The sequence below is a fragment of the Helicoverpa armigera genome, chromosome 17 (assembly GCF_030705265.1).
Source record: "Helicoverpa armigera isolate CAAS_96S chromosome 17, ASM3070526v1, whole genome shotgun sequence".
Classification (NCBI taxonomy): Eukaryota; Metazoa; Arthropoda; class Insecta; order Lepidoptera; family Noctuidae; genus Helicoverpa; species Helicoverpa armigera.
The window spans coordinates 167,782-456,139 of record NC_087136.1 but is presented as its reverse complement, the minus strand read 5'-3'; the positions used below and the strand labels follow the sequence as shown (position 1 = coordinate 456,139).

Sequence of the window (288,358 nt, the reverse complement as noted above, 5' to 3'; positions counted from 1 at the left end):
GGAACTATAAGACAATTTAGTGTCCTTAATAATGAATTAACTTCAAGTTTGTTAACCAATTACTCGGAGTTGGGTGGACCGATTTTGATGTTTTTTATTTTTATTTTAAAAAATCTATCTCAAAGTTAGTCTAATTTAATTTTCATCAAGATCTTTTGAGAAGTTTTTGAGTTATCATCGGTTAAAATAATCGGTTTGAAGAGACAGTGTAGTTCTTCGTAAGGACACCTTAACCACCTCCAACTGAGTTAAACTAAGTGTCATTGGATGCGCCTCATCCGCCAAAAAGATCCCGATGAAAGTGAAAATTATATCGGACTAACGTTGAGACACGTTCTTTGCATTAAAACTAATCAAAATCGGTCGACGCAACTCCGAGTAATTGGTTAACAAACTTGAAGTTAATTGATTATTAAGGATACTAAAATGTCGTGTATTTCCAAAACCCCATACATTTGCAGTAAATCGTTTTGATAATCATGATCTATCGAAGGATGCGCTTCCGATGACACTAGTTTCAAGTCTGTTGGTGGGTGGGGACAGGGTCCATACAAAATCCGGCATTGTCCTTTATACGTCCCGTGCAACATTTTCCGTGAATAATGTTGAAAATTCGGTTCGTTTAAATCAATTTTCATGGAAATATGCTGCAAACATACATATTATTCAATGTCAGGTCCTCTTTTAGATTCCATCTTGAAGATACTTGTTATAACTGTTTACTGTAGATATTTAATCGTTTATTTTGATCGATAGACGCTACTTTACCCTAAATTGGAATGTTATGAACTTAGAAAAGTAACTTATGGTACAAATTCAAAGGTCAAGGTAGCTTTAATAATAAATTGTCTCAAAATGAAGAGTACCGACTTGAGTACTTTTCAATCGGTAATATTGTTTCATTTATGAAATGTCAAAAAGAAAAAAAATATTCAATCGTCATAAGGTCAACCCAGAGACTGCTTTAAAAATATAATTTTGTTTTTAACGGTAAATTAAACATTAAGGGCCTTACTACAAAAACTTTAACCCCTGTTTTATACTTGTCTAATAAAATTTTGGCTGCAAAATGAACCATATGTCAACGTCATAATTTGACATTTTTTTAGACAAGGCATAAACTGACGTTTAAAAGTTTTTGTGGTAAGACGGTAATAATTTTGTTCCTCATAGAATGTGATCTAAATATACGAATGTTTCAAATCTCATTACGTCTATAATCACATCTTCGAAGTCAGCCTTCGAATAATCAAATTCCAATAATTTTGTGGGCGCAAGTCGTGGCCCGCCCAGCTCACACATCCGTACAATTGGTTATAAAACACGAACCATCGAGCACTATCTCCTACACGTTATTTTGGATGACTGCTCGCTTATTTGGAAAATTATAATACATAGTTATATTTTTCCGAATATTTGCTTAATACTTATGAATGCTGGAGGCAAGAAAATTGTATTGTCTCGTTGCGTGGGTCGATTCATAGATAAAGTAAACACTATAGAAAATAATACATAAGTTGTTAAGACATACAAAGTAGGGGTTTTATAGTTACGAAGATAATACATACATCTGTGAAACATGATAACCGCCCACTTAATATGCAAATGATATCTAAATAAATTATTAAAACGAATTACTATGTTGTTCTCTGAATTTGGATGCATAAATCTCATAAAATCTCATAGGAGCAGCGATGTTAATTGGATTTCATACATTTATTAACATAATTATGATATAATGTGTATATTTTGTTGTAGAGACCTCAGGAGAGAGCTCCGAGGTAATTAAGAGAAGTCACACAATGTGATGTAGGAATCATTTCGTAAATGCACACATTAGTCAGCCTTTGGTAGCCACGAGTAGGTATATTATCGGCATAGTTAAGCTATGTTATGTCGGTTAATTCTTTCAAATAATACAGAAAATACTTGCAACCATAGACAGATTAAAACATCTGTGATTGCAATTGTAGTAATTAATTAAAAGTATACAAATATTCGTAAGTTGGCGAAACTAATTACGTCACATTCAGGCTGTAGCTATGAGCGGGGGTTTTGTGTAGGATTTGATAAATGCAGCTGTCATACGGGGAAGTTTCGCATAGCTCCCGGGCTTAAACAGGACTACCTGCTATCTACTCGTGCATGCCTTTATTGCGGAACCCTGGCTCGAGTCAGTTTGCTTCAAAGGGTTGCCAGGTGCAGTTGGTGTTTTGTTAAAAAACATAGCAAAAGTATTTTATTTGCCAAACTCAGTCTCAATTCAAGTCTTTAATAGATTATTTCTAATTTTAGATATGATAAGCTATTTTTATTACGTATCCAGATTTATTGCTATAGGATATTATATTTTTCATAACAGGCCTTCTTTTTAATAGACGATATATTTTTTGTGATTCTACCATTGCTAATGCTCTTAAAAGGTTCTAAAGTAATTGTAAGTCAAGTTTATCTACGAAATATTTCTTTTCATATCAAGCTATTCCAAACGGGCTTCAAAATAAACGTATCCGTATTAGTAAAAGCCAAGTTACCTGCAGTTCTGTGCGAAGATAGTAGTGAATTTATTGGTGTCAGTGGAGGCAGTGCCTCTGCAGCTCCGTATCATTTGTGGTTTTCTGGCGAAGCCGCGCAAGCCGGAGATAGCTGGAACACTCCGCCATGTTGCCTTAGTATGTACTAGTGTTTTACTTTTGGAATATCTTTCAATGGTAGTATGTACATGAAGTATTTTCTGTTTGAGTGTTGTCTTGAGGCGAGGGTACAGCTTGATACTATATCGCTTTGCTAGAATAAATAAAAAACACTTCCTAAGACACATAAAAGCGACAATTAATGTTTGATCGCTTACCGTTGTTTGAAGTTTTTTGTACTTATTGCAATAGTAGGAGTGGAATGTACAGTGCTCCCTCCTTTTCGAAGTTGAAGGGAATAAATATGTTTTCAATGGGTTATTGAGTGTCAAAGACCTTCATGTTTCCTATAAACTAAAGGGACATACACATTTATGACTACACAAACAAACAAAACTCCACAACCCGAGTAAACACAACACATAGTACCTACCTACCAGGATAGCATTCCCAGGCGACAAGTTTATTACTGAAATTATTAGCATCGTGTCATAGTGCAAATGTTACAGTAGAATTATCCAGCGGTCCCAGATATGTTGTAAAATTGTACAAGATTGCTTTACTGGTGAATGCAATTATTGCACTGTGGTCGCCTCGCGGGAGCAATGCTTTAAGAATAATTAACTGATGTTGGGATGGGAATTGGAAAAATGAGTGCATTATTGAATAGTTTTTAACACGTTTGTAAGTCGATTTGAAAAATATTGCAATTAGCATATGTACTTATTTAAAAATTGTTAATATAAGAACCATAGTTTTAAATAAATACTTGTACATTTCCTCAATGATAGTCCAGTTATCCACAAAAAAACAAATATATAAGAATTATGTCTTAGCGTTCTTTTGTCCCTAGATTTGATTTTCGATTTAGTTAATGTTTGCTTGATAACTTCAAAACTATTTAACAGCTTATTTTCCGACTGCAGATTATAGTCTCCCTTACACTACAAGCTATAACCCTGACCTTCAATTAGAACATCAACATCCTTCACATATCCACAGCACATTGGCAACACAGTCGCGTGTCGGCCGACAAACGTCACGTCGTCGTCACGTCGTCACGTCAGTGTTGTCACGCTTGTTTGAGGAGTACACGCTGCAACACCTCATCGGCTTTAAGCTGCAGCTTAGATACTTGTCAGTGTAAGGTTGTTGATTGGTCTGTCAGGTATCTTAATGGAGTAGCCATCGGTTTGAAGGATTGTGAAGCATACAAGTATTTCTTCTAATTTACTTGTTTTAGTAAACGGTAAATATTGCATGCGAAATTTACAATTTTTTCCATGAAACTGAAGGCTTTGCGTGAACACAACGAGTAATTTTCAGCCTTATAATGGCAACTTTTCTCCGTCGTCCACTTAGGTCAAATGAAGTCACCAAAGCTCACCTTGATCATTATTTTTCTGAAGTCAATTAAAGCCATTATTAAACACAGGAGCCTCAATTTTTTAAATGTATGTATATTATGTTAAATAGTAGATAATATGTACCTACCTATGTTTAAACTATTTCGATTCTCATTCGCAAAATCTTCTATTTAACTTTAGATGTCTGTACGTGTTTCAAATCTTAGTTGAGATCTCAATACTGTTTAAAACTTATCAAATCAGTTGAGTTGGCTGCTGCCGCGTGTCTAGACATGGGTAGTTCGCGAACGATTGAAGGAAATGGACTACTTCACTTCCGAAAATAAACGTATCATTCCTTCACTACTCCTTCGAATGTGTCTCTACTTCATTTAGTTCACTAGTTCAGGATCCTTCCATAGATCGGATCGGCTACATATTTCGATTTTTAAATACGCCAACCTAAACCAAAATATATCTAAATTACTTTAAAGCTACATAATTTTGTGTTTATTAATATTTTCACGGTTGATAGTCCTAAGCCTGCATAAAGTATGAAGGAAAATCAAGATATCGAGATAAAAAATCAAGTGATTCATTCGTCGTTACTTATCCCTCACACTACAGATTGACTCGTTTTGATTTACTGAACTAAATGAGTAGACTACGATTATGTTTCCTAAGAGCTAGGTGACTCATTGACTCGTTCAGATTTGGTGAACTAAATGAAGTACTGAAGTAAAAGAGTGGACTACTTCGTTGAGCGAAAAGAACTACTTCATTCATTTCTTTTCAATGACACATTTTGCGCATGTCTACGCGTGTCACGTAGTCGTCGTGTGCACCTCGCTGCGGATTCCGCTTGACACGTGTTAGCATGGCGGCTCTATGACTTCTGACGTACCGGGTCTGACGATATTGACGTGTCTGTTTGAAGGTTAACAGGATTCTGATGCGAACAATGTGATATTCTAGTTAGAATAGCCACACTATGTATGTTTTATATTAACTAAAATATGTTATAATACTTCAAAGTTGATGGAATTTTTATATTTCTATTGAAAAGTCTTCATATTAGCGTTTTAGAATCTATAAACTTTTACTCTACGAAAAATAATTTCAAAATGAAGCTGCCACACGCGAGTTACTGCATTTCGCATCCGTCGAACTTTCAAACACAAATAGAAACTAAATCAGGACTTTTTAAAAAGTCAAACTCTCGTGCTAAGCACACTGCAATATCCCTTGAGGGGTGACGAAGCAAATGTTGCATGCTAGACAAAATTTATTAGATTCTCCTTTGAACACGATGAAAAATGAACCTTAAAGTTGGGTGTGTTGAGTCTAGATTGCTTTATCGCGAAACTGGAGTGACTAGGACTCGATGTTGGGGATTATTGCAAAAACTTTTGCATAGTGAGATTTTGACTCCAAATGGGCGATTTGGAGTCTCGCTCGGCTACTTGGAATATTCCAGTGAGCTGCACATCAGTGGCTGGGCATTACATTAGTTATGTGATGTTGTGACCCTTGGCTCCCTTGTATCGACCCTTATCTCCTAGTGGTTGACCGTCGTCCGATGATTCTGTCTGCCGTAACTATAATCCTGATTGCAGTCATTTGCAGCTACGGTATCCGGTCTAGACTCACTAACAACTACTAAATGTATCGGGCTATTTTCTACAATAATAATAAAGCGACTGTTTGAAAATTCATATATTTATTTCATAAACAGAGGTTTCACAAACAAACTAATAGCTGGTATGAAATAAATATTATTGGTAAATTGATATTATTGGGTTAGTAGAAACATAAGCGTGTTTTGGCCACAAAAAAGTACAACAGCAAAAAATTCGAGGATTTTTGTGTAGATAATATTGGAGCTACGAATAGTCAGGATTCCTGGTATCAGGTCACATGCATATCGCATCGCAGGACTGAGGAGCGTGTCCGACGTGCATTCCCTTCATTTGATTCGCATACCTCGGGAAAGCTTTCAATGTATTTTAGCATGTAAGCGGTTGAAATACAGAATATTTTTAACCGACTTCCCAAAAAGAAAAAGGTTTCCATTTCGACCGCGTATGTATTTTTTAAAATACCATCGGACTTTAATATGACCGATGAATGGTTTTAATACTTTGTGTAAAACGAGTAAATAACCAAGATAATACCTAAGTGAAAATTATACAAAAGAAGACTGTTGAGGATATCCTCAACAGTCTTCTTTTTTTCCCCAAACGATTCAAATTGGTTTTAGCATTAAACTAGAGATATAATCGCTAAACACAGAGGAATATACGATAGGATAATCATGAGGGAGAAAAAGTGAATTAACTCTATCCGTGTGTGGAAAAAATTGGCAGGCATGTTTTTTTGCGTGACCACGACAAGGGGTACCGTGGGATCGCACGCAAACGATAGCGGTAGAGTTACCAAGTTATTTACAGCCCACGTGCAAATATCAACTTCTACACCTTTTCGAAAGGTCAAAAAGTTGTTTTTATTTATGTTGAGAAATACATAAAGTTAAAAAAAGTTAGTCCATTAGTGATGAATGGTTTTCAAGATAAAAACAACATGCCTGGTAAATTTATAAAATGTAATAAAGACCTACCAGATTTTATATAAAAAAATATCTTCTTAATGAAAACTGGCGTGGACATGCCATAAATAACTGTATCTGTGTTTTTCAATTCGATAAGCAATTCTCACATGAATTTATATTAAACTAGGTACATTTTAAAGCTGCAAGGAATTTTTCGAGTACGTATTTTCCAACCGCAGCATCCAATAAAATGTTCATGTTTCGCTCCCAAGCGCCTTGTTTATCCTCGAAGCACCCAAACAAATTTGCATGAACCAAACATCCGAACTAAACTGTTAGTACAATTGTACATACAAAAATCAGCGGTTTTCTGGCAAATAGTGGGTATAGTAACACTCCTCAATATTGGTATGAGTACGAAACATCTGAGCATCGCTACATCTCTGCAAACACATGGCCAGCCCCGCTATTTGCATTTGGCCAACGTTCCGCTGACTGGGCGCCTCAACAAATATGATTTTTATGCGGAACCCACAGGGATGGACTACGGTTTTACAATTGCGGAAATGTTATCCATGTACAAAGTATTCAATAAATACCCTTTGGGTGCGTGGACAAACAGTTTTTTTGACGTTTCATATTTATGTTTGATTTGGCCGCTTGTATTTGACATTTCAATTTGAGTAAATAGCTATTAGGAGAGGTGATTTTTTCAAATATTTTTACTAGTTACACTCAGGCTAGTAGATTTTAAAATACGGTCACTATAAAATGATCTTGTTATACGTAATGAAATAATTTTCTTAACTTGGTATATTCCAATTTGAGAGAAGATAAAATTGAAATGTTGACGTCAGAAAAATATTCCCGATCAATAATATTTAATTTCCCACCTGTTGCTTTGCTGAGAATTCTTCGAAACGTTAACAAAGAAGATAATCTGGCGCTCTGAGATGTCAAGTGCGTGACATTTTCTTTTATCTTTAAATTAGTGTTCAATTATGAAGGCAATTTGAGCTGTCAAACTAATAAGCCTCTCTCGAGTGACTACTTAATTTAAATTTGAAATCATGTAGTCTATCGATAGTACTTAATATACCTACTAAAGTAAAATTAACTATGTCTGTTTGTACGACCAACTAAGATATCGATATTGGTGAACTTAGACAAAGAGATTTAGATTATTCTAACTTCATAACGAATGACGTCAGGTAAAGTACAAGGAAAAACATCTACCAAAAAGTTACAAACATAAACAATCTTGCTTTTTTACTCATACCATCCCTACTAACAGAAATACAGAGTTAAGAAGTGCATAATATTTTCTATTTTTCTGACATTATCGCCACAGAAACTAGTCGCATAGCAAATTAGATCTTACGATAGACGTAGCCTGGAGTTCATGATAAGCAAGATGAATGCTAATGTAGGAATGTCAAGTGCACTAACTCAAGACTGTTTTACTTTATTTAATATCAATTAGCAAGATATTTAGTCTTTATTTGTGACAGGCGTAATTTAATTATACAATGATGCTTTTAATGGAGTGCTCTTGTTATTGTAATGCACATTAAACACGGTCATTTGCCTTCTGTTATCAATCAGTTATTAATTTATTCTAACTACTTAGAAGTTATAAGGCATTTTGAATCATTAAAATAGTAAAAGTATTCTAGAACTCATGTTACTGGCATTTTATGAGCAAGTAAATCCTGAAAGAATTTTTGATATTCGTTTGTCTCCTACTAGTGCAACGTGCAAGAATTTTATCTTACTACCTCTAGTCGTAAGTACCTAATTTATAATAATAGTTAATTTATTTAACTCATAAAGAATGTATATGTAGACTGTATAAAATTCATAAAAAAAAAATCATATATTCCAGTTTTGCAACCGCAAGGAAACCCTCAAACAATAAATAATAGAACATTAGCCGTTACATATTTTCAAAAAACTTCTTTAAAAGCATTGGCTTTTAAGTGCATAAGTGTGTGAAAGACGCAGTATTGCAAGATATATGATGGCCACAAGAAATCTAATTTCAATCTTCGTTATGAAGATTAAAGGTTCATTTTCGCTTGGCAAGACTTAGGAGGCGAGGTTCTTTACAATTCTTTTAAACAAATTGCATTGCGAAGATGTTGTTTGGTAGTTTCCAAAAGGGGTTTGTGCTTCCTGTATTACTTAGTTTCAGAGGAGTTTTGAAAGACATTGGACCGTTTAAGTTTTGATATATGGACAAGAACATGACTTCAAGTGAGTTTGTTTCTGCTTATTTGTATGCTGACGCTACGTGCAAATGTATGACACGTGTGTTGTGTTTGACTTTTAAGTCAATTTTCCTTACTTATTTGTATTAAATGTAGATCTTACTGTATATTTAGTATTCTTCAGGCTTTCCATACATGTTAAGGTATATTAATTTCTCAGAAAGTTTTAAGAATAAAATATATTTTTGTGACAATTATAAAAGTTAATTAATCTGTCACAAATAATGTATTACTTATTGAAATGTGCAGAACAAGTAGCGTGAATAGAAATTACCTACATACATAATAGTAAATCCACGCCTCTTTTTCTTGAAAATACACCCTGAATGGAAGCCCGATTAAAGTTCTACCGAATTCAGAAACAAAAGTTGTTCCAGAGATTGTGTTATAAAGTCTTGAAGCAGTACTTAAACCCAATCGGCTTCTAACGTATGGATCGACAAAGCGATCGAAACGAAGGCAAAGTCATTAATTCTACCTAGAAGAAATTAAAATCCGATACGACACAAAATTTCCTCTTTTTATTCCAATTTAAAACTATCCTTATGTTTTTAAAACTACAAGCGATCCTCAACTCTATCTTCAACAAGTTACGGTTGTTTTTCAATTGCATTTTCATGGTTGTTGTGTTGGATTCAGTCCAAAACAAAGGAAAGTTTCCAATTTAATTTGCCGAACACTTCTTATCGTTTTTTTTAGTATTTATCTCCGTTTGATTACATTAAAGTGAAATGTTTTCCCTCGTTTACTTTGCGGACGTGCTAATTCCGAACTAATATTGCTCATTTGTGATTTTTGTTAACATTTGTTGCTAAAAGATAGCATAGCTTTGATCTCTTAATGGAATTCTTGAATCGAGATTTTCGGATTGCCTGATACAGTTTTAAGGCAAATCTAAATGAAAGCGATCTGGTGATTTTAAATCTACGTAATTGGAGATATGGAATATAAACGGCTAACTATAAAAAAAATGATTATTTACATTAATTAAGTTATAATTCATTAATTAATTTTGCAAAAGATTCAATACACTATTACCATACTACCAACCCTTTTTTTTCTAATTATAATTGTATCCCCAGTAATGACTTCTAAAATTATAAAAAGAACGCATAAAATTAGAACAATAGCTGGAAGTGTTGGGTCGTCTTAACAAAAGCATGAAATTAATGTGATTTTCGTGTAATTTTAACTGTTTTGTTTATTCTTGGTAATGTTTTACTACTCCTTTGTCTAAAGCGTTAGTCAGAAATCTTCTATATAAACGCAAACATATTTCGTGATTTAACGTAATGTTCAATGTATCAGAGGAAAATCCTTACCTGTTAGGAATGTCGGATAGAGAAGGTCAACGGTTAACCAATACCTCATTTTCAAGGGTATCTTTTGCCACCACTAAACTAAAGCGGTTACGTATAATATGTTATTTATTGAAAACTGTTCATGAGTGAGAAATGTACCTATATTCCATCATTTGCTTAGCCATTTCCCTATTATTCAGACTTTTCAGACTATCTGGCTTCTGACTAAGATGTTGAAATGACAGTGGCCCACTAATTTATCGCCCGAAATTCGCTAGAACTCGTTATGACAAGATGTTCACCCATTGACGGACCGACCGTGCCAAGTGTAGCTTAACCTTATCGATCGATCAATCTATATGTTATGGACCATGTGATTAATTCGGGCATTATTTATAATGCCCGAGCATTATGAATAATGTCTAGCTTTATCGGGCCAAGTGATTAATAAGTATCTTAACTTCATTATTTATCACATTGCACGGGCATTATTATATTGCTACATGATGGTTGGGCAATTTAATAATAAAGCTATATTTTATTCTAATAAATAAATCCTGTTACTTGCTACATATTTTATGATTATTGTTTTAAATTATATGTTCTATTTTAATGGGAAATTATAAGTCTAGCCACAAAATTATTAATTGGACAATTGTCATCTAATTTACTAACTCGGCCTAATTTTTCTTGGCTCGTTTTTTTTTTTATGGTAGAATTTAATTTGGATTCAAAACATTGTATTAAAAACTGAACTTAGTGACGAAAACGAATCGCTGCAAAACCGACTCCACGTAGTCTTGTCTGCCCTACCCCTAGAGTGCAATTCAAAACCGCGTAGGCACGGAGGGGCGAGGCGGCCTGCAAGCTGAGGCGCAGGTAGTTTCAGCGCTCGCCGCCGCAGCAAGCCGAAGCTGCAGTGGTGAGCGTGAAAACTATCTGCGACGATAAGCTCGCATGGGACCGCCGGAGCCCCGCAGCGCCGGAGCCGTGACAGAAGCCATGCTTGCTGCATGTTGCATGCTTACTTCTATGCTCTGTCAATTGATATGGGATGTGTTATATTTAGTTTATTTTAAGTTAAATGTCAATAACAATAAAAAAATGAAATTAAATATGTTTGTATTACTTTGCCCAAAAGGTCACGGGCAATATGTATAGTGCCCGGTCAATTTGATTGTTTGAATAATTATTATCAAACTGCACTCTCATATTGGGCATTATTCATAATGACCGGGCATTATGTATACTGCCCAATTTATCACTTGGTCCATAACATATATACCATAAAAGACCAAAACAAATATGTCAGCCTCCCTTGTCCCTTGCATGCCGCACGACGTGACCTTGTAACGTCGTCCAGAGCTATTCTGGTAATGTTATTAGAACGACTCGCGCTTGACCGGCTTCATTTCCCCCCGTCAAATATTCAGGAAGCGGGCACGCCAGTGGACGGCGGCTGATTTCTCAGAGGTACGCGATTTGGTTAGTACTGATCTAAGTTGTTTATTGTTCAGAGATCGGGATTTGTGTTAGGTTTGAGATGATTTTTGATAACTCCAGTAATGAAGCTGTGTAGTGGTCGTTCGTATCGGTTCAATGTCATGGCAAAGTGTTTAACTCATACAGCATTTATATTTATGTAGCCAAAAAATAATGAAAAAGAGGTCAAAATAAAATACAACAGTAGGTATTTTATTTTATGTTTCTATTTTAAGTAAAAAAAAAAGTCTAAAAGTCGTGGTGGCCTAGTGGGCAAAGAACCAGCCTCTCGAGTATGAGGGCGCGGGTTCGATTCCAGGTCAGGCAAGTACCAATGCAACTTTTCTAAGTTTGTATGTACTTTCTAGGTATTTAAATAAAACTACTTTTACGGATTTTATCGCGGTTATATTATATTATTTAATCCCGACGTTTCGGATCCTTTACAGCATCCATGGTCACGGGCAGACTAAGGGCCTACGCAGACCGGGACGTCATGGCAAGGGATTCAGCGCACACCGGCTGCTTAGATACCGCGGCATACCAGCATTTTACCACGGCATGCCACGGCGTGCCGCGGCATTCCAGCACTTTGCCACGGCATGCCCCGGCATGCCCCGGGGTGCCGCGGCATGACAAAGTATATTACTACGAGCAGTATATTACTACGAGCGCTGGAGTCCGTGTCATGCCGTTGCCTACCGCAGTATGCCGCGGCATCCCGCCACGGGAGCCTGTGACGAGCGCCGGAGTCCGTGTCATGCCGTTGCCTACCGCAGTATGCCGCGGCATCCCGCCACGGGAGCCTGTGACGAGCGCCGGAGTCCGTGTCATGCCGTTGCCTACCGCAGTATGCCGCGGCATCCCGCCACGGGAGCCTGTGACGAGCGCCGGAGTCCGTGTCATGCCGTTGCCTACCGCAGTATGCCGCGGCATCCCGCCACGGGAGCCTGTGGCGTGTCTTTTCGATTAAATCCCTTTCAATGCCACGGCATCATTTTAAAGCATAGCAATTTATGTCGTATTTCTGTAACAGTACGGTTGAATGTCCATTAGTAAAAATTAAAATCCCTTGCCATTCCGTCCCGGTCTGCGTAGGCCTTAAGGTGTTGGTCGTCTTGATATATTAGTTACAAACAGCTACCCTACATTTTGTTAATTATTATTGACAATCCGATTCACGCAAAACGAGCTCACTGTATCCTTAGGTCGAGCAGTTGTAGGCTTGGATTTTGATTTAATAGTTTCTATGATGGGATTCCAAGCAGGTGGTATGACCCAGCCATCTTCTCTATTGAAATTTGGATGTTTTTTAATTTCAATAGCTTCGCGAATTTCTTTTTGTTTGTGTTATTTCTTTATAGAAGTACCTACCTTTGTGCGCTCGAATCATTTATGTTAGTTTAAAATATTGTTTCTCAGTAAGTGAATTATGTAATTCTTTATGAGAAATAAAGTTGTTCTTAAACCTAGTCTGCCCGTGACCATGGATGCTGTAAAGGATCCGAAACGTCGGGATTAAATAATATAATATAACCGCGATAAAATCCGTAAAAGTAGTTTTATTTAAATGTCTAATATTCGCGTAAGTGTCAGAAATCAATACTTTCTAGGTATATCTTAGACACCAAATGACTGTGTTTCGGATGGCACGTTAAAATGTAGGTCTCGGCTGTCATTGAACATCCTTGGCAGTCGTTACGGGTAGTCAGAAGCCAGTAAGTCTGACACCAGTCTAATCAAGGGGTATCGGGTTGCCCGGGTAACTGGGTTGAGGAGGTCAGATAGGCAGTCGCTTCTTGTAAAAGCACTGGTACTCAGCTGAATCCGGTTAGACTGGAAGCCGACCCCAACATAGTTTGGGAAAAGGCTCGGAGGATGATGATGATGATGTTTCTATTTTAAGTAATTATAATAGAACATGCTTATTTGATTACTTTTGGAACGATAGTTGAAAACATACACGACAAATCAATATATGAAGATAATAGGCACTTAAACTAAGTTACTAAATATAAACCAAATAGATAATATAGATAATATAATACAAAAAAACAGTTATTTGATTACAAGTTTGTTACGAACTAGCCGCTATGTAAACTAAGCTCTCTCAAATAATACATTATTCTTGGAAACCGAACTATTTGACTCTGAGTAGCAATTTGGAGAACTATTGGAAAAAAAAATACTAAATAATAAGATGAACAAAGATATGAAAATATTTAATAAGTATTCGATTTATATTTTTAAATTAAATGAACAGATTTTTAGATTCAATGATAACGAAAATCTTCACTTTTGTTATTAAAATGAATACAACAATAACATAAGTTAAATATATTTTAAATATTTGGCTTTTCAGAAAACACTAAAATAACATTACCAGCTAACCATGTCAAGGGGATAGATTGACCTTTCCTCAAAACTTCATAGGAAAACTTCAGCGATTTGTTCCGTATAAGTTTTCTCTCTGCATTAATATGAGTCCCATGTCCGTGCAATTTGGAACTAAAGCTAACCTATCAAATAAGGAGTCATCGCATCAGGGCGCGTCAAATTGACGCCGTCACGTAAACTGGTTTGCGCTAATCTGACGCAGGACGCGACGGGACTTACGACCATCATACAGGAGTGTGGAGAAGCTTTATTCTGGGGGACCGTGAGTTCCTAGAAAATTGTAATATAGTTGGGTACATTTGTACCTATACCAGTAGGTATAGTTTAATATGTCTAATTCAATATGTAAGAGAAACTGCTTGAATCTTTCAAAAACCGTTCTAAAAAGACGATCTCAATTGGCTATCAGTACCTACCTGACTTTCATTGCTCACAAAATTTTGAAGATAATATACATGTCACAACGAATTGTCATGGACACAAATACAAGTCACAGAAAGGTCATGTATACAGGTCGTTGTATATTGTTATTTTTTTCTTGAAATATACCTGCTTAAGCAGACATTTTGACAGAGTAACCGTTGTACCCAGAACACAGAGATTATTGGAGTGTCCCTTCTAAACAAACCTGCGCAGTGTCGGAGAGGACCATTTCCTGTCAGTAATCGAGTGCCGGTCGGACTGATCGCGATGTAATCAAATATTAATGACCGTGTCCGCTCTGCATACAGGCCTTCAAGAATCACGACAGGTTTACTCTTTACTAATTATACTGTAGGTCTGATAATATGCCATTAATTTGATAAGAAATATTTTTCACTCATTAGCAGGAGTTGAGCGATGGCTTTATTATGATTTTCATGCTTTAAAATACCTACCTGTGATTCACTGACAAATGAGAGGTTATGTTCACTTATATTTGTCATCATTAACTATACCTAATATTTTTTATTTTTCTTCTTTTAATATATCATCTTCATAAAATAGTTATTTTTTTTTGAAAAATCTCGGTAAAGTCATAAAACGCGTACATTATTTGTTTTTCTACATAGCAACTGTTTTAGTAGATAATATTAATAACGCTAAGATAATAGTAAAACTGAACTAGAATGTATAAAGGCGTAATATCTTAGCTCGCAATAAGAGTTTGGTTCGTTTCCAAATGCCCTAAACTGAATTGGGCAGCCATTGTTACTTTCCGAATTAGTGTGCCATAACATTATATATTATGGAAAATGCTTGAACATTATTTGAATTTAATTCAGTTAGTAGTATTATATTAAATCTAAAAGTATCTACTTCTTGCAAATAGGCACAATTGTAGGTACATGCGAACAAAAATTACACTGTGTTTATTTTTGTGTTATATATTATAATTCAGCAATAATTTATCGTAATATAGTATATAGATGCTGAAGCTTTTTAATATGAATAAATCAGATTACATTTGTGCTCAAAATGAGAATAGAACCTGCCCTCATCACCGGCACTCACGAGCAAAAGATGATCATAACATACTCCTAAAGTCAGAAACTTGAAAATAGCGAAATGGTCGTTTTTAATTATAAATTATTAGCCATTAAAATGAGTTGTTGTCGGCTATTTGAAAATTCATATTTAATGAATACCCTTTGAAACAACAAGTGAAATTATCAAGCAGTTTTCCGTTAGGGTTCCGCACAAACTTTGGGTTGCACAACTATAAAACCGCGCGTTGTCTGCGCTTCAACATTTAAATTCAATAACGTTTTATTTCCCCATAGTATTTTGTACGGTAGAAATATAAAAGTTTTTACTGTCGACGCTGAAAATATATATATAAAAATAGGTAGTTCTTATCTACAGTATCCCCTATGTATAGATATAATTTAATATCTCTAAAAACGCTGGAATAAAATTGCAATCTCTCTCAAAACATATTTTTGAGATCCATTAGATACTATTTGCGTATACCATTACCACCACATAAAGCCATTTAAACCACCATTGTAAAGGCTTTTAAAAAATATACAACGAGTAAATACGAGTCACACTTATAAACCACCTAAAAAAGTAACATAATAAACAAAATTACTAAACAAAATGCTTTTTCATATAAATGTAGTGGGTCCAATAAACCTGCTCGCTACATACGTAAATTCAAATAAATGAGAAAGACGTGGAGGCTTGTCGGGCTCGTTACTTTCCATGTATTTATTCTTATAAATCGGACTTAATGCAAGCGCCCTCGTAAAATAGACTTTTTGGTCGCTCTTAAGGTATTGTAGCAGATATATGGGAAATAGGGTACCGCTGTAAACGGCCGAACGATGTCGTGTTTGAATAAACTCTTTTATGAAATCTTATAAAAGTATTTCTTTATGGCTGTGATAGATTCACGATTGAATAGCTCGGTGTATGCGGTTTTAGTATCTGTTTTTGTAGTAAAAGTGGTTATCTACCTACGTACCTTGTTACGGATACATTTTTATGTGTCAAGTTGGTCATTATTTTAATTTTGCACGTAACGTAATTATGTACTTTATTCATTGCAAAAATTATTAGTATAACGCGTAATATTTTTGATTTATGGAAAAGCAATCATCATAGCACGGACAAAAAATCGCTGAATTCGCGCGACTATATCAAAAAGAAACAAAACACAAACAATATCCGCGAATAGAAATTTAGAACATTTTACAACGTCCGAGTTTCGCACCATACCGCGACGCTCGGCTGAACATTGGCGAATTTTTACGATCGCTGTACAGCAGTAAAATTTAATATCCTGCGTGTTGAGAGGATTCACCAATTTATTGATGCTCATCCAGTTTATTGTCGCGATACAATGTCTATTAGTATTTAGTCCTGCTTGTAGCTGTGTATTTGGGAATACTGGGGCTCGTAATGGATTTTTTCGAAAACAACACAACACGCTTACTAAGATATTAAATAAAGAGATATGACGACTGCGATCTTCGAAAATAGTAACATGGATAAACCATGATGTGTGGAACCACAGGCAATATCTTGGCTAATCCTATCAGTAACTAAGTAAAGTACGAAAAAGCGTAGGTGGTAATAAATACACATGCCATCGCTTATTTCGAGATCTCGTTAGGTCTAGACTATCGTGGGCGGGCCTTCAATATCCTATGATACTCGAAACTACCGTTAATCTTCGGTAAAGGCCAAACACAACTTCGATTAGTGTCGCAAAATGTCGGCGCGGCTATTAGCATAATAATAAATGTAGTGATTCGATTAACGATCGTCTCTTTGTTCTAAATAATCGCTTTTTACGATCAATCGATTTTATGTCTTCATATAGTTGTGTAGATTTTTGAATTTAATGCTCCATGTTAAGGAATATACAATGGAGCGCTCTGGGAGCAAGATGTCAGATTATTAAGGATTTAGTGGATTTTCATATGATTGAAAATAAATAATACGATGCTACCCCAAGGTACCTAAGGCCCAGAGGTACCTCCTAGACGGTTCAAAAAACATCTGGAATTCTAAACATCACAAATATTTTTCTTATTAAACTCAATAGCATTATTAATATTGTAGAGTAGTCCTGAGAATCAGATTTTAAATCTGGCTGGTACAAATCTTGGTTCAGCGTCCCTTGGAAGGTGGCCAGACGAAATGAAATGTTTCACCCCTACCCCCCTCCCCGAACACTTCGTCTTTGGTAAAAGTATTTATAGGAGTTCGATTATGGCTGCACAACGCCATTTTATTGTCAGTCCCGACTATTATATGATTTTTATTATAGAAGTATTTTAACACCATCGTTTTATTGCAGTCTGCTGTGAATTAGGTGGAATAGCTTCCAGAATGTTCACATTGCTGTCTCTGTAATCGTATGTTAGAAAGATTATGTTTATGTGATCACTCTTGCCTTTATTTGAATGAATAAAAGAATGGTCTTTGAGTATAAATAACATACATAGGTTTTTATTATGTAGGTACTATGTAGGTACTTAATAAATTATATATTGTACGATTTCAAATTTATATTGAACTAGCTTTCCGCCCGCGGCTTCGCCCGCGTGGAATTCGGTTTTATTGCGGTATAAATCACAACTATAAGAAAATCATCAAAAGACCCCTCCCGCTGTGGGTTAGCAGCTGTGAGGGAGTGTCAGACTCTTACTGACTAAAACTGTCGTGTTCCGTCCTAGGCCTTTTATATACCAGGGCCGCGGTAACTCTTTCGAACAACCCGCAGCCCCGGCTGGCCCTGGCCCTACTGGGCCCCACTGATTTCAAAACACCTTAAGAAGACTAATTCGCGGCGAACCTTAACACCGCGATACAGAAAAGCACAACGCAATCTATCGAGCTATCGGGAAGCTCGCGATTGAACAATGAGCCACAGGTTAAAGCGCGAGATATCATTGCACTTCTTACGTATCTTAAAAAAAACAACGTCACCACGTTTTAAAAAGCTATCATTCCACTTCTTACGTTTTTTAAAAACACATCGTTACCACGTTTTAAAAAGACCCAGCGCCATCTATCGCATACCTCAAGAACTAAATAACTTAACTAATACATATACCAATTAGTAATTCGTTGAATTATAGTTATTTCAGGATAAGTAGATGTAAAAAAAACAGTTAAGATGATAAAACAAATTGTACGTCATCCCTCGGGAATTCCTCATTTTCGAGGATTCATTATCGTATCATTTTTTAAACGACACACAGCGCCATCTACAATCCATCCATCAAGCAAACAATATTTTTGTTTTCCCTCGGGAATATCTATTTTTTTCGGGATAAAAAGTACCCTATTATTTAATCCGGACTTCTAACTTTACGTCTGCAAAATTTCAAAGCAATCGGTTCAGTAGTTACGGTGTGAAAGCGGAACAAACAAACAAACAAACAAACTCACTTTCCGATTTATAATATTAGTAAGGATACTCGTTCACAACATGATTTTTAAAGGAAGTTAAATTAAGAAGTTGATTAAGATTCGATTCGCAACAGTTTGCAGCGTTAAGCAGCAGAAGTCACTGATAACTAATTAAATGCCACACAGCAGTGCAGCGTCTGACACGAAATAAAATAACTCGGTGCTTGTGGGAATTGCTCTCATTTTGTACTCAGACTACAAAACAAGTGTATATCTCACTACGCATAGCTAATATTCCCTAATCATAAAATACAAATTCAATTTGGCGAAGCTTCCAAAACTTGTTCTTCACCTTTTAATCACACGTCTTTTGAGAACGCATAAAAAATAAAATTGTTCCGAAAAGCGAGGTGCGCCGTCAAAGTCGGTAGCTACCTACATTTTTCTTTACTCTGTAATTATATACCGTTGGGAACGGCGCGTTGTGTTATCTACTTTATAGGGACCCGTAATGAAATGAAAAAATCCTGCCTCTTACGGGTTTAGGATGTTTACGCGCCGTAAATTACTGTTATCTGCTTAAGAAATATGCATCTAATATGGAGTTATTTTAATAACGCTGTGTTTTTTCTTCAAGGCGAAATTTAATAAATCCTGATTCCAGAGCACATCCTTGAGTTAAGGATTTGTTTTGAAAGTTTTAATAAATAATGGAGGAAGTTGTTGACCCAATAAACTATCGGTGCTTATCTTGAAGAAGTATCGATTGACTTTATGTTAGTAGATAGTTGGCGTTCAGCTCGCCGCAAGCGAACACGACTCACCTTGATCTCGGTTTAGGAATACCGACAATACATTCCATGTTCAAGAATTCCCGCAGAGCTGCGCGCACTCGCGCGTATTAGCCGCCATCTTTATTTTGGAAATTCAATAAAAAACATCGTTGTGCACATTTTAAGCTTGGAAACATTTTCACTCACCAGCTCGTCTGCGCTAATGGGATGATATTAAAGAGAGCTTCTTCAAAGGAAAGCAAGTCTTAGACAATATTCTAATAGTGGTTGGTATCACCGCATCGCCGACAACAATGCACCTAAGTTAGTTTGGAAACAAAAACACCGGGTGTCTGCTAGGAAGTCGGAAAGTGGCAGGTCTCCTCACCTCGTTAAACCGAAGTTAAACGAAACTTTCTTACGGAGTTAAACTGAGGTTATCTTGCTTTCACGAACAATTTAATAATGGAATAAACTCCGTGAATTATATTTGAGTTTTCATTTCGTTACTCTCGTTATATCTTCTTTCTCTTTGTGTTTGATGTTGGTCCATTTCACTGGTAACATTAATTAGGGAGACTTCATTAAACCTCGCTATTTCTTGCTGGTCACATTTCTGTTTTGTCCTACTATTGGTGCAAATAAAAGATTTTCGCGACAGAAGAATCTTGATTTGTTTTTAGAGCTTTTGTAATGGATTTTGTTGTAAAGCTGTGTCACGTCGCGGTGGTCACGATTCCTTTGTCAATAACCTTCGGAGACGAGTTTTATTCTGACCTATAAATTGGAAAGTGAACCTTTAATTTTTTTGTTATGTAGTCTCGGATTACTGAATGGATAATTGAAAAAAAAAAGGAATATTGGTATCTTCTTATTTACTTAAAAAATGGAATCAATGTTATTGTTTATTTAGGTATTTATACAACAAAATTATATACAGACTTAAATTCTCAAAATCTCTATAAACAGTTTATCGTGCCCGTCTCACTTATCAAAATCCAAGTCGTGTGACAGTTCTCAGGCGGAGACAAAAACAGAGCCATTTAGAAACGTGAAGGGGAGGGGGGGAGAGAAAAACCGAGCCAGTTCGTGATAAGCATCCATTTTTGTGAGGTCCTTTCTGCGAATTTATTACGCAGTTTGCCGTATTGGTCGCAGAGGGCCGAGGTACGTGGGTCGACGAGCGATGCGACTTCTTGTCGCACCAAATACGCCTTCAAGGATGTTTTAATATGGAGAAAGGAGGAAATGGAGCGTTATTATATTGTTAGCGGCACGTTTTGTATTGTAGTAATATCGTGATAGTGGGCTGCGAATTGGTCGTAATAAGTAGGCGTAAAACAGATTTCTGAATATTGCTTTCAACATGCAGTATTTCCAATAATCATTTTCTTCGTCACTTTCAGAAAAAAGTAAACAACACTTGCATTTTTTTCTTGTTAGTAGTTACGTAGTTTTTTTGGGAACCTATTTTACAGTCGCATCCAATTTTTTTCGATCATAGAAACACGTCCTAACATTGGGATCGAAGGCCCCACGGGAGCGGCTGTCCTTTTTATGGCGTTCCCTTTAAAACAAGCCGATGATACCTACCGGCTTCGATAGCTTTCACGCGACACATATATTTTGTGACCCTGACTATCACCCACCACCATGAATCTTGGACCTATTCCCTTTAATGTCTCTTCATCAGAGTTCACGCCATTTCGGGGTGAAGAGTTTTTAGCCAATTTGAATATGTCACTAAAAAGATTGGTGTGGGAGAAAGCTGTAAGTTTAAAACTGTAGTTTCGAAGTAATGTAGTGTTCTGCTAAATTGAGATACTCATCCCGAAATAAACTTAAATTAAGATACCTTACAAATTATAAACCTATTTACCTTAAGGAAACTTGACTGAAATCCTTTCAGAAACAATATGGTTTCTGGTTTCTAATAATTTCTCCATTTGTGGTCTCGCTTCGGTATTCTTGTTGAGAACATTATTTGGTTTTTGAACTCAATTTGCAAATAATTTACGTAACGTTGTTCTGGGAACTTTATGCAAAGGTCTATTGAGTTAATTTAATTATAACAATAATTTATTCGCAGTAGTGGAACTGTTTTTGAAGTTTGATACGGAATTATTTATCTTCGGAGCTTTTCTCAGAATTTTCCATATAATTGATGCCTTTGGCTTCCGAAAAATTCAACAAGGATCTTTAAAATGTCTTGGCTAAAATAAAAAAAAAAGAGTTTTAATATAAAATAAACAATTATTTTTAAGTGTTTTAAATTGTTAATTAGAAATATTTATTTAAGAAAATTGTTTCATAATATCATCATCATCATCATCATCATCCGAGCCTTTTCCCAATCATGTTGGGGTCGGCTTCCAGTCTAACCGGATTCAGCTGAGTACCAGTGCTTTACAAGAAGCGACTGCCTATCTGACCTCCTCAACCCAGTTACCCGGGCAACCCGATACCCCTTGGTTAGACTGGTGTCAGACTTACTGGCTTCTGACTACCCGTTACGACTGCCAAGGATGTTCAATGACAGCCGGGACCTACAGTTTAACGTGCCATCCGAAACACAGCCAATGGTGTCTAAGATATACTTAGAAAGTACATACAAACTTAGAAAAGTTGCATTGGTACTTGCCTGACCTGGGATCGAACCCGCGCCCTCATACTTGAGGTTGGTCCTTTACCCACTAGGCCACCACGACTTTTGTTTCATAATATCATAAAATCTCGAAAAGTGACGGTAAGGTTATTAACGTAAATTGACGGTAATAGACTTGAAACATTGGGAAAGTATTAGAAATAGCTCACCGAATGATTGGCTGTAAAGCTGGTGATTTTTGCAATGACACGGTTGCAGCCGACTCGCAATCACAATCGATTGTGATGCAAATCTCTTTAAATTGCGATCGCCACCGGCTGTTTCAGTGCAAAACAATGAACCTTCGCACATTTTTCAATCAGGAACATGATTTAGGCTGTATTTTGGTTTATTTGAATTGAAAATATATTTCATGTGTTGCAGGTTCAAAGGTTTTTTTTAAACTAAAAGTGCCGTGAGAATTTTACTAGTGAGTTTTTTTTTATATGAACGTTTACTAGTCATTGGATACATGAAGTGGGCTGCCGTTGTAAGACGAGTAAAAAGTCACGGTGTATTCAGATTTTTAGTGATCAGTTCCAATTTTGTAGATTCAAATGGAACTTCTAACGTGTAAAAAATCCTGGAAAGTTAAAGATTAGGTACATTGGCAAAGTTAAGCGTAGTACCGTTAAAAAAAGTTTGAATGTTGAAAGTCTAGGTCAAAAGTTTCACCTGTATCACATGTCACTTAACACATGTTTAAGCTACATATATTTCTATTTAATCCCTCAAGTGACACAGGGTTAATATGTAGTTTCCAACGTTTATACCTACATAACTAAAGTGTTATTGATGAATCCTTCTCTTGAAGTAACCTTACAAGCTCAGACGTCTGTGGGCGTATAATATCTAGGCAGCTGCGAGATTCCTAGACATTTCTACAATATACCTCTTTACTTCAGTCGACGTGTAGGTTTCCTTCATTATTTCGACCTTCAAACACTTCTCAGAATATAATCAGCCTACACACGAAAGAAAATGGAGTCAAGATCTCAGTGGAAAAATCAACAGATCGGAGAAAATGGATTTTTAGCAAATAACTCTTTTATGTTTTTATTCTAATCTAATAATAAATACTTTTCTGAGTAAATTAGTTGTTCAAAAGGCTCATTTTCGTGTTGTTAGTGTTTGGGTAAAAACTTTACATTATTGCGAAATTCTTAGAAGGATCGTGGAGAATAGGTTACGAAGAAGGGACTCTTTATTTATTGACAAAGTAACAGGCAAATAAGTGTTTCAGTTTCAGGAAAAAACATTACCTACCTCGAACGTATTAGAAGAGGCACTCTTCAAAATTATCCTAGACTAAGTTACAGATACATTAGCACAGTGCTAAAAGAAATTACATATGCTTTTATTGACATGGAATTCAGCACAGAATCTTATAGCCTACTATTGAACATAAGCCTCTCATTTCAATGCTCAACATTTTAGACTACAACAATCAGTTCACGAATACCTACTGCACTCACCTACTCTGTGGTCTCTCAAGCACCTAGGAGTGTGTTGGACAAATTCAAGTGATACGGGCTAGGAAAGAATCAGTTTTGTTCGGGCGCCTCGCCAAAACATGATTATGTTGGCAGCCCGCTGGGCACCGCTATCTATGTGGGTGATATTTATGTGTAGCTGTAATGTGGACGAGTAAATAACTTCGCGATAAGTAATGACACGCGTTACGTGTGTGCTGCGTGCATACCTGAGTTGATGGCTCTTTTATTCTATGGGGTATGAGAAATGTGGTTGCTTGAATGGTTTGGTACTCTTCCAAATAAAAAAAAAAATCAATAGGATAATTGAAAAAAAATTTTTTTTTTCTTTGAACTGATTCTTGTCTTACTGTATTTACCTATATTTGATTTCAATGGACATGGTGGCAATCATACATAAATCAGGCATCTACTTTATCGAACTGACTCTTCTAGTCATAGCCCAATTTTACATCAACATCCAAAATCAATTTCCATAATAATTGAGACCGCATTCATCTCGCAATACTACACACATTAATCTGTGTAGTTGTTTGTAAAAACCCAGTTGTATTGTATATCAGCGCGGGTGCCAATGCAATCACGGCCTGGCTTGGTTCCCGCTCTAAAAGGATTGTGTTTGACGCCCTGGGTCCGTGTATCATGCGGCTGCCTTGTTCAGGGAGTGAGGTTTATATTTGCAAAAGTAATATTAGAATATTGAAGTCTGTGGCACTGGGCATAATAGAAATATGAAGATTCTTATTCCTATACCTATGTTTTGTTTATCAATGAGTTAAAACTTGAAAATTTTGGGAATCAGCCTGTGGCAAAAAAAAATAGAATTTATCAAAACGACTCAATATCTGAAAAGAAACTAAAACTTTACATCGTATTCACCGCCACCACGTTCGTGTATAACGACTTACTTGCATTAAAGACCCTCCTTTAACACTCAACCGATAAAAAGGCAGCTTCCATTATCTTCCACTGAAAATATCCAGCGAAAAAATGGTGCATTTTGCACTCTTTAAAGTCTCCCGGGCTTAATATTACACGGGCATACATAGTTACACAGAAAAATGCCCCTAACGGTTGTCACCTTGGGAAATTTTACACTCTACAGCATATTCTCACCTAGGAAGGAGCAATGGTATTTCATAGAGGGATGCCTAGCGTGGGTAGGTCTGAGCTACAGGCGGCAGCGGGGGCGAGGACTGCGCACTGCATTTTTTTAAAGCGTTTAATTTATTCAAAGGTTTCATAGCTGTGGATTTATACGGCCTATTATGGCTGAACCGATTAAGATATAAGGTATGATAATGATAGTGGTACGATACGCTTATTTTTCCCTTAGGACACGGACGAAATTGCGGTCGAAATCTAGTCTATAACGAAATGATATTACCAAACTTCACAGTTGCAAGGTTCGTAATACTCTTATTACAGTAGTGATAGTAATATCATGTAGACAATATGAAAACAGGGACTTAAAACAATGATGTTACATAGTACGAAGCCGTATTTGCATGTTAAGTACAAACTCGAACATTCTGAGAAGCTGTTGCGTCACTACATAGTTAATTGTGGGAATCGTTACATAATTACGTGAATATGCCAACGGTCAGGAAACTACTAATTAGCACACCACATGCTTATGTATTATGTATTACATAAGGACACATTATTACCTTACAAATGATTCAGTAAGTTAGTATCAGTCGATGTACAGGGATTTCATAACAACAACTAGGAAAAATAAACTGCTTTTTTATTGATTCCTAAACTGTGCTTAATAATAATAAATACAGTAGATATATTAATTGCAAAGAATAAATGTTTCAAATAACAAAAACAGACAAAATAAATATAGGTATGCAACAAAAGACTAAAAATTTAAAACATTTAATATAATCATCTTAGTCATCTCTTTTAAATGACACTGATATCTTTGTAATTAAACTAATAACAGTAGCCATTGAACCTTGAGCACGAGCATACCTCTAGCACATATAACACAATCGCAAACATTAAGTGTGTGTAAGCACTCCTCTAAATAATGGAAGAGCATTAATTACCGCGATAGTTAGGCGTGCCCCAGGGAGCCATTCTGTGCCCTACTAACGCAACATTAGCATTTTAACAACTGTGATATGATGGTAATGTGCGAGCTTTGATTTGTTTGTCTTGTTTTAGTTCGCTGGCTTTCCTTCCTTTAAATTTTGGTATCTTGTATGCCGTTTGCAGGGTTGAACGTGCGGAAAATTTTATGCATCAATAAATTTTGTGTTTGGTGTTTGTTGAGCGATTTCTGGGAATTGTTTTAGGAGTTTGCTGACGTGCCTTCATTCTAAGTCATACGTGGTGAATGTTTTTTGTAACAAAATATATGGAACGAAACGTTAATAAACTACACAATCCCGTATCTCATACACTATAAAATCGATTCTGACCAAACATTTGGCAATAAAGAAAATTATTGTAGGTAAAATTATCTATTATATAAAGTAGATCATTACTGAGAACATCATTAAAGCTCAGCATTCTATGACCTCTAACCCTCGCTCCTCTCATGCCGTGTACCGTAGACCGACATGTTCGCGCCACCGGCGAGCGTTTTACGCTAGATTCTGATACGAGTCTCCCCCGAGGCCTCCTGCAAAATAACTTCTAGTGTGGAATTTTTATTAACCACCCGCTTTGAGTGGTGCGCCGGTGATAAATCGCGGCGTATTTTATTTTGGACGTCTATCTGGGTCTAGCTCTAGCTGGGTTAAGGATGTTTTGCTATCGTGTTCACGTCCGACGCGTGTGGATGCGCCTCCACAAGGTTTTACTCGTTTATTTTCTGCTGAGGTTGAAATATGAAATGTTTTCGTCAAATCATTTTTCAATGCTTGTAATACCTTGTGACTTTGTCTAGGTCATATAAATGAGAAAACAGAAAAATATATTGTGAATCTTTGATGTCGCTGACGCTATTTTATGACAGACTGTAAGATGTAGATAATATTTGAAAGCCCATATAATTAAAATATATAGTGACAGGTTGTACTTTGGCCTACATCCCTGTAAATAAAGAGTAACCCTTCACCCCAATAGACTTTTACGATAGAGTTTTACGACCGACGCAGAATGATAATTCTGTTTCCCTTCAGTTTTAGATTAGTTTCAAGGAAATGTACATGAATTTGTAACTTTGTGATGAGTTGAATGAAAGCCATGATAGCTGTTTTAATTACTTGTCAGCTCGTACGTGGCTAAAACTGGTTACATTTTCAGTAGTTTTACTAGGTGAGTATATCATGTCTAAATTCAAAATTATTTCCTGCTACGGGGACATAATATTTACTCCAAAATTTAGTTCAGCGTAAGGACGAAAATACGTCAGCAAGAAATAAAACGAAATAAATGTTGAACATCGTAATCTCCTTTCAGCATCCAGCAATAACATTTGAAATCTCGTGCTCCGCCCGTGGTACATACGTAATATACGGAATAAGGTGACCGTTATAAATCACTTTGCAAATTCACTCAACGAAATGTCGCCAGGAAATGTAGAAAACGTAGCTTCGCGACCGCATCCAGCGAGATAGCTGGAGTAAAAGCCAACTCCACATGCCTTTCCTGAGGCTAAACTATTCCTTCAGAAGATAGCCGCAAAGGAAAGGATAATGAACTCTGTGGAGTGTTTCAAAAGACGACTTTAAACAACTCAATGTTCTTAACTGTTGGCCAAGTTTGTTGGACTTGGCTACCTGTTGTCAGCACCACGTTTGGGAATGTTCGTTATCGAATTGATTTTGGGATTCTTCGTTTGTTTTCAGAACAAATTACAATTTATTTCATTACAGCACTGCTGGCTGGAATTCAACCAATTGTTCATCAAATAGATTGCGTTTTAGAGAGTAGTATTTTTTTTGTTAAAGTTTGGACGATAGTTATTTGTTTTTGGATAATAGTAAACATTAAACTACATTTACAATAGAGTAAAGTATAGAAACTTGGAGCAGAATCTAAAGAAATTCCGCTTGATGAAAATATTTTAGTGAGCGGGCAGCTGATGTATCATACTAAAACAATGTAAACGCTTACAAACCACTTTAAGTAAGTGTTCAACTTAATCAAACCAGGCATCAATCGTTGAACTCAAACCCTAACTAAGCACATATAGAGCTATACAAACACAGTCACGCAATACCTAACATAATTCACAAAGGCAATCAAAAGCCGAAACTGTCAGTCGATGTAACGGCGACACTTAGCGAACTCTGCCCGCCCGGGACGGCATACGGCAGCCATTTGCATTGCTAATCAGACACCCTATTCATATTCGTACCATCGACTCTACAAACTGTATGTTTGTTGCTTTTTATGGCAGATCATGGGATAGTGTGGTGACTATTTGGTGGTTCCGAAAGTTTGGTCGTTAATATAGATGGTTGTTGTTTTATAATTTTAACTATAACATGTTTAGTGCCCACAGAGTTGTGTATGTTATGTGATAATAAAACGTATCGTAAAACAGTAGCGTTAGATTCACATTTCATACAAATTAATACGTGTGGCCCTATGACTGCTTTCAATCAGATTAAGTTCACAATTTAATACGTCATTCTGTTTTGTTGAAATACTTCATACATAGCAATTTCATAACTGGGCAAAAGTCTGGAGGTTCGATAAATTGATCTAATCTACAGCTTTGTTTATAAACTAACGCTATCATATATAAACTGTAGTATTTATGTCTTAAATCAAGTGTCTCAAAATATTGATTTTAGTCCTAAGTAGTAAAACTGGAAGCCAGCCTGTATAATAAGATTAGTCCCAGCTTTACTAATTCAAAGATCAAACTTAAACCGAACTCTTCTCAAGTCTCGGCTAATCTTAAATTACTTCATAGTTTTTACAACCAAGAGCAGTAATGTTCGCAAAACTGATTAATGTCAATTTACACCCGGATCGGAACTTGCACCGAATTTTAAGCAGTAAGGAAAGTTTACAAACACTGACGACAGTTATACAAGCATGTCTAATTGCTTGGCAATTCTCCTAAGTTTCAGACGAGACGGTGTTGGTAAGTTTTCCTACTAATAAATTTTAAGCTCTGTTCTACTAAGTTGGTCATAAAAACTCAGCAGAAAAAGGATTTCGGATGAAGTGCAGTGTGTGCATGAGTGGCTATATGTTTGAGGTATCTTGACACTATTTTAAACACACTTTAAATACTGACTAAGACAGTTTGCTCTTTGTAAGCCGACGGATAAAGTTACAGACACCAAAACACCTGCTCAATACCTTAATGACTCCTTACACCCACAGGGTATAAACCGATCTATTTCAACCCAAACTGGGGAAAAATGCAAAATATAAAAGGTATTTTCTTTGAAATTCAACAAGGAAACGAACACATATCCCGAGAGACAGATAAAACATTTTACCTGCGTGAGTGTGATCCCGTCAAGAACTACCAACAAACATTTAAACTACGTATCGCTTTGATAGCAGAATCAATAAAACTCATCCGACAAATAAAGATTTTTAGGGATCATATCTGAAGGAATTCAGAAAATATATTCGTGACCTCGTTTTGAAAGCATTAAGCGTTGTAGACACACACTAACGCATTAATAGGCAGCTATTCAAACACTGCGAGGAGATGCGATGCGAAATATTTAATATCGCCACATGGATTTGAGCGGGAGATAAATGTCCTAGGCTGCCATGTCCTGGAGAATGGAGGGGGCAGGGAGGGGGGCACAGAGGGAGGGGTGAGAAATACACGTGTACGACGAGAATTCTTATACTGAGGTGTTGCTGGAAACAGGTGCAATAATGTTCTGGGTTTATGTGCGCGTTCAAGTGATTTTGTATCAAGGCAGCTGTTCTATAAAGCAGGATTTATTCTTGTTCCTCTGATACAAAAATAGAAATACATTCATTAACATAACGTATTGGAATAGTGCACAGAAGTGGCATGCAATTTTCTGCATTTTTACTCTGTAAATTGTATGTAATTCATAAAAATCTAAAAACAATTTTCCTCCAACCGGAACCAATCTACTCAAGATTAGCATTCACCACCACGCGATCAGATCAACACATTTAAATACGCACTTTACGCAACCAAGCAAATGATTCCTTTAACCTAACACTGCAGAGGGCAGATCAGTACATGAATCAGGAGATAACCCTATAAAATATAACCCTAACAATACTTACAAGGAAGATTATCATCTAATGACGAGATTTGAATCTTAACTCGTCCGCCGCGGCGTTTCGCACTGGGAACGCATTTAAACTGTTAAGCTTTGTGAATGAAGTGCACTCGTGCTTCCCACGGGGTTGCTTCCAATTACTGCTATTTGTTTAAGGAAATTACTTGTGTTATATAAGTTAGGTTGTGTGACACAATACTACTTAAAAATAATGAGATTAGTGACAAAGAGTCGAAAGTAGAATTGTTATAAAGGTAATGCCATATACCTATATCACGTTATATTTTTTAAAGTCTCTTATGTATCCAGTAAATGACTAACTCCACGTTACTTTAATTGATAACTTTAAATTGTGAACTTAGGAATCTATCAGCTCTAAAAATTAACGGACCTTTCATCACTTTACTAGGCCAATTCTTGATACTTAACTATTTAACCTTAATACCAGGTGTAAGTGTATATTTGTAAGGCTGTATACTTGACTGTGGTAACCACATACAGTCATGGACACATAATTAAAGACACTGTTGGAATCTTAAATTGCTGCTGCATTTCATCTGTATTTCTTTTTTCTGATTGCTACTGGAACTTTATTTTCTATTTTAAAATATTTAAGATGGCTTTGTGAAATATTAAAACTAAAGACTATCTTCAGTGATCCTTCGCGACAAGTTTTTTTTCGCTTTATCCGAATCTCGAAGCGGTATGAACCATAACGTGGCCTGGCCATATAATTAAAGACACCCCATTTGCTCAGAGGCAGAAATGCAAATTATTAATATTATTGATGGTACTTTTCTATAACAACATTCCCTACACTGTAACTAAGCATACTAATGAGTAATAATATTTGGTTTATTTCCTTTTACCTCAATGACAGCACGACATCCCTAAGCGTGCAAGCGGTCAGTTTTGTTTTAAGTCGCTACGGGGATTTTCTTCCATGCTTCATAAAAATCTGTGTAAAATTGATCAATGTTTCATGTATGACTTATCGCCATTGTGTTTTCTGGCCGATCACCAGTTTTTTTTCTATTAAATTTGCGATGGGACAAACCAAAACCGTCATAAGTTGCTCGATCAAAGAGTCCTTTTTAGTACTCTTACAGTGTTTTTCAGAACTTTTCTAATTTGGAAAGCGCTAAGGACCGGTAAATTATGCTTAGCATATAATAAAATGCTATTTCTAAAATATTATAGTACTTGAATTCGCCTATTTTTAATAATATCTTTCTAAAAGATCACCACACCAAGTAGTGGAGAGAAGCCCCACACTATTACTTTTTCGCCTCCTATGTTTGAGAACTTTCTTAGTGTATTTTGGTTCCATCTCATGTTTTGGAGGCGACTAATTTCGATACATTATTTTAGAATTATTAGTATCCCTTTGTTTAATGAGAAAAAAAATACATTTTTGAACACTTGTTAACTGCACCTTTCACATTTGATAGAAATAGCCAACTACAGTATGGACACGCGGTGCTTTTCCAAAAGTAACATCTTCCGATATCCATGCCTTACAACTTTTCCCGACCCGTTTGTAGTCTAAAAGTTCTGCAGACACAATTGTCGTCCTTTTAGCATCAGATGACTCCCAAAAAAACCAGTACCGAATCATGTAAATGGTTCACTATTTGCCTATAGCCTTAAAGTCTGTTTGCGGACAAGTTTTCCTTGGGGTCGGTTTTGAGTTGTTCTCAAACCATGCCTTTTTAGTGCCATTGACAAGAAATCTTTAATAATAAATTTATTACCATGTCCTTACTATAGATCAAGTGGTATGAATAAATCCGTACTTATGTCAAAATATAATATTAAAAAGCCTAAAACATTTTACTTACCAGAATTTTTGTTCTAGTCTTATTGATAGGACTAAAATGAAAATTTTTAATGAAATAAACCTAAATTATTACCTAATTCGAGTTTTCATAAGTATTTTACTCACTTCTAAAAAAAAGTATGGCAACTATTTGTATCTTTCGTTTTTTTTTCTTAACTGGGCTTTAACTGTCTTTAATTAGCTGACCAGCCAAGTATCAGCTACAAAAGTTAGTGTTCATTTCCCATAGAGCTTTATATCTAAAGTATTAAAGAAAGTAAATATTTTTTGTCCTTAATTTAAAGAACACAATGTAATGTTTTTTTTAATAATTATTACACTACAGTTTATACCGTGCTTAAGCTCATGTCAGTACCATAACTATTTATTTCACTTCGAGTCGGGGGGTGTCTTTAATTATGTGTCCATGACTGTACTTGGCAAGCCGAACCAGCGTGTACACTAAGTAGTGATCAGCAATTAACGGAATGCTGCCGGCCATTCTTTTGATTTATCTCCCACGTGGCACTAGTCATTAAGTCACTGGAATATGTCGCCATATGGTTGTAGTTTCTTGATAATATTTTGGCTAACTGGTATTCTAGTCGTATTGCGACTAACTACTAGTATATCTGCTCATAAGGATAGTCATCTATTTCTATTTACTCTAAATATTGATCTAACATGTAAGATGTGCCGTCGATTTTTTAATGAATACCTGTGACTATGTAAGGGGCATTCAAAAATATATATGTGTTATTCGGATTTCATTATTATCTTGCTAGTAATCAGTCTAGTCACTTGACAAAGCTAATCTACCCATTACAAAATAATCAAAATCAATAACTTCTGAGTATGGGAAAAATGAAGTCGGCTATTAAGTGCTCCACTTCTGCCGTGAGGTAATATCAGATCTACTTGACGTCACATCGACGTCAACCAGTCTTGATGTCACTGCCGTCGATGGAGCGACGTCAATCGTGCGATTTGTGCACTCTCATATAAATATGTCACAATCATACCTGGGATACACAGTGACATGAAATATTGTAAATTAGGCCAAAGCTATGAAGCCCAGGGCACAGTTAACGTCAGGTATTTGAGAAAAAGTACCTTCTATACAACTGAAAATAATCTTTATGATTAGGAACATCTTCTAATAAGTAAGACTCACGGGATGACATAAAGCAGTCAGCTTCTGACTTCAAACGAAGTCCGCCCACTTCAAGAATAACAGCAATAAAATGTAGAAAGAGCAAAGTCGCAAGCTGCCACTAGTCCAATAAAATGCATCGCGGCCATCCATCAGGCGAACAACTTCAGAAATTATCATTACATTAATGTTATTACACGGAGCGGAAAAAAGTAAAACTTCAACGCAGCCTTTAGGTGAATTTTTCATTAAAAACAATTTCTCTGGCGAACGCCATTTCTGAGATGGTTGGCAATTAGTGGGCCCCCGTAATTGCCCAAATGAAATCCTCTCGGGTATTGTAAAGGCGAGGCCGCACTGTTACACAACCAAAACTTAAATAAATGACCCCCGAATGTCTTGTCTTTTGAATTTCAGCGATTATCGTGAATTATTTCCAAGTCCAAGTTTGATATTTTACTTTTTGATTAATCAAAAGTATTTAGGAATGATCATGGCAAATTGTAAAAATTACAATTAGTTAAATTAGTTGCAGTTAAAAGTAATTTCTCCTTTAAAAAATAATATTGTAATAAACCAAAAGCTTATTAAAATTGGAAAAAGGCTTCAAGAATGTCGTTGTAAAACTCGACTGACCTGGTTTAAGAAAGTTATAATTTTATGTGCAAGTGACGTGTTTAATTAATTAAAACGAATATTGGAGACATTGCCCACAGTTTCCTGGAATATTTTTTGTGATTTAAAGATTATATTTTTATATCAATTTTGTATTGCCTGTATTTATAAATGAATTTTTGGGGTTTTCTTAATTTGTAAAGTTGTAGATTCTCCATTCTCATTTTATAATTCTAGTAAATGCATTGATTCAGCGCTCGTTATAACTTTGAAACTAGATAAAACCGATTAAACTTGAATTAGGTCTTCGCAATGAATGGTACCATTTACATACAAATTTTCTACAGATAAGATTTGTTTGTAAATCTTTTAAATAAATTCGTGTCTACACATTTTAATTTAGTTTAATCATTGCAAATAATGCCATTTCACACTTGACTGGAATCTGGATATAAGGAAAATTACTTATAAACTAACTAAGCAAAAAAATGCGCATACAAGTGGTTTTTGACAAACTTGTCATATTATTATGTAACAAGAAGTGGCTTATTTATTCATTTATGAACTTGTCTGTTTACAAATTGCGCCGACAGGTCTCATAGAAGGTAGTATACCCTGCGCCTTACTCACTCGTTGTTCGTAGGTCCCTCAGTTAACCTATTTACGTCGGTATCCGAATAATAACGCAAAAGCCTTTATTTTTAGACGGCACCGTTTAAAACAACGGAACAACACAGTTACCGTACGGTGTTCGTTCATTTGGGTGATGCATTCTAAAGTTAGAAATAACTGGACAGTTAGCTCTTTTGGATCCATCAGGAACTTTATGAACAACATTTTTATCATGATGACCCAAATTATTGATGTTAGTTTAGGACACTGTTTTATAAGCTTAAATCAAGCGTTTTTTTATTATAAAACCAGTTTTAAGCTATTTTATCATTAAGAAAAGTAATAGTAACCAAAATCTAGTCTTTAACTCATGGATTTTGGAAATAGCCTTTTAACGCAAATGAAATACAAAATATCCCCTTTGAACAAAACTACAACAGCTTAAACTACCATCATATCTCGTCAGGATATACAAGAGTCAGTCCGTTTGGCATCTTGACTGACATTATAATTCAATTTCAGTTAGTTTCAGCAACATCTTGTAATCGCTGGATTTAGTATTATAATTACGGATTATAGTCTAAATAGACGAACGAACCAACAAATGGATAAAGCGGTGAGCGAGACTAATTGTGTGACAAGGATTTTCTCGGCTCTATCAAACATTCAAAAATTTAGTGTGAAAAATCTTTAATCTAATTTATAATTCAATCACAACTGTTTTATTAAAACCTTAGATTTCTAATTGATAATAAGATTAAATGATATCAATCTCGTATCAATCTGATTGATTACACTTTAAAACTTACACAGATTTTTTTTCAAAGTTAAAAACTAATTATGTTGACAGGTTGGCTTTAATTAAACTTTTAAAAAGTATTTTAAAGAAGAAGTTCAAAATTTTTCATTCAAATTTTCCCCATCTACATTATGTTGAAATTACAATATTTTATATAATTTTGTAGTAGGTACTAATAAAAATCAGCTTTGTCTTTCGGTCTGAAATTCCATATGGTTATACAAAACTGGGTTATCCGAGTGAATCCACAGTGTTATTGTTTTTGGCAGGCCTGCTGTCACACTAGCACGCTATGTGCAGAATAGTTTATCCTTAATGATCATTACCGTTCTGCCGCACTTGGCTCCGAGACAACAAATTACGTCTCTTCTTCTAAGATAATTCTCAAGAAGAGACAATACAGATTTTTTAATAGCGTCCAGAACATTTAGGTAAGTCCCCAACGACAAGTGTTCTCGAAGGAGATCAGTCAGTTGGGTAGGATCATAATTATTATGATGCATAGTCCACGACACCAATTGTGTAATCTGAATTTTTCAATTGTAATATTTTATTATGACGAGAGGTTCTATGTGCCTTGTCTAAGACTTTATAGAAGCCTAATAAGCAGTATAATTGTTATTACTACATTATAACACTAATGGAAAATAAATATTTAATACGCCTTTAATTAATGAAACAGCGACTACCAGAACCTATTTATATTTTAGGCTGCCTAAGTAAAATATCTGTCATAATGATGTAGGTATGACTTAATGCTAACAAATATGTCCTTGTTCTGGTAACAGAGTACCCTATAAAATACACAGTAAAACATTGTTGTTTTAGAACGTAATTAGCTCGTACATTATATCTTTGTAATCCATCACGTAGCTTTCTCTGTAAATTATAATTTCTAGATTAAACCTTCCTAATACAACAACAAAAGAGAATTATTATTATTTAACGATGATAAGCCTAAGAAATTGAACAAACAGATATAATAAGGTCAAAATCTAACGCCCTTTTATTGACTCACCTAAATCATTCCAATAACAGCTTAGAAGTCATAAGTCAACCGTTACCTAGAGCAAACATGAGCCAACCCTTAAATCACAGTTACAATTTCATTAAGTAATCGTGGCAATATAACAAGTACCCGAACGTCCACCGCCGTGCCCTAGTGTGCCCTAGTGGCCCGGAGTGTGCCCTACTGGGCCGCAGTGTCCCCGTGATGCCCGGGCACAATCAACTCGGACGGGATCAACTTGATTAAAGACCCTTTGTGCCTCGCAGATAGTTGTACCTACAAACATTGAAGCATCGAACCGAGATGCTGAGATCTTAGACGTTCAGGTGCATGGGAAATCATGGGAAGTTAGGTTAAGGTAATGCGTACCTACCTGGCGATATTATAAACTGGGAAATGTGTTCCGCTTTCACGGTATAATTGAACCGATAGAGGTTAAATTTTGGATTAATGCTTGATGGTAAAGATTAAGAAATTAATTAGTTATTAGGTACTTTTTTTGTCTTTTCCTATTCTTTCCCAAATATGAATGAAAATAAACTAGAATAACAAACTAAAGAAAGCGTAAGCGTGTTCTTTAAAACAGATCAAGAGCGGTTTTTTTCCCTATTAAACAACCCTCATTAATTAGTAATAGTTCAATAATGATGTAAGTTAGTCTGTAACAGAGGCGTTCAGTAACATAATTAATACATAGCTGTATTACTGTTCACATAATATAACTAAATTGTCTACAATAATTACATCGAGGTTTATTGATTACGTTTCCAATTCAATTCAATTCCTATCATGATTGTATTAATTACAAATTAATTATTCGAAGTATATTAATCCAGTACAGTAATGAAGTAATTTAGGACCTAAAGGTTTTCATCTTTTATACAGATCCATGTGTAAAAGGTTGTGTCTTAGGCTTGAATTCTCAAAGGATTCCGAAATTTGATGATACACGTAATTTTAGCGACGGAAAGATTTCATATTTTATAACGAAATCTGTTTATAACAAACTCATCTGAAGAAATTTCAGAAAGTGTATACGTAATAGAAATTTGGGCTCGGCTCTCACCTCATACAGAAATTCTAATTTATTTTTCTTACTTCCAACAACACAATCAAATTCATAAAGCGATCAGCCGTCGTACAATAATTCGGAAAATACGCAGCATTTGCGAAACGGAACGCGTCCCATATTCCGGCCTCATAAAAATATACATATATAATACATAACACTGAAGGTTTCAGATATCTGATTATAGTATTGGGTCCCCATCACATTATGATAATGGATACTTCGGAGACGCCTGGTTATAGAAATAGATTGATTTCCAATTTTTTCCCGTAGCCCGTGGCTCCGGGGAGGCGGGTCTGATTGATTTTTAGGTTATTGCTTCGGATATTACTATAGGTTTTCGATAATTATACGATAATGTCTCGGCCCCTCTGTTTCGCGCCATTATTGGGAGCCCGATATTATCCGTACGCGTCGCTAGTTATAATTGTGTTTTACTGGCGGATTTTATTCCACTTCACGAATGGAATTAAAATTGCTGGATTTCGGGGAATAAGCTGATTTGGATCGTCTTAAGGGATAACGTTTTCTTGTTTTCTTCATTTTCTTCAACATCAATTTCACATTTGTATACCGGCGTGGTTTGGAAGATAATCGTTTTGTATGTGTACTACCTACTTGTACTCTGGCATCACGTCTTTGTAATAACGAAAAAGAACACATAGTATAGAATAGATATGTGTTTGAAAGACTCACTCAACAGCATAAATTGTACCACGCAGTTAACGCAGTCTCTTTATTACCTATAGACCAGCATTTATAGAACGCATTTGAATTCTCCATACATTTAATTCTATCAAAATTTTAATCTACTTCGTCAGCAAGCAGATTTATAGACGTCATTAATTTTGATCGAGAGCATATCCTTGTAGAACCATTGTATACTACATATATTTTATAGTGCACATAATATAACTTCATCAGCTGGTAGGGGAGGGACGAGCGATAATTTGACACACGAGACGAGTGTCCATACGTCAGTAATAATTTGTCTCGCAGAGCTCCTCGACTACAAGCATATAGTGCAGGAGCTGGTATTACAAGTAATTACTCGCTTTTAATTAAACGAGTGAATCAGGCTGTCTCTTGCACTACACTACTGACGTGGCTAATGAACTAAATAAAGATATGTTGCTTTTTATTCTTGTTACTCTCAGTTTTGCTTTTTCAAGTTTTATTTTAGTGTTCGCTTGATTTTTCCTGAAATTAATTAGTTTTTTTTGTTTTGTAATAGAAATCACGATTTGATGGTAAAGTGGCTGTAACTGTTACTGTAGGTAGGTCATGAGGTTCCGAGTTCAGTTGTTTAGACCTATACTGGACATGCCGCCAGCGTCGAGGAGCAACTACTGCTCCATCCGGTCTTATCAGTACAACGTAAAAGTACAACTAAAAAACATAAACACGAAACCACAACACTATCAAACTAAATAACTTGTAACCCTAAAAAGATTACCTTCAAAGATTTTGCAAGATAGCCCAACACCTTTAACCCTCCGCGGCGACCGTCAATCGGCAACCCTTCAGCAATTACGGTCGAACAGGCCCCATCAGAGTGTAATTTTCCACGCCACTTGCTTTAATTAGGTCAAGCGAGCGTCCCTTGGGGTACTCTTGGACACAGTGTTTAAGACGCTCGCCCAGGGTTTAAACTGGGCCTTAAATCGTCTTACATCAACAAATACCTTGTTTTGAAACAAGCTTCGAAATTAATTAAGTCGTTATTTGAAATGAGATAAATAAAGTAGGAAATTCCAGTATTTTTTGTAAAACGTTAGTTGTATTTTTTTCCTCCTGGCTCCTAATGAAAAACAAAAAAAAATATTTGTATAAAATTCGAAATAATTTATTCCGTTTCTCAGAATTATAAAATTAACCATACTAAGAAAAAAAAACAAAAACGAATAGCAAAATAAAGTAACTAATTCCAACTCTAATGTGTACTTATTTAATCAAATACAATGGTACAATGTACCCCAAAAGCTGAGCCCAATTCAATGAAATCCCGAACATAATATCTAGGACATCGTTGGAGCACATAACTGTATCATAATGGAGCAGAGCTGGAACTATCACACTATGCAAATGTCTTCCAAAGGCCTAGCTATTAGAAGCTCCACACTGCTACGCTAAATAATCTAATTCTAGGAGCAATTGTTTTTAGTTTTTATTTAATTATAGTTGAGAAACTTTTTTTCGACTACGGGTCGCTTATGAGGTTTTTCTAATGCTTCTTATGATTGCTTTAACACCAGGAAAGCACTGACTGTTTGGGCTATCTAGGATCAGTCTGTGATTGTTTTAAGATTGCTGGATGGAGTAAACCTAACTTTGGAAAACAAAAGGCCTGAGTACTTTAGGACATTATTATCTATTTGGTATCCTTACAAAATCATTAGGGATATTTATTTTTTTAGAGCAATCTCATATGTCCAATTGCAGTTCAAAGATTTAAATTTTCTATATTCCATATTTACAAGGAATACAAGGAATTATACTAAACGAGGTGTTTATAATAAACATTTGTTGCTGTCTAATTCAATAGAGCCGCCCGACAATATTTCGACTGGTGCCAAAAGCAGAGCCATTATCGTAACATTAGGGAGCAATGTCGAATCCATAATTCTGGCTATGCAAATGTTCTGAGTATCCAACAGTAGCGCCGGTACCAGTAGTTAACACCAAGAGTTGTAACTCACGCGATAAATAACACATTTCATTCGTATTTGCATTCGTCGCTAAGGCGGAAATTGCTTGCAAAATCTCGACCCCGACGTATAATAGCATTAACGAGCTTCCGTTTCGGTGGATGCGGTACTTAGTTTACAATTGTGAATCCGTTTTGTGTGCTCCAATTTGCGCATGCTCCGAATCAACTCAAATGAATTGCAAAAGTTACGTATGTGTATTGTAACAAAAAGGCCGTTTAAATTAGATTTAGGGAACGTCTTAAAGGTTTGTTGAGGGTTATTTATTTTGTGATTTAATTCTGTCTGAGAAATAAACCTTTCTTTAACATTAACGTGATTAAGCACATGCAATTACATACTGGCTCCATAGTTCAAACACTAAGACTGGCAATTGGAATTCAACAAAAAGCATGCAGCGTGTAACAGTATTACCGCATCCGCGGTGCATCGCGTTGCACCGGCACATGCAGCGGTTGCATTCCAATGAGATGCAAATGCTAGAAGCGGCTGCGGCGGGAGGCGCTCCGGAGAAATTTGCGGAACACTGTTTGTCGAAATTTCACTGTGCAGGTAGCTGTGACGGTGTAACGATCGATATAATGCCTAATGTTGTGTCTGATGCACCACAGAAAACACTTCAAAGCAACACAAAACTGAAAATCTCAACAAGTCAAAAAAATTAAAAAATACAGTTTCATATAAAAAAACACATTTCCATCTTTTTGTTCCTTCGTCTTTTACATTTTATTTTTGATGGAAATTATTTCCATTTACACAATATTTGGTAACTAAAACTTTCATCTTTTAACAATGTGTTCCTAGAATTATATTTAGTGAGAATGTACTAGCATGTTATATTTTATAATGTCGGTACATTTTGAACAGCAGTGCTGGTTTTCAGTGTTCAGGTAGGTGTGACGCTGTAACGACTAGATCGATACACGGGAAGCTAATGTTGTGAGGTAGGATCTAGACACACGGCAGTGTGTCCGCCAAGTTCGAGCAAAAAAGGCGACACACCGGCCGTGGGTTATATTACACGAACCATTTCGGGCCAAATTCGACCCCCCTGTAACTCAAAATCTATTTTATTTACGCATATCAAATTTCTAGTATCTGTTGAGACCCCCTCACTTATCTAAAATACAAAATTTCATTAATATACCTATTGTAGGTCTTGAGATATTGACGTCAGCAAATCGCAATTTTTACTATACACTCACTGACTTATTCACTGATTCACTGATTCACTGACTCACTCATCAAAAACCTAGACCACTTCCAATGGTCGTATTGACTTGAAATTTGGCATGGAGGTAGGTCTTTATGTCAAGGTAAAGGGAAAAATCTGAAAATGGCCAAGTGTGAGTCGGTTTCAAAATAATGAAGGTGTTTTATACCCGGTGTAAATTTAAACCCCTAAGGAACTAAAACGAACTAAATTTATCTATATTTATATAATATATCTTCGAATGGTACAAAGGTTTGTATTTAGTCAAAGTAAAGTAAAAATCTGAAAACGGCCAAGTGTGAATCACTTTCGAAAATAACGAATGTGTAACTTTGATCCACGAACATAATATATGATAACATGTCATGTCAGTCAGTTGGTAAATCTAGTCATAGTTAATCTAGTTCATTTCTTTGTAAGAATCATAGTGCATATTAAAAAATCTAAAAGATAGTATAAATGAGACATTTCTTTAACTAACTTCATCATAAGAAAAAAATAAAATAAACAACCTTACAAAATAAATGAAATCCCACCCAAAACAAAATGTGAAAGACTGCCAAGTTCGATAATATGGGAATGCTTCGCCTATAAAGAAGTGAGATCTGAATAAGTACCAAGTTCCATACACATACCTCAGTTAAAAATAGTTACTTTTTAATGATGATTACTTGGCAAGTTTTAATAGAAAATTAAATACTTGATTCATTGCGTTTAGTAGGTTTATAACAAGGTGTATGAAAACTTGCCAAGTAACATCATTAAAAAGTAACTATTTTTAACTGAGGTATGTGTATGGAACTTGGTACTTATTCAGATCTCACTTCTTTTATAGGCGAAGCATTCCCATATTATCGAACTTGGCAGTCTTTCACATTTTTGTTTTGGGTGGGATACTATTAACTACGTACTACACGATATATTTACATGAATAGACTGAGTAAAAAAATATATGGTAAGAGAGAAAAAAAATAGACAGGTGACCTAGCTTAGACGCTGTACGTATTCTTTTAAAAATATGTACTAACCTTAACCAAAAAAGCAGTTTCTAATTAACCTTCTAAGTAATAAAATAACCAATCACCATTACCTGCTAACCTGTTACATAAAAAATCTCAATAGTTTAACAAGAAAAAATTTCTTTTCAATATTTTCCTAGAAGCTGTCCATTACGCAAGGGATCTTAGTAATTTGCAATGTTCTGCGAACAAAATGCAAATTAATTAAAATGTAATTCGACACGTGTTTCGCGTTTAAACGAGATTCCCAGGGCGATAGTCGGGCGATGGTATGCGTACTAAACTTCAGTATATTCTGAGGAACTTCCGACACCACTATATTATATTGTAGGATTATTTTAACAGTTCTTTAATGCTAAATCCTGCTGGATTTTGTAATTTTATTTCATTTAATTTCTAATTTACATTTTGACATAATTATAACACGTAATAATGTACCTCTACAAGGGGTTCACAGCCTTAAAATAGACTCGTTTGATTAATTTAATTGTTGATCAAAAGTATGTTCCACATTCACATTCTAATATCTTCCACGTTGTTAATAAACTCACAGTCACATTACGACCAACCAAAATATTATGAATATGATGAATAAAAATGTTTCAACAAAATCATCAACATCATAAAACTGTTAATTTAATCTCGAATCCTATTGAGTCTTTAAAATCTGTGGTGCACAATATTAAACTTCCAATCAAAACAGAATACACAAACCAAGTCCAAACCAAAAGGCTTTACCATTTCTTCAATACCTATAAAAAACACATACAACAAGTTTCACGATTGGTTTACCCAACTATCGTAAGTATATTTTAATGGCGTATTCTCTTACAATATTATAGCGCAGCTGCAGATTGCGAGATTACTCCGCGATTGGAAATAAATAAAAACGAGGGACGCGACGTTCGCCCGGCGCTGGGTTCCGCTGTGTTCCGCGCCATTGTCGAATATAACTTTTGTTTTTCATTTTCAAATTGCGCTTTTTGTGAAGTAGTCAATTTCTTTTTTTGGGTTTAAGTACTAAAGTAAAGATTGTTCTGATATTTGGTGAACGCACATGACTCGAACATTTCCATCGATTTGTATGCTGTATAAAAGTTGACGTACGATTTGATAGGCAGTATAGGTATACAAAGAATTCTAAAAGTTTCATTCGGCACGTTTAATTCTGATAGGATGATTGATTGATTGGATGATGATGATGATTCAGCATTATAATTTCAAACATTATAATTATAATTCGCATGTTTTTTGTGCATAACAATGAAACATTATTTCGTATAATGGAATTTGAACAAAAATCAAATTAGGTAATTAAATGTCCTGCGTTTTATTATAAATGCATTGTGTAATGTTTTTTTCCAATTAAATGTACAATACACAGAACCTAGTTTTATGTAGTTTGATACATGGCAGGTAATTAAAATAAACTAACAATGCAATTATTAACATACTCATATTTGTTTCATATTTGTTACCTGAAAACCAAATTACTAAAGTTTTAGTTTCATAAGTTGTTTACTCGTAATGGAATCAGAGATACATAGTCTGTAAATAGTCTATAAACATAATGAAGAAAGTTCTAGAAACTGAACAATAGATACTATGAAACTTGTACATAGCACAGCATTTATTAATTCCCTCTTTCTGCACCGATTTTGAAACAAAAATCTTTTGTAACAAAGAAACAGGATGAACTCCCGAAGACGTATTGTAGTCGGATGAATATTGGAACTGAAGGAATTCACAATATCTAAGTGAAACCTTCTCTTCGTTTGATGAATACTGTTCCGACGCTAATGCCTCAAACTGACTTTACTTACTTATTGTCTAGAGTATTGCAATACCTGCATTTGGATACGTTTGTTATCTACACTAATATTATAAAGGGAAAAAAATGTTTTTTTGTAGGTTTAAATATGTACTACTAAATCTAAACTATACCCGGGTGACACAGACGATACTTGACGCGGGTAAAACTGTAATAAACAGTTACTTGTTTAAATAAAGTTATAGGAGTCGCTATTAAATAACATATTTCACTCAAACAATACACGTCATGTCTTTTAAATGCAGACCAAAAGACCTAATTGCTCTCTTAAAATTTTCACTCTAAACTAATGCAGTTGAAACATAAATCTATTTTCGACTATTCATAGAAGTTGTGAGAGTATTAACCGATAAAAATAAGAGTGATTTATGTAGTTGGGCATGTTGTGTAGTGGTGTGCTCTGTAAATCGTGCGGGTATGTGCCTGGCTTGCAAACGCCGGTGAAATGGCTTGTGTTGATCAATGGCCCTCCAGTGTACTGGAGTTCAGATTCTTACGATTTACTGCTTAAGATGAATACATTTTATTTTTTACTGGTGTGTTAATAAAAGGTCTTATTCAATATTTGAAATAGTACCCGGGTTAGGAATGTGCAAGGATATGAATCTAGCACATTTCCTTAAGTTTGTATTTGTCACCATGATTAATTTTTTCTCCTGTACATCATGTAATATATTGAAGAATATATGATTATGTAAGAAACAAGATACGCAGATCAAATCAGAATCTGTTTATTCAAGCTTCTATCCGTCTGATCTAATTGAATACCGTACAGGAACAAAACGTGCGCTCAAAGTTTTGACGTGGTAGAAACTCTTGTACAATAATATTAATATAAACAATACGTAACAAAAGGCTTCACAACTATTACTTATACTATTATTATAGTTGAATCTACCGCTACTAGGAAGTAATAAGTGGCAATTAGCGCTCACTGTACTTCTAGAGCTTCTAAGTTAATTATTAACGTAATAGTTATAGCTGGAGGAGTATAAATATTATTGCGGTTGAGAGGATGCGGTATTGTTTTAGTTCTTGGTGATAAAAACAAAAGGTTTGAATTTTGTACAAGAAATTGTGTCAATAATTATAAGTAAAAGGTTCGCTTTATTAAATGTTATCTATATTGTGTGTTCTGCAAGTGACATAAAATCAGAATAAAGCTGATTTGAAACTAATGACACAACCCAAGTATTCATATTCAATGATTCTGTAATTTTTCAACACACCTTTCTTATTTCACAATCTTCACTCAATCACAATCTTCTGGTTTCGATCCTTGTGACAGCTTACACCAGACAACAAAAGTAAGACAGAGTTAAGTATCTTTAGTTAGTTATAATTTAATACCATATCCATATTAACCACAGTCATTCACCATTAGTTTCCTTACAAGCGTTTATTACGCTGTACCTACTTAATGCAGCAGTCTTGCGGAAATTATTCCGTTTTGTATTAATTAATTACTGACTTGACCCGGGACAGGCATTGTCAACCATTCCTTAAGAACTAGCCTTTGTCTCACTTCCGAGGCTTTAAATAGACTAGCTGCACACTACAGACCAAATAGTCGGTCGATAGTCGACCAGGAAAAGGAAAAATAAAATATTTACCTTGAATTCTTGTTTACCAAGTTTTCAGTTGGTCTGATACCGGTTAAATACCCAGATCTTTATAATGTTCGTACTTCCATTCGTCTTCCCACTGATTTATGAGCCTAAACAAAGTATCGGCCGACTAAAAGTTTGTAGTGTGCGGATACTCTTAGACGTCTGGCTTGGAAAAGATTTTCTTCTTTATGCGGATGAAAAGACAAGGACGTGGTTTTTGTACGTTTGTTATGCTGATTGTTTTTGTTGGAAAACTATTGCGTAATGTTATGTTAAACTCCTCTTGACTTTACGCGTTGTTATCCAGAGGATTTGGCTGAGGTGTTAATGATACAACAAACAGTCATTTTCTTCGTTATTTTTTTACATTTCAATGCAGTTGTTATTATTTAGCCATATAACAAAGAAACACACCTTTTTTGTTAATTATCTCAAGACCTGAATTGGTAAGGAGTGTAACTATTATGATTAAGAGACCTATGTCCTATAATAATAGCTTCACTAGTAATTAATTACTATAAATATCAGGAGCAGGTAATAGAGCAGTCTAATATGGCGCTGTTTAATTCGGCACCATTACCATTGGCCACTGCTCGGGCCGCGGGAAATTCCTCACTTCCGGAACCGCTCCGGGCTTTTCATGAGAAAGCCTTAAGATACTAATTTCCGGTTCGTGAAAAGCCTACGGGAGCTTTTTGTTACTTTGTTAAATATACATTTTTCTATATCTCCTTTGTTGATAAGACACTGGAGAGATTTTGTATGTAAATTAGTTAGGGAGTGTCTCATGGCTCTATCGGCTTAAAGATTATATGGGACAGAGCTATATTATTATTTGCATTTTATAAAATTTCAATTATACTTTTCCACAGTGAATTTTGATGTTTGATCTGGCTACGCCGTAGCAGTTGGTAAGGCTACGGCGTAGCACTTCGTAGTCCTTTTAAACCCTCTTATCACGATGACTTGAACATTTTTCTTTGCGCAGTCATTATTATTTTGCAGCTGATCAAAGTCAACAGAGTCAAGATCCATTGAGATAATGAATGTTATTTTAGAATTTTAAAGAGACATGTCATTATCACTTTGATTTATTAATCCAGGCAAGATAACTTTGTAACTAGACGTGAAAATCAAAACGAAAAACACCTTCAACCTCAAACCAAGTGAATTTCCTTCACAAACGTTTGGTGAGTTCATAAAAGTGCATATTCCCAACACCATTAACTCGTACGTCTGTAGTGTAGCTCGCAAAGAATCACGTTTTCTATGCGGCCCAGGCGTGAACAGGAAATTAGAGCCTGCGGGCCCAACGAATGGATTTCCGGGCGCAAGTGGCCCGGCCAGGCCTTTATTTAACTTTTATTGTAGTAGTGTGAACAATTGTTGTTCCAGCTTGATTTTAACGGACAATTTAAGTGAAGTAGTTGGGATTTATATCGCTGTTATTGGACAGATAGCTGCTAGTCGGTACTTTGTAGTAGAACACAATTAAAGCCTCTACAAATTACAGTTTTCTAAAGCTGTTCAGGTTAATCAATTTGAGGTACTTTAATAATACAATAACCTGAACAAATTACAATCACTTTACGAAAACAAGGTTTTCAACACAACTTTTAATCTACAAAATGGAAGAGTGAATATTTTACACAGGTACATACATATAAAATTGACAATATTTTTAGTAGGTAGTGACCGTTAATGCTACTTATAAAAGCAGAGTAACATGAGTGCAGCGCAATAAATGAGCTCGCTGTATATTTATAGCAGGATTTGACGTCCAAGCCGCCAGTGACGGACGCTCTGTAGTTATGGTAGCATTGAAACGGGTTGTAGTGATGTGGTTCCGTATTTTATTTATTTATTATTAAAACACACACTATCATTACAGTATTAACCAATACAATAGTGGTATCCACAGCTATCACAGCTATAACTAGGTATTATAACTTAAACTTACATTTTATTAAAGAAGTTATGATAAGTCATCCTCCGAGCCTTTTTCCCAACTATGTTGGGGTCGGCTTCCAGTCTAACCGGATGTAGCTGAGTACCTATGCTTTACAAGAAGCGACTGCCCTGCCTGACCTCCTCAACCCAGTTACCCAGGCAATCCAAAGTAAGTTATGATAAGTATAGGTTGTGAATAGACACAGTAATCATTATTGTAGAAATTGTGATGATGCTATAAAATAATGTAATTGGAACCAGTGGCCTATTATTAAACCAGTTTAGCCTTCAATCGTGGTTGGCAACATGAGATTGCGATTGATCACAATAAAATTATAATTAATTTCATATTGTATAATTGTCCTCAAAATGGTTTTGACCATGGTTTTGCCTGTTATGTAAAACGTGTAAAAATCAACCAAACATTTGCAATATTCTCAAACACATTTCATTCACATTGAACTCCAATTCGAGCACAAAAAATTGCCAACCTCCAAGGTCACCATAATACTCCCCCGAAAATTGCGAACAAAGCATACGGAACCCCAATGTTACGCAGCATACAAATTACGCAGTCCCGTCGCGTCCACTGAAAAATCTTCGTGAATTTATTTCTGCACATCCCTTGCATTAAAATCCAGGCCAAGCCTTTTTGTTATTATTTGCCCCAGAGAATGTTTCTAGCATCGAACCTGGCTGATGAATTTTAAGTGGGCAATCACTGTTTTTCATCGCACACTATTTGTTCTTGTGAAAGCTTTTGAAGGGTATTGATTGTTTCGACTTCCATCTGTCGTCGACGTCCAGATTCTATTGCCATTTATCTTTTTTTATCGAACACAAATGTTATATTATACCTACATTATTTTTCAAACAAGATTTACGTAACCTGTTTTCGTTTGTATCAAAGGCGATGTAAAAATTATTTTCTTTTCTTAGGCGTAGATGTTGAAATTATGTTTTAGAGTAGTTGTATTTTTGGTTATAGAAATTCTGACCTTTAGAGTCAATTTAAGTAGTAGGTAAGTTATGTATTATTAACTATACCTGGAATCCTTGAAAGTCTGCTATTTGTTGTAGGGAGTTCATGAAATATGATTTAAGCTTAATTCTGGTACATAACTTCACTGTATAAATAGGGAACTAAATAATTATTAAAGTTATACTTGAACGACTAAAACGAGTGGGTGAGGCATTCAGAAATAGTTACTTTTCGGGCGCAGAAACTCTGTACTACTTTATACTAAATTTCTGCCTAGTTTATCCATACTTTTAGTATTTAATATTGCCACCGCCTATGTTGACCAATCACAAATACGTTGTCATGAATCGTTAATCAAACATAATTTGTTTAGCGCCACAAATTCAATCGCTAAACCGATCACATCATAATGTATTGACAAGTCCTTATTCAACGTCCCGTCGGCATACCCATCAATTTTAACAAGTATTTATCACTAGTTCTTTTAGTACCTATCTAGTTTCTACACGAATATTATAAAGCTAAAAAGTCTATTTGCTTATTTAAACGCACGAAAATCTCAGGAACCACTTGTCCGATATGAAAAGTTCTTCCAGTGTTAGATATCCTATTCATAAAAATGGTAATAAGTTTTTTTTTAACCGGGTACACGAAGTAGTTTTCACGGGACGCGGCTAAAACTTCTGGCGGAAGCTAGTCAGTTCACAAAAATCAAAGGAAGCAAGAGCACACACAAAATACATGCGACTAACACTATACCAATGAGGACTAGATTTAAAAATATCCAGATTCAAATCCAGAATCCCATAAACAGACTATAAAAGAGTTTGGTAGACACGGCGTATAAACACATTTGGGCAATAAAGTCGAATCGCCTGTAGTCGCGAGCGTGCGTCGCTATGAATAATATATAGACAGTCTCACTCGGCATATATTAGCCTACCTACGCAGATTATACAGAAATACACGCTTTTTCTGGATGCTTTCACATCAAATTGTGCTGATTTCTGCTTGAAGTTTCTGGGAATCATGTTTTGGAATATTTTTGGTTCTAGTCATGTACTGAATTTGAAAAATGTTTAATGGAAAGATGATAAGATGTCTAATTGCTTATTTTATACCGAAATTCTTTATTCTGATTGTGATTTTTTAAGAAGGCACATTATAATACTGAGAAAAACTAGGTCAGCTAGAATCTAAACTAGGTGATGTAAATTAAATGGAAAATACCTGACTAGATGTTTAAGTTAATTTTTTAACTTCTTAATCCGATAATCCTTTCAGCAAAAAAACATTAACTATAATCTGCTTAGGTACAAAGAACAATTTCTGCGCAATCTGCCTAAAACCAAAAGGCACATTTTTCTCAGAAATTCGTTCGACAAGGCTTATAATATCGCAGTATAACATAGGAGAAAAGATAAATATACCAATATGGGCCACATTCAAGCCATATGCTATGTAATAAAAGTACTATGACATATGTTCGCCGCGCGGGTCCCTTTGTTTCTCTAACGCGATTTAAAATACAGTTCAACACACATACGTACACATTCTTTTTGTTCAAAGGTATTGTGTACTGGCGTTGTTTATTTTGTTCTAGCAGTGTATAATTAAGTACGTTACATTTTTCAACATTTAATGGTGGATGAAAAACAATTACTTACTTTTCATTTTCACTTTTCATCATAACCATCTGCGTAGCTTTTTCCCAACTATAGAAGTCGTCTTCCAGTGTTGAAACTGAACTGCTAACCAGTTCAATTTTTACATTTAATGTCATTATATTTTAAAGATTTTAAATGATATTAAGAAGAAGGCTAGGCAGGTTGGCTAGGGAAAATCAAAAAGTATCATATTTTTAGAGGCTGCTAAATCACGTAGAAACACGACACACATTTCTATTCAGTGTCTGTTGCTTATCATATTTATGTGTGTGATATATTCAGAAATATGGAAGACTAGGAATCTTAATGTCGAGCACTATCTTGAACGTATGACCTACATATAGCTCTTTACTTCAAACCATTTCCTTGACCTTCTTATACAATACGCTACACATCCACTCCTTTGTCTGTATGAAATATAACTCAACTTTTGTATAAAATAATAAATACACATTTTGAAAGTGTTTCACTAGTCTTCTATTCATCATGAAGACTTCAACGTAAGTCATCATTACTGTTTTCATATGATTTTCTTATTGCCATCCACTGACTGGAATTTTACTCTGCTAACGCCATCAGTATCAGTTATAAAGACATAGAAAGAAACACGATGAAAAACGATGCGTCATCTAAATCAATTTCGACTGCCTATAGTAAAACTTCTAACCTACTTTACAACACGCTGTACAAAACCTCCCACAGAAAATCACTTATTAAAACAGAACTAACTAAAAATCCTTTCACATTCCTATTAAGCGAACAAATGAAACAAAACCCATTACAGTCACCTTCATTCCTCAAGCATTCTATTCAGGCTTGTTCTAAAAAACGTCGGTAAGTCTTGAGTTCTTCCCCAGCTTAAACCCCGCGAACTTGGTGTCCGTGAACCTGGCAGATCATTGTCTAGCAGATCAACTTTTTTTTTGAGTTCTTATCGCATGCAGATGAGTTCTATAGTTCCTGATAGTTTTCAGGAATAGTTCTGCCATTTTCAGCTGAAAAACGATAGTTCACAAAATGATCTGCTAACTTCCGGTAGCAGAGCATTTTTCAGAAAATCAAAAAAAAACTGAGATATTGTCACATAAAGATGAGTTCCATAGTTCCTCATACTTTTCAGGAATAGTTCTGGCGTATTTCGGCTGAAAAATATTTTTTTTCCCAATTCACGTTTGAGTGTTAACCTAGAGCATGAATAAAGATTAAAGTGTTAATTTCAAAGTTCAATCCAAATAAAAGGGCGAAAACTCATTTGTTTTCGATAGATGCTTCATGAAACTGTAATCTAGACTTCAATTCAAATCTAGAACTATCATTAAACTATCAGCAGAGCATGGCTAAAGTAAGAAACTGTGAAATTTCACATTTTAATATGAAAAAATATTCAAAAAAATATTTTCGCGGTTCCAATTACTCTAGGAGGCGGGAACTATCGCGTTTCTGACAGAAGAATACCAGCACCACAATATAACAGCAGATTCAAACCCAGAACTCTCACTAAAGTATCAGCAGAGCATGGTTGAAAGTAAGAAACTGTGAAAATTCACGTCTTAATATGAAAAAATATTCAAAAAAATATTTTCGCGGTTCCAATTACCATAGGAGGCGGGAACTATCGCGTTTCTGATAGAAGAATACTACCACCATAATATAACAGCAGATTCAAACCCAGAACTCTCACTAAAGTATCAGCAGAGCATGGTTGAAGGTAAGAAACTGTGAAAATTCACGTCTTAATATGAAAAAATATTCAAAAAAATTTTTCGCGGTTCCAATTACTCTAGGAGGCGGGAACTATCGCGTTTCTGATAGAAGAATACCAGCACCATAATATAACAGCAGATTCAAACCCAGAACTCTCACTAAAGTATCAGCAGAGCATGGTTGAAAGAAAGAAACTGTGAAATTTCACGTTTTAATATGAAAAAATATTCAAAAAAATATTTTCGCGGTTCCAATTACTCTAGGAGGCGGGAACTATCGCGTTTCTGATAGAAGAATACCAGCACCATAATATAACAGCAGATTCAAACCCAGAACTCTCACTAAAGTATCAGCAGAGCATGGTTGAAAGTAAGAAACTGTGAAATTTCACGTCTTAATATGAAAAACTATTCAAAAAAATATTTTCGCGGTTCCAATTACCATAGGAGGCGGGAACTATCGCGTTTCTGATAGAAGAATACTACCACCATAATATAACAGCAGACTCAAACCCAGAACTCTCACTAAAGTATCAGCAGAGCATGGTTGAAAGTAAGAAACTGTGAAATTTCACGTTTTAATATGAAAAAATATTCAAAAAAATATTTTCGCAGTTCCAATTACGCCAGGAGGCGGGAACTATCGCGTTTCTGATAGAAGAATACTAGCACCATTATATAGAAGCAGATTCAAACCCAGAACTCTCACTAAAGTATCAGCAGAGCATGGTTGAAAGTAAGAAACTGTGAAATAACACATTTTAATATGAAAAAATATTCAAAAAAATATTTTCGCGGTTCCTGTTACTCTGGGTGGCGGGAACTATCGCGTTTCTGATAGAAGAATACCTGCACCATAATATAACAGCAGATTCAAACCCAGAACTCTCACTAAAGTATCAGCAGAGCATGGTTGAAAGTAAGAAACTGTGAAATTTCACGTCTTAATATGAAAAAATATTCAAAAAAATATTTTCGCAATTACGCCAGGAGGCGGGAACTATCGCGTTTCTGATAGAAGAATACTAGCACCATTATATAGAAGCAGATTGAAACCCAGAATTCTCACTAAAGTATCAGCAGAGCATGGTTGAAAGAAAAAAACTGTGAAATTTCACATTTTAATACACAAAAATATTAAAAAAAATATTTTCGCGGTTCCTGTTACCCTGGGAGGCGGGAACTATCGCGTTTCTGATAGAAGAATACTAGCACCATAATATAGAAGCAGATTCAAACCCAGAACTCTCACTAAAGTATCAGCAGAGCATGGTTGAAAGAAAGAAACTGTGAAATTTCACATTTTAATACACAAAAATATTCAAAAAAATATTTTCGCGGTTCCTGTTAATCTGGGAGGCGGGAACTATCGCGTTTCTGATAGAAGAATACCAGCACCATAATATAACAGCAGATTCAAACCCAGAACTCTCACTAAAGTATCAGCAGAGTATGGTTGAAAGTAAGAAACTGTGAAATTTCACGTTTTAATATGAAAAAATATTCAAAAAAATATTTTCGCAGTTCCAATTACGCCAGGAGGCGGGAACTATCGCGTTTCTGATAGAAGAATACTAGCACCATTATATAGAAGCAGATTGAAACCCAGAACTCTCACTAAAGTATCAGCAGAGCATGGTTGAAAGAAAGAAACTGTGAAATTTCACATTTTAATACACAAAAATATTCAAAAAAATATTTTCGCGGTTCCTGTTACTCTGGGAGGCGGGAACTATCGCGTTTCTGATAGAAGAATACCAGCACCATAATATAACAGCACATTCAAACCCAGAACTCTCACTAAAGTATCAGCAGAGCATGGTTGAAAGTAAGAAACTGTGAAATTTCACGTCTTAATATGAAAAAATATTCAAAAAAATATTTTCGCGGTTCCAATTACTCTAGGAGGCGGGAACTATCGCGTTTCTGATAGAAGAATACTAGCACCATTATATAGAAGCAGATTGAAACCCAGAACTCTCACTAAAGTATCAGCAGAGCATGGTTGAAAGTAAGAAACTGTGAAATTTCACGTTTTAATATGAAAAAATATTCAAAAAAATATTTTCGCAGTTCCAATTACGCCAGGAGGCGGGAACTATCGCGTTTCTGATAGAAGAATACTAGCACCATTATATAGAAGCAGATTGAAACCCAGAACTCTCACTAAAGTATCAGCAGAGCATGGTTGAAAGTAAGAAACTGTGAAATTTCACGTTTTAATATGAAAAAATATTCAAAAAAATATTTTCGCGGTTCCAATTACTCTAGGAGGCGGGAACTATCGCGTTTCTGATAGAAGAATACCAACACCATAATATAACAGCAGATTCAAACCCAGAACTCTCACTAAAGTATCAGCAGAGCATGGTTGAAAGTAAGAAACTTTGAAATTTCACATTTTAATATGAAAAAATATTCATAAAATATTTTCGCGGTTCCAATTACCCTAGGAGGTGGAAATTATCACGTTTCTGATAGAAGAATACTAGCACCATAATATACCAGCAGATTCAAACCCAGAACTCTCACTAAAGTATAAGCAGAGCATGGTTGAAAGTATGAAACTGTGAAATTTCACGTCTTAATACAAAAAAATATTCATAAAATATTTTCGCGGTTCCAATTACCCTAGGAGGCGGAAATTATCACGTTTCTGATAGAAGAATACTAGCACCATAATATACCAGCAGATTCAAACCCAGAACTCTCACTAAAGTATCAGCAGAGCATGGTTGAAAGTATGAAACTGTGAAATTTCACGTCTTAATACAAAAAAATATTCATAAAATATTTTCGCGGTTCCAATTACCATAGGAGGCGGGAACTATCGCGTTTCTGATAGAAGAATACCAGCACCATAATATAACAGCAGATTCAAACCCAGAACTCTCATTCAAGTATCAGCAGAGCATGGTTGAAAGTAAAAAACTGTGAAATAACACATTTTAATATGAAAAAATATTCAAAAAAATATTTTCGCGGTTCCAATTACTCTAGGAGGCGGGAACTATCGCGTTTCTGATAGAAGAATACCAGCACCATAATATAAAAGCAGATTCAAACCCAGAACTCTCACTAAAGTATCAGCAGAGCATGGTTGAAAGTAAGAAACTGTGAAATTTTACGTTTTAATATGAAAAAATATTCAAAAAAATATTTTCGCGGTTCCAATTACCATAGGAGGCGGGAACTATCGCGTTTCTGATAGAAGAATACTAGCACCATTATATAGAAGCAGATTCAAACCCAGAACTCTCACTAAAGTATCAGCAGAGCATGGTTGAAAGTAAAAAACTGTGAAATTTCACGTTTTAATATGAAAAAATATTCAAAAAAATATTTTCGCAGTTCCAATTACGCCAGGAGGCGGGAACTATCGCGTTTCTGATAGAAGAATACTAGCACCATTATATAGAAGCAGATTCAAACCCAGAACTCTCACTAAAGTATCAGCAGAGCATGGTTGAAAGTAGGAAACTGTGAAATAACACATTTTTATTCTTACATTCAACCATGCTCTGCTGATACTTTAGTGAGAGTTCTGGGTTTGAATCTGCTGTTATATTATGGTGCTAGTATTCTTCTATCAGAAACGCGATAGTTCCCGCCTCCCAGAGTAACAGGAACCGCGAAAATATTTTTTTGAATATTTTTGTGTATTAAAATGTGAAATTTCACAGTTTCTTTCTTTCAACCATGCTCTGCTGATACTTTAGTGAGAGTTCTGGGTTTCAATCTGCTTCTATATAATGGTGCTAGTATTCTTCTATCAGAAACGCGATAGTTCCCGCCTCCTGGCGTAATTGGAACTGCGAAAATATTTTTTTGAATATTTTTTCATATTAAGACGTGAAATTTCACAGTTTCTTACTTTCAACCATGCTCTGCTGATACTTTAGTGAGAGTTCTGGGTTTCAATCTGCTTCTATATAATGGTGCTAGTATTCTTCTATCAGAAACGCGATAGTTCCCGCCTCCCAGAGTAACAGGAACCGCGAAAATATTTTTTTGAATATTTTTGTGTATTAAAATGTGAAATTTCACAGTTTCTTTCTTTCAACCATGCTCTGCTGATACTTTAGTGAGAGTTCTGGGTTTCAATCTGCTTCTATATAATGGTGCTAGTATTCTTCTATCAGAAACGCGATAGTTCCCGCCTCCTGGCGTAATTGAACTGCGAAAATATTTTTGAATATTTTTCATATTAAGACGTGAAATTTCACAGTTTCTTACTTTCAACCATGCTCTGCTGATACTTTAGTGAGAGTTCTGGGTTTGAATCTGCTTCTATATAATGGTGCTAGTATTCTTCTATCAGAAACGCGATAGTTCCCGCCTCCTGGCGTAATTGGAACTGCGAAAATATTTTTTTGAATATTTTTTATTAAGACGTGAAATTTCACAGTTTCTACTTTCAACCATGCTCTGCTGATACTTTAGTGAGAGTTCTGGTTTCAATCTGCTTCTATATAATGGTGCTAGTATTCTTCTATCAGAAACGCGATAGTTCCCGCCTCCCAGAGTAACAGGAACCGCGAAAATATTTTTTTGAATATTTTTGTGTATTAAAATGTGAAATTTCACAGTTTCTTTCTTTCAACCATGCTCTGCTGATACTTTAGTGAGAGTTCTGGGTTTCAATCTGCTTCTATATAATGGTGCTAGTATTCTTCTATCAGAAACGCGATAGTTCCCGCCTCCTGGCGTAATTGGAACTGCGAAAATATTTTTTTGAATATTTTTTCATATTAAGACGTGAAATTTCACAGTTTCTTACTTTCAACCATGCTCTGCTGATACTTTAGTGAGAGTTCTGGGTTTCAATCTGCTTCTATATAATGGTGCTAGTATTCTTCTATCAGAAACGCGATAGTTCCCGCCTCCTGGCGTAATTGGAACTGCGAAAATATTTTTTTGAATATTTTTGTGTATTAAAATGTGAAATTTCACAGTTTCTTTCTTTCAACCATGCTCTGCTGATACTTTAGTGAGAGTTCTGGGTTTGAGTCTGCTGTTATATTATGGTGGTAGTATTCTTCTATCAGAAACGCGATAGTTCCCGCCTCCTATGGTAATTGGAACCGTGAAAATATTTTTTTGAATATTTTTTCATATTAAGACGTGAAATTTCACAGTTTCTTACTTTCAACCATGCTCTGCTGATACTTTAGTGAGAGTTCTGGGTTTGAATCTGCTGTTATATTATGGTGCTGGTATTCTTCTATCAGAAACGCGATAGTTCCCGCCTCCTAGAGTAATTGGAACCGCGAAAATATTCTTTTGAATATTTTTTCATATTAAAACGTGAAATTTCACAGTTTCTTACTTTCAACCATGCTCTGCTGATACTTTAGTGAGAGTTCTGGGTTTGAATCTGCTGTTATATTATGGTGCTGGTATTCTTCTATCAGAAACGCGATAGTTCCCGCCTCCTAGAGTAATTGGAACCGCGAAAATATTTTTTTGAATATTTTTGTGTATTAAAATGTGAAATTTCACAGTTTTTTTCTTTCAACCATGCTCTGCTGATACTTTAGTGAGAGTTCTGGGTTTCAATCTGCTTCTATATAATGGTGCTAGTATTCTTCTATCAGAAACGCGATAGTTCCCGCCTCCTGGCGTAATTGGAACTGCGAAAATATTTTTTTGAATATTTTTTCATATTAAGACGTGAAATTTCACAGTTTCTTACTTTCAACCATGCTCTGCTGATACTTTAGTGAGAGTTCTGGGTTTGAATCTGCTGTTATATTATGGTGGTAGTATTTTTCTATCAGAAACGCGATAGTTCCCGCCTCCCAGAGTAACAGGAACCGCGAAAATATTTTTTTGAATATTTTTGTGTATTAAAATGTGAAATTTCACAGTTTCTTTCTTTCAACCATGCTCTGCTGATACTTTAGTGAGAGTTCTGGGTTTCAATCTGCTTCTATATAATGGTGCTAGTATTCTTCTATCAGAAACGCGATAGTTCCCGCCTCCTGGCGTAATTGGAACTGCGAAAATATTTTTTTGAATATTTTTTCATATTAAGACGTGAAATTTCACAGTTTCTTACTTTCAACCATGCTCTGCTGATACTTTAGTGAGAGTTCTGGGTTTGAATCTGCTTCTATATAATGGTGCTAGTATTCTTCTATCAGAAACGCGATAGTTCCCGCCTCCTGGCGTAATTGGAACTGCGAAAATATTTTTTTGAATATTTTTTCATATTAAAACGTGAAATTTCACAGTTTCTTACTTTCAACCATGCTCTGCTGATACTTTAGTGAGAGTTCTGGGTTTGAGTCTGCTGTTATATTATGGTGGTAGTATTCTTCTATCAGAAACGCGATAGTTCCCGCCTCCTATGGTAATTGGAACCGTGAAAATATTTTTTTGAATATTTTTTCATATTAAGACGTGAAATTTCACAGTTTCTTACTTTCAACCATGCTCTGCTGATACTTTAGTGAGAGTTCTGGGTTTGAATCTGCTGTTATATTATGGTGCTGGTATTCTTCTATCAGAAACGTGATAGTTCCCGCCTCCTAGAGTAATTGGAACCGCGAAAATATTCTTTTGAATATTTTTTCATATTAAAACGTGAAATTTCACAGTTTCTTACTTTCAACCATGCTCTGCTGATACTTTAGTGAGAGTTCTGGGTTTGAATCTGCTGTTATATTATGGTGCTGGTATTCTTCTATCAGAAACGCGATAGTTCCCGCCTCCTGGCGTAATTGGAACTGCGAAAATATTTTTTTGAATATTTTTTCATATTAAGACGTGAAATTTCACAGTTTCTTACTTTCAACCATGCTCTGCTGATACTTTAGTGAGAGTTCTGGGTTTGAATCTGCTGTTATATTATGGTGCTGGTATTCTTCTATCAGAAACGTGATAGTTCCCGCCTCCTAGAGTAATTGGAACCGCGAAAATATTCTTTTGAATATTTTTTCATATTAAAACGTGAAATTTCACAGTTTCTTACTTTCAACCATGCTCTGCTGATACTTTAGTGAGAGTTCTGGGTTTGAATCTGCTGTTATATTATGGTGCTGGTATTCTTCTATCAGAAACGCGATAGTTCCCGCCTCCTGGCGTAATTGGAACTGCGAAAATATTTTTTTGAATATTTTTTCATATTAAGACGTGAAATTTCACAGTTTCTTACTTTCAACCATGCTCTGCTGATACTTTAGTGAGAGTTCTGGGTTTGAATCTGCTGTTATATTATGGTGCTGGTATTCTTCTATCAGAAACGCGATAGTTCCCGCCTTATAGAGTAATTGGAACCGCGAAAATATTTTTTTGAATATTTTTTCATATTAAAATGTGTTATTTCACAGTTTCTTACTTTCAACCATGCTCTGCTGATACTTTAGTGAGAGTTCTGGGTTTGAATCTGCTGTTATATTATGGTGGTAGTATTCTTCTATCAGAAACGCGATAGTTCCCGCCTCCTATGGTAATTGGAACCGCGAAAATATTTTTTTGAATATTTTTTCATATTAAGACGTGAATTTTCACAGTTTCTTACTTTCAACCATGCTCTGCTGATACTTTAGTGAGAGTTCTGGGTTTGAATCTGCTGTTATATTGTGGTGCTGGTATTCTTCTGTCAGAAACGCGATAGTTCCCGCCTCCTAGAGTAATTGGAACCGCGAAAAAATCTTTTTTTATATTAAAGTGTAAAATTTCATAGATTCTTACATTCAAGCATGCTCTGCTGATACTTTAGTGAGAGTTCTGGGTTTGAATCTGCTTCTATTTTATGGTGCTAGTATTCTTCTATCAGAAACGCGATAGTTCCCGCCTCCCAGAGTAACAGGAAACGCGAAAATATTTTTTTGAATATTTTTGTGTATTAAAATGTGAAATTTCACAGTTTCTTTCTTTCAACCATGCTCTGCTGATACTTTAGTGAGAGTTCTGGGTTTGAATCTGCTTCTATATAATGGTGCTAGTATTCTTCTATCAGAAACGCGATAGTTCCCGCCTCCTGGCGTAATTGGAACTGCGAAAATATTTTTTTGAATATTTTTTCATATTAAAACGTGAAATTTCACAGTTTCTTACTTTCAACCATGCTCTGCTGATACTTTAGTGAGAGTTCTGGGTTTGAATCTGCTGTTATATTATGGTGCTGGTATTCTTCTATCAGAAACGCGATAGTTCCCGCCTCCTAGAGTAATTGGAACCGCGAAAATATTTTTTTGAATATTTTTTCATATTAAAACGTGAAATTTCACAGTTTCTTTCTTTCAACCATGCTCTGCTGATACTTTAGTGAGAGTTCTGGGTTTGAATCTGCTGTTATATTATGGTGCTGGTATTCTTCTATCAGAAACGCGATAGTTCCCGCCTCCTAGAGTAATTGGAACCGCGAAAATATTTTTTTGAATATTTTTTCATATTAAAATGTGAAATTTCACAGTTTCTTACTTTCAGCTATGCTCTGCTGATAGTTTAATGATAGTTCTAGATTTGAATTGAAGTCTAGATTACAGTTTCATGAAGCATCTATCGAAAACAAATGAGTTTTCGCCCTTTTATTTGGATTGAACTTTGAAATTAACACTTTAATCTTTATTCATGCTCTAGGTTAACACTCAAACGTGAATTGGGAAAAAAAATATTTTTCAGCCGAAATACGCCAGAACTATTCCTGAAAAGTATGAGGAACTATGGAACTCATCTTTATGTGACAATATCTCAGTTTTTTTTTGATTTTCTGAAAAATGCTCTGCTACCGGAAGTTAGCAGATCATTTTGTGAACTATCGTTTTTCAGCTGAAAATGGCAGAACTATTCCTGAAAACTATCAGGAACTATAGAACTCATCTGCATGCGATAAGAACTCAAAAAAAAAGTTGATCTGCTAGACAATGATCTGCCAGGTTCACTGACATGAACTTGGGCGCGGTGCACTGTAAAAACTAGGAGCCAACTTCGGCACAATCCATGCCTAACGAGCTCTCTAGGTAATTAACTATTTGTTTCCAAGTCAAAGAGTAGAGTTTTGCTTCGTTGTGTTTTGGTCCAAGTTGTGAGCTGAGGCTGTTGGTTTTTTTTAGTGAGTGCTAATTTTTTGAGAAATTAATTTAATGTCGAAGTATGTCGTAATTGGGATTATTGCCTAAATTAAAGCATAATTGTCTAGTAGGTGTTATTGGTATAGCCAGTAGTTATGGATGAAAATATAATTTGTGGAACTATTTAGCTTTGCTTCTTGACGATTAGGTACCTAGATATAGCAAACTAATATTGTTAATAAGAAATTAATATTGATTGAAAAAGGTATTTTTTGTCTGAGTTACGAATGATATGGTATAATTGAATTAATAATGATTAAATCGCGTTTGTCGGGTATCTCGGCCCATACGTTAATATTTCGGCCTCGAACAGACACGACTAGAGTTTTTAACTTGATGAAAAATACAAATGAGGTTTTTAATTGAATTTTTTAACATGGCCGCGGCGGGAAAGCTTTTTGTTGACGCGTTAAATACATAGGTGATAATTTTATGAAACATTTTTTTTAACTTTTCACGGACCGTATGGAATATTAATTTTTAATTTGTTGAGAGGGATTAGCTTTATTTTTGGGTCGCTTATGGAAATGATATTCGTTAACATGGAATATTTATAACTTTTTGTGAACTTTTCCTTCATGAAACGATTGTGGTCCTCTTGTTTTGAATAAATAACAGCTGTATTTAAAAAAATCAGTTAGTTCTCTACGTACCTCGCCAGAATAGATACGCAGCGGTAGAATATCTTGCATAATTCCTATATAAGCGGAGAAACATGAAACATTGTTTGTGTTGAAGAACAACTAAAATATGCATTTCTTGAAGGCAACTATTTTTCTGACGGAACTTATTCAGAAATTCCGAAATGACATTCACTTTATTTATGTCTGCATTAACATTGAGTAGGAAGTATTTGCGAAGCTCATACATTTTACTGTAACACTATTTTAATGTTATGGAGAAAGTTTCAGAATTTCAATTTTTAAAGTAACTGCGGTTACTTAGGTATGAGTAACTTTGTTGGATGGCCCGTGCTTGCACCCGACTGTAGCTGATAATTAAGTTCAAAGGCTCTAGCTAGATATTACTTAAAAATGCAAAAAACACGAATCTGTCAGAAATTTTACGCCTTCAAAAAATGAATTCTCCAGCTTCATATGTTAGGATTTAAATGAGAGTAACACAACATAATTACTTGTATTACAATACACATAGGTTCATAGTTCCAGTAACCCTTGACGCGGCTCGGTGGTACTTTCCCACTTCGCATTTGTTTAGTCCGCGAATAAAAATAAAAAGTAAAAAAAATGACGCCAACATTTCACAGAGGACTTTTTCGAGTGCAGAGAAGTTACAACTAACTAAACTGTAAATTCAATCATGTCTTTTTTAACGTTCAAATATTTAGGCCGTGTTTTTACCCCTTTTTTAGAACGGAAACCGTTGCATTTTATTATCATTTGTTTGCTTTTAAAACTAAAGCAAATACTTTATTTCTCTACCATTTGTAACCAAACAGTAATAAATTAAAATATGTAAAAGAATTTAAATTGAAGCGTCTATTCGCGAGAAGCACATAACATCCTCGGCGCATATGAAAAATAATGTCATTTTAAATTTCATCATTGAAAAATGAAATCCATCGCAAACGGATCGGCGGAGGAGCGTATTTACATTGGGGCTATAAAAGGCGAACGTCGCGCCGAGCTCGTTTCAATTCATACGCGGGCGTGCGTGTCGATGTCATGAATAATGCACGCCCCGCCCGGGACCAACCCGAGGCCCTTTTAATTTTGTTTTTAGATATCCGCGGCAGGTGCCAACCCTGATTTCGTACGGGACTTCACTCTAATTGCAAGGCCTGATGAAATTGTACAGCTGCGCGCAAACTTCTGTCGAGAACGGATCATAATTATCCCAGGTGCTGCTTGATGTAGGGACGGATAAAAATACCCTCCGAGATGAATCCTTTTTGAATCGCGTGGAAATGTAAACACGGACGGGTTGTTTGTTGTTCTATGGAAAGTGATGGAGAGCTCTTACCTATGATAAGCTAAAAATAATGCTCGTCTGAATATAATGTCATTGCCCGTTCGGACCGGTGTTAACATATACAATGCCTAATTGTTTTAGGAGAACAATTCGAGCTTCCTTATAAATAAATTGTGAGAATCCTGAAATAGGTAGCTAAGGTATAATGGTAGTTAAACTCCCACTAGTACACAGTAAATAGAAGATAATCTCACAGCCAGCTTTATTAGGGTAGCTAATGAAATGGTTCCTCCAGCGCTTAAACTCATTAGTTATGTATTAGTATTGGCATTGAACAAGATGTTTCTCGGTAGTTCCTTAAGGTTTCATGTACCTGCTCCAATATGTACGCCTGAACAACCCTAATAATGCTCCTTAGATTTAGCTACTGTTCTAGCGACGTGTTAATAAAGTTTTGTAGAATTGTATGGCTCAATTTCACACAGCCATTTACGTAATCGGTCTGTTAAACAGCGATTGTGTTTTTTGTATGAAGCGGGAATTTCGTCAGACGTACTTGTTGTCTACCTTGCTTTGGAAATAAATCGTTCGAAGACGTTAAATGAAATGATTGTTGAAATCGGGCCCTAGATGTTATTCGATCAGGAACCAAAAGAGTAAAAAGACCGAAAATATGTGTCCGGTTGCGATTAAGAGCCGGTGAAGGGAATTAGCCAAAATTGTTATGCATAAGGCGAAAGAAGTCGCCCCTTTGTGTCGCGTGCACATTTGCATAGTCCGTGTGACCGGCGAGAGCTCTGACCGCATTTTTGATGCAACCCCACTAAGGAAGGTTTTTTGTGAAATTGTGCAGTTTTTTGGCTTGCACTTTTAACTTTTTAGTAATTTTGCTCGCTATGTTCAAGTTGTTCTTGTGAGGTGTCCGCTGTTTTATGATATGAGGGAAGTTTCAAGTGTGAACACGTTTTCAGTAGCAATTTAAATGTTTTTACCTTGGACACACGTGTTCCGTTTATCAAAAGATTTCTTTCGTTCTAACATATTTTTTGAGGAAAATACTTTAGTAAGATCCACGACATAGATACAGATTTGTCTGAACATTAACACTTAATGAACCTTCCCCAATAAAAATGTTTAAATATTATATCAATCAAAAATATTAAGCCCCATCAATTTTTCCTCCCTACGTAAACGAGATACAAAAATGTTGATCTATCGTAAAGTTAATAAAAAATTCGATATAAGTGATATGTCTATTTGCAATAGACGTGGAAAAAGGTACGCAAACGGTCAATATGATCGAACGTCAAAAGGTAAGCCAAAGGGCAGCGGCTGATGCTAATCAGAAAACTGGTTCGTGGCCCAAGTAACAAACGCTGATATCTTGAACTGGGCCAAAATATAGGCTTACGTGGAAGAACTTCTTATTCGAGATTTTGCACTAAAGTGCTAAAATAATTGCGAAATAATAACTATTCCGAAAATGTTACTCTAGTAATCTTTTGATCCAACTAAAGCACGAACTCATTTTCTTGTTGGCGAATCAAAATTTTAATCAGAACTCTAAATTAAAGATATCTCATATAATGACTTTCTGACTGTAGGTACTTTTCACAACTAATGACCCAATATTCACCACCTCCTACGACAGTCTATTCGCCACAAAATCAACTGAAATTTCGAATTCCCGCCATGAATTTGTTGAACAATCCAAAAACATCCTCCTTTCGGCGCGGCAGCAAAACGAAAACAATTCGTTTGTCCGGACCGCGCACCGTCCGGACCGCGTACTGTCCGGAATTTACTTTTTGCGCACGACACCTGCAATACGGGTTATTTGACGACTCAATTCAAAAAGTTTTCATTCGCCACTCCGAATATTTTCATTCATTTGCTAAATGCTTCAAAAGTATGTGGCATTCGAGTATCTTGTTTAACTGATTTAAAAGATAGTCGTAATGAAATCCAAATTACTGTTATAATTATTTTGTCTTATTTTTTTAACTAAGTAGCAATTTGTTGTATTATTTTATAATGTTCTGGCAATAACGAGGACTTAACGATATAATTATAATCTTAATCTAATTTTAATGTACCTATATTTTGAATTATTTATCTCTGAACCTAAAATTTATTTTGCAGGTACGGTCCTGTAGAAGCCGGACACACATCTGGCAGTATGTATGTATATCAATATATCTCTCTATATTCTAATTGGTGTCTCCATACATTTCGACTCGGAAGACATAGATCGCGGAATAAAGCGCATCACTATAAACACGACAATTTGGCTTGTCGATACTATAAATTAGTGCTGTGACTAGTAGCTGTGTCCGGCCGTGATATCTACATAATCACTGCGTTAGTAATAGCTATTACGTTATTGTTACACAAATTAATACTGACGCCGGTTCTGTTTCATTGTTGCGGTCACTTTCAGCATTCATGTGGAATTCTATTATCACTAGTTTTTCCTATCTTCATCATAGACATTTTCGCTTTTGTGTATAGTTTTACTGTTTCACTACATTATGCTGTATGAGTGAAAATACCTTTTATATTTTTTTTTGTGTTTGGTTTCTATTCTTTACATTGATAATATACCAATATGCAACAGCTGAGGTACCACAAATCGCTCTTAAAATCTCCGTCCTCTCAAATCTTACACCAATGTTTTGTTAGATTGAGGGTCCCGTGGTCACTCCGGGATAATATCATAGGGAGTTCGCAGGGCCATTCCCGGGGGCCTTATTGTCGGAGCAAATTTAACGGAAGGTGCGCCCAATCCCGTGACGTCACGCACCGCCGCGATTTACAACGACTTGCCTGTATTAGGTTACATACAATTTTGTTTAGGTTGCCTTTACTTTTTTTGGGGTACTTTTAAGGTCATTGTATATATAAAAAAATATATGTTTAGATGGTTTGTTTCTGATAAAATAGGGGTCTGGTGTGGATTGCTATGTTTCATTCATTTTCTTCCTTCATATATGCAGTATGTGTACAATTTATTGTAACGAACGCATCCAAAGAAAATGTTCACAATTTCAGCTAGAAAAACCAGATTTTCTGTATTTCTGTTCTGACCTGAATTTCATACAAAACAGTCATTTGCACCTCACACGGATTGAATTCACAAAACCAAAATACGTCGTGCACAGAATACAAACACTGTCATACATACAAATATGTCGCAAATTCGGAAATTAAGTCCGTTCTGTGAGGCTTTGTTGGGCAAAAACTCCAGAATGTTGCTGTGCAGTTTGTTCTACCTTCAGCAGCCTTTGTGTGCGTCAGAGTCGCTGCATCACCGCTAATGATGTCGCTTTAATTGACTTGTTTATTGTGATAGTCATAACTTGTATAACGTTTTCTGTTGATTTTGCAATGATAAATGTAGTGAAGTAAATGTGTCACGTAAATACACCAAACTTAGAACAGTTACGAAACATATCATGGAGCTTGCTCTAATAATCCATCAGAATTTTCTTCCAAAAAGTAAGTACCTAACAAAAATTAGAGCAATAAAATGCCAAAATAGTGTGACAAAAAGTACTTATGTGCAAGCATCCCCGCCGTGCTAACGCACACCGGGCGGCGCAGTCGCCTGTTGAGTTAGCAGTTCTGCAATTTGAATCAACTCACTTATTAAGTCTGCGTCATGAATACAGGATTAAACTCGCTACGAGCCACGCTAATTAATTGAGATATAAAATAAACATCCCATCGCCCTCTCCTCTGACTTTTTGACTTTACGTATAAAAGAGTTCCAACTAAATGTGCTAGCTGTGAAATGCTGCCTTGAAGCCGTTTTGTTGTCCCAAGACGTAATGAATAAGGAATGTTTGGAACTTTGTGACAGACGTTTTTTAATAAGTTTCCATTAAAGTTAGTGTTTTAGTTCATTGCGAAATAGCTCGTGTTTCTCTTCACTTCATAATTTGGATTTTATTATTCATATTTGGAGACAAACTTTTTGAATTTACTGACGAAATTAAACTAGTTCAGAGTTATAGATCCCTGGCTTGTCTCTTAGGAATTAAGTTGAAGATAAACAGCGACGAATATAATTATGCAAATAAGAAATTAAAACTTGAAACTAGCCAAAATGTCAGGACTTTTAATTGTATCTATTTATAACTTTACTTTGGAGTAAATCGAGAGATCTTATGTATGCGGAAGCTGTTTACTTTATTTAATGATTGAGAAAGCGTACGTTCTAAACACATATAGCCCGAAGCCGAAAAGGGTATAAATCAGTAACGTATGGAATTTAAACACGGTTCAAATTAATCGCCTGGAGGCACGTACTCAGCACTTTATAATTAAGTAGCCTCTTAACTAAAGGAGATCCATTGGAATGGCACTCTCTCTCTCTCTCTCTCTTTCTAACTCCTTTGAAGGCAAACTCATCATTAAGTTCTAAATACAGAACATTACATTAACTCCCAAATAAATGCTTTAACTGATAAGTATCAGATAGAACCTTCTTTATGAAAAACCAATAATGCCTAAATATCGAATCGGATTCGAAGCCAATTATATTGGAACCGTGTCTCATGAAAAATGTTAACAAAATTATTCGAATTTTATTAAAATTTTCATCAATCGTATATTTTTAATTCGAGTCTATTTGTAATTTAGTTTTATTAAATCGATTTGCTTTAATTTTGTCTGAGCTGTAAAATAAAAAATCTTTTTAGCTTGATTAAAATCTGGATAAATTACTGTCTATAGAAAATTTAGACATTATGTTTCATTTAGTCAAAGGTTCAAACATGAAACGATATATTTTGGCAGATGTTAATTGCAAAACGATCATAACTCGCATACTCATTATTTCCCGTCGGTTAACAAACATTCGCGGAACTATGATAAATTGAACACATCATTATTTAATGGTGTTTCAATCAGCTAAAAATGATGTGGAATATATCGAGCGATGAGTTAACATGACAATGTGTCGACGTTTCACTCAACAGTTTGGAACAAAACATTCGCTAATGATGCAACGAGCTTCATTTGAAAATTAATTGCATTTTCGCAATATTATATTAAAGCAATCATCATCATTGGATGATTTACTCTCCTATTCATCAATAATCATCTGACAAATTGCTGATAAGGAATAAGCATTGATCAATATCCTAGCTCAAGGCAGATGAGATGAGTGGTCCGTTTTACTCTTATAGCTTCTTTCCATCCATCCATATCCAGGTTTTTGGCTTAATAAATTAATTTAATTTGATATATAAATTAATTTAACATTAAAATTGGCATAGTGTTGAATAGTCTGAGGCCTTAGGTAAAATGCTCAAATACTTATCGCCATATTTTCAGTATGACTCAGTAGTTGGTGGTTAACTAGAAAACTGTTGTAATGCAGTGGCACACCTGCGTTTAATGCCATTACTCTGTGCTTCTAAGAAGTGGCGTGCTTTAGTTGCCTTTTAGTGCTAACTTATCGCTCCTGTGTATTAATTAATTACCTACATTGTTGCCTAGTTTTGTGCTATTTTTTGTGGGGCACCATAGAATTGGTAGAGTGTCGACCGCGACCCGCAAGACGTAGCGTGGGTAGGGACACTAGATGGACGGCTGAAATGACGACTAGTTTTGTTAAATATTAAATCATTGATTATATTATTTTTTGTAATAAACTTGTAAATATTTGAGTACGTACATAGGTTTTATAGTAAAAATATTATGTTTCGTGATAATTAACTTAAAAAGGTTTGTATTTAATCCTCCATGGAATATTTTTACACGCCCACGGTGACGATATAAAGTGATTATTTCGAAATGTTTTAGGAAAGCCGTTAAAAAGTTCTTAGAAATGGTACTTTAATGTAAATTATGATATTAGGCTAGTTGATCTACTTTGATGATAAGTAAATATTCTATTACGCGTTCTCAGAAAAAAATCTTCACAAACATAAACTGCTAAATTCGAGCAAACAAAAAAATATGTCAACAAACTCTAAGGCAAAGTTCAACGAAAATTCTAGAAAAAATAACGCCGTTCCAAAGGAATATCAGTCCCTATTAAACCGAAATTTATGGAACAGACTTATTTCACGAATTTAGAGCTGCTCCCGTACTAAAAGCTATTTATATTCATAGGTGCTCTCGCTCCCTAAAGTATTATTTAATCTTTCTTTACCTGGAGAAAATGTTATATTTTTAGTTCGATGTTATGTCGAGGTATATACTTGTTCCTATAAAATAAGTACTTAGGCTCGAAGTTACTTCGTGTGTAGTTACTGCGAGTTTTATTAACTGAGTTTGTTCAGTTGCTGAGATTTTATCTGATCTGTATTACTGAAGTGGTTCGCAATGCTGGTTGGTTAATAAGGGAAAGTTATCGTTTAACAACATAATCGTGTATGCTTTTAGTCGTATAATAGTGGTACCAATTGCTATGCACTTTCACTATAATCTTTCAACTAAAAAAAATAACATTTGAAGATGAAGTAATAGAGACATTTCTAAAAACATTTTTTGTACGTTTTTTTTTTATCTATGTTAGTTTTAGGAGTTATTTGAAATCCTGGTTAGATAGTATTGAGTAAATATCCTTATGCTGAATTTTGATTAAATAAATATGCAGTAAATCTTAGCTGCTGAGATATTTGCCACACATTCACTTTACTTACTTAAGCCCTAGTTTTCTGCTTCCCGTGTATTAATTACCAGGGCAGCATAACAAGTTTGCGGTGTACCGATAAGGCGCGGCGCACATTACTCATCGCGCGCACTTTGTACACAGCTTCAGATTGTAGCGATTTATGAACGCAATCAATGTGTATATGGCTTAATATTAAAGTAAAAATTGAGCTGTAGGTATTAGTCACGCTTGTTATACAGATACAATACCTATTGTTTATAGCTGTGAAGCTCAAAGGTCAATCTAATTAGATAAATGTGAATCCAATTTCCTCTAGGCTTTTTGATACGCTATATAGTTTTAGAAGAGCTTGAGCTCGACATTAGAATACATATATTAGAAATCTACGCTACGGATTATAAACGATACGCTTGTAAACTCTACAACACAATTTACAACACCAACTACAGAAAACTACGCCAATTTTCGTTTTCCATCCACAAAATTCGGACGCAACTCGATAGGCACCGGTATGGCCACAAAAATCGCGTTACGTCCATAGCGCACTGATTTGCGGTGACAGTTGCCGTTAGGATCGGTGCACACGTATAAACGTATGTAATGGCGCTGCGGTGGCGCGGTGTTTGTTCGCGACTCCTGACGTCAGCGCGTGTGCACATAGCTTAAGTGGCCACAGATTATGTGGGTGGTAGATGGGTCAGTTTGGGTATTGTGTAAGTTTATGTGGTTTTAACGGAATGGGAGGATGTTTTATAACGATTTTAAAAACGATTACCGACTTTCTTTATTCTAATATTACTTCTAAGTCACATTAAATTAATGGATAGACTAACCAATTGTCTCTAAGTACAGATGTAAGCACTAGAGTTCTAAGACCAAAGTTAACATTTGTTCTAAAGCCAATTCGATTAGATTTCTCTGAACTTCTGACCATCATAGTCGAGTCACTGTCTTAATTAAAATGAAATCGATAGAGCATTTCACTAGCAATATTTGTAACTTACTGACTCCATTACCTGAAAAAAAAACGAAACTCTCAAGCTTACTAAACTCAAAATACCTAATCAGCTATGCATCTGAGAGGCTTCACCAAGCTATCCACATATCAGTCACAGCTACCACAGATTAGTCACACGGTATTTTGTAGTCATTAAACAAACAATCATGGACTGTAACGGTTTATAGTTCGCACAAACAACACACTGTTATTAACTTTCGGTTCTACCGCTCTGCCCTATACGAGATGCAGTTAAGTTGCCAGATTTAGCTAGTTCATATAAACTACGTTGAAAATTTTTTATTTTGTGCTTGTGTTGCTATATTAAAACTTATTATAACACATTGAAAACCACTAAATAATCTATCGTTTTGAAATATCGTTCCAACGTACATTTTCTCATATCTCCCCTATACCATAACTTCATAGCTTACTTTAAACTGTACTGAAAACATTTCACGTATACATCGCATAAGTTCTGCCAACAACGGCGGCCATACTAACAAGCCGACAACCGCAGAAAAATATTAAAACGCCGTAATGTTGGCAGCACTTCATGGGAAATATTCAATGGTATTCAGAAGTTAGGGATTCAATATACGGGAGGTTGTTAGCGAACTATGTTCGGATTTTTTGTACCTGTAAGTTTGATGTCTGACTTGCTATATTCCTCTTATAATATGCAGAAATTTTATATTAATGAGAACTATTCGAAAATATGTTTTTTTTAGCTCAAAATGTGTGTGTAGGTATTATTTTGCTCCTGAAGTGTGTGACATAATTTTATCATCCTCATTTCAAATTAAGAAGCAAAGATAAGTAACGCTTGTCGCAACAAAAAAGGCACGTAAAAATTACTGTACAGATTAAACGTATTTATACTTGCGTCAGCTCATTGCCCTCCCAGTTCACAAGGAAGCGTGGGAGTACACTTGTGGAGACTACCCACAAGTTAGCCGGATGATTGTACCGAGCATTCATACGGAGAGCTCCTATTAAATTATTTACCTTCTAAACGTCACTGCTTGAAGGATTTCCGGATGTGGTACTAAATACTGAGGGGTTGTAGTCATTTGTTTCATGCGTTGGAGTTATTAAAATTTTCTGTAAAACTCTCGCATACTTCCCTCCTGGAAATTATGTCAAATATATAAGTAATAAAATAGATAGGTGCATGTACTCGATACAGTTTATATGTAATCGAGAAATCCTGGTCTGATGAAAAGAAGTCACTTGAATGGTGAAGATCATTGGATCATTGATTGATTTTTATCTTTTCTAAAAGAATAAAAACCTTATATAATATCCTTAGCTCAGTTTTCTTTTCTGGCCTACATTATTTCACACGCTTAACAGAACTACAAAATGAATCCTACCATGATCACGTGACTCCACTGTTTAGTCAGTCTACCAGTGTTGCACTCAGTCGCTGTCAGCGCTCAGTGGTGCTGTGGTGATGGTATCACCACTATCTCAACTCATTACTGTTACGTGCTCCAGGGTGGTGAGCGGTGGAAGTCAGCTCATTCTTTGTAGGTTTTATCTGAGATGTTGTGGTGTACTTAGGTAAACTTAAGTTTTATCGGTAGTGGATTTTTTTTGAGGAGATTGTGAGCATGCTATCACCTCTTTAAATATACTGGTATCTGAAGGGTAAAAAATCAGAAAATATGCAGATCTTACGACAGTGTTACGATCTACTGAGCTGTCAAATTAGTGGGTGTATGCAAAGTCGAGAAATATAGAACTAAAGGGGGCTGTTCAATTTTAATTGCGTATAAAAATGTTTATATATTTCTTGTTTTATACAACGATTCAATACAACTTTATTCGAACGATCTTATCAAACGTTACAGCGAAGTAAACATACCGAAAATGCACCTAAATATTTCCTGACCTATTTAAACATGAAAGGGACTTATAGCCGAGCCAACACGAACAAGAAATTACGGGCTTCAGCAATATTTCTCAAACGTTAAAAGACAGAACTAGTTGTAGTTAGACTGGCAACTGTAATACTTAGCGTAGATAGTTATCGGTTAAACAATAGCCACTGAGCACGCTAACCCGACCGACTGCTATCTAAGTAAATCTCATCTTTGGAACTACTAAACACGTTTCCCCTTTATTGCTGGGATTGTGGTTTGTTTTGCAATTGCTACAAACTTTTATAGACTAGGTTTTGGCTTGCTGACGGTTTTTTCACTGGAATGTTTTTCGATGCTTTCGTTTTCAACAGAGAATTCTTTTTTAGGGAGAACATAGTTTTTTATTAGTTTTTGTCTGGAGCCGTTTGAAAGGTATTTCAACTATTTCAAAACAGAGACATGGAATTTCAACAGAGTTTAGCTACCAATAATTCTTTTTATCCATTTAAAAAAGTATTTTCGATTGAGTCGCTTCCAGCAATTTAAACACTTTAGTTGTGAACATGCAATGTTGCGGGAAATACATCCGCGCCATAACTCTCCTTGTACAATAAATACGACACGTAGCTGGCATCAGGTCAAATCACAGTAATTTAGCTAGTAAAGACAATCAAACACGAAGCAATAAAATTGCCTGACGGCAGGACGCTTTAGTGTTGTCTGTGAGGCAATTACTTGAAGCGGTCACGCGATGACCGCACCAAGCACTGCCATATTGCTCAGGTGGCACTACACAACCGACACAAACTACACTACTACTCACTGCTCCGAAACTCACGTTTGACACAACATCAATTAAAAACAGAAAAACAAAATACATTCTCTTTATCATTTTCTAAGTAAAGAAATCTCAACAGAAAATAATCCATATTCAATTTGATTGAATCAAACTCAAAGTGAAAGCAAAAAATTCTTTGTAGAAACATCTCAGTCGGGAATTTAATAGCCAGCAATAATAACCGGATGAGGTCTAAAAATTATCATAAACCTAACACTGAAGTCGTCCTTAGAGAAAATATGAACCATGACAGTTGTGCACTTTAGAAGCACATATTTGGACCTTATTGCTTTGACATAAAATCTATACTGAATACATCGAGATATTTGCAGCTGAAAATGTGAACACGAGTGTGTGCATATGGGATTTAGAAATGTCAACTCTATGGTGATAGTAATAAGGTTCAGTGATACGCAGTCAGCAATTTGGTGGTCCCCAGCCTGCGTATATCGATAGGCAGTGAAAGGATCGACGGACCTCCTTTATGTATTATTCATGGGCCGAATTGGTGTTTGTTTAAATTTGATGTACAATATCTTACACGGATTGAAATTTTGTTCAAACTTTTGATATTTGACATGTACATATTGAAGTCTATTAAAAGTTTGTCGATTTATCTTTTGCTCTCAATAGAAGTTAGGCTTTATCAACATAAAGTTTGTGGCAATCAAAATTTCTATACTAGCTGTTCGTTAAACGTATTCCAACTTAATAACTCTGAATCTGCGTTATGGAAATTTACGAATTACTTAACCAGTATTTAAATAAATACGTTTCTTTAAAGAAATCATGATTTCTACTCGTATGATAGTCTTAGATAATGGAAAGTACGCCAGTTTTTGGTAAAGGTATATCAATGGTTTCAGATCCTTGTAGGTTTTACTTGCTTGAACATTTTTAGGTCGATACTTAACTATCATGATAAAAAACATTTTTCAAAATAACATTTTGAAAAATGTTTAAATGCATAAAAATGTTGTTACATGTGGAGCATGTATGAAATTAAATACATTCGATTTTACGAATTCATTTTATTATACCGTTGTATCAGTATGAAAGTCAAACAGAAAATAATAAAGTAAGAATAAATAAACATAATAAATGTTGCTATCATAACTCCTATTTCATTACTCTGATGAATTATTTAAAAAGTTTCCTCAACTTTCGTTGTTGAGAATAAATTTTAAATCTTTTGATCTCTCAAACAACTCCAAGTTTATCACATTGTTTGCATTAGTCTGAGAACAAATATCGTTTACAAACTCTAGTACAACAATAGCTTACTCAGGATCCCCGAGATACTGCTTCAAAACCCTCCGAGCCGTCCCATCTGAAAAAATCCTCTACACGCCTGACAACAGGCAGGCGAAAACATTGCCGGCGTTCCATTGCTCATCGCGGTGAAGGATATTCGTTTGTAATTGAGTATGAGGCAGCGATGGTTCGGGAGCTACGTAGAGTATCGATCGCGGGGTCTTGGCAGAGATCGGCCTGATCAGATTGACGGGCATTTATTTTATTTATCAGTAGCTGAGCGCGTCAGTTGCCGCTCCACGACTTTTATTGCGCTCCCCGCGAGCAAAGTGAATTTTGATGTGGGCTTTTATGTATTTCAATGAAACGTTTACAGTTTTTTCTTGTTTTTCTTTTTCTTCCCTTGTTCCTTTGCTTCTTAAGCCTGTTAATTTGGAGATCTATTTACTGGTGGCAACGCTCTGGGGATTTTGAGTTACGGGATTGACTTTGTCATAAAGGCATTTTGTGAAGCGAATTTAGAAATGTGATTTTTTAGGTTTCATTTGACAGTTTAGACATTTTTTGTCGTTACGACCATGGATTATTAGTTTTATTAAAACGAGTATATTCCCTTTGTGATAGCCGAAGTCGTGGTGGCCTAGTGGGTAAAGGACCAACCTCTCGAGTATGAGGGCGCGGGGTCGATCCCAGGTCAGGCAAGTACCAATGCAACTTTTCTAAGTTTGTATGTACTTTCTAAGTATATCTTAGACACCATTGACTGTGTTTCAGATGGCACGTTAAACTGTAGGTCCCGGCTGTCATTGAACATCCTTGGCAGTCGTTACGGGTAGTCAGAAGCCAGTAAGTCTGACACCAGTCTAACCAAGGGGTATCGGGTTGCCCGGGTAACTGGGTTGAGGAGGTCAGATAGGCAGTCGCTTCTTGTAAAGCACTGGTACTCAGCTGAATCCGGTTAGACTGGAAGCCGACCCCAACATGATTGGGAAAAGGCTCGGAGGATGATATTCCCTTTGTGATATGAACATCACATGCGAGTACTTTAGTGCAAAAATAAACCAAACACAAATCTCTCTAGCGGCCTAAATCCAAAATGACAAAACAATTACTATGACGACTTATCATAAACCATATGGTACGATCCCAATAGAATTTTACAGTACTAATATTTTTTCATTGAAATATCAGAACAGTTGAATAGTAAAAAACGAACGAAATAGACCACAGCACAAAAAGTTCAATTCGTATGTGCTACCAATATATTTGCGGATTTCGATTTAGAATTTAAATTGGAACCAAAACAGTAGGTACGTTTAAAATAACAAGGGTTGAAATAATAACACTTGTAAACCGTGGAGTTGTTAAGCAATTTCCTGGCCACACGAGCAGAAACCCCTTCGTCAAATGTTACGACTTTTCAGGATAAAACCTCAAAATAATATATTCGGTTTTTCTTTTATTTCCCAATGTGCTTGGAATGTAATCTCTGTGCCGCTTAGCTGGCAACCCCGGGGCCTTCAAATGTAACATGTTCAGATTAATTTCTTGTTTTATTTTCTTTGATTATACACGATTATTCTGATACGTTTTTGTATGTTTTATAGAATAAGCATGGCATTATATGTGTGTTCTTTTATAAATTCTTGCACAAATACCCAACGCAAATGGGTTTCATTTTCAATGGCAATCATCTTTTCCATAGACATAAAGTGTTATTATAAAAATCTCTGACGCATACTCGTATTATCCAATCATCACCATAAGTGCTTCTGCCAACTCGTCATTTCAGAACTTCAGAGGCATAGGATAGTATTTACAAGTTTGGACTTCTACGACTTACTTAGCATCACTCACCTTAAAATGATCTACTATATGAATGGTTATTATACAAAAGAGCAGTCACAAATGCTCAACGTCCTCGCATCTACACATAATGTAGGTCAGGCCGCTCGTCCGAGTGCAGCGCTCACTGCCCAAGGTCCTCTACAGGGACATTTGTCTTCATTGTACGGGACCCACGTTATTGAGGTTTACTTACCAAATAAAATACGTGTACGTTGTCGTTTTATTCCTATGGTGCTGTATTTTGAAGTTATCGAGCTAAATATTTATTTTATTGTGCAGCCTTTATTGATTCGGTAATAAATAAATAAAGGTTATAGTAATTATAAATTCCCAACATAAGAAATTATGTAGAGTTGCTCCTATATCCAAGTTAGTGTGATCATACAATCTATACCTGGGTATTAACATTGTAAAGCTGTAGATTTTTTTTGTTTGCATGAAAGTCCTAGTCATAAGAACTTTCTACTGGTCCAATTTAAGATCTCATTACTACAGTGTTATATAAACCATGTATTCTGAAAGGCTTAAGGCTTTTTTCTATATGTGTGCTCGGAGAAGTTCCGAATGGATGAAACCGCTGAAAACTAGTTTATACTAATAGATCAACCAAAACCTACATCATTATTTGAGTTATCATAGCATAATAGTAAACAATAGAGCCTAGATAACAATCAACATTGACACAACATTAAGTCGAATCCTTCATATAATTTGGTGAACATTTCGCAAATCATTCGTTCAGCAAACACCTCGGGACTGGTGAACCTATTACTGAGTGAATGAAAACTATCGGATTGATGCGATCGGATCGGCTTTTCATTACACTTTATTTACTAACTGTACTTTGTAGTGTATGTTTGTTCGTTTGTATTAGTAGTTCCTAGTTTGTTTTATGTAATTCGTTCTAGGTGGTGGGATTTGTGTAAAGTAGAACGCTTTTTGCTTTGAACATTTGACGATAGATAGTCTCTAGATAAAAATGTATGTACATATAATAACAATTGTAGCCTCCATGTTTCACGGGTAAAGCTTAATTAGATTTAAGTTACTCGTACTTATATTAAAATCGCAATGCTCTTTATCAAAATCAGTTCCCCTGTCTTATAGTGAAAATATTATCAGATTTCACTGTACCTACCTAAGGATGGAAAACTTATAAGCATTAACAGTAGGCAGATGTTTTTTCTTTGCGCACAATTTGGTTAATATCAAAACCTTCTACAAACAAATGAATACATTTTCAGCTCGCCACCACAGTCCATGTGTTTGATATAAAACAACAGTTACAGTAGATAGAAAATTCTCAGTATTTTGCATACAAGTAACGAGTGACGGAGGAGTGGTCCGTAACGAACGGCCCGGAACCGGCGCTGTTTGTGCGACCGGTCCGGCGGCAGTCCGGGAGCTAGACACTACTACGAAATAACTTGTTTTTGTTGTTATTTTAACTAAACTTTTGTTATGGCAAAAGCTGGATTATAATGGCAAAAAATGTTGATAAGTAAAAGAACCTTTGTTAATGAATAACACATTTTTTTCAGTTTGATACATGTTATAATATAATTTTAAAAGAGTGTTTAAAATCAAGCATGTGTTTGCTGCTTCGATGATCATCTACTTTAATTTGATATTAAAGTTGCGCAGTTGTCTAATTTGATTAAGGTCTGCTAATTCATCATTAATTATAATTTTATAATAATTGAAGTCAACTTTTTTCTTTGAACTGTTTCAAAATGACGATGTCTATGTGATCCATTCATGGTCCTAATAAAATACCAACACGTAGGCACTTAATTCATACTGATTTAGGGGGCTAATTGAAATGGGGTTATAGGGTAGGTAATCATGTCATGTAAGCTGTAAAAGTTAATTGACGGAACCCGGTTTTATGGCGTGCGTGGAGATGACCCTTTATATGTATCGCCAGAGTCGTTAAAAGCAAACCATTAAGACTTTAAGTGGCTTTAAATGACGTCGGCTACCTTTGAAGTTTTAATCAAATTCAAGTAGGTAGTACCTAACTAAATGACGTAAGTGTATTAATCAAGTTGAATAATACTTGAAAGGCGATTTCTTCCATATTAAGTTGAGCAGTAATCCTTTATACCTTTAAAATCTAGATCACACAACAAACAAGGTATGCTAAAATTTAAAATGAAATGGTTTCCCGCCCCGGCTCCCGGTCTATCTAAGACAAGATATACACGACGAGGGCACAAAGAATCAATCGGACAGCGGCGAAGCTGTTTTCTTTTTCAATCAGTGGACGTCCTTTGAGAATTCGTGCGTACATTTGTAATGCAAGTCGCAACACCGACCACAGTCTAAAAACAACATCCCACAGATTCTTTACCCACTGACATTTCTGGTTAGAAGTCGCAAGGACTTTTCTACTCTGTGACTTTAGGTGCTCGTACACTGGACATGTACCGAGTGTAGTTGTTAGAAAATAAATTGAATATTGGAGAGTGCCTGAGATCCCTTCGTATTTCGCTCCCAGATTGAGTGTGGCTTTATTTTAACTCGGCACATCGTAAATGTTAAAGTAAGGTGAAATTATGGGCAGCGAGCAATAAATACGTACGGGATAATGGAAGGCTGGCAACATTGATGTGGTTTACGACTGGCCCTGAGTATATTGTGCAAACGGCCTATTAATGTCCTATTATTTTGGTATTTTGAGGCGAAATTGAGAGTTAATAATTCATGTGCTAAATTATTCGCATAAATTATGAGTAGGTATTTCAAATTACATATGGCATACCTATATTTTAATTTGATCCAAATATTTAAATTTCATATTTGATCCAAAATGAAAAATACCTTAAAACAAATACTATGGAAACTCCACAAACAAACACACTCCTCATATATAACTAGCAAAAAGAACATAATAATGTCTATATACCTTGCCATAGACACACGAATATCTAGACAGCGCCGTCATCAATAACCTATCGAACTGAAGAGCCGGACATATTTTATTCATGTCTATCCGTTCCGTAGCCGATACAGATTTTGTTTACCAAGTACTAGTGTTTGTCCAAGATTTGCTCGCGTTTTCCACTGTTTATTTAAAGAACAAGCTTTGCATAAGAAATGGAGTCTGAAATATATAGCATTGGAGAAGGTATGGTGCTTAGCTTAGGCGAATACGGGGTATTTTTACTAGTTCTATAATATTATTTGTTTAAGAGTTAAGGCAAATAATTTGGATGGAACAATTTTAGTTTGTGATGACACTCAAGTGGGTATGTTTTTGAGTCTTGTGCGTTGAATGCACATTTTATTTTGTTAGTAGATAAATAGCTTTGTTACGGTACTATTTCTGTCCGGTATCAAAACCAAATTTTTAACCCATGAATATAAACAGTTGATACTGATTGAACGGTTTTTGTGTTCACAAAATATTATTATAATTTATAGTTTCTGTATCCAGTTACAATAACAGTTATGGTTTCTGCGGTTAATCCTTTCACTTTTGATTTAATTAACAATGAAGTGCATTGTTTTATTGATAACTTTTGCCTGTCAATCACAATCATGTTTTAACCTTGTTCAGATTTAATTTTATCTCATTGGGTAAAAAGTGCAATTGTTTTTTTTTCCGATCGGAAAACCATACTTAGTAGAAAAAACATACATAAGTTTTAGTTAACTTATAATATTAGACTAATAAGTAATATACATGAGTATATATTGAGGTTATGACTATATACTATCGATATTATTTTCGTTAGTGCTCTGATTTTATTTTTCGTACATTCGTCACATAACATGGCCACTGGGCAACAAGGCTCAGTTGAAAATAATCTCCTGTTCACTTACATTAGCCGGCGGCTATTATATCTATTACCTACAATGTTTGTATGTCCGTGTTTCTGTACATTTTCTTCACTGACGTATATAATTATTAAGGCAGTTTTATTATAGTCCTCGGAAACAAGTTCATAAACCTAGACTTTTTATTCTATTGCCTAATCTGATTTGCCCACTCCAAATTTCATCAAAATCCGTGAAAGGTCGCATACAACTATTGCAACCGCTCCTACAAACCTAGACAAACATACATTCGCATTTCCACTGTTCGAAGTATATTTTTTCTTTGCCTTTTGAGCTAAATATTCTTCTATCGGAACAAAGTGTAGGTGAAGTGAACAAAGAGTGCGTTTATTAATATTAGACGGTGATAACAATTCCTGTGGGATATATTATTCCTTTTCCCCGCACGTGATCAGAATGGGGCGCGCCGCTTCTTTGTAACAAATAGTTGGCTCAGCGGCTGGATACACTGTATTATTTGCTGCTTTGAATTTTATTTGAATATTACTCTGCATACAATGTTCTAAAATACCCATTCACGTTTATTCTTGGTACTTTACTACACACACTCGACGTGTATAGTTAGGTATCGTCATTTACGTAAGTGTTTAGTAGCATCAAGTCTCAGAGCAATAGCAAAGAATAAGTGCTGTTTACTGCATTAAATGAATGCGAAAATAAACAACATTTAAAGCGCACAGCCAAGCGAGAATGTTGGTAACATAGTAATCGGGCAATATATCCCGCAAACTTGCACAAACATTATCAAACGAAACTGTTCACAGCGGCGCGCTTCCGCAACAATTAAAAATGTAATAAATCTTTCAAAGTGTAACAGAGACGAGCGGAGCCGAAAGTCGAAATAAAGCGCGCCATACACGAGACATAATAAACACGGCTATAAAACCGCGACCGTGGCCCCGACAAAAGTAAACAGGACATCCGTTTAAAAAACAATGCGAAGTGCTGTACACAGAGCACGCCGAAAAAAATGAATATTTGTTCAGCAAACGAATTTCGCACAGTCCAAACAAAGTTTGTGAACAGAAACCGCGCGGAAACGCGGCCGGACGAGCGAAACGCGAACGGATGGCTTTTCGAACGGAATTTTTTACAAAACGGTTTAGACGAACTTTTTTTAGAGATAATTCGGTTAAAAAATTGGATGCGGACGCGTTGACTGGTTCCACCGATACCAGTACAAGTGCTATGAAAAATAGTTGTACTTTTATATAAAAATGTGCGTCGCCGAGCGCCATTGGCTATCGCTGACGGTTCGCGCGTGCACTAAAATAATTTTATAGTTTTTATCTGGTTACACAAAAAATATTTTTATGACTGAAAAACTATGTTTTGTTTGGGCATTGAGAGCGGAGCTTAGCGTAAAATAACCATAAGCGGATTATGAATAGAAACTATGGAAATGAAAAACGTTTAAGCGGACAGGATGAAACGTAAATCCACAAAATGGGGACAAAAAAATCCAATTTTTGGCTATTGAAATTCCAGGAAAAGTAGGTATGTTTGTATTTGGAGCCGAGTTAGAGAAAAACGTGTTTATATTAAAGGCGAGTTCAGACGTAGCGAGTTGGCGTGACGGCACCTAATGCAACTCAACATCGCTCCTTCACTGGATGCTCGCCAGCCGACATGATTTGTAGCTCAGGAGATGGGATGCCGAACTAGATACCTAGCTTGTTTAAACATAGTGTTCCCTAAAACAAATCTCGTGAAAAGGTTAAAAACTAACCTTTTAAACCAATTAAAATATATTTAAACTAACTTATGCCTTACAAATATTTAATCTGTTCTTTTGTAATGTTTTCAACAACTAAGTGTTCCTTGGAGTATCATCGAAACTATCACCTTGCGACACACTATACGCAATAGAAAAGGCACATTCAATACTTCCTTCTATAGCATTTTATGTAAGAAATGGGTACTTTCAAGACCCACGCTCCCAGTCTAACTTCTTCCGTAGAGACAGGAGCGTTCCGTCAACGTCGCGGCGTCTCGAATTTAATAACATTTCCCGTGGAGGAGAACTTTATTAGCCGCCCGTAAAACGGAACGCAGACCGCTAGCCGTCACCGGGGAACCTTCGACAAACTATCGCGAACCTCCATCATGTTTTATAACTCTTTGCCTAAGTTTATTAAGATTCGAGTTTGTCTATAAATTTGTGAGTCTATGTACCTAACTGTTATGTAGGAATTGGCTACGAACTTTTAAAGATATTTTTTTAATCTTTACTTAAGGTACGATTTATTCTTATATGATTTATGTGTTATGTTTCCTGTTTTTATTGCACTCATAATGGAAGAGCTTTAAATGTTAGGTAGGTACATGACATTCAATGTATTGTAAGATGACACAGTAGATTCTATTTTATTTACATTTCATAGATAACTTTGACTCGACCATGATCTCTGAAGTTACTTGATTAATTCAATTAAATCCTTACATTGTATCTTATCCGGACAATTCAGCAACGAATAACCAGTACAGCACCAAACTTTTGTAGTATAATCTTAAAACGTACTCAAAAGTATGGTGTATACACTTTCAGCATACTTTGTTGCACCATAGAGTATAGAAAAATACCAATAACGAGTTTACAGCAGCTCGTTCATGAATGCTAAGAACGCTGTGAAGTGGGAGACTGGGAGGGGGGGGGGTGTACAGGCGCACCCGCGGGCTACGCTAGTAATAAAATAACTGTATAAGTAATCTTTTTACCCTTTGTTCTAGGATGTGAGATAGTTCTATGGCGTGGTGAGATGAATGCACGTTATATTTATTTTTTCCACTCGTTAGGTCGTACTCAGAATTAAAGACATGAAAGTAGGGAAGTCAATTATCGTTCTATAGGTCATTTACACTAATAATATAAAGTACTTGGGTTCACATGCGAGCTATGTCGCGCACCTTATAAAAAATCTAAAAATAATCCCATAGCCTTCTTAGAAAAATAGGCTATCTAATAATTTCTAAATTTCGATAAGATCATGCAAAATACATTAGTTACTTTTGGTGCTAGGTACTGACATTTTTAAAAGAGATAAAAAGTCCAGGCAGCCGTCTTCAGTAAGTTTTGCCCGAAATAGCATGTAATTTGAGTATTTCAGGCGCGTCTTACTCGCTACCGACAAACATACATGACCATTTATGAATGTAAACGAAGAGCAAGTTTTCCTTACATAAGCGTTGACTTTATGTATGTGTATTTAAAATTCATTAGATGCTATGAAATCTATCCGCTATCAGTCTAACCATGGGGCAATGGATTATTCGGATTACTGGGTTTGTTGAGGTCAGATAGGCAGTCGCTACATGTAAAAAATTTTACTCAACTGCATTTGGTTATAGTGGAAATTAATCCCAACATGTTTGAGAAGTGGGCAGATGATGGTGATGATTTTAAAATTACAAACTGTTAAGCAATTAGCAACACAAAATGGTGATTCTCCATCACAAATGAAACTAAATTAACATTCTTTCACTGTTTTACATAAATATCGCTGGTTACCGAGAAGAAATTAAAAACTAATCAACACTCCTCCATTTTCAGTAGTCCAGCCTTCAGAAACAAGTATAATGAATGTATAGTCAAGTTAAACTTTTCTTACTTAAGTTCAAAACAAAATAAACATTTAACAGTTTTTTGCTCTGACTCAACAGTTTACTTGATGGCAAGTTAAACTTGAAACACTAGTGCTGAAACAGTTAAGAAATAAACTTTTCAGTTAAAAAGTCGTGCTGAATAAAAAGTAGAAGTCATACAGTGCTGTGTACGTAAAAGATTTATTTTCGTATTCTAGACATTTTGTCTCTAAATGTTTTATGTTATGAAGACTTTGGTGCCAATTTATATTCTTTCAGCGTATCAACCAATGTGTAATGAAATAAAATTGAATAGACTGAAGTTTTTATTAATTTAGCAACTTTTTATTATAAAGTAATAATAAACATGGTTAGAAAATCTGAGCTTTTCTTTTCGTCTTTGAGGCAATGGGTACAGTTCAATATACAGTTTTGACCAATTCCTTAAAATAAAGTTTTAATCCATATGTTTGTGTGCTTTTTTTTAATTCAATGGATCTTATTATTTATAAAGAACCTAAAGCGAACAGATTGTTTGCCTAAAGAGGTTATCAAGGGAGGAGGAAGTACAACTATATTGATAGTAGGTATGTCTTACATCACGGAAACATATTTCTTCTCAGCATCAATAAACAGTATATCCAGGATGCAAGTAAATAATATTAGCATAAAATTTACGACCAATCATTCCGTTGTCAAAGTTTTACTGGCATTCAAGTATATTTACTGGCAACAGCCAAGATATTTGAATAACAACATGTCGTAAAAACAAGTAAATACGAACTGTTGCAAACGAGGAAAAAGTTCAAAACTCATTTCTCAATGTTTACCTAATAATAACTAGTTTAGCTGTCGTAATAATACAATTTGTTGTAGCGGAACGAAAAACTGTGTTAGCTGTTGTTTTTGAAATTATAAGAGTTGCCTTGAAAGTTCCTTTATTTTGGCTGCAGAGTAATGCAGGGAAACCATTATTCAAATGCAACACGGCAGCTATGCTTATGTACCTGATAATGCATAGTGATACATGACTTAATGCTGCTACGAACTTACTACGGCGTAGCATATTTCACGCCTACGCGCTACGTGCCTACACAGTCGTGCCAAATCAACCCACATATTTACTGCCGGATGCTCAAAATAACACTATAACAAAACTTATTAAACAGTATTAGATATTTACTAGAAAACCTTTTAGTACCTTTAACATTTACCCTCATCAATAAATAAAGCGTAGCAGACGAAGTTGTTGATTCGCCTAGGTTCCTAAATTAGTTAGGTAATGGGCCTCAGCAGGTACCGGACTTAGGCCTTATTAAGTGCCGTCTGAACATACGTAGGGACATGAAATACTGCGGCACTCGTACCTCATTAGTTTCGAAGTTCACTCTGTTTATTGGAGATTTTCTGTGGAGTATCGAATAACAATGGAAAATAATATTGTTTTGGTGCTAACTGGTTAAAGCAATTATACGTGCATCATGTTGTACATCATATTGCACCGTGATCGAAGAATAGGAATATGATATCTGATGTATCAATTCCAAAAATATTTTTTTCCCAGAAATCATATCTGATTTACATGTAAATGTAATCTAAAAGAGCTTATTTACTTTAAAGTAAGTAGTCCAGTCCTCCTGGATCTTCGAGGAAATACTCAGAAACACCATGAATAAAATGTTGTGAGTTAATTATTATAATTGGTTTTACAAGTCAAAGTATCCATTGAGATTTCCTAGAATACTAGCCGTTTTCTTTGTGGGGCTTTATGTGCCCGTCATTAAGGTATACATACATATATAATAATAATTAAGTTATAGGTACTTACGTATAAAATAATTATGGTTATATGTCTGCAGATATGTATAAATTTCCTGTCCTCGTGCACAGACAGTTAGAGGTTCTTTTATTTTTAGAATGATCGTTGAGAAAGTTAACCCAGTTTTGTTTTATTGTTTGTTTTCCAGTAAACACGTGTATATTAAGTCCTTGAGTTCTGTGAAAACAATCGTCTTCATGTCTTACTTCAAGTGATTGCGCGAACAAAGTTCACTCTAATTTCGTTGAGATTAATACATTATTAGGGTTTGATATTACTCCAAACTTCTATATTACTGTGTTGTAGTAAAGGAAAAACAGTAAAACAGGTCTTTTAGAACTCAATATCCGCGATCACTTCTTAATAGGCGAAATAAGCTTATTTTACTCCACACGCCACATGCGTAATTATGTTCTGTAAAACCAATCAATTTTTCAGTCATAATTTATTGCCTACAAAACAATTAATCATTACACTTTTTCTCAAGGTCTTCAAAGTACGTCCAGTATTGACATAGCCGCTAAGACGTGGAGCCACATAAAGTGATTCGAAGGCATCTCCTCCAGAGGCTCATAACACCTCCTTAAGCCCACCTCTCCTCATTTTTACGAGCGAAGACGGACAGTTTTATTCCTCCTTACCCCAATTATGAGCCACTGGCTTACAGAAGCTTTACTACAATGATTTTCATTTGATTGAAATGCTCACATTGCGAAAAGATTACTGAAACTCGGCAGTAAACGATTTTATGGACGACAGATTTGTTCGCTCAGTACAGACGAGCTCCGGAACTTTCTAAGGTTTAGGACTCAAATTGAAATACGTATAAATTCGTTTTGTAGGATCCGTTTATGTGAGTTGTGGTAGTAACTGCTGTTGGATTTGTGGACGCGTTTACATAATTTTGGGATTTCGTTTCGTCAGTAGGTTTTTGAACGACGTTTAGTGGATTACGTTTTGCATTTTCTGACAGACTTACTCGTAGAAACCAGATCAGAAAGAAAGAAATAAAAGTGAGTGAAATAATAATCGTAAAATTATAATTACGTTGGCAAGAGCAAAGGAAGTTAAATATAAAAGGAACTGACACTATCTGGTTAATCTCATTGATACAGAAATGCCACTTGAAGCCAAGGCTATTTATTCCCGTCTCTCATAAACTTATTTCATTTCTCAACGTCTCGTAACGCATAATTTCATAGAAGGAAGAAAACCGAGACCCTTTAGAATACCTTAACATCTCCACGAACATAAATCGCGATTTAAAAAAATAAAACAGCAAGCAGAACTCTGCCAAGAAAGCTTTCACCGCAAGCATTTCTGAACATGGTTTAAATCGCTCCTTTGAGATATGCAACACTGCATTATCTAAATTAAACTCTATTGCCTCACAATAGAGTCTTATTTCCTCTGATGAGTGGTTCACTTCTTCATATATGATATACGCAAAGAAATCCCAACTTTATACAAAACGCAGAATGTGTATTTTCGCGAGCCTGGCGCTCCCCCCCGGCCCCGCCTGTCACGCTCCCAGCAGTGGGATTCGGCTGGCAGAACATGTCTTATAGTCAACTTGTTTATTGTCAAGAATTGGTTAAAGTAGTGACGTTTCCCGCATTCCTTTGATTTCCTTATATTTTGTATGGGAAGTTTGTAAATTGAGTTTTTGAAGCGGACTGGTGAAGGAAAATGTTCGTATTAGAGAGCGGCTTGGCTCGCCGCCGTCTGTTTGTTCCACTTACGTGTGTGCATTAAATTTAATAAAACTGGAGCTTCCACGTACCGGCTTTACTATTGTTTTTACTCAAAATGTGACCGTGTTTGTGATTATTTTCAACGCGCATTATTTAATATATTATTTTTTATTTTCGTGATTGGTTCACACGTACAAACGGACAGGATTGAAATACGTCATGTTTTCATTCTTTTTAGATAAAGGCAATACTATTCTTTGTAACCCTGTTCAAGCTTGGTTTAGCATGCATACCTGTAACGCGATCAACACAAATGTATGTATTATTATTGAGCCAAGTTCCCGGGTGCTTACGTTTTATGCTCGGTATCAACGTCTCCTGGGCGATATGAAAGGTGTGCAGCTTTTAATAGGCCATTCCCCACTTTGAACGGCCACCGCCGGTGGGTGTGCGCTTCACCCGGGTAATGCGCGCATTCGCTACAAATTGTTGTAAGTCTTGATAATTTTGCTTTGTTTGCTGCAGATGGGAAAAGAATTGTTGAAGAGAGGAATCTTAAGTTTTTTCTTGTTCGCCGCTTTATACTTATTTGCGGTTTAAAGAAGCTTTTATGAAATCTTTTTTATAATATTTGTAACATTTTACATACAGCTGTGTTGGTTTGTTTACCTACGTTGCAAGATTTTCAAAAGCACAAAGTCTAGAGTATCTTACTTGATCGTGGCCTAAGTCAATCCTGGCACATCTTTTTTTTAACCTTTCTTCTAAATCACGCCTAATTACTCAATCAAAAAACACATAAAAATAAGAGTTTTGTGTCCACTGCTCCGTATCACCGGACCATTAGCGCGGCGCTCCTTTTGAGCGCCTGATGTATGGCGCGCCTGATTTATGTACCTCTGGACATGAGCGCTCTTGTGTAGCTCCTAAAGATTTCTGCTGTCCTGGTAAGTGTAGCGACCGTGTCTTTTGTGCTGTCTTTATACAAAGAAAACGTATATTTTTAAGCTTGGTTGTTACGTGTTATTTTATTGGCAATATTTTACCTACTATGTGTTTTATACTTTATTAAGTTTTTTAAGGTATAAGATATGTACAGCGGTATAGACGACGCCATAATCTGCTGTTGTTATAATCGCCACTATACTGTGCGTAATGACTAATGAGCGATTACAACGAAAGCTAGTATTTTTTTTTATTTTTGGGAGATGCTCTGTGTTACTAGAATAATACCTACCTCTAGAATACTAGTTTGTTAGGCTTTTTTTAAAATATCGACATGAAGCCCTTTACAATTGATTCAACCTTAAAATAAAGGTATTTTATATTTTCCCAGTATTAGGTTAAAAATATCAGATAGCAGAGCCGCCCACTCACCGCTTCTAGTTATAGTGGAACCTAATCCGCCGTAGTTAACCAAAGGTTAGGGGGTGATCGATGGTAACGTGTCAGGTTATCAAAATACTATTCATTAGTGATATCCGATCAGTTAGGTGAGACGGATTGATGGAAAAACCACCGGTGTGTTACACTGTTGAAATAACGATACTTTGACTTTTTTTGTGTATCTAGTTCAATAGATCTCTATGTAAAAGGCAAAATTCCAACGGTGTGCGGCACTGTGACGTTTCAACACACAAACACGCAAATATTTCTTCTGGTATACCCGCTTCAGTAAACAGTAACAAATTGCGTGCGAACATTTTCTAAAATGTCCGCAAAATTGCAAGCCTTGTGCGAGAACTCTTGCTAGTTGTGGACTAGCACCAACACGCATATATTTTTGGTACGATTTCGCCATAAGATTGACATGAACTATGTACCTACTCTAGACACCATGTAGACAAGAACCTGAAATTCGTATCAACTTTATATTTTAAGAAAAATAGAACTTCACTCAAGCAATAGATACCAATTGTCATTGGTCATTGCAGGCGTCGCTGTTTAAACGAATTTAAACTGCTCATTTACCCTTGTAACGGCCAGCCTGACTACCAGGTACCAACGGCCGCACCCTGTAAACTGTATTTCACCTGAACGATACTATAATATATGTAACCCATGGATTATTGCATTATATACATTTGACAATATGTATGATATATAATCTAATGAAGCGTGTAATGATGTCCAACTGAAACCCCAAACTCTAAATCCCTAATTAGCGCTACACTATCAATATCAGCGTCATACACTGGTTGTCAATGTATTACCCAGAAGGACCACAAACCGACGCACATCGCAGGTGCCACTCGATATAATGTGAGGATTGAACATGGAGCATAAAATAACTAGCGGAGATGTCATAGTACAAAATCTATTAATAAAATAGGACGCCAAAACGCGGATGTTCGGGGAACGTTGCTAGGTCCCCCTTATACGCCTTCTATGGAACTCAACCCATTATTTTCAAAATAAAATCTCCTATCAATTAAGACTGATCTTTAATTAAAGCAGATTGGTTTTGATTTAACAAGGAATACTAACGCCTTGTTAGTTCTAGTATCGGTTCTCTTATTGTACGTTACTTTGACCTACAAGAAGGCGCCTGACCTACCTTTCCTATGGCATCTCCGTTATATTTCCTTCTTCCATGGAACCGAAGGTTAATAAATAATTAGCGCGTTAATCTGCACGCGAGTGTACGCCGCTCGATAATAGGCTTATGTGAGCTGTTCCCTTCATTACATCTTTGTTTCGGTATATCAATAAAGTTTATTGTTGATTATTTGGTCAACATTGGCAATCTCAATTTGTAATTGCATTTCCCAATAAACACGAGATAGGTAAAGAGTCGTATATGATTCAACCGGCGATATTGTTACTTAATATCAGTTGCGGATCAAGCCGTTGAAAAGGGTTGTGGCCACATCCATCTCACATGTCTAAATTACACACTCTATTCATAATTTTCATCAAAAACGTCATGTTCATAAGTCAGGATTTTTTGAATAAAAAATAAACAGTGTTTATCCCAATGCAACCCAGTGTACGAATGTTCGCTATTAAGCTGCAACTGGATAAAGGAGGTTCGCTCGTTAATCAGCGCCTCTCTAATCTGAGACCACGGCTATGTATCGGCTTGCACCAATCATGTACTGTTCGGTTTCCATGCCCAATGACTAATATTGTGAGCTTCTCGAACGTTCGGTACGAATAATTGTCCGTAACTTTATCTGAGGGCACGGCAGTGCCCCAGCCAAGACTCGAGCAAAGCGGGCACGGCCGTACTATCTTTTCTCGAAGCGTTTCGCGGCTATTTCAGCCCCCTGTATCTTCCATGTGAACAAAGCTAGGAGTTTAGGTTTTCGATGACCAAGAGTAAGTATTAGAACAAGCTCAGTCCCAAAATTACAAGAAATTTGAATAAATAGTTTACGAGTTATGAGCGATCAAAGTTACACTATTTTGTCACTGACTCACTCACTGACCGATCATCAAAAGTCTAAGGTACTTCTAGCAAACTTAAAACCTTCAAATTTGGCACCAAGATAGGTTATTAGCTACATATAAAGGGAAAATTATAAAAACCTTAAAACTTAATAAAAAAATTGGAAACAAATTTATATTTGCGGTTTTTCAAGAACATTGTGTATGAATTTTGACTGCATTGATAACTTTGTTATTTATTTATGTACAAAATGTTACTATGTATTTGTTTTATTGTTACGTAGTGTGGTATATTGTTATTATGTATTAAATATACATACATATGAATAAAAAAGCTAGGTTAAAATAAAATGAATAATGATAAAATCTTTCATATTAATGCAGTGCGATAAATACTGCATGCTCGCTCGATAGATGGCGTTGTCCTGGTCTAAATCGCGCTACGGTTTTTAGTTAAAAAAAAAACAATTTCATGTGATAGCGCCATCTACCTCTGAAATAAATCTCTTTTATTCTAAAAGATATTCGATTAAAAAATTCGACAATTTCGAAATTGTTTAATTTATTTAAAAAAAATGTTGTGCTAGTTTAGGTCTACATATTTAGTTTATTATATATATAGTTAGTTGCATGTAAGTTAATTTAATTTGTTATATACTTAGAGAAGAAAGAGACCTACAAAAAATAAATTAGATCCCACCAAAAACATTAAATGTAAAAAAAGCCAATCCTCTACGCAATTCCTCCACCGTAAAAAGTTTTGAGATCGCATAGAAGCCAAGTCCTGTTCAACTTTATTTGTAATAATAAATCAATATTTTGTGACTATATCAATAGTTTTGTTCACATTACAATAATATTGTCTTGGCCATGAGCACAAGTTAATAGTCGCTCCCTGAAATAATGTGTAAATACCATTGAATTGATACATTCTATATGGACATGATTTTACGGTTGGACTGATTGGAATTTGAGATCACCATGGACCAAACATGCGCCATAGTAAATGTGCAGTTCATGATTTTGGATGATACTGACTGTCAGTCATTTAGTAACAATTGAAAAAACTAAAAGTATTTAATTCTGTGATATTAAACTTCATGATTGACTTTCACCTCTCCAAGATATGCTGTATTATATTTGTAGTTTATTGTGCTCATGGCCAAGTCAATATTATTGTAAAGTGAACGAAACTATTGATATAGTCACAAAATATTGATTTATTATTACAAATAAAGTTGAACAGGACTTGGCTTCTATGCGATCTCAAAACTTTTTACGGTGGAGGAATTGCGTAGAGGATTGGCTTTTTTTACATTTAATGTTTTTGGTGGGATACCTATTGTCCATGAAGCGTTTGACGTTACAGGGATTAACAGAGAATTTACAGACAATGGGGAGATAGGAATGTTAGTCTGAAAAATCTAGAGTGTAAAATAATGTACGGTAGTTTTTTACAAAGTTTTACGTACGTTTAGCTTACGTAAATAAAACACTTCTTAAAGAAATAGTGTACGTTCTAAGCGGACAGGCCTCGCGCCAACATTTCCGCAAGAATATTTAAAAGTAGTGTCGATAAAATTCACGGAAACGTTCTCTCATACAAAGCGACGGTGCCAGAGACTGGAAGCGATCTGGCATGCCAGAACACTAGCGACATCTAGTGCCAATAAAACCCCATCTTTTTTACGACAACCGTTCGTTACGTCATCAAAACTCCGTTGATGTTCTGTAATTTCATATACGCAACTTAGAGTATCGTCGATCGTAAAATATTTACGAGTTAAGCACAATTTGCTTTCATTGTCGACACGCTTAACTTGCCTCCATATGGGGCTATTCAATTATGGTCGCTATTAGCATCAAGTAAGGACGTTAATGGCTTGTCAAACAGTGGTATTGATCACGCATGTAGGTCGACAGTGTCTACCTGTCCGTCAGTATGTGAATGTATTGATGAACTGCATATGGCGTGTGAACTACACTACAGATTTGTTGAGGATTAGGGACGTCTATTGTTATTTTCAGCTAATGAGCTTAGCCAGAAGCTAACTGTTATAATCTGCTTACTGGTCATACGTGGGTATTATTGTGTGGCATTACGTCGGCCAGGTGGCTCGCAATTGGTTTATTAGTTTATGTACAATGCAATATCACTTTTATTTATTCACGTTTAAATAATAATGTCGTGTTGTTTCTATACTTTCATGCGTTCCAATTTTGTAAATAAGGTTAGTAGATCATGCATCTGCCATCAAAATACCCATGGTATCATAAATAACAGCGTATGGGGCCTCAAGTTTAATATAACCCGTCGCTCGTCAGATTGTATCGTCCCAAAGATTGCCAAAAATCCCCAGAATATTATGAATTGTTTCATAAAAGATTAATCATTGAACTTTTCGATATGAAATTAGAAGGCCGGTCTGTCAAAGGGCGTACGCAAACTCTCCGATGTTATCTTGGAAAAGTTAAATTGATACATTTTTAACAAGTTTGGTTGGCATGTCCCGAGCGCGGCTTAAGTCACAGATTTGTATTCCGCAACTTTCAACTTATTGTTGACTCGCTTCCTTATTGTCGGACTTTGGTTTTACGAAATAAGAAAAGTCTAGTGTTTAGTGCAATCGCGGTTTTGTTATCAAAAGCTGTTTAAATAACTTATGTATATATGGTAAAGCTGAATGATGTACTTACTAAAATAATTAAAACTGAGATTCATGTTTATTTAAATTTATTTATTCGCAAACATTATTGTAACATAATATTTTCTAACGAGTATTTAACTTATTCAGAGAACAAAACAACTTTCAACTCATAACGTAGAAATAAATGTCCCCTCACACTCATAATTTATCCCAAAATTGTGTGCGAGAAATTGACCTATATCCACACACTTGTAACCCCTATAGTCCATAAACAGCTCCATCCAATTACAATAATCGCACGTCCAGCTAACCCTGCGAGTGTAACCCTTCAATAACTTTGATCATATTTTCATATCTGCGGGCCGCCCGGCGCGAGCTCGCTGACTCTCCTCTCTTAGGCCGGGAGCCCAAAGAGTTTTTTCATAAGTTTTAATCAAAATATTCGTCCCGTCACTCACCCTGTGACGAGGTGCCTGTTTATATTAACATAATACTGCCTTATTTCCCGTCTTTCTATTGTTTATACATTATTCGTGTTACTGCGGACTTTTTCATTTATTAGAAATGGAAAGTTGTGCTCGTGCTTATTAATTTTTTATTTGATGTTTCATAACATTTTTCAGAGTTTCATAAAAAAATGTAGACTTCATAAAAGATATTCCCAGTTCTCTAGAATTCAGCACTAACACAATTTCTTTTCCAATCATAACTTAGGTAGTTTGATATTGGTAATTTGCGTGGAGCCGATCAAAACAGAAGATTGGATAGAAGATACTGATGACGTAATTATCCAGCCGGAGGTGTTTGTTCACACTGCATATTATCGTGGCTTCGACAAAGACTTTATTGGCGCCAGAAAAATGACTTAATACTCCTCTCGGCTAAAAAAGCATTTTAAAATGCGCGTCCATTAGATAGCAGGCAAAAAGTGAGGCGATGGCACAAAGCAGTCCGGATCAAAGGATAGCGGGACGCTTTCAGTCTCTGATTGCTATTTGATGTGAGATAAAACCTGTTATCATTCGATGGCTCTATTGTTGATCTTTACATTTCGGTAATGAGGTTCTACGTTTTTGTATTGTGCTCGGAGGAGCGTTGAATTGCGTGACTATTATAAGGTGGCATTTGGAGCTACTTGTCATTTAATGCTGTTTAAATATAATTAAGGGGACAACAATAAAATAGGAGGGTGCTGAAGACGCAACAAAAAATATTATTTTATTCCTTGTAAAGTTAAATCAATAATTACCAACACATTGTAACAACTACCATTTTGCCATGAAAACCATCTATTTTACAAACCTAAAACAAACAAAACACCTAAAACCCAAATTGTCAGTCAAGTTGAAGTCAGGTAATTACCAGCAGCAGTTCGGAATAACATCGTATTCGCGAAGTGGCAGCAATTCAGTGTTTATAACAAGCACAAAGTTATCGATACAAGTCGCGTTTATCGAGACAAACAGAGCTGACTGAGTGAAATCGAAAGATAACTTCGTATTGTCGGCTCGAGACAAAAATTGGTTCGCACCACTGAAGCTGTGAACTTGGGAGAAGTTCGGAATGGATGGAGAAATGCAATGTTGTTGTGTTGTATTCAATTTGTACATGTGGTTTGAAAATGTGACGATGATTTTATTTGACTAATAGCCTAGTTTGAGGGTCATTGCCAAACAATTATTGTAACTTTTGATGAATAAATAATTTTGAATTTGAATTTGACTGCGATTATATATTCTGCAGCTTGTGACCAAGGGTGGGTTATTTGTGTATGGCCAAACTTATAGTACGTTCTTGTATTCATTATTCATTTAGACTATAAAATTAACACAATGTAACACACTGGTATTCAGCTGCATCCGGTTACACTGGAAGCTATGCCCGAGATGGTTGGGAAAAACTAAAATAAGTATAAATCAAATCTTGCATAAAAGAAAATTGAAAATCTTAGCTGAAAATTATTAAATCGAGTGTATTTTTTGAACCTCTAAATTCTTTATACCTTTATCATAATTTAATCTTTCTAGAATTTTATTTTCTCTTGTGTAATAAAATAAAGCCCTTTAGTACCCTCATATTTACATTGCCATGTCAGCATTGAAAGATAACTGAAGCATAAAGTAGATAACTCAAGTAACCGAAGAAATCTTATAAATTATTCTGTAAGCTGTAAATGCGTGAAGAATTATATTCTGATCGAAAGATAAACGCTTGTCGCTCAAATAGGTATTCTTGATACCCACTCACGCGCGCCTAATGCTATACAAGCGAATTATATTTTACTACATAATAAATGACATGCATACACAATTTTTCGACGATTTACGCAAAAAAAAAAACATTATTTTCATGTTATTGAAACTGTAAAAAAATACCAGTGTTTAACACTGTTTTAGATGTTAAAATATAACCAAGCACTAAAGTATAAACATATTTAGTGCCCACTAAATTCACATTTTAAAATGCATAAATGAATGATTGCACCGTAAGTGCATTTGGCACTTATTCATAATGGATGCTACATTAATGCACCGTGTTCAACTGAAATACAACCCGACTGTGTCTTCTTATACTGCTAAGAGAGAAATAAATTGTAATATGTTGGGTACATTATGATTCTTACTTTATTTTCATCAACGTCTTGTGTAAAAATATTTTTTCATTCCTGAGTCTCCGCCTGACATATAGCCGAGTTTTTTTTTTAATTGACCCATCCAATCTCACTTTGCCGTTTCTTTTTTACTATAAAAGGAAAAACCCAAATCAAAAATCTTTCCTAACTCTGTAGTTGTTCAAGTCAACTGTTAGATAGCCATAAACCCACCGGCTGCCAATAAAAACTTAGTCGATGACGTCACAGCTCCATCACACTAGTGATACGTCATACGTCACTCGGGTTAGCTAAGCGCTTTTGTTTATCTGCTAGCCGCTGCCTGTTTATTTGACTACCCAACTTAGGACTATCAAAAAAGCGCTGAAGAGCACTTTCAGCTTTATGGACACAAACATAAGACGAAAATAATTTACTACTTACAATGAAGGCGTTTTATTTTCTGGATTCTCTGTCATAAGCATAGCTAAAGTATGCACATATTTGGTGCTATGCTTAGTATAAATGGAGTCACAAAAATGATAATTCGTAATGTAGTAAACGAACGCAGAATAGCACACCCAGCTGACATTTTCTACACAACAAAATAATACTGCGTAACTTTAAATAAATTTAGAAATAACTGTTCTGTAATACTGAAGACTTGGTTTGCCTAAACGCTCTAATCTAAAGAAATACTGGATCCAATAATTTTTTTTGGACATACTACTTACCGATGTATGGCTATGGACTATACTTTGTTATCCAGGTACACTTAAATAAGTAAGACAGACAAACATTAGTATCGGTCCCACACGACCGCGGGCGCACCTTGCACCTGCCGACACCCAACACCGCGGTGAGTGCAGCTAACGTGTTTACTTTTACATTAGGGAGAAACGTCATGTATGTACTTTCCTGTCAGTTTTATAGGGTTTAGATTTCATTATTTTATTTTGAAAGTATCAGTTTGTCCAGAGTCAAAGAGTCGCAGAGTCAGTGAAGGGAAGATAATATGGATGTATATTCTTCCCATTCATACCATCATTATTGCTGAAGGATTTTGTATTTGAAGATAAATCTTCAACTGAAAATCATGGTTGAACTTACTGGTATACCTTTTGTATACCAAATTTTCTAAAAGTGAGTCACTTTATTAGCAATGGCCAGAACACAAAAACATAACAAATGCTTACAAACAATTCAATTCCATTCCCTGCAGTGCAAGGGTCAACTAAGGAAGTTTTCACATCAAAAATCCCGAGCAACAACTTCAAGCAAGTGGCAACACTATAATAAACACCATACAAGTACAAACTCCATGGTGTTCACAAGTGAGGACATGCTACAGACACCATAAGGGACACTTTTATGAGACTCGCGGTCACTGTTATTGGTACGAGAGAAAGGATGTAAGTTGCTCACGAAAGGGGGATAAAATAAATACAGTGGTTCGAGGATTATGTGCTAGAGGGAGGCTTTTGTTCAGCAGTGGACGTCCTGTGGCTGAGATGATGATGATGATGAAATAGTTCGTTACTGAGCTCAACAAGAGGTTCTGGGTGCAATTACCAGCTTGTAAAAACGTGGGTTCAAATAATAACTGTAAAAGTCCCTGAAAAACGTTTATTTGAGGAAGAAACGCTTATGTCAATAGTTATTTACAAACATGTCTACTTAAAATAAGCAATATCATGTGGTTTCCAAAAAAATCACTAGTCAGCACCCCTATCTGTTATAAATCACGTTTAGCATCACCCTGTAAACGTACACTACCTACATAAATACATAAATATTGAACACCATTCACTTGTTATTCAGATCGCCCGATAAAGAAATTATGATTGGTGCATTACATTTGATACGCCATAATAACCTATATGATACATACCTTTAAGGGTGATAATGTGATTTAGTGTTATTGCCCTTGTTGTGATTATACGTGCCGGGTGTAGGCGATGCTTTTTATTGGTTTTTAAAGGCATCGTGGTGTTTATGACGAATCAATTTTTGTTTACAAAAGGTTTTATGTTCGTAATGGTATGAGGTGTTAAATTGAGCTGTCAAAACATTCTGATTTGCTTTTTATGGGTCGTTTTACGACAACAAAAACATTAATTTCTTGTGATAAGGACAATTAAAACTTATGAAGCGGAAATGTGACAGGTACTTCAGGTGATGGCGGCGGCGTTAGTGAGCTATGTTCTTACGATAATTAATCAAGCTAACATTTATATTTTTTTAATCTATCAGTGAAAATTGATGTGATGCAATGATCTGGATAATAAAATAAAGCTTCATTGAAATGGCTTCCAAGTAAAATACTAACCCGACCTTTTGAATTCAGTAATCGCCAATTACAAAAAGAAATTCAACCTCAAAAACACAATACAGAATCAACGAAAATAATTGAAATAACGGCGACCTCGCTTAATTATCACCTTTCATGTCAACACTAGCGGAATTTTGTTGAATCAGAAATAGGGGGCTCTTGAGGGTTCAGACCCCGGATTCCTGTACCCCCCAGTTTCCAAGTAATTGTAAGTGGTGGTGTCAGAAGCGATAGCCGTCAGTTGTCGGTTATAATTAGGCAGGGTGCAGAACAATGGATGGACGAGATGGCTGGATCGCGTGACTGAGGCCCGATCAAATGCGAACTCGCCCTAAGGCGTTTCAGACGAGGTTTGACGCGCGTTTTGTAGTTTGGAGTAACATGTTTTTGGTTTGTGGTAGGCGTTTTAGGTGTGGTTATGCTAAATGATATTGTGCGCATGTTTTCGTCTATTGAGGTCCTACTGTAGCTATGAATATCATATGAAAAAATCATAACCAAAACAAAAGTATGTAGAGTTATTTGTGCCGAGGTCAAAGAAACCCCATCATGAGTTTTAATTGGACATTGATTGAATGGTCAGAATTGAGAAAATCTTTCTTTACCTAAAACATTCTTCGTATTTTCCTAAGCAACATGTCTCAAACTGACATGGTAGCCTAAATGAACTCATTAACCAGTACGCTAATGTGTTGCAAACATCGTAGATTTGTATCATCAGCTACACAAAAAATGATGTTCAGTAATGTTCCTTTTGGAGCAAAAACTCGCTACCCTTACCGATGTTAACCTTGGCTGTGATCTTGGCTAAGTGACCTTTTTGTCCCACAGACCCGCCCATGGTCAGCTTGATTACATTTCCGTAACGCTCCAATATGGCCCATTCTGTAGGGTAATCGAATATCTTCACTTGGTAGGGAAGATTACTTTCTTATGATATCTAAATCTTATGATTCTTTTGTTTAAAATCTATGTATTTAAATAATAAACAGCAAGGTTAATACTAAGGGTCTATCAATTTAAATCCTTGACTTGATTTCATGCTTGACTTTCATACGATGCATGTACGTTCAAAATTATGACTCTTGTATCTCAAACGAAAAAAGATTTTTAATAATTAACCAATTGAAAAATATGAGCAATAAACGCTACCTCTAAAAGCTGCAGGAAAAGCTTACGGTACAGCTAATTTGTTGTAGGAACAATCCAGATTCCCGATGCAGCTAAACACAAATATTTTGCAATCCAATTACAATTGTTTACCAATTTAACAGTAAACCGTTGGCCTGATTCTCTGGCTTTTAACTCGCATCGACTGTCGCTGATACTCGAAATGCCACGCATTCAAGTGCCTTTGAGAGCATGAAAAACATATAAATGCATAGTGAGAACAATTATAAAAGCAAATTAAGTTTTGTAAAAGTATCGGAAAATTAAAACTGTTTCCTCCATTCTCCATTCAATCCATTATATATTCTTTTCGAAAAGATTTTTGTTATAAAGCACGCACAGATTGCATGCGATAGTTGTCGATTTATTCGGAAGTACATGGAAGCGACATGAGCACGTTATCGCAGCGATCGGCACCGACGCAGCGATGGACACTAATCCATCAAGCGTCCGTCCTCCTCCCGATATATCGACAAACAAACAACAATACCTACCATTTGACATTAATCTTGTAACGTGTGTATTTTTTACGTCATTTCTCTTTGTCAGTTGTTTTGTACAGCGCTTGTAAATAAATACCAACGTTCAAATGTACGGTTAGTGCTATTTAGTTAGGTTCGTATTTTTGTTTTTGGCTTTGTTCTGAAAAGTCATGTAAAATAAAAGCTTCAGTGTAAAATTTGATTAAATTGCTTTTTTAACAAAACGAATATTAAAAGAAAATAAACTAAAATAGTCCTCCTTTAAATAAAAAGAAATTAATAAATACAAATTTTCATCGCTGCGAGCGGTCCCTTTCGTGTGTAGCACCTCTAACCTAAGGGTCGGTACATAATAACGGGTATTTTGGGTAATTCACGAAATTACAACATGAAGTATAGGGATAATGTGTATGAGCCTACTGTTTTGTGATTTTCAGTGCTAATGGTACCCGCAGTTTTTATTCTATGTAATAATCCTTATTTTCGGCCAGCCGGTATAATATTACTTTATTTATTTTTTAAGAATATGGCGTGTGCGTGTTGGGTGTTGGTTCTTTATGTGTCAGGTATTTAACCTTTTGCTTTGGCGTAGAAAGGAAAATTGGCGTGCTTATTATTTTCAGAACATTATTGTTAGTACTTTGCATGTGGTAATGTAGCTTTGTGATAAGTGTAGTTTCATTTTCTTATTTTATATTCAGTATTTCCATATTATTAGAGATAAAATAAACCAAAATACAATAATGTTTAACATGTCAGTGAGTGGCTGATAGGCGACACATTTCCGTACAAAGGTTCCCATACAGCCAACACCGCAAAATAAAAAATTCACCGCCACCGCGCGGAGATTTATTAAAATTTAACCCGTTAAGTAGAAAATTAAATTGACCTTTTTCGAAATGATTACATTCGCGTGTTCCCCTGTTGAAAAAAGGCGAAACTTTTTCGTTTGGCATTCTGTGGAGTCGGCTAGTGTGGGGTACAATTTGGAGAGTTGTGTGGAGCCCGAAGCCGCGGCATCCGCGGGTTAGCTGCTTTTGTGCTTTTTGTTTACTTCCCACCCTCCTGTGGTGTACGGCCAGCAGCGAGTCGCTTAGCACTCTTACTTTTTGCATAACATCAACAAAAATATCTCTTCTATTTTCTCGGGCACGGTACCGTGAAATTTTGTAATACATAGTTTGAATGTTTTCTTGTTAATTGAAAATATAAGTTACTTAATTGCGGCAGTTTTGCTATCGGTACGCGGTATCATCGAAATGTGCATGTGCTACAATGTATCTCTTCATTACGCTTGTGCTCGCATTGCGGTAGGAGTGAGCAGTTTATAAGAGAACGGTTTTAAAACCTAAATGTATGTACCTGACAACTAGTTATATTTCTAGCCAGCGTCAAGTTAAAAATATGTTGACTTTCTTTTGCATATTTTCCTGATTACCTGATATTACGTCTTCGTGTTACCTCTTAGGGAATTCCAAGCATTAATATCTATTTATTTTATTTTTTATTGGGCTCAGTTTTCATAAAATAATTTCGAGTTACGTAAAAGAGCTGTCACAGTAGAAACGTAGATATTATTTATCATGATGTCACATTGGGACACAGAATAAACAGCCACTTGAAGTGAAATAAAGAAGTTATTTCGGGGCGAAGGAATTTGATTGTCTTTGATCTTATTTCTCGACGTGAAGTAGCGACTGAGCGCTGATATTGCCTAAAATTTCTCGAGAATTCCTATATTTGTAGAAAATCCACGATAAACCTCGTTAGTAACGTCTGCAGAGAGGAAATGGAAACTCTTCGACAGTTGATTGATGACGTTTATTTTAAGTTGTTCAATCGATCAGCTGACGTTAACTTAACATTTTCGACGGCGTTTTTTGGAATACTTTTACCAAATCAATTTTGTTCAGTCAGTTTGCGAAAGCGGCTCTTCGTAGTAACAACATGAAAACCATTAGCTTACTTTAACCAATCTTTGGAATCATTTGTAAGAAGTGAATGAGTGTTACTTATTCGGATACTAACAAAGTCAATAAATATTTAAACGCTCCCTAACCCCCATTTTACTACTATGCTAGTATTTAAGGTTGTACAATGAACAAATGAAAGATGCAAATTATAATAACATCTACATAACCGTTAAACTGATAGTCCAAGGCAAAGACAAAGATAGCAACATATTATACAGAATAATATTTACTTTTGTCAGTCAAAGAGGCCTTCCAAGTATCTCTCCCCGGTCAGTCTACTGCCTCTACCTCTATATAATATGTAAATACAGGGTGTTTATGTCCGTTAATCTGTTGGTTCAGACTCCTCACAGCGTGTGCTAGGCCAGCGAACTTTAGCTTTACGTATTGGTAAATTGACTAAATAACGAAGTAAATAATATATGTACTACTACTATCTTACGTTAAACGACTTCCATAATTATGACTATCACTTTATATTTTCCACCTAATGTACATTATGGAATGCAATAAACGATATGATATGATAACTAATTACTTGGAATCACTATTTAAAATGTTGAAAGATTGTTTGTAATACTCAGTTATGAAAGCCTGCCCATATTGTATTTATTTCTTAAGAAAAAATAATATCAAAGGAATTATTAAAGAATTTCTTATGAATACAATATTCTGCTGTTGACATGTTGTGGTTCCGATCCAATCTCCATACAAATGTGAGCAACACGATCGCTTGTATATGTCAGTAAAAATACTGAAATAAACACAATATACTTACGTACATTTCCTACGAAGCCAGTGAAAAATCATTGAAAGTCTACCTTTCATATTTTCTTGAGTCTCAGCTCCAAGGAGGAGTAATTTGCTTGTCCTTTGTCTTGTCATTTCTGGAAGGTGCAGTCTCGAAATAGTCCTTGATATGAAGGAGCGCGGTGCTCAGGTGTCGCTTCACGGTGCACATTATACTTTATGGCTATGAATCTCCTCGTATCTGATAAATAATATAGCATGTAGTGTGCACATAATATACTGACAATATGGTGTAGTGATGTTAAAAACCTTATAGGTAATGAGGTCGGGGATTTTTCCGTCGATACAGACTAGCTATCGATATGAATTTCAATGTTTCGATCTATAAAATAAATTCGGGTTTATTAGTGCTATTTTAGCAGCATCACTAAATGCTTTGATTTAAACTCCCAAATTTTGCTGCACAGATTCCAAATTGAGGCGGAAAGCACCTATCATCGGTTTTCTAGTTGAGCTAAACAACCGCGGCGCTGAGCAAACAATTCGCGTCACTAATGACGTCAAACACGCTGGCCGGCGTGACGTCATCAGCTCAGCCTTCCCCCGGGCGAGCCCCGCGGCTTATTATTCCGCGACAAGCAAACACTTCGCCCCAATCGCTTTAGGGATTGTTGTAACGTGGTTATACTCCCGGGTAGGCTGTTTGTTCTCGATCGCATTTGACGCTAGTAAATAATCGGAGATTGTGACGTTTTATCCTATTGAAGACTGAGCATGTGGTCATAACGTAAATCTTTATCTTTTAGCTCTTAATGAGGTTTCTTTTGATCAAAAGATGAGTAAATAAATATTGATGCTGATTATACGTCTAGACTGAATATTAGCCAGACATTATTGGGGTGGGATGGTCAAAAGGTAATCATCGTATCGTGTGTGTGTGTATAGGCGTGGAAACTAAACATTTGCTAAGACTTGCCAGATTTGAGACAAAAGTGGTTTGAATATTACCCTAAAGGGGTTTACTGCAACTGAAGTTTCAAAGGTTTTTGAACTCCCAAACTCAAATGTTCTCAGTATTTAGGGTTCTAAATAAAGCACTTGAGCTATCAGTTTATTCATAGACTATTGATCCCTTTATTAGTTAAAGAGGATTTGAGGGTACTTGCTTTGATAGAGCCCTTCGCTGAGTGCTAGCCACATGAATCGATAGATCAGCTGTAGTGGTTTATACCCACACTCGAAGCTTGGAGTACCTACGTTTTAGATCATCTTCAATTTACCCCTTTCTATAATTAATACTGCAAGAAGTGGTTACACGGCGGTGATTCCATACAAAATACTAGTAAAAGTTCTCTTATATGCAGAAATAAATCAAGATCTCTTAAAGTTAAGCAGTTTATTATGACTAACGGCTCTTAAGAAACAATGATACCTAAAAAGAACCTAACATAAAATGAGGATTTACCTAGAAACATATACTTAGAAGCACATAAAGTTATGATATTGTAACGGTAAGTTTATCAGGCGCTGGCCTAAACCGCCTGCAGTCAAGTTGCAACTTAACTTAGCTCAAGTTACGCTTATTTTTCACTGTGAAATATCTACTGAAATATATCAACTTCAGAGCAGCGAGGCGAAAATGTTATTTTATGATAATAATCATAATTTACAGCGTTAAAATGATATCAAGTGGTTTTTAGTTTAAGAGATGGAATTCTTTTAGTTAGTTAGATTAATTGTTTTGTGTTTGCTTTAGTCGAGGTATTTCTTCTACCTGTTAACTTGATTAATTTTGAACTTGTTACAAGTATATGTATGTAAAGATTGTAGTACTGGTCAGTCTATGTAATCTCAATGTTTACTTAATTCCTTCGTACCTGCGTGAAAAACAAAATTAAGATAATTCTATGTACTTACTTTTCCTAATCTTCGTTTGAAATGAAACATTAAGAAGCATGGATATCCACTCAATACCTGTTAAATACAATAATGGAACTATTCATCAATCTCTCAAGCGATACTCTGCAGTTTCAAGTTGCATTGTGGTGCTTTAGAGTATGAAGCGACACTAGAGCGCTTCCGTCGTCTTAAGTACGCAATGTACAAGAATACCTTATATCGAAAGGTTTATAATGTAATGTCCTAAGAATTTACCGACGAAATAAAGCATGCCTAAATAAGTAACGAAACTAAGTCTACCAATTTCATTAAAAGTAACAGTTTCACTATTTCAGCCTCAATACCGTCCATCCCTGCGATCAGTCATTTATTCTAATATACTTACATTAATTAATGAACACGTAAAGTCTTTCTCCGGATTACCTCCGATTTTTTCCTTAATCTGACGGTGCTGCTAGTAATTACTACTTCAACTTACCCTTTCCTGAGTGTGTTTTCTTAGCTGGTCTGTTTCATACCCCAGGTGCGGCATCTTTGTGCAGTAGACTAGAGTCTTGTGCAATCTTGTGCGAACAAGCCATGTTTATTCGGTCGAACATTCTAGATAGCCGGTGCCGAATTATTTGTACGGCTGTCTATTGCTGTCCACTCGTCGGGATAAATCAATGTACTGTGTTTAGAGTTCGGAGTTAGGTTAAGGTATATTACATTGTAGGCTGAAACTTTCACAAAGGAAAGGTTCTTTCAAAGTTGAAGAATAAAGGACACAAAAACTCGTAGACGTCCTTTAGATACATTTAGAATCTATACAGGAACGAATGACCATACCTGAGTCTCAATAATATTTCACGAGCACAGAGCGCCGTAAATCACCAATCTAAATCCCGATACTGAAATCCCCGTTCACGAGATTAAGAGACTCCTACAAAATTTCAACAAAGTAAAATAAAGCATGGTGCACACTCGCCGGTAATCCGCCGACCTAAGTATATGACGCGCGTGTGTCATCACATTCCGACGACGGCTTAAAAAGGTACCAACCGGCTGATACACCCAGATTTTATTTCTCCTAAAGAAAATATTGTACTTAGCAAGATTATGAAAGGAAAAAAATATAATTTCCGAGATTGGCACTCCACTTCAAAAGAGTAAAGATATATTTTTGCTTATTCTCGTACTAAATCGCTTTTCCTGAGTTGGTTTTAATGCGATTTTATTACAAGAAAGCAAATAAGATGTTCACGTGAGTGCTTCACATGCGGTGAATTTGATTTCATTTTGCGGTAACATGTTCAGACATCTCGTTTCAATGCAAAAAAAACGTATATCATTAATATATCAAATTGGTTTCCACATGATATCATGTTAGCGACACGTTTATTATTTTGAAGTCGGTACGAACATCAATTTGTATCATCCGTAAATAAAAATGTTTTTATAATTTAGCGAGTCGCTCTCGTTGCGATCCCATTACTAATGGCCTCGAGGTATTCGATTAAATAAAAGGTAGACTTTTTAATAATATTTATTAATACTCCCTTTTTCTTATTACAATTTATGTACAAGATACAAAAGAAACAAAATCAACCTCTTCAATATAATCAGTGATCGGGCATTCACATGAATACCCACTATTAAAAACGTCCCGTTCTCTCAACCGTACAAATAAGTTAGTCGTCGAATTACATTAATAACATCATACTACTCTTTATTTAAAGGAACATAGCTAGGTATATTTCTGCTACCGTACTATCGCAATATTTCAGTATTAAACTACTTTACAAGTATACAAGAAGATGGAAAAAGTCAACAGTAGTCGTCGCGCCGCGTCACACTGCGTGACGCCGCACGCCGCAGCGCGTCGCGTCTCGCGGAGAGCACAATGTACGCCGCGTAAGTAACGAGCTGCGCGACAAAATCAATTAGGCACTCCGCCTTAAATAACCCCAAATTTAGTCCGCCGTAAACCTAATAAGTCTCGTTTTACGCAGCGTAAATTGACTCTGTGCGGATCTAGATTAACATGAAAATTAAATTCTATTACCTGCGATGAAAATTCAGTTTATACATAAAAGTTTTAGTGGAAAACAGTCAATAGATTCTTAATAATTATTTGTCGTTATTCCCTAGTAATTACAGTTTGAAGCCACTTCTCATCAGTTACAGGGATTTGTGTATTTATTAAACGTTTGTTGCGAGAAAGAAAAACTTTGATGGGAAGGTGAGGCTTGGCGTAGCTTGCGTAAGCGTGTAAAGGGGAAGTTTCACTGTAGGCTTGTTGGCCAAGTTGCCTGTTTAGAATTCTCGACACAAACTTATTTGACACTGCAACACCCACAGGTGAATCACGTATCAGGCGAGACGAGGGAGGGGGCGGGAGGGTGTGGGGGTGAAGTTGGCGTGGTTTTGTTTGCGTCAAACACAGTCTTGAGTCTTTACGGAACACGCTGCGTAATTTAAACAATTAGTGTGTACTCTGCTTAGGAATAAACATTCCAGTAATTTGTGTTAGTAATCGAACATGAGGTTGAAAGAGATGTTTTAATAAAATTAGGAGGGCTGTGATCTGATTTGAATTAATTTACTTTTATTTTTCCTGTTAGTAAACATATTTAATTGCACGCAGTCGATATTAGATTCGTTATAAAAACAAATCATTGAAAACATTATTATTGTTACGCTGAAATCTTTCTTATTACCTTCATTGTTTTTCCATTTCCGATGAAGAGTGGCTTTGATAATTTTAAATAAGTTGTTCTAAGAACAAAATAAGAAAACAGTTTTTCACCACTCAAATGGTGGAACGACTAGTACTATAATATCCAATCTTATGTATTAAACTCGTTTATTTTGTATTTACAACAATACGAAATATTTACAATGCGATCTGATATAAACTTTATTTATTCTACATCATTACGTATAGTTTACTTTATTTACAAAAAATGTTTTACATTCAGTTTGTTTGTTCAATAATAATTCGTCATCAGCAAAATAATTACTTTATTGTAAATAAATTTACATTTAAATGAGCATTGTTAAACGAGCTTACACGAAATCAAATTTCATTTTTAATTTATTAATTAGATAAATAATAAGTTAATACTGCCGCGTAACATTACGATCACAAATTAATTTTTTGCAAAAGTGACAATTATTTCAATAACATTTCCTAAATTAATACTATTATTAAGTTTAATATTAATCCTACAACGTTTCGGGGGTTGGAGCTCTTATTTTTCTTATAAAACATAATTTAACATGTATTATATGAAAACAACTTTATTAACAAAAGAGTATTTTAACTCGAAGTCAATTTATCCAAAATAAACTGATATTTGTGCTACCAGTAAAAGAGAATCAAGTCCTGTTTCAATATTGAAACTGTATTATACGCTGAAAGGATTTGTACATTTAATTATACAAATCAAATAACCAGTTACGTAATTAGATCAAGAGAAGTCGAACGTTACAAAAATTAAGGAATGTTTCTCGAACCATGTTACACAAGACTCTAAATGAGCTTGTATTTGGGAGATCATAGAAGCAACAGTCTGTTATCATCAATCAAACAAAATTAGACTCTGTTTGTATGGAATGTAAGGTTTATAACTGATTAGCTCCGAGCCCTGGCTGGCGGCGGCTAGGCCGATCATCTGCAGACGGCGGACGAGAGTAGGTAGGTGACGATGGCACAGCTCAGCTGTGACGTGAGGTAGGACGACGCGCGGTTGCTCGTCTGCATCGCTGCTGGGTGCTCGCCTGAGTGAAAAGTACACGATATTATAAATAGAATTTAAGAAGATTCTTCTTTTTCTTCAGTCTCTATCCTAACTGTAAGAACGTCCATGAGTTAAGTTAAAGTAACAGCTTTACCAGCTATAAAACTTGTATTCTCTGAAAACGATTCAGGTGATAATGATAATCTCTAAAGTTGTTTAAAACTGAACTCCCCGAGAATTGACTTGTTTATCTACACACACAAGCCACAATAAACAGTAAAGTTGAACAGCAATAAACAGGTAATAAATGTAAATGCGAAACTTGACTCTGGATAATCGGTTACACTTTCCCACCAAAAAGAAACCGATCCTAATAAATTTTCATATTGCCTTTGATATGATATAGTGACCGTAAAAACTGTAGGTGAAATTTACCCATTGACACCTTTAAACCATGTCCTTAGTGTCTTACACAGTGCTGGAGCAAGTAAACCTGCTCAAGTGACAAGAGCACGCGGGTGGGTACTTTGCTTTGGTACATGCGCGAGTCGCTGGACCAGCGCGTTTTTTAGATGCATGTACTTGCACCCTTAAATACTTGACAGAATCTTACCATTAAGCACATGCACCGACACCGAGGCGGGGTGCGCGTTATTGGGCACGCACGTGTAGTTCCCGGAGTCGGTGAGCGCGGCCTTGGTGACCAGCAGCTTGCTGGTCGTGCCACCCTCCGTCTTCTCCGTCTCCAGGCTGATGCCGCCGCGGGGGGAGTCGAAGTCGACCACTGAGTTGCCGTGGTACCTGGTAGGGAAGAATTGGAGGATTTTGATACTGGTGGAGATAAAGATTGAAAGTGAAAGAAGGAAGTTTATTGGTCTGAAGCAAAATACATAGGTGTTTTTGAAGGATAATCTTGCGAATGGGAAGTACAGCGTCTCTTATTGTGACGTCGGAATTTACTTCTATCGCAAATTATTTTACATGCTTATCGGTAAATTGTCAAAGTTAACAATCTGAATACTTTAAAATAGTATTATTGGCAGAGAAACAACCTCAATATTATAGCATGAAGCCCGTTTGCATAAACTTGTAGCTACAACACAATTTATTAATACAATGAGCAAGTTAGTGTGACACTACTCCGAACTTGTACAATACTATGACTAATTCGATTTGTGTCTCAAACTTTTGTCTATCAATTAATTACTATTCTAAGAATAGTGTCAATCTAATCAGAGAACTTTAAATCGATATTTAGTTACTTGAATCAAAATTGGCTTCTTTTCATTGGCATTGTGATATCGAATTAGTTTGTCTAGAAGTTTTAATGTGATTTAAAGAAGTAAATCAGTCAGTCAGTGACTTCGCCACCTTTTTTGTGTACAAATATTATTAGCAAGTACATAACTTCAAGATTCTGAACAAACATTAATTTCCTCCAAAATTCCTCAAAGAGGCAAAAAGATAAGAAGCCCAAAAGGCTCTTCAAAGACTACGAGTAGAAGGCAGGCAAACATAAAGGCAGATATTGTTGCCGTCCACGTAAATATAACGAACAATAAGATTTACCATAAAATTGAGGCGGTGGATGGCGGCGACGAGTGCACATTCACTGAACACGTCAGCGATATTGTGCTGCCTTTCTTCACGTACACGTCCTGCGAGCCCCATATGGTCGCCGCCGCAGCTGCAACAAGCGAAACAGAACCTTCACTACATAACGTAAAGTACACAGTACAGTAACACGAGTGACACGAGAAAATGCTTGCATATTTACAAATTGTATGCAAATAGGGATTCAGGGTTCATAGGTAAGGTTTTCAAATCTCAGGTAATGAAGCTAGTAACATTTAGGTATGTCGTCGGGGTTTTAACAACGAACGGTATTTAGGTTGTTAAAATTGAACAAGTCCTCGTACAATGAGTTTTTATGGGTACAGTCACGTGCAGAAAACATAGCCACAATCCATTCTTTAACTTAGTTTTCTTCTTTTATGTTTTATTTCCCTCACATTTTTTGAATTGCAGATAAATCACCAGCGCCTAGTCTCAACTTAAACCTTTTATAACTCTTTTGAGAGCCTACTTGAACAAGACAATAATGATGATGCAAGTTTAAAAGCCGAGCTGAGCCAATTCCACCTCGCCTAAACCTAATTTGACTTTAAAAAGTGTTTAACTTAGCATTATGGCTTTCTCTAACTTACTCAATTCCAAACACTGGTTGACGTAACGACTAAAACGTTTATTTTTATTATGGCAACCCACCGATTTGGATGTTGGCAATAAAATTTTATTCTACTTTCTGCGGCACAGTTTTTGACAGTAATAGCTCGTCGGCTGAGTTTCAAGTTAATTTTGTTACGACAATATTTACTCTCACCGATGACTTAAGAGATACGGATCTTGGGTGACAACCATGCATCTGTTGGTATTTACTGTAGCGATGGAGGCGACCGACATGGACTATACAATATCTACTGCATGGACAACGTCTGGCGGAGTTCATGCAAATTCAAAAAGCGCTACACCGCACGCCCAACAAACTCCATCTAATCATATCCAAACAAAACATCTCGTGCTGTCAACGAAAACACGAAAATGAAGCCGCTACGAACAGATGAAAGTATAATGAAGTACTAATGAATAAACAAATGAAAAATGCAATTAAAAATGAAGAGAAGGATACGAAACCGGTACCTGAGGAGCGGGGCGGGGCCGAGGTCGCGGGGATGAGGGACTCATCTGGAATTCACAAGACAACAGCTTAGGAGAGGGCGAGGAATACAAAACAGCATGTGACCCTACCAGAGATGCATCGAAAGAGTTGAGCGCTATTAGATTCGGTAGAATTAGCGATACAAAGACTTAGCAATGGAATGGAAATTACTGAACTGGGAGCGACTTTCAAATTGATGTGGCAGACGACCTTGACGCCGTGTTTATTATTCAAATCACAGTTTGTGGAGAAGTCTAGGGACTAGAAAATGGGAGATGACGTGATAGAATTAAAACTGTGTCTCAGATGAGTTAAAGTTGGGAGTTTAGTGAGACCTCAGCAATTAGACAAGTTAGGACCCCGCCGTGCATAGTAACGTTGTATAGGATAGAACAGTAACATTTCTACGTGTGCACTTACCATAATATCTACGTGGCTACAAGTTTACAGAAAGCGTAAGAGTTTTAAAAGAGCAATTTTGCTCGCGCCCTAACTCTGTAGTCATTATAAAGAACCAGATGAGAAAAATGCACTATACGTCCGCCTTAATATATTCACACAATAGTAGCCATTGATACTTGTCAAAGTAATATCAACATCGTCTAATGACAATATCAGGTTCTGGTTGCTAACCCTCGCCATGCCGTTACCATGGCAACGTCAGCGTGGGCGGGTTAACGTCTTCCCGATTTCTTCCTAATCCTTGGAGTCAACACGTGTAAACCTATTATCCTAAAAACGATATTCTTAATTGAGAGAAGGCTTAACTGTCACCGTTACCCTATCAATTTTACTGAAATTTTCAATAACTAATTCGGAACAAGTTACAAAATATTAAGTAAAGTACTAAAAGGTCATTAGCTCAATCATGACTACACAGTCAGAGAACTATTGAGGCCAAGACAAAGTTAGATATTAAATTATTTTGTAAATGTTTCGGTCCTATTTAGTTCATCCAAGACTCATTGTGTCATCCGAGAGCACTTATTCAATTTAAACTACAATGTAGCAGGGCCATATTCAAAAAAATTGTATATTAAAACGTCCAACACAGTTATTCTTTTTTAAAAAATAGCTACTGGCCAATTACTCTTAAAAACAGAATAAACATTTATTTAAGCATTATGAAAAATAAAAATAACGCTCCATAATCCTCAATGAATGATTAATTAAAAGAAAACTACAACGTAGAACATTTGTTTTCATATAAGCAATGCGTGTCCACATTCTTGGCGCGACATTTAAAAAACATTTTATTATTCAATATTAGTATTTTAACTGACAAATAATTTATTTCTTAGCAGAGCATTGTGGAACCTGAAGGAATTTGCTAAAATTATCATGAAATATAGCACGCAGGATTCAGGAATAATTAATTAAAGCATGTCTTGATTTCACTTCATTTCTGTTATTCCTGTCTGTTACGTTAGTAATTTTAATCTTTTTGTAGTAGTTATCAAAATTATTTTACCTAAAACATTAGCAACTGAACTGTCAAAAGAATCGACGAATCAAAATGTTCGGTAATTTTGTTAAGCGCAACAAGCACGAAATATTGTGGCGCAGTGATTATTCGACAGTTAAAAGTTACTTATTACTGTGAGACTTTTAAAGTATCGGTAAGTACTTTTACTGTTTTATAACTCAGCTTAGAATAAATGTATATTGATACTATCACTGTACTATACAAGTTTCGTATAAAGTAAGAATTAGCATTGAAAAAGAGTTTTTTTTAGATTAGACACAAGCAATTTATTCATATCGGTTATCATATCGATTACTTTTTTCTGTGACGTAACAGATATGAGCGGTTAAGGTTTGCTCACAGTGTACGTACCGAGATAAAGACGTATTTAATCAAACCTACCACTTTTCTTTTTATTTTATAATTTTGTAAAGGTATCTTTACGAAAAGTCGACATGGAAAAATTAAATAAAAATCAATCCACAAATAAAATTTAAAACTTGAACATGTATTCTATCGTTATACATTTTTACAATCGATATTTGCATGTATTATAGTGGGATAAGTTTGAGATAGTTGAGAAAAATAATTTTACCTACGTACATCCTAGGGACGGCTTTAGTTCGGGTATAAGAATTACTGTGGGGTTTGTTGTAAAATATTTAATATTTACGTATTAAGGTTTTTTTTCTTCACAGGCAAAATGCTACTAACACCAGCTGAACGACAGCGAAATTATAGAGAACGATTACTACCTACTTATTTTCTTTTAAAATTATGTCGTTGTATACTAACCCTAATAATTCATCTCCGTTACTTTTCTGTTATAATAATATAGCTTTCCTATCTGTTTCATATCCGTTATTTACAATTATTTTGAAAACGACCCAGCAACTAGCATAAACTACACGGCGCAGGCTGAGTGAGGCATTGTCGGACATTTTTCAACAATAACAAGCCCTGTAATTGGCTGTGAGGTGAATTTGAGAGGCTCGCATGACGTATCTAGCGGCGAGGCGTGCACTAACAAATTGGCTACTATGAAAACGAGTCGGGTAAAAAATTGTGCTCATTTAGCCAACACCGGTTTTGGTAACGAAACGGATTTGTTCCGGAACATAAGTCACGTAATCGATAATGGAGTTTGAGTCCTAGACCAGGATTTTATAGAATAGATCGACCGTATTTATCTTGTTGAAACGCTAGACGTCTTCTTGATAATAGTGAAGGATGCTGTGGATGGCGAGGCGTTTGGATGTCGGATAAACTGAAGCATTATAGCGTTATACCGGAACTGTGAGGATTCACTGTGATATACTTTTGTCGATTGACCTAAATATTGGAAATACAGGCGGACTTGGATAATTGTCAAGATTTGCTAAAGTTCTGAAAAATTAATCCTCTTTGTTCTAATAAAGGGTCTTAAATGAAGTCAAGAGTCAGAGAATTACATTGAATTAATCACATTTATCTTCCTTGACTTTGATGTCCAAGATAAAAGATAGGCGCAGGGCATTGTCCTCGCAATTTGAACGAAAAAAAAAGAGAAAATTCATAGACTTGACAAGGAAACAAGAAAACTAAAAATAGCAACACCCACGACATTTTTGTATATTCCAGAGTCAGAGTAGCAGTCGTCATGAATCTTACTATAATAAAGTGCTTGTATCTTTTATCTCTTCCACGGTAAAATGGGTAAACTATTTCGATAATACTTTGGCTGAAGGAATTTCCTCCCAACATCTACTACTATTACACTCTAACTAAGAAATAAATTACTTTAAATAAATTTAGAAGTCTCCTTCTATTTAAAATACCTAAGCTGAACGCTCATAATCTGCGTTTTATAATTAAAAACATAAGCTGTGGAGCTCGGAGCGGGAACACTTCACGAATAGAGTTATTTTGTAGGGGCAAGCTTTTAATGTTTCATAACGATGAAATAAAATTTAAGTGACAACAATTCAGCGTGCTCTAAACTTTCCGGGTTGCGGTACTGGTGAAAGGGTTATGGTTTTTTATTTTATAATCTGCGTGAGAGCGACTTTGTAATGGGTAACTATCTCGTATGAGTGAAGTGGTAAACACGCGCCCCTACGGATTTTATATAAATGCGATAGTAATTTTACAGCCTACGTTGTCTTCATTTTTATTTCAATAGTGATTATTTTCGTCATGGTAACCCGTTCGAAACATTATTCATTCCGTATTTGTCAGCAGATATTAAAATAAATATCTGCCATAATTCTGAGTCTCTGCTTACTGAAAGATTCTCGTAATCACTGCCTCTTTATCGTTAAAAAAAAAATATTTTTTACTATTTTTCATCCATGATATTATATCTGTAGAGTTCAACTTCAAAAGGCCGTCATATTTCGTTTATTTATTGCAACATACCTTACTGTAATGATATTATTATTACGTTGGCCCAAAATGAGGTCTTTGAGGGGAAAATAAAATGCAAAAAGAATATCTTACATTGAGTCGTTCAGTCAAAGGCCACGTAAAAAGTTAACTGGATCATGTTTGAGCAGTTACTGATTTTATGGAGCCTTCGTGATATTTATTTTTATTCTGTTTTATTCTTTTAAGGGGCTTGAATTTTACACCGGTAATCATTTAACGAAGTTTTGAAGTAAGGTTTTATTATCTACGGATCTTTTTTAGGTGTGTTTTGTAATGTCATTTTGTAAAACCTGATATTGGAATGACGTTGAGGTACTTGAGCTAAATGATTACACCATAATCCTAAATAACAAAACCTCCACATAATATCCTTTCATAACAATTTACATTGCAAGACATATTTGCGAGATAAAATCATTTTTTCCTGCCACATGAACAAGGACAGAAGAATTCCTCAGTCCATTGAAACTCCAGCTATTTCCCATATTTTTCCCCTGAATAATCGGTGAGTCCCAATACTTTTAGATCGATCTACCGTGCGGGGATTGATTTGAACGCACCTATGGGTTTCGCTTTGACAAGCCATGTGGCTCCAATATCAAATGAATGAATATTTAATTGGCTTCCTCAAGTGGTCTTTAGACAGGAAAAATTTTAAGCAATTACGTTTTTTTTTCATTTATGTAATTTGTGTATTTATGGTAAGTACTTTTATAAGTCGATCGCTCAAAGTAATGCCTTCATAATTCAAAGAAAATATATTTTTAAGTTTAGGCAGCTTGTTTGCAATTAACTTCATAAATCAAGGCTAAAAATGCTTACAGCGATACAAATTTGTTTGGCCAAGTTAAACACAGCATCGTTTTCTGTTTTCAGATAACACTTTTAATAGCCTTTCTCGTGATTAACGTCATATTTTCACAAGAATTTATCGTCAGCGATTGTTTAAACCGTCGCTTTTTACAAAATCCTTGACCTATTTTGTTTAAAATTAAATTTTATGAAAGTAACCAAAAAATTACATACTTTTTACGTAGCCATTTGTTTAATGAACCCACTCAATTGTGTGGACCTTGACCCGTTTTGTTGAGAAGTTTTTATAAAAGGCCCACTGTCGCGTTTAATTGTAAAGATTTATAATCTGATGAAAAAACAGCGCCATTTTTGTTGCTAATCGCTTTAGCTGAGATATAAAGCTGGTTAGTAATTAATGTATTTTTAACTATACTTAACGAGTAGCCAGGTAGATTTGGACTTTTTATTTTTGTTTATATTTTATTTTGTAAGATGAGTTTGTTAATACAGGAGACATCACGTGGTGTTGGTGATGAGGTTTGGGTCCCAAAAGTTTGTCTATAACCACTTTTTTGAATTGAGTAGAATTTTATCAGATTATTTTTCCGACCCAAATATCGACCAATAGAATTGCACCATTCGACGTCACGTGGTACAACCTACATGGTATTATACTGAAAATTTTTTGAATATTTTCTCTGGTCGTTGCTACGTCAAACTGACAGGTTGTGGCCGACATTTGGGACGGAAAAATAATCTCCCGAATACCACACGAGCTTCATAATTATCTGGCATTTCCCTCAAGGTTCCCTGCAAACAAATAAAGTCGTCAAGTTTTTCAGGAAAAATCACTCGCGCTTCGCGCTCGTTATTTTTTAACCTGAAAAACTTGACTCCTTCATTTGTTTGCAACGAACCTATCGGAAAATACCCGATAATTTTGAAGCTCTTGTGGTATTATAAGTGAATATTTCATCTAAATATCCAAAACCAATTCATGTTCCCATTCAAACTGATACAGCATTTATTTATTTACAAACTAACCTAGTTTACATCGGAGCAAAGCCGGTGACTATCTATAAATATTCTGGTCGTATCTATCATCAATAATGAACACTGCAGTCTCGGCCGAAAGGACTTGCTATCATATTTAATTCACGAGAACACTGATTTTATAAATAATTTCCTTTTGAATAGATGGCGGAACGATTCTCGTTTGTGGATTATTTTGAATATTAAGTGGAGGTCCATTCACCCTTCATTTATATTGGGACCGTTTTGGTTGTTCAATAGATGGATCAGGAAATTCTACAATATTGGTCATTAAAATGTTCAGTTAGAATCATTTTACTACTTAACTAATAACATAAAACATAACATAAAATGGAAATAGGTTTCTTAATGATAGACATATTACACACCTTTCATAGGTACCAAAAAACTAATGAAACATTTCAAACAAAGTTTTTCATTAGAAAATTAATATAATTTCATATCTTCATCATAAACGTTTTTATTACGTTTCAGTTAATTAAATACAACTTTGACAGACTGGTGTGCCCTTTAGTTTGATACCTAATATTTGATATATTTTTTATTATCCTTCAGATGAAAATCGTGACTGACATGATAAGCAAAGTAAAAAACTTAGAACTCAAAACACGTATGTTAACAAAACGCTATTTAAGCATCTACTAGGTATTTTCCAAAAGTATCTTCGAGATTGGACTAGCAACTACATTATTAGCAACAGCAAACGTGAATTCTCAGAGTCAAACAAAGTATTGAGTTTCTATAAGGAATTTCTCAGTACCCTGAAGTCCTCTAAACGAGTGAGACTTAAAATATTATCGAAACTTAGGTGTTAATATACGTGTTTTTAACGTAAGCAATAGGTATAGGGGAATATGCCTGTTTTTACCAACGTTTATTAACTATTTTAGGTACCTACTCAAATGCTACCAATGGCCCCTTTGCGACAGTTAAAGTGCCCTTAGAACTATTTTGATAAAATCAGATTTTCAGCATCAAAATGAAGATCTTTTAAAAATTATTGGGTAATGGCGTGAGCGAAGCAGTTATTATTTATCGCTTTTCATCTCATTTTCTCATTTGTCACCGCCATACAATGCGTTCGGCATTTTTCCATCTATTATAAAATAAAAGGCTTCACTAACACAAGTAATATCCCTCGAGTCACGTTCACCAATAACGTATTGCAATGGCCCGCCTTCAAATCTCAACCGCTTATAAATATCCTATAATAGTCTATTTAATAGGTCTATGAAATTCCACAAATGCACTTTATTTTAGGTTCAAAATAAAATTACAGCTGTTTTTTATTTAATCTTTGCTAAAATGAGATTAAGGTTTCTCGCAAAATGCTGAGTTTTTATATTTACAAGCAAAATTTAAATCGATTACGAAATAAACTAGAAAAAGGTTTTGAGTAAAAGCAAATTCCAAGTAGAAAACATAAAAATGGCTGTGTAGAATAATGTCTGCTTAACTACTTACTATTCTACAAAATTGTTTAAAATAATTCATATTACAGAAAAATATTCGTCGTCGGAAGTCGTGGTGGCCTAGTGGGTAAAGGACCAACCTCAAGTATGAGGGCGCGGGGTCGATCCCAGGTCAGGCAAGTACCAATGCAACTTTTCTAAGTTTGTATGTACTTTCTAAGTATATCTTAGACACCATTGACTGTGTTTCGGATGGCACGTTAAACTGTAGGTCCCGGCTGTCAGTGAACATCCTTGGCAGTCGTTACGGGTAGTCAGAAGCCAGAAAGTCTGACACCAGTCTAACCAAGGGGTATCGGGTTGCCCGGGTTACTGGGTTGAGGAGGTCAGATAGGCAGTCGCTTCTTGTAAAGCACTGGTACTCAGCTAAATCCGGTTAGACTGGAAGCCGACCCCAACGTGATTGGGAAAAGGCTCGGAGGATGATTACAGAAAAATATTAAGTTACCATGAGACCGGCTTTTTAATTTCAAAATCGCAAATAATACTGCTTTTATTAGGGGTCCATTTTTTCCTACAACAAATCAAGTTGAAATGATGAACCATTCAACCACATACCAAACACTACAAAATCACATCGCAACATAATTTCGATAAAACTTCAACAAAATATTTGAGCGTGCGATCCAAGGGCGTCCGTCACGCGTGACGTAGATAGATGTGCTCCACTTTGTACCGCGGCATTACACCCACTACTAATATGACGAGAGATGAATGCCGGATTACGGCGTCGTCACTTTTCATGCGCTGTACATCTCGCGGACTGACGACCAAGGCTTTTTGTATTGTTTATACGCATTATATGACCCTGTTATGGGTAATGGTCCTATGTTTTTTCCTTGTGACCTGTTCTTGGATATTCTTCTTTTAGTTTTGAAGTGGATAACTCTGAAGTTTGTTTTTACTATGTAAGTAAAGTAGTTGGTAAGGATAGTTGAAGAGCAACTTGCGTCAGTGCGACATTTTGCGAAATCAAGGAAAAAATACTTCTAAAATGATCCAGTCAATAAAGGATATTGTATTTTTTTCAGAATGTAGCCAATTTAACCCTTTCGCTATTTTCGAAGATCTTATTTAGGTTTTCATAACCCTGTTTGTAATACAAGGATCATCCTGACCTACCCTTCGTAAAATATGTACGAACAATTTGAATTCGTATTACACATTCCGTTTGAGTCTAATGAGTTCATACATACGTGTAACAAAATACTGGTTGTTTGAAGAAATGCTGTTTTAAGTGGCTTATGATGGCTTAACATGATATCTGAATTACATCATTGGTAAAGGCTCTTTGTGATAAATACATTTTCCAAAAATTATACTAATGGTAAGTTAACTAAAAATATTTTTCAAATTCAAAAAGAGAAAAATGGACTCCATAATGCTGTTTTACACGCGTACACTCAATTTTCTTGGCACAGAATACATTTGTAGGTTTATTAAATTAATTCAAAAGGTTCTGTATCGTATTGCGAATTAGTATGAATGTTATTCAAAGCATTTTATCGTTGCCCTCAGCATAATATTATCATGTATTTCTAAGAAAAAAACGCGAACTAATCTAATTTAATTATTTAGAAGGTTTTCCGTGTCCTTTGATATTTATAAAGTTAATTTTGTTTTCTTTGAGAAATAAATCAAAGATTTTTGAAGTAAACTTATTTTATGTTTTATTTATCTTACGTTTTCTCGACCTTTAATTTCAATTCTTCGTGTTTAATCAACAAATTGTTCACTTTTAATTAGCCCTGAATTAATTCTGAGTGCTTACTTTAAGACTGAGAAGCTGATTTCTTTAATATTTTAGAGATTTAATTAGTAACGATTATTAATTAATGAAAAGTCCCTTGCTGATACAATAACTGATGAATTAATTTTATCTGTTCTAAAATTAAGATTAACGCTGACTTTTGATTTAAAAATAAAATTTCTAAACGCTTTTTATTCAACTAAAAATGAGAGATCAAGCTAAACTGGACATCACACAAATCAATGGGCCCCCAATATAACTTGACCTACACTTGTAAGCAAAAAAAGTCACCTTCGACCGTCAGTATGACAGCCATGTTGATCTTGGGTTCCGTGTTGATCTGACACTCGTAGACGCCGGCGTCCCTCGGCTGCACGTAGTCTATCTTGAGGTCCCAGTCGTCTGAGGGTTCAGGGTGCAGCACGCTGAACCGCGCGTCGCCCGTGTATGTGAAGATGTGGGACGTCAAGATATGGAGGTCACGTTTCCTCATCCACGATACCTGCAAGAGAAGGGACTTTGTAGTATTTTAAATAAAATCAAATGATGATGATGAATAACTCGCATACATTGCAGCAATATTAATTAATACATTGGTTGGTTTATAAGTTAATTATTTTAAATTAATCGAAACATTCCTGATTGAGTTCCGATACAAACAGATTTAATCTGCGATGGTTAAAAACAGAATCAATTATAACTGTAAACGAACATAAGCTACACAAGTTTACATAACAAGCGCCGATGATAACTCAATTATCAGATGTCGGAGTTACTAATAACAGGAATTACGAACTCGGTCCCTCGGGTCTCAAAAACCGGGCAAGTTGTCTCAAACAGCGGAATTGTCGAATGAAGCCGGCCTCAAGTTGTGAGCCCAACTTTACCTGACGAATATCAATTAGCCGCTCCATATTGCCCTGAACGTCTTTCTCGTGTCTATTAAAATTACGATGGAACTCGTTCACGTCAATATTCAATAACCTGGCCGACGCTGATCTGGTCCCTTTTTGATTAGTCCTTCGATATTGATTTGTGCGTGTTAATATTAATAGCATATGAAGCTTTCCTCACTCGTGCTCTATCCTCAGAAACTGCTGTGGGAGATGGGGATTCGGTTCCGGCCACTAAATCTGTAGGGACTGAAACATACGTGCTCTGAAATAGTTACTGACAAGCCGAGTAAAAGACCTTTACGAGTATCTACTTAGGATAACGTCTCGCTAGCTTATATTGTGATGTTTGTTTTGCTTTGATGTCTTTTCCTGGAAAAATATTATGTAAGCACGAGTACCTACTTGTTACTGTTACACTATATAATAATAACCAATTGATATTACTGATTCTGTTATCCGGAAATTTATAGTTCTGTAAATTGACACTCTCAGTTTCAATTCTGAAAATTCGTTCAGTTATAATAAATTGAGTTGAGTTATTTCATGGTGGCATTTCAGTGAATAAGGATAAGCATGTAAACACACAAACCGTTTACCTGGAGCTGGCGGCGAATTATTTCTCAGTAACTCGCTTACATCACAAAGAGATAGGCCGCTGCCTTTTGATTAAAATTACACCGACAATAAACGTTTGAATTATATTTTTAATTCGAGAGCTCTCCAGACTGAGAAATTAGAAAATAAATTCCCCTCCCTTTTGTTGGGTTTTTGTTTTTCTACGTAATTAGAGTAAGCTGGGGGTGAGCCCGTAAGCCCGCCCTGTAATTAAGCAAGATGGAACGTCCTCAGACTGTTTACAGCCTTTAAAATAATAAAATTAAGTAACGGCTAAGCGACCGAGAGGTTTTTCTTGAATTCCCGTGGAGCGCACAAACTTGATGAATTAACCTCAGCATTGAAGCGGGTCAGCCGACGTCGTTTTATATTTCCGCACAAGTGTGCCGGATATTTGTTTATTTTATTATCCTCGTCAAGGGCTAAGGAAGATTTATTCTGTCCTGCTCGCGATATTTTGTGAAGAGGAAATGTGCAGGATTTACTATGATCATCCGCCAGTTTATGGCCCTGGACGGCGCTAAATGTTTATTTTAACCGAAGTGTAGCACTTTAGCTTTGGAATCGCATTAACTTGGCTCATATTTAATGCAAAATAGGTGGTTTAGATGTGATATAAAAAATTAACGTAGATTACAAATCGGATATATTTTTAAGCAAAATAAATAGGATCAATCAACTTACCAAATGGGCTTTGTCAGAATTAAATACATTTTTTTTTGTATTTATAATTACACGATTGGAAAGTTTTCATCGATAAAACAGACGTTAAAATAAAATATAGAGAACATATTTACCCGGCTGGTGCAGGAGGAAACAATGACAATATAAGTGTACATAAAGTACCGGCGTCGCTGCGGTGACCCAAATACTACATTTGTGCCAAATTGCTGTTCAAGCTATTTTAACGAGTAGGTATCATCATTATGACAATATCGGACCATTACAAGGCCAATTTCATCGCTGATTTCCAGTAATTTCACGATTGAAAGAATGTTTATAAATAGGAAACATTTTGCGAAATTATATCAATTAAATTTTTCCAGCTTGCGTTGTTTCATGCTTTATTTAAAACAAGGCTTTTCATCTTAATTATTCACGAACACACCAACTCAGTAAGTACTTAATACGTACATTTTATGAAGTTGGTAAAAATTACACGGCATGAAAGAAAACTGAACACGAACAATAATTTAAACCGCCACTCAGAACACTTTCCCCCAACACAGAAACCCCATCACAGGGGTATAAAACAGTGAAAAAATCCCAAAAAAAGGGTTCGTAATCCCGAGGCCTTTTTACAAGAAAATGACGGCAGATAATCCATGGCGAACAATATATTATAATGCATCGTAGGACATGTCAGATGGCTATTTATTTTCTCGAATGGGTTGGAGATCCCTGAACCATTAATATGGCGGCCAGTGGACCGAGCCTGAGGAGGGATATCGAACCAATGAGGACTTCGACGTTGAAAAATGATATTTCGAGAGGTTGGCAGGTGGTCACACGCTGTGGTGGGGGCACAAGAGCTTTGATTTGTGTGATCCGCGTCCCTGTGTGCGTAAACATATATTCTGGGGTCCGCGTTTCTTACAAATGAAATAGGAATGTGTGTGTGATGAAAGCACGCATTACATGTTCAAATTATAAGAGTGCTAATTCATTAATGAACTTTCGGTACAATATCCTAGTAAGAAATAATCGCATTGCAACCACTCAGGTTTCAAATTCTATTACCCGAGAACACACATATACATAACTCGATAATTATAGCCATACATATGTTTGTGATCCGTCAGTCATCCATCTAACTCCACACATTACATTGCCGGTTGTGGCTTAGCGCCCGGCGTATGTATAGAGCATAGTAATCAAGGTATTAATGACTAAGATAATAACCGCTTCGGTTAATATCTCGGTCGGCTGACCGACCGGGATGCCGCAATCATTGCCGTAATAATAGTAATTTATGTTTTGGATTACGTTGATGGAACCTCACCCTTGTTACATACTAACTTAATGTTACATAGCACTAAATCTTGATTAAGAGATTCTAGGTTTTGATTTAGACTGAGACCTTTAGGAATGGTGAGAGGTAATTGTAATTAACTTAGAAGCAAACGCTGCTAGGTTTAGTTCGTAATTGATTCTGTAGAAATATCTTTAGAATTGGGGGGGTTGAGAGTGGAAAGTGCCCGATTTGTATCATTTAATGGTATAGGTTACCAGTTAGGTGCAGACATTTTCTCAATATGAGTATTTTTTAAAAGCCTTTATTTATTAGTTACTAATCCCTGTCTGATATATTGATCGCATACCAATGTTGTCGTTTTGACATGGGAAGCAGGATACAGGCTGCAATTTCCTTAAAGAACCTCTTCTAATATCCATATTAAAAGACCACGAGAAAGGTGTCGCAATATGACATGACATTATGTTCGAAACTCTTGTGCCAGAGAGATTGATCTGCCTTTACCAGTAGAATAACTTGTTTCTGTTTCTCACCAACCTTCAACAAGAATCATAAAAAAAAAAAAACTACAGATAGATAGATAAAAATGGAAGCTATACAGAGAGATAGACACGGCTAGGAAAACACATAGATAAAAAAAGGTAAAGGTAAAGGGTGGCCGTTTTCGTTACTTTTGACGTTCAGAAAATGATGTTTTGCAGCCGAGATTTGGATAGATTTGTATAGATTGCATTAGTACGCGTTTTAGGAGCTGTCTTTTGTCCATTTTTTTTTCGTTCAAAGAGTGCTGTTTTGCAGCAGAGATTTTGATAGATTTGTACAGATAATACATACCGTTCTGTTGCCTATGTGTTTGGCGCGGCACCGCAGCACCGCCGCCGCGCCCACCACGGCCGACACGTTGCGCGGGGACACGTCGTCGAAGTACGGCCGCTCGGGGCGCGTGCCGTCGCCGCCGCTCACTCCCGGCAGACCTAGGACAAAACAAATGATAGGTTAAAATAAAACTATGTAAAAAAAAACAACAGTATAACCACCTGATGTGGATAATTGACGAATATCCACACGAAAATGTTGCAAATATCCTGCTCAAAACTGAGCACTATTAACACTCATTCTGTATTATAAAATTAACGTAAGTAATATGTTAGTAGTAGTAAAATAATGTACCTATACCTACATATATTTATAGGCCGTAGTTGCCTGAAAATAAAGCTTAAAAAAATACTGTCTGTACTTTACAAGTACTTTAAGTTAATTAAGAAAACTTTAACCCTTTCCTCCTAAAATGCATAACATTACGTTTATCACTTAGTCGCTTACTGCTCATAATAAACTTGAAACATAATTAAAGTATTTTCACTGACAGTCGACTAGACGATATAAATAATTAAGAACTTAAAATGGCTGAATTCTGTTTGTTTTAATAGCTTTTTCATTACTTGGATAGAAGCGTCTTGTGGTATTTTATGCGACATCAAATAAAACCACTTAAGGTTTTTGCTAATTAAATTATTTTAGATTTTTTGCAGTAATAAGGTTGAACTAAAAATATATTAGATATTTTAGGATTGCCTAGACAGAGCTTTGATTATATTAGTTGATCATATTTCTTTAGTCGGTGAAGATTCGGTAAATAAAATAAAAAATAACTTTTAACTTTGAGCCTTTTTCATTTTCTTCTGTAACTTTATTTATTTGATTTCAAAGGTATAATCAGAGAAACTTATCGTATCGAATACCAAATAAAACTTTTCAAAAGTTAAAGATAACGTATCGCATTAGAGAACATTAGTTTTATGCCGATTTTATTTAGGCGTATTATCAGGCGTACCCTGTCATAAACGGTCAAATATTTTTCAGCCTTCCATTTCAATCTGAGTTCGGCGCAGCTGCAAACAAACATGACAAGCATAGGCTAATAAGATGAATCTACGCAACAAATACACGTCATCCCTACACGAGATAACTCATATGATTAGTTGGATACAAAGCAATTATCCCTCGCGACAACTTGAATGAAATCTCGAAATTAACAAATACAAGTGACAGCTCGCCACCTGAGACCAACGTGATTTGCATACTATTTGTGTTATACACACATGTTGGCACCAATGTTGGGTTGAGGCTTATGTTTCTGTATGGAAATTATTTTGATGGTATATGCGAGTTACTTGTAATCATCAACATCTTCTACTCGAAATATTTTTAATTGCTTTTAAACAGCATGCTTGCATTATAATATTTATCTGTCAAAATCAAAATTTTTTTATTTCACATAGGCCTTTGCAGGCACCTATGAAACGTCACACAATTTGCACGGTTCCAAAAAGTTGGTCTCATGGAGAAGAGCCGGCAAGAAACTCCATAGACACTCTTTTTAAAAAGTAATATTTCCACAAGCAGTCTATTACATAACAATATAAATTACGAATAGCTTATCTATTCCGCTATTGTAATACAATACATTGATCCTTTAAATAAAGACCCACCCCTCTGTATACCAAAATGATACTTTCAAAACAAACTCCGTCAAAAATTTAAACCTCTTTAAATGTAGCCATCCCTAGCGAACTCAATTTTCCTAACACAACATTGGTTGAGCGTGTGCGATATTGACCAAACATTGGCGCCAACGTTGGCCGTCACTAGGTAATATGCGCGCGGCTGTTTGCTCAGATATATCTGACAACACAAACATAACTTGATTATTTAACTTAGAAACGTTTATTACGTTCGATAGCAAGCGAAAAGCAATTTTCGCAAACGAACAGGGTTGGCGTGTTTCCTAGTAGGTTCAATTTATACCTAGGAAAATCTTAGAAAATTCTTGATAAATGATTTACTCAACGGAACTTAATTTAGGTACATCAATAAAACATATAAAATTCAAGCTACACAGTTACAGAATTATTATCTACTTTACTTGAGTTCTGGCCTACAAAATTCTGATTTCCAGAAAGTGAAGTAATTAAAAGCAGATACTGTAATGCCAACAGCTTACGTGAGATGAGCGACCAGATTGACTAAACATAATGTTATTGATTCGCCCTACAAACACCAGAAGGTACTGCCATTAATATTCATGGCAGGCTGTACCTTATCCGAGCCATAATGCTTGTGTAGCCGAGTATCAAACTTAATGCTAACATCAATAATTTAATGAATATACAAATACTATAAAATAGCTAAACGGTATAGCAGAAGTGTGTATGCTTAGATTGATCATAAAAAACATACCTACACGCATAATAAGAATGTAAAAAGTATAATATGGGAACAAAATGTAAAATAAACAAAAATTGTCACACCTAATGCAATTGCGAACATATTGTAAAATGAAGTACATATTTGGCATTCAAATTAACATCGTATTGTGTCTGAAAGTAGCGATTGGGAGTTCAGCTCAGAATATGTACCCTCAATTTTTACAAAAAAAAGGAAACCCATTTTCTTCAGTAAACAGTTTCAATACACAGCTTAAAAATAATGAAAATACAAAATACGCAGGCTTTGCTTAAAATGTTCATGTAAGAGCTCCTTCGTTATCCTTATTAAAGAACTAAATAAAATATAGTTACTTTGAAACAAGTTGTTCGGCAGGTTTGCGCTAAAAGTAAAAAACTCCAGTTTATACCAAGTTTGTTCTAGTTACTTTATAATGTTTACTTCAAGTAATTCTCGTTTGTTTTCCAACGTACGTCTTTGCTATGTTCAAGTATTACGTAGGCGTTTGGATAAATGTTAGATTAAGATAACTGGGAAAATATAATACATATGTATTTGTAAATGGATATAGAATGCTGGGAATAAATTACTTTAAGCAGATCTGAAGCTCTCATTCTATTTTGGAAGGATTGAATTATAACACAGTTTCAGGTTTAAATCAATTAATCTAGTTGGGTGCTTAAATTGTCTATATTAATTCAATTTTTGAAAATCGTATTACTGCAAGAAGCCTCAACCTACATTTTCATAACACAAGAAAATCGAATTTCTCTTAACTGTAGAACATTATAAACATTTTACATAAACGAAACAAACTCTTCCAAATTCAAATCTCGCAAGGTCTAGAAAAAGAAAAACAACATATTATTATTGGAATGTGTCGGTGAGCGCTGTTCGTTTCCGGTTACGTGACGTCACACCCGTCGAACCGGAAATAAGAACGGAGCCTTTGCCCGCCCTCTTATAAGGAAACACGGCGGAGCATATAAAGCTGCGGTGGGGCCACGAGAACAGCGACTGGGATCGCAAGACGCCATTATTATGAGGAAAAAACCGCGTGAAAACTGTTTTATTTAGAAATAAACTTATAGTCGAACATTTATATGAGCTGAGTGCTTCGAAAATGGAACCATTACTCTTTTTTCTTTTCGCCATAGTTGACAGTAAATATAAATGGTGGCAATAAGAATGCTGTAGTTACATACAATATACCCATTTGTTTTGTAATATAGTGTTTAGAAGTTTAAGATGATATGACGGTTAAGTCATCGAGCAGACTATTTAGATGTTCCTGCTTCTACTTAAACCTATCCAACGTATGTAAATATAAAATATCGTCTTGTCTGAATTATTCATGTAAATATACCTCTCCTTTGGAATCTTCCCCGTGTTTTCTCACGTAATCATTGGACTTGGCTTCAAACCTAACTTACATATTAGTATACAAGAATCTTAATTTTATTTTATCATATTCATTATCTATTTTTTCATACCTTCACAATAAAAAAAAACTGAAATGTCATCACATCTTTACGTACAAAAATTACAAAACACACATGCTACACACGCTACACGCTAGTTTCCTAGCCCCACACGATAAGTCTGCGGTGCAGCAAGAAAATGGAAATGACAGCGATGAAGCTCTTTTGTGACTTCAGTCCGTGTGTACCAAGGTTGAGTCTTTTGTCTTATTCGCCGTGTGCCGTGTTTCGCCATGCCACCCGCACCTATCACTACTTGAGCCCACTATACAGCGGGTTGTTATTGACTATTTTGTACTGAAATTTTCAAATGGGTAAAGAATGTTATTGATTGGTATGACATTATTTTACGTAGACAGGTATTTTGAACTATTATTTTTATACAAATTTCATTTAATCCTATAGGTAAATATAGCTGATTTATCATAGGATAATTAATTGAACAAATTCCATGAAATGAAATCCAATAGAGCAAGTAATATCTTTACTGGAATGTATGTTGAATACCTGTACAGGTTATTGATCAAATTATTTCTTTGCAAAATAGAACAAAACGTGAATATTGTAATTCATTGTAATTATGTTTCCTGGTAAAGTATACAGGGTTAATAATGAAACACAATTAGTTTTCTGTGAAAATGGGTTTAGATTACAAAGTACCTGTGTAAATCAAGTTCAATATTTAATACATGAACCAGATAGTTTATTTATCAATTTATGTAGAGACAATATAAATAAGACAGAAGAAAAGGAATGAAAAAGTATTATACAAAGTATAAAACCTATTTTAAAAGAAATCTCTTCCAGCTAACCTATTTATTTTTACAAGACCTTATAATACTGAACTCGCTTTTTAATTAACTGTGTTATCCATAATTTTGGATCTGAAACCAGCACTAAAAAGAGCACGATAGGAATACATTTTAAAGTGCACCCTTAATATTGGAATGGATGATTAAATTAACTACCGATACAGTATGCCGTATGTCTGAAATAAAAAGGGAAACTATAACTATCAACACCGTTCCGCAGATGAAAATAACACTAAAAATATCCCGATACCAAGACCAAACCATTACGAAAAAATAACTAACATATAATGAAAACACAAAACCGGAGTCGGTGAGTGTAACAATGACGTGGAGGGCCGGTACTGCGGTACCAAAAGGAATAAACCGCCGCACTTCGACCACAAAGCATGCTTCGCTCGCTCCGCTTCGCTCCACAGCGTTTCGCCCCACTGCGCTTCGCTCAAAATTTCCGTTACCTGAAAAGATATATTCTAAATGGATTTAAACCGAGGTAGAAGCAACACTTTATATCGCTGAAAGCTGAACAATTTTCGTGATACTAACCGTTTTCTGATATTGCATCGTAGAGTTATTGCTAAGCGTTCCGATTCCGAATGGGTGTTGGCGAACCAAATGGATGGAATTATTTTTATGCGGTCCGCGGCGAAATGGCCTTTATCGACTTGTAAGTGTACTATTATTTCACTTTTATTGAGTATTTAGGTAGATTAATGTTGGGAAAAGTTTAAAATAATTAACTTATTCAAAGAAAGTTAGGAGCATAAATCTTGATGTACTTCTCGTTCTGTTGAGGCAAGCCTTTTTTTTAAATGGATTTTATGAGTATATTTTTCCTATGGAACACAATGCTACTACATACTTTACAACTATAATATCACAACATTATCAAGATCGCTGAATCAGCATCGCATTAATTCGCACGTATTTGACGTGTCACCACGATCCGGTTCAAACTAGTTGCTATTCAGGCATGTAGCCGACTGCGCGAGTTTGTCACAAAGCACGCCGACACAAAAACTGTGGCACGCGATGCTAACTGCCTCATTTGGACACAACTAGGTTTTGTCATTCCTTTGAACATTATTTGGGCTGACGGTGTTAATGTTGCGAAGTTGTGTAATCTCTTAGGCGGAAAGATAGGTATTTTTTTTCCAAGGGTAGGTATTTACATTTAACCTGTAAGACTAGTTTCTTAAGAGGAATCTAAAATTGATATATAACTGTAATTTTTATCTTTGAAATATGGGGCACATCAACAGTTTATTTCACAATTATGTAGGCGTTAACCTAAAGGTGTTTAACCTCTCTGCAGATTATACGTAACTAACATCCTTGCGACATTCCCATTGCGGTTACGTTACCACACGGTTACACATACTATTGGTTTAACTTGACCATAAGCTGTTGTCCGTGATACTTCATTTAACTGAATTCTGAAAGCGGCAAAATACAAACGTGGTACACCTCTTAAAATAAAATAAGTATGTCAACAATTCAACGGCACCGCATAAAAACACACAAAACCAAAAACCACATTAGTAAGTTGTATCATCATTATTATTTGTAGCTTTAGTACAAATAAACAAATAACAAGTACACAAATAACAGTAGAAACTTCATTGAAATAATACTCGTACTTGATTACAGCTGAAAACTCGAAAAGTAAAGAAAAGCTGTAAAGTGTTGCTGTGTTTGTGTTCGTCGGCACGCGATCACATTCTCTGTACAAACATAGCTTTGCTTTACATTTACATAAATACTTTCAAAGTTCATGTTTTAACTACTATTTAGATTGTTTGTTAAGTCACCTCTTCACAAAGTTATGAAATATGTATGAGTAAATATAGCAGTAACTCTTGTGTAAGAATATATAGCTTCACTTTGCTCCGTCAATTTCCTAAATAAAAAAATCTAATACAAATTATAAAAAGGGATGAGATTATAATAATCCGGCAAAGATAATTCAAAATAAAATACAGACCAAGCTTCTATCATAAATATTTTTAAAAAAGATCATGAATTTTTATTTAGGAAAAATTCATATCGGGCACTTCATAAATAATAAGTCACTTGACTCTGTAAAGTGGCTGAATTTCAGCGCTTCAGTGACAAAGAGCGAGGGATGGGAAGCGGGGGTCACGCGCGGGGAGGGGGGTGTAATTACACTAATGAATATTAACAGGATACTGTAGTGGTATATAGAATCTAATGAAATAAGATAAAAAGTGATCCCTTCCATTATAAAAATGGCAGTGGCTCTTTCGTAAATTAATTTTGCTCGCTGTAGAAAAATATCTAAACAAAATGTTACGTAGAAAATGCTAGATTCTATTCAGAGAATGTCGCCCTAAATGTTTGTGAAACATTCTAGAGATTTTTTCGTCGTTTAACAAAATGGTTATGACATTATTCCCGGTAGATGTAGATATCGTGTTTTGGTGCCGTGTATGGGAAGGGAAATAGACTGACGTGGGAAAAACGTAGAAGAGGAAGAATATAACATTGTTTTGTTCACACAAGTTACAGGAACTAACTTAGTAAGTCACTTTCACAGGGGATAGTCTAAAACTATTCGCCATAAAATGAGTAGTTGTTGAACTGAACCGAGTATTAATTTTCATAAACCATGGTTGTTCACACAATGGTGCGAGAGCCCCACAAATCATAGCGCACTGCTATTGTCGAGCACACACACAGCAATTACATATTTGTATCATTATGCTTGATAGTTTAATTTCATTTAGTTACTGTTTTAGTTAGTATCTGCTAGTATTAATGGCAGGAATTATGAAATACATTATTATTTAGTAGATAGCGAATATTTTAGATAGTTATTGGAGTACAAATTTAGGAAATGCAGGTTATCAAATAATTGAAGTGATTCTATATGAAATTAATGACTAACACTAATTAGATTAAAATAGCTGAATTCATATTGTATTTTGATGATTATTGCTTCATATCGATCAATTACTATAAGCTACTATTAGTTTAATGCTGTGTTTAGCATAATAAAACTAATCCCACCAAAAACATTAAATGTAAAACAATGCCGCGAGAAAACCAAAATGATGATTGTGGATCGCAAGACCAATAATAGACTGGAGATCCACAACATTGGTAACTGTGCAGTTGTCCAGAGCTACATATACTTAGGCTCTACCATCAACAACACCGGAAGTTGTGAGGAAGAGATACGAAGGCGATGTGCTGTGACGCGTTCAGCTGTGGAAAAGCTCAAGAAGATCTGGAGAGACAGGCGCATAACCAAAAATACCAAGGTCCGACTGATGCGGTGCTTAGTCTTTCCTATCTTTCTATATGGAGCTGAAACGTGGACTATTCGTCAAAAAGATCGCAGCAGAATAGATGCGTTGGAGATGTGGTGCTGGAGGCGGCTACTGAGAATAAGCTGGACTGAACACCGCACTAATGTATCCATATTAAAAGAGCTTCACATCAAACAAAGACTTTCTTCGGTTGTGCAACTAAGAACACTTAAAATGTTTGGCCATATCATCCGCAATGGAGACTCAATGGAACGATTAGTTGTGCAAGGGAGAATAGAAGGACAGCGTCCTCGTGGACGATCGCCAACCAGATGGACAGACCTCATAAAATCTGTAACATCAAGCTCAATTGTGGAGTGCGCACGGAACGCCACTAGCAGGGAAACGTGGAGAGAAATCGCAAGGGCAGCCACCAGAGACAATCCATGATCACGACCACTCTGCCAAGAGTGTCCGATTAAGAAGAAGAAGAAGAAAAAAATGCCAAGTCTCTCGATGCAGTCTTTCCATCGTAAAAAGTTTTGAGATCTCATAGAAGCCAAGTCCTATTCAAAATATTTTGTAGTTATAAATCAACATTTAGTAATTGTATCAATAGTTTTCTTTATATTATAATTATAGTGACTTGGCAATGAGCACAAGAAGAAACAAATAAAAAGGCATATTTGGAGGAGTTGAAAGTTACACACACCGCATGCGTAAACATTAATATCACAAAATTAATTTTCCTTTGGTTTATCCGTGTCGTCCCAACCGAATTTCGGCAACGGCAGTCAGTCTTAGTGTACTCTCAATTCATTTACTTTCATAAAGCGATGGCCCGTAAGGTATCCTTAATTATTGTATTGGAGCATGTAGTCGGTAGTGACCATCATGATTCACACATAACAAATAATCTGATCACTGGTCTCGTCAGTATCATTTGCACATGATTCCAGGCAGAAAGCAGCTTTTAATTTGTGCTCATTGCCAAGTCACTATAATTATAATATAAAGAAAACTATTGATACAATTACTAAATGTTGATTTATAACTACAAAATATTTTGAATAGGACTTGGCTTCTATGAGATCTCAAAACTTTTTACGATGGAAAGACTGCATCGAGAGACTTGGCATTTTTTTACATTTAATGTTTTTGGTGGGATCTCATTTATTTTTTGTAAGTGTATTTCTTTCTTTTTTTTAGGTGACCTCATAATTTCTTGGATTTCAGCTACTGCTTTGCTTAGAACCCATTCTCTATCTCTATCTCTTTTGTTTCTTCTTCGTGAGGCTTCGTCACTTCTAAGGTAGACAAGTCTGGGCGATATGCATTGATATAAACGTCTCCACGTTCGTCGCAGGTATAGACTTGCATATCATCCCAATTGTCCACTACATAATGGACGACAGCACGCCTAATATCGTTTGACGATATTAGGCGTGCAGCGGTAGAGTGTGCGTGCTTATATCAGGATCAACTAGTTTTGCTTAGCCTAAACTGGTCCGTCCTATCGGGCTTAGGACAAATTAGTTTGGACTAGGCTATACTAGTTAATCCTAACGCGTATAGGAAGAACTAGTTGAGCCTAGGCAAAACTGGTTTGTCCTAAAATCGGGTTCGGCCGGTAACATATATATGTATAATAAATAACTAACAAACTAAATAGAACTAAACTAACTAACAAATAACAACTAAATAAATATATATCTACTAACTTACAAACTATAACTAAACTAAACTAAACTAAATAACACGTAAAGTTCTCCGAATATCAATTATCACTATAATATTTTTTAGTTTCGAAATGGTTTTTCATAGACAGATGGCGCTATCAAATGAAAATCATCGAATTATTTTGAAGTACTACTTAGATTGCGCTTTGTAACGAAACTATAGCGCGATTCAGACAGGTACAACGCCATCTATCGAGCGCGCATACAATATTTATCGCAATACAATGGAGTTTTAGCTTTATTAATTTAATGAATTATGAACTTTATGTATTAATTTGTATTAATGATAGTCTATGTATTACATTTATATTATTCTTTTCTATTCTATGTATGTATTCATCCAATTGAATAGGTACTTAAACAACGAACAAAGTTAACAATGCAGTCAAAATCCATACATAATGTTCTTGCCAAGCCGCAAATAGAAAATTGTTTTCTATGGCATATTATTTTTTAATGTTTTTATAATTTTTCCTTTATATATGGCTAATGACCTATCTTGGTGCAAAATTTGAAGTTTCTAAGTCTGCTAGAAGTACCTTAGATTTTTGATGATCTGTCAGTGAATCAGTGAGTCAGTGAGTCAGTGAGTGACAAAATGGTGTAACTTTGATCGACCGTAACTCCTAAACTATTAATTCAATTGGCATGTAATTTTGAACTTAAGCTTGTTCTAATGCTTACTATTATTCACCGAAAACCTAAACTCCTAGCTTTATCCACGTCGAAGATATAGGGGGGGCGAAACAGCCGCGAATCGCTTCGAGAAAAGATGGTACGGCCGTGCCCGTTTTGCTCGAGACTTGGCTGGGGCACTGCCGTGCCCCCAGATGTGTTATGTCTAAAACAAAGCATTGTAACGCGAAAATAACAAGACTGCAATGCTCCAACAATCTTCTAACGACCCATATATCAAAGGAGTCTTAAAAAATAACATCAAGTTTCAATCTTTCAGCCTTAAAAGTAAATAAAAGTAATAAAACGTGCAACAAAGTAGGACCGCGGCCGTTTGGGTTTTATTATCGATACGCGGGCCATAGCTCGCTATCGCGGGCCCTCACTATGCGCGTCACGTGGGACGTCGATACCCGTCATGTATCCAACTCACTTTTATGAGATAGTTTAGAAAGCGGTTAATTGCTCCATCGATACGTTTCTTTAGGTGACATATTCGTTTCTTTTTCTGCCATTTCTTGTCTGCTCAGCTTAATACGGGGTCATGACTTTTTTAATCAGGACTTTTTACGAAATACTATGTTTCTTTGTTCAAATTTAATGTATGTGTACTACTTAATATTTTTGTCACTTTAAATCCCACCATGGACAGTTTTTTTTGCAAAGGTTTCATTAACTATTTTATTTTAATAAAGATTAACCTAAAAACTCACTCAATCTACAATTTACCATACTCTCATAAACAACACACATGAATAACAAAATATCAGCATCAATACACAGACGCAGTGTCAAAGGTTGCCATGGCGACGATTATTGCATCTCCTCCGGCGGGTCAAAGCATCCTCCTCTATACGATACTTATAACGTCTTCATATAAACTCTTAGTTCCTCACAGTTTCTTTGAACATGGGAGAAAGATGGAAAGTTAGTACATATGTATGTTTTTTTTTTATAGAAGTTATAAGTGTAAAGCTCCTTGTAGTAGGATTTATGTTTTTAAGATGCGTAGTTATAAGTTATGACAGTATTTTTTAACAATGAGATGTTGTTTAGTTTTATTTAATACGTCATAGTCTAAACTGTTACTGCTGCTTAGTTGTTTTACAACTAATCTAATTGAGATGAATCTTGGTAGAGAGACGTCTATGTAAACACTTACTAAACTGTGTGATAAATTCATAGAAAACAGTTGTTTTAAAAAACTGAACTTTATAATGTCGTTGAACTTGATTTAATGAGGCCTCTTAAATAATATTCCATAACAATCAATAGTAACAATCCTAGCATACACGATCAAGTTTGCAGAAACTGTTTGCCGCGATATAATATGTATGAATGGACATAACATCAATGGTGTTAATTAATTTCTGCATAATTAAACCTAACTTTGCTTACATACAACACTGAAGTTAGTTGCTCTAGTTGTACGACCGCGTACATGATGGGGCTTTGATAAAACAAAATTTGAAGGGAAAATAGTTCCGAAAGATTTATCACGCTTTCGAAAGAAAACAGATTTATTCTATTAAATTCATAAGTATTTTATACCAGTATTTCCATTAATTATTCTTAGTTTGACGAGCCTGTTATACTTGTGCTTATACTTACATTAGAATAACGTATGAGCTACTTTTTAGCCACGGGAAGCAATTACCTCAGGAAGCCAGTAAAACCACTGGTGAAATTGATTTATTTCATGAAATCCATTTCAGTATTTTTTCCTAGATTTGTACATTCATTACGGTGGCTAATTAATAAACAGTGTATATAAATCAGCATAATCGAGTGCATCATAATGTTCGTGTCCAATTTGTCAATAATGTGTCGAAATAACATAAAAGCGAATAATTAGTCCACATTACGGTAAATGAGACTTAACTGTAATTACTATATGTGCGCGTTTTATATTAAATCTGTATTTACTAGCGGGTCGCACACACCCGGCTTTTATGTTAATTGTAATTAATCACCCAGTAGTTAACAAATACTTATTTATTTTAAAAAGATTTTTTAATAGGTAAAATAGTAGGCTGATTTTATTAAGTCAACAGAATTCTAATCAATTTATCATTGAATGACATAACTAATTTTAAACCAATACTTATGAAATGTTTAGGCACCTATGTATTGAGAAACAAGCATAACACCAATACTTTCATCTTAACTGGCATACTTACCCGTATGAAAGTTTTGGCTTCTAGAAAAATCTGTAGAATACGAGTGAATCTCAGTTTCACAAATATAAATTTTAATACCTCTCCGTTAAGACATGGTCGCGTAGCCGGCACATATAAATCTCACACACACACACACCTATATCATAGTTATATATAATAGTCATAAACTGACGAGAACGTAATAAGTTTTGATATCAACCTAACATAGTAACTTAGTGCCTACGCCGTAGCCTCGTAGCAGCGTAGCCTCGTAGCGAGCTACGTGCGCGTAGCACCGAGTTTCCTCGTAAACGTCAAGTATTATTTGATCGTTCGTCGTTATTAAAGGGTAATGTTGTTTCGTTAACATTGATTATTTACTTGAAGTTACAAAGTAGGTAAGCTAACTTAAATAATAATATGTACTTAAGTAAAGTTCCAATTGATTGATACGCGTTCAAGTTTAAAATACAAATTGAAATTGCTATTTATACAACGTAAAGTTCAATATAGGTATTTTATGCGTTACTTTTGGTAACGATTTAACTGGTCTGCCATTACGATTCACAGAAAGAGTTATTAAAACAAAATAACGAATCGAGAGGAAGGGAATTTTAAACTGACGTACAATTTAAAAACCTTTTACTGCGTGATATACATTTGCAATCAAATATTTCATTTATTTATTTCCATGTATTTTAAAGTCTTATATGTCTGTAATAAACCTTTACACTGTCAGGAACCCCCCTCTGGTCTCCGGTAAATCATGAGGAGTATTGGAGTATTGAGGATGTAGGCAGCGTCCTGAGCTGAACAATGGAGGCTTCGCGGCAGAAGGCTGTAAATCTCCTCGAACGGCCGCAAGGATGCCTCCGAGAGGCTCGGCACCAGGATATTGTAAATTGAATCTGATAGATATTGAGTTTCGCAGTTCTGCGGTCACTTGAAATGTGTGCTTGAAATGTCAGATTTGGTTAATAAGAAATATTATATTAAGCTTCATACTAATTTCATTGGTTACTAGCAGGTATTTGGATACAGAATAGTATCTACCCTACAACATAAAATCTTCATCACTAAAGATTTTAATATTTTTGTTAAAAACACTTATTAAGTAATAAACAGCAGCAGTACAAACTTGGATATTGTTGAACAACAGTTAAGCTAATAAATTGCAATAGTGCACGAGTAATGAAAACTTCCCGAACGGCATCAAGTTACGACTTCCCTGAAACTTACAGAATATGGCCGATACTCTTTATACACAAAACTATGCTTAAACTAAACTATTACTGAAGGATTCGTTGTCTTAGCGAAGGTTTTCTCGAGATAGTTATTACTTGTTTTTTGTTCTCAGTGTTCAAAAGTTTGCGACGTGGATAGCATCGCGAGTGGCTGGTGGATACCTCAACACAATAGCTATGGCTTATTTATGTATTAGCTTTTGCTATAAAGATGAGGACTTTGACTTAGACCAAAATATAGGGGATTAAGGCCTGTGTTACCTAATCTAAGTTATACCTTTTCTTCATACAAGAATCTGTTAAATTCTTTCATGAAAGATTATCATCTATCCATCTATCTTGGAGGTACGAGGTAGGTATCTAAGCTATTTTTCGAATATTATTTTTGGAGCAAATATTTAATTGACTGGATGGAAGTTTGCCCACACCGTGGAGGCTCCAGTTCGTTACAAAGCCTTCAAAAATGCCAGTGCTGGTGTTAAGCCGGGATAAGCCGGGGAAATTATTCACGTATCCCCGTGTCCCAGCAGGGCGACGCGGTGCGATGGCGAGCGATCATTTTTCACGAGCTGTCCTGTCTCTTTAGTGTGACATGGTACACATATTGTGGTTTGTTTTATGACTTTTTTGCTACAGTGCTTAGTAACAGTTAGTTATTATATAGATGTCACTAAATAAGATTATTAATTATCTTATTGGTGTGACTTATCATAAAAGTGTTCTAAAAATATTTATATTTAAGAATGTGTGGGTATAATGACATAAAATTATGATTAAAGTCACGTCTATTAAGCCCTTATAACTCTAAAGATAACATCATGATCTGCCTAGCCATTTCCAACTATTTTTCCAACCGGTTGCAGGTGAGTACCAGTGCTTTGGAGCAATTGCCTGTCTGACCTCTTCAACCCAGTTACTCGTGCAACCCAATACCCCTCGGCAAGACCACCAAAGACTAACATCTCCATGTATTCGTGTACCAAAAGTATATATTTCTGATCATTTATCCGTTTCCTCTATTAGTGTACCGTGTCACACTGATCGTTAATGACACTCTGTCAATGTGGGCACAGAGCGTTCGGGGCACGCGTTAATTCTTACGTGGCCTTCTGCTATATACCTGTATGTACCAGTATATACCAGTATATACCAGTGTATACCGGTATGTACGGAAGCACGTGTACCGTTGTATGAATAGTTAAGCAACAAGGAAACCTTTCAATCGTTTTGAAGTTATTTTTCCTTGAAACTTGTACAACTGTGTAGGAATGGGAGATTATGTATATTTGAGTAAGTGGGTGAGAATGTTACTCAATCGGGAAATTGGAAAGGAAAACAAATTAAAGACAGTTATTATTATTTATCACTTATTAGACACAAAAATAACCTTATTCCATGTTTATTGTCTCAATCTTGCAGTCCACGCAAACTAAGCATAAAATAAGTGTATTTAATTTGACAAAACGTTACATATTTTGTGCTTCTAAATCCAATCCATATTTTTATGCCCATTACAACACTCAAACAACAAAATTCGCTCAAAAAATTCCATCACTCGTGTAAAAGGCCTGAGAACTTCACCGGGCCCCATAAAAGTCCGTCCCATATTTACAGCCCATTTAAATCGGGGCCCGTAAACAAAACACGGGTTTAATCAACACCTCGGATGCTTATCCCGGGCATAAACAACAGCTATCTTTATAGCCAATAAAACAGCTAAATAGTTTTATATCGATTGTGTGACGTCATTTGTCTCGGGCCCCGTCGCCCCGCATCAGATTAATGGCCGAAAATGTTTGTTTTTCTTTTTTTTTGGGCTACAATAAGGTTAGCTTTTAATTATTGAGTTATTTGATGTCTGTATTTGTTTGTTGCAGGTGAATGGTGAGTTTTGCTAGAGAATTTCGTTCTCATTTACTTCTGAAACGTTCGTAAGTCTTTGATTATACTTATCAACAGTAATTCTAGATCTATCTTATTGTACCTATATTTTTTTTGTGGCGATCAGAGCATTTTCAAAAATTCACAGCATAATTAATCACAAAATTCATAAACGTCCGCCCAAAAAATGAATTAACATCACTTAAAATAAAAATCTCCGACACCAGCACCCTGTTCGTCTACAAAATAAAAATCAGTTTAAAGGCCTTCAGTGTGGCACTCAAGAGGCGCCCATCAACTACTCAAGTGTCAAATCGTATCAGCTCAATGAAACGCCGCTTAAAACCAAAATAAATCGCCCTCCTGTTCTACTCGCAACGTCTGTAAGTTAATTTTGTGCCATTATTGGCAATGGCGTGGCACTTATCGAGAGGGCGATAAGCTCGAGTTTGTGTGTAAATAGCCGTCATTCACACGGAAATAACCTATGTTCAAGTATTTTGCGTCGTTACCCTGTGCACTCGAGTTTGGGAGAATGTGCTCATTGAGGCGTGGCTTAAAAACGGTTGAGATACTTGCAGTTTAGGACCTATTTTGCTGGTATGTAGAAAAGCCTTATGGGATAAATTTATTAATTTAAATAGAACTAGCTCGAAAAACATGCTTCTTTATTACCCCTATAATGATTTCATCAACACGCTTTTGTTTTAGATACCTTACCTATACTCCTTATTTTCACCCAAGGACATGTCTATTTCAGCACAGGTCAGTGTATCCTCTTTCTAGTTGCTATGATACTGGCACCGGCTGATCCCTCGAGAGCTATAAGAGACGAGCGATCGATCTATTTTATGACGCGACTGGACTTGCTTTATTATACGCAACTTACAGAGTAATCTAGTCAAATTCGATGTAACTTGGACTAGCTGTTCGAAACAGCTTATCTTATTCTCGTAGCTAGACAAATATAGACTACGTTACTCACAAATAACGTGGCTTTCAGTGGGTAAAAGATAATTTTCATAATTGGTTCAATAAATGACCACTTTGGTCAAAGCTTTACAAAATCACAAACTTTGGCTCAATAACAATATTGTTTTAGACTGTAGTCATAGCGTCAGTTAAACAAAGTATTTCAATATTCTTCTAAGACAGAAAAACAAGCGGGTTATTAAAATATATTTTTCTCCGCTGGGGCCGAAATATTGAGCAAACCAGTCCATCAATCACTGAGCACTTCTTACTGGCCAGTAATTAGCCACGAGTTACACCCAGTTACTGTGATGACGTAGCACTAGGGTGACCATGGCTTTACATACACTCTATTTTACCTATTATTTTTTGCAAATGTTTTTAGTAACTTACAAAAAGCAGTTTTTGACTATCTTGAATTCTATTGGGATCGATCAATTATCGTTAAGTTAGGAAAAAAAGTATTTTGCCTAACCTGTTTATTTTCCTATCGTTACCGTATATAAATCTGTTTTATTTCTAGCTACTGAATAAAATTATCTACCACTACTAATAAATACTATCGGCTACTTTTTAAACATTTTAATTATATAGCCATCAATTTAGAAGAAGAACTAAAGGGAACGCAGTAGCAACACTATCGTACCAGTATTTTTCGAGTTTCAGTAAAATATTCGTTCGTCACGCACACTTTAAGTGCTATTAACTGGTACAATATTTTGTCGAGTGGTTCGACCGAGAATTATAAATGGATAGGATATTGTTTTATGACTGATTTTAGTGGTAAACATAAAGAGAACAGTCACGCTGCTGTGGCGTTAATTGGGGTTAAGATGTTTTTTATTTAATGGCTACATTTTTTTGTTTGATTTATGGAAAGCAAAGGGATTTTTGTGAAGGGAAGATTCGTTCGTATTACGTTTTTAGATACGCCATAAGTGTTTGCTATTCTTTCAGTATGGTCGACATAATATACAATGCGTTTTTTAACGTTATTTTTTAACTTGCCAATAATGTATTTTTCAAACCCTATTTCAATATTATGTAGTTAAACAGGGTAATATTATTGTGATCATTTTTTTACAAAATACCTAATATGTTTTAGACAATACTCATCAGTAAAGCGAAACTTAATCTTTTACTTAAACGGTTTTAGTCTACGATAGACGTTAGAAAAGCTGGCAACCCCAGCTAATACACTTGTTGTGCTAATGCAATGAAACAGTCATTAGTCACCGTCGACTCAACAACTTTTTGTTCGCTAACTGTTCATCGACAGTGATTGCTCTACGTTCCCAACTCATTCAGATCTTACGGTTTATGCTTGCCTGGTAACTCAGAGTTTCGGCAAGTTGTTTTAAGAATGTTAATCATCATCTTTGATAATATATTCTACATTAAGCAATACGTTCTCAGAACCTTGATTATCATCTCTTAAACAAAATACTAAATTCATACACAAAATACAACAGCAATATTTCAAATAAAATACAACTTATATACATACAAATTACGTAATAAACCATAATCCAATGGAGAGCCACTCACCGAAATCATTGAAAATAACGTTCCGGTCATCCAGTTCCCCTCATATTCGGCCATTAAATAAATCTCATATTTTATGGTAAACTAACTATCAGCGCTTCCTCCTGACCTTGTAATAAAAAACTTATATAATGAACAGTCCATACCGAACAAATAGGGTGTCGCAATAACACGGGAAATATACCGCCATCATGGATAATGTGCCCATAATTTGATGCGTTCGAGGGACAATGGCCACTTTGCGCTCTTTGTTCTTCGCCCATCAACGAATTATTGACGAACTTTCCATATTATAATTTTATTATTCCCATTTTATAGGCGTGTTTAGCGTAAATTATTGTCACCGTAGTTTTGTATTGCGCACTTAATAATTTGTTAGTGTTTTATTGGAAAACATGGCAATAATTTTGTTTTTAGCTTCGGCTGTCTGACTCGTCATCCAGGCTACAATTTATGGACTTTTTGTACGTATTTACAGCGAGGTGAATAATACTCTAGCAGTAACTAGACAGCGACTTTGTTTATTGAATTCTTGTTGTTTGTTATCTTATTTTACTCATTTAAATTGGTACAAAAGATGTTTGCGAGCTAAATTACTAAGCAGTAAATCTTTACTTTTTGTAAACAATGTTTATTTCTTTATTTTGTTTAAAAGTGACTTGTAAAATACTGAAAATTGAAGTAATTTGAAACCCAATCACGTGACAGTGCGTGTTGAGAGTGCGCGCGTCCTCACAAAGCGATTACGTTGGCAGTTTCACGAACAACTATTATTTAGCCATTACTCGTTGTAGGCTACAACAGCTAACTCCACTTTTATGCTCCTGCCCATAAATAAAGCCGGTAGTCCACCATAAATTAAGTACTCCATAGCATCGCTTGCCCAAAATTATTTAAGTGTAGCTAACATCGACGCTCGCTCCAACGTTTTGGGGAATATATAGTTAACAGCGTTATTTACGCGCTGATTTATTTTATTTGCACGACGTTAGTGTCGCTTTATACATTGTTGTTTATAGCTTTTTTGGATTTCTATCTTTCGCTTTCGATGGAAATTGGGGTTAATGTTATAGGGCTGCCTAGTTGGATTTATTGTTCCGATGTAAAATTGGTTTTGGTTGACGACAAAAAAATCGTAGCTCATAAATTGTTATGATTGTTTATAGCTTTGTCCACGTGTGTGATGTGCGTTGTTTCGGGTAACAAGGTTTAACAATGGGAATTTAAACTCTATTTATAAAAATATGTAACAAAATATGATACCGTTATAATATCGTGTTTCATTCTGAATAATATGCATCTATAGACTGTATAGTTGAATGTATTTTAAAGTGTAAATAAGTACAAACAGCAAATATTGGGAGTGTTTTAATTTACTTTTTAAAGAAGATTAAAAAAATAATTAAGTGATAGTATGAATCCTGAGACGTTTCGTTTTAATTTTTTTTTATTGGATATTATATTTTATCTATAAAACTAATAACGCTTACTCATACAAAAACGAAATTCAATTTTATTATCAATCAAAAAACAAGAATTTAGTACTGAGCTACAAAATTCAAAAATAATATCCACCCGAGAAGGGTTTATCTCGAGTAAAAAATTATTTACAGCAGTTTTGAGCAAGTTAAAAAAGATCATAAAGAAATGTTCTTCGGAGGCCCATAACCTTTAAAAAAAGGTATATATTGTAAAGTTACAGGCAGTCTGTATAAATTCAAAGAAAAACAGCTCATTTCAAATATTAAAACGCGGGAACTCGGGCTCTGGGATTCCCTGGGTGAAAGCTACGGGAAAGTATACTTTATATTTGTAGGGGTTCCGTAGGAGAAAAAAAAGATTATCTAAAATTAAATTCTTAAAATAGACAAGAAAGGAAAACAGTTTTTTGTTTTTGATGGAAAGCAAATCGAATTATTTAACAGCCGTAGGGGATTTTCAAATAAATCTAAAGCAATCAAATATCAGAATGATATGGAAATTATATACTATTATCATAACAAAACTAAAAATCGCAAACAGGTCTCTCTGTCCAATTACAAACACGTTCGTTGTAATAAAGGCTACTTCTGATAATTATCCTGAATTTAAATGAACATTTCAACGATTTCGACAAAACAAAACCGTCTTGATGAACAGATAACAATGAAGTAACATTTCCCGGCGACAGATCTCTAAAGAAAGCCCTGAAGTATCGCTCACAAGGTGGGTATTATGGGAAACTTGAATTCCTCCCTCGAAGCTAATGCTCATAATCTTTGCAACTTTTAATAGGACAGGCCCGAATTTGACGGCCGTTATTCAAGAAATATACTCGAGGGTGTCCCACCATCTGTGAAACTTTATTTCATTCGAATTACCTCAAACTTCAGTGTTTGCCTACTGTGACGAAATGAAGCCTTCCTGATCTATTGAAATGTATTTTATTATAAGCCTTATTATGTCCTTTGATATTTATTAACTTCTGCATACGGTCAAAGATAATTTTGTATATTTTCAAGTAGGTTTCATTAGGGTATTTAACTAAGTAACATTATGTGAAATAACATAGTATGTGTAGACTAGATACGTTGTTTAAATGTAAATTTTCTTAATGTGTATTCAAATGGTTATATGGAATTGTAATCAAACTTAATTTGTACAAATTGTTATAATTAAATCTCTGTAAAGATATTGTAAATCCAATACCTTCACAATAACACTATAATACTGCCTTATTATAATTATAGAAAGCAATAATAAGATTTTCTTCACTTCGTTATTTTGCGTGACTGATTCAGAAGTAGTAGAATAAGAGATTTTAAGGTTCAATTATTGCCCTACATAAAATGCATTAAGTAAAGTATTGAAATCGAATGAAAGTTGATAACACTCAACATAATATTTATTTAAAAAGTAGAATATTAACTTTCAAAAGTAAATAGATCATTCTCTCATTACAAATGGAAATAACTTTGAGAGTACATCTCTCATCGTCTAGTCTAGAAAGTCTTTATTTTGCCAACAGACAGAAATAGGCATTTTTAGACAGCCAGACGTTTCAAATTTTTTTCTTATCCTAAAGCAATAAAAGTAGACTAGACCCAGTCATCAAAAACCTATTTTAGTTGTTTTGCTCAGCTGTTTCGAATGGGTACAGACAAAACAGAAATAATTTGATCAATCGCATTTGGGGACCTTCTAGCTAGCATATGTTGCTCAAAACAGTCCCAAAATGCGATTGTTTTATCTTTTGTGACGTAGACGGGTATCTTTTTTTATCATAATTTTTATTCCTGTGTAATTAGTAGGGGAAAGGGTTTCAATTTAACCATAGAGGTTAGGAGATACCTGAGAATTAACTTTTTCTTACAAGGTAAATCACAGTAAATTAATACATAGATGAAATCAACTAGGTCAACATACCTATTTTAGATGTCCAATTGAGTTATTTTAGCTTTAGTCATCCTTCAACTTCACATTATGTATTATGGGTAACAACCATATTCTATGGATCGATATCCATACATAATAAATTAAATGCACTTACTTGAAAACATACTACCGTTATAACCCCTCAGTAAAACGGTAACAATACAATTTCATTTACTCCCAAAATAACGACACAAAATACTAAGGCATTCAGACAATTTAAGCAATTTATTGAGCCCCAAATCTCAAAGCAAAACACCATTAAAGTCGTTCCTTTTTACGCTACAACTATTACAATAAAAAGCTATTTTGAATATAGGTCAGTCGAGCCGCTGCCTCTAACGCGCCGAGAGGCCGATTGATAAATGTCTTCCTATACGAAATAAAGAGGGCACACATAATAGAATCTAAAGTTGATATTGTGGCCTCTACCGAACTACCACTTCAACCGTGATCAGTGACCTTTGCGACTACAAGTTGGCCGACTTAATCTTTCTTTGTATACGTAGGTCTGTTGCTTCACGGGATTAACACCCGTTTCTAAGGAACAAGGTGTGGATTTTAAATATTCAACGTAACTTAAACTTCCTGGTTATTTTTAGAAAGTAACAGGAAAAACAATATCGAAGCAATAATGTTAATTAATTATTATTGACAGCAAAGGTTGGATGAATGTTTGATAAAATTAAGAGACCTTTTGCATCTCCCACTCACAAAATGTTTCCAAAAGCCAATAATTGGTTCGCAAATCTAAATATAGAGCTGAGACACTGATTGAGGTAATTTTGTAATTTTTACGAATACTAATTGCCTACTTGACATTTTGAAGTAGGGTAAAGGCGGGATAGATGCCGCAGTGGGATAGATGCCCCATTTTTAAAAAACCTAACTTCCCATGCTCGCGATTAAGAAACAATTGTTTAACAAGAAGCCACAAGCACCCCGCACCTAAATTAGCCACGCGCCATCGAGGGGTGAGGTCGCGTTTCGCTCGTGTGTGAATTCATCTCCGCGGCGAACTTACAGCGAGCGTAAAATTTTTAAAGGTGAGTATTTGCTGTTGTATAACTTTATAAGTAGATATTAATTCCATCAAATTTTTTATTAAGTATGTATATTGTTTCATGAAGTATACATTTTGATGTAAATAGTTGCTCTATTATATTTATTTATTTAAAAAAATACTAGGGCATCTAACCCTGTCAAAAAGGATAGTTGCCCTGATTTTTTACGGTATAGGTGCCCCTAGGGGCATCTATCCCTCCATACACCACGTGTACCCTGAATGTATTATAATTGCTTTGAATATATATTTTTTTAATATTTTTCATGTGTTTATGTATAGGTATTTACACTTTTTATTGATTACGAATGATTTACAGTTCAAACAGTGAAGATGAAGACAATTCACCTAAGAACAAAGTTAAGGAATAGAAAACTAAAGGATGAGCCTAAAGATACAAATAAAAATAACTGCATAGAATGCTTTGAAAACTATGAAAAACAGTCTAAATCCGACTGGATTCAATGTGTAATGTGTCAGTGCTGGTTACATGAAACCTGTACACTTTTCAGAAATTTTTGCTCGAGATGTAGAAAACTTAAAGCACTGTCCGATTAAATGTTATGATGCTAAGTATATTGTGTTATTTTGGTTTTTAAGAAAGAATGAGTTTTATGATTTTGCATGTTGAAACTAAATATTAATATTTTATAATAAGGGTTTAAAATATAAAATACATTATTTTTGTTGAACAAAGACTTTTAGAATTTTATTGTGTTAATTTTAATTAATCTGATAATTAATATAAAAAGATTTAAAAAACTGCAAAACACTTTTCATTTCAAATAAATTAAAGTCAAAAAATTTATAAATATTATAAATATAATATACTTAAACAGTATGAAGGGCATCTATCCCGCACCGTAGGCATCTATCCTCGCTAGTATTTTCAAGGTAGGGCAACTATCCATAGGGGTAGGCATCTATCCCCAAAAATTGAGGTCTACAAAAAGCTAAAATCTGCAAAACGTGTAGTATATAAGTCCAAAAAGACAAATCACAAATAAACATAAAGGATTAAACTAGTTACATTCATAGGTGTTATTAATGTAGAACCAATATTTATTAAATTATAAGCATATTTCAAAAAGTGGGGCATCTATCCCGCCTTTACCCTAAGCCATTTAAACCGTTATGCGAAATGACCTTATTTATATACTTAAAACGTCCATTATGTTATTAAAGTTTGATAAAATTCAAGAATAATGAGTATACATATAATTTTATGTAAAAATGTATTTATAGCCTAACTTTCAATATGATACATTAAGTTCATACAACTTAACATAATGTAACATTTAAACTTTTATAATAGGTCATAACCATTGACTTTGGTTGAGTCTCAATAAGTGTTACACTTCTAAACTATTCTAGAGCTATTTAAAGTGCTAAACAGACTAACCCAGTGAGACCTAAATTCCAAGTGGAGTTTTAGCATACTTACGGCTACTTAGAAAGTTGTGTGTCTGCCAACTTGAACAATAACCCTTTATCATAAGCTGGAACTACCTTTGTGGGGCTGTCTATTACCGAAGTAGCTGGAACTGCGGAATGCCTTATGATAAGTGGCTGCTTACTGCATGCCTCGCAGCTATGTGCCTCGAATACCTTTGCATTGCATTACAGAGTGCCATAACATAGGGTAATGCATAGATTGGGCCTCATTGGACCGTTGTCATTCAAATGTTTCGTATTGATCTGTCGTCGGCGTGATTACTGTCTCACTTCATAGCAAACGCCTCCTCGCTTACAGAGCATTAAAATAAGAGTTGAATTTTAGACTTATTTAAATAAGTTTTCTGGTGGCATTATTCTTCGTTCAGTAAATACTTAGCACATCTTTTTAAAAAGTCTCATTACCAACTGTACTTTCGTACAAGAACTTAAATTCAATTTATATTTGCTAATCTTAACGTGTTCCAAATCCAAGTAGGTATTAACCCTGGACAACTAACCTTCGTCAAATCGACGAATACGCGACACAAAATAGGCTATATCTTTTTAAAGCGGGCGCCAGTGATCGTGTCGCGACTTGTCAACTCAGTGCCTCTCGAGCTCTTTCAGAAAGCGGTTGTGTGCGGCAGGTAAGTTTTAAAGTTTTTGAGATATTCAATATTTAGTCGTCGTTTCGACGAATGGTTAGTGTTTGTGTCACTTTTCATATTTAAATTGAATATTTTATTTCGCAGTTTTCTTTGTGATGGCTTCAAAACAACCACTATCGGAAGAAAATATTACTATAATGTGTCAACTCTGGGACAAAAGATAATGAGCCGTCGTAATTATATGAAAGAATTGCATTCGAAACTTGTAAAACCGTGGCTCGAAACACGACTGCAAATGCCCACAATGCCCACGCATACAAAAACGAAAATACAAAATGTATTAGGGATTGGTACTGATGTTGAAGGTGGTGTTCGTGACGAAGTGCAGTCAACGTCGAGAAATGAGTATGTATCGACAGGTCAAAATATAAGAAAAAGGAAAATTTGCGGTATATGTTCCCTATAAGAACACACAGAGAACTCACAGTGCAGCATCGCAATCTGCGGTCAACATAAGATTGATTTCTGCACTAGTTGCGCAGACAAAAAATAGCTTTTCTATATTTTTTTATATTACTTAGATCTCGTTCTATAAGTAATTAAGAGAAAAATATGTTTTTTTTTTGTTTAAATACTTTTGTTAATTTTCCAAAAAATAACGTTTTTTTGATCTCATGAAAACCAAGTGCTTTACTAAAAATGTTAAGTTTGAATAAATATTTCTCATTACTTTATTTTTTGTAGTTTTATTTGTAAATGTAACCTATGTTATTTAATTGTTCAGAAGAATTTAGATAAAAAACAGCATAATTCACCTAAAAATACCGCGTTAAAAACATGTTCGTCGAAACGACGAATGGTTAGTTTTAATAGGGTACTCTGGAAGGTTAGTGGTCTAGGGTTAAAGATGACATTAAAGGCCATTGAATGATAATTGGCGAAGGAATCAATTTCACGCGCCATCTAGGTGCGAATTAGTGCCGGTCTGCGTGGCTGTTAGTTTGTGCCGCCAAACCCATTTACTTTAACTGAATCAGCTGACTAATGTTACTGTACTAAATGTTTAACGAAGCTTTTTGAAGTACCATATGTTTCATAAGAGTACCTTAACGACTTGAATACAGTAACTTAAAAAATGGCATCGTCTGCAAAAATAAAATACACCCCATTGCGTAAGCCGACTTCAACTAAGCTGGGTATCACCTAGTCAGATGGCGGTAATATAGCGATTGCAATAACATAATCATTCTAACAACAATAATAAAATGCCGGTTCATTAATTTCGTGTGACTTCAAAGACCACTCTCAATAACCATGATTGTGACAATAAATGCCCCATGAGAGCACCAGGATGACATAAAATGTCGGCATTAAGGTACAGGTGCCTACTCCATGCTTATTAAAATTAACAACGGTGTAAGCGGGAATGTAATAGCGTGTTCCGACTTAACTAAGCACACATTCCTCTGCTTAATTTCTTGGATATGGTTTATCGTTTTAGTGGTTATTACATTTTTCTAACGTGTTAAAAATGTATAGCAGTGTTTTATGTTACTATACTGTCGGATTCTCTCATTAAGAGCGCGATGTCTTTTAATAAATGTCTTTTAGTAAATTAAGGTATTGAACTAATAAACAAAAGACATAAAGATAAGCATATAATATCGTAATACTTCAGCATCTATTTATACTTACATTTGCTAAACCTTCGGCTCATTAAACATTTATTCTCAACAGTATTGGCATTAGTTTCACGTACGTTATACATTTATAACGCAGGTACAGTCGGGCACAGCTCCACTGATTTGTAAATATCGACGTGATTCGAATCCTATACATATTGTGGGCCCATGTGTAATAATGACATCATATATGTATTCCTACTAATTGTAATTTAATGTTAGCTATTCATTAAAATATTTAGTTCATAGCGAACATTTTATTACTACATTATTACTGAATTTTAGCATTTTAAGTGCAGGATTAATTACTATTAATATTGTTTGTGTTTAGAAATAATCATTATTATTGATTATAGCTCTGAATTCTGCATTATGTTTAACAAATTGTAATAATGAATTTTTCTAGGAACTTATTCTGACATAGTTAACAACTGAAAATTATCCAGACTGCCATGAATACAACAGTTTTCATTCTTATAAAATTGTCTTAGTACTTGTATAATTATTTCTGAAAATTCCAGGACAGACCATATAATATCTTGAAAAAAAAAGTCGTGGTGGCCTAGTGGGCAAAGAACCAACCTCTCGAGTATGAGGGCGCGCGTTCGATTCCAGGTCAGGCAAGTACCAATGCAACTTTTCTAAGTTTGTATGTACTTTCTAAGTATATCTTAGACACCGATGACTGTGTTTCGGATGGCACGTTAAACTGTAGGTCCCGGCTGTCATTGAACATCCTTGGCAGTCGTTACGGGTAGTCAGAAGCCAGTAAGTCTGACACTAGTCTAACCAAGGGGTATTGGGTTGCCCGGGTAACTGGGTTGAGGGGGTCAGATAAGGCAGTCGCTCCTTGTAAAGCACTGGTATTCAGCTACATCCGGTTAGACTGGAAGCCGACCCCAACATAGTTTGGGAAAAAGGCTCGGAGGATGATGACCATATAATATCTTGGTTTCTTTAATTTGAAAATGATATGGTAACTTTAAGTTAAATCATCAATGATTTTACACAGTATTGTATCGATACGAAAAATGGAAACTTCGTGGCATGTAAACATTTTTATTCGGCAATCCAATGAAAGAGCATTTTCCGACAGCGATGGAAACTTAACACATTTTGTGTGTGCAGCGCGACGCGATGGGCTCACTGAACGTTTTCTGTCGACGCAGTTAGTCGCACATACCACGAAAAAAACGCCCGTCTATCGCCCGCTATCAATTCAGTGTAAAATGGCCGCTGTCAACTCCTTTCACACCTTTTTGTATTGTTATTCACACCTCGACTGCTTTATTTAACTCATTTCACAAACAAACTTACTGTTTGTTGAACACAAGTTTTGATTGAATTTCAAAATTAATTTCAGGGAGCATTGTAAACACTGAGATTTTACGTGTTTGTTTTAAAATATATTGAAAATTATTTGTGAAGTAAAAAACGAGATATGATTGATGTTTTGTAAGAGCAAATATTATATATCGAGTTTGCTATAGTTGAGAATGGTATTTAATGTTAAAATTTTATGAGCAGAAATCCGAAAATTGTATCTGTAAGCTACGTAGAAATAACATAATACAGTAGCCAGATAATGTAAACAATTTGTTACCATTACATACTATATTTTATTTTTAACATCAAAAGTAAAATAAAAAACACAATTTCCACATAATTGAATACAATATTATTTTTCGTATAACAGAAAAAACTAAATGGAATTACTGTTGAAACAAATAACAACAAAACGAAGTTATTTGTAGAATTAATCGAAATTTTTGACACTAAACCTATTCACGAGAAATAATAAATGTATCTTTATATTGTTTTTGTGTTTAGGGTGTTACTGTATTATAAGGCGGGACATATTGGCAGCGAGTTTCAGCTCGTAACTTGAGATGAGAGCGTTATAATATTAAATGACCTATGACAAGTTTATTGCCCTTTAAAAAACCCATTCGCCGATGCCAATGAAGTGTAAAAATTCCCCTTTTCACACGTTTGTGGAATCTATTATGTTATTGTTTTGAATTCACATCTTTTTAAAAATAAGTTTCACATTTTCTTTGTTCATTTTATTTTATTAAATAACTTTTATATTTTCATACACGGTTAAGGGTTTACTTGTTTATTTTTACCTAGAATATTATTCAAGTATGAAACGTAAACTTGAAATGTTCTGTAAGTATAATTTCTGACAGCCATTATTCGTCATTTCACTTTTTTTACTTTACCTACCATATTATTTCCATTACCCATCATGATTATTCTTCGTCTCACAGCGAAAATTTAAAACGAACTACCAATTTAAAGACAGACATAATGATATTTATTCCCGTTTGTTATTCTACCGGGCCCAAAGCGGGATCTTTATGTACCGATATAAATAGGCTTTTAGTAAGCAATGGGCTATTAATGTCCCATTCGCTTGCAAATGTTCGATCGATGTTATCGCAAACGAGCTTTAATCACCACACCCTGTAAATTCCGGAGGTCACTCATTGAATAAATATCGCGTCTGTTTATAGCATACTAGGCGTTAACTACTGGTTTGCTCGCTTACTATGGAAATTTAGTGTTAGAATTAACGCTAGACGGTAACGCGTTTTAATTACGTCTCAAGGATAGCAAATATCCAATTATAGTACCTATGTTAGGTTGAAGCCTTCTGAGATATAACGGCATAATATTTTACCATAGTTATTTCGACTTTACTTTTTAAATACAAAATTAAAAAGATTACGGCAAAAAAATATAACACACTGAAAATAAGATGAGGCTCTTATTTTCACAGATAATCAATATAGTTATTTATCAAGCGTTCACTATATGAAAGATATTCATAACATTGTTATAAGATATTGTGTGTTCCTGATAGAGTTGAAGCTTCGTAATAAATTGATAGATGGAGCGTTCTGTCTATCGGGACTTACACGGGGAAATATTTTATTGCGATTCTTCCACTTCTGATGTGTTTTATTTTGCATTGATGCGGTTTAGATACCTAGAACTGATCCCTTTTGATATAGTGTTTTTATTGGAATCTCAAAAATGTCGATTACTGTATTCTTTGTTATCACGGCAGTGAAAGTAAAGCTTTTTTTTATTTGATTTATATTATGCGTGTGTTATTTATCTAAATTCGTTGCGTCATATACACAAAACGATTACACTCTAAACTATTTTCATTGCAACGAGCTATTTCGTGTCTGCCATTGCTTTTATTTTTCATATGCGAACGGACATTGGTTCGGGTTTTCAATTCCTATTTGTGTTTACAGTATCCGCATTTTTCTATATGTTCATACAGATTTCATACATCCCATCACTTATAAAAAATATATTTTGGGTTGAATAGCTATATATGTAGCTGTATGTTTAACCTCAATCTAATTAAGGCGTTAAGCCGGTGTACACAGGAGGTGAAGTTAATATTGGCGCCAAAAAAGCCGGCGTAATTGATGGCAAGTGTGCACCCAGCCTACATATCACGCGCTGAGCTCGGATAGGAATTCAATTACAGCTCTGAATTACTGCCAGTGTGCGCTGCGGTTTAAACTAATAGCCACGCCCACTGACACGATGTATTGTAGAAAAAATGTTGTTAGAATTCATTTGAATCAATACTTTATTATTTATCTCAATAATGTCAAACAATACCTACACGAGTTATCCGAATCAAATAAATAGTACCAAGAATTTTTATTTAACGTCGTATCAAAGCATACCTATTTATAAAAGCATAAGTATTATTTTACTATTGGAAAATAACGTAGGTTTTCTATCACAATAAATTAAGTTAACACGATAAAATTATAGGAAAATCAGTACAAACTCTTCAAGAGTATTTCATTAAAAACCAAACTTAGGTTGTACTCAAAACATTTTATAGTCATTGCCAATAAAATCTCACCATTATCTCAATTTTATTGAACATACAAAATACAACAATCTCTATACCTATTATCCCGACAAAGCGAAAGTATAGCCGATTTGTTGTTGAAGAGGCGCGTGACGTAACGTTCATAGTTGTAGTGTCGGCCCCTAGAGGCCCATCCAGCCGGGATTGCCGGCAAAAACTACTATACTTGAGCCATCAATAAAATATTACTGGCTGACTTCTTTCTCTTCAAGAGAAATGTGGCGACAAATGTTTCGTACACGCTCCGCTGGGGTTTCTTGTAGTCACAGACGAGTATCAAGATGGATTCTTATACGTCAACAGAGTTATAATAGCGCGTCGATTACCATGCTTTGTACATTACTTTTTTACCCAAACATACACAACTTTGTGTAAAGGATTTGCCTGAAGAGTGTTGTTATATGTTTTGATTTTATCAGAAAAGATTTTACCATCTGATAAATGTATTCTATGCAAAAATATGCCCGCTTTATATTGTTTACTTGGTAAAGGATATTAACAATGCACTCACAGTATCGCCACAGCGATGCTAGGCGACGCTACGTTTTAATCTCTATTCATACTGCACGAACTTTATACAGAATTCAGTGTTGAGAGAAAACGGTGGACCAATTTAAAGTTTATCTACACGCCAACCCGTTTGGGAGCTCGGCTGAGTAAAACATTTAATTTGAAACTAGCTACAGGTACAGATACAACGAAATGAGAGATGAATTTTGTTACAAATGCGTTTCCAACAGTTCCCACTGTCCGGTGAATTAAATTTCTCATTAATAATTCACAGAACTTACTCTTTGCAATTAACTTTATTGATAAAGTTATTTTTAAACAAAAGTAATTTACCGTATACATACCTAGTACCTAACTGTATTGAGTTGCAAAATAAACATGTCATTAATAAACGATTAAGTATACTTAATAAGTATGTAAGAGTATTTGCAGTCTTTTCAATACACGAAGTATCTCAAGTACACATAACTGTAAAAGTCCAAACAAGAAAACCAAACACGAAACACCGAACAAAGAATATTTCTCAATAAATAATTTGTCAGAACCTTTGATTCCTGCCATCAAAAGTTCCAAAGCGCGAAAAAGTCAACATTTCAATGTCTCAAATAAACGCAAACAGACATAAAGACTTAAAAGCGATCCCGAACAGAATCGATATGAATATATAAAAGGTAATACAAAGACGTCAAAAGGTAAAGATGAATATTTGAAAGGTTCAAACGTGGCCTGTGTGGGGACGTGTGCGGCCTTTTATTCGATATTTTCATTTTTTGCATCGACTTTGTGTGCGTAATTGACGTAAATTGAGCGAGATGATAGCGAGTAGGGGCTCCACGCTGTAGTGCCGCGCGGGACTGCCTCGGGCGAGGCATAATGCGCCTGATGGGCCGCTTATTGAACGTGATGCCCTTAATGTGTAGCGAGTTAGCTCTAGTGCCGAATTTGCCCTTTGGCCGGGAATTAAGTGAAGTCATTTGTTTTTTTTTTTCTTTCTTACCTTAATCTGTTTGGCGCCTTTCCTCTAGAAATTGCCTTTAAGTCGAATACCGAAGTAAAGAATAGTGGTCATAGAAAATGAGTGTGACAGTCGATGGTAACTAAGGCATTTAATTTGAACACACAATTAACATTCTTATAGTAAAAACTATGAAAAATTTAAGTCAACAACCCATTTCAAGCCTATCGTATTACAAAAAGGGCTAAATTAAACGTGGCTATCGTATCAAAAAGCTAGTCTCAATGGTTTTTGCCACATCATACAGTTAAAGCAAGGTCGACATTACCAAGCCAACACATAAATAATACAAATTCCACTTACTTAGTATCAAACATGAGCTGCGAGTGGTCTGAAACCTAAATCACTCAAAGCTTAACAAAGGCTCCGCTGGACGAATACTATCTAATTCGGCCTTTATGAAGTACTCAATGTTTCGGTCTGTTTTGTGTCGTAAGCCGAGCCCGACACGTGTCGGCATTACACTCCGAATGCTCAGTTTGTGTTCCTTTGTAGTAATTTGCATTAAGTTGGAAGATTAACTTAACTTATGAGACATGTTATAAGTGTTTGCGCTCACTAATGCAAAGCTCTGACACAAGTGGAGCTGCTGTTTGATTTGTGGTCGTCCACGAGTCCTCTGTCTGACCAATGACCTTTTGAAACTCCTCGGTATAATTTGGCAAAGCATTCCAGACTGCAGTTGTCATTTGTATATCTTTGAGCACATATCTGCATGAAGCAGTGACAAAAATACTGCAAACAATTAAAAAAACAATAGACAAAAAATACAATCCCAATAAGCACAAAGGAAAAGCAAGAAAATCTCAATAAAAACACAGTAACATCCAATAAACTTTTAACGAAAATGTCGGCACGCAAAATTAAATACTGCATTATTTCTCGCTGAGATCAAATATCCCAGATATCCGCAACGCATGGCTACCGTAATAATGTCAAAATGAAATATTTTTAATGAACGTCGCTTTGTCCGGCGGTTCGCGGACGTGTGGACACACGACCTGAATATGTTGGCCTGTCTCAGCAATATTAACATTTTAGAATGAAATATTTTATGCAAAAACGATTAAATGCTGCTCAACTTTACCTGCCATTTCAGCAATATTCCGTATTGAAGTTTTATTGTAATGAATTTCTGCTTTTAATATTACCTCCATTGTTGTAATAGCTGGACTTCTATTGAGAATACTTTATGAGGAAATATAATTGTGCTTCAAATTGTCAGACACAGTATATTTTCTTACTATGTACTTAAAACTCGCACAATGTACAAAAGTCAAAGATTTCCTAGTTCAAGGTTAAGAAATGGCTCGCTTTCATAGCTCTCCTCAATTGTAGACCTTCGTACAGAGCCTCGTGAAGGATGACCGAGCATTTTAAGCCAAGCATTAGGAGTTGGAAACCCTTTCATGTAGTACTGTGACATTCAGCATCAAGTGTTATAGCACCCTTTCGCTGATGTGGCAGATCCTTTACAATATATTCTTTTTGTGTGAGGGTTTTGACCAATGAGGTAACCTTCGTCATATTGTAAAACATCTGCCACATAGTAATACGTCATGTTGTTGTTCTTACAGTCAGTTTATATTAGCTTAGAACCTGATAAAATCGAAGCACTCATTTTATCAACATCATACTAAAGTCGCTACAACAACAAACAATAACTATTTACGCTTGTTTGTGTTGAGAATTCAATTAAAACATAAAGTCGAATCAAAACACGCGTAAAACGAGTAAGGATAGAAAACAAAAAAGGTACATTTAATTAAAAAAGTGTTTCATTCCGGGACTAAAAGGGTGACCGAGGTACTTGGCTCGGCTTTAAATCCGTGAATTTGTGTGCGGACGGTACCGAGTGACGTCACGGATGGACTCTCGAGGGTCATAGGTCAACAGCTATAGCCTTCGTCAAATACTGCTATGGTACTTACAGTTTTTGGATAAAATAGGAAGAAGTATAGATGTGTGCGGGTGAATCATACCCGCACACGTGTATGATTGTGTAAATGTAGATACCTACACATAGTGTTTGTATGCGTAATCTAGGGAAGCTCGGCAGTGGTCAAGTCGCTGAGTCATCCTAGAATAATGTGCATGAACATTTACACATACGCTTTTGGGACATAAAACATTTAAATTGATGGACTTCCCAGCTGAGGGTTCACCGCCACTCCCCTGAGGTTCCTCCTGTGTGAAGTTTTTCGTCGCGAGTTCGAGTGCCCTTTGTTTAATGAACACAGACAAGTTTCAAGCTCTCTTAACAGGACATGTTTCAGTCAAGATGTCATTGTTATAGAATTTCTTATACTGTTATATTTTTTGAAAGGAATTTTAGGTGATTTAAATAGAGATCATAGCTATGGAAATCACTAAGCTAACTACCAATAGTCTAAGTAGTTTATATTAATGATTTGGTATCAGTTAAGGGATTAAATGCAGACAATTTAAGAGTACATGCTATTACATAACGAAATCATGGAATACACACAGAACGTCTTTTATAATCTCAAACAGATTACAATTGAATAAAAATTTGTATGAAAATAAATAAGCCTGCATAGACTTGAATCGGACGTGAGCAATAAAATAAAGACCACTTGGTAAGCAAAGTAAACACCGCAATCATACAAACACACAAACACACAGACATACGGACAAACAATATCCGTAGCTCCAACAATACTGATTGCAGATAGCCGGTGCAATTTGACGTGCATTCAGCTTGCAATACAAATCAAGAAAAATATTATAATTTCATATCAATAAATGGGAAATAGAAATAAAATATGATTTATGCGAATATACGTATAAGAGAGTGCTATCAATTATTTGTTTGGTTTTTTTCTATGTTTGTGAATTGCTTGCATTTATATTTGAATATCAAAATACGGATTTACAGCGATAATGCTTTTTTGTTCATATGGGTTCGTTAATCAATATTTTCACTGAATTTTAAATTTCATATTACGTTTTGGCTTTATCTATGAAAATTGAGACTTCATTTATTAAGTACTTACAAGTCATAATTTGCCTAATTATTGACTCAAATATTTAAATAACTACTTCAGTAAGGTCGTTATCGAGACAGCATATAAAAAGTAAAGTAAAATGTTGAAAGTTAGTCCGGAAGGCAGCCGTCGGCGTCGTCGGTTCATACAGAAAGCCAATTGATATAACGTATATACTGCGCCAGAAGTCGGCTGAAGTCGCCAGAAGCCGTAAAATGTAATTCGAAAACTTGATCGGATCTCGAAAGTCATTTTTGTAAATCCCACAAGAACACGCTGTGAACCTTTTCAGAGGCGTTTACTAAAATAAATCGAATTCAGTTTAATTGGTAAAGTTGGCGGTTTTCTCAAGTTTCTCACGAAATTAGCGAGAATTTCACCATCGTATAATAAATTAAGAGCTGAAACTCAAACAGAAGCTGCCGGCGATATTGAGTATCGCTTTGTGCGCGCAAAAAATATTTAGCGTAATTATTTGTCGAGCGGAGCACTGCACCTCGCTCCTGCTCAATACGAATGGCGAGCTGTAGTGTTTTCATTTAAGCGAAAATGCATGTATAAAGAAAGTAGCGCTTTAAAAGCTGCATTTGGTGAATAAGTAGAAAGATAAAATCATTGTGGAATAGAACGTGATTTTCTCTAATACTCTCATTTATGTTGAACTTTCTGTTTATTCATGATTCTGTACCATTATGAAATGTGTTTCTACAGTTTCCATTTTGATCGGACGTCTTCCGAGCCGTTGCTAGCTATAAACGCCAACATGGTCAGTTTAATAGACATGGAGGCATTGCGGTTTCACTCTATTGACATCAAACACTAACCGATATACCTTCACACTGATTGGCTCTTTGCTTGTTCAACCTTCGAGCAAGTGCAGAGGCATTTAACATTCTAGTTCCATGTTGAACCTTTCCAAGAAACATGTTGTATATTCTACATGTACGTTAGACTGATGTCAAGTTTGTACAATCCAGTTATATGATAGTGATCGAGTTCATTGGCGACTCCATCAAAGTTGGAACAACGATGGCAGCAACAGATATAAATTCCATCAGCGTTGATCTGCTGTTATGATCGCAGGTTTCATAACTCCGTCTGTTTTGTAAAGGCTTTCAAACTGATCAGCGTTTTGTTTTGTTCTTGTTGTGGGAATGTTTATCAGGTTTATTTTATTTATGTATTCGTGAAAAAGGTTTTATTGTTTTAGCAGTGATTTTTTTCATAGAGTTGAAGTGGAGTATTCAACCCGCTAAAATATACCTACCAAAGTATACAGGCATGTACATAGGACCATGCTTAAATACACTAAAACACTAAAAGACATAATAAGATTAAATCCTCCGTTAATGGTCCTCATTAAAAAGTCCACGTTAAGTATTTCTCTCTAGGAATATTCTTTTAAAATCGGTGCTGGCGTAACAAGAGCCATTAGACAGCAAGTCCCACTTAAACACAATCTTGAATTGTAAATCGTGTATTCTGTAACGACCACTAGAGCATCGTGCACTGTTCACAATTCGATCGGAATACATTACTGCGTCTGCTCCGTTTTATATTGCGGACTTTTATGGACGGCCGGAAATGTAAAGTGAAATCTAACCGGCTGCTGCCAGGTCGTAATTCGCGCGGTACAACTTGCCGAACATTTTTGCATTGCATGAGTATGCGTTGAATAGAATAACGTGTGTAACTTTTGTGCATAATTGTGCAAGAACAGGAATGTTCGAAAGTTTTCATTTTCCATTGGAAAGCTCTGATTTTATAAAATGATATGATAGCAGAAAGTAATGGGTATTATCTAGTTATTTTGCAAAAAAAAAGTATCTACTAAAACAGTGATAGCTGATATTACATGATTAGATTTTAGTTTAAAAAGATTATAAGTAAGCAGTAAAATGAAACAATTTCCAATACTTGCTAACAACGCAATAAAATACTCATAAAAACGTTAAACACAATTGATTATGTTTTTTATTATACTCAGCAAAAGTAAAACAGAAAGTTATTTTAGATTAAGAAAATTTATTGCGCTATAAAAGTGTATTTTTTTAAACAAGAGCCATCAATAATACCTACATGGACGTAATTGCCTTCAGTAAATATATCTTACTGAGCCGTCATTCTAGAAATGGAGATACAAATTGTTTATTATCTGGTCTGCATACTGGTCATTTTAATTTTTCTCTAATCCAAACTAATATCCAAACTAATATTATAAATGCGAAAGTAACTCTGTCTGTCTGTCTTTTCTTCACGCCTAAACTACTGAACCGATTTGTGTGAAATTTGGTACAGACATAGTTTGAAACTTGAGAAAGGACATAGGATAGTTTTTATTACAAAAAAAATAAAATTATTCCGGACATATAGCGCCATCTATTGGTCAAATCAAAAATCTGCTGGTAGTCACTATTCCACGCGAACGAAGTTGCGGGCAAAAGCTAGTAAGAGATATAAATTACTACACACAAAATACAAACCTTTAAGCTTTATTTGAATTCATCTATCCTTCAACTCATATAGATCATCTAACGCATTTTTCCCACCAGTACTCTAAAACACCATAATAGCCTTCTATATTGTACTGTAAGTGTGGGGCCATTACATCAGCGGCCATTTGTCGCGCGACGCGTTCGCTTACGGTGTGGTCCCATCATGAGTAATGTGCACTATTATCCTATTTGTTACGATTGCACTATGCTTGTTGTATTTATTTCAAGTATTGATCATTATTGATCAAATAATATCGTTTATATGTGTTCTTGTAATTATTTCATGACTGTACGAATTTCAACCATGTAAATAATAGGTACATGAATAAAATATCGGAGCATCGTTAAAATTAAAAAATACATTTGCGTATAGGTACGAATTGCAAAAATTTCAGAGGCATCGCAATTTATTTGCTGAAAATCATGACGTGATAATGCACCGATGTTATTAATGCGTTTCGTGAACATAACTACGTGAAATTGTGATATTTTTACCGCATACCCTTACGTTACGTAAATTCTGAGTGAAATTAATTATTAATGAGAATAATTCCAAGGATTTTTGATCCAACTTCGAATTACAAAGTAAAGTTAATTATGAATGTTTCGGTTAATTAGAAATTGAAAAGTAATGGCTTTTCCTCGTAAATATTTACTTGTATCTAAAGTTGGGGTAAACATTTTGTTTTAGTTAAGTATACATATACTAGTATATATATACTGTTATATTGTTGTTTTTGTTACACGTGGAAGCTTTGTGATGCTTTGTGAAATGTTTCAGGGGTTTAGGAAAAGGATCTACAAATTGTACAAATAACCAGCACGAGCGTTAAGCAATTTACTGACTGTTGTTGTAAGTGACTTAAAGCTTTAATTTTCCAATAGTGTCTAAGTTATTTTCATATTTTAATTGCTTTAATTTTTTCTTACTTAATACTTATAAAAGTGAATTGTATAGAAAAAGATATTAGAGATGTAGAAGGCATACTACTGAAATAAACTTGCCTTATTAAGTCTTAATATAAATGAATGTGCGTTGTAAGATTCCTGGTATCGAGAGCGTGTGTTGGTTTAGGACGAAGAAAATTCACGTTAAACATATATTTACATGTTCCAAGCAGAAACTGTAATGATTCTAGACAATACGTTCACGTTTAAAAGGGAATTTGAATTTCAAATCATGTGTTTGTTGTGCTCAAGATTTCAAAGTAAATGAGAATTACATTAAAATTGGAGATTGTTTTACTCGTGTGCCTATGTGATGTACTCTACTAGTTAAATTATGTAGTACCCTATTTATAGAAATCTGTTATTTATGTGAATACTAAAATGACTGTGCCTGCCTAACTATCTTATAAATAAATTCTTGTTAAAATTATTTAAGTTCATCACGCCCTTATTAATTAAAGTAATAACCATCTAAAACCACGTAAAACACGCCTGTACAACCTAATATAAGCACAACAGCTCTTACAAAACGGTTACGGGCCGGAGCTAGGCCGTTGTCGCTGTCCGGCAATTCGCGACGGCCATAATACCGGCCGCCCGGTTCCGCTCGCAAATAAGCGCTGGCTCCCCGTGCCTAGCTTGGGACACAGATGTAGGGACAATAGAACGGACGTAGAAAATGTTATTTGAAGAAAATTATTTTCAGGGAAGTAGGAAATAGGTTTATTATATGAGTGGGAAATCGCATCGTTAACCTGTCACGGGACCAATTAAGAGTCAGACAGTCTGGCAGATTTAAAATTACATAACAATTTGTTTACACTTACCTTGTTTAACTATGTAGGTATACAAAGAGCACATAGGTAATCACAAAGCTATTTTTTTAACAATTGCGAAATTAAATCAAACTATGACTGTCACCGAACGTGACTACATATTCAAATCAAACCTCATACATTTATCATCCCACTACAAAAGGTGGCAACATCCAGCACAGCTAAACATCGGTGTACATTGCGCGCTGTGTTGCAGAGCCCCCTACTACACTAACGATTATACTAACTGCCCCAGCAATGGAATGGCCGCTTGTTTCGCTAAAAAATGTTCTCGCCTGCCAGCAATTGATTGTTTTAAGCCAGCGTTATGGGTTTGTATTAACTTGATTTAGTTCTAAGGAAATGTGAGTTTTTTTCTTCGTGTATGGAAATAGACGCAGTGTTTCGTTTCAGCTGGTTGTTTGAATGCAAACTGGGCTTCAAGGCTTTATAGTGTTCTATATTTTGATTTGAAAGTAGGTCATTCCAAATGATACTTTTAGTTTTTATATCTAAAAGCTATTAATTAATAGCCTAGCAGTAACTACCTTTTAAAAGCAAAATTTATAGAGTAATATTAAAAAAAAAATAGTTATAAGAAGAGACTCAGTAAACTAGTCGATGCAAAAGCTCAAACACTGATTAAAGAGATATAATTTGAGTATTTTTAACGGTGAAATTCTAATGTATTTAAAACCCGTGTACATTCATTATTATCATTGTTTTAGCTAGTTCCATTAGCCTACTGTCAAATCCCATTACCGGTGACATTTTAATCACATTTTGTTATAAAAAGTCTTTGGTACAAATTCTCTTTCTTTTAGCGAAAAGCAAAAGGTTGCACAGCCCACTATTAGCATTTCCAAGCGCACGACGCCTCCACTGCAAATAAAAATATCGAAAATAACGAGAGTTATAACCCCATCCCGCACACTCGGAATTCGATTTTATGTAAAAGACGCATGGTTTAATTTCCGCTGGCAACATAACCGAGTGACGACTTTAATGGGCAGCTTCGATTCACAGTATTTTTACGTTATTAAACTTGGATTAGTACAATATTGAATTTGAAGAAGATAGCTTCAGGCATCAAATCTATTTTCTAGTTATAATTTGACCCTAGGACCTTATTTGAATATTGGATCAGAACTTTCATAATGCGACGGATAAATTTCAGACTTTTCAAAAGTTTTCTTTTTATATCAAAGTTGATTCTGAAAACAAAATGAAGTCACATAGAATATCAGCAGCCTTTTTATATTTTTGTGAGTTGAAAACTAAAGAGAACAGAGTTGTTTTCGACTTTATAAAGCAGTATACTGATGCCTTATTGTTTTTATTTTCTGTCTTTATATTATTTTCATGAATAAGTTTTTATTCCCAAGACGACTTTAACTCTCAATAATTATTCCGATGCGTCTCTCTGTATTCAGTTGAGCGTTCAATCACTCCACGCCACGTCTAACATGTAAACGGCAGCGCAAACCTGGAGCTAACCAAATGAAAAGCCATGTGTTGGCAAATTCATCACGGTTCACAAGACGTCGCATAACCAGTTCGTACATGATCGACATTGAATCGATAGGACACTCGATGGCGCGTTACTCGATGTGTTTCACGTCACCCCCCCCCCACCCCCGCTCGACGTCGCCCGCCGGTCCGCGCGACCCCGCTCGCGAATTGTATTGTCACTCCACATTTTCTGTCTATTCAAAGGGTTGAATATGTTTTGTGTCCGACATGAAATCGTTTTGTTGGAAAATCATTGGACACGTAATAACTGTAACGTTTGATTGGACGTCACGGGTCATAATGGTGAGAAGGGTTGACAACTGATCAATTTTTGCAAGGGATTATGTTTTAGTTTATGTGGTTTATTTTACGCGTAAATCATATTACATTCGCACCGAGTAAACTGACATCCTTTGTTTATTCAAAAAAAACTGCACCTATTTAGGTAAGTACCTATAACAAAAAAATAGTTAGGGCTATTTAATTACAATCATCAATTCCCATAAGAAACCATTTTTTTTTTTAATTCGCCTATGCTGTCCCACTGCTGGGCAAAGGCCTCCCCCAGAGCCTTCCACTTTTCTCTATCCATCGCTGCTTGAGGCCAGTCCGTATAAGAAACCATTGACTTATTTATTTCCCTTCATCTTATAGATATACTACACTTTCCTGAAACTTCCCATCCAATATTACAACGTCACGAAAAAATCGATTAAACGAACACTTAAATTCAAACGAACATTAATCGAATAGCCGGGAACCCTCAAATCATCGCTTCACAAACTTGGAGCTAAACAAAACTGCTTGTCAGGCGCGCGGGTCGGTCCGACCCGTCGCCGTCAGCTGTCATCGCGACACCGCGGCCGCAGGGTTTTTGACACGACCAAATTGTGCCTGTCACTCGCGCATACTGACTACTTGCCTGACAATTAACGGTGACCAGTTATAGGGTTATCATAAAATAACTCTTCGATTGCAATGTGAGTCTGACGCTTTCATTTGTAACTGGAGGTTATTGGTTTTTCAAGAGACATAGGAACAGACAATCAATATTTGATTATGAAAGGTTAGCGGTATAATCACCCATACTTACAAAGAATATCAATTGCAAATTGTGTATGTACAGCGTGTGTCTATAGTACCTGTAGTGACTACCATTAACTGTTGATCTAAAATGATAACGCCAATCATCGTCCGAATAGCATGAAACAAGAAAGCACAATTGTCTGCCTAATTAAATAACTGAAACAACATCTATTCAGTAATACGACAACAAGCTATTGTAATTAATCTTTAATATGTCTATTCATCGTTACACGCCTTACTTAACCTTATCGCGTAATTGGTGGAGGAATTCGCGACTTTATAGTGTTGGGAATAAGGTCGACAATGTGTTGGTAATGAGAGGCGCGGGTCGTTTGGCTGGCTGGTGGCAGGATATTAATTGTATACGGAGTATCGGAGCTGAGGGGTTATTGTTGCGGCGTCAAGGCGTTTTGTCGCAGCGCGTCACTGTCGCCGTGCTGCCGTGTCGCGACGTTTGATTTATGATTAATTGTGACGCCTAACGATCTTGTTTAGTTTTTAATGAGTTGATGAAACACGACCTTCACGAGCCTCCTTACCAATAACAACTAAATGAAAGAACTTCATAATAGCTGCTAAAGTTAGATTGATTGTTATGAAGAAAACGTTAATAATACTAAGAGTAAATCGAGAACAATGAGTTCGTATTTGAACGGGCCCTTTCAATCTGAGTTATACAGTTCCTAAAATAAATTACGAGCAGAACTTCAAAATTTATGTGAGTGAGAGAACTCGAACAGTTGCCGTGAATAAAAGACAACACAAATACCAACATTAAATCTTTGTTAATGGCAATTGGCTTGAAAACAAAAAAACAGATAAACGATATGGCATTCTCTGCGGGATCGAGTCGGTGTTAAAGAAAGTCTCTGTGGATACAAGCACAATAACCTTTGTTTTTGTATGCGAAAAGCATCGATAGCACAAAAGGTGCGAGCCTCGCTTTGTCACCGCACTATTGTGTCGCGATCTGGCTCACGGCGCCTCTCTAGCGCCGCGCGGAATACCACACCAATATATTATCAATACTTGCTTGTTTTAAAAAAGTCTTATAAATAATTCGCAACAAAAGGAAAATTCTACTTATTTCAAAGGGCATCCTAAACTACGGTAAGCATTTGTTTTGGCCTGAAATTGATAGATAGGCTATGAGTTTATATAGATAGGTCCTCAGCCTTATACTGAATAGGCTTGACAGAAAACATTAGTGAATTTTCCCTTCGTAAAAATAACAATTGTGGTATTTCTCTGTAAACTGTTGTGCTGTATGTATCATAAACATAGCGCTAGAGAGCGATTAGCGCAATCTATGCGATCTTTGTGTGTGCGGCCTTATTTAGTACCAGGAGCGCAGGGAATTGCAGAGGTTGGCGTTAGGACTAATTCCGTACTGAATGGATATCGACTGATAACACAGCTGCGGTATGCTCATATTGGGAAATGCTTATGCTTATGCTTTATTTAGGTACTGATTTGCGTCTGCTAAGTTTCTTACTTTCAAAAAGAACCTTTAGTTAAACTTGTCCGACTCATTATATTACAATCGGTATTGCCATGTCCGGATAATAGTGGCGAATTTGTAAATCCTGGCAAGTTATAAAGGCTTAACACTCGAGGGCTTTCGAAAACTCTCTGTAAGTCAGAAATAACACGACAGGATGACGGGTAGATTCCTAAAATAGACACAATTGAAATCCACTGCCATTCACACAATAGGCAAATAGGATAGGTATACAAGATCATCGTTAATGCTTTAGTTCATTTTAGACACAATCCTACTACATTAACATTAATCATCCATGGTGTAGTAACGTATGTATAAACATTAAAAGAGACTACTCTCCGTGAGCTTGTTTCGCTCTTTCTTTTCAAGCTAGTTGGGAAATACTAAACTGCTTTTGATAAACTGACGTGCAAAACTGTTGATTTACAAAATAAACATCATTTACCATTTCAATATCGCGTATGGATTCGAGCAATTCATATTTCCATAAAATAATTTCCAACATGTGCACAAGTTTTCGTAGAAATTCCGAGTGTAACACACATCCGAAGCAGGTAATTCCGTGCAGGTATAATACACAGCTCTAAATTCAAAGCTGGTCGTGAGCACTGAATGCGTCGCAACTGCTTCCCAGTTGGCGCCGAACAAAGCCGCGTCGACTGCGCTTGGCACAATAAGACGCTGTGCGCCCCGCAATCAGGTCACTTCCATTCACCCTACTAACGTGGAATTAGCCGGATTTTGTTTGCCTTCGAATCGTTTTAATTACGTCATCACCTGCGCTTTGACGAAAAAAACGTTGGATGCAGTTTATCGATTTTTCAACTTGGAATCACCCTACTAATATTCACAGAACACAATAAGAATGCTACTTACTACTAGGTACTAGAGTTTTCGCACAGAAAAATCCAATAACTTTGGAATTTAATCCAAGATCTAGCGCTTTATTGGCTGTCATCAATTTTAATATTAAGCTTAGCGTGTAAATCTCGCTTCGATATTTTTCTATCTCTCTATTTTACTGCACAGATAAAAGTTAGATAAATTGTGTATAATATCTGCACTAAAATATAGTAACTAGACACATTCGTCGCTGTCCGATCACTCATTGACTCGAAAGTTAATTAATCCTTTGACTTTGAGCCCACTCTATTTATCCACTTCGAATATAATATTGGTAAACAATTTCAAGAGCTTACTGAAAAGAGTTACTTTAAGTACGACTTTTTATGAAAATTAATTACTTTCAAATACGCTTCAACAAAGGCACTGTAATTTTTAAAAGCTATTTTTGGACTTATTTTAATTGGTGCTTTAAGGAAAAAAGTTCAATGATCTGGGTATTAAAAACAATAAAACATCTCAAAAACTTAAACATTCTTGATTTTAGGTGCTATTTAGAATTTCGTACACCTAGTAGGTATATCAACTGCACGAAATCTGTTTATGTATTGTAAAGTCAACATCGCAGTAAAGCGTTTCAATCTAGTCAGCAATATCGTGAATTGGATCGCTCGAAACAAAACGCGCGACAGAAACTGCATACAAATACTTGCAAATATTATAAGTCTCGCTTCCCCGGTATTGTCATACGGAAACCTGAGGACAACAGTGCACTGCACGAGTGCAAACTCTGCATAAATCAATCTGTTTGTGATGCATCGAAGGTGAATCGAATAAAATGATTTCTGATTTCAATAACATGGACATCATTACGTACAATTACTGCCGGAGAGAGGCCTTATTTTACATCTGCACGTACTCGCAATGCAAGGCACACAATTGGCGAGCACGAAACAAGTTTTCAGTCCGCATTACTGAAAGCAGCGCCCACTAATCACAGCGCGCGGTATGAATGCTGCGCCCGTGCCGAGTCTGTGCCGCGTCTGTGCGGTGCGTCATCGAGCCACCTTTGTGGAGTCATTGGCGCTTTGTGGCGTGACGTCATCGCTTTGTGCGCGCCCCACTTGCGACCGATGCTTTTCCACCAGTTCGCTATAGAAATGTTCGTGATAGTTTCTGATGGATGTCAATGGATGGAGGAGTTTCAAATTGATTGTCTGTGCGACGCTGATGTACGCGTCATGCGATATTTATGAATGGTCGCCCGCCAATTCAAACTCGACCGAATTTAGAGACGAATTGAATAGTTCTTCGGAACCAATTTATCGTGAATTTTCAAGTAGTTTATTATATCCATTCTACAGTTCGTTTAGTTTCAGCCCAATCGCGGTAAGCGAAAGTCAAACTTCTCGTAAGTCTAGCGTGCTCCGTTTTTATTTCTTTTCGAGCCATTTGCGACGCTTGCAATTTATAGATAAGTGCTCTCAGCTTCAGAAGCAGTAATTATAACAGTAATGTGGTACCTTTTTCTAAGTATATTTCGGCAAATGGTCATGAAGGTTAGCTGTATGCATGACTATTCATCACCGTAATTTAAGAAGCGTAAATTCTTTTACAATTTTCGTGACGTCGATAACATAAAGTCAAAAGCCCGCAAGTTAAAAGTAACGACGTACGAAATAACAAATAATGACGTGCTTCGGAAGCAAACAACAAAGCAATCAGTCGTCCCTCATGTGTGGTGATGCACGACATCTGTCACTTTCAATACACGCCATCATATCCCTGACTTGCACTATTGTTTAAATCAGTCCTCACTTGTACAGACACCCCTCACTCAATTAACAACCTTACTCCATTTAACCAAAGTTGAAATTCGTTTGGCACTTGAAATATAGCGGTTCTCCTGTCAGATTGTCGTAAACGTCATCAAATAAAGGCCAGTGTAGTTCGCATTTCAGGGTGGAAACTTGAAACGTTTCAGTCAAAGGGTTGCCATCGTACGGCGTACGTTTCGTTCCGTTTCACTCTCTGTAACTAATCCTGTTAACGTGAGGTTCAGGTGCAGGAATATGGAGCATTTCACGAGATTCCTTTTCCATCTCATGTTTCGAAGAAGTAACTACACAGATTTTAGACGGTATCGCGGTGAAACTTGCTCCATCACGTTATACTTTGGATGATTTCCAGAAATTCTCAGTTCAGTGCTAGTTTCTTCGCTTTTTGAAAAAGTTAATACTTGATAATGATTATCTCTCAATCTATCAAAAATAAAAAATAACCTCAATAAAAACACATAAGCATTTCTAGGTAATATAATTAAACTAAAAACTATCATAATGGAAGACCCTGCAATAACTCAAAGACAGTCTCTCACAGGACCCGCCCTGACATAACTGAGTTACCCCGTCACCCTCGAGCCAGCACGTCACTCGATGGTCACGTCGATAGCTTTGATCTCGCCGACAGCTTCCCGGGCTAACCTCGAGACACTAGCCGTCTAGTCCTATTACCTTCTAACAGCCTTTTGAGACTTCAAACAACTGTGCTAAGAGAAAGTGAATGGATTTTACAGTATATATTTTGCTTGGGTTTTATCCGACTGTGAAGAAGGATTATGTTTTTAACTCTTTATAATTATTTTCTTTTTCCGTGGTAGAATAAATGAATGTTCTACTATACTACGTTCACTTGCCAGGAATTCTAAAAGTAAATGTATTAATGTAGATTATGTGTAATATAAGAGGCACACAGTACACAGTGTCGATTTTGCTAGTTGAACTAAAGTTATGCCTAGTGTTAAAGTTGTAGTTAGGTCCCGATCCCTTCGCTAGTACTCAGCTCAAACAAATATAGCAGAGTACTTGTTAGACACACACTGAAGGTATATCTACATTAACTAGTTCGAGGACCTATTTAAATTCCATACGTTTTACTCTTCGACCTTCGACGAAAGTAAATTCACCAGATATTGGTAACTTAATCTATGCGCACAAAAAGTTTCAAGTTAAAATATCTAAAATGTCTTTCAGCCAATGACGTTTAAGAGAAAATGTGTTTTCGAAAAGTGATTTTCAGAGTAATTTGAATAATTGAGTTTTGAATTCTCAATTTACATATAGACGCGTTTAACCGCACTCTATTTTGACAAGATTGGGGCATAAATAATTTAGCCTACATATTTGTACGTGATCGGTTATGTACCCATGTGTTTGAAGAGCAGTAATGATGGACTTTGAAGCATCTGCGTTTCAAAACGTGTGATTGTATGCAACATATTCAGGTCACAGTAGTGTCCCCGCAATATGCGTTAAATATGAGTGTTTACCTGTCACCGGTAATATCGCACTGATTGTGACCCGCATGGCCGGCGCGCCGCACTGCACAGTGCTCAGTGCCCAGTTCCCAGTGCCCAGTGCACGGCGCCCAGTTCATTTGTGCGCGAGTGTTTGTGCTCCGGTTTGCACAGCCGACGCGACGTGCCGCCGTGTGACGATCGACGCGTGCAATCAATTCACGTTATTTGCAAAATTGACCGAGTGCGGTAGAGATTTTTTTAGGTAAATTGGGGCAACTAGTTTAGAGAAACTTCAGTTTCACGACTCACATCATAGATTAGTTAATTTGGATATGTAAGTAGGTATACTATTAGGTGCTTACTGTTGGAGGAAAGAGCCCATGAATTCTGTTTCTAAATAGAATATGAGATATTATTATGAAATTTTCATGGGTTTATGTAAATGGCGACAGCGTGATCCTTGTAACGTGTAGTATAATGCCGTGATCGACAGAAGTGCGCGACAATGTGCGACCCGGGTCTACTGGGATTACACGCGTCATGGCGACAAGCACGGTCATCTCACTAAATATTATGTAGCTTATAGTGAAAAGTATGAATATATTACTTTAACTAAATATTGGTTCCACGAATATGCTTTTATTGGCTGGTTAAATTTACAAATATTTCAAGAAAAGATACCTACATAGTTTCGTCACTGTTGACAACCTAAAAAATTCTATGGACACCAATGTGTATTTGTACGTATGTAGTAGTTCAACGAAGACTAGAAACATATATAACACAAGACATACGATTATATCCACCCTAATACCTTCCGCTCATTTAGCAAATATCCTTCTAATATGCATACATATGTATAAGTAATTATGCCAGTAAGGCTCCACTTTGAATATACATTATGTAAATGTGCGCTAAAAATTCTTACACCTACAAACCTAATTTGTATTACTGCTACTGAAACTTGGAACAGGTATATTCATATATTTTTTCATTTTAAAATTAACGAAAAAGGCGATTCCTGCCTTTTTTTAAAAGAAAGGAATAATCGTGAAATACAATATTTCATTCGGAGGGTATGTTAAAGGGAAAAAATAACCCGTGCATGTAGAAATCTCGTTTTTCCAGTGTATTCTGAGAACAGTGTACCTCAACAGGATGTTTCCTATATTTTCATTCTGTTTGTTGTTCTGTTGTGTTTGCGGAATAAACCGAGCTGACAAAAATAGGTTACCTGTATGCTTTAAAGTTGTTTTTACATTAGAGTACATCTTTCAAAGTTTTTTTTCGCACGTTTTTTGGCTTTGTATTAAATCACAAAATACAGACAGAAACAGAAAATACAAAAGATAATTTTCGTAATACTGCTACCTACATTGCTACGTGAGTAATTGATTGTTAGATTGCAATGCTCTCATCTTCAGCTGCGGTCAAGCAAGGCAAGACTATAAATATTCTACTAAACCAATATTTACAATAATGAACAAACGCATAGTGTGGGGCAAAAGGACACCTAAGTTTAAATTAACCAAGTGCAAAACTATTCGCGAAATTGATTCGGACACACGTAACGAGTTGAAATGTGCTTAGGCCAGGCCACACAATATCGGGCCTTGGACTCAGGCCAAGTTTTAATGAGTCCACTAGTAAATTTTACACGTAACGGAATAACTAACGGGTGAAATAATGCCACTCGTAACAATGCCAGTATTTCTAAATGCGATTTGTATAATAGTTTTAATTTTAAAATAACTGGTTCAGTCACATGTTAGACTTTCAAGACTGAAAATATTGATTTAGATGTAAATAATGATAACGTAATTATTAAAATTGTATATTTTTTAACTTTTTTATAATTTAAAAACCCTTGCTATGTTTCTTCTAAATTGAATACTATTTACTGACAAGAAAATTAATATATTTTATCAACAAGATCTAAAGAAACTGTTCTTGAGATGGTAGCATTTGACATAATTCCGGATTGTAATGTAAACTAATTAGAGCATTATTAGTTGATCCCGATTATGTAATACGCGTATTAGACAATATTAATTAAAGCAATTAACCTTAATCGCGGTACTTACGTAACGAATGGCTTTGTCAGCGAGTTACTTTAAACTCAATCATTCATATTACTACGTATTCAATTAATTACGTCATTATTGACAAGGAGCACGTGTAGTTAGTGTATGGATTAACTGAACGAACAATATGTTCACTTGGTAGTTTTACGATCTATTCGATCTCTGATTTTGACTCTATATTGTTATCTTCATAGAATAATCTAACAACATTTTCAGAGCTCTTTTACCAATTTGTTCCTTCTACTCACCTTTAAATAACTAATTACTCCAAAACATTCCGCCATTTTGTCGGCAATCTAAATAAACATCAGTAGTATGTAGCACATTGTACGAGCCCACATACATTAATTCAGCGACAATCAACGGCGGAGGGATAAAATTTACACAAGTACTAAACGTCACTAAAAGGCTCCTTCGGAATCCGGTCCCAACTCACTGTTGACATGTACCGATCTGCATACAAATTACACACATTCACACGTGGATAACACGCAAAAACAACCTTTATTCCGACAGTATAAATCTCAAATTCCCGTGCGTCATTTCGGGCAAACTTATGTTCTGAGACCTTGTAGGTATGTCATACGTAAGTTGACAGATGTTGAGTTGGAACTGGTCCATTGTTGTTTGCTGAAGAGATTTCTCGTTAAAAGTGGAATTGGTTTTGTTGCAGAAGACCAACAAAAGTGCTCGCACTAATTGCCCTAGACTTTGATTAGGTACTTGAGCGCCAATTTGTAAGGATTATATTTCGTGAGCAGCAGCAGGCTGCAGGCAGACCTAGTTTACACGATGATAGTTGCTTTTTGAGCAAAGGAAGGTAGCTTTTAGGTAGCAAAATGCACAAATGATATCAACATAGCTAAACATTATTTGCGTTGCATTTTGTAAGCACTGAATTCTTTATGTTTTTTAAACTATTTAATACAAACAACTATAAAGACAAATCCCCACAAACACAACTATTTGCAGAAGCTAAATATAGAACCGCCTAAATAAACAAGAAAAGATCACAAGTTAAAATAAAACCGTGTCGACAAGAAATCTCGTCGTATCAAAGCAAGTGTAGCACTTAGTAGAGTAAATAACTATTTAGATTTACCTTTATATTCAGTGCGGATTCCCGGCAGTAAAATTGAGGCCAGGTACTCGTCCTTACTGCAGTAATTGAGTTTGTTTAACATCACTGTCCGACTGTTTGCATGTTCTCTGCGGAACACTCGTAGCCGCGTAGCGAGCGTAGGCCGTAGCGCGTAGCAGCTGCGCTACGATAGCCCAAAATTTTAGTAAAGTGGTCGGCCAGTGGTTTTAATTCCACCATAATTGGGTAGTGTGGTGTACGAATAAGTTTTGCTTTTTGATATTTTTCTTTGATGTAAATACTCAACGTGTGTTCTAAGATTACAAATAAATAAAATTCTACAATATACTTTGATCTAAGCCCAAAGAATGTTTCTCAAAATTCAATATACAATAATAGTTCAGAAAAAAGTAAATCCGATGTTCTTGATGTTCTTTAAATGTGATTGTTTAAAAATCCTGCGAACATCCCTCAATCGGGTTAGCCCTTTGTAACGAATAAAAATTGGATTGTGCCCAACAGTTCGATACAGTAAATTGTTTTGACAAACGGAGAGGAAATCAAGTGTCGATGACTCTCGGCCGAGAGGAGACGAGTGGAGACGAGTGGAGAGCACGGCCAACTGCTGCCAATAGTTATGAATACATTGCAATACATAGCTTTGACGCAAATATTTGGTCAATTATTGTTTGTTTGCATGACGAATTACACGATTGAAAGGATTTTTTTTACACATATTTTATACAAACAAAAGAGCAGGATTAACAAATGCTTAATATTAAAAAAGTAAACTTATAAATATTTGTACTAATTTTATAAACTTTATCATGCACATAAGCTGTACAAAAAAATATTTGACGTTTCAGTCACTAATGCGATTACGTCTCTCTAAATTGGCTTCACCTCTGAAAAAGAACAGTCGTTTTAGTTTTAAACATCTGTCGATTCCAAAAGTTGCTCTCAAATTGAATTTTTGCCCGAAAATGTATTTAATGACATCGTTTTAATGAAGCAGAAAGTTTTTATCGCGACTCCAATACATTAAGCTCTTGGACAGTTACAATCCGTTTCGCATGAATATTAATATATAAAACGATACATTATCTGGCTGTTCGTATAAATATGTATGTATGGCAGTGGTACGACTTTTATCTTACGTAACATGCATGAAACGAAAAGGCTAATATTTCGGGAGAAACTTGGGGCGATATAAGTAGTTGGTATGTTAAAGAGTTTACTTTTGGCAATCAAATTGTTTTTACTTTTATATAAATATCTTACACAGTATATTAAAGTTTAAAACAAGTTTTGAATTGTTTAAAACCGTTTTTTGTCATCTAAACTGTAATCACTTCTCCAAGAACAAACGAAAAGCTTGCATTAGCAAGTAATATACGTACTATCAAACTGATATCAGTTATAAGTAGGTAACATTATATACCCAAGTACAGAGCAAGCCTAAACTTAGTGAACTCTCAGTACACAACAAATGAAGGTCATTACAAACTGTGTTGAACTAAATTAAAGTTTGATCGGTACATACAGTAAATAAGTGGTGAAGTGTCCCTCCGATACAAGTAACTTCATGAGCCTACATCGCCCAAATAATTGCCTATAAGCTGTGCGCTAAATGTGGGTAGTTGTGAACTTTCGGGTCTCGTGTTATCAATCTCGCAGCCACTGTGTATTCCTAACGGAGTCTTTGTGCCGATAATTTGTTGCTGTACCTGTTTATTTAAGGGTTAAGTATTAAGGATTTACTTGTTATTTGAATATGTGATACATACCTATTTAAAAGTTTCAGTAATGTCTTTTTGGATAGTTTAGTTATCTAATTCATATCTCTCGTTGTTCTAACCAGAGGTAAACTATAAAGATATCTTTATAGACTAGACTGGACTTTACAGTCTAAAAGACTATCCTAACAGTTTGCCTCTTACAATTTCAAATAAAAAATACTTAACATAATTCAACATTTACAAGACAATTCCCACTGCGTTTAATTTAAAGCATAATAAAAAATAAGCGTGAAACCGCTGCAAGTTAAGCTGGCAATATAAAAATCTTATAAAATGTGGAGCGGCCACTCGGCGGGAAAAGATTGTAAAAGGAAAAGGATAATAAAGATTCAATTATAATAATTAGTGGGTGTTGGCAGGTGCGCCGGAGCGCCGGGCGTCGGCGTCGGGGGCTAGAGCACCTCTCGTGTGTCTGTGTAGTCGGGACAACTTGTATAGAGATGTGGAATAATGGTATAAGTTACTTTAAGCGTTCTTTTTTTAAACGTTCTGTAGTGTGGCATATTTTATAAAATTAAATGCTATTGATGAATAATTGCGATCAAAGTATTGTTTCTGTATGTGATATAATTAATACATAAACTAATAAGAATTGCAGCTAGGAGGTTTGCTTTAGTAAAGAGCTCCTACTGTAGTCTCTCACCCGCTTTAATAATATTTAAAAAGTTTATACAGTTAGTTTTATTATAGGCTCCATTATCAGTTAAAATCAACGCTAAAGATTGAAGTACAGGTAATTACACAATTCCCCGTAACTTATAAAACAATCACAGTTAAATGATGTTACACACGTTTGCCTATAACTACACGTTAACGAGCTACTTTCTGTTATCCATTAATTAAATCATTAAACACATCGAAACGTTATAATGATCGCAGTGTTTTTGATAATAATTGGCGTCGGACCGCGCTACATACAATTTATACCACTTTTAATTGGCTGATGGCGCGAATAACGCGGTTATAGCGTTATAGTTACTATAACGACTAACAATAACCGTTAATGTGAATCCAGTTTAACTGTTATTTTTATTGAAATTAACACTTGGCCGGTGTCGTCAGATTATCTATATTATTCTGTCGCAGTAACTTTGTCTTGGTTCTGTCCCTTTTGGTGATCAGCGAATTAATTGTTTCATTAACGGCCCACTGAGTGCCGTAATTATTTTATATTCGGTAAGTTGAATTAATGTTACATCAAAAGGCTTATCTCCTGTCCGTTCTTTGTTTGAACGCGCTTTTAAATGATAAATTACTTCCAGAATAAAGTGTACATTTAATATTATTATTTCCAATAATGTTGAATTTTCCAGAAATAACATATCATAGATAACATGTGACGTGGCAATTTTAAAGATATTATATTTATTTCATGTAGCATACAGTTTTTGGCCAGTTGATTGATAGACCGGCGCCGACGCTACTGCGGTCAAAATGTCCGTTATATCATTTTCGGTTATGTCAGGACTCGAGGTAGTAAGTACCTACTAAGAAAACTATTTTATTTTCTTTTGTGTATATAAAAAATCTATTTTGGTACCATATTACCTTCTAATATCTCAAATATTTGTACCTTTTCATACTTTATTTATAATCCAAACTCCTCAAGTTAACTCTCAAGCCTTTAAGGCAGGTATTCTGCGATCAGTTGTTGACCTACATCACGCGTCAGATAATGACTGCGTACGGCTCTCTAATGAACCCACTAATTATTTCGACGCCCATAACCGGGGATTTATTGTCCGGGGGGCGCAAGTAGCGGGGGGTCTGGTCTACACGCGCCATCGGCCGCCCAATGTGTGTAGTGATAAGTAGATATCTGTTAATGCTGGTAATAATTATGTGGTGCTCGTAATTGATGGGAAATGCATCTGTGTTCCGTGTTAGATTGGAGTTGTGGTTAGATAAGAGTGGGGTTTGGTTTTATTATCTTTGTCAGAAATTGTGTAGATATAAGAAGAATATTTATTTTAGAATATACATAACATGATAGTTTCCAAAGATAGTTTAAGTTGTGTTTATATCATTAGGTACAGGATTATTTTCGTAATTAGTTTTTGACGCAATAAGCTGTAAACTATTTTATTAAACACACATATCACTGCAGTAACAACTAACAAGTAAATGTTACTAAATCCGGATAATGTGAGCTGTTACATTGTAGTACATTACGAGTAAATCAACTTAGTAAATTCTGTAGCAAAATATTCACTGGGGTATCTCTTTGTACTTGAACTGTGAACTATAAAATATAGTCGGTAGCTCCCACAGGAAATTCCTCGCGTTAATTTGGTCAAAATAAACAGAAAACAACACAGGTTTAATTACGACAAAACCCAGTGGTTTGGCACAAAAACTACACTAAATTAGCACGGGAACTACCCTACAGTCACGTCGGTTTTTTGTTATTTTGGGTACGAGTCGTGAAAGTGAAGAAATTATTAATATTCGTTGTTAGTTATGCTTATAGCTTGGATGTTTAATAAAAGTATGAAATAAAGAATCAGATAAAAATGTGTATAAAAAGAAATTAAATAAAGGTACATTATTTTAATGAAAATACCAGTGGCATTCAACCTCACATCCTCATTTCCATCATACTATGCATGAACTTTTCGCTATCAAGCATAACACTAAATATTACGTAAACTATAGGAAACTTCCAAAGTTTAACTGAATCACGCAGTAAACTTGTGCCCAGAAACGCACCCCGACGCTAAGTGAAGAATTACCCCCTCCAACTTGTTGGCTAGTTAAAAAGGGTGTGTTTTCACTACAGACGAAGTTTTACGAAGTTTACCGAAGTCGACCGAGGTCGGGTAAAGTCGGCTTTACCTGGAACCGCGACTTTGATGCACTTAAGAACGCTTCGCTTTGATGAAAATTTTACTTCTGATATCTTTGGGAAGATGCTGAATGTTTGAATAATAACTTTGTACCACAACTCGAAAAATTGACTTCGATGTCATTTATCCCCTTTAAAAAAATATAAAATTCCACTACGTGGAGTCAGGTATTAAGTGAATAAGTATTGCATAACAATAATTACAGTCACAATTCAAATATTGATAACCTACAAACGTAAATTCCTTTCACTAAATCTAACAGAATCTAAAGTAGTGTCCGAATAAAACGTGGCTAGTCCAGCACAATACGTCACCACGATACGCCGCAGCTTAAGAGCGCATAATTGCACCATTTAACTCTCTTACAGCAGTCGGTACACTTGGCACTCGCACTTTAATCAAATAACGTGCCATCATACCGCTCGCTATTTATCGCGCAGCCCGCAATTGCTCCCATACTTCAACTGGAATTTCACAAAGTGCTACAATTAGTTTTATTCACTAATGCAGCAATGTATTACGCTATCAATTAATATGAGTTATGTTAGTTTAATTAATAACATGCGGAGTGTAATAAAGTATGTTTCATTGTAAATTCAATGATGGAACTGTACTCGTTTGTTTGTTAATTATTCCGTTGTGTTCTGCGGTACGTACGGTGTATTGGATCAGACATGCGTGATAATTGAGCGCCACGTATGTGAATGCCATTCATATTATGTATGTGTCGTCATGCTGTATTTATTTACTCGTTATCCTGTGGAAAATGGTTGTCATTTTCACACTAATAACACCTATGTTTAGTATACTATTGATTTAGTAAAATTGTATTTTAACGAATTAGAATAACCTTGATTCATACCATATTAGTCGACCTTCAAACGAAACCCAATAAATCTCAACCCCATTACGATTCAAAACCGGTTATACCCCGATTTCCTTTCCAAACATTATCCTCATTAGTTTATCCCCCAATTTCCCCCATCGTCATCATTCAGTCGTCGGAAATCGCGACAAAGGATCTTCTGTTAAAGTTAGCCGACAGGGGGCGTGGCAACAGTTACTTTCAATTGCCAGTCGCGTGTGTGTGTGTGTGTGTGTACTAAATAAATTCACTATAAGTGGTATTTGTGAGGACATGTTCCGCTTTCAGTAGAATCCAGATGTTGTCGACTTGTTGTTGGATAAACGGACTGTTATGTTGATGTATGTAGGTATTTTTTCAGAGTTTTGAAGGAAATGAAAATTGTGAGTCTATCTATCTAGTAGGTAGTTTCTTTATTGTCTGGTTGAAGTATATAATATGCCTCTATATTTCCTTTTGTTTTCCACCACTTACCCAATATAAATGAAAATACTTAAGAGTTACGACATCGCTTTCCTCCCGGCGTAACAAACAACAACAAAATTACAAAAATATTCGCTCACACAATACATTACGTCCAAATTGTACATACTTTCTATGAAAATAAGAATTTTTAATAAAAATGTTTAACACAATTGTTGGCACTTAGTAAACAATTTCCATATGGGGGAAGTTTGCATCATTTCATCGTAATAGCTTGTAGCGTAAAGGCGCTACAGACGATACGGCGGCCCCGCCCCGGCTTTTTATTAAATTGCTTCAGCACGGCCGGCCGACGATCCGGCGTCTTACATTAATGTATTGGGTCACGAGGTGTAGTCTACTCGCATAAAACACCACTTCGACGACAGACGTTAATACTTAATTTTATAGTTTTCGCTCATGTGCTCTTGTGACAGGAAAGTGACAGGCACGGAGGGAACAACATTGTAAGAAGGTGAGGCAAGATGTGGTGATGTTACACGAAACCTTTTGAAGTAATTACCAATCATGTACATACTTTTTACACTTCAATTGGTATAAACAATCGTAGAAAGAAGGATGGAAGGAGTCTGTACTATTTTGCAACCCCTCAGGCACTGAAAACCAAAGTCAACAGCAGCAACCACCAGAAACCGTCTAACAATGAAACCCTACAAATTGCTACCAGAGAAAGATGAGAAATCTAACAACCAAACCATAGTTCCTAAAGCCCACATGAAACACGAGAAATACAAAGAGTTACGTCATAAACACAAATTGACCCCCATGCCGCCATTGTTACAATACAAAATATAAAGCCGCGGGTATCAACGTGAATACAATGCTGAAATACACACGCGAGCTTAGCCAAAACCAAAAAACGTAAACTTTCAAAACTGGGAATCGGTTTAGCGAACGTTTTTTGTTTCTACTTCACCAAACCTGTATGAAGCAGTATTATTTTGTGCGGCTAAAATAACTGGGGATATCGTATGCGTATATTGTGCTTTGAATTTACTAGGGTTTCTCAATATTATGGATATTTGATTTACCGCACTTTGTGGTACGGGTAATATCATATTTTAATCCATATTCAACTTCATGATTTTATTTAATATTGATAATTCTTGACTACTAATAACTTGAATACCAAAAACTTAGGTTGACTTTTATAGCATTTAAATCTTTATGCTGTAGTTCAAGCAACATTTCTGACACATAGCCGCATAAAGTAAGCTCAAAATGACTTAAACCGCGAGCAACAGCGAGATCCTATTTATATAAATATTTTCCACTCGGAATATGTTTTACAAAGTTTAAATGTAAACTTGTTGCTTCAAGTGGAGTAGAATTTGTCCACTTACATTATGAGCGTCATCCTTTAAGCCAGATTGTAGCCACGTATAGCCAGCTGATATTTGTAACAAACGTATCTAGCGACTCACGGTATTATACTCTCACTAAATAAGAACGGATTTGTTTGAGAGTGAAGCGGTAGTTTTAAATACATGATTTTGTTGTCGATACCTTTGTGATAGAAGCTTTTTGAGATATACAAAGACATAGATCATCTAAATCTGAATTCGCATTTTCACATAGTTTGTTTCTTGTTTAATTTTTACATTATATTATTTTACCTAAAACACCTACAATCCTACATGAGGGAAATGAGTTTTTGAAAGTGATGTTATTGTACAAAAGCAGCGGACAACACACAACAGCTGCTTAGCACCGACCCTAATCCTAACTAATATTATAAATGTGAAAGTAACTCTGTCTGTCTGTCTGTCTTTTCTTCACGCCTAAACTACTGAACCGATTTGTGTGAAATTTGGTACAGACATAGTTTGGAAATTTAGAAAGGACATAGGATAGTTTTTATTTCAAAAAAAATATAAAATTAAAAAATAAAATTTATTCCGGACATATAGCGCCATCTATTGGTCAAACCAAAAATATGCCGGAAGTCACTATATCATGTGAACGAAGTCGCGGGCAAAAGCTAGTGAAATATAAATAATTAAGCAGCAGATGATTAAGCCGCTTTATGGCGAATCATAAAGCGCTTTATGCTATGGAGACAAAAGTTACATGTCTGTAGATCTTAGATAAGAGAGAACAAGAACAGAAAAGAGGAAGTTGACACTTTAAAATTATTAGAAGTGGACAATAAATTAACATGAAATAAACCAGTTTTAAAAGAACTTAATTGATATTAAATAAAATGTTAATCATCATATGTTTGACTCTTTGATTTAGCAAATAATTTATTTGTGGTTTACAAACACATTACTACAAACAGTGTCAATGAAGCGTTTGGCGATAATTTATTTCTAAATTAACTAGCTAATGTTATAAATTAATTATATTTAGCATTTAAAAATTACAATTTATATAATACTTCGTTGTTGCGACTCAAATACAATGACAAACATTGGGTAGATCCCCTGTGGTCAGTTGTCTGGTTCGCAAAGACCCGGTACTTACACGTCTCGCTAGAAATGCCTAACTCTAGAGAAGACAGCTCGACGTACCACTGTGTACTCCAAATTGTACGCGGACCAACTATTTCAATGTTATTTTGTGCCCCACTTAAGTGCTCTGTGTCAAAGTCTAGAAATTCTTAGGAGAAAATTACTTTCTACTGTCTATATATTGTTTTTTTTTGCGTGACAAAAATAGTGGGAACTATGAGCAACTTGTTCAGATCAGCCCTGGTAGCAGCCTTGATGTCGTGTTACTTTTTTAAGACATTATCCAGGAAGAGGACTGTCCCTCAAAGAGTCTTCTATTCTCCTCATGTTATAATGAACATCATCTCATCATTTTATAAACAACATGAATCCACATATATGATATTTTTTTGTCTGTTAAACTGCAGAGGATGCACAATGAGATGACGGCTGATAGAGGTGTGAGGATGGAAAACACATGTTAAGAACATACGTAGTAGCAAGACAACGATGATTGGATTTCATTAACTGAACTAAGATAAGAAGAACCATTAGTTTAAAAAGATAAAGAATCATTCTAATAACGCGAAAATCCTCCAGAGAGAATCTCGGCAACTAATTAAAACTATTACACAAATAACAAAAACGATTCTATTCTGGAACGATTTTATCTTAATCGCTCAGTTTTATTTGCTAAACATTTTTATTTCTATTTGTTTAAAGAGTGCTCTAATGGATGCTAGCGCGACCCCTGGCCGGGATCTCAGACAAAAAACAAATGAACAAAAACGTTTTTTGCTAACGGCCTAGACCAGGAGGCCGGGTCATTCTAATTGTGGATCAACCCTTGTTACATTTTAATTTATCATGACTATAGTCTGTTTTTTAATCTCGTAGACTAAATTGACACTTGCAAAATGTCAAACTTTCTAATAATTTTGCTAGCTCTGTGGTGCAGTGTTGTACTTACGATACCGGTTCGTTGAATCGTAACTTTTTACAATAAGTCATCCTGAAATAATGGGCTTATCCTTGATGATTACGCATGGCTTTGCGTGGTCAGATATCCCTGGCAGTTTGTAGCACGTCGTACAGCCATGTGTACGTACGTGAATTTTAAATATAAAACTTTGAATGAATATTAAATTCGTCTATTATAGATAAAAAGTTACGATTCAACGAACCGGTATCGTAAGTACAACACTGCACCACAGAGCTAGCAAAATTATTAGAAAGTTTGACATTTTGCAAGTGTCAATTTAGTCTACGAGATTAAAAAACAGACTATAGCTTCCGCAAGCAGTATTGCTACTTCGCACCTGGTTAAAAGAAGTTTTGTAGCCTTCCTCGATACATTGGCTTTTAACATAGTTTTTTTTTTTATCGGCAGTCTTTATGGATAAGACAGCTTTTAACCTTTATTTTTGATATAAAAGATATTTTTTTAAATATATCTAGGTATTCATGGAGGGTTCGAGAATACAATTATGTAACAACTTTAGGCTCGCTACGTAACGTTATTGAGATAAATGTCATTAAATCTGGCTCGCAGCTCTCCAGACACGATAATATTTTTAAAGTAAATGCTTTCTTTGATATTGTACAGTAATTTATTTTGCTGCCCTGATTTATTGTTGCCTAAAACGTTTTAGGCTGAATTGCGATACGCAAACAGTTAATTATTTATACTGCCTGAATTGTTTACAGTAGATTAGATACAATAATTACTAGCAAGCGATTGGGAATCATCATTATAGCGAACATATAAACGGACAGCTGTTTCACACTCAAACACAGAGTTGCAAAATAGTTGAAATTCCTATCGACGTAAGCACACACTAAGCAAAGTAAACAATAGAAATCTGTTTATGTGTGTAAACGTTCGGCGTGTTTACATATTAAATAACGTTTTGGCAAATATCGTGCTCCGTCTCCGGGACTATAGTGTTGTGCCAAATATTTCGAGGCACCGTGTATGCGCATAATTTCACGTGTTTTTGTCGACAACCACGATATGTTTGTATAGAAACGTAAAGTGACATCACTATTTGAGTGTACGAGTGATGTCTTCGTTGAGAATTTCAATGTTTGGGAAAACTTTACAGTCAATACGCGAGCAGATACAGAAGCGCTTTGATCTTTGTTTGTTCGATTTATACTCGAACTAATTTTGTATGTGTTACACGCAGTAACCGAAAGTGTGGCAACAAACGAAATCTCTCGCGTAAAGTACATCATCTCGTGTTTCGTACAGACATCAAAATAAAATAATTCCATTGTAGGCGCGTCGTGTAATCTGTTTAGCGCTTAGTTAAGATTCCGCGCAGTGGCTGAGCTGAAGGTTACGGCCTATTAAGTTGTTCGCGAGCGATGGCCCCCGAACATGTCATTACTCAGGCAGTATTGCCGCCGCGGCCTTATTCTACGACGTGATTTGAACAAGCTCTTACGACCTGCGGCGGGGGCGTACCTCACGCTTAATAGTTCGGAAATAACGGCCAATCGTAAGCATCAGGTAACCTGCTCCACAAAGAAAAGTTTAGTGAGAGAACACACATCTGCCGTCCGCGCTGTGTTTTCATTTCATTCGAACGTATCGTATAAAAACATAATTTGGAATTTTGATTAAATCGAGCTGTGCAAAAAACACAAGTGGAACACAGTGCGCATCTGTGTCTGTTGTTCAAAAAGTCCGTATATTATTACATTATGTCGGTACGTTCATCCTTCTATGGCGCGCTCCGTATTCCATTTATTAAATTACTTTTACTTGGTATAAATGACTGAGTAAACAAGTATTTTTTGCTTTGTCAATTTTACGCGGCGTTCGTAGAAACAGATTTTACAATTTCAATATTCCGAGCGTATTTTTTAAACAAAATGAGAACATGTTTTTTGTTAGTAGCGAGATGGCACGGAGAAACTTATTTGTGATAAAATATGCGGAGATTGTAAAGTGCGCTAAAATTTTACAGAACGCTGTCTACTCAGTAAAAAGAGTATTTTATTTAGTGCTTTATTTTGTAGACTGTTGGTCTTGAATTTTTATTCTTGCGCTCAGACATACTATTTTAATGCACTACTCCAATTTTGGAATTGCGGTTTCCGCTCCGGAGCAATGAAAGCCCCATCGAAATCCATTTGGTAGTTTTTGCGTGACGCAACAAATGGCGGCCGAGCCGGACAAAAACATGGTGGCTTCAGTTCCGACCACACATACACCGAGTGCTCGACAAATGTACCTATGTATGCCTTTTATTATTATATTTCATACCTATTTACCACTCAACTATTTGCGATTCTCGTTTTTGTAATCCTCTTGTATTTTGAGTTTATTAATGGACAAGGATTTATCTCAAAATTAAAAAACCTTCAGTTAATGCAATAATTTAAATGACAGATGTCCAATTGTTATGTTATCGATATCAATTTTTACAGACATGACATAACGTTTGTGAATGAACGCGTTATTAGAGAGCCGTCGGGGGCTGTCAACTGGCCGGCAATATTGTCACTTTAAGCTGCGTTACGATAAATTACAACTGACTAGACTAGATTAGACATGTTGATAGACAGAAAGATTAATAATGGAAATTATATTGTATCGAAAATGATCTTTAGACGTCATGAATATTAAATAAGCCCCAATGCTCAAATTTAGAAGCAAATGTCAAGATTCTTTCTCCGAATTGCTTAAAATAGAACTACTGCCCTGGAAACATAAAAATGTCCTTTCAATTTAATTTCAAGCTGAGCAAAGAATACAGAAAAAATCTCCCATCTTTAACACGTCATCGACATAGAGTAGCGATAAGCAGTTGAACAATTAACTTACGCTATAGGTGACGGAATAAGTTAGTCGCCGTTGTGAGGGCACTTAGCTCATAAAACCATGTCTGACTGTAGGCGGCTAATGTATCCAGTGCTCGGCTAATGTGAGGCAACTCGCTAGTTAGCTCTCGATCTTGTTAATTAAGACAGGCATGCTTGCCGGTCTTGTCCAGGTAACTTGAGAAGGTTCATTTTGAACTAACATTCATGTAGGAGTTACAAGTCTAAAATTACACATCTGTATTAAGCACACATAGCGATAAAATGATCACATAATCAGTGTCATTAAAGAAAAGAACCCAGTAATAAAAAATAAAATAGCCCAATGATTGAGACGAATAATATTAGGCAATTACGACGTAACGTAACATTAACAATACAGATTATCTAGATAACATATTATCATCGTTAGGTAAGTATATGACTGAAATAAAGACCATTGTTCCTTTTTTTTTATTTTAGCAAACTGTAACGTGTTCTCTATTACGCGGGTCTGTGTTATCGCGTGCGGTATAATGCAATAGGCCATTAGGGCGCTGACCTTCTGTATGTTTCTGCCCTGTGTCGCAGGACTCGTTCACCTTCAATTGAATTAGCCGCACCTTTGATGTCAGAGGTTATATTTTTGGCACGCCTGATAGCCGCACCGTCGGTCGGGCTTCATGACGTTACTTTCAGCTCTTTTTTATGGAATAAAAATGTATTAAGTTTGAATTGTTTCTTTAAGTAAGTTTTGTGAAAGCAAATAATTAATCATTTTTAGTAGACTGCCTCCATTGCACTTAAATAGACATTTCGAAATACCACAAAGAAAAACAAAAATAGTTATTTTTATTTTTGAAACTTAAAGCCTTTTGTTGCGATACACTTCAATATCACCACTTGAGAAGGTCTCCATCAAGATAACTTTTTATTTTTTTACTTGTTGGAAAATTTTAACAAAAACCTTGTGTACTTGATATTTGAGGTAACCTAGACAGGTCATGTCATATCTCTTATTGTTATGGTTTGTATGATATCATCGGCAGTCTCCCCAGTTAACAAATATAATTGAGGCATTCACAATTTCACAGCTTATATTTTTTTGTCCCAACATCATTCAAATAATTGAGACTTTCTATTTGCAGAGTAACATTGCTCTTTTTCTTCGTCTTATCTACATAGATCGAGTCATGTTATTGTATGTTTTATTCTTTTACAATACCTACTAGGTACACCTTTACTTATTACATATATGACTTATTGTGTGTTTACGAATAATTGCATGAACAGCAAGTATTATAATTGCTGACTTACAGATTTCTAGACCTAGTACCATTTAACTATATCTATGTATGTACGTATAACAGGAAGGTCACTAAGCAGGATTGGAAACATGAGTCAGCAGGTCAGGTCCCAAACAAACAAGCCAGGTGGCCGATCGATGGCTAGCACCCTAATGTGACGACAACTATTAGGGTTACTGTAGGCTATAGTGTATCATAGGGTCAGCTCTAGTGTGGGGTTGCGGTAGAATAAGGTTTCCCGTGTCTGTTCCTATATCACAAATTGAAGGAGAGACACAGGGGTGGTTTTAGCCAGCTAGAATCCGGCATGCCACTCCACTTATCCCCAAATGAAGAATTTCCTCTCACGGAAAGGCTACTGTTTATCATGCGTGTGTACTGAACATGAGACACAATAAGACAAGAAAAAAAATAGTAATGCTAAAATTAGATGCTTCACCTGTCAATGTATGTAAACACAACATACAAAATCATTCTGTGTTTCAACTTCCAGCACACCTGAATGAATAATTAGTACGTTACAGAGCCGCGTTACACAGTGTACGCTCGCGTTACGCCACAGTGTGCACGCAGCCTTAAGCGCGCTGACTCACCGCACTGTTGGCAACTAATGGCGCGGAACGTGCGCTCTATAGCGCGCCGTGCTTTTACTAACACATTTGTATTCTAATATCGCTCTAACTATTTATATTATAATTAATTTCGCACCCAAAAATGAGCGTTTCCATCTGAAACCATTGTTAATTTTGTTAATACTGTTTATTATAAAGGAAAAGAATCAGATGTATTATGAGTCCATTATTACAAACATTTAAATGGCACATGTCTTTGAAATAAACGGAGTTATTTACAAAGTGAATTATAGATCACGTGTAGAAAATAATTAGATGTCTAAGTTGAACTAAAGCAGTAAAAACGTCTGGCGCTATGATCGTGCAAGCATCCAAGTTATTGTCAAAGTAGACCGTTAACCCGTTCTTTCGGTTTCTTATTAAATTTTTCAGACTACTTGACTTTCACAGAATACCATTCAATAATTAAAATGAAAACACACTTTGAAATCAGCTGAAATCAACTGCGAGACATCAATTTGTTAATTATTTTTCATCTTTTGATGTTCATAGAAACATACCCTCTCCGTCCATGCATGAAATATCGTTTTGCCATTATTCATTCAATTAAATTGAAGCACTTAAGGTTAATTTAATGAAAAATAATTGTTTTACAATTTCAATCATAAAGTAAGTTCTATAGATTTATTTTATTGCGAATTTTATTATTGCAGAGACCGCCAAGCACTTGATAATTCGAAATCAAAAGATAATAGTTTATTGCGCTCAGGCGTTAAGCAGTATTAGAAATTCTTTATAAGTTATTCCATAATTTGATTTCAAATTGTTAAAATAATTTTGTTACCACTCCACAACGGATTGCAAAGTACTTTAAAAAATTAATTTCATTTCGAATACTTCTATGAGCACACATTTTTCTGAAAAAGGGTCGAATCTTTTTTACAAAACAATTTCCTGAGATCGCGGCAGCGGCGGAGTTTATAAATAGACTGATAAGTGCACACACGGAACTCCGCGAGATGAACTCAAAGGTTCCGCCGTGCACAGGACAGACCCTTTGATCTCGCTGACCCTCCTCTCAGCAGCTCACTTCAACGATGTTATCTCGTTTTTTATCTCAACGACGATTTACGACGTACACTCAAATTCTAAGCAAAAAAATATCCTGTATAATTTTGAAAAGTTTTTCTAAACAAACAGCCCAGACCCCCAAGCCGTAGTATCATGTTCCTGAAATAGGTATTTTAAAAGCCTTTTTTAAACAAAGACAGTGAATTGAATTTTTCTTCGAGTAACCCTTTGCAAATAATATCCATTTCAATCAGGATTGTTAAAATCCAAACAAATCGAAGCTTACTTTTCCAATTTTCCTGTGTGGAAATCCTTTACTTCTTATAACTACGTAGATTAAGTGACTTCAAATATATATTTATATAATAAAAGCCCGTCAATAGCTCAAAGCTTTGAACCAGGTTAAAAAATACAAACATCTTAATGGGTAACCTCCATCTTTTTGGTAGGTCGGTTAAATTATATCTATCCTTATACTCAATTTGAGTAAGATGGAGTTCAATCCTAATGGTATTCATATAGAGTTGCGTGCGGTTTTTCCATCTCGCAAATTGTTCACCGTCATACACTGCGCATCATTTTCTAAGCAGAAAGCTAATGTTGGTCACATTCCCCTTACGTTTTGTTTTCCCAATATTCATAGTTTTTTACCTGCTGATATACTGTAGCATACAACTGTAGTATCCCTGCAATCGGCCATTTTGTTCAAACGCGCGGAATTTAGGAAATGCTCACGCTATTTTATATTGGCATCGCATTGTCAAGTTGCTTGAATTGATTGCTTTTTTTTTGAATTAGCAATTTCGGAAATGCTTTTATTGTATGGCCAGTCAACTAAATAATAAAATGTAATAATGACCATTATGTATTTTTTAAAATAACTACTATATTTATAATTATTTAAAATAGTCATAATATTGTCGAACCATGAATTTACACTCAATTTAAACTATGTGGGTATAAAATAGCAAACTGTTCCAAACTATATCGTAAATTCGTACAGCATTCCTAAAATAATACGAATATGTAACAGTAACTCGGTCTATTTAAAATCTCTCAAAATAGTTAAGTAAGAACAACATTTGCTTTAGTTGAATATTCTAGAAGGAATACATTCCGAGAATAAACTTAAAACAGTCGTACAATTTCCACAATTTAGCTCATAAAAATATCCAAGTATGCGGTTATTTTATTCCCGTGGGAAGTGTAGAAATGAAATTAAAATTATTATTTTTATTGCAGTTATATCCTGTATTAAGTTTTCTTCATTCAAGGAAAACTTGAGACAATATACAATGTGTCCCGGGGATAAGTGACCGCCCGAAATTTTTTGAATATTTGTACAAAATTAAGGATAATTTCCTTTATATTTGGGACTTACCGCCTTTGTTTTTTTTTTAATGATTTTTAGTACATACTGTGACGTGCTGCAGTTTTTTTAAGATATTTCCTAAGTTTTTACATCTTTTTAAATTCTTTTTTCTTTATTGACTAGCCGACATCATAGTTTATCAATTAAAATTATCAAACATAACAAAAATGTAATAAAACATTTATTAGAAAAAAAAGAAAATAAAAATTCAAAGAAAATAACGCCTTTTTTTCAGTTTTTTCAAAATAAGTCCAATAAATGCCCCGATAATATCACTTTATTTTAATTTATTAATAAACTACATGATATTTCCTACAATAGCTCACAACAATGTTTGCTGCTATTTCAAACAAATGCAAAAATACAGTCAGTTGAAATTTGAAAAACAAGAGCAAAGCCTGTTATTAACAGGCCTGACAATAAAATTTTTTTAATGATTTTTTTCAAAAATATAAATGAAATTATCCTTAATTTTGTACAAATATTCAAAAAATTTCGGGCGGTCACTTATCCCCGGGACACATTGTATATTCCTATTGACAGCATTTTATGTTATGCCTTTCATATCTATTTTTGTCAATACTTTTTAACTCTTGTGTTAGTAAATAAGTATTCAGCTTTGAAGTAGTCCTAGGCTTCCAATATACCTATAGTTTTATATTTCATGCTTTTTGTTTACGGAATTATAGAACTAGAATCTGCTTCTCACGAATATTTTCAGGAATATCGAACAAATTCTGTGTACAAACAAACGTGTTCACGACTCACTGAAACCTGATATCTATGTATTTTCCTCGGTATTCTAATCTCGCTAAAGATTTCATTTCGCTCAATCCGGCCGCCGGCGCCGGTGCAAAATATCGCGTTACTGGAGCGGCGGCCATTTTGTTTTTATCGTCTAATTAGCGCTCACGGAGATTTTTTATTTTATTTTTATAAGGAAAGTTATTTCTATTAAATCAGGGAATTTAAACGAAATGTTTCTCGGGGATGTCAATAAGGAAGTAGAAATAGGAATAGCTTAAATGTTAATTAAGACAGTCGATTCAGTAAGAGGTGCCGACTCTACGGTAGCATACCGAAAATGTGAGTGTAGGAACGTTCTATTGTAGGAAAATATAAAGTTTTCGTTTTTGTATCGTCGCGTACAGTGCGCGCTTTATTTCCTTTGTTTCCAATTCCGCAGTTTCGTATAAAAAATGTTTCCTGCAGCCCGAAATCTCTGTAGCTCGTAGTTACCATATTCTCAATAAAAAATCAGTGTGCAGGTTTTACACGATTCATTCCATTCGATTGGCGAGGAATGAAGAAGGAGCGGTATCGAGATCCGTGGGAGCTCGCTCGCTGATCCGCTCCGATTGATATCGCTCTGTGTCAAGGAATATTTTTTGCTTCTGATCGTCGTTTATGATTGATATGTATCGCACGTGATTTGTTGAGTCACGTGAATCATTCCTCGATATATTGTGAGTGATTTTGATTTGAATTCAACGTGTCCCAGGTTTTCTATTATGATTCACTATTGGCATACCTAAAAATGTATAGGCGGGTTGCAATAATATATTATAAAGATATTTTATTCATAACTATCCGAATAATATTTATTCAATATTTTATTTACCTACGCAGATAGTAAATAGGTACATTATAATAATAGGTATTTTTTAGAGTGAGTTCTAAACACACACTAACACATTATTTCGAGAGAACCCAATTACCTAAATAGTAATATAATTCTACGCCGGTTCTCTAAGCTAAATTCAGTGGCAGTCACATTTATATTTAACCGTTTTATTCTCACATTATACCGTAGCACTTTATCTCCAGCACCCATGAAAAATAAATCTCAGCGCAACAGTCGCTTCATACGTATACGTTCCATCGTTAGGAGTCAGTAAAACTTGATATTGTATTAAATTGTAAATGTTCACTATCACAGGTTAGTTTTATCACGCTGCATAATTAAATGCGTCGTAATATCACCTCGGCGTGGTCGTATTTATACTCCGAAACTGCGGAGTGTTCGCGCCCCTCACTACAAAGTTAGTAACGCGCTCCGGTTACTCGCGTTTTATGTTAAACCTGTGCTCCGGCGCGGATCCAGCATTTCCCATCTCATTCACAACGCGCAATAGAACGTGTTTTTTGTGATATTTCCATTCTGGATAGTGGGGTCTTTGTTTTATTTCCCGAATAGAATAAGTTATGGCCGGGGTTTAAGGGAATATTTTAGCTAGATTCTCGGCGAATATCGCAAGTTTCTTTATCTGTTGAATTTCCAGCTATTTTTGTTAAAACTTTCAAGAATTGAAATACGCATTAAACAAGAGCTCAAACTTATCACTTAAGTTTTCTTATCTTCTTGAAAAATAAATTGCTTGATAAGTAATTAAGATTTAACTGTCTATTCATTAGAGATAAAGGTTTTGCTGACAAAACTTTACGAATTATCAGGTCAGATATTATTAGAAAGACTGATAGGTAAAGTTTTGAACGTAACGATATATAAAATGTCAACTTAACGTAGGTTTAATTTGTCCGATGGGTCACATTCAGTTCTGTTTGAAGAGGGCGAAATTGTCTTTTTTAGCTGACAGCCGCGCGTCTCGAGCATTTTTCACGAATGCTTCAGATTTATTTGAAGTCCTTGTGCGCTCTAGAACATTCTGTTAGTCGTGTATTACGGGACTTACCTCCGCCAGGTATGGAGGCAGTAGTGGCGACGCAGAAGCAGTGCAGCAGCAGCGAGAGCAGCATGTTCGTTGTCATGGTAACGCGGACGCTGCTCATGGTGGACTCATGGTCGCCGGCTCCCGACTGGCGCCCGCTCATTTCGTCTTCATCTTCATCCTGGGGTGTGATCTTACATCACTGGGGACTCTGTAACAAACAGAGATATCATATTAGATTAATGTTAACATACCTAACGCATTTTGACCCGACGACTAAACTGACGCTTTATATTGTAAAGGCCTATAAGTCAAAACAAAATCACATTTTTAATTATATTACATTAACAGTAGCGTAAAATAATTTTAATTAGAACAACAATCCTTTCTTCTGTCCTTTATAGTTCTTTTACGCAGTCTGTCTACATCTCTGTATTCTAACTCTCCCCTGCTACGGGTCTGCTGGAAGATATTTCATTAGAAATAAGCAGTACCTTTGTACTATTTTATGTTACTTCTAATTCTTTCATGTGTTCACTGCATACATAAATGGTTAAATAAATAAACAAATCAAACTATGCACAATATTTAAAGCCTAGAGAAACGAGGCAATAGATCTAACAAATGTAGCGATCAAGTCCTGAAGTGTAGTTAGCTCAGTTGTATAGTTGTCTGTCCGTCTGTGTCGGCGTGTGTCTAACCGCATTGATATTTCAACTGGCTGATGTCTAACCCGGTTTAATGGATGACACGTACGGACATTCCTTTGTCGACGCTCGTCATGTATTTATGCATAAATTGTGTTTGACCGAGTGTTTCTCGGCCTGAGAGGTCTTGTCATTGAACAGCGATTCATTTGATAGTGATTTAGATCAGGTTTTTGGGCTATTAGTTATATTAATTCTTCAAGTAGGTACCATTGACCAATTACCACTGATTTATTTATCTACTATACTAATATACTACTAATATTATAAAGCTGAAGAGTTTGTTTGTTTGTTTGAACGCGTTAATCTCAAGAACTACTGGACCGATTTAAAAAATTCTTTCAGTGTTAGATAGCCCATTTATCGAGAAAGGCTATAGGCTACTTTTTATCCGGCTTCGTGCCGTGGTTCCTACGGGATGCGGGTGAAACCGCTGACAGAAACTAGTATTTTATATATGGAAAACAGATCTTCAAAAAAAATGACAAGAGAATTGTAATTTAATGTGACATGTCGCAAACTGATGCACAGGCAGAGTTTCGTGTGTTAAAAATGCTGCAACATAGGTAAATGAGTACAGGGATGACGTACAGGGATGGTGTACATAAATAAATTAAATAAGTTTTGCTAAATACATCAGTTTATGTTCAGTCCCTGCAGTACCAACGTGAACATTTCTCAATTTTATCTCAATCTTTCTTCAGAAAGCTTCTCCCAGAAGACCAAACTAAAATAAACCTCGATTGGCCTCACTCGGTCTATAGAAACTCTAACTTTGCTTTTGTTCGACTCACGACGTTGCACTGCCACCTATCAATACTACATAAAATTTTATATCAGCACTGACTTGAAAGGAAGCAGAAAAATCTACATTTTCTCGAACTAGGACGTGTAGGAAAATAAATGCTGCAGAGCTGTGCGCAGTTATATAATTAAAGTAGCACTGATTTGGCACCAGATACAGCCATGCCAAAACTTTTTAGAAGATACGAACACGAGTGTTTGTGCCACCAACTAGTTCTACAGTTTAACGACCCCACTCAATTATTTGATATTCTCAAGCTTTATAAATAAACATTCTGCCTCGATTTAGAATATAAGGACGTATTTAAATAAATGAATGCAAATAGTAAATGGATTCCTGTTTTACTAGGTATAACTTAGTGCAGATATGTATTTATGCTAGTATACAAGTTCGCAACTAACTGACAGTACACAACTCGCTATAGCGTCTGAGCAGTTTACACAAGTTACAGCAAGAAGTTCAACAGTGAAGCATAAATTGTCCATAACATAAGTAAGTGGCGTCCCTCGGCCCAGCAGTCACACCAGCACTTAATGGTTCGATATCTCATTCCTGAATTACCTATTACCAAACCAGAATAATAGGCACTCGGGATAATAGCGGGAACTGCGGCGTCTCGCGTACCTCCAATTTAGTGAAACAAAGTAAAGAGATCAATTAATTAACAGTTCTAATAGATAGGTAGTGGTCTGCTCCAAGATGGATGGCCTCTCACGGAGCCTTTGTGCTGCGAGAGAGACGTCGGGACTTCTAAACGAAGTTATTCCAAAATTGATGTTGCTCCGTTATTTCTTTAACAAGCTAGCTGCTCGAATATCTCGACGGACTTTTTGATACGAAAATAAATCGAACTTTAGGAAATAACGAAACGGTAGAGTATAAAAGCCGATTGTATCAAACTTATACAATTAAACTATTTTTGATGGAAATTCTTGAATATCGTCGTAATCTGCTGACGCCCACAGCGACTTGACGACTCACAAAAGAACAACAAGCAGAAAAACGATCGTAAAACAATGAAACGTCCATCGGTACATTCGCAACACAACATTACCTGCCCATAACATTATCGGCGCCATAAAGATCCTCGTTGTACCAAATACGTATAGCAAATGCTCGCAATTTACTTTATTGCAGTCTGCGTATCACGGCCAGCGCTCCGTGAGCTGTCAGCGCGCGTACTCCAGCCCGTGCCTCGTCCGGGTAGCCCGGGTAGGAGGGGCGGGGCGGGTCAACGTCATTTGGTTGTAGATATAGGTTTCGTGAGCTCGTTCCGCGACAATTTTTTTCAAGCCAAATTCGGTGCACGAGATCTCTATTTGTCAAACATGCCCCGGGGGGCGCGTAGTGCCTCGAGTGTCGCCATCGCGCCATGTAAACGAGGCCTGCGCGGTGCTGTGACGTCGCCATCAATTCCGGAGACGTTACGCGTAATAACATTATATCGTCCGCTTAATTTTCAGAGCTTATTTAAGTTGGGTTTAAGCACTCGTCGAGATAATTCCTGTTTAAAGTGTCGCTCACGTATCATGTCAACATTTTCACACGTACTGTAATTTATCGCTTTGAATAATACTTTCTAAGAAAGTTTGAATGTGCAAAAGTCACTTTGAGAGTATTTTGCGGATTTAAGAAAACTTACATAATTGTTTTCAGATAGTACCTACAAAGTTTCATGATCTGCCTAGCCTTTTTCCAACTATGTTGGGAATGACTTCCAGTGTAACTGGATTCGGCTGAGTAGTGTTGTACATAGAGTGACTGCATATCTGACCACCACAACCCAGATAGTGAGTGGCCCCAGAGAGTATCTGGACCACCGAATAGCCATAAAGACCGCGAAAGATGTTATCGTGCCTTTAGAAACACGAAATAACTCGTTATGATAAGATGGACACCAATGCATGGAGCTACCGCACCAAACGTTGCTTAACCTCTTGATCGATCAATCCGGACGGGTGTGCCACGAGCCACGAGCTCATCCTACGAAGTATCTACAATGTTTATGCAGAAAAATTATGTTTTTTCCTTAGCAGTCTGTGGAATGAAATGAAACCTTAATAAAAATAATATCTTCTTGTATCTCTTCCTGTACAAAGACTCATAATTTCAACGTCGAAATAAAAACGCGTTCTATAAAAATAATTTGTAACAAAACTTAGACGACGTCGGTTCCTCGCGGAATTTAAAAACACTGACATTACTTCTAGAAACTTGTGTAAGAACGAAATACACGGTTTCATCTGTTGAACAATTTGTTTCGCGACGCCGACGGACGGTTTTTATCCGTCACTCGCAACACTAATTACTAAATGAATGTTTTAGTGCAAAGAGTTTAAACCAAAGTGTTCTTACGTTAACTTTCATTAGTACAAGTATCGTTAAAAGTCGTTGACCTTGCTCATCCGAGTCGATTACTTGTAACTTGTAACGTTAGGGTTATATTACTTGGAACTTTGGGCCAACACTCAAAATGGTGGACGTGTAATTTTGGAGATGGCTCAAATATAGCCCTGTCCGAATAATAGCTGCTAGAAAATAAACTTTGTAATTTTCTGATTTGTCTACAAATTGCAAAACTTTAAAAAAACCATTTTAGGCCAAATTATATTTATGTTAGTGAGAATTGCTGTCAATCTTACTTTACTTTTACTTTAATTACGAAAAAGCTATTAAAGTTATTCTTGCAACATATTCTATAACACGAAATAGCTATTTAACATGATCAGTGTGACGGTATTCCATTCAATGTAATGGCATTGGGTATTAATTTCCGACATAAGTTGATTATCGAGAGGATACACGTCTTAAAAGCTTTTACGAGCGCCCTGGAGTTCCCGTTGACTTAGTATAACGGCATTAATATGTCAAACTTCAAAGCCGGCGGCGCCGCACTCCTTTGTCGCAGCCGAATAATTAACATAGTTTACGATCAATTTCGAATTCATCTATAACGCACACATGCTCATCCTGTTCCAACTGAACACTGCGTCTGCTATTGTGAACACTCAGTTCAAGAGAATAGAACATCAAAAGTCTCATATAATTATATTTTTTATTTTATTTCAACTTAACAAAACAATGTTCTAACAAAAAGTTTTAATGAATTAGTCTCGTAATGTGACCCTAACTCTGTATAATATTTATGAGACATTTCCCACCTCATAATGCGAACTTATAATTTAAAATTACATTAAAATATTTTTAGGACTTTAGGTGAACCTTGAAATATCTTTCGTGAGATTATTCTTGTTGAGTATTAATCGGGACAGTTTAAGGGAATACTGATTACAAATAAATCAATAGGTAAATGGTAGGCTAGAGAAACAATGAAACAATCAGGTAACATAAAAGTGAGCAATGCTTCTGAAACTAATAGCATAATAGTGTAGCATGGTGAGTTGATGACCGGCGGGCAGCACCGCGATGACCTCCTCAATCCCTGCCTAATCCCGTCCAGATTACAATCCGACCGGCCTATTTGTACATTAAGTGGGCCTCCCCCATTAGTTTGAAGAGGTTCGTGATTAAATCGATCCGTGACTGAGTTTGGCACTAATCTGACGATAAATTTATTCTGCGTATAAACTTGTTGCAAACACGTATAAATTGTTTCAAGTATTATGCGGAGATGTCGTCTGCTTGAATTAGTTTTATGTGAGCACAATGGGGTGATTATGAATGTGCAGCTGGATAAAATGTGTTTTTTACTTCGTGGGTTATTTGTTACAAAAGCAATTAGCTAAAACTAGTTGGCTGTGAAACATAAAAGCTTTATTTTATGTATGTAACGCTACGTCATTTCGAATTAAATTAACGTTGTGATTATAATCAGTCATTGTTCTTTGATAATTCTGAAACGAAGATCTAAAATTGGTATTTTATTATGTGACAGGGTTGGAACAATTACAAACACCAATTTTTATTTTAGATATGAAGTAAATCACTGATTAAATGCAGTATTTCTTTTAATACGCGTCAATGCACAGTGCAATGGTGCATCAAACCTCGTTTGTACAGCAGTAGATATTAAACACAGGTTGCCATGTTTTGCAGCTGTGCCGGCGTCACCTCGCCCAATGTGGCGAGTCAAATCACATTGCGAAGCTTAATATCCCGACACGGTTGCGCGCAGTCGGACGCGTGCCAAAGCCAGATTATTGTTAGTCGCCACTGGGTCTTTGCACCAATCGCCACTTGGCACCAGCCCCGCACACGACTGTTCTTTATTTTCATCTGTCAACACGAATTTATAAAGCTCCTAACTGTAATCACGAATTCGTTTTAGGTATTTGTCACCAAGCAAACGTATTTTTCATTCTGTCATTCCTAAAATAAAAGAACCTCATAGGCACTATACAGCATAATAAATAAAGACCTAAATTAGCTTTTGAGTTGCCAGTCATGTGTAGAAACTCAAAAACATAAATGTCACGTTTTATGATTACAAAGTAATTAAAAGCCGCATCAAACGTGTGAATAAAACCATTAAAGCAACAAGAACACTTCACTTTAGCGGTGTCCTAGCGTTCATTAAAGGGTGGAGTACCTCAAGGCAGCGTAATGGGGCCGCTACTTCTCCCCCTTGTTATCTCATACGATGCCTCCTTTGTGCGACCGTATTGTATACTCCGTTAGTTGTATCTGTCCTGTGTAGCTCCACCTGCAGCGATCGTTAGGGCCACACAGTTACCGCATTGTTTGTATTGTACAATTAGTTTAACTGAACTGTTTTGAGTTTGTAAGTTCAGTGCTACTTCGTCTGTTTCTGTTACAGATTTTGATTTTGCTACAAAGTTGTTTGTTGATCGTGTGTTTTGTTTGCAAGAAGTTTCGTGTAAATGTAAATTTCGGTTTAAATCTGGAACCCCAACCACCAAGAGTTTTTCATCATTGCATTGGCTACTTTAATTTATTTTATGTCAGACATCTTACACATACAATGGTTTTAATCATTCTGAAAATTGATGTTTCTAGAATACCTGTTTTTAACCGACTTCCCAAAAAGGAGGAGGTTATCAATTCGGCCGGTATGTTTTTTTTTTTCTATGTATGTACATCGATTACTCCGAGGTTTATGGACCGATTTACGTGATTCTTTTTTTGTTCGACTCGGAATAGCTGCCAGTTGGTCCCATAGTCATCAGGTCAGGATCTGATGATGGAAACCCTGAGAAATCGAGGGCAACCTTCGAAAGTTGTAGGCATACATAGGGTAAAAACTTGATACTCAGGTGTACGCCTAAAAGCACTATTCAACAGTGAAGATTTGAAGCTGATCTGATGATGGAAACCAGAGAGGGTCGAGGGAACTCGACAACTGAATATGTAAACTACCTCGTGTTTGGGCTTTAATTATTTGTATTGACAAGACCTTTGCAACAGTGAAGGTTTGAAGCTGACCTGATGATGGAGACCAGAGAAAGTCGAGGGAACTCGACAACTGAATATGTAAAATACCTCGTATTTGGACTTATATTCTTTGTATTGATGAGAACTTCCCACTTGTATGGATAGTGACAACTATACGTATCACTGAAAAGCTTTAAATAAAAACCTTTTTTACAAAAAAATTAAACCGACTTCCCAAAACACTAAAAAGCAAAAAATGCAATGCACCTAAAAATAGTTTTTTTTTGCTTTTTAGTGTTATGGGAAGTCGGTTTAATTTTTTTGTAAAAAAGTTTTTTTGATAACAAACGGCAGGTGTATGAGGATCTTTAAATGAACGAAGACTGTGGTATTCAAGTTTCAATTTTCATACAAGCCGCCACTAGCGGCGCAGTAATAATCCGATCACAATATACGCAGAAATACGGAATAAATCTCACCGCTATCGGATATTCCATCAGCATTTCATACATTTAACATCTGTTTCCATTTCATTGACCGGTGCAAAGAGCATTATTTCCAACCGACGCAGACGGCATTACGGGCATTAACACTGTACAGATAAAATAAATAATTTCCAAGGAGCGATAGAAAAGATGATGTCAATAATTTATTATTTTCGTTTCCTTTTAAAACGATGCCATTAGCGTTCCGCTGAGTGCTCCCCTCTCTTCTCTCCTGCTCGAATATTCGCTTTTAAAGGAAAATTTCTAGAACAACCTCACCGTTACCGTGAGGATGTCTAAATTTTATCTTGCATTAAGTAAATCGGGCTTTTTGCTTATCAAATTTCTCTGGCTGTCCGCAAAGGTAACGTAAATGTATGTTTGATCAAATTTCAAATACTTCCAAGTCTTTCTTTAGTCGCTGCCGTGAGTAATGATGATGAGTGTAGCAATTTTCTCACCGATTTCTTTTAGGTATTAAAGCCTCACTGACAAAACAGCTCCAAAGAGTTACAAAATCTCGAGGACAAGTCTGCTCGACACTTTTATATGAATTTGTTAGAAAACGCTTTACGATTTGCTGGCTTCTTGGATCGCGTTCAAAAGTCCATTTTAAATAAAACTGTATTACTTGCAGAACTCTTTGAATGAAGAAGGGGTGCAAAGAAAAGGTTTATAAGAGTGTAAGAATTTGTACAAGCCACTGAAAGGCCTATATCTGTGGTAACTGCATTATCCGATAGACGGTCGGCCGCTGAAAGAGAATCCAAAGTGGCTCTAATGAGACCAACACAAAGGCTATCAAGTTGTAGAGTGAAAAGGTCGCGGTGACGTAACCGCTCTGTAGTGCTTCTTATAAAACGTCGATTACCGTTCAAGCGTTCCCATTGTACTAAACCCTAAAATGGCCCGAGGCTGTCGGTAGTGCGTGGGACCATTATCGCTGGCTCTTTTTGTCCCCTCGTCCCTTTTTTGCTCATGGTCCCGTGTAAGACAGATACGGAATGGGTAATAATTGGAGTTAAAACCTTTTTTGTTGGTGTCGTTTTGGATTTTAATGCGATTTCAGTCCTTTTAACCCCTTTGTTTGATTTAATTTTGCAAGTCATTAGCTTGTATCAATTGTTGTATGTGTACGAGCCATTACATTCCTTAGAGTTTCGTACAATGTTATCGGGTCTTTTCAAATTTTAATGATAAAATTATTGAAATTATGAATGCTTTTAAGGTTTAATGCGAAATGAATTATTTCTATGAATACGATAATTTAATGCATCTATTCAGTTAAATTACATAATAACTTTATCTCGGCGCTCATTCACCAGTCGTAAAGTTTGTGATTTTTCTAAATTGAATTTTCATCGATGCTGTTACCAACGTTCTTAGCTTCATTTCGCACAAAATGGAATTTGTTTGATGAAGTTAGGAGAAAAAATATCGCAAGGCAATCTAAACGAAAACAGAGTTAGAAAAATAAAACGTGATTCGGATCGCACAAAATGTTCTGAAGCAGATAATTCACCGCATTTTATAGCCGAAGCGGAGATTCAAGTGAACTGCACAGATATCAGGCATGCTTTATCTAAAAAAAGATCAACAAAACGAATATTTGGAATGTGAGTCCGGGCTTATCTGCTCCGTTTGTAAATGAAGTAAGGCCCGTTGTAAAATAGGATTAAAGAGCTTCAGCTAAATTTAGCTGAAAACCATTTTCCCTCGCGTTTTTATGGGCGAGTTTTGTAAAGAAATATGTGTAAATAGTAGAACTAGGGTGCACCTCATTACTGCGAGGCCCGCGCCTCTGTCGGACGGAGGTGAAATTAATTTACGACTTAATACAACGGTGCTATTGTGCCAGTTCGGTGGAAGTGTGAGACGCCAGCGGACGCTCGAGTGTCGCCTAATGAATCATGAAAACTGTCTCCTCCGTGAAGGGCGAGCACTCGTAAAATGTTTTTCTTGCTAATAAAATGGTAAGCACGCCAGCAATTTGTTAGATTTGATTTTCGAGGTAGATATTTTTCGTTAGAAGCTTTTTTACTTTATAAGATTACGAAGAAGCAACAATATTTACTCGAGCCGATATTGGAGTTACTTTCTTTAATATATACCTCCTCTATTCAATAAACCATTTTGTAAATATGAATACATACCTACTAGCAATAATAATGATGTTTTATTAAAGTCGGAATATTTTTTTGAAATGAGGTGAATGACCGTCAAAGAGAGTAATTTTCACATACTTTTTCCTCAGCATTATTTAGTGGTGATACTTATCGCAAATCCCATCGCTTACCACTTGCGCCATAATATCTTTCATCTCGGATAAACAAGTCAGTGAGTCTGGGAATTTCTCAAAGCCTCCTGTTAAATAAAGTTTAGAGGCTTCGCAACGTTAGGGCGGTGGGTTTGCATTTAATTTTTCGGCTTAACGCTACCCATCACAAGAGACGTAATGCCTCATTTAGTATTATGAATTTTTGACACAATGAAGACGATTGCGAAATAAGTGTTCCGCTTCAAACTCCAATTTAAAATTTAGATGAAGTATACCATTCTCTGTTGTGGTGTTGATTTTATCGCTAATTTTGTTGAATTAAACTAAAACAAGTAGCATTCAACTGTGGGTATTGTTTGTTTCTTTATTTTTTAACAGATTTCAATCTAACTTCTTCCTGAAGAGGTCGATGATTAGATTCAACTTGTAGTTTAGACGTAAAAACGGAACTGTATCTAGCTTACATTGGTCTACCTTCTTCCGAATATTTGTGATTCATATAGCATCGACCAACTAATGTACATTGGTAATTAGCAAACACACCAGTGATGTGAGGTCAACCGCGTCTGTAGTGATGGGAATCATATCGATGTGACCACTATTCTGATGATGTATTTAATCATCAGACTATAGTACTGGGGCACGATTCTCCTAATTTTACTTAAAAACATTCGATTTACGTTCGACTGCGATCCAATCCCGACTCGATTACGATTGAAACGTAAGTGGCATTCCGGTATTTTTTCTTTGAAATAAACGTTTTTATCCTTTTCTGTCATTCAATAATGAATCATTTTGTCTGCAAATGATTAACTATTGCAATATGATTGTAGAGCAAACTACCGTTTAAACCAAAATCACCAAAATAGCAGACCAATCGCAAACCAATCAAATGTCAATCGAATACGATTGGTCTTTTATTAGTAGCAGAATGCCTGATATGGTTAAAACTGCTATTACGATCATATTGCGATTCGATTTCTATTAGATTTTGACATTATTAACTTAGGAGAATCGGGCCCCTGGTCCATCATTCAGCGGGAACTCTGCTTTTATGACCTAAGGGTTTTTAGTGAGATATAATTGTTAGTGAATTACATCCACGGTATTTAAATCAGTAACAGCCTCTTGGCTCCTCATCTCCAAACATCCTTGATATTTAATCTCTCAGAACAGTTTAGTGTTTAGTATTTCGTTTCCGTCCCTAGTATCAGTGTTTCAAGCTTAGTGGGGGCGCACACCGCACGACGCGTGCGGTCGCCGACCGACTTGTGTAAACGTTAGTGGACGGCCGACTTGCGGGGTACACTGCACTGGCATTGTAGGCTGAGGATTACAATGCTAAGTGGCTGATTTACGTTGCTGTTATTATTCAAACATTATGTTGTAAGTCTAATTGAGAAACAAGAGAAGTGTTATTATATGTAATATCAAAACCATACTAACTGGCAATGTCAAGGCATACGTATGTGTGTAGAGGTATGTGTGTAGAGCTATAACATTGTTCGAACTCCACAAAGCCAGGTCACGCAGTTTGCAAGCTCCTAGGAAAGCGATAGTTAGCGACGTGTTATTACCGAAGCCATATCAAGATGTGGAGCGCCACGTAACGTACACGTGATTTCTGTTACTCTACGTATAGCCTACTGAGATAAAACATCTTACGATCAAAGTTATGCTGGATACGTGATCCCGATCATTCTCGGAGCAGCCGCACAACTTCTGAATCGCGGTGTTGCGGTGGAAGCCCGTGCAATCTGCTACACGCAGCAACTAGGTCGTCAGTGTGCGCTCGACCTTATGGCAAGGTTTACCTTCTGATATTTGAGTTCCACGCTTACGCGCCTGGATTACAAGAACTAAAACTATTAACAAAACATAGCTGTGTATTTGTAGTTCAATACCTGATTTGATTTCGAGGAAATAATATTATATCTAAAATAGTCAGCTTTGTGTGTGAAATTACATCGTTTGATTTGATATCGATTCGAGAACATAATAAGTTATGTAAAAGTAGGTACACGTACGAATATATGAGGGCGTTGTTAGCAACTGATTTTATACAAATTACTCATCTAATTTTGGAAGCAACTGAAGCCCATATACATTAGCTGATCATGCGGAGATGTACGGTTCGCTTGACAAAGCCGATCAAACTCCTCAACATTGATTTCATTCGTGGAAAACGTTAACATCCTTAAATAATTCAAAAGGGAATGAACGAATATTTATGCTTCATTTTAAGACGTCCTAAATATTGTGGATGGCAGGAAGCGGAAATAACTCCTTATTTTACTTGACACACAATATCCATTCAGGTGTCGCCTTACACCGCATAAACAATATCAGGAGCTCACGGGCGCATCATAATTTAGCCGAGCCACGTGGCCGGAATAGCTGCAGTCACACGACACGCGCGCCACACATACGCCACGCGCACGCCACACGTACACACCGTGCAGCCAGTGCCGCTGGGGAATATACGACAGGATTCATCGGAAGAATGCAATACCTGGTATTGTAGCGACAACTGTAGCATTGCAGAATCAGACTGTTATGCATATATGTATTAGTGGACAAAAAATACATCCAAACACAGAACAAAGTAATTTACCAAATACAATTTTTATTAACTTTGTCCAATCTATAGAACTAAGAGTAGGAGTGCCGCTACTTAAGCCAAGATTGATAGGCTTTAATCACAAGTGTATAAAACTTCAGGAGAAGCCCTAACCCTAAAAAATTCAAAGACTAAATCTGAAATGACGTCGTCTAGAATTTCTTTAGTTATTTTTTATGTACCGTATAAATATAAAGCGTGTAATTCATCTCGACGACGTAGCTGTGTAAAGGCGTCGTTCCTAATATTTATTACAAGGCCTCGTATATTTTTCTAATTCAACACAAACGTGACACTACAATCCCGGATAAGAATAGCGTTTGTGGAAGCGCCTTAATTCGGCTTCATATAAAGGTGTGATTTAGTGTCCGGGAACACTATTTATCACCTCAACTCGCAGCGCCGGATAACCGGCGGCAACTCAGAATGGTCCAACTTGAGACAAGAGTTACTGTCCTAATTAAAATGCATGCTACAGTGTTCCGTATAAATTATCATATGATTATTTAACTTTTTGTTTTAATGACGGAGAACTCTTTATAGGGTCGTAACTTCACGGGATTCTAATGGGTTTTGTTTTATGTCACTCCTGGGAGTACCGGACTTTATGGTACCTACTATAACGAAAGTAAGTAATAATCGCTGTCCTTTTGCAAGAATTCCAATGTAATAAATCTGTAACATAAATAGCTTCATTGGTCAGTCGGAATTATTCTCTTGCGACTTAGTTAACGACGCCTGCATTACTGGTTTATATATTATTTTTGGTTTAACTTCGTACAGCGTTGTTACATTTTTCTTGTAATCTTTTTAACAAAACAAATTGAAGACACGACAAAGGAGGATCCTTATTGAATTGTAATTTGTCGCTGCGGAGGCCGCGGAGCGTGCCGCGACGAACAAATCGTAACGATCACCAAAGGCTCACCTACAATTAAATAAAATAAAAACAATGCGCGCCGCTGTCCCGTGCCGCGAACACTTCTCGTTAAATCGTCACGGTTCATAATCCCGGGTTAACGGGATTGATTGGCAATCTCTTTAAAGGTGTGCACTGCTATTGTAGGCAACAAATTGTTCCGCTCTTCGCGCAACAATAATTGCTTTATTTTGTTCACAGTTAAAAAAATAACAATCGAGTTCAATAATATGAATATCGTTTATTTGTACCGCGCTGTTGATGTGTCAGTGATTGAAGAGATTTGTTCATTCTCTAGTGTCGTTATTCATCATGTTGGCTTGACGTTCATTCACTGTTATTACATTTAATAGGGAAAACCTTTCATTAGCATGTTACATAAATAATAGGTATAAGAGCGTTAATTTTATGTATTATTTTGGGATCATAGATTTATCTCGTTATTCCGTGTAATTTCTATTAGAGACTGCATGAGTCTATACTTACGAAGTAAGTTTATATGTACCTACTTATTGCAAAATTAATGTTATCCGCTGCCAAACGATCGCTTGTGTATAAACATATGAATATATGAACCCTAGTATAAAGTCAATTTCCAGAACTAGGTATATTGCGCATCGGCTTATTTAGTGATGTAGGTAACTGTGAAATCCTGCAACTAAATTCAAACCCAAAACAAAAATGTGAAAGACTGCCAAGTTCGATAATATGGGAATGCTTCGCCTATAAAAGAAGTGAGATCTGAATAAGTACCAAGTTCCATACACATACCTCAGTTAAAAATAGTTACTTTTTAATGATGTCACTTGGCAAGTTTTCATACACCTTGTTATAAACCTACTAAATGCAATGAATCAAGTATTTAATTTTCTATTAAAACTTGCCAAGTAACATCATTAAAAAGTAACTATTTTTAACTGAGGTATGTGTATGGAACTTGGTACTTATTCAGATCTCACTTCTTTTATAGGCGAAGCATTCCCATATTATCGAACTTGGCAGTCTTTCACATTTTTGTTTTGGGTGGGGATTTCATTTATTTTTGTAAGGTTGTTTATTTTACTTTTTTCTTATGATGAAGTTAGTTAAAGAAATGTCTCATTTATACTATCTTTTAGATTTTTTAATATGCACTAGGTATGTTTCTTACAAAGAAATGAACTAGATTAACTAAATGGACTAGATTTACCAACTGACTGACATGACATGTTATCATATATTATGTTCGTGGATCAAAGTTACACATTTGTTATTTTCGAAAGTGATTCACACTTGGCCGTTTTCAGATTTTTACTTTACTTTGACTAAATACAAACCTTTGTACCATTCGAAGATATATTATATAAATATAGATAAATTTAGTTCGTTTTAGTTCCTTAGGGGTATAAAGGACATTGTTCCGGCTCCATACATGTTCTGCCTAAGAACCGTTCGAATGGAAAGTGACTTCTATAAACTCTTTAAATTATATGGAATCCTATGAAATAAGTTTTCACGAACGGACACTTCAGGAAACTAAAATAATTACGAAAAAAGTTAATATTTTGAGGTTATAAATAAAAAATAACCAAGCTTGCGTGAAATATCAGAGTAGTATCAATTAAAAATCAAACTATACCATACAAAATATCAACAATACTATGTACAGCTCTATATGTTCTCTTCTAGATCTAGGGAAAGACTACTCTACTAGATACTAGGAAAAGAGATAGTACCTAGTCAAGTTTAAGATAATTCTTTGACAATGATCATTTTATAAAGTTGCATTTTCTGTCTGTCCCTATGAATGCTTTAGATCTTTAAAACTACGCAATGAATTTGGGTGCGATTTTTTTAAATAGATAGAGTAGGTCAAGAGGAAGGTTTACACCAAGGTTTTACATTGCCACCGTGCGAAGACGGGGCGTGTGACTAGTTTTCATAAATGCTTAGAATTTGTATGAAAAACAACTACCTAAACGCTTTTGCTTTCAACGTTACGTTTCTTAATACACTCTTTTGCAAAAAAAAACGGGCACCTATGCGAAATCTTAGTTTTAAGGACTTTACGTGTATTTCAAAGGGTTTTAATGATTGTAGTATGTTTCTAGCATCAAAAGAGTTAGCCGAGCATGCGTGAGAGTGTATTCTAAATTTGAATTTTGTACAATTGCTAAGAAATTGGTTAAACCTTGTTTTGGACTAATTGCTGGCAGAAAGTTCGTCGGTGTTTTGAAAAGTTTTTGAAGTGATTTTCAGGAAAATGATTATGCAGTTTTAATTAATGATTAATGTACTTTTTTTTAGATCAAAACATTTTTGAAAAACTATGCGTATTTGATAAAATTTTCACCTGCTCTAAATGGGCTATACTGATGATTGATGGCAATGTTAAGAGTTTCGGTATTTTAGTGTAAAGCGTTCTATTGTTTAGATATTGTACCCACGTGTTTTAAAATATCGCTTTTTCATAAATAAACACTATTTAGAAGATTATCAGTACCTTTGGCTGCGACAAAACCAATTTAAAGTAAGCGGTGCCGATCACAACTCGTCTCCTATCTGACTTTGACATTTAAAAAATACCAAAGTTTGTGATAAATGTTAAAATTAACCACATGAAAAATGATGAGGAGGGTTAAAGCTATCTAAAAAGTCAAATTATTGCCTCGTTGAAGCTCGCGATAACTCCATAGATATCGGGTTACTAGACAACGATTTAGCTGAAAGGGAGTCAAGAATTCAAAATTATTGGCCAAACGTATGTTTCTTAAGAAATGAGCAGCCAGCCAATAATTGTTATGATTTAAGCAGGAAAGTGCTGCAGATGCCAGAAAATCTCGGTGTAGGCAAGTTTATTTAATAAAATATCCGTGGGATGAAAACACGCCATTTGAACGTTCAGACTCATAGATCTTCAGAGGTCTACGGAGTTTCCCAAGAGACGAGGTTGTTTAAAAATCAGTAACTACGAGACCTTAAGACCTCGTGCTCACAGTCTATGCACTATTTTCTGTATTTTGTAGAATTTCAAGACTTTTAAAAATGCCAAAGTTCTATAGGAGACGAGTTGTGATGGGCACTGCTTACTTTAAATTGGTTTTGTCTCAGCCAAAGGTACTGATAATCTTCTAAATAGTGTTTATTTATGAAAAAGCGATATTTTAAAATACGTGGGTACAATATCTAAACAATAGAACGCTTTACACTAAAATACCGAAACTCTTAACATTGCCATCAATCCTCAGTATAGCCCATTTAGAGCAGGTGAAAATTTTATCAAATACGCATAGTTTTTCAAAAATGTTTTGATCTAACAAAAAAGTACATTAATCATTAATTAAAACTGCATAATCATTTTCCTGAAAATCACTTCAAAAACTTTTCAAAACACCGACGAACTTTCTGCCAGCAATTAGTCCAAAACAAGGTTTAACCAATTTCTTAGCAATTGTACAAAATTCAAATTTAGAATACACTCTCACGCATGCTCGGCTAACTCTTTTGATGCTAGAAACATACTACAATCATTAAAACCCTTTGAAATACACGTAAAGTCCTTAAAACTAAGATTTCGCATAGGTGCCCGTTTTTTTTGCAAAAGAGTTTATATAGTGAATCCACTTTGGATTTGTGATAAAACGCATAAGTATCCAAAATGGAAGAGTTCCATTCACCACAATTCATAAAATATCGATGTTATTACGATGGAGAATTATTTATTTAAATGATTATTACTACTTTTATATTAGACAGTTACCTAGCTATCTACATGCCATAAGGCGGGAATCGAACCCGCGGTCTATTACCAAGAAGGCACAGACCATACTAAAAATGTCATTACCACACAAAATAATTTAACAGTTAAAGTAAGGTTTACCAATAACAATGAAAGAGGTTTTCGAGGATGTGCAATAAAAACAATATTTATATTCAATTAAAGGTTTTTAATCATCAATATTTCTCAATAATATATTATCTAAGAACTGAGCAGGGGGTTCAATTGAATTTTGGTATCTCGCCCAGCTTAAATACCAAATTATAGTCATTATGTGGGCACAACAGCCCACTGTTCTACGCCCAACGATACAATTGCAACAGTAATGCCTGATGGTAGGAGCTTCTTACAAAGTACACAATTGCGTCCAACAGTGCATTGCATCTTATTATGCTCGACTGCTTCAGACCAACACGTCGTACATATAAGGTCATGAGCTTCAACCTGTAATAAATAAATACAATAAAACATTAGTATTAGTATTAGTATAAAATGTCAAGTAACTTGCAATTGTGGCAATTAATTTGAAAACCGAGAAATTGTGTGCTTATGAAAACATAAGTAGGTAGTAACATTCTTATCGAAATTAGAAAAACACTTTCGTAGACCACTTACCATACGGGGAACAGTCCATTGTTGTATGCAACGAAGTATATCTTCGTTTTCTAATACCAAAGGACCTCCAGCAGATCCACAATTTATACAATATACTATATTCTGCATCCATTGTTGTAATTATAATACAACTAAATTCGATCACAGACAGAGCAATATCCGAAAATGCCAGGAAAATCCAGTCCTTTACACACAGCCGAGTCTACCAAGTACGCAATCTAATCGGAATTGTGACCCAACTTTTTATTTGGAATTTATTTATTTGAAGTGTCCGTGGAAAACTAAAATATGTTTCAAACAATAAAAAATCAAATGAAAATTATAGTATAATTTATATTCACATCGGTTCTTAGGCCAAAATTGAACAATGTCCTTTACACCGGGTATAAAACACCTTCATTATTTTGAAACCGACTCACACTTGGCCATTTTCAGATTTTTCCCTTTACCTTGACATAAAGTCCTACCTCCATGCCAAATTTCAAGTCAATACGACCATTGGAAGTGGTCTAGGTTTTTGATGAGTGAGTCAGTGAATCAGTCAGTCAGTGAGTGTATAGTAAAAATAGCGATTTTCTGACGTCAATATCTCAAGACCTACAATAGGTATATTAATGAAATTTTGTATTTTAGATAAGTGAGGGGGTCTCAACAGATACTAGAAATTTGATATGCGTAAATAAAATAGATTTTGAGTTACAGGGGGGTCGAATTTGGCCCGAAATGGTTCGTGTAATATAACCCACGGCCGGTGTGTCGCTTTTTTTGCTCGAACTTGGCGGACACACTGCCGTGTGTCTAGACACGCAACCACTATAATCATCTTACTGGAGTTTCAGGATACAAATTGATGAAACATTAACTAGCGATTACACAATATCCATGTACTGCTACATGAATGTTATCCAAAAATGTACCGTACACTCCATGTGTGCAGCCTCGGAGCCTCGGAGCGCACATCGTGTAGGTACATAAACAAGGCGATCAGTTGCGCGTTTAATTCCGTCGCACAAACAGACGGCGCGAGTATATTTGCCGCGCGCGATATTGCGCCGACAAGCGCGTTTTATCGCGCGATCCCACACAATTTGTCTTCAGGATTCATTCTGTACGATATTGGACCGCGGTTTATCGCATCGCCGAATTTACGTGCCGCCTGTTTATACCAACACCCTTTATATTTATCCGCTTTTATTTCCGATCGATGTTCTAATGGAATGTTCGCAGTTTATTGATTGCAGTAAACGTTTCACTTGCCTCGACATACTTTCAGTTCACGTGGAAGGTATTAAAAAATATAAAAGAAAAATAGCATTTTTATTATGTCCGCATAAAAAAATATCTGCTCGGGTAAGTCACAATGCGCAATATTTTAGGAAAATATGCGAATCGATTGAGTATTGCTGAAGATATTACAAAAACGCGATAAACTTCGTGGAATTATTTATCTGATACTTCCGTGAATTTCATATCTGTGTGCCTTCGAGGGAGTGAGCATTAGATGTATGAAACCGCTCCATATTAATATTTGGATACCTTGCTGTTATTTCATATTTAATCAGAACGTTACCATCATAAACTTACGCGTATTTGATTGTATAAAACATAACATTCTCTAAAGTTGTAATTTCTTGTTAATTTAGTATTTAACTCAGAAATAGTTATGAAGAAGTGAACTAAGTTCGCTAATTGCGGATTAGTTTGTGTAAACTGCTCGAAGAACACTTCACAAATAGTATTGTAGAACATCGGCTCATTAGCAGCTAATTAGGAAAGTCACACGTCCGAAGTTAGGCGGCGCCACGCCTTCATCATCTCATTATAAGTTAAGCAAATTAGCACAATAAGCTCACTTACACTACAAATGTATGTACATACTGAATAATATGCTACTAGGTAACTAGGCGAATACTCTGCCTCAAATCTGACCGAATTTTCGACAAATGTGTTTCAGTCACAGGTCACATAGAAATATGTAGGATAAATTGTTAATCTGAGTTACTTAAAGAATATCAGTTGCAAAAATTATAATCTTATTAAGTAATTATATAATTTAAGCAATCAAAGAGTGAATCCGTATTAATTCCCATAATTTATATGATTAAAGTCCCCGTTTTGACGGCAGGCATCGTAAGGAATCCCACACGAGTACTTATCGTATGAACCGGCCTGAGAGCGACGTGTAGTGGCGCACCTGTCACGTCGAGTGTGAGCTACCGGCGCCCGTGTGAGACCGGGTCAAGCCGCTGCTTACCGCGCTTTGTGGATATCATAAACGAAATCTAATTCCCACTTCTTGTCTGTCAGATTAATGAGCATAACTTGCTTTGCTGCATATTACAGTCATTGTTTGCCTGCTGGAGTTAGACAGAACTAATATCGTAGCTTCCCCTTTGAAGAACGCCTACGTTTACAAAATGGCGCTCTACATTATGTGGTTTAAAAGAGACAGGAAAATGCCCCAGCCCTGCCAATCAACAGTACTGGCTGCGTTAGCACAACCCATATCAAGTACTTGTCATCCCCAGTTACCTCTAACCCGACCTTATACAGAAATTGAATTCGGTCGAGAACATCAAGAACTATTTATTTATTTATTCCTTTATTTCAGGCAACTAAGGCCCATAAAAATAAAATACAAAAATATAAAAAAATACTTATAAACTAATACATATGCTTACTTATAACAACAAATACATACAATACTATAATATTTAACTTAACTTACTATACATACATACAAAATAACAAAGAAAATAAAAACTACTGCACACGAATCATCGGCGTCGTGTTACGCTGACTGGTGTCACGTACTGGTGGCGTACTATATCGTACGCCGCAACACCGCGCGCCGATACAATAACATTACGTAAATAAAATGGTGCACCAATAAGCGAGCTCGCGTACATTATTTGGCGACAAAACCTTACACACTCCTAAATAGTGGGCCATTGATTCGGACCCTGGCAGACCTTAATAAACAGTCCGCTCGCTCCCTTCTAATTAAGCGCCTGATTGTAATTGAAAGGGTCCATTCTCTGATATTTGAACAACAATTCTTGAAAGGGATTAAGACGAGCTTTGCGTGTGGAGGTCTTTTTGTGTGCTCGTGTCCCCGGCGCCGACCACTCGCCTGAAGGCCGAGCACTCGCCGCGCTGCGGGGTCTCGTCTCATGTCGAGAGAGTATCTATTCAATAGATCAACTTCACTTAGAACCCGCTCTGATAAATTACGTGATTCTCTAAGACTGATCCGATCCGTTTTTACGAATCTTTTTGTTGACTTATCCTCGGCGGTATTTTGGGATTGATTTGCGTAACAAATGCGGACGGAAACAATGTACAGAGGAAGGGAACACATAACAGGCCGACATCAAATTATATTACTTGCAATGAGAGAGCTACGAGCGAGCGGTAAAATGCTAAATTGGAGACACGATGTAAAGCGATTCAGCGCTGAGCGGGATACAGTAGCGCGTGTTACGAGCGGCTCCGGGGCATCGCTACAGTACAGCAGTCGCCAGCTTATTGCAGTGATAACCAGTGCCGGGAAGCGAATACCCAAGCGTTTGATGTCGCCGCATGAAATTGACATCGCGGAGCACAAAGGTACTACGGAGAACACGTGGCGTAGAATGGACAGCGACGGAGAGAGTCCTTTTGAATGCAAATAATTAAATTACTAATAAATAAGAATAATCTAGTATCAAAATTCAGAAGCGTCATTCTCTCTACAGCTAGAATATATGTCACACTCATTAGTACAATTTAGAGAGACAAAGTTGAACAATGTAATGGAGTTTTCCAGAGATGTTTGAGAGAAGCCGTTGACACACGCCATCGGCAATTAATCACACGAACCGAACGCATAACTCGGCTGATAGGGAGCCTCATAAACTTCAGCTGAAAGTTTCATTCATCGTGGAAGCGAGCACAAAGATTTGTAAGTAGAATTAATTTGGTAAGATAACGTCGTGCGGGTGACGAGAGGGATATGATTTATGTCGGCTGAGCCGAAAGTTGGCGCGTTGTGTCACCCGTCACCCGTCGCCCGTCGCCCGGTGTATGCAAGTGTCGCCAGTTTCATTTGACGAACGTGTCGCTCCTCAACTAAATGTAGTTTTACACCAAGTACGAGTTTGGACGTGTTTGCTTGTTTCTCATTACTGTTTTATGTTTTGCATGTGATGTGGTAGTTATTTTCTTTTACTGCCATCCCCTTTGTTTTACAGTTTGTAGTTTTACAACATAAAATACAATACTACTTGTATGAGAGTAAAGTCATTCTGTTTTAGGTTAGTCACTTGGAAATAAGCACGTGCGAGAAGGAAAAGAGCGTCTCGGAGGTACATAGTTACCATTTAACATGGACATTCACTACAGATATAAAAAACACACACAAGATACATTCATTATCATAATTACAAAAGCTTGACACTAAGCTCCTAAAGTCTATAATATGTTAGTCATTCTGATCTGATATTCTATACAAATATCTTTTATAATCCTCGTCAAAAGTTCTCTGGAAGAGAGAAATTTAATTAGCACCATCGGTATTAATACTTGGTCTATAAATAAGCAAACAAACAATTGTTCCAGTGGAATTATTTGATTATTTGGTGGTGTTTTGCCAAGTATATTAACTGAGGGGATTAAACAAAGGGTTCAGCTACAGGTGTACCATACTGTGTACGCAACTGACAGAAGTGTAACGTATATTCTTATATATATAGTACAAAATGTTAAAATGTTAGTGATATTTTACATTTCTTGTAATTAAAAAAAAATGTAACTGAAGATGTGTATTGAAGCTGTCACTGGTTTTCATATATGCAAATATTATAAGATTAAGAATTTGTTGGTTTGCTTGCTTGAATATGCTAAACAAAAACAACATAATTTATTCGTGATTCGTGGAAAGAGGTACTCCGTAATTAAACTACATACTGAATGAACAAATTATTCGCCAATAATATTATACCAGTATCATCTATGAATCTTCTGCGTCAACTGAGTGGTGTCAAAGCTTGAGTTTGGGTGTAGTTAGTTACAAATGTGCGCATTGTGTGCCCCCCGCCCCCCGCCCCCGCCTGAATCAATCGCTGCGACCTTGCCACTGGCTGCTGAAATCCTTTCATTTATATACTCATGAGATGCCTTGATTAAATCGGATTGTGTTAATATGCGGATTGAAAATACAATGGTAAAACATTAAATCAATGGAATTGTGGCGCATGCCGATTTTATTTTTATGCACACTTTCATATTATATTTCTTAATTGTGTGTGACTATGTTCATGTATATTTATTTTTCACTATTTTTTATTGTTTCTTGATATAGACAATTATTAATGTATGTATTCTTCTCATGATACTAGATTTGTTAATAGTATTTAATTTCATCTAATTTTGATTGTTAATTTCTAAATGTTGTTCAGACTTAACCTTCCTATATAATGTATTCATTGTGGCAAGTAAACCGGCCGGCCGCCGTCTCGATCCTTTGTTTCTTATGTCCCCACTCCGTGGCTGCGTGAGCGCAACAGTTCGCGCCGCGGCGGCCCGCCAGTCTACCAAAGCTACGGACGCGAGCGCTGTGTCGGTCGCTCAGCGTTCCACCTTGCGCGTAAAATCTAGATTACCTAGTGCTTAGCCGCATCAGCCCACCTACTCGCTATAGAATAAATGTAACTTATTTCAAATTGACCAAGACCACATAAAAAAACCTATAAGAATATTTTCAGATTGCAAAACTGAAATGAAAAGCCTTCAATTTCATTAAAGCGCCACTAATTTTTATGATTTTTAGCACTACCACTGGAATTCAAGCGCCACGTACAGTAATAACAGTTAGATTTGAGCATCACGATCTCTCAAACGTGCTGCCATTGGTGGAACGTTCCAACTTAAAGTTCTATCTTTCGATATTCATAGGAACATCTAATAGTTACTATATTCCAGTTTGTTTTCATTGAAATATGCACCTTATTGCAGATAGATTGTTAAACATTGATATCTGGTTGGAATGTGACAGTGTGAAATAGTTGTAGAGAAGCGGTGGATTCATCATTAAGTTTTCGTAGCAATGTGCTACGCCGTAGCATGGAGCGTAGCACGGCGGTTCTGTTTGTTTACTGTAATGAACTACGCTAGGTTTAGTTACATTGAATCATGTCATAAAATAAACATAAAACTTCAACTGTAGATAATCTTTATACTTTTTTGTCAATTTTCTATGCGGAAAGTCGGCTAAGGATGTCTTTGCACTCCGAAGTACTTGAGCAAGTTTTTCAACTTATGCAGATGAAACCCGAAACTTTAAAAGCTTTAACGGGCAGCCTGGCTTCCGCACTAACCCAATAAAGCTCCGCCCATAGCTTAAGCCGAAGTCGCGGAGACCGCTCCAAGGCGTGTTTTGCAATAACTAATTAGGTTTAAAGTATGAGGGAAAGTTGTCGCACATACGCTTGCTTTACTTAGCACTAACTGTGAGCTAACTACGCGCTAACTCACACACGGACTCAGGCTCTGAGGAGAATTACTCGCAGATAAACGCGCTTTACGATATTATAAAAATATTAGAGAGCCGTCGTACCGAGGTTTAGTGCGGTCAGTCGCGAGGAAAGTGCCTGAAGTCGTAAAATATTCTATTAGATCGATTAAATCTGTCGCAGTATGGTTTGTCGAAATTATTGATTGTATTATATGTACTAATTTGTAATGGCTGTTCTTTATTGCTTGGTGATCATTTCAACGTGTATTTCATATTGTGGCTTTCATATTATCATCACAGTCTCTATATACCATTAAAGAAAAATCTTTTTTTGTAACAGGACATTTTATGTGAAAAAATAATAACTAGTAAGCAGCTTTAAAATGCTTTTAACTCATTTTAGCCCAAAAGTGTCGCCAAAAAATAAGTAGAACTTGAACTTTCTGATAAACATAGTGTGTACGTGCCAAGTCATATGAGGGCCGGCTATTTCATGGAATAACATTCCTTATCTCTTATATACGTAAACACGAGCAGTATGTATGTATGCGTATATAGCACATAACTGATATCGGCGGCTCGCCATGGGACCCCATAACCGATGACCCGCATTCTTTTACGAATTGCTTTCGGAACCCATGCGTTGATCCATCGCAAGTATACCCACTCTATATGTATGTGTGTGTGTATAGTGATAAGGGAACTATGTGAATTGATTGATTGCATAGCAGTATAATATTAGAGCTATAGTAAATGTAATACAGTGCTGATTATCAAAATAAATAGTTATAATTCAAAGTACATACAACGTTACTAAGGCAAAATATCATAAAATGTTTGAATAAAAAATAAACGAATACATAAACACGGTTGGAATTTGTACATTATACTAATTTCAACACCCACGCTGCTTATCTCCTAAAATAGCCAAATAACAAAGAGCGGACTCGGATTTAATGCGAGCCAATTATAGTGGCAGCTTCCCACGGGCGCGTATTTACAAGTGTTACAACAAAGAACGAACAATCATCTCCATGTCATAAGGATCGACCGCTGACCGCACTTGACTCACTGCCACACGCCCGATTTATACCTACCCACATTACGACCAAACCAGCCTATCTAGACCCCTCCATTTACATTGTCAAGCCCCCCTCAGAACGCAGGCCAGTGTGCTCGCGGGACGCGGGAGACAACATTACAGTGGTCACGCACACAGTACGTAAGGTTCTGCAGGATTTTCCCTTTTCGCTTTCACTCAATAATCCCAACAAAAGGAATACTTGAAGGGCCACCCGATGGGGTTTGGGCAAGTAGAATTTATACGCTATACAAATAATTGTAAATATTGGCGTGCGATAACGTTTATTTTATTCCTTGCCTCCATTTTGTATTTGGTAAACCTCAAGAAATGATGGGGATCATTTCTAAGTTTAGGTTACACGTAACATTTAAGTCTTTATAAGTTCACAAGAATCTTGTAAATGGCAAGAACTTAAGTATTTCTAGAGCATTGTGATTACGTGGCTACTAGGAAAGGGAACTTTCCTGAAAAATAAGCTCATTATTTTCCAGAAAACATAATTAAATGTGACATTTTCGTGCACTCACGCTACTCGCTTCAGTTTGAGGCCTCTATTTTTTTGCTGACCTTCTTTAAACATACTTACTATTCAGCAAATTCTAAGAAACACAGAAACAGGTTATTGTATTTAGAAATAGGTCATTTTGAAACTTCTAGCTCTATGACACTTTATGAAAACGACGATTCCATACACAAGACATACATAAATAAATAAATAACAAACACGCTACTCCGCCGGATGATCCGGACAAATTAAACACCATCAAAATCATTAACAAAAGGTCCGGTATTTTGCGTATTTCATTAACCCGGGTAATACCGTCGTAAGATATGTTACGCGCTTATTCGCGGTATATGAATTTATGTGCGGTCGTGTTAATGTGCGCGAATAATGACGTAAGTGATGTCAGGACTTAAGAGATTACCACGACTCGTGACCTTATGGATGTGAGCACGGATGCCGCTGAGGTTTCATTAAGCTTCATCATTTCTTACTATGACGGTGTCTTGCGGTTTACTTGTGTAGTAACTGCTTAGTGCAACACGATTATAGAAACGTTTAGAAGTAGAATTAACCACGGGAGAGGAACGAACAAACACATGGACAAATCAACTTTTTGACTTTCGCGTTTGTTAGAGTCTTTATGGTTAACAGTTTCTTCGAGTATTTTATATTTTCTTTGAAAAGTAAGATATTTTTTCGGAGCAGTATATCATAGAGAGCGACTTAGCACGATGTCACAGTATCTGTAAGATTCCGGCTGTTTCTTTGGACAATGTCACCGTACATTACGGAACAAAAGCGTTAAATCACAACAATACCCGTTAAACTTATAATGGCAGTCATATTTTAATGCGTAAATATATTTTTGTCTTTTCGTAAATGGGTTGAAGTAAAATGCATAATTTTGTTACAGAAATTCTGCCATTTCTAGCATCGAAAGCTTCTTTATCCATGAGCACAAGACGCTAACAATGACTCTAAATATTCTCACTAGTCTACGTAAATGGACGTACTTGACCTAGATCTGAATTGCTTAGATTTACTAGGAACAATTATAACAGGATCTGCATAAGAGCATTGAAGACAACATGGAATGGTTATAAGAAATGTACAAACAGCTAACATCGGTTCTAGTAATCCTTAGGGTACCTCCACACAGACACACATGACGCGACGGCGCGCGCCTAACGTACCGTGTAATAGAGGCCCTGAGTTGTCCACACTCTGCTGGGCACTGTGGCCAACTGCCCATAGTACAAATCTGACGCTATCCTACACACAAACATGCATAAATATTGCTATTTCTTCTTATACATACAGTATTGAAAACAAGTACAAAATTATGTAGATGTAGTTTAATTAAATTACGAGACGTAATCTAATAGAATTAAACTCCAACATACAAGCTAGCCGCAGGGTGCTGACCTCAAAATAAATTCCCAAAAACCCTTCCTAAAATGACCGGAACTAATTAAATAATGGAGTAGGGAGCCCGCGCTAAGAGTTGACGCTCGGGCGCGCTCTGCTGCGTAATCCGCGATCATCCCGCCGGCGGCTCACGTGTCTTTGTGGAACCCTACACTCACGACACTCGATATTTTCAGTTTTCATGGAAAATGAATTTTGAGAGGCTATGTAAAAATATTTGGATGGTGTTGCCAGGGATATTAGGATATTTTTTCGATATTTTCCAATATGGTGAAAAAGAGACTAAAAAACAAATAGCCGACTATACCGAAAATTGCACTAAAACTTCATTTAGCTGGATAATGAAATCTAGAACTCATCGCGGTAGCAACCAAAATACAAAGGGACATGTTTTCTTCAGTCAATTTTTGCATGCAATGTCATTTATACAACTTTCATATAAAACTAGAATTTTTACCCGGCACAGATATTGTATACTTACTGTTCAAACGAACGGTAATTAGTACACAATTTATTGTAACCGAATAAATATTCATACCGCTGAATCCACAGCTATCATAATTAGCTAATCCTGTGTTACTAATTAGTACACAATCATTGTTTTATTGTGGAATAACAGAATAACTGGAGGATAACGTCATAAATCACTATTTACGGGAAACGATAATAGTTGTGCCATTAGTGTGCTAGGGCTGCCATGATACCAGTCACAACAGTCACCCAACAACATGCAATGCTTTACTTGTACACCACAAGACGAAAACACGAAGTATACTTTTCAGTGACAAGTTAATTACAAACTCCCTGAATATAACGTCATTAAATAAATTACCTCTGCAATACATTACGTTCAGCAGGTACTCTCTATTCCATACGAATGGCATTTCTCATGAAACCGGTGCACGGTTATAAATCTTTTCAACAAAATAGTAACACATCCGGCTGCTAAATAGGTGCAGAGTACATAACTCGTGGCCCACAATAATTCCCGGCCACGTTAAAACGAACACTCACCAGAATTAAACATACATTGTGAGCTCAAAAGTATACAATAAAAATAAACATGGAATATAAGAGGAAATGAAAGCATTTCTGCCGTAAGCGAGCGTCGCTAATCGCTTAGCTTATGGCCCGCCCGGCCTTAATGTTGCATTTGTTTTCACTTCCAACAAATGCCTTTGTGTTTGTTTATTCAGAGCAAGTCTCCAGTTTAGAAATGCCAGATTTATTGTGCTCACTAAACTGAACAACTTTTTAATTTAAGCGAAAGTATTTTTAACAAACAATTTAGTCAGTACATTATTTATACTGGTATGTAAATAAAGCAAAAACTAAAGTCAACAAATAGTAGGCGTATAAAACATTGCGGTGCCGCTATCGCTGGAAACCAACTGTGTCAAGTGAGCTGGAAAAATACCTAATGTTATCCATACAACATAATTTAACATTCGATCAAATAATAATAACGTATTTATTGGAAAATTGGCTTACTATTGGTAAACACAATTTGACGAATGACAATAGATAATATTCATATTTCAGACAAATAATGATAGAGATATTCATCAAAACATGTGTATCGTGTTATTATTATATTTACGAGTGTGTAGTCAACAGGCTGGGCTGTCTTACTGAGCATCCATCATACCAGGTAGTAAGACATGTTACGTCGAAGTAAACGCTACAATTCCAATATTTGTTTGCTCTAGTCTTTATATGTAGGTATGTATCTACATATACGTGCAAGGTGTACTGTTTTCCTATTTTCAACGACATAAGTCACCGTTATTTTTGTAATTAACTTTCATAAACCAAATTGCAGGTGTTGATTTTTCCCAAATCTATTAATATATTCAAACGACACATCAATGCGGAAATGTATTTTTGCATATTTGTTCGTAAATATTTAGTCATTCACAAACTAACTATTCCGAAACAAATAAAAGTAAAACAAATTGTGGCACAGCAAACAACGGCTTCACTATAATTTCCAATATAAAAGTTTTGCTTTTTCACACGAATACAGTATCAATATTGTGGGGAAGTTTTTTAATCTACCCACACTCGCAGGTATTATTTTGGAAAGTCGAAATCTATTTATAGGGAGCAAATAGAACACGTTAACAGCGTGCATAGCTTTTAGCATAAGCCGAGTACATAAAACTTATTAAAAATACATTCATTTTACATTATATTTTGTCCAATCACTAAACTGACTTTTCATCGAACAAAAGACCTTTATGTTTTATATTGTTCATCTAGCAAGACTTGAAGATAATTAAAGTTTGAACAACAACCCAAAAATATAATAACAAGTCCAATGAAACGAGTGAATCTGAGCTCCGTCCCGCATGGTCCCGCGCGGACCCGGTCACGTCGCGCGCGCCGCATCACACGCCACTCGCGACATAAATAAAACAAACCCTATTATAAACGTGCCCGGCCTCCGCACAACTCATACGACCCACGTAATGGACCTCGTATGCCACTCTCACAGACTTTTCAAACGTCTTCAATTGACGATTATTTTAGGACAGAAAATCCGGATAAATATTACAGAAATACCGACTACATGTTCCCTAGAATCATAAGAAAGATATTAGTTTAGTAGGCTAAAAGCTTGTTACGTTAGACTATATCCTTTTACAAGCCTAATAAACCCAACATCGTACGGTTATAAACCCCTAAATAACAATAAGGCGAGCTCTTTCTAATTTCACTGGAAACAAGGAAAAGCCTGTCTTTAACAAGGAAAGCAAACATTAATTATCTATTATTTGCAGAAATTATTATCTTTTGAGCCAATTCAAAGCTCTTTAATAGGATTAATAATGATTTACAAAAGCAACTTATAAAAGATTGTTTCTGGAGATATTCCGGGAGATATGGAATCAGATTACAGCCTCTCAAACTGGGGAATGAGAAATATTGAGTGAAATGCATTCCGATTTACATTCCTTTTCTGTGAGATTTTTTGAGAATGGAATATTTGACCTAGTTGCAGATCCACCGCTGCCACTTATTCGATGGACAGAGTCGAGCGCTGCCGACTGCCGACCGACCACTTATATAAATGTACAGTAAAACCTCTCGATACGAACATTTGACTACCTAAATGATATCGATTTATTATTCAACAGCATGTTCAAGTAACCAGTTGATTATGTCAATGTTTTATATCTTTGACTGTATAATGAAATGTTCCAATTCGATAAATTAGATTGAATATCAAATGCAAAATTCTTTTACTACGTGAATCATAAAACTAGCGAATTATCGGATAACTTTATGACTTTGACGTAAAACAACGGTTACCAACTTGAGACAGCTTAATTTACATACATACTTGCATAAAATGTTGATAGGAAATCATCGATTGGTTGATTGATGACAGCTTACCCTGCAAACAAGAGAAACCACGTATTAATAAACAAACCGAAGCCAAACAGATGAATACATAATAGCTCGACAAGTGTAACCAATAGGCGCACATTACGGGGATAAGTTGTCGGTAGATAGCAACTAAATAACTGTAGTTAACAACTATATAAAGTAGGTGGTTATCGCACAATGGGCGGTTCAGTCGTTAGTGATATAGGTGCGGCCCGTGCTGAAAATGTGACCCGATAAGCTTCGGCAGGGGACACGCTGATAGAAGAAGCGATTTGCAGAATAAGGAACTCGCCATAGTTGGTAGTTTAAATAAGGCGATTCCTGTCGAATCAATGAAATCTATATAACTCTAAGTTTTGTGAATGTCACCGTCAATACAAGTCCCTGTCAATTACTAAATGAAAAACAAACATGCATACAACATCATTAAGCTCTTGCCCGCGTTTACTCTTAACTACCGATTTATTAGTACTTTGTTAATTACACACTTTGAAGGTGCAATATTGAAGCATAATAAACAATGCGTATTACTTCATAATAACAACACACAATTAACATGATATCGTGTTCTAATTGCGATCGCTAATCGCTCCGCTCGCACAGCATTACAAATCCGTGCGGATTTTCCGTGCGATATCTAAAACCGAGGCTGGCAATTAGGATAGTTTGCGAGCGCTCCATTGCCAAATGATCTGTGAGTTTTAACTATGTGCCGATACCAAGCGTCACTACCTACATCTCAACTTTACCGCTAAACTATATCAACATATTATTTACTATTTAGTTTACGTTAGCTACTGATTTGGGCAGTGGGCAGGGTAACTTGTACTTGTGTTTTGATAGTTATCTTTTAACAAGCTATTTTCACGGATCCTATTTGATGAATTGAATAGAACATTTTAGAACATTTGTTAAACATTTTGAACGTGTACCGGGAAAATGTACCACCACAGTTATAAGGCACATTCTTCTTGTAAGCGTCGTCAGATCACCATCATTACGGAACGTCCCTGAGTTCCCTCCAATTACGTCATTGCTTCTGTTCGCGATGTGTAACGCTAAAAACCGTTACATTGTACGTCACGGACGCAAGGGTCGGAAAATTGAGGTCATACGCAACTCGTCTTCAGGTCAATTAAGCGCCAGCGGATGTGGTGATAACCGGGTGGCTACCCCACCATTGTGCCTGCTGGGGGAGGATATGCTGCCAGATTTACTACTCAAATGTGATTTACGTGTTCAATAATAAGAACTATGTACCTATTAGATAGAAGAATTTGGTTTCAGTTTAATAAATTCAGTTTTATGAGTGAAACACACCTAGATGGACAGTTACGTCATATTACATAGTCAGAAATCGCTGTATTTTATAGGCCTCAAGCCGAGGCCTACAGTGTATAGTGTACAGTCATGTACAGTGAGCATATAATGCGCGGAGGGCCGCTTTGTTAATTTTTGATGAATCGGATAGGTTAGAGTAGTTTGTTGCCTTTAATAACACAACGCTTTACGCGCTGACATCGCAATTTATGTTAGGACTCGGCCGAACAGCGCTCCACTGGTTTCATGATAAATTTTTAAACTATACCACACTAAATGTACCGTGAAATAAAGAGGTGTACTAAAACAGGGGATTACGAAGGATTAACCTAGTTTCTTGGGCGTACTTTCGTAAGTCAAAAGAGTGGCTCGTAACTTCGACAACATCAAAAGAGGACTTAAAATTTCCTCAAGCGAGATTATTTATTATGAAAGGTAGCTGAATACCGGGAATTCCCAATAGATTCTTTTTCTGGGGAGCGTCGCGAGTGGAACTAGTGCCGTCAGCAATGATTAATGGCGGCGCCGAGCTATCTGTGCTGACCGAGGTGTCCGACCAAAATCATTAGTCCTTCCACATCCCGGGTCTCGTCGCGAAAATCATTATGTACCGACAAAAAAATATTAACTGGGAAGCGTCGAGCAAAAACTAATGTTTCATTAATGGCAAGCCCTCGAGCCGCTCAGGGGAGACCGGCCGTATTGATTGACGAACCTATTTATATCCAGACATCGTTAGGCAAAATTTCTTTCTGAACCGTGTGAATACAAAAGGTGGGTTTTAAGCTTTTTGCTTTATTACTTTGTGTTGAGAAAAATTGTCGACACTAACAATAATGGTTTTGAGTCCTATTATTACAATAGTGAGCGTTTGTAGCCAAAAATAATTTCATTGATATACCTAATATGTCGTACGCTATATTTAAATAATTGACACGACTTTCTTATATAAGTACAGCTAAGTACCTACGTACGTACTACCTCATACATCAGATAATTTTAACATATTTTTTCACATCCCCCCTAATTTTCACCGTCATAAGTAATAACCACAGCAGTCATACGAGTTCGCAACAATGAAGATGACAGCACTTTCCGCGCAGCCGAGTAAATGACGCGTCGGATGCACGCTCGTCAGCCGGCGCTGTCCACATTCTAATAATTACGAGCCATTGTCGACCTCTGCATGTTGGAGCATGTAGCACTCCCTGAGGGATCACCTGCCTCGGACATAAAACTCAACATTGTAGGGTTACGGTTGTAATGCTTTCGTGCCTGAATTTATGCCTGAAATTACTTTTACCCTGTGCGAAAGCTGACAATGGAATAGCAGTACAAAGCTTATCTATTTATCTGACTAACATTAGCCAGATTCTACGGTGACATCTCTCAATGCACAGTTCATGCTTCAAGGCTGTTACAAATAAAAAGCTATAGCTATAAGTTGCAATCATTTATCATCCAACTTCCTCGTTTCCTAAAATCAATATATCAATAGAAACAAATACAGCTCGTAATGACCCAATCTCCATGTTTCGACACAGTATTTAGCAAATTTCACCGACACTCGGTAATTCGGCCAGTATAGGCGGTCCACGTGAGGTCCATACATCAGCCGGGGAGCCGAGGGGTGCGGTGCGGTGGAGCGGCGAGGCAGGGGAGGGGGGGGGGACCCGCTTGCAACACGTGCCCGACGCAAATTAATCATTCCTATGTCGTATTAGCTACCTGCCCCGTACGATAGCTCCGTCATTTTAATTATATCAAGGCCTCTCTTTTTTGCGAAATTAATTTCAGGTTTAATGAGGGAAACGTAAAAATGACTGGATAGGTTAATTACGAGGTGATTAGCTTAATTACAGACGACAATTTCCTGAGGGACGGAATTGCCTTTTATCTTGTGTTACTAAAAGCTGTTCTGATTTCTCATGGTATTAACCGCATGGCATCTAGTGTTAGTTATTACGCGGATTCCTTTAACTACAGCATGCCATGAAGTAGTTGCCTAAGGTCATAAACGTTTCAGTTTTAAATATAGGATTATGCAGGAACTTGAGATAAATCTGTAGCGATCGCCAAGTTTGAAAGCATTTCGTTTCCATCTTTGTTTCGTTCAGAAGTCGAGATAAGCTGATACTCTATTACACTTGGTCCGACTTCGTGGCAAAATAACTTTAAACTTTTTAAGGTCTGAGTAACTGCAGAGATGTGTAATATAATGTTGCTGAGTTAAATAGTCGGTGTTCCCGGGGCGTGGTGGGGCGGGGCTCGACTCCGCAATTCGGTGGATTTATATCAAGAGCCGGTTACAAATCTTTGGTGAGCCGCAGTCGAAATACAGTTCACTTTGTACAGGATTTACGTTTATTAAGCGAGTTTAAGATGCGATACGTTCGCTCGCGAGCGAACAAAGCGCTCTGCGATGTGCCGCTGATTACACAGTTCTGTGTACTGTACTTACTACTCACGCACTCCATGGGGATTAAGAGCCCATGCTAGGATTCAGCTGGCTGTAATTGATGTCAAAACGGTTTGGCGGAAATAAATTCTACATTAATAGTGACTAGCTTTGTTAGTTGAAAGAATAAAGTCGAGGTTTGATGACACAAAAGTAAAATGCCAAAGTTAAGTAGGTTCTATTTTTAAAACGGTTCGCTGAGAAAGTTTTCTGTACATACAGGGCACTATATTAACCTTTAAAGTTGTCGTCACGTTAAGATTTATGACTTTTCACAGGATTTGTGTCATGTTTATTTTTGGAAGAGCCCAGAATATATCATAATATAGAAGTAACAACACGAAACCGACTGAAGAACAACAGGAAAAATAACTCATATTATTGTTGGCAGTCATCGACGTCATTCAAGTTTAGTGCAAAATGTTGACGACTTCTCCTTCCAACTTGGAAGTTCCATAGTTATAAATAAACTATTCGTTTCTGTGCAAGTTATACTTATACTTTTTCTACTGTGTGATAACATTGTTGTAAACAAGCCTAAATCTACTAATAGCGGCATTTACTTTAAGAGAAGCTTATTTTAAACTTAAAAAATGTTTCAGAACCTCTAGGCGAAGTGCCATCTTCTTCAAATATTGGGAAATTGACCTGTTGGCCTCGTTTCTACAATACTTTCTGATAAGTGGATAAAAACGGGCGGGAAAATGACTGTAGCTGTTCCAACGACCTTTTAATTAAACAACTTGACATTGTCAATCGTCATCGCTAAACAGTCGCAACTAATTGAAAAGTATATTATATAGTAGTTATTGAGACACGTCACGTGGATGAACCGGTTACACTGCAGTGTATCTGGCACAGAACCCGTCCGGGGCGCGAGGCTCCCTGCCACTACATCCGACGCGTCACTCCGCACTAACTGTTCAAATTCCACTAAATAGGCCGAGTATTTGTTCGCTAAGTGCTCTCTGCTTCAATGTTATATAAATGCGACAACTTCACCCCTCCCCCCCCCTGTGGGCGAAACATTCAATTTCCATCATCACATCGATTAGGAGCCACGTAAACTCAAAGTTAAACGAAAAATTAACAAGTACAAGGTTCATTAACGTCTGTCTTTTGTAAAGTTCATTGGAGTTTAGTAAGAAGTGGAAAATTTGTGAAAGTTGAGGCGACGCCGGGCCCGCCTGCTTCGGCAACTGCTTTGATTGTTTAGCGATAAATCGGAAGGAATTTCGGTGAACAACTCAGCTAATTTTCCTTCCCAAGTTAAAGCGTAAATTGTAATGAAGAAAATGATGCCCGGTGTTTCAGATTATATACGTCTTCATTTGAATTCACAAAGTTTTACAGCAATATATCGTTATTTATTCAAAGTTCCTTCCCTAAAGAATATTCCAGATGTAATAGAAATATACCTATGTTTACTATTATAGCGACAGAAATATTTGTATCCTTCATGACGGAGGCGCAGTGCGAGATCGCGCATTTTATAGCGTGTTCTTTATTTTAATCCTTCTCGCAGGAATATAAAAGGCTGCCAATCTGAAAAGGACAAAATGCAAACACAAAAAGTACGGCCATAAAACAAAGGATGATTGAAACGAATCAGAAAAGATTGCATGTAGAGAGGACTCGGAACGTGGCACTAAAATATTGCGGAGGGTCGCACTCAAAGTTGTCAAATCTGGAAATACAAAAGCGTGGGTTATAAAAAGTTAACTCGACGACACTCGAGTTCATATGGAGAAAGTTAGTGGAACACTTTAGTAAATGTGCCGATTTCGACACCCCGAAACACCCCGGGCCCGCGCCACCGAAATAACAAAAAACTTTTTGACTTATTGGCGCATGAGGGCCCCGGTTTGGCGTAAACATGTTGGATGTTTTTTAGGCAGCATTTAGGCCAACTAGTTTATAAGTTACAGACGTTTACGGAATAGAATCAGCCAAGCGTGAAGTAGTTGTTTGCGCACGCAAGCATACCCAGTAACATACTCATAACTTCGGGAGAGTTATTGAAAATCAGCCAATTGTTCCACATCACCTACTTTACGGTCATCTGTCCAAACTTCAGGGACACAGTAAATAAACTTGACGAATTCCTCGTGTGTGTTCATAAATATATTTAGTAGATGAAGGTCCTTTGTTTACTTTGATCCTTTCAGTGAAATTGTGTATTTTGTTAGTACGACATTATTCTACCCTGACGTTTTTGATGCATCATTTATTTTATAAAAATAATAGTTATAATAAGCAGTCTAGTAAGAATAGTCCTAGAAAACACAGTACAATGTAAACGTCAGACACATATACAGTTGAGACTCTCAAGTGTGACTTATCGCATAGCGTCGAGCCCAGCCACAATCGTTTTGTATCGATTAAGGTAAACGAGCTATTCAACTAACGCTACAGCAGTACAATAGCCGACTAAACCGACCTCTATTTACTAAGGAGTCTCATTATCAATCCCATTACCTTCAACTTGAATGAACTCCTAAGGCGGTTCTATTACTCCGATGTAGTCGACGTCATCCCATCATTCTTGAACTTCTAACAACGTCTCATTTTCCGCATACTTGTTAATTAGCAAACTAATTGAAACATTTTTCCAGTTTAACTTGATTAAGCTGAAAATTCCTCGTCAAGCGAACTTTGAGATCCATTGTCCTATCAGCGAAGTTTCTCTCTGCGTAGAAGAATCGAGTGCCCCATCTCTATACACAATGAACGTCTGATATTATACAAGTTTCTAACTCCTTAATCGTCGTAACTGCAAGTCTTTCTGCTGCGGAATTCAAAGAAACCATTTCTGTTTCTGATTGTGGCTTTTGTAAATGTTTCAATAACTTAAAGTCTTCTTGTGAATTTGGCCCAGATTTCGCTCGAACAAATATTCAGGAATCTTGCCAAAATGTTGAAAATATTGCAAGATAACGTTAAGTTAGTGGAAATTATCGCCTCGGATATCGCAGCCGAGTCTAATAGTGAGCCAGCATTCGTTGCTGGAGGCAGTTAATCCTCAAGCAATCACTTGTATTGGATAGTATCGGGGACGGCGGCCAGCGCACTTTTATTATCCTATGCTCTGAATAACTTACATTCAAACGTGTCACAACTTCTATTCCACACAATGGATGCGGTAAATATTGCCTATTTATGCATAACGGTCAATGTTTTAAAGATAGATAATTTTTATATACTGTCCCGAGTAAATGATAAAAAATGTAGGTACACTGATGATCACTACATTAAAAAAAAGGGGGTTGCACTACCTTCGTTGATGGTTCAGGGCTTTTGTAGCACCATTGCACAGAAAGGGCTCCTTCGGCGCATTGAATGTTAATTGCGCAATCAGAACGTCACAACCTCCAAAAGAGAGTTATTACTTTTGGCGACCATAAAATAACAAAATTATTTCAGCGCATCTGTATTCAGCTTAAGTTATTCCCTTTTCCGCAAGATATATGAAACTCTTTACCGTGTAACCAGCTCGTACAATCATCCTGAGATCAAGAGAAACAATCGGGCGCGTCGCAGCGCCGTAACTAATTGAAATCGCGCAGCCGTTCCGCCATCTTCCCGTATTTAGCTAAAATGGCTATTTAACAATTCGCCGGCGCCGGCGCCCATCAATCATGCGAGCGATTAACGCGGGGAAGGCGATAACTCACGAGGAAAGCCAATCGTTTAGCCGTGGTGCAAGGCCTCTATGATTCATGCGATCCTCCACGTTATTTACTACACGAAAATATGGTCAGTTTGCTAGTTTCTCTGAAGAATGTTGTTTACTTTTCTTGGCTCGGTACATTAGTTATTCTGATGACAATATGAGGAAACTCTTGTCTAGCGAACAGTTTCAGTTTTCGTATTTGAGGATTACATTTTGGAAAATATGGGTGATGATGGTGTCACTTGAAACAACTATTAAGCAGCAATCAATCCGTACAATAAGTGCGAGGCACACGGCACCACGCGGCCCGCTCGCGCCTGCCGCTGACAAGCATTGTGCGCTGACGGCAACCCATCTCATTGAGTGGAGAGCGCCGGCGCGCCGCCACTGATCTCCGCTGAATTATCTTTTCAATTATGAGCTAGATTTGTATGGCTAGATAGTTTTGTTGGAGCCGCTCTTTGTTGTGCGCGGATCACGTTCACGGAAATTTCACCAGCGAAAATTATTTAACCTGTCTATTCTGAATAATTCCCAGAGAATTTCAGGCTGATGTTGATTTAGTACCTAAAGTTCCTTGTTAGTTTGAAGCACTTCAATATAACAAGAGCTAGACGTTATTTAATATATCTGCGAGATTGATTATACTATTTTAGTAGTGGAAGGTAGCCGATGAAATGTCTATTTAAAGCAGAATAATAAATTAAGAAATGCCAAATACTAGCCAGAAAGCGATCAATCTTAATTTTGTTGTACAAAACTTATCCGAGCGCCTTAATCAACGGAGACCTAATAACAAAAGCTAGTAACTTGTTCGCTTCAAATTATTTTGAACAAAGTTTGGAACAACAAAGTTAAATAAAAAAGGTTGCTTAATATCGCGGGTATATCGGCTTTGCATACGGCGCTTCAAAGAACTAGCAAATTGAGTAAGAAAGAACGGAAATTAAAGTAAGAGGAGTTTGTGAGCGAGTGACGTCACGAGCCGTGAACACTGGATGTGGCATCCTGATGCGTCTTCAATCAATTTGTGTCACGGGATCAAAGATATACCACAAATATTTTGAGAGTATTATGCCATTTGTGCAGTATTATATAAAAAGCCCAACTTTATGTCATGCATTGGTAGTGCTTCAAAAAATTAAATTACCCATGCTATGGGTCAGTGGTTCAGCTAGCGGCTCTAAACATTCCAATGCAATGTCTAGCGAAGGTTTGTCGGCACAGTTTGAAGGCAGCACTTCAGTTGTCAGCTTTTTGGAAGTAACAACGTAACAGCAACGTAACATCCCTATTTGTGCATCCTCAGGAAATTAAATCGTGCTCCGTTTCCTTTAGTAAGAACATCCGGGCTTGAGACACTAAAGTTTGACACAGTTTAACCTTTCGAGGTGAAGGGCCGCGTTGTTCCATCTCCGATGCACGTCGCTCGCATACTCCCGCACTTGGAGAAACCTGACTACATCATGTTAATGTTTGCTCCTTATTCTTGACATGGTGCACTCTTATTTACTGTACTCTATTTCCTTGCATTTTAAAATAACTAGCTACTTGTTAGAGCTAGCTTAATATCCCTTTTTAGTACCAATCCACCAGCAAACCACTTGCATTGTGGTGTTTCCATACTTAATATTATTGCCAAAACTAAGCATAACTGTGTTTTCTTCTCGATTTTGAAGTAAATCAAACTACTCTAAGGTATTTTTTTTTAGGCTATTGTTTAAAACTCACAGCAAACATGATTGGAAAGTAAGTTAATGTAAAAATGTTTGTCTAGTCAAACAAACTCGATTCTGTTCTCTCACACTTTGTACACGGAGTGCAGCGCAGTGGAACAGTGTCAAGGTTTAACTTAGCGCAGTAAGTAGCTCACTTGCTGGACGACAGGACGGACGGAGGAGGGTGGAGGGTTAGACGGTTTTATTACGTGATCCCCTTTCAATCGTACAGTCACTACTATGTATGGAGGGAGTTTCAACTTCTCGAAGATTATGATGTCTCGTTGGAGTTAACGTTCTTCGTCGTTCGGTTTCGTGCTTTTGTTTATTTAAGAAGATGGTTGAACCTGTAAGGGAAGATCGAGTTAGACCCAAACGACTGAAAAGGCTATTAGGCCAATAAGACTTTCATCTCGTCCTTGCTTTTTATACGAACGTTTCCGTATATGTTTCTATTAATATTCTTAATACGAAAACAAAACATTCTCAGTACAATAGTGTAACCCGAGAGCCTTCAATCACGAGTATCAATCAATTGGCTCAGCCGGAATCGAACCTTGGACTGAGGGCATGGGATGCTGATGTTACACGGAATTATGTTGTATTTATAAAGGTCAACCTTGGAGAAACAGGAAAAAACCCAGTGTCGCTGTGAAATGCCTAATTAATTTACTTACTAAGTAATTTGGCTCGCTTTTCCCTTTACTTAAAAAGTATTTACAAGGTAAGATATTCCAATTCGATATTTGAACACGGTAACAAAATATCTATTCACTTTTATTTTGTAAAAATGTCCGATACCCAAATTGTATGTACAAAAAATGTTTTAGTTATGTAAGCAATCGCGGAGATTTCCCGAGACCGTTCTCTTCGGTATATTTATCTAAGTAACTCGGTATGTTTAACCTTGTATCCCCTGGACTTGATATACTTTATCGAACGACCTCTTTTATTATAACGACGCACTTTACCGTTGCCAATATTCTAATATTCCCGAGTAAATATTCAAATATTAGCCGTATCTCGAGCGCTTTCCTAAATATATTAAGTACAGCTAATATAGAGTATAAACAAATCAGTTCAAGTAACATGGAATTAAACTTGAATGGCATTAATTAAACAAAGGGTCAGCGCTGGCGGACGATTTCAAAGATAATCTAACTGATGCCCCCTCCGCAGTACAAGGAGTGGCACTCGAGCGACGAAGCTGATCCTCGCGCTATACATCGCCGGCTGTGTGCGCGCGCTACCCTGCATGTGTCTTGTTTACTCGGAAATGGACTTTGTTACAGATAACTTTATAACTGAGAAGTTTAGTTTAATGGAGGGCAGGAGTCTTGTCGTGCATGCTTTACCATCCCCTTGTAATCTAAACTCTGTTACAATTGTATAAGGTCGACAGTCAGTTTATTTGGTTGGATCTTTAGTGGATTACCGAATATTCAGAGCGCTTACACAAGTATGTGTGCGGTGATAGTGCTTACCTTTAAGACGTAAACTTTGATGATAACAATAAGTATGACATTAAGTAAATGCGGAGGTACAAAGTATGTCAGACATCAGTGTAAGCCGAATTTAGTGAAATGGCGGGAGGAGGAGGCTAACTGGCGGAAGTAATGGCTGCTCCTGTCGAGGAGCTGGTCAGGTAAGTCACGAGATTAAGGTGTTAGTGCTCGAAGTGGCAGGCTCGGGGGACTGACCGCTGTTTGTAATATATCTATGTTGGTTTCTTGAATCCCAAAAAATGTCCTGGTATAAAGAATACTATGACACAATACCTAATCAGTTTGGCTATCGTTAGCCTGTAGGTACTTTGATAATAATTTTATATAGTTACAATATTATTTTATACAGTTAGCTTGATACCCATTGTCTGATTTAAAAAGAACTCTTCACATAGAAAAATAATTCAACAGTCTCCAATTGTTTGTACGTTCGGTGAAGTAGACCCGAAAATATTATAAAAATATGATAGCCAATAGATTTTAGTATTCGTGAAATTGGGCCTACATTTGGAGCATGAAGGAATTTATACAAACTTTTCAGCGGCTCGTGTTCCGCCCTATTAGTTTTTGCTCTAAATACAGCCAGAATTTTTACCCGTTATCTCGAATTCTTGTAAAAATACACAGAGATGTCGAATAAAAGCATGTATTTTCGAGAGCTTACTATTTTAAATTCTGTACGAAACTTGGGGTGAAAAGTGTGGTAAAATGGTTTGTTATTGATATTTACGTACCGATTACACAGCGAAATTAATTTCGTTTGGGAAAAACAATTGTCTTTTATTTCACTGACTTTTTTCACAAAGGGTAAATTACTTACGCAGCCTTTTTGAAATTCATTGCAATATTATACGGAATTTTGACAATTCGCAGACTCGATATTTCTCAGCCAGGTGATATTTATGATTTTACACATATTTTTTTGTTATTGCACTTTTGTCGATGGCAGTGTTCAAACATAACTTAAGAATTGGTTGTACACACTATTATAATATAATTTTAGATTCCATTCAAATCGACACCTCGATCACCCGCTATAGTATCATCATCATAATTTCGTCAGTTTTCTAAGATAACATAGTGAGTAGCAGTCGATAAAGTGAATTGCCTTGTCGCGTGATGTGCCACAAGTGGAATCCTCTGTAACTACACGCGGGAAAAATGAACAACATCTGATAAACATACCTCTAGCCATTGTGTGCTTTATAAAGGACAATTCTATGAATATCATTCTTTTGTGAGTTATATTAACGTTACAGTTCGCTTTACTTTATGAAAGACATACAAATTACATCAATTGGAGAGATTCCTGTGATATCAACAAAGAAAGTACATAATTGTGGGTAAAATAATCGAAAAAAAACACAATCCACTTGAAAAAATACAGGAAAGATAAAATTCACACAAAGCTGCATGAAACACTTCTTCTCTGAATTGGTTTGCGTTCATTTACGTGGTCTTTATTCAGTGTATTTTTTTGACTTCCACGACAATGGCATAAAACAGCGGTTCTGTTCAAATATCCGTTTAACACGGAAATACAAAGTTAATATTGGAAGATATCTGTATCGTTCTTAACAATATGCCTCACATGCCAAAATACGTGCCACGGATCGTCATAATTGAAATAATTTATACTTAAGTATGTAACCGTTTTTACTGCAAAATGTAATAAAATTTACGTGATGTCATATATTCGTGCTTCGACATACACACTCGCGACGAATCTGTTACCGTTTGACATGAGACATGAAATGATAGACGCACACTCGATGCACGCCAACTCATGTGATACAATCACCATTCATACTAACTTGTAATCGATTACTCCAGAGATCGAGTTCACAGTGTACGTCGAAATTACCAAAGAAATAAATGCATTCGGGTTTCTTTAAATATTTGAAGCTTTCGTTGGCAAGTGCACTAATAGACAGCGCTGGTAAAGTCTGCCATCAATATTAGAGAGCGGTGAGCCAATCGAATAAGTCCACTGTGACCCACTTCTGCAGTTGACTCGCAACTTGCCGCTAAATTCGCAGCTGCCTAGTGTTTTCTCAGACTTTTAGTTTTACTCGAAAAACTAATAGTGTCAGCTTCGGGAAATAATTAAGTAGGTACTTCTATTTTCCTTCCAATGATAACATAATAATATTTTTGGCAGTCTACTCTCCTTTGTTATTCTACAAAATATAATAAAAAACCTCTAAACAATATTTACTGAAGAGTAAAATTCAAATGTCAAGAAGTGGGATTTCAAGTAAATAAATACGAAATATTTTTCTAAGAATACTTCACCAGAGTACTAACCGTAGGTCAATATAAACCAAACAATAAATATTATGTAAGAGAAGCATGACTTGAAGATATAACAACACAAAAAGCCTCTTCATAATCACAAATATATTGGTAAGTAAATATATTTCTGTCTATCATTTAGCTTTAAGCCAGAGCCTAGCAACAGCCGGATTAATATTGTCAGACAGGAGTATTCCTCCGAGCCCTCCAACGCTATTCAATATTATTTCAAATTTGTGTGAGCTGACATTAATATTATGCTCCAATTTTATCCGTTAATCTCGTTAAAACTTACTATTGAACCAGTGTAACCTGCCGTAATCCCAAAATAACCACTGACACTGTTAAAGTAATCCGGTTTATTTTTTAAATTTCAATTCATTTAGTAACGCTGTCGGTTGCGGAAATAAATTCGTGACGAAGGTTTCCTGTTCAAGACCGTGAGTATCAAAATCGGCAATAACAAGATTTTCCTGTAGGAGTCCCCTTCGCGAAAAGTCAGAGGAAATCCACTCGGAGTCATAGGAAATACAAATAATTCAACAATGCCATTCTCCCTCTGTGGGAGCATGAGAGAACAACCTCAAACAATGGATTTTACTTCGTTGGAAATGTATTAAATTAATGTTATGAGCGTTGTGTAAGAAAACATAAATTAAATAAGGACTTAACAATAACACAGAAAGCAAATTTTGTCCTTTGACAGATGAAATTATTTATTTTACTGTAGTACCAATAATTAAAATATAAATAATATCTATATTTTACTCACCAAAACAGTAAATTATCATTAAATCCATATAACTAACTAAGCAGATATCTTAAAATTCTTCATGGCAAATAAGCATCAAATCAGCGTGAAGTATCGCATAGGTACCAGGACAGCAGCGGAGACGGGAGCTCGCTCCTAATCAAATTGCTTGTCCGTCACACGTCGCCCGAGCGAGTGCTTAGAGCCCTCCTGAGGGAACCAGGCCGCGTTACAAAATGATGCTCGCTTTATAAGACCTCTTAAAATGTTTCCTAAATAAATATCACACAATAAAACCTTAGTAATGGACTGTAATATATTGCTTTCTTTTTTCTCAATAAAAATTAGATAAAATACAAATGTTTTCCGTTGTATCATATCAAATTATCTCTATACCTATTGCTTTTAGTACAATGCGAACAAAATCGTTGGATATTAGGCTTAAATAGCGCTTCGCTGCCAAACCGCAACACGGCCACTAAACTGAATTAGCGTTACGAATCATTTCATACTCGACTATCTGATGCAGCTTGCGTTTACTATGATATAGATAATTTATCTTATACTAGCTAATTCCTCTAGTGTTACTCACTTTTTGAGGGAACTGGTGCGCGAACAAGAAGCGAGTCGTTCCCAAATGAATCAGTCGTTTTATCTTAGTAACAACACGTGCCGTACAAACAATGAATGTTTATGATATACACATTTACGATATTTGTAATTTCTACGTTTGTAAGATACTCCTTAAATAGATACGTTTCAGATTAATCCATTAACAAGCTTCTAACCGAGAATTAAATATTCCCTTATATTATGTAGACATTTTAATAAGCAACTACCTACCAGCCGATGTTTGCACAAAATATTTATAACGAACCTTTTTTAATAACTTAATCCAAAATACCGAATCAGTCTAACTTCGATATTTATACAATAAGTAAGTCAGTCCCCGGGCTATCACTGTCACGGACAGATCAGCTACAAATATACAGAAATTGATTCACTGCTGCAAACAGAAGCTAGTATTACACAATAAACCGCACACACTTGTATAAAAATATAATAAAAGGAAATAATAAAGTCAACCGGCAGCCATAGAGCAAGTCACCCGTAACGCCTTCAGCTCAGGGGAATATTTTTTCAGTTGTATATAAACAGAATTATCATACGTTTTATTACGGCGTGTATGTATGAGTTTCACAAGAAAACACAAGTTTATTAACATTTGGAAAGCGAACGGTTTAACGAGCGAGTTTGTTATCGGGGAGTTGGGAACGTTTTTGCAACGAGTTTAATAGTAATAAGCCCCGCGTCGGCTGCGTTAAGCCGCGTACACATGCGCTGATTGAACCGCGCCGTGCGTACCACTCGCGCCGCTCGCGATATTTAAAACAGAACAACACTAGCGAACATTGTTTACCGTTTACTTGAACATACACAGAATCTGTGTACTTTCATTTCGATGAAAAATACGAATGTTTTCAGTGAGTAATAAAATGTAGGGATTGACTGTATTAAAAAGTCGTTGCTAACGATTTTCAGACATAAAAGAACACTAAAAGCTGTTTTATTTTGATACAGAAAAACTGTATTATGTTGGTAGTATGAGCAAGCTAGCCACTTAGTTAATATCGTTGCGGTCACACATCCGCAACAGCGCCAATATATTAACATTTGGCACACACGCCATAAAAAATCGTTTTTCCTCATTAGTCGCGACATTCTACAGCTAAAGTAACGTTCAATAATGGACGCGTTCCGGCTTATAAATATGATGATGAATGATCTTTCGCGATTTTCCTTTTCAATAATTTATATTGAAACCACTCCTGGTTACGCCCACAACATATAAGCTTACTTGGACTTAATTTTTCATCTTTTAACATATTTGATTACTGAATATTTCCACGGTGGCCATGATAGAATATTTTCTATAGATTAAGACTTCTATGAAACATTTCACGATTGCTTCCCATGTATCCCCCACGTTACTCGTACTGAAAGAGTTGCTAATCAAAATGTTAACATTAGCGAGTTGTGAAGTGAGCGCGATCTACTTCGTATTCAGCAAACTCCTCGCGTGTTGTTTACCGAAGCTTTTGGATCACAACTCCTCGACTATACGGTACACATGTATTACTCACCTGTCGCATTGCGTATATTTATTGAAACTTTGTTTTGTAACTTGATTTCTTTGCCTTTGATTTAATATGTTGCTACATATCAAAGAAATATTTGTGTAGGAACATGTAGAATTTATTTTAACAAGCACTCAGTTTACTTCATATGTTTTTAACAAAATCACTCAAAAGAAGCGGCCAAAATCACCGATGAAATAAGAGGTGGTTTTTAGAACAGCTATTTACGTATCATTATGTTCACCAAAGCTAAATAAACAATTTAACATGACAAACTGCTCCTTATGGCAACAAAGATTGTTTCACACATTTATAATTTTGAGTAGGTTTTCTTTTTACAAAGGACCTACTTAGGTACTAATAATAGTTCAAGACTGAAAAAAGAAAGAGCTATAGTTTGCCTTAGAAACAAGATTTTTTTTTTTCGAATTAAGATAGAATAAAAGCTGTTTCTTGTGCATAGGTAATAGAATTTTCCACGCCTAATACAGCTAGTCGAACAGCATTGTAACACGAAAAATTCGCTTCGATATAGTATCAACATAATAGGCTAGTTTCCTAAAAAATAATAATTAGTCCGTCTTGTAGATTGTCCAAAATTAAGCGATACGTATTTTTTCTTTTTTAAATTGGATCAGAACTTGTTAAGATATAGCGTGTTAAAGTTGAGTGTGACGTCACAAGTTGCTACAATTTTCAGGACACTGTGACGTAAAAGGCCCCCACTCCTAATTTTTGAAGTGTATTATCTTTGTCATTTTATGTTTAATTAAAAAAAGAAAAAATACGTATCCAATATTTTTTGATTATCTAAAAAGCGGACTAAATATTATTTCATTATTTCGACCCTGGACACTACCCTATTTAATTTTAAGCGCATAATGATTAATTAGTTGCTCAGCCTCACATTGGAAGTATTTTTTATATTATGACACGTATGCTTTTTATCACATAAATTCGTTATACCTGCTATGATGGAACTTCACAAGAATTAATTTATACCAATTAATTTAAAATTAATAAAACCTGAATTTCACCGAGAAGAAATTTTCATGTTATAACAGCGTGAAATTATTTTGTAGTGGTTCATGTAAAATAAATTTTGGAAGTTGTATCAACCTTTGAGTGATCTATGGTTATAGTATGAAAACATACTAACCACAATACCTGGCACACAGTTTAATATATAAAATTTTCTCTCTGGAATACTGAAAAGTGCATATTTAGAATAAGATATAACTTATTACGATCTTTTCGCAAAATATCCGTTATCTCATCGTTGATAATAAAAAGACATAACGCCCCACTGAAGTCGTCGGAACATCAAAGAAAACAATTCAGGTAATTTGTGATTGAAGTGCAAATAAATTTCCAATAAGCGTTCCCGCGCCGTGCCCGCGCCGTGCCCGCGCCGTGCCCGCTCGCTCACTGCCCAGCGCCCGGCTCCGGAGAGTTTCAACTTTTCAGCACTTTTAAATCCAATTTTCGAGGAATTTATGGAGTTTGGGGGTTACCTGTCGGTCGGCGTCCATTTTATTCCGACCTATTGTTCTGAGCTCCATTCCATTTCATAGTGCAGCGGTGTTGCCACCTTTTGGATATTATGTTTCTTGAATCTTGATGTCTATCCAGATAATTGTAGTTTTAAACAGCTACTAAACACGTATTTAGCGCTTTGTAAAACGCATGTGTTAGATTTGCCGAAATCCTAATATTTTTTAATTAATTCCTTTGAAAATTTATTTCAAGTTTTACTTTTCACGTTTAACTCATTTAAGGAGAACACATGCCTGCACGCAACCCAATAAACTTTAACCAACTATGTGGTTTACTGCCATGAGTCAATATTCATTTTAATCATAATAATGTGAGCTCATATCCGAGCATAAAGGGAATAAAATATGACATGCTTTGCCTACAAACTAGATAAAAAGCAGCGCAGATTAGTTGAATGATAGTTTATTCGAATATGTGGTACTGAAACATAGCTGTTATCCCACTAATGCAGTATGAAAGCAAGTCGCAGGTTACAAACGACCGGATCGAAGTGGAACTAACGATAATGCCGGCTTACGAGTACTCCACTGCTTGCGTAACTCACTATCATTTACTATGAATTTATTTAATTAATGTTCCTCAAGGATGTTGGAAAAGGTTTGCTAGTTTGTTGCGTGGATTTCATTCGGATCACGGTATATGGGTTAAGAAAATGTAGCTGCGGGACATAGTTGCACGTAAATTGTGTAACACGACTGAAATATTGCACTACCTACTTGGAACTCTCTTTAAATTTTAAAACGTAAATTGAAACTGTAATTAACTTTTAAGAAGTATTTTCCAGAAATCTTTGCTTTACGGTTATTTATTCAGGTTTATCACGATTTTCTGGATTTAAATTAACATTTATAAAATGAGAACTTAAATTTAAACCTCTTGCGCTCCTAAATTAGAAGTAATGAGCTTATTTATAATTTAGAATTAGATGTGATTAATCAGAACCTATATAATATCAAAATGGAACATTGACGAGCAGATAATTATAATGTGAACGCAATTCGATGTTCGTTTATAAGCGAATGTTCAATAGCGAAGTGAAGTGCAAACCAAACCGATTGATCGATGTTCAACAACTTGATTTATGCGATTCTATTCGATTTGTTCCGATTACGCAAACACGCGCTAAGTGTTGACTGACATACTTAGTTTTAGAAAGTTTTATTCAATCATGAAAACCTATCTACTAGGTTGGTACCCGGAACTTATAATGCATAGGATAATTTTTGGTCCCCTCCCATAAAATATTTGAACGAATATGCTTGTGAATCAGAAATAATACTTAGTGCTAATACTTAGAATTTCTCATGACAATGTCTTGTTATAAGAACATCAGCTAAAGCGTTAAATACAAGCCTGAAGCTATTCATTGTATCAGAGAGCCGGCGATTACTTCGTTGTTACAAGGATTATAAACATTAATCCAATTAGGTGTTAAATCATAACATTGTCTGAGAACATTTTAAGCACAAAATAACAGCTGAGTGCCTTGTTCATGGCATCATTAAGAGTTTAGCAAAGCTATTTGTAAGGTTTAACTTCACGACACAAATAGGTACCAGTCGCAAAATTGCCTATAAGCTTTGTACATCTACCTAATGGTGACCCAATGCGCTTCTAACAATGAACTTCGGGAGGGAACAGCGACATATTTTCTTGTCGTCTTACTGAACCTTCGACCGTCAGCCAATAAATCTTATTCCATAAGCTCACCTACTTGACCGCTCAATTAGGAGACTTTTTAATTTTTCGTCCGCTATAAACAGAAGCGTAGGACGGGAGGGCGGTGAGGCAATAACTCATAAAGGCATGCTCGGAGCCATAAATTACTGGAGGGCCGCTCGATAGAATATCGACAGGCGACGTGACCACAGTGCAGACAGGCGACGGCTTCATTGTTGCCCAAACTATGCTAAACTTCCAGCTACTTCAATGTACCTACTTATGAATATTGGAATAATTTCAATAGTCGCATGTTGAACTCTCGTTTCAGCAGTTACATTTACCTGGTATGTAATACATTGTATAACAACAACTTGAAAACGTTTCCGCAATCAGTACAACATAAACAGAATTACACGAGCGTCGGAATAAACAACACATTTCATTAGATAATGCCGAAAGAAACACTCCTCGTGTTTGTTGATCCTGTTTGCCAGGTTAAGTTTTAAGTAATGACAAAACAAACTAAGATAACAATCCCGCTCCACTTCTAAAAGAAATGACAAAAGCACTACTAACGAACAAAAAAGAATCGCTAAGCAGAAAGAAAGATGTTCTTATAAAATTCGCTGCGGAGATAATTAAAAGCGTCTCAAAAGGAGGTCGGGGCCCGCGATAGTTTCAACATTTCAATGGGAGCGTGTAATTTTTCATAGTGTCGGTGGTGATAAATCAGTGCGCACACGGCAGCCATATTTCATAGCCGGTCAGTTCTCAAGCGATCCAATAAATTGCGGCGGCCGAGCGGCCGGCGTGACGGCGGCTCCAGGCGTCATGGACACCAGCCCACTGAGCCAGCCCCGCCCGGGACCCCAACACCACCAATATACATATTTATATTTAGTCCCGGAACCAGTTCTGATCTTAAAATTATAGGATTATTACAGGCCCATTATGCCTCCTGCACTCGTCCGTTAATTCCGCTCACCATGTTATAAACTACTATACATTAGTGTGCATATATCATGTTTGAATATGTAACTTGTCTGATATCTGTGGTGGCAAAAGCCATTACCAACGGAAAGGATTTCGATCTTAGAACGAGATTTGCCCAAAAATCGTCGTCCGTTAAACAACCCTAGACTTACGCCTTATCATATCGGGTACGACTGTCATTTGCTTGGATTCGTTTTATTTTTATATCTTGAGGAAGTAATCCTGGAAGTTCTCCTATCTATTCTATGGTAACTTAGATGTCAACAATACTAGTATTCTCAATGTCAATGAATAGATTGTGAAGCTCATATTTTAAAGCAACAGTCTATTTAATCGAAATGTCGTGTAGCACATAAGTACAACAATGATTAATTAACGCGCTCCCGTTATCTAAATCGTATATCTAATGACGCGATTCCGCTCAGTAATTCGTTGTGTCTCAGTATATCGTCGGTCAATTGGTCTCTCATTTTCCCTCACATTCTTCGGCTCCACAACAGTTCATATTTATTTCATCCCAACTTTGCTCACTGTTTCACATTATTTATTACCCTACCCGCCGCTTTTTCCCACAAATATGATTAATTTCTCGTTTTAAAACACAAACATGTCTCCTACAAAATAAACGTAGTAACGCACAATTTCGCGTTTAGATTTATTCTTTTATCGTGTGTACTAGAATAAAATAAAATGTTTAGCAGTAGAACGGTTCGCGTACAATCGCAACGAGCTCAACAAATAAAACCAGTTTTGCATCACAATATTCGGCAGCCATTGTTTAAGTTCGGTTCTCTCTTTAGATATTGACCTCCACGCAGCGAATTCTAAAATCTGAGCTGAGATAAATTACTTTTTTCATGCCAGCTCCACTCCGATCTCGGTTAGATTTCACAATAGATATTTTATCTCGGCCATTGGCTCGTTTATATAAAAACGTCAAATAATCTCTCGCAGTTACAGAAAGCCTATTGAAAAGGGTCCTTTCCCAGCTGAACGAGATACGCTTGTTCATGAGTGGCTGCCTCGTCGACCCTGACTCACTGAGACGTAGCACCGGACTGCTAGTGGACGCTAACTGTATCACGTTACTAGGTTCGGATATAATATCAGTGTAGGATGGTGAGTGTTATCCTATTCATCCGCACTGGTCCCTGCGGAGTTACTTGTCGGAACGCTCGTCTGTTCGCCACAAACTTTTAGATGGAAATCATCACGCGTCGCTATGTTCGCCACTGCAAAGGACTTCGGTTTTATCCTTTTCTTTATTTCAATATATTCTTAAGTTTCGAGTTGAGATGAAAGATAGAATTAAGGCAGCCTTTGTTGTCCTCAGCTTCCCGGAATCCATAGAAATCAGCCCTGAACAGGTACATGTGCGTCTTTACTTATTGATCCTTTGTCTTTGAGCGGTGCTCAGATATTGATGTGTAGGAATTTCCTTATATCTCGCACAACAAGGACACGTTATTGTTTCCCTTTAAGATAAGATAAAAGATTCGATTGTTAATTGTTACCGTCGTTGTCACAGGCGTGTTTGTGTCGATCACATTCTCGGGCCCTCGAAACACAATTTATTTTGTGTCAGTGCCGTGAGCGATATTTGTTTGACATTATTCAAGAGAGATTGATGTGTTTCTCATCTCATGAAGAATTCTTATTGCTTTCCTTTCAAAAAAACGAATAGCACTTGAATGTGTGCTGACCGACAAGTTGTGATCTATACTAACACTTCTAATGTTTACTCAGTAAATACATACATAATTTCTATTCACATAATGTTACTTCGGTTTAATTCCAAAAAAATGTGAGCCGTGATCTAAGCATTATTTGAAATATCCACTGTATAATATATTGTCCACTGCTGAACATAGGCCTCCCCCTTAGATCTCCACAGATACCTGATGATGTGATTATTATCTATATATTATATAAAAATGAAACCCACTTTCCGTTGTCACGACATAACATGAAAACGGCTTGACCGATTTGGCTGAAAATTAGAGGGGAGGTAACTTAGACCCTGGAGAAGGTTTTTGTCACTATCCGGCTACAGGACGGGGGTTAAACCGCGGGCGAAAGCTAGTTATTAATATAATGCTGTTGAAAAAACTGGTAAAAATAACAAGTTATTCACGATTATTTCATATATACTTTGTTCGTCTATAACTCATATATCCCATGGATATGGGCAATTTTTTTTCGGTGGGGTAAATTGTGCATTTTAATAAAGCTATTGATACCTAATTTGTCTGAATCGACTCTGGGTTTTTTTTGGACCATCGCTAATAAAAATCTGTTTGTAAAAATAGCCGTTCATAATAATAAATGTCTCTTTTTATTTTTAAAATTTAATATTTAAAAATGTAAATGATATGTTGTCAAATAAATAAATGAACTACAAAAAAAAAATTGAATAAAATCTCATAGACAAAAAAACGCGTATAACTGGGCTTATTTAAACAAGAGCCTTTATTTCATCTCTGATCAACTTTCTTAATAAATAAGTAATAAATATTACACTAATACAGTGCGCTACTATTTGTAATCTCAACTGATTTGAGCAGATCTGTAAAGCGTCCCCAGTTAGTGCAGCGTGAGGCTGATGCTCCGTAATGATCCGTTATCGGCTGCGAATGAGCATGACGTCAGCTCCGGATAATGAAGCCATTAAGACCCGCCAAGTGCTTACAATTACTGCACAATATTCACGACGTGAACACCACTCTCACACTAATACGCGTTACAACTCATAGTCATCTTGCACATACAACCGAATAATAATAAAACCACCGACGGATAACCGACCCTTTATCTGCTTTGTCAATCTTATCAAGGACCTCACATATGAGAATGTCAATGTTTCTCATACCCTTTCATATGATATTTTTCCTCGCAATAATACGCACTGAAATGAGCCATCCACCAATCACGGAGCTTGTACAAACATCGGCTCGCTGCGTACTGGCGGTATTTAATATTAATACTGAATATCGGTGCTCCCAACCCCAAAGTGACAACTTTTTGTTTTGTTGACTTATTCCTCTTCGCGCGCGGTGACAGATTGCTTCGCGTGGCGCCCAAAATTGCTTTTTGTTTCTTTAATAATACTCATGACAAGTATATTCCGAGAGATTTTGATGAATTGACGCTGATTGTGTGGTATTGTGACGAGCCGGGAACAACACTACGGATTTACTAGGATGAACACGCCAAACCAGCATCAGAGAAACTCGTTCCTAATTATGAACGAGTGCGCTTTACCCAAACTTCAAACAAATTGAAAAAAAAAAAAAACAAATCAGTACCGTTGACCTCGCAATCTGAAAATCTTTTTAAAGCAATGTCATTTTAACGAAGGTCCCTTAAGTATTGTCGCAAAAAAGAATATTAAATTACAAGCTATTTTCCAAAATGGAGATAATGAACCGAAGAAATACGAATCTCTTTGTTCGCAAAGTGATCCTTACTTAATTAATTCCTTGGGGAATATGAAAAAAAACTTTGTTAAGTTCGGAAGCAAATAATGGTGGCGGTGCTCGGGGGACACTCCACTCTACTTATAATTTGTTCCCAAGTTTTCTGTTCACATAATTTCCTCAGTGGCGCCTTTTCAATTGAACACAATGCTCTAAAAACAATTTGAAGATCGTCGGCGAGTGAGCGCGACGCAGCGCTCCACAGACGCGACTCAACGCAGACTTGACCTATTTACTTAACTGACGCTGATGTTAGTTACGCAACGGGTAATTAAACAATGATAACGAAACACATCTGTCAAGTGTCACTGGCGACATATTTGTATTTACGGGTATCTGCGTAGCGCCGCCGGGTGATCCTTTTTCAGAAATAGCCAAAACTTTGTTTGTTCACAATAAACATTTGTTCGGCCCAGTGGCCCAGTAAGTTTGCCATATCAATCATCCGCAGTGTATCGTAAACTTACTTACTGAGAAAGTACTTACCTATTCTGTGAAGTTCCGTTCTAGAGGGAAAATATCACGTGCCACTACACTCGTATTGTTACTAACTGTAATAACTTTACCACTATGTTACTTTTGTAAACACTATTTCGTTTGTTTTACTCAATCGACGGTCTTGAGAAATTCTTGTTTTAACTTTTCCTCTGAAATCTTTGTTATGTAAACACAGATCACTTGAACTATTAATTAGAGTAGATCCATCACTAAGCACTGGCCTCACAGTGGCACACGTGATAAGGCTTACTTGGACACGCGGCTCGAGCGCGCCGACATCGCGGTATAGATTGATGGCGCCCAACGTGGGACCGAGCGGAATGAGGCACCGCGCGGACGTGCGTGCGCTCCGCCGACCGGCTAGACACTGCCGGGTGCGCACGCCTGAGCCCGGCCATCCCCCCTCCCTGCGCGCGCCCACACCCCCTCACACACCCCGCTGCAATTCGGCACACAAAAAAATCACATCAGAAAAGAAACGTTTCTCTGTGAGTGAGCTTCAATGGTCGTCCTCTCACCCCTCAGGACTTAAGTGCTGGTCGTTCAGTTATTAGTTATCTCACTTTTATCGGCCTCTAATGACTCCTTTACGATAATTTATGACGAGCGCGTGCCCGTGTTAATTCTGTATTCAGATATAAACGCTTATGTAGATTCTATTTTCGAGTTGAGGGTAGATGAAAAATTTACTTTTTTGCCGTTCCAGTACGCCCAAACATCAAACGAAGTGGGTTCAAAGCGTTTTTGCTTATATTCATACATTATTTCTCCGCCCATCGTTTACGGAAGTTATTATCGTCTATTATTTTATTTACCTGCTTCGTTAAGTACTTCTTCTTAAGGAAGAAAAGTAAGAAAAAACGAGATTAGAATTTTCGGAAACTAATAAAGCTGTGTTTTAAAGTGGCAGAGTTTTAAAGGTATTCCACTGATTCTTGAGTACTTTTGAAAATTCCTAATACCGTTGTGCAGTAACTCCGAACAAGTGAGTTCTGTGTAGATCGTGAATATATTGAGAGAGCAGGTGAGGTGCTAGTTTTGTGCTCGAAGCGAGAGTCAGTGAACACGACGCCCAGTTAGAAGTTGTGCGTTGCGCTGGCGGCGGCGGCGGCGGCGGCGGACGCGATGCTCAACTGTTGTCGAGTGAAGCGCTCACCTGCACGACCCGACAACTGCTCAAGTAGACTTTTGTATATCAATGCGAAACTGATGTTTAAGCGTCACTGTAGTACTTTCTTAGTGATATGGTTATACTGGGTGAACCAACTAGTTAATTATATAAATACTATCTACAGTCCAGATGGCTTACTTCAATCCCAGAACATTTAAATCAATGTTCACCTTCTCCCAGATAAAGGCTGCAATAGATTAACTTGACTAATTGATCAATTACGGTGTCTGCGTTTTACGTTCGCAATTACTTCATAAATCAATTAAAGTTATTGAATTTTATAGATATGTTATTGAAAAATTATAAAGTCTGTGAACATTTGACTGGGGTATAATTTAGGCGGTCACCAAAAATATTTTAAAGACTCTAAGCTGAGGCACCAAATAAAATAAACAACTCCAAAAAAAATAAATTGACTTTATTAAAAGGGCACTAAAGTATATAATGTTATGATCCAAAAAAAAAAATAACATCAGAAAAATCGTAAATCTCGCACAAAAATTATTTTTGGTTCCCAAAATGGATTAATGGTCACCAAATTCTATCCAACTAAAAGATTAATATTACTACCAAAAATCAAAGTTAGTGGCGAAAACGAATCGCTGCAAAACCGACTCCACGTAGTCTTGTCTGCCCTACCCCTAGAGTGCAATTCAAAACCGCGTAGGCGCGGAGGGGCGAGGCGGCCTGCGAGCTGAGGCGCAGGTAGTTTTAAGGCTCGCCGCTGCGGCTGAGGCTGGCCGGCTGGGCCGGCCAGAAAGCCGAAGCTGCGGTGGTGAGCGTGAAAACCATCTGCGACGATAAGCTCGCATGGGACCGCCGGAGCCACGCAGCGCCGGAGCCGTGACAGAAGCCATGCTTGCTGCATGTTGCATGCTTACTTCCATGTTGGGTCTGTAGGGGACCTAACTAAAGGTACTAAATGAAAAGTGGACTGTAACACTTATATGTATAATGGTTCACTGGACAGTTCACTACACACAAATTCATATAACAATAAATAAGCGACGTACGTTTGGGAACCCTAGTATATTAATTGGTATTTGGGAAATATTCTAGCGATCGTTAGCTTTTTTAGTCTAACAAAAATGACCAAATTAGGAGTGATGGTATTACATAATTGGTAACATCTAAGTAGTGACAATATATAATATTTGGTCTAAAGTGTATTTTAAAGGCGTCCATATATTTTTTTAGTAGTCAATAATACGAAAAAATGGTTTTATCTAATAATATTTTTGGAAACGTTATTTGGTGACCATTTATCCATTTTGGTAACCGTTTAGATTTTTTTTGGTAGTAAAATAGGTACTTTTTTGGGTGGCGTTTAAACACAAGCCATTTGACTGTAGGTCGTGAATTAATAAATGTTAGTGTAGGACGGACAGAAGGTACAATTTTCGTAGGTTAAATAAATAATTGCTTGCAAGCTTGGATCGAGATCATTATGGTAAACATATTTAATACTAAATCAATAACAGAGTTTTATTTTTACTTGACCTTTTCTAGGGATTTGTAATAACTTTCTCTGAAAATTGCTTCACGGACGGCCCCTAATAGAGATTAAACAGATATTGTTTCTCAGATTTGAGTACAAATATCTCGACATAGAAATGTATCAAATGAAATAAATATAGAACCTTAGTTACAAATTGATACAAAGCATGCTTGTTAGTTATATAAGGAAAAAATATGTCGCCCAAATAAGGCTCTAATATAGTGGTATGATACTGTCAATAGATACGTATATATTGACATGTGTGAGTCCGCGGCATTGCTCCGCTGCCCCCTCGGGCCCCGGGGCTGCGCCGGGAAAGAGCATCACTATTCATATTCTAAATAGAGGAGCTCGCGGGAACGTCAGCTCGTTTGTTCCTCTAACATACAGACAAATGTCATTACTGCTCAACTCGTACTGACGGCTACTCCAAATATATTACACGATATCGTATTTTAAGATACAAATTTGTATATTTTAGATGATGCTTCAAATATTCTCGTATTAGCATGCTAACTGACATTAATGTATGGTGATTTTATTTTTGCCCCCACAGAGATATTGATATGCCAATTTGTAAGACTATATTAAATGTATTTAGCCAAAGAAATTATTAATGGGGAAAAGTGCTCAAGAAAGAATTTTAATTAATTATAAACTTAGTGTTTTTGAAATTATTACTGATTTAATCGCCTACATTACACGTAAGATACTATAGTACAGTGATCCCGTAAATGGCACGTGTATAAGATACATTTGTGTGAAATAGCATTGATTGTGAGAACACATACACAATACATTCGCTCAGTCGTGAAGCTTTAATGGAAAGTGTTGATGGACTGGAAACGATTCATTTACACCAAATTGTTGTGTCAAAGACATCATGCCCTTTGGGATCCTAAATGTTGAAAATTTTGTTTTCAATAAAAAAATACACGTACTGTTTTAAACAGTATTTTATTGAACATGCAACTAAATACCTGGAGATTATTGGTGCTCGAACCGCTAAAGCCGACTAAGGGAAGAATGGGCTACTTCTAATAATTTATTGAATCAAGCTTTACCTTGCGGAGAGCCGTTTTCAAAATATCGGTGGAGGGGAGAGCGCCCCCCCCCCCTCGCTGGGCGATTAACAAACCAAACAAGTGAGTCTCGATCGGAGAGATTGACAAATCCATTCTCTTGACACACGCTGGGAAGTTTGTTGATGCAGGGGACCGATCAATGTTTAATGTCGCTGAGGAATGAGAAAAACTTTGAATTATGTACCTAACTGTCGAAACAGGTGGCCTCTTGTTATTTGTGCTCAGTTGTGAGATGCCTTACTGTACATAATTCATAATTATGTAACCTTGAAATAATAATAACTGGAATTCTAAGCATGATACTGAATTATGAAAGATTTCATATACTCAACTTCTCTTTTAAATTAATGTATCAAATTATTTGTACATTTAATTAGATTTTATCAGAACATTTAAATATTATAGCAGCTTTGTAAAATTATGGTTGATATAAAATTAAAATATACTTAATGCCACATATTTTATGCGAGCTTATCAAATTAACGAGCTTGTGCGTTTTTAAGGATAATATCATATGAAACGAGTTAACGAAGTATAATGTGTGATACGATAGAATTTCGTACGTCTATAATTACTTTATTTTTATATATTTCTATTAATCACCATTTATAATGTTAAAAAATATAGTTTAATATGGCCTTTTAATAAAAAGAAGACATGACATATTTATGAACAAACAAATAAAATATATTTAAACATCCGTATTCCTGAATCGAGTTGAGAGATGTCGTAAAGTGTTCGACAATCCTAATATAAATAAACGCTTTTCGCTCATAGCTGCCTAGTACTGCTGGTAATGTGGCTGCCATTACACGCACAGATATAAACATATACGAGAGATAAACTCTATACACATAAATAATTCCTTCCGTGTTGTTATTTTTTTTTTGTTTAAAAAATGTGATTTAAGTACTTTTCTAAAATCTGGTTTTGACGTAGCTGAAAATCCTATTAATGAAAGATCCTGAAAATCCAAATGCAAAAACGCGAAGCTTTATGAAAATAATAGAATGTTTGCTCGCAAAACAGTAAACGTGAAAAACTCATACACATAGATTCATTGGGAAATAACCCGCGCCCAGTGCGGAAACTACGTATCGTAGCGCTCTCGTAGCCCGTAGCGCGCTACGCCGTAGCTGATATAAATGTTCAAACGGGAAGCTACAAAAGAGTTCGCTGCAGCAACACGCGATTTCAAAGAAAACCTTCAGAACACTAATATTTCAGAGCGAGAGCCGCGCCACCTCACTTATCTTCGATTCTTGCTTTTTGTGTAGTGCCGCTGCACTTGCGCCAAAATAGACTCTATCTTCCTGTTTACTTAAGTCCAATGTATTTCGTCGGCAACAATGTTAGATTCTGTTGCTTATTGGAGCGATTAAAAGTGAACTTTATTGCGCAGCGCTTAGCGTAACATTTCGTCCGCTGTACAAATGGTATCAATTTCTCACCTACACAATTCGGTATCGGCTCTTTTCACACGCCTTTGTTCCTAATGTTCATTACGTATTCTCTCTACTGATATCGAGGTTAGATATAAATTTTATAGGTTTTATTGTGGGGTCGTGTCTATTGTGCGAAGGGATTTGTTTTTCGGCTCCGTCGCGTTAAGTACAGAGGCTCAACAGAATGAATACTTTATACTGTGTTTACGTTTTCGCGAGCGATTTGAGCGAAAGCTTAGACGAATTGATTCGCGCGACTCGCTCCGAACGCTTTGTTGTCGGCGACGCGGCTCGCGAATACTTTGACGAATTTCATTCGGATTGTCATACAATATTTACTGTTCGGATGCTGAGCAAATAATTTGATGAGCATGACAAAATGGGGATTATATCGATAAATGTGTTTGTTTAATATCATCACAATATGACTTTTTTATACCCTTATGGCCCCCTACTGCCTGCTAAATGTATCTTTAAACAAAATCTCTCAAAAATAACGCAACTTATACAGGAACTAATTCGAGTTAATTCAATTATCACTATCAGGTTAATAGATGAAATAAAGCGTGAGTATGTATGAGGTCGGCGCATTACTAATGAACAGTCGCCCTTTGTGTTCGCCGCAACACTCGGGCGCAGGAAACGAACACCTCATTAGCATTTTATTGGGACACCCTTAATTTTTATGTGATGTGTATCTATGCGGGGAATTGTTAACATAAGCCCACAAACCCCACGCTTGTTTATTTAATCACACTATCAACACGTTTTTACTGTTTTAAATCATAAGGGGTTTTCCTTCCAACGCACAAAATAACTGAAACATATGCCAGCGGTTAACATGAATGATTTATTTATTTATTTATAACACTTTTTGCACAAATAGTACAATGGCGGACTTAACGCCTTAGGCGTTTTCTCCCAGTCTACCTTAGGGTGGTGGGGAAATAGCAGTGGTAGGTGCAGTTTTTAATATAATCTACATGCAAAGAAAAAAAAATATATATAGAATATATGGACAATAATACATAAACATAACATATATACATCATACTCAAAGAAGATTGGCTACTGTAGTCATATGCGAGCACACCAGCGACAATTATCTGTACGGAGTTGAGGCAGTCCGGCCGTGACCGAAATCGGTCTGGAGTCATCATCATCATCATCATCACATACATACATATTACATTTGCCATGAGAGACAAAGGAATAAAAAAAGAATAGAAAACAAGCTATGGTAGCGATTCTGCCAATTTCTTGTGAATGTGGTCGCGTAGTTTCTTTTTAAAGGAATATCTACTGTTAACCATCCTTGTGATTTACTTTTACCGTTAAAACAGCTGAACCTTTTGAGATGAAATTTTGTCTGGGGACAACGTTGATACTCTACATAGACTGCTTTTTATCCGATATGGAAGTCCCCACGGGACGCGGACGAAATCTAGTCAAGATAATAAACTAACCGGATTAAGTAGTAGGTAAGATAGTGTTTTTATTAACAATAAACTAGGTATCCTTAGGGATCTTACATAAAAGGCACGAGTACATATAGATTACATTATATTAGAGGCCGCTATTGAAACCCTTAGCTAAGCTAGGATATAATCCGCTAAGTGATCCATCGTGTACAATTTGCTCATAGTGTTGGTTTACTAATAAGAAACGTATTGGAGCGAAGTGGACTTGAAAGCCGCAAGCCACGCGACAGCCGCACGACAACCACGCGTCAGCCGCACGTCGGCGTGAATGCCGATGTGTTACACTTCCATTGAGCGACAGCTAATGGACTTCACTCAATACTACAAAGCTACTGATCAATGTAAATCGTATTGATATCTCTAGCGTTATGACTAAACGAGCATATCTTAGTTTTGGACATATTGCATACTATATTTCTCTAATTGGTCAGAGAACAGATTGAAATGTTATTTTTATCATCATTCAGCTTTAAGGTTTTCGACACAAATGTTCCACACTGCCTTTTTAAATAAAAGCATTAATATTTAGAGCCTCTTCTCTCCACGTCGATGTACCTGACTGTAAGTCTATTACACACGTAGGGAGCGAAGTATGAAGCCGAAGTATTTTTTCCTATTTGGCAGTTCATGTTATTTTACAAAGTGTTAGTATGTGCGACGTGTAAGCGCGGCGTATAATCGGCGCGTCGTCGCGTCGTTTCGCGTCATCGCGCCGCTATTCTAACTAAATTGTTAATTCTGTTTGTTTGACGCACTCACGGATTACATGTTCGCGGACGTGGGCGGAACACTTCCATGTCTTGTTTATTAAAAACTTTTCCTCTACTTATTTAATTGTTGTTCTCTTCATTCCAGAAACAAGTATTTTTAGATTGTACAATACACGTGTACTACATAAAAGATTTTGTTCAAACGAAAGCCATTTAAAATTTTATAGAAACTGAGGGTGTTCAACAGAATTGGCTCTCTGTTATGAAAACACCCGCCATAATACTATTTCGACATTAACCCGGAGAGTCAGCGATCACCATAATTTCCTTGTTTACACCGTCCCACACAACGGCTCTTAACCAAACAGTTCAAACTTTCAACTGGGAAGTCATCAAACTCAAAATTTACAACACACTTCATAATGGAAGTTGAAACTAAATCAGTATATTTTAGGAGCGATCGAGTGCCAACTAACGGCATAAAATTGACTCGTATCTTAGACGGTACGCTCGGCGACAACTTGGAGGCTTAGTTAAACTTCTAAATGGACTTGGGTGCGCGAGTGTACCACTGACATAGTACTTTGCATCCGATGGCCTGAAATTCGGAGTTGGGATTGTGAATAGGAGTTTCTGTTCTGACCTCGTGCGGTTATGTGAACTAGGAATGGTCTGATTCAATTATTTTTAATTGTCGCCGTCGCAGTCGCGTCGTTCTGACGGCTTGTGTCACTCGCTCCAGCTCGATGATGGCGAGTGTTCCGACCTCACTTCGATATTTCATGCAATGTGTTTATTTAATCATGCACTTTCGGATATTACTTGTACTCATGAAAAGGCTGTTAAACAGGTTATTAACCAAGGATTTTATATGTAAAGTTTTGAAGGACCGTGTATTATAACCATCAAGTAAAATTGTCACCTAATGGAGAGATCGTATGGGCCACATACAGAGAGATAATAATAACGTTCATTATGCTTATTACTCCATTTGTACTACTATAATAATAAAAATAAGAGCAACTCGTATCTGAGCAAGTTGTTCAGGGTCGGTCTGACGTACAATGTACACTATTTTTCCAAGCATTTTGAAACAAAGAAACTTATCTTTTTCATAATACTCAGTACGTAGCGCTTTCTTTCTAGCTTTATTTTCAGCTAATTTCCGTGGCGTGTTAATTCTTATGAGTATTGTGATAAAGATGACGTCTCACTACCTTAGAGGGGTGTCTCACTAAAAGCTATCATATTTATGTTTTCAACGTTCATACTTTCATAACGTTCTTGTATATTAATTAATCTTAGCTAACTTCACTGTATTCTAGTGAACACAGTAGTGCTGGCCTAATTTCAATGTGAAAGTTAGATTTCAATGACAAAAATCAGTACTTAGACCATTACTGATCATTCAATAGACTAAAATAATGTTACGTGTACAATCGAGTCTATATCGCCAAGCTCACAGGTCAGTAATCGCTGGAATCAGTTCAGTTGTGAATGGAACATATTGGGCAGCTCCAGATAACGCCAGGAGGGGGTGCCGGTGGGGGGGCATTGGAACTTGATACTTGATCGTCTCGACCCGGAGGCCAGAGAAACGGCGACAAGAAACCGCCCAAGTATTCCATGAAATAAAAATATAATCTACGTATGTAACTAAAGGATACAGATTTTCTATTCTCTACCAATTTTATTCTGATACTAACGTAAACGAAATAGTTAAAGATTGTAAAATATTGGTATCGGTATCAAATCTGCATAAGCGTAATCAATCTGAGATTCAGTAAATTAATATTGAAACTTTTACAAAGTGTTAAAGTCTGAGTTTGTGAATAAAGATACTTTTATCTGAATATCAAACGATGCCACTGGTTTTGTCTTGATTTATTGGTTACAAGTTGTTCAGCGTGACGTTCTTTGTTCAATTCCCAGATGAGGCAGTATTAACTTTGTCACAACGCCTTTATCTGTGGTATCGGCCTTACATCTAGACTTATACTACTTACCAGATAACTTACTATAAACGACTTACTACAAATTTAAGAATTGTAAGGTCATTTTTGTACTTGAGCTTTTCAAAATATCCAACCAGATTGTCTATGTATGTTATGTTTAATGCTCTTTTACCTGTGATCTCGTGGCCCCAAATAATCTGTGTCTCGCAGAACGATATTAACCGCGTCTCCGAGAGTCGCGACTTCACGTGCCGTGTCACTAGTGCACGCGAACACTGTAAACCGCTATATTATAATATGTTTATATCATTTTATTTCTTGAGAATAATTCATTAAGTAATGTATTCCTCATTAATTATAATTATCAGCACAACTTGCCACTTTCTATTATAAAGTCTTAGAACAAAATAATAGACTTAAGCAAATATCAACTCATAATTAATTCATTCAGAAAATGGACGTACTAATAGTTTCTTTGTTAGCTTAATACCGTAATGATTCCCTGGAGACTAGTCTGATACAAATTTTTTAATAACTAATTTTTCATGATCAAAAGTAGTATTTAAATAATATTAGGTACCTATAAACTAGGTTACTTTTTTTCTATATTACGTTAGAAAGATTTCTAGATATTGCATATCCCAGATTTCCACGTACGCACAACAAAATCTCAGGAAAAGCGTTTCAATATAGGCAAATCGTAATAAAAATAACTTAATAACGTTGCAATTTGGCGCCGGGAGCGGCACATAGCTTAACAAATCGATGAGTTATTCTCGCTCGTGTGCCTAACAAACGATATTGATACCGTTCTATTTGCCGAGCATTGCCGTCTCCTCGTTACCTAGCGATCACCATTCATCTCACACTTAGCATTTTTACCCAGAGAGTGTTGTCGCCGTCGCCATGGCAACCGAGCTGCCGACCCATTGACTCTATGTTTATTACACACGTATGTTATATTAGCAGTGAGTATGTATGCAGGGAGATTGGCACGTACGTAGGTACGCAAATTGTGAACTCACACACAAATGTTAATGGATATTTTTGACGAAAGAAAATGCGAATTTTATTGTTATTTGTATAAGATACGAGTTATAAGAATATAAGAGAACGCTGTAGGTACTTTACTTTGAAACTTGAGAAACTCCTTCAACGTAAGTTTGAACTGCGCTATTTTATAAAACTAGTTTCAGTAACCGTGGCAACAGATTGTGAGTTCAGGCACGGAGAAGCGAAGATGCTTTTGATGTATTGCTCAGATACCTATTATATTAACTTTCATCCTAATATTAGTACCTATAGAAATAGCAGAGGCAACATAGTTTTATATTGTTACTGGCTAAATACGTATAAGATCTGACTATCACACTTACTAAACTTACTTACACTTACATAAATAGTAATATTGTGAACCACCATTGAATGCTCTTCTAAATGTCACATATTATTACCTATTTGTCACTGTGGCCATCACACAAAAGATATAGCTTTTGTGAACCATAGTAACAACCTATATGAGGTATAAAGCATACTATGTACATAGTCAGAGGCTCAAAAGAAGATATTTTACTTTCGATCTGCAAAAAAAATTCAGTACTGATAATGTCTGCGGCAACTAGAACATTGTACAGAAGTTTCATACATAGAATCTATTTGATGCTGAGAGAAAACTGTCGAGTAACGTTTAATTAAACGAGTGTAATGTGTATTGGGCTCGGGTAATGTGTAATTCCAAGTATTTGCCCAAATCAAATGATTCCCTTCGACGGAATTGACACGAACCTTCGTCTAACACTCCAACACTTCTAACAAAGGGCTCACTATACATTCAGTGTACTATACATTGCGCTTACTATACATTGTGTATACTATACATTAAGCAGCCTTTAGTGTACCACGTTACACGAAGGTTAGATTTTAGATAACAGATAAACCTGCAATAATAAACCATATTATCGTTTTCAATATATTTTTCTATGTAAGCTATTTAAATAAACAACAGTAATTACAAACCACATTATAATCATCATAATTAAACAGTGTTAGTGTTAGTTAATTTACAGTTTAACATTCTATACATTAATAATCCGAAACTGAATTAGTTATGTGTGTCAATTAGGTGTTATTACCACATTATTTAACTATTACATTAGTAAGTAAATGATTTGTTGGTAATAAACATTTTGCGTAACATTTAAATGCCATTATAGGGAGTAGAAGAATAGGTATAGTAATAATTCCATTTTGTTATTCGGTCTAGGTACCGTATAGTGGTGATGTGCTCAATGCCAATTAAAAGTTCCCCGCAGTCTGCGATCATGGCAACATTATGCAATTAAGTAGATTCGTCTGTCTGTACTGGTAAATACTAGTCGGAGTTGTGATTAACTGTCAGATCCAGTTTGAACCAGTTGTAGTTGGATTAATGCAGTTATAACTAGAATGCGAGCGATGTTATCCTCGAATGCGTTACCTTTGTTGCAGAAATACGTTTACCTTGAACATTGATCATCGCAAATATGAGATTCAAACAAGCTGCTTTGATAAATAGATTAGCAATCGTGTACTTACATGTATTTGTGTTCTAATAACAGCTGAATAAAACATAAAGCATATCATCACCAACCATTTATCAATACGTATGATCCATTTCATTCATTTCGTTTAGCTGTTTCAGGCAACAATAGCAACAGCTTAAAATAACCAATACACCTAAACACAGACAAGTCTCATTTGCACCCTTGCTACATTATAAAACCAAAGCTTATTCAACCCCCGACAATAGCAATATTATGCCTACTGGCAGTGCACCCCACAGCGCATCCTGTTCGCAGTCACAGTCGCGCTACAATAGTCCAGCAATTAATTAGCAGTAAGTCAGTTAGCCGCGGCATAAAGGTGCGCCGGTCTAATTAAATAACTTCCACGTGCACGGAATATCGGTCCAATACTTCCAATATGCATGTTTGTGGATTTTTGCTATGGTTTTTAGGATAAGTGATTTGGGATAGCTGTTTTTTAGTTTGTTAGCCTATTGGTGTCTTAATTATTCCGAAGCAAACCAGTTTTTTTCATTTTATCTTACTTTTCGAACAGTTCGAGAATAATAGATATTTATAATTACTATTACAGATAGAGGTGTAGAACGCAGTGACGTGTTGGTTTGTCGGGGAGTCCCACACTGCCCCGCTGCATTACTTATTATGACGCTCTTAGACTATAATCAATGTGATAACATCAGTATTTTTATAATACCTACTCATGGTCATGGTTTTTTGTTTCGTGTCCTAAATGAAAGGGTTTTACCTACTTTATTTTTTATTATATTGTAAAGTATCTAATACATACTACTTATGGGAGCAAGGAAGGAATTAATTGCGGTAAAAAAAACGGAAACGTCTCAGTCGAAAAGTTATGAAGTCATTAAAATAACCCATATCATATTAATCTTTAATCACCTGTAAGAATTAAAACTAAACATGCTATATAAAATACACTCTTGGTATATTTTAGTTTAGTTTCAAGTTTTACCGGATTAAAATGTATGTTTTTCACGTATCCTGCGTTACGATAATCTTGGACGTCGTCGATAATACATTGATGTGGCAGAGATTGCAAACTTTCGGAAAGGATAGCAGAGTTATGGGGCGTGAAATGGAATAGATAAGGTTATCAGTGCGGACAGGACACGCGTGTTCCCCCATATACACCTTCGAGTCCCGTGTTACTGTAGTGTCGGAGTTTTTGTGAATTTTTCTAATGATTTTGGCAATGTTTTGTACTGTAAATTGTGGTACCTACACATTGTTGTGGTGTGTACCTATAGTTTTACAAAACACTTCGATAAGTGACAAGTGCTTCCCAAAAAGGGATAAAATCCGCGTAACTTAATCCATCCGTTTCTACGTCAAAACCTTTCCAAGTGGTCCACTTAACCCGCAGCGACACACGGCGAGACCAACTCCAAAGTATTCAAATTATATTAACTGTCTTTGTCTTTTTGTCCGTCGGATCCAATCTCCATAGTTGTGTGGAACTTCAATAAGTTGCACTCTGACGCCGCCAGCCGGCGCCACTTGCGCGCTCAGCCGCCGTGGATGATAATTTGGAGTCTGTTACTCTGAGGATGGTAATAAAATCAGTTGTCAAGTTTTATAAAATTCTATGATGCACTTAGAACGTATATCATTGGTACCTAGAATTTGGGTACGCAACTGTATTTATTGTACCTGATGTGTGGTGTTTTCACGTTCTGTGAACCCCGGACAGTGTCCGAAGCAAACAAACAAGCGGCGTCGTCTATAAATAGAATCAATCACAGACAAAATGTTAGCAAAAAATATTTACGTACTTATCCTGATGGGTCCTAGCAACAGAAATGAGCAATAATTCTTATTGTTGTAGGTAATAACAACAAAACATGGTCGTTTATATCAAGTATACACCCCGCGGCCGCATTACTGCTGGCCGCTGTATAAATCGGCAATAAATAAATGAAAACTTGTAAAGTACTCCCAACTTGAGCAAACTTATTTAATAACTCTGACCAGTGAATACCGGTCGCCATGGCGACGACATCATTCATACTTAATTAAATTGTTTAACAAACAATTTATAAACAGCCCGCTGGATACTTTTTATGTGCAATATTGTTTTTGTGTGTAACGAAACAATTAAGCTGCTAGAAAGATCAGTGACCTTTTCACTAAAAAATGCTTTATGCATAACAATATTTTTGCATGCATGTTCCTTCTGACTAGACGAAGAGTGTAGGGTTAAAATATATTAGCGGTACGAAAGATCACGTGACGTTGTTCCTAAGTATCTGAGGGCACGGCAGTGCCCCAGCCAAGACTCGAGCAAAGCGGGCACGGCCGTACCATCTTTTCTCGAAGCGTTTCGCGGCTATTTCAGCCCCCTGTATCTTCCATGTGAACAAAGCTAGGAGTTTAGGTTTTCGATGACCAAGAGTAAGTATTAGAACAAGCTCAGTCTCAAAATTACAAGAAATTTGAATAAATAGTTTACGAGTTATGAGCGATCAAAGTTACACCATTTTGTCACTGACTCACTCACTGACCGATCATCAAAAGTCTAAGGTACTTCTAGCAAACTTAGAACCTTCAAATTTGGCACCAAGATAGGTTATTAGCTACATATAAAGGGAAAATTATAAAAACCTTAAAACTTAATAAAAAAATAGGAAACAAATTTATATTTGCGGTTTTTCAAGAACATTGTGTATGAATTTTGACTGCATTGATAACTTTGTTATTTATTTATGTACAAAATGTTACTATTTGTTTTATTGTTACGTAGTGTGGTATATTGTTATTATGTATTAAATATACATACATATGAATAAAAAAGCTAGGTTAAAATAAAATGAATAATGATAAAATCTTTCATATTAATGCAGTGCGATAAATACTGCATGCTTGCTCGATAGATGGCGTTGTCCTGGTCTAAATCGCGCTACGGTTTTAGTTAAAAAACAATTTCATGTGATAGCGCCATCTACCTCTGAAATAAATCTCTTTTATTCTAAAAGATATTCGATTAAAAAATTTGACAATTTCGAAATTGTTTAATTTATTAAAAAAAAATGTTGTTTACGTGCTAGTTTAGGTCTACATATTTAGTTTGTTATATATTTAGTTAGTTGCATGTAAGTTAATTTAATTTGTTATATACTTAGAGAAGAAGGAGACCTACAAAAAATAAATTAGATCCCACCAAAAACATTAAATGTAAAAAAAGCCAATCCTCTACGCAATTCCTCCACCGTAAAAAGTTTTGAAATCGCATAGAAGCCAAGTCCTGTTCAACTTTATTTGTAATAATAAATCAATATTTTGTGACTATATCAATAGTTTTGTTCACATTACAATAATATTGTCTTGGCCATGAGCACAAGTTAATAGTCGCTCCCTGAAATAATGTGTAAATACCATTGAATTGATACATTCTATATGGACATGATTTTACGATTGGACTGATTGGAATTTGAGATCACCATGGACCAAACATGCGCCATAGTAAATGTGCAGTTCATGATTTTGGATGATACTGACTGTCGGTCATTTAGTAACAATTGAAAAAACTAAAAGTATTTAATTCTGTGATATTAAACTTCATGATTGACTTTCACCTCTCCAAGATATGCTGTATTATATTTGTAGTTTATTGTGCTCATGGCCAAGTCAATATTATTGTAATGTGAACAAAACTATTGATATAGTCACAAAATATTGATTTATTATTACAAATAAAGTTGAACAGGACTTGGCTTCTATGCGATCTCAAAACTTTTTACGGTGGAGGAATTGCGTAGAGGATTGGCTTTTTTTACATTTAATGTTTTTGGTGGGATTTACTTAGTTAACAATGGAAATGGTTTCCTAGCAGTATCATTGAAATTAACAGAACCCACACTTTGTGGATTCGGTATTGTTCTATCATCGTCAGTTCATGAGTCGTGGGTGCACTGCTGATCTTGAGCATCTTTCAAGTGCAACACTCAGTTACACAATTAGCTCTTCTCCTCAAAGTATACAATTTAAACCACTCGTTATATTCTATAGTATCATTATTAATGCTAATGAGTTCAATTTTATTCAGGGAAACATGCACAACGAATAATTGCTTTAAATGTGCATGTACTTCATACAGTACATTAACTTACACAACAAGCTCATTGCCTCGTATTTCTTTAATTTCCATACAAGCTTTAATGAGCAAAGAATTATTATGTTTCTCGATAACGAGCTATATTGGAAGCTGTTTATTGCCTCATTATTAATAATCTATACATATAATAAATCTGTAAAAAAACTGTGTCTGTACATTGAATATATAAAAAAAATAATAATTGGGTGGGGTTTAGAAACAGTAATGGATCACAAATCCAAAAAAAAAATTCTGTCTGTTTGTCTGTATGTCTGTATGTCTGTATGTCTGTTTGTTTGTACACGCTAATCTTCCGAACTACTGAACGGATTTCAATGATTTTTTCTTTGTTGTGTCAGTATTAAGCCTGGTCAACATATAGGCTATAATTTATCTTCGAAACTTGAAGACCTGATGCAGAACACCAACAGACCAACAAAACTATAAGAGATACAAAAATGGTGCCATGGCAAAAATTGTTTCATGTGATGAGCATTTTCAGCTGAGATAATAAATTTGAAGATCTGGAACACCTGATGTGGAACCCCAAGAGCCCAGCTTCTCTGTACCATATACAGGTATGACGTTTTAGCAAAAGTTGTTCAATTTGATAAGCACTTTCTATTGACTTATACAAATTGAAGATGTAAAACACCTGATGTGGAACTCCAGGAGCCCAGCTAGACTATAGCATATGAAGATATGACGTTTTAGCAAAAGTGGTTCAATCTGATAAGCACTCTCTATTGACGTGTAAACAGATCAGACAGGTCAGACTTACTGGCTTCTGACAACCCATAACGACTGCCAAGAATGTTCAATGCCAGCCGGAACCTACAGTTTAACATTCCCTCCAAATAACGGTCATTGGTATCCAAAATATACATAGAAAGTACATACGAACTTAGTTGTATTGGCAGGTACTTGCCAGACCTGGAATCAAAGACGCACGCTCATACTTGAGAGATTGGTTCTCTACCCACTAAACCACCACGACTTTAGTCATCACGACTTTGTCATCTCAGTAACATTTAATGTTTTTTTACGTAATAATACGTGTAATATTTTTGCCACACACAACTTAAATGCGGACTAATTAGAATCACTACTTTTATCCCTATGGTCACGTCTATTGCGGTTCAGTTCTCAGCGTTTTGTTTAGTCTGCTGTGCTTTTGCCGTTGAAGTACAAAAATAAAAATATGGAACGTTTCTAATGGCTATGCGTATTCCGTTGTTTACAAGTCAACGGGCCCTTAAAATTCAATATCAGATGATTCAGATCTTTGATTTTGCTGACCCCGTAGTCGCTGGCATAAGGGACAGGATCCGCGTACGAAGTCGCGGGCAGAAGCTAGTTATTAATAATGGAAGTAAAACAATGTGTTGGTTTCATGCAGAGTTGATTCATTTAAATTCGGAGCTTTTTATTACGTGGTGTGGCGGATTGGTCTCTTTTCTCAAAGTAATTGTGTCTAGATAATATCGTATTAATCTCAGAAGGTCGTTAGTAAGTATAGTATATTGTGAGCGTGTGGACAGAGGGCGTTGACTTCAATCTCACAAATAAATTGGATAATTTAATAAGATGATAGTTTGCTCGCGTTACTCCCTCAAGAGCAGCATAGGTGAAGTTTTACTATGTTATTTATATTATAAGCTTGTTTTTCAGCTTATAATGTTGGATTTTAATGAAAATCTGTATTTTTTTTATCATTAGGTAGTGTGAAGATCATCGGCCTCATCGATACCATAAATAACACCCAATCATACAAAAAAAAAATAATTGAGCGCTTCCTACATAGTTTATAATTGCATCTTAATTTAAACAATATTTATTAATAAGCGCAACGTTTGTTTCAAATCTCACAATTCCCAATCCGGTCACTGACCGTACCTATCAAAACAGAAGACAATCTTATTCGTAACGAAACAACACCCTGTCCTTAGAAAGAACAAAAAGACAAACTCAGGACTTAAAAAAGTCCGTCGTCATTGTGAGCGGGTGATAAGCCTGTGAGTGGGAGTAGAGAGGCTGCATCAGTCGGGGCCAATAAACAACGAGTCTCCAGCGATTCGATCAAATTAAAGCGCAATTGTCACCTCGTGAAACTGTGTACTGTGCCGGGTGGGAAGCGATAGGGGCAGAAGATCCACTTTTGTTCACAATTTCAATAAGATTCCTTAAAGTTTCTGTTTTATACATAAGTAATTAGTAAAATTGTTATTTCCCGCATATCGAGAGAACTAGTCCATGTTTTAATTGAGAACCTCCTTCTATTTGGGAAGTCTTATACAAACATTTTAAAAAATATACCCTATATACTTTCATAGTAACGCAATGTAGGTAAACCAAAATTAACAAACACGGTAAAGTTTTCTTGGTATTCGTCTCATGTAGAGTGAACCTTCTCAGTACTCGTATTTACAACACAGCGCTCTGAAGCGCTGTCTCTCGCTGTAAGCCGCTGTCCGTCCAGCGCTGCCGAATTAATCATAACCGGATTTACTCTCCCCTCGTATTGCTTCTTCAGGACATTGTTGCATGCTTGTACTGGCCTTCAATTTATTATTGTTCACATTTTTGAACAACTTAGAACTCAGGAGTAGACATTCATTTGTTATTGTTTGGTAGATATTTGAGGCAGATGCATAATGAAACACATAACAGTTCGGTTACGATTAGATATGATTTCGAATATCTCGGCACTAGTATCTTATAGTATCTTATTAGTAATATGACTCAAACTTAATTACTTAGTGAGTACGATGAAAATAAGTTAGCTAGTAATATAGCATTTCTTTTTTATTTCAATATCAAAGGACTAAGTTCCTTTTTATGTTATTTCTTTAGCTTAAGGTTTTATAAGGCTTGTCTCACATGCACGACTAATGGATATCACTCTTTCACTTATTATTTTGTTTTTATTTTATGATGGTAGGATATGCAGTAACTCTTACCAGTTCTTGCTCATTATTAGTAACATAGGTTAGGTATATTTCGTATAGATAGAAGAAAGTTCCTGAGACGCGGCTGAAACAAGCTAGTAATAAAGTAAAGTGTTACTATAGTTATTTTAATTTTGGTTCGTTCTAGTGTAAAAATGGTAAGTAGGTATACATACATTAAAGCACACGGATCTACTACAAATACATCAGAATGTTGCATATGTCCTTAACATTATTTAACAGTCGTTTTATACATAGAGATATCACTACCAGTCTAAGTAATCAGTCTACACAAATTCTTGTAAGTAAAGAGGTTTCATTAAAACGATCTGGGAGCGCAACTGTCTGGGAACTTGTCCCAAATTCAATTAGATGAGAAAATAGTGCACACGAAGCCAGCGATTATAAAACGTGATAGTGAGCGTAAGTAGTCGCCTGGACCTGCGCAACTTATTTAATAACGACTGCTTAATCCCGCGCCGTCGCTTCCGCACTAATCCCGGTTTTATTCCCGGCCGTCCGACTCGCTAAGACACGTTTATTAATTAGCGCTGAATCGATAATACTTGCGGAATTATTTATAAACCGGCCGGCCTTCTACCAGCTTTAAATAGACCGTTGTGTGTTGTGTAGTTTGTGGACCATTATGAGTTTGGGCATCAGTTTTGGGTGATAATTTCTTAAAATTTTGACATTATTGAAGAGTTGATATAATTGTTAAAGTACTTATTTATAACACAAAAGTCATACACCGCACGTTATTTAACAAAACAGTCGTAACTGAGCGCTACGTAAGCCGTGCACTTGTCAATATTTACTAACAATTTAATATAGCGCGTCAATCTCGCGAGGTTCACACGTCGCCGCCTCTACAGATGATTTTTTCCGCCATACATAGTAAAGTGTTCAATTTCTTCGACAAGACGAGAGTTATTAAATTTGAGCGGAGGGGGGGGGGCTGCCTCCCTGAAGGAGCGTACGGATTGCGCGTACCCTGGTACGCGTACTCAGTTTACGCGTATCCGGAACGCCTAGTCCATACCTGCAGCTACGCGTTCACTCTTGGGGTACGCGTACCGCGCGAGCCAACTCGCAGCGCGAGCGACCGTCAGTCGGTTTTTGGTCGCGCGTCAAAGAGGACGCACGCGGCCGGCTACGCTATATTTGGACGGCAAAATGAATAAACACGCGTGTTCTTGTCGGAGTCATGGCGAATGACTGGGGCTCGCGGAGCGCTCTGGATCGATTGATCTCGCGTACAGGTTCGCGGCGCTCCGTACAGGAGCTGTACGCGTATCCAATGTACGCGTGGACAGTGTTTCCCAACTACGCGTAACACAGGAACGCGCTATCCGTACGCACCTTGACAGTGCAGTCTGACATCCGCGGGCTGGATGGGGATGGCGCGTGAGGGGTTAATGAATGTCTCGTCACAATCACGTACCAAATATATGTTATAAATATACTGTGATGAGCTAAGAGAAAAAGCCTTTATTTCTTTATAACATAAAGGTTAAGTGTCCGTGCGATGAACAGTACCTAACTTATGAGTTGTTGCACTTACAACAATAACTCAAATACTTATTCTCAGTATTACATGCTATCACCACAAAATAAAAATTCCGTAAGTTTATTCAGCCATCAACAGATCGAGGGTATGATTGCTCCCCTCGTAAAACAACCGCCGCACCATGTAAACAGATTCATAACTCCATCAGCATCCCCATCGAGCAATACGCGTCTATACACAATATCTAGTCGGAAATACCCCCAAATTATATTTAGGAAATTTAAATAATGGGCGATTAAGCGCTGCGCGGGGTGCAACCATCTCAACAGCCCCGGGCCGGCAAACACCGAGCAAATTAATTTCATGGACATTTAACCTACTTCAAAGAGGATACACTTAATAAGATGTGTTTTACATATTTATCGTGGGGATCAAAATGTTCTAATTAAATTAATGAAGTCGTTGAGTCTTCATTGAAATCGATCTTGTTTGTTCAATTTCTTGAGCTTGTTTCGTTCAAGCAACCACACTTATTTGTCTTTGAAGTTTTTCATTCACCCACAAATGTTTAAAGTAGCATAATAAAGTGTACAGAATGCCTACTTATCGCTAAATACCCCTGCTCAACCGATGCTCACTTTATAAAATTACGAAAATGAATTTCCACAAAGATGAAAATCGGTCTATAATGAGGTGTACATTTTACTTAATATTTTCCAAGAATCTTTCATGTTGCTGTAGCAACTACCTCATGACTTACCTCTTTACATGAAAATAACTAACGATTCTTGGAAGCTGTGAAACGCAATAAAGTACATATTTCAATATTGAAAACATAAGACAAATAAAGTAGCTGCTGCACTTGAATTTAATCCTTTTCAAGCGCTTCACTTCTGAAAATGAAATAAAGAAATTAAAATACTTTCAAAATTTTGTTATTGGCTGTGCGATCTAAATAAATGTCTTCTAACTATCGAAACGACTGACAAAGTTTACAATTGGCAGGCATTTACAACGGCTTGCATTAGTATGATGTTCTACAAAATCATGTTAATGATGGAGGTCCATTCATTCATCTAGCATCAAGCGTAAGTTATCGTGGATAGAACGATGCAAACTTTTTTCAACATTTTTTTAGTCACATAATTCCCTAACGCTCATATTATCTTTCCTACAATCAAGATACTTGGAAAGTTCAACACTAAGCACAAACTCGAGGAGTTGACATGGCTCCCAGTTCCCAGTGGGGGCTGGGAGCGGCGGTCAGACATAAGTATTTAGTTATTAATTGTGGGGTAGCGCTATCGGGCGCGCTCAGGCCGCGGCTATAAATCATTAATAAAGTAAAGAACAACTTGGCGACGCTGGTTCATTGGCAACACTCCGCCGGTAATTACTTGCCGATTGCCATTGTGACCAGGTGAAACGAGTTTCATCACTTCTTGTTGTATGGAACTTTACTATCGCGTATTCGTAAATCCTTTTTAGATTTTCTTTCTACTGATCTATGAATGTTAATCAGTTAAAACCTGTTTTACATATTTCTGTCTTTTTCTTTTTGAATAGCTTCCTGAAACAACCCTTTTCGTGAGTCGTGTCTGACCATCAACAATGTTCGTTTTATAAACCTCCCGTGAAAAACTCACATAAATCATCTAGGTATATACACATAAATGAAAAAATCTGTTTCCAATTAAACTTTACAAAAAAATAAAAAATATGATCAAAGAAAATGGTAATTGTATAAAATATTGCAATAAATAACTGTGTGTGTCGCTCGGTGACGCGTGCGCCGTCGTGACGTCACGGGCTCGTTAATGTCCGCGCTAACGTCACCAATTAAGTGTCGCTTCTGCTCGCTTTGAGCGGTTCGCGCGGGAGCCAGGCGAACTGTGTGCCACACCAAGGGAAAACTTATTTGGTACATTGTTTGCATTTAAAATACCTATATGCAATTTTGATGTGACTATTTTATTTTGTGAAGGCGTTTGGTTCCATCTCACCACTAACTTTAAGTTACATAATACCGACGCATTACACGCGGGAAGCTCTGTTTAATGGCACCCTGCCATAAATCAAAACCATGTCATAGTGTCATAACAAGAAATAACAAGAAAAAATTATTAAACAATCATGCGTAGGCTGTACCATTGCTCTTATACACATATTAGATTTACCCAGTAGGTACAATAAGGTACGAGCGAGACAATGGCAAAAACATTTATTTTCACGTAGTTAATGGATTTTTTCGTCAGGTACAAGCAATTTGCCTACCCTTTATACATAATTGAAGTCTCGCAGACAGAGTTAAGTGAGCTTTTAAATTATTACTTTAATTGGTGCTCGCGTGTTAATGTATTCGGGATTGTGATGATACTAGACTTAGCTACGAATATATGGCAGGGCAATAGCCCAGCTAGTTATTGTACGAGACAGTTGGATCATATCAATTCGAATGTCACAGAACATGTAGTTTGTCCGGTAATAATGTACAGTGTATTAAAAAAAACCATATGTCAGACTTTTTGATCGTTCATTGATAAGTATTATTTTGTAATCTAGGAATGAAATATATTTACAGTTACAAGTTGACAAGAGTGTCTCTAAACGTTAAAAGGATACTCGTAACTCAATGTCATAAAATAACAATATTGAGATGCATAGAACAAGACAAGCTACACGCGAGCGACGCTGTTAGCTAATAAAATCACCAGCAATTAATTAATTACCCATAATGTGTTCATTAGGAAGGAATAACGTGTAAGCTTGAGCCCGCCGCGCGGCGCCGCTCGCCGCCGAGATGTTCCTTAATGAGCAAAGTTAGCACTCCTTTGTGTTGCCATCTGCCTTATTCTGGAGACCACTGACTCGCCAATACAACTCCCAGCAACATTGTTTGTATTTACCAACAGTGCAAGATTGTTTTATAGTTTTGAGAAATTGAGTAATTCATTATTTAGGCATAGGCAAGAAAGGTATTAAGTAGTTGCTGTGGTTTATATTATAATCATATTTATTAATGTTATGTTTACATCATCAAACGATTCATCTTTCAATTCTCATCTGAATCTACATTATCGTATAGGTAATTTAACTTTCTCAATTTGTTTACACATGAGAGGCCAGCTGTGGTCAGAATAGGGGTGCGGCAGTAGTATGTATTTAGTTTTATTGTGTCCTGCCGGCGTCAATTGCACACAGTTTAGTGCACTTGTTTACTTGCAGCTAAACGTCGCGATTTACCCAATGTTGTAGCTCTATGCACTTAGTTGCACAATACTGTTTGACTGCATTGTATGTGTACGGTTCACGTTTAACATACATAGTTTGGATCACAATAAACTCATTTAACCATGTTAGAAATTACCAAATAATGTTAAAGTGAAAGCCCATCCCCGAACAATCCGTTCAGTTATAAAGTGATGTGATTCGCGAATAAAGCCATAGGTACATTAAACTGTAGTCACTCACAATAGCATGAGAACATTATGTGCTGTACTCAGCTTTATTTAAAATGTTATAGAACTTCATAATACCATTGTTCTATTTCAGGGAACTGTTGGCAATATTTCCTAAAAATAAAAGTGCCAGTGACAAAGTTATTAGCGACGTTTTTGTGAAGTTCCAACAAGACCACTGTGTGACTCGTGCTCTGATGTATAGGCTGTACACTCAGTTCCCGGATATCGTTTCATTCACTATGGATAGTGGGGTGATCAAATGAAATCTAACTCACGAATAAAATAAATAACGTGTAAAAGTTTAATAAAATCATATCAAAAGCTGGGGCTTTTTCACCAAAGCGCTTATACGACTTGTTACTGTATACTTATATTTTATTTGAATACAATCGAATTCAAATTTCCTCTGAAAGCAAGTTATCACAGGTGATTAATGCTCTATAAAAACGGTTAAGTATTGAAGTTCAATGTAAGCAGTTCAAAGTAATTAAAGTTACAAGTGTAACTTACGAACTACTGCTCAGTTTAATTTGGAAGTAATTTTCTTAAAAAACGTTGGGTGTGTCGCGCGGGACCCACTTTTTGTGGATGGCTACCGACTAAGGTGTTTTTAAATGACTGACCTCCGTCACAAGTTAACGGATCAAGCGTTTTGTAACACCTCATTGTGAAGTATTAAAAATGTATCTAGTTTATTGTTTTCAGTAAGACACTTTTGGCTATGTAGGATTTATTGTAGAATTCTACTCACACAATGTGTCGTTGGTACTTATATAGGAGACGAGTTCCTCAGTGCTCCGGCACTTACGTTATGTTGGGTATCTTTACCAGAGGTACGGTCTAAACAAGTCATAACACATACATATTAGTTTGATACCTGCCTGCATTTAGTAATTCACCACTTTAGTAATTCATCACAAGAAACATACCTTCTATACCTCCCTATAGTCATCATCATCAGTTGGTCGGCCAGCCCGCTGGTGGCTCGTGGCTCGCGGCGCCGCGGCCGGTGCTCGGCCGGTGTGCGGCCGTGAGCCCAGGTGCGAAAGTTGTCCGCTTGTTTGACACTTTGCTGAATTTATTTCGGCGAGGAGGCGAGCCGACGTTTAAATTGCGCAAGTGATATAGGGCGCGCCTCGTGCGACCCGAACCGACCGCTAACTGTGCCTTGATTAGCTACCACTGGCTATTGCTGACACCGCTACACCTTTGTACACCATGTAGCTTCTTAAAACAATAGCTGGTCAAGTTCAAATTGCCTTTAAAAATGCTTAAAAACTCTCATCGCCACATAATCCGTCGATGGCTAAGTACAGAATAATTATCGTGTTTATTATTTCAATTTAATAAAGTGTTTAAAACCACTTCAATTAAATTAATCGAATCAGTATAAGTACCTAATGATGACCGAATGAGTTACTAGAAATATTAATTCGCGTTAATAAATGGCACTTAAGTACTTAATATGAAATGTATTCAAAGTAACTCCACAAACAACTACTTACAGCTTTCCTTTAGAATCGCTGTAATCTTTTGTACAGAATTTTCATATTTTATGACGCCCTCAAATATCACTTTAATAATATTAGTATTTACAAAATAAATTTATGTTCTTACATAAATGTTTTTTATACCATTTTTAAGGTGCGTTATATTTGAAAGGGTTTGGGTCATTCGCATTGTACATACGTAATGGTATGCAGATAACGCGTTAGAAACTTTCAATTCAAGTTATTCAACAAAATATCAAGATCAATGTTTTTGTTGAGCTATTCAACAAATTTAAAAATAAACATACCATGCTTATTTACTTTATATATTGTCATTGTAACGTAAATTGTTTTAGTCCGCCATGCAGCGCATAACAGACTAATTAAAACGTTATTAGTGCTACAATCCGAAGCTCTAACGAACCATTAGGAGAACGTGTCTGTACTTCACTCTGTACAATATACACTGACAAGCCTTCAGTACTACCGAATATACTTCTAACAACTTGCTGACCGTTGTACGCACACATGTGTAACATCTGGACCACGTGTAGTGCACAGTAGATGTTACAAAGATTCCCGGGATTTTCTCTGAAATGTAGAGCAGAGCTGTGTTGCGCCTGTGTGTGTGCGCGATGGCAAGCATGTAGGAGGTCTAATGCCAGTGGGGTTCGCTGCAGTAGCGTAGTGGGACGTATCACGTCTGGGCGCGCTGGCCGTCTAGACGCCCGCATTATTAGATTTATGCCCTGTTGCTCCCCGTCACTCATCGTTACACGTCTTATAACTATTAAGCCGTATTTTGGGAGATTATTACTTTGATTCCATTTAATGGAAACTTGATTATTTTGTATAATTAGCATGTGTAAAAAAACTAAAACAGAACTTTATTTATTTATCTTATAGAAGTTTAACTGATAATCGAATAAAAAAATCAGAGCTTCAATTAATACTTATTAGGTATATTACGCAAATTCAGCTGTTCTCCAGAGATTTTTCCTTTCACTATTCGCACAAAATCAAAATCTTTTATTTCACATAGACCTTTGCAGGCACCTATCAAAAGTCACACTAATTACTAATTGCACAGTTGCAAAAAGTTGGTCTCATGGAGAAGAGCCGGCAAGAAACTCCATAGACACTCTTTTTAAAAAGTAATACAGTCACAGTACAAATTACACAATTTTTATTATCTCGTTATGTCCAAAACTGAAAATGCTCCCTGGTATTGTTAAGCAGCGCAGCAGTGTGCCCATAATACTAGTTTAACACCAGTCCCCGGCTGGCGGCCAGGTGCGCTCAGCCGGCGTCCGCAGCGAGTTCACACAACACGCAAGTTACGAGCGGCCGCGGGATACACAAATGATAGAATGGTGCCGGTAGATAGATTACGTACGTCGTTACGTATATCGTGTTTGTACGTACACTCCTTGTAAACTTTGCTAGACTGATTTCTTAGTTAGAAAAATTGTCTAGGACATAAACTCAATTTAGTTTGGTTAATTTTGGTTTGTTGGAGTTAATAAATATCTTTCAGCAGGAGATTTTGCAGGACAGATCGTGAAGAAACACTTTTCAAACATATAAAAAGTGTCACACGTGGTAAGTGCCCAGAAACTGGTCGCTCATCGCTGGTACCGTTGCCCTCAGATTTGCTCCCCGGAGCAGCGACGTACTGAACTTAGTTAAGATTGTTTAGATTAATCCGCTCGGACTGACGCCGCGACACACGATTATCCACATTATACAATGCAGCCCACTTGTTCACAAGACCTGGCCTGCTGGGTGACAGGTTACCTATCTGGGCTTAAGCCGTTGTTCTCTAACAACTTACACGTACTAGTCTGTTGTGTCCCTATACGGTACCACGTAGTACGGTACGGTACGTACCACTTTTTGATCCAAAAGACAAACTATATGTATAGTTTTGTTAGACATTGTATAAGTCATAAAAAATTAAAATGTACCGTTTAGAACAATAAATACATAAATAAATAATAAGATGACCGTCGAATAGTAAACTACATAGTAAACACAAGAGAAGCTACAGCTTAACATAATTGCGTGTGAAAAATAAAGTGTAAACTGTACCTAACCAACTGATTAATAATTAGGAGCTTTGTTTGATAAATTAAATATGACCGAAATTGTACAATAATCTGTATATTAATAATGTAGTATAAACGTTCCAATAATGATGTTATCGTGAAACATGACTTATTTGCGGAGAACCGCGGCGGCGCGCCATTTATCGCAAGTTGACACAGACATTACGCTATCTAGATGTGTCCGCGATCGCGCTGCACTTTCATTTGCCACTGATAATATAAATTTAATATTAATATGGTCCACGGTTATTATATCACTTCTAAATTCCCACAAAAAAGTTTTTCTCGATTTGATTCTGCGCATTGGTATTGAATCTACTTTTAGAAAGTCCATGGCTTCCAAACCAGAAAAACAGAACTACAACAGTGATCAAAAAATCAAAAAATAAAAAAAAATCAAAACTCATTTGTTCAAACTTGACTGCAAAACAGCACTTTTCGAACGTCAGAAAAAAATTACATAAGACAGCCCCCACAACGCCCACCCTTCACCACTTCCTATGTGTTTTTGCTGGGAAGAAGAAGTGGCGCAACAAACTCCCCAGCAACACATGTCTCTCTGTAGGTTAAAAGAACCTTTCAACAAAGTACAGTGAGTATATTGCAGTATGCAATAAGCAATATTGTCATAAAATAAAATAAAAATAAATGATAACAGTAACCTCTAAGTTGCCTAATGTAGTTTTCTCCCAGGATTATTATATTTTTGTTTTTTAATCAGATTCAAAATAAGTTTTAGTTCTTCATAGATATGTACAAGTAGTATCGATGTCCGCTGTGAAGTTGAGTTCGGTGTTGGCGACGGAACTTGTATGTGACCGCGGCCCACCTGTCACCCGTGAGCCGGCGGGTGCCGCGCGCTGCTACGATTTACGACTGTTCTCCACTCGCTACTTATTTGCTTTGAGAGTCAATGTGGCGACGTTTGAAAACTCCGATATTTTTTGTGGCTAAATAAAATTGACTTTTCGAAGTATGTGTCGTCTCAAAATCTTATCACTAGTTCACATTGAGCAAGCTGGTATGAAAAAAGCCCTGTTACTAAATCAAGTTTATGGAATACCTAATTATTATTACTATGCTAACTAACTAATAACTATCTTCATACATTTAAAATTCTACTTATCTACACTAATTGTAGCATTTAAAATGCTTACAAAGTGCTGTCAGTGCAACACAAGGTAACAAACTATATGATCGGGTGACGAGTGACACCCGCGACACATGCGGGCGTGTCACCCGCGACCCGACACACTGCACGGCGGACAATGCGTGCTCACCTCGCTGCCGGTGACACACTTACTCGCTAATTTCTTTGTAAAACTGTAACACCATATTTTACAACTGATATGAGGTTCTATGAACTCATCTCATGCCGGTGTATATTTTGCAAGAGACTGGCTGTTTTTGCAATATATTATTAGCACGATGTATTTGTCTTTCTATGCTACAATCGTGCGTGCACTTGGAGAGGCCTATGTCCAGCAGTGGACTGCTATAGGCTGATGATGATGATGATGATGCTACAATTAAATCACAATCCAATCCAACAATCCAATACAATCCAATGTAATGTAAGTACATTGGAGGTTTATCCTTATAAATTAATACAAATGTGCAAATCAGACCTTTATCCATTTTTTTTTTCCAAAATCTTCCTTTTTTAGTAAAGCCCATTTTCTTTATAAACACATAAAGAAAGATGAGTAGTGTAGTAACGCTGTAAAACAGTTTATTCCGACATGTCAGGGGAGTTCAACACTTTACAAATTCAGGGTTGCTGCGAAATATTCAAGAAGTGCTGAAAGATAAATCGTAACGTTCGCGCGGCTCGCAACATTAGCTCGCGCCGCGACCGCGCCTGCATTAACTAGCGCTCGCAGCTGGAAATATTCATCCTTGACTAAATGGCCACTTTACGCAACGCCACTATACGGGTAAACTGTACCGAAGCTCTCCTAAATCATTTAATATTTAATTGAAAGGTTGAGAACTAGATTAAAATGAATTTACTTACTCAAAGTGTGACTTAGGACACTCATCATCATCGCAGCTGCAAGACATCATACTGAACTCCATTGATTTCCTCACTTGCCTACCTACCCACTACATTGAATACCGCTATACCCAGCTAACTGTTGAAAAGTTTTCGTAAAAATTAAAAAATGTAATTTTTCAGAATCTTATAATCTGTACTGTCATATATCAAACTTATTTCCCTAAAATGCATAAGTAGCGAAAAACAAGGAAGATGTACCTGTACAATTAGCGAGAAGCCCGGGGTAGGGGGGTGGCCGGCAAACAAATTAAGAAGTAGGGGCGTTTAAACGGTTATAGTTGCGCGCGATGCCGCTCACGTACGCACCACGCGCCCTGTTGCGGTCAGCCGGACGCACTGGGCGAACTACAAGCTGCGGGTGAATTAAAGAACTTACAACAACTAATGTACATTGCATATTGTCAGCAATCGTATAAGAGTTGTACACACTGCAGTTTCCTGATACCAGCCAAATACTACTCCTGATTAGTCCTGATCGTTGTTAAGTGCGTGCATTCACACCAAATGTAACTCAGATCAGAAGTTACAGTATAATACTCGTATTTATATTGTGTTGATCAGGTGTGTTTATGAACTAGTTTGCAGTTCTTTTTTTATTTTATCCCAAACTTATTAAAGCACATATATAATGACTAAATAATTCAATTTGAGCAAAGGTTAACCAGCAAACACCGAGCAAAACAGCAGCGTGTTATGTAGCGAGTGCGTGGCTATCCGTGGAGAAGTTGGACAACAGTACAGACGGGAGCTCCATACTTTTGCTGGAGATTACCGTCCGCCGTGACAGCATTATTCGGCAACCTGCCTCCACGCGCCCCCGGCACTAGCGCTCAACATCACCTCTCTAACCACTAGGTTATTCTGATAGCCGTTGTATGCTTTTGTATTGCTGTATACCCAGCATAGTAGCTGTATTATAATAGATCCTATTTAATTTAGTTTGTCATTTTAATGAAGTATTACTAGGTGCAAATAACCACATCACATTCCAGTAGGTATACCTACCTACCTATCTAACTAAATAACTTTTTATTATTGTTGTATTGCGGTTCAGATGGCAAGAAATATAATTCCTTCACAAAATCTCCGTGCCTCTTAAACCTTGTTACTCGGAATGAGCAAAACTTCCCCCCTGTTCATCCGGAAGGTACGAAGTTAAAATGTAATCTCAAAACTTGTCGCCTACGTGTCGTATTCACATAAACAGTTCATTTGTTATACAAAACACAGCGCTTAAATTAAAATGAAACAAATGTTGTCGTCAGGTGCAACACTCGGTCAAACCTCAGCGAGCGATCGTCGATGCCGGTCACGTGCCGCGCCCGAGCCGCGCCGAGTCGTGCCGAGCCGCGCCGAGCCGCCCGACAGGTAAGCTCGTGACTTTAGCAACTCCGCCAACTTCCAGCAGTTTATTTTTATAGATCGCCGCGAAACTTTCATCCCTGTCAGAAAGGTGAAAAATCAAAGTTTATATAAAAAAGTCAGCGAAAGTATGTAAGATAATGCAAACTGCAAAAGTTTGGTTGTTAGGTTTCCTTCAGACTTGCAACGTATTCAAATTAGTTTTTAAAAGTGCTTGTAAAGAATCCGTCCGTCGGTCGGTATAAAATGAAGGGTTTACGTAAAACTCCTGCAGATACCTAATTATGAACCTGAAACACTAACAACATTTTGGCTTTTACATAGCCCTCAGGTTCATTGATCTACGTATCTGCTCTCCCGGTACATTGAGTATTGAGTATGATGTGTGCGTGTATTGAGCGCGACACGACACAGCTACCGACGTAAACACGACGAGACTGCAAAACGAACCGGAAAAACTATTTTGCGACACCTCGATCACACGGGAGTATCCTCGACGCCCCCAATAACCGCTATATCGAATCATAACCTCACAACCAGCTGCACAAGATCCCTCCCGCGAGAGACAGCTTCCAAGCCACCGTGCCAAGGAGAGCTCCAGCTTCACTGGACACTCAAATCTCAACCTGACTCTAGGGAGTGCGCGACCAATGCGATCCCGGCGTCGGGAATCTTATCCCGCGATTGGATCCCGCGACTGTAATGAGCACGGGAATAAATACCGGCGGTAATATTCCCGAACAGATTGCCGAAGAAAATTACATTGTGAACGCCTTGAGGAGCGGCCGTAAACATGTTTTGGTTATTTGTGTTGCTCCCGGCGGGCGGGAACTGATTGTAGCTCCGATCATGCACAACGCTATTAATACCACACATCTGATAACAACACATATAACCCTCCATTCGATACAGTAATCGAAAATTAAGGATGAACACAATCGTGAATCGTGCGTACCAACTGTTATTAATTTCGGCACAAGAGATCTCTTTAGGATCCTCAAAAACAAGCATAGAACTTGTAAACGAATAAAACATCATAGTTATTCGTATAAAAATGCTCTTTAAGTGTACCTAATTCATTTGTGTTTGAGCGCATCTCCACTAATAATAAAGTATTAACTAGGCAACAAGTACAGAGGCAGCTCGCGTCAGTTTCATTAAGAACGTGATCGCCTGCCGGGAGGGAGCTACAACTACCTGATATTGGATCTGTTCCATTCGATTCAAACCGCTTCGGTTTAACATCCACGTTCAATTTCCAACATAACTAGCTTATTTGTAAGGTAATCGCGTAATCCCAAGTAAAGACGAAACTCTATTAGCTTCTTGACATTTTCGTGATTACTTCCTGGAAATTGGGTGAGATATGCTAATACGTAATTTCTCTAAGTATAATAGAAGATATCTGTATAATGAAACACCGGTGAAACTATAACTTTGCCAGTCTTTTTGAAACTTCACAGCTCGCTGTTAGAATATTTCTTGTGACTAGGTTAGCCAAGAAAATCGATATTAGTTAGTCAGCAAACAGTGAACAAGTATTATGTGACTACCACTTTACATAGATTATGTACCTATATGAAAATGTTTACCGATCAGCGCTTCGTTTGCTTATCGAATCTTTTACACAGGTTGTGGATTCGGTTCCCGCATCGTCACAAAAACTGTATGTTCTGCAAATATTGGTGGTGAGTCTGAATGTTTGTGTCAGTTGTTTATGTTAGCTGTGTCAGCCGCGGCCCGCTGACGCGATTCAGCGACAAACCGTTATTTTTGAAACTTGTATATTCATGCCTTTACGGTAATGATTTGGTATTGAATCTCTTCATAAAATATGTCCAGCAACATTATATAAGGCCTATGTTCCCTGGGGAATTGTTAACGTGTTCTCGTGACTAATACAATAGAATCCTGTCTATTTTTAGGAACCGGGAACACATCGTAATCCTAATATTGCTAAACAACGCGATGAAAGACAAACCCCCACTCAATTCCCCTTGGTTTGGGACGTATAAAAACATCAAAATAATGTTTTGTTTTACCCGCGACCCTTAAACAATTCAGACGAGATTGCTGACCACTCAGACCTCCCGTGCATGGCAGTACACGCTCCGAGGGTCAGGGACGTTCACGGCCATCACACACATACATATTTATGGAAAATAATTCGCAATGATAGTGTTTCCGAAGCGCGACTTGCCAACTATCGGAACAAAGGGAAAAGGTAAATAATTCACGAGCCGAGGGAAAAATCGAGAAGACGTGCTCAAGTTTGTTCAGAGCCAACTTTAGACCTACAACTATTTATTTATTGTGCTAGTGGGCTTTACGACTTACGAACTACTGCTGCCACTTATACACGCACCCTCGACCTTATTGCTACAGGCTTAGAGTGCATTATTGTCCTCGCGAGGTGTACAAGTGCCGGTGAGTGGTGTTAGTAAGTTGTGGAGGCGCGCACCTCCGGAGTTGTGTACAAACACAAATAAACATATTTCGCTAAGCAAAGGTACCGTTGTTAACGCGTCGTGATTTGTTGTAATATTCATTGTTTAATTCAAGTTTGTTTTTTGTTGAGAAGTTCCGAGAGTAGCAAGCCTCCCTCGCGCACTCCCAAACAAATCCAACAACTATTTATACAAATTACAATTTGAATGTCTATGAAATTGAATGTGTTTTGTTGGGAATTCTTACCGAGAATTCGTAGAAAACTCGAATTGAGCGTTATATTCGTTGTGTAGACTGTAGACTTACACTGAATTTAATTGAAAGTTACACAAAGTAATATTTATTATAATACCAAAGTTCTCAGCAGCGCGTTGGTGTCGGGTCTTGTTTTAGTTGCTATTAAAATGTCTACGAAATTTTCAAATATTTTAAGCCATAATAAACATTGTGCTTACGTAGGTAGTACACACATGATTTACCTCCACATACTGACACATTTTGAGTTTGTGGTTCAATCTGTAAGTTTTCGGTTTAAATTGATTGAATAAGTAAAAATATAAACTCTTGGCTCCCGGCAGCTCACTCGGGATGTTTCAGAAAGTTGATCTGAAGCGCAACATCACTCAAGTCGTCAACGTCGGCGTAACTTCACACAACTCGCACTAACTTCATTACCGTGCTGTGCCGACAAGTACTCTGCTACTTGCAGATATTTCAAAACAAATATTTTTCATTTCATCTCGCCTACAATTAGGCACGAAACGTGTTCGTATGAAAGCTTCAGGCAGGTTCCACGGAACATGAGTTTTGCTTGTTAGCCAACCGCGGCAGAGCGCGGTGCCGTGTGCGGCGTCATTCTATGAATCAGATTTACAGGAATCACATGGAGTTTTTAGATCAGTGGAATATTACCCGAAGGGCGGCTATTTTTAGAACAGCAAAACATTTGCGCCTGTTTCCGAGTAGTCTCCGTAGATAGCTACATTTGTTCTTGTGGGAATATTCCCGGTGCCGGCTGTAACGCTCCTATGATCACGATCGGTCAACACTTTGCCACCATGTTTTTGATCCCGCGGAGCATCGACCCGCGACCTAACGTAAAGAAACATCATTGTTTATGTTGCTAATGAGAGAAGTTGGAGCGAGGCCCGTGGGCGGCGTATGTATGTATGTGTTCCTCACTTAACATGCTAATATCATACTCAAATATTGTGATAACGGTTATAAGATCCAGAACGTTTCCATATAATCGTATTGAAAGCGAAGTTAATATAAATTACAATAACATTATTGTACAAGTCAATCGTTGGCACACGGAGGCGTGCATAGAGCAGCTTCACATTGTGATGGAGTTTGTCACGTCAAACCACGGACTGTTCGATATAACGGAATTAATTCCTTTAAACTACATCTTTTTTTTAGTCATTTATTTATTTTCAAAGATATATTTTACATTTTTAAATATTAAATATAAAAATAAAAAACATTTAAAAATATAAAAAATAGGTTGCCACCGATATCGGGCACAGGGTCCAAGGTACCGGTGGTTAGGGTCCCAGAGACAGAAACCTCCTCACAATACGTGCCGTATCAAGGAGTACTGCCTTCTGAATCAGTCTCTTGATCCAGCCGCCCAACGAGAGCCTCCTGAGGTGTTCATCGAGGCTCTTGGCTATTAAACCATTGGCCGTAACGACGATCGGCACAATAACAGCCGTGTCGACACTCCACATGGCGACAACCACGTGCGCTAAGTCGAGATACTTTATTTGTTTCTCTTTCTCAGCTTTCACAAGGTTCTCGTCATGCGGAACGGCGACATCGACTATCATCGCGGCGCGCTAATCGATCTATCACCACAATATCAGGCTTATTGGCTACAATTAACATAAACTACATTATTATTACCCATTTTAATGTTATTAGGTATACCTATTATGTAAAACTATGCGGAAGTTAGCCATGTTGAATATGAAAACAATTGATATTCTATAACGAGAATGGAAAAGAAATATTCTCCTAGAAATTACTAAGCGTCAATGTGGCAATTTGATATTGAGGAAAAGTTCTCGATATTGACGTTAAGGAAAAGCTAAAGTTATGTATAAGATTACCGATCATTTTCTATTATCAGATAACTTGTATAATTATGATCTGTGGTAAAACCCTGATTAACTGAAATACTAGTATTAGGTACAATAGTTTTCCGAAAATCATTGAGGATAGTACAATGCTAGTATATTTTGTAAATAGATGAATAGTGTTGAGTTGGCAAAGGATTGGATGGCGACGAGAGAGCCGGCGCTAAACAGCGGTCACTCACTAACGTAACAGAAGTGGCTGCTGACGATACACGCACACACAGAACTACTAGTTGCTACAAAACTTCACAAGAGTTCACGTATCAAAATACACTTCAAACTCACACAATTTTATAAATATACAGTAAGCTAACTGCGAATGTTTTCATTGTACAACATATTAGTTGCAACATTTATTTTTTCATAGTTTTCTTTATTGAAAAGTTAAGTAAATAAAACTCTGCATCATTTTACGAAAATAGATCTAAAGAATGTCTCTAGATCTATTTTCGTAAAATGATGCAGAGTTTTATAACAATAATCCTAATGATTTAACCATCTTTTAGTATCTAAAAAGGGTAGCCATTCCATTGCTCAAAATCTTGCCATAGATTAAGATAATATTATCTAATAACAGTAGCCTTCTAGGAGTTTCTATGCAATGGCACAGCCGTGGTTGGGCGGCGGGCGGCGCAAAACAAACGCGTCTGATAGATGATGATAGATACAGCGAGCACACAGCGCTGTTTGACGACGCGCTACCCTCGCCTCTGACGTCAGCCTACTAATTACCACCAATAATTATCTCGTCGCCATGGCCAGTCGGAACGTCATGTCAATCTAACTGGAAGTCCTGACTCTCGTAACTGTTTCAAACAGTCACTCGAAACGAATATTTTTTCTTAAGGAGTCACTAAAAAGTTAGAATTCGTTTCTTTATAGCTTTATTTTCTCTACCTGCTAAACTACAGATCTGTCTTATTTCTTTGTGTGTTCCTTCCTATAAAGTTAAAAAGAAAATATTTATTGGTTTGTAATTACAGTTTTGTGCAACAACTGAAATGTCAATTGACTAACTGGAATTAAAAGCAGGGTACAGCTATAAACATAGTGATATGCAGCAGCATGCGGAGGCGATCAGGCCGGGTAAGCGTTAACCGGCGCTTTCTGAAGCCTCTATACAGAGTGCCACTGTAATATATTGGCCCAATGGAAAAAATATGGTGGCCTTTGTGTGAGGCACCACCGAGAGCGTAGCTTCAACATATTATAGCCTAAAAAACATGTTTCCTTTCAAATATTTTCCTTGCATAAGTCAACACACGTATGATATTTGAATGAACACTGAAATATTTTTTCTAATCGTACCAGTACTTCCTGAAATTAGCACTCCCAAGTAAGCAAACACACAAAATTATATATTACCTATTGTAATAAATTTAGATAATTCACACTTGTATCATAAACTACACACGTTGACTGTTACTCAATTTCCTCTTTAAAAGATCACTCTATTTAGTTCAAAGAAAAACTAATAAAGAGCTTTCTAGCATTTCATACTCTTTCTTAGTTCGTTTACCCGCGTCAAGTGACACCCCACGCCAGTATCGAACCAGCTCGCTTTTTAACACTTTTAATGGCGTGAAAGGCCCACTATCGTCGGTCGTTAATCCACTATGAATACGCATTTCAGAGCGGCGGGCTTTCCTCTCCCCCCCTTGTGTCGACCTCACCCCCGCCGCGGTCCGATACAGGTGATGTACTGACGTCATTATTGAGATATTTCAATGTATGGATTCAGATGTGACATTATTGTTAATGGGATTTTTTTGGGTCTGACCTTATAAATTAATAACCCACGGAAAAGGTACTGATAGGTACTTAACTGGCTATGTAATTTACCTCAAAATACATAGCTAAACAATACTGACTAACATTCGGAAAAGCCTTTTCCAGAAAACGTGAAATATTTAGTAAATACGGAACTGAAAAACTGAGTACTGAACCTGCATGTAGTTCAGCAGTGTAACACGAAGAACGTGGTTATGGAGTAGTTTACCGCAATCCTGCGATGTGTGAGCCGTCACGAGCAAACAGCGGAACAACAGCAAAATGCTAAGCCTCCCCCGGGCGGAGCCGCGCACTTGTACAACAATGACCTTAAAAAGCGATGCACCACCAACCAATGCAATGCCGAGAAGTACTGCTACAGTACTACACTTCACTCAATCCATAAAAATAATTAGAAATCTTGGTCTTCACTACACACCATCTTATTCACATTTATAACGTGTATCTTTAAAAATATCCACCTAATTTCTTCCTCAGATTTATCGATCCTATATGAAATTGGGAGAAAAGCAGGAGAAAGATGATTCTTTCTCAGGTTAACACATCTCAGACGGTTCAGCACATACAAACGTTATCTTTGTGTATGCATGTTCTGCACAGTGGTGCGGTGGTGCCCGAGGCTTCGACAACTACACGATGTTCGCACAACCGACACAGTAACCCACTGCACTCTGAGGGAACTGATTTGCACAGATCGCGATTATTCATTAAGACACGAATTAGGGAGAAATCAGTAATTACATATGTACCTACATATTTGCCCTAGGTATATTCTGTGGAAATAAAATAACTCAACTTTGTTAAATACGTGTCTGTTAATGTTTTGCATAAACAAGTTGAAATCAAGTTTTACAATGTTGATAAGTTCATGTTCCTACAGCGAATCGGACAACGTAATGACCGTGGCAAGTGTTGATCTTAAAATTTTACTTGAACCTTATTCCAACATTTAAGTTTCGCCTAAACAGCAAGTAAATTGCTACATAAATGGCTAAGTAGTTACCTCCTAATATTAAAGTTAAATTACTACATTATCTACTATGACTTCCGCTAAATAATACCGTCAATAGTCAATTTAATATGTTTTAAACATAAGATGTTCTTAATTCAATCTCGTCGCTCTTAAGACGTGTGAATAAGGTAGAAAGTCGCCTGTTGAAGTAAAGAAGGTCACTTTGTATGAGAAAGGAAATTAAATCACTAAAGTTATTACTGGAGGCAAGCCGTGCCTCGGCATAATATCGGCGTCCCTTCAATAAGCGGGTGAGCAGCGATTAAAGTGCGTTCTCAACCCTCTAAGACATCATCAAAGAGAAATTCCGAGGGACTTAATTCATTCGGAAAGAACAGTCCTATTAGAGCAGCATGCAGCCAGTCGGACATAAACGATGTTCTCTAGTAGTAGGCACCTGTAGGCACAATACCGCACAAAATGACATCTACTTCACATGCCATGTCTTGAATATTATACTTAATCACGTTCCGTGGATGTTCAGTGGGCCACAGTCAGTGAACTTATAAATCGCTCTTTCCTTCTCGTGGGATAATAATGTGTTTTCATCTCCTCTAGATTAGGTACCACCATTAACTTCCTTTTGGGACAACATAACCCAACAAAAGCACTAATTTACCACATCCACGTCGCTGAAATTAAATTAAAATCCTGTGTGTAATTCAACTGGGAATAACTTCCTAAATAACCGAACCTCTGAACCTACTTAGGAGAGCAAAAATGGGAACACACGAGGAATCACTAATAAAGGCCCACCGGTTTTATTTTACACACAGAATACGGAGGCCTTTATTAGCCGCTCAAAAAGCTAAGGTTAGAATAATTATGGTCATGAGAAGGCAGATTGGCCTTTCGCCCGGTAATTGGATTAGTCATTGGGTTTTATGTGCGCGCCCGCACGTGACGTCACACCCGCCCGCCCTACACGCTTATGATATTTGTGAGTTTTTTACTAATCGTATTCTTTTGAAAACGTATTCCTTTACAAATAATACCTGTAGGTATTGAAATAAAAAAATATCATATCTATCTTATGATCCGTGATTTCGCTTATCCACAATATACAACACAATCAATGTTAAATGAAAGTAAGACTGTCGACATGTTTTTCTGTAAACCACATCAACGGCCGAACGCCTAATAAACACCGAAATCCAAAACGAAAGCATTTTATTGGAAAAGCTTTTAGAACGCTTTTAAGCTTTGTAAGTCAGAAGCTTTTATTTTGTTTATTTTTACATAAATACCGCTGGGCTGAGCAATGAGATTATCCTGTAATAGAATAAATCCGCGATAGTGCGGCTGCCACAAGGGGAGGATATTCAATCAGCGCCGGCGACTGCGCACTAATCGCGTCAGCCGCCGCGAGGGGACTCACTCCAGCACTCGTCACCAGGACATACTGGGGACCAAGTACTGCGATCGACAACGTCTTAGATACTATGCCACGCTTAGTAATTATGCTTTACTAAAATAATAAGAACAAATAAAACATGAAGCAAAATCAAATCAAAAATAGTTCTTAGAAGAAATCTTAATAATTGGGCGATATCGCAATATTTTATTTAGTTAATAGTTAATGTATGTACTCTCCAACGTTTATTTAGGAAATTCATAAGTTTTCAAATGTACGTAAAAGCAAGTTGTCGACAAAATTGACGATCTTAGTTACGATGCGCGACAAGCGGGGGAAGGGGGCGACAAGTACCGCAATTAAACCGTGCGCGAGAACAAGTGTTTGCTCGACTTCGCGACAACGAGGTAACGTAGGCACAGGGGCACCGGGCCTGAGTATAAAGGAATAAA

At 36.3% G+C, this 288,358-nt stretch overlaps 1 protein-coding gene across 3 annotated transcripts; it reads right to left on the bottom strand.

Annotated features, from left to right (window-relative positions):
• Positions 1-105,826: 105,826 nt before the first annotated feature.
• On the bottom strand, positions 105,827-248,584 carry LOC110377239 (fibroblast growth factor receptor-like 1). Of its 3 annotated transcripts, XM_064038865.1 has the most exons (8): positions 248,194-248,584; positions 193,745-193,932; positions 124,011-124,150; positions 119,982-120,192; positions 110,731-110,775; positions 109,600-109,717; positions 108,644-108,831; positions 105,827-108,070 (listed from the first exon to the last, which is right to left on the bottom strand). In XM_064038865.1, exons 2-8 carry the CDS (start codon positions 193,881-193,883, stop codon positions 107,961-107,963), a joined length of 951 nt encoding a protein of 316 aa, XP_063894935.1. In that variant the 5' UTR covers positions 193,884-193,932; positions 248,194-248,584; the 3' UTR covers positions 105,827-107,960. The 3 variants fall into 3 exon arrangements, with proteins under 3 accessions (XP_063894935.1, XP_049702095.1, XP_049702096.1); XM_049846138.2 differs by lacking the exon at positions 110,731-110,775 and having other exon boundaries at positions 109,600-109,738; XM_049846139.2 differs by lacking the exon at positions 110,731-110,775.
• Between the last annotated feature and the right edge of the window lie 39,774 nt (positions 248,585-288,358).

What these genes read in the sequence shown, in the direction of transcription:
- LOC110377239 (XM_064038865.1), bottom strand. Translation starts at nt 193,883, where the DNA reads ATGAGCGGGCGCCAGTCGGGAGCCGGCGACCATGAGTCCACCATGAGC. An exon ending in TGTCATACTGACGGTCGAAG is followed by an intron (nt 110,776 to 119,981) that starts GTGACTTTTTTT and finishes TGTGAATTCCAG; the next exon opens with ATGAGTCCCTCATCCCCGCG. An exon ending in TCCACCGCCTCAATTTTATG is followed by an intron (nt 108,832 to 109,599) that starts GTAAATCTTATT and finishes CTTCCCTACCAG; the next exon opens with GTACCACGGCAACTCAGTGG.